Source organism: Elephas maximus, chromosome 13, assembly GCF_024166365.1.
Source record: "Elephas maximus indicus isolate mEleMax1 chromosome 13, mEleMax1 primary haplotype, whole genome shotgun sequence".
NCBI lineage: Eukaryota > Metazoa > Chordata > Mammalia > Proboscidea > Elephantidae > Elephas > Elephas maximus.
This window is the reverse complement of record NC_064831.1, coordinates 74,114,445-74,358,354: the sequence shown is the minus strand read 5'-3', so window position 1 is coordinate 74,358,354 and position 243,910 is coordinate 74,114,445. Positions and strand designations below refer to the sequence as shown.

The 243,910-nt window shown below is 41.4% G+C and overlaps 1 protein-coding gene and 1 pseudogene across 3 annotated transcripts; both read left to right on the top strand.

Annotated features, from left to right (window-relative positions):
- The first annotated feature begins 18,274 nt into the window (after positions 1-18,274).
- Positions 18,275-152,788, top strand: PDE8A (phosphodiesterase 8A). Of its 3 annotated transcripts, XM_049852776.1 has the most exons (22): positions 18,275-18,588; positions 73,894-73,950; positions 75,552-75,742; positions 82,672-82,728; positions 83,560-83,614; positions 90,669-90,757; positions 94,718-94,796; positions 96,388-96,525; positions 105,670-105,758; positions 107,651-107,702; positions 107,803-107,845; positions 115,753-115,833; positions 121,113-121,183; positions 121,460-121,624; positions 122,534-122,582; positions 122,760-122,895; positions 124,321-124,519; positions 128,100-128,317; positions 130,240-130,372; positions 131,701-131,868; positions 148,434-148,563; positions 151,425-152,788. In XM_049852776.1, exons 1-22 carry the CDS (start codon positions 18,373-18,375, stop codon positions 151,529-151,531), a joined length of 2,523 nt encoding a protein of 840 aa, XP_049708733.1. In that variant the 5' UTR covers positions 18,275-18,372; the 3' UTR covers positions 151,532-152,788. The 3 variants fall into 3 exon arrangements, with proteins under 3 accessions (XP_049708733.1, XP_049708734.1, XP_049708735.1); XM_049852777.1 differs by lacking the exon at positions 148,434-148,563 and having other exon boundaries at positions 151,425-151,544; XM_049852778.1 differs by lacking the exons at positions 148,434-148,563; positions 151,425-152,788 and adding an exon at positions 146,890-148,426.
- A 12,956-nt stretch (positions 152,789-165,744) lies between these two features.
- Positions 165,745-166,819, top strand: LOC126087976 (heterogeneous nuclear ribonucleoprotein D-like; annotated as a pseudogene).
- The last annotated feature ends 77,091 nt before the right edge of the window (positions 166,820-243,910 follow it).

The window sequence follows — 243,910 nt, the reverse complement described above, 5'->3', positions numbered from 1 at the left end:
CTGCTAAATGATGCTTGATACATTGATTTTAAAACCAAAAAATAAAACCCAGTGCCACTGAGTCTATTCCAAATCATAGCGACCCTATAGGGCAGAGTAGACCTGCCCCACAGAGTTTCCAAGGAGTGGCTGGTAGATTTGAACTGCCCACCTTTTGGTTAGCACCTGTAGCTCTTAACCACTGTGTCACCAGGGCTCCTACATTGATTTTAGGTGCCTTGAATTGCTTTTGAATTGCTTATAATACATAGGTGCTCTGAGCTTGGAGCTCTATTTGCTTCCTTTAAGTTTTGTTTACCTGAGAGATACATACACTTCTATGTTGCTTAAGCTTCTGTTACTTGGGGTTTTCTGTCACATGCAGCTAAACCTAATTCTAACAGAAATAGAAATAAGCCTAAAGCTTTGAAGGAGGCTGAGGGTGTTGGAGATCTGCTTCCAGCTGTCCTGCATATCCTTGCCTCAGCCTGGCCTAAATCCAGAGAGGGGGAGACACCCACGGATTCCTGGATGTTCCACCTCCTTAAAAACAAAACAAAAAAACCCATTGCCATCAAGTCAGTTCCCAGCTCATGGTGACCCCATGCATTACAGAGCAGAATTGCTCCGTAGGGTTTTCTTGGCTGTAATCCTTATGGAAGCAGATCACCAGGCCTTTCTTTCATGGCACCACTAGGTGGATTCAAACTGCCAGCCTTTAGGTTAGTAGTCTAGAACAAACCATTTGTGCCACCCAGGGATCTACAGCCTTGTTAACCACCCAACAAATCTGCCACCCAGCCCTAGGCACTGGGCTTCCTTGCTGAAGAACTTCAAAGGCAAGGGGGTCTCAAGACTCGTGGTTAAGGTGGGCAGCAACAACCGTCCCGTTCCGCTTCATCCACTCGGGTGGAATCTGCCTCCTGCTGCAGAGCACTTGCTTTCTGTGCGTGCTGGGAGAAAAGAGCTAGTCCTGAACCTGCAAAAATTTTCCTCGGAGGTGCTTCGGGGCCGCCCCAGGAGTGAGGAGCTGACATCATAGTGACTGAAATTCCTGCCACTCCCACTCCCAAACGCTTCGGCCACGGTGGCCCCTGCTCTCATCTCCTTTGACAAAATAGTTCCCTTCCCAAGAGGCAATTTGAAAGCCATTGGTTCGGAAAGGAATGGTGTCAGCCTGACCCACTGTCTCATTCTGAGCCCCACCCTCCCAGCTATTTAACCAATTCTTGTCCATTTATATGTGGACTGCACAAAATTATGGATTAGACACAGGCATAATAATGAACATAGAGACCAAAAAGAAAAAGAAAATGAAACCCTAGGAGAAGTTGCATAAGCCTCTAAACCTCTAGGAGAGACCTGGCACCAGACAGTGTCACTGGCAGCAGCCCCGTATGGGGCTTGATGCCACAGGGGGTGCTCTCCTGGGGCCACCTTGGGAAGGTAATGTACACCTGGGGGTGTTGCATCATGTCCTCGGTGACTGTTGTTTCTAACAAAGCATCGCTGTTCCTGGAAATGCTGGCTTCAGGCATAGCCCAGGAACTGCCTGGTATGTGGAGGAGAGGTTGGGCTGCCCAGCCAGGGGATGAGGGCACAGGGCAGGGTTATGTGCAGATGCACTTGAAAGCCTGTGCAAAAGGAAGACTCAGACTTGGTGAACTTGGGAGTTAGGGTTTACCTTTTGGCCCCCCTGATGGATGGTTTGGAAGTTACAAGCAGGGCTCTCTACTTAAGGAATAAAACCCAAACCAAACCCACTGCCATGGAGTTGATTCCGACTCATAGCAACCCCATAGGGTTTTTAAGGCTGTAACAAGGCTGTAAATCTCTATGCAAGCAGACTGCCACATCTTTCTCCCAAGGAGCCACTGGTGGTTTTGAACCGCCAACCTCTCGGTTAGCAGTCCATCACTTTAACCATTGCGCCACCAGGGCTCCAGTTAAGAAATAACCAGGGCCAAAGCGCCCAAGGCACGTGGCATAGATCAGGCAATGAGCTGTCCCTTGCAACCCAATCCTTGAAGCAGGGTTTTGTTGTATCCTGTCTGTACCACTTGCTGGCTGTGCCTCAGTTTCGTCTTCGGTGACATAGGGTAAGAATAAAGCCTATCTCATGGATAGTGTGAGGTTGGGATGCAAATACTCAGTCCAATGCCTAGTTTGGTGTGTTCTGGCTGGAAACCCAAAGACGTAGGTAAAGAAATAGCTCATTGTCAAGGTGACACCTTAGGCAGGCTCCAGTCTTCTAGGCTCAGAGGTATGGCCCAGAGCAGCAGCCATGAGTGCCCCCCGGGGCCCTCCCACATGCAGGGTGCTGCCAGGTTATCTGGTTCTGGTCCTAGGGTGAAGCTGAGCATGCTGGAAGGGCTCAGATGGTTGCAGCTATAAAGACAAGTGGTGTGGGGCAGGGAGCTATATTGGCCTCACATGGTGGTCATTTATTTTAATGAAGCACCTGAATGTGTTCAGAAAATAAAAGAGTGCAGTGGACATCTGTTGTTTCTGCTGTTGTTCTTGTCTCCCAGTTCTGGAGACTAGTAGTCTGAATTCAGGGCATCAGCAGGACCATATTCTCTCTGAAGGCTCTAGGGGAAGATCCTTGCTTGTCTCCCTCAGCTTCTAGTAGCTCCAGGCTTTGCAGCATGACTCCATAGTCACATGGCCATTTTTCCCACTGTCTCTCTTCTATTTTATAGGATACCACTCAGATTGGGTTAGGACCCACACTACTCTGGTATGAACTCATGTTAACTGATAACATCTTCAAAGACCCTATTTCCAAATAAGGGTCACATTCATGGTACCAGGGGTTGGGATTCCAACATACATTTTTGGGAGGACACTTATTTTGCTTTGGGGAGCTTCCTATTCCCCCACTGGATACAGTCTTTGTTGGACTGTCAACCAAGTTGCTTTACTTCCCCTTGGTCGACAGGTAGTCATGTGACCCAGGCCAGGTCGATAAAACCTTCACTTCTTGGATTTTGAACCTGAAATAGACTGACTTACACAGGAACCAAAAGCAGGTGGGGTTGATTCAAGTCAATGGTGAGGCCCTCAAGAAGGTGTTCTTGCTCCTAGATCCTTGAGCCACCCTGGCTCATGTCTTTTTCAACTTTTTCTTCAATTTGGAGGATTAAGTCAAATATTTCAGGGGCAGGTATTGGGCAGCAGTCATTTCTCCACATTACTTCAGTGATACCAGCTGTTATTCATTCTCCTAGTATCTTTTGTAACTGTATTGTGTGACTCAATCCTAGCTAATGGAACCTGAGGGGAAGTCTGCTGGAGAGCTTCTGTGGAAGGTTTTTTTCTCTCTGACAAAAAAATGTGCAAGTAGAAATGTTCTTCTTTTTTGACCAGGTGGCCATGTTTATGTATGATGCCTGGAATTGTGGCCGCCATCTTGTGACCACAAGAAAATAAGCCTAAGGACTAAGTTGAGACTTTAAGGATGGCAGAAGGTAAAGAAGGAAAGGGTTTGATCCTCAATGACTGTATTAGTTATCTATTGCTAGGTAAAAAAATGACCCCAAAGCTTAGCGTCTTAAAACAACAAACGTTTATTAGCTCACAGTTTCTAGGAGTTAGGAATTCAGGAGTAGTTTAGCTGGTAGTCTGGCTCGGGGTCCCCCATGAGGTTACAATCGAGTTGTCAGTCAGGGTTGCGTTGTCTGAAGGCTTGATTGGGGCTTACAGATACACTTTCAAGATGACTAGCTCACAGGGGTGTTGGCAAGAGGCCTCAGTTTCTCTCTTTATGGGCCTCTCCATATGGTTGATTAAGCATCTTTACAACATGGGAGCTGGCTTCCCTGGAGTGAATAATCCAAGGGAGAGAGCATGGCAGAAGCTAAAATGTCTTTTATGATCTAGCATTAAAGTTACACACTGTCATTTCTGCAGTATCCTAGTGGTTACACAGGTTAGCCCTATTTAACTTGGGAGGGCCTATACAAAGCCATGAAAACTCAGAGGTAGGGATCATAGGGGCCATCCTGGGAACTGGTACCACAATGACCTTATTGAGCTGCTGAACCAATCCTGGAACTATGTTTTGCCTGACTTCTTGGTGGCGCAATGGTTAAGTGCTTGTCTGCTAACCACAAGGTCAGCAGTTTGAACCCACCAGCTGCTCCAAGGGAGATTGATGTGGAAGTCTGGTTCTGTAAAGATAACAACCTTGGAAACCCTATGGGGCAGTTCTACTCTGTTCTATAGGGTTGCTTTGAGTTGGAATTGACTCGACAGCAATGGATTTTTTTTTTTTTTAATTCTTATTGTGGGAGCTCCTGGGTAGCGCAAATGGTTAATGCACTTGGCTGCTAACTGAAAGGTTGGTGGTTTGAGTCCACCCAGAGGTGCCTCAGGAGAAAAGCCTGGTGACTTACTTCTGAAAAATCAGCCACTGAAAACTCTATGGAGCACAGTTCTACTCTGACATTTATGGGATTACCATGAGTCAGAGGTGAGTCAATGGCAACTGGGTTTGGGGTATGCTTATTGTGTTACTTGTAGCCAAAAGAATTCAGCTATGCCTTCCAAAAAGTTCCTTTTTGTCTTACGGCATCCAGAGTTCGATTTGATGACTTACAACCAAAGCAAACTGACTGATACCAGAGAGCAAGTGTAGACTGTCAGGTCTGATGAGGGAAGAAGAAAAGGTGACTCCTGGGCTGTGAGCATCCTCTGTGACTTACATTTTGAACATCACAAAATCTGACCTGGTCTTCCAGGATTCAAAAGCAAGTGCTCTGAGGGACAGAAAGCCCAGATTTTACATGCTCGAAGAGTCATGGTTGGTTAAAAAGAAAAGGAAAAAAAGAAAAATACTTGTGGTGATGATATGGCTCTGACTGCTGGTTTCTCCAGCTAGCTCTGTGGCTGAGACCATGTGGAGGGGCAAATCCTTCTCTTTTCTCAGATTCCCTACTTAACCTTGAGATTGGGCTTAATTCCAGCACAGATACCCAGATTCTGTCCCTTGGGTGGCCAGCAACCAGGAGAATCTCTGGGATTGCCACCGTGGGCCAGGAGAACATAAATTCACCACAAGTCCAGTCTCCTACCAACGGTGGGCCAGAAAATCAGGATTCATTGAACTCTCTGTTGCCGTTATGTGGGCCCTGGCAAGCTTTCACACTTTAGAAGGAAGAGGAGCCTTTTTGAACTCTCCCTTTTCTGATCTCCTGGAACACTCAGGTTTATACAACCAGCTACAGTTGGGAGTGCAGTAGTTGCATGGCTCACAGAAGTTGGCAGCACCATCACTGCCAAGTCCGCTAATTACGTGCTGGGAAAGAGACAGCCTTGCCCCCCACTCAGACTTCTGGAATTTGCTGAGTCCCCAGGGCCCATATGTAGAGGGGCAGGCTGTGGGGTAGAAAATTATCTAGGATGGTCTTCATCCAATTCCTGTACTCCCCTTCAACTCATAGAAACTGTAGGTGAGTAAGAAAATGAAATAAGAACTGTTTAGCAAAGATCTCCATCACTGTAGGAAGGACTTGGGCAAAGGCATGTAGAGGAAGAGAATGCACTCGACTGGGGTCCTGGCTCTGCCACACACTGTATGCCTTTGACAATTCCCCTCTTGCCAAACCACAATTTCCTTCTTTGAAAAGAAAAGAAGTTAAATCACAAAATGTTAAAAACCAAAAAAAGGACAAGGAAATTCATCGGGTGGCCTAACACATCCGCGAGAATGCTTTTGGCTGCAAATAACAGAAGACCCAACTAAAAACAGCTTCTGCAACAAGACACTTACGATGTCACATAACAAGAAGTTCAGACGCTGGGTGGTTTCAGGGTTGGTTAATTCAGCAACTCCACAGTTACTCTCAGGGCAGCTATGACAGTAGTTCTTTACGTCTTTCTACTCTTCCATCCTCAGGTTTTAGGAGCTCCTCCTCATGGGGGCCAGATGGCTGAACCAACTCCAGGTATCGTTTTCTCACCAAATCATTCCATAGGCAGAAAATGGTTAGGTGTCTTTCTTATCTTTTTTTTCAGAATGAGGAAAGCCTTCCCAGAATCCCTCTCCATACCTTTCCCCCAGACAAGCTCATCTATTTCATTGACCAGGGTCTTGTCACATACCCATGACTAATCTAATCCCTGGATGGAGGAATGATTATAATGACTTTAAGCCAATCAGCCTTCACTCCCTCGGGCTTGGAAGTGGTCCATGAAGTACATGAAGAAAAGTGGGAAGAAGGTGAGCGGGGAATGGAGATTGGGTGGGAAACAAACTGTCTGCCACTGGTCACCTCTTCCTTAAGGCACACAGGAATAGGTGACAGTTGGGGGTGAATGCAGTTTGACTTTTCAACAAGCTATTTCATCACAGCCTAGATGATCTCAAGGCCAGAACTAAAAATCTGATTGTCTGTGAAGTCTTTTCCTTTCAGAATCACCTTGAGTCCACGGCCAGTTTGAAACCTAACTTTCTAGAGCTGACTCATGCCTTTGAAGTTTTATGTCTCTAACCCCAAAAAAAACACTGATGAGAAGTTCCTACGGCACAGTGGTAAGACCTGACCTGGGACCACCTCTTTCAGACTGGGAGCCTCTCTGCTTGAGTCTGGAGTCCTATTACTCTGATGCTAAGGACCAAAGTCCTTGCCATGGGTGGCAAGACTCTGTGGTCTTACTCTAGCCCTTGCCCATCTCTCCCACCTTGCTTTTGTCACTTGTCCCCTTACTCTCTGTTCTTTAGCCACCCTGGCCCTCGTGTAGGTCCTTGGACATATGCTTGTCCTTCCTCCCATCTCGGGACCTTTGTACTTTCTCTTACCTCTCCCTGGAATGTTCTTCCCTATATTTTTTTTATCTCATTACTTCTGACTCATTCTTCTATCCAAGATGGAATATTTTTATTTGCAAGAGACCAAAAACCAGACCCAAGTGGCTTAAGCAAAAATAGACATCCCTCTCCATACTACCCCCCAGGCTACCCCATACATCTTATTGAAGTTATTGGTTGATAAAGCTGAAAAGTCCAAGCACAGGTATGGCTTGATCAGGGGCTTAACCAATGACATCAACACTCATGTGCCCATCTCTAAACCAATTGTTATGACCAGGGAAGTGCCACACACTAAATGTCCTACCCAAGTAATTTGAACTGATAGTAGGGGTGACTGTTGTTCCCCAGAGTAAAATCAGGTATAGTTATGAGAAAGATGAGTGGGTGCTGGGATGAAAAACAGCTGTCCATTCCAGTCTCAGCTCTGGGAAGCTCTTTCTTAACCTACCAAGATTCAGTCACTTTCCACTGTGACACACACTCAGAGCCCCCTTGAACTTCATAGTGCTCATCAGCTTGTAATAGATTCTTGTGAAATTAAATAATACCTGCCTCCCCCACCAGATTATCAACTCAGTGAGGGCAGGGGCTGTTTTGTCATCATCGTGTCCTCAATGTCCAGCCCAGTGCCTGCACATACCAGACGCACAATAAAGAGTTCATACACAAAGCCACCATCACCTGTCTGTTGTAGTACTGTGGTGGCTTGAGTGCTGCTGTGATGTGGGAAGCTAAGTCACAGATATTTAAAGTACCAGCAGGGTTACCCATGGTAGGCAGGTTTCAGCAGAGCTTCCAGACTAAGACAAACTAAGAAGAAAGACCTAGCGATCTACTTCCGAAAAATTAGCCAATGAAAACTCTATGGATCACAACAGAATATTGTCTGATGTAGTGCCAGTGGCACAGTGGTTAAAGCGCTCAGCTGCTAACTGAAAGGTCAGCTGTTCAAACCCACCAGCCACCCTGCGGGAGAAAGATGTGGCAGCCTGCTTCCGTAAAGATTTACAGCCTTGGAAACTCTATGGGTCAGTTCTACCCTGTCCTATATGGTCATTATGAGTCAGAATCGACTCAGCGGCAGTGGGTTTGTCTTTTTTTTTTTTTAACAGTGCTGGAAGATGAGTCTGCTAGGTTGGAAGGCACTCAAAACACACAATGGCCGCAACAATCAACTTGAGCGTGTCAATAACCGTGAAGGTGGCAGAGGACTGAACAGTGTTTCATTCTGTTGTAATGGGGCCGCCATGAGTAGGAGCTGACTCAACAGCTACTAAGAACAACAACATGAAGGGATGAAACCGGGACTCTGGTGGTGACAAGGCCCAGCCTGTTATCTTGGCTTTTTCCAGCTGCACTGCCACTAGGTCAGAACCACCTCCTACCACCACTCCCACACACCCCCAGCTCATGTCTTTCCTCCCCTGCAAACAGGCTTGGGGACGTATGCTGTTATGGGTTGAATTGTGTTTCCTGAAAAGGTATGTTGAAGCCCTGGTACCTGTGAACCAGCTTTGTGTGGAAATTGATTACGTGGAGTAGTATGGTCCTAATTTAATCTGAGTGCTGTCCTTATAAAAAAGGCAAACAGATTTAGAGAGACACACAAAGGAAGATGCATCTACAGGCCAAGGAATGCCAAGAAACACCCGGGGCTACCTGGGAGAGACAAGGAAGAATCCTCCCCTAGAGCCTTTGGAGGGAACACAGTCCTACTGACTCCCTGAATTTGGACTTCTAACCTCCAGAACCTTGAGACCATAAATTTTTATCCTCACAAGTCACCCAGTTTGTGGCATTTTGTTCCGGTGGCCCTAGACTAAGACACGTGCATAGGGCACACTTCCTCGAAAGGAAAACGACAATTTTCCCATAGAACCTGGTAGGCTTGAGACCCAGAACTTTCAACCAGTGACTCAGGCCAGCCAGCAGCAGGGACTTGGTGAATCAGGAGTGGAGTCAGGGGAGAAAGGAGTGTTACTTTGGATTAAGAGCTTTAAGAAGAGTGATTCATGATCATTGTGGCTGACCTTTAAAAAGCCCCACATACTTTTGGTAACCAGTGAGCTGCTTTGCATTTTGCCTCACATTTACCCTGGGAATGAAGCAGCCCTTTACTTGCTCCGGAGTGTATCATCTTTCACTTTCTGCTTCTCAAGCATTCATGATGTTTGGCCTCCCAGTTTCTCATATTTAACTTCTTATTGTCAAAGCTTGTTTTCATGCAAGCTCCCACACAGCGGGGACCAGTTGGGCTTCGGTGTCAGGCCACAGTTTGCAACCTGGCTCTGCCATCTGCTCTCTGTGTGACCAAGGACAAGTGACTTAACCTCTCTGGGTCTCCACTTCCTCTCCAATAAAGGGAGAATAATAAGGCCAACCTTTCAGGGTTTTACAAAGGTTTAGGTGGGAGTGTTTCTGCATAGTGTGAACTCCAGGTTTACCTTAAGCTGTGGTAGGATGGTGGAAGGCGTGGGAAGGAAGAAGTGTGTTGTGTGAAGGGGGAGAATGGGGAAGCCGGGAGGGCTTTGGTCTGTCTGTCCTGCCCTGGAGTGGGCATGAGTCTGAGTTTTTACGAGAATGTCTATGTACGGAAGCCGGGAGGGCTCTTTGCCCAGATCTGCAAGACACAGGGCACAATGTGGCTTCAAGGCCTAGAAGACAATGTGGGACACAGTGTGTGTAGGGGGGAGGGGAGGGTTGTGAAGGAGGTGTAGAGTCACCAACCCTGTAAGTGTGCTGCCCTCACTGTGCCTGGAACCACAGCTTCCACAGCTCCAGGAGTCTGTGCCTGGGGCCCAGCCATTAACATGGTATTGGGTACCAGCAGCAGGGATAATGATGGGATGATCTCACAACCCCACCTAGACTCAACTTCAGACACTCCCAGAAATCACTGGGTGAGGTTTTGCAGGGGCTGGAAGCCTGTATTAGAAGGTGGGGGAAGAGCCCGTAAAACATGGGTTATGACCACTATGGTGGTCCCAGATGAAGCCTGGGGAAACTTGGGTTCCAAGTAAAGCCCAGCACAGTGCCTGGCACTCATTGTGATTTTTTTTGTCATTGCATTTTCTAACTGGTTATTGCTAGTATAAAGTAGCAATTATATATTGTTGTTGTTTACTTTGAATCTGGCTACTTTAGTGAAACCTTTAATCTTAATAACTTTTGCATTGGTTCCTAAGTATCTCAGACATAAAGCTATATCACCTGCTGCTAATGGTAAATTTGACTCTCAGTTCCAATATCTGTGCTCTACTTTCTAAGACATGTCTCATTGCACTTCTCAGAACATCTAAATAATATTAGATAATAGCGACGATGGTTGCCACCCTCTGTTTCATTTCTGACCCCTTTAGTTATGCTCCAGTTCATAACCTCTTGGTCCTGGAACAATCTTTAGAAGTAGACCTGCTGAGTCTCTGCCCTGGGGATTGTTCTAGTGCTTCACTATTAAATATCTTGAAGGCTCTTTGCTGGAAATAAATATACTTTATTGTATCAAAGAAGCATCCTTCTATTTTTAAAAGTCTTTATAAAAGATGGGTACTGAGTTTTATGAAAGACCAGCATACACTTCTGGTTCTAAAAAACCTCAGGGTCCTCATCTGTAAAGCGGGGCTGGAGACCGAAGGGATGATAGTAACTGCTTCTCCTCGTCTGTAAAACAGGGGCTGGAGGAGTGCAGGGACGGTAGTAATGGCTTCACAGGCTCTCACAAGGTGGCAGTGAGATAATACACGTGAAGTGCTTGGCACAGAGCCTGGCACTGTCATGTTGGTGGGTGTCACACCTTTCACAGGGCCCATCTTGGGGCTGTCTGAACACACTGCTGTCCTCCACCAGGCCAGGAGACCCCGTGTTTCTCCCCTACTCCTCCCCTCAAGGAGGTGGGGCCAACAGTGATCCCAGCCCCAGAAGCCAAGCTCTCTTTCCAGGTGGAATTTGTCTGAAAGACACAGGCTGAGTGGTTGGAGCTGAATAGATTGGGATGGAGCCCCCACAAAAAGACCAAAAGCTGGAAGACCCCAGGGTGTCCTGGTTCTGCCCTATCAGCTGTGTGACCTCAGCATGTCACCTGACCTCTCTGTGGCCTGGTATCCTGAGGAGATGACCTCTGAGGCCCGTGCCGCACACTGGGGACCACATGAGTGAGGCTCAGGTCTGAGTCAGGGCCAGGGTGGCGTGAGGGGAGGACTGCTGTTATCGTTAGGTAATAACATGACCTGCCTGAGCAGAGCCAGTGAGGTTCTGCTGGGACCCCACACACAGCCACACTCCTTTTCTCCCTACACACACCTGACAGTGCACTTCTTAAAGGAGAGTAGCAGGGCCAGCTAAATAATTTGTGGGGTCCAGTGCACAATGAAAATGTTGGGCCCCTTGTTCAACAAATACTAAGAGCTTCAAGATGAGGACAGTAGGGCATTAAGCCAAGAGTGGGGTCTTTCTAAACATGGGGCCCTTGTAACTACACAGGTCTCATGCCCATGAAGTTGGTGCTGGGTGCAGGGATACACAATCCCTGGAACATTCCATATTAGGAAGTTAAAACCAGGTGCTGCTGACCCCGGCTTATGGCGACCCCATATGTGTCAGAGTAGAACTGTACTCCACAGGGTTTTCAATGGCTGAATTTTTGGAATTCAGCTAGGCCTCTGGGTGAACTCGAACCTCCAACCTTCAGGGATGCCATTAAGAACCTGGGACTCCCTGGACACAAAAATAGAGAGTGGAGGGAAGGAGTGTGCTGTCTCATTAGGGGGAGAGTAACTAGGACTATATAGCAAGGTGGATATAAATTTTTGTATGAGAGACCTTTTTTTTTTTTATGAGACACTGACTTGATTTGTAAACGTTCACTTAAGGCACAATAAAAAAAAAAAAAAGACGTACGGCTGCTAACCAAAAGGTAAAAAAAAAAGAACCTGGGACTCCCTATTTCCTTGCTGGAGTGGAAACCAGTAGCATGGTAACGGGGCTGTGAAGAGGGAGGCCATGGGTCGCAGAAAACCTCATCTGGAGAGTCAAGCTGTCAGGACCCTGAGAGCATCCTAGTGGCATCTGGGTCTCTAGCATCTGGATGCCTGGTGCTGAGCTTCCCTTGCCCTTCCTGTATTTTGGGTAAGTGAACACATAAGTACCTAAAAAAAAAAAAAAAAAAACTCTCCAGACGAGGTTTTCTACCTTTGCTAAACTAGATGGAGTTGGGTTTCTCACCTTTACAACCAAATACAGCAGTGTTGAGAATTTTAGACTTTATCCAGTAGGTGAGAGGGGATTTGACTCCCTGGCCTAGTGGGAAAGGGTAGATGGGCTGAAGGAGCCCAGGGTAGGGCATGTGGGGTGGGCACTGGAAGCAGAGCCCTATGTTGGAAGTGGAGGTATCTGAGACTGCAGGAGTCAATAAGGCTAAATCTGAGAAAGAATCCACCTTGGGTTGTCAATCCAGGGCTCCAGGTGAACCACAAGAACCAAGGTCTGGAGCTGAGGGAGGAGCAGGTACAAGCCTGAATTCTGGAATTGAAGCCTCAGTATCCTGGGGGCCTTTTACTCCCTTATCAATACTGGCCTCCAGGTGGAGCCGCTCTCTCCTTACAGTTCTGGTCAGAGGGTAGGCACCCAGTTCCTCCCTTATCTGAGAAAGGCTGAAACATTCAAATACACTTTACTAAGGGCCCGGGAGTACCAAGAGAAATGAAGATAAGGAGGCCCATGAGTCTGGAGAAGATGACCAAGAGAGCTCTTGCATCTGGGCCTAGCTGGACAACCCCCCCAGCCCACATCCTTATCCAGGGCAGAGAGAGTATCCAGAGAGTTCCCTCCCTTTTAGTCCCTTACCTCAGCCTGGATCTCTCTCTGTTTTCATCCCCCTCATCCCTTCGGGAGCTCAGGGAGGAGGGTGGGGAGGGTGAGTAGGAATGTTGTTAGCTGTTGTTGAGTTGATTCTGACTGACCCATGGTGACCCCACGTGTTAGAGAGTAGAAATGCGCTCCATAGGTTTTCTTGGCTGTACTCTTTACAGCAGCAGATTACCAGGTCTTTCTTCTGCAGTACGCTGGGTGAGTTCAAACCATTAACCTTTCTGTTAGTAGTCAAATGCAAACTCTTGTGCCACCCAGGGACCTCAAATAGCCCCCAGAAGGATGTATATCTTTTATGGATTAAGTAATATTACTAAATCTATGAATATTTAAAATGTACATGCCTTTTGACTAAGCAATTCTACTTTTTAGAAGTCCATCCTAGAATGTTCAAGAATGTCTACTGCAGCCCTGTTGGCAATATTGTGAAAGGAGATATGTGTGTGTGTGTGTGTGAGAGACACGTGCCTACATGTGTATAATATGTGTGTTTAATGTAGAAACAAGGAGCCCCAGTGGCACAATGGTTAAGCACTTGGCTGCTAACCGGAAGTTCGGTAGTTTGAACCCACCAGCAGCTCTGCATGAGAAAAGACCTGGTGATTTTTTCCTGTAAAGATTACAGCCTAAGAAACCCTATGGGGCAGTTCTACTCTGTCACATAAGGTCACTACGAGTCAGAATCAGCTTGACAGCAACTGATGACAACAACAATGTAGGAACAGGTTTGGAAGTGTACAGTCCAAACTGCTAACAGTAGTTACCTCTATGGAAGCAAGGGAGTGGGGAAGGAATATAGGCTTTGCCTCTACACACTCTATACACTTCTGCTTCATTTGAATTTTTAAATTATTTTTCATGTATAAATTATAGGATGTGTACTTTAAAAACAGTGAGAATATTTTAGAAATCACACTAAACAAAGTTTTGCAAGTCAGAGAAAAGAACCTGATGAAGTAGAATGCCATAGATTTGTAGGGGCGTTGATTCTGTAGGTAATTTGATTTCCTCCAAGTGTTTTCAGCAGTCCAGGGCCAGGAGTGGAGAAAGATGTGGGAAGGTGGAAAGCTAAGACACAGGGGCTCAGCAGTTATTCTAGGCATTTTACGTCAGTTAGCCCATTTAAGGAGTCCCTGGGTGGTGTAAACAGTTAAATGCTTGACTACTAGTCAAAAGGTTTGCAGTTTGAACCCACCCAGAGATGCCTCAGAAAACAGGCCTGGCAATCTGCTTCCAAAAAGACATAGCCTTAAAAATCCTATGGTGCGGTTCTGTTCTGCACACACGGGGTCACCATGAGTTGGAAATGACTTGATGGCAACTAATAACAACAACAGCCCATTTAATCCTGGTGAGGTAGATATCAGTAATCCTAGATTTACAGTGGAGGAAGCAGCTTGGAGAGATGAAGTCAGCAGCCCATGGTTTAGGAGGTGGTGTGGCTGGGATTCAGACACAGGGTACAGGGGGTCTCTCACTGCCTCCAGCCCATTTCAAAGGAGAGTGGGGGTAAGAAGAGTAGGAAACTGGGTGCCAGTGCATCATTGAAATGGCTGACGCCTGTGAGGGGAAGGAAGTAATGCCACGAGGTTCTATAAACGATAAGGCTTAGTGGAGGAGGTGTGAAAATAGAGTAGGCTTTTGGATTTTAGATGAGCAAATCTCTGTGGGATCCCACATCTTCCTGCCTCTAATGAAATGCTAGGTGAGCTGTGAGGACTGAGGTGTCACCTGGGAATGGATAGCCTTGTGACCCAGAAAGCTGTGGTGGTCAGGGGGCAGGAGAGAAGCTGGGCCCAGCGGGCCTCTGTCTCTTGGTCTGTCTCTTCTCACAGTGCCAATGACCTCATGCCGGAGTCCTGGGAGTAAGAACTGAAGTATACATTTAACCACAACTCTGAGCCTTGTGGGGTCAATCAGCTGTGCTTGGGGGTCCCTGTACCTGGGTGGACTGGATTGGGGTGAAAAGGGTGGGGCACGTTCTAGTTGCTATGGCACACAACTCAGGCATAGGTGGCATGGTGGCGGATGCGTCCCTTCCAGCAGGATCGTTCGTGAGCTCCTTAGTTCTGTTGCTATGGAGTCGATTTGGCGTCATGGTGACCCCATGTGTTACAGAGTAGTACTGTTTCACAGGGTTTTCTGGGCTCTAATCCTTATGGAAGCAGATTGCCAGAAGTTTCTTCCATGGTGCCACTGCGTGGGTTTGAGCCACAAACCTTTAGGTTAGTAGTTGAGCGAAGACTGTTTCCCCCACCTCTACCTCCTAGTGATGGGATTTTTTGCAGGTGCCTGGGGAGCCTGAGGAAACCCTGGTGGCATAGTGGTTAAGTGCTACAGCTGCTAACCAAAAGCCTGGCAGTTCAAATCCACCAGGTGCTCCTTGGAAACTCTATGGGGCAGCTGTACGGTACCCTACAGGGTTGCTATGAGTCGGAATGGACTAGATGGCAACGGGTTTTTTGGGAGACCCTGAGGAGCTCTGGTGGCCCAGTTAAGAGTTTAGCTGCTAACTAAAAGGTCGGTAGTTCAAATCCACTAGCAGCTCCTTGGAAACCCTATGGGGCAGTTCTACTCTGTCCTCTATAGGTCGCTATGAGTAGGAATCCACTTGACAGCAATGGGTTTGGGGGGCCTGGATGAGCCAGTGGGTGGCAAATACCAGTGAAACGTGGGTTAATTCTGTTAGTGTGATCCTTTTGTGTCCACCATCATTGAGGCCTGGGGAAAGTCTGGTTTCACTGGGTGAGGTATTCAGGGACATCAAGGTGCAGGATATGGCCAGAGAAGGAGCAGGTGGAATTGATACTAGGTTGCTGGAGCAGAGGTGATTGGCCTCTGACTTTCTGGAGTGTCCCAAGTACAGAAAAGAGTGGGCTGGGAGCAAGGGGGTGGAGGTGGTTTGCTTTCTGTGACTCCAGAAACAAATGACACCTCCCTTTCTGGTAGGCTCCGGCATCTTTCTTAGCCTTAGGCCTCTAAGTCTAAAAGGTCCCCAAATTGCAGAGATGGAAATCAGTCAACGCTGCTCTTTGAGAACAGGGAGGGTAGGCAACCACCTCCAGAGAGAAAAATGTCGCAGTCTGCTTCCTAAAGATTACAGCCTTGGAAACCCTATGAGGGCAGTTCTACTCTGCCCCGTAGGGAAGCTATGACTTGGAATCGACTTGAACGTAGTGAAGTTTTTTTTTTTTTTTTTTTTTTAAAGCAACCATCAACCAAGGGGTCCTCTGTCCTACTGTGCCCCCTTCTCTGGCCCCCAGGCCCCTCAGCTGCAAAGAGTTCAAGTATTTCTGAGGGGAAGCCGGGACACCGAGGCCCTGTCCACAAGGGGAGGGCTGAGAAGGTTGGAGCAGCCTGGAGCCCTGGAGGCAAGGTCAGGCCCCGAATGGTCAAGGCCGGCAGGACTTGAAAGCAGGCGGGGACAGGGAGAAAAGGAGGAGGGAGGGCGTGCACTTTGGTGGTTTAAAGCTTTTCTTCACGGGTTACTTTTTTTAATCAGAGAGATCCAGATTCTGCCTGGGAAAATTTACATTCTAACGAATAACAGGTCAGAGGCAGAAAAATTCTATAGTTTAGGTGGAGTAACTTTAAAAAAATATATTTTTTCCTGTGTTTCTCGAGACATCTTTATAAGGCAGGGAGGATGTGCTTAAACTTGACAATGGAGCCCCGTGCCAGTGGTTCGGGCCAATTTGGTCAGTAAAGAGCGAGAATTGCAGATCTGAACAGATCTGCTTTTGGGTGACCCAGCCTTTCTGCCCCTCGGTCGTTGGGGAGCCGCCTGTTGGGCACTCGGGTCCACGAGGTCGGGGCTCGAGGGGCGCGGGGACTGCGGGACTTAGATTCCCCGGCGACCTGGAGCCTGAGCCGCCGCAGGCGACGCGGTACTCCCCCGGAGCGCGTGTTCTCAGTCCCAGCGCTGCAGCCAACACTCCAGCGCAGAGCATGCCTCCAGGTCTTCACAGCAGCCGGGCTGAGGCCGGCGCAGCGGTATCTCAGGGTCGCTCCCCGGCAGCTCTAGGAAAGGTGTGGACCGGAGAGGGAAGGAAGGGACCCGCTGGCCGACCCGCGCCGCGAGCTCCGCGGACCGAGAGCCGATGGGAGGGCGGCAGGGCTGGAGGGCTGGCAGGGGTCCAAGATCGGACCTACTGAGAACTTGCAGGGGCGCCGCCCTCCAGCTGACGGCGGGTGGGGGGAGGGGGCGGTGTCTCAGGCCCAGAGAGGCTAAGTGACTCGCCCAAGATCACACAGCGACCGGCGGTGTGGGGTGCTGTCCTCAGGCCCAGCCCTACACGGTGGGCACCCCCTCTCCTGCTTATGCTCTCGCAAGCAGGGAGCCTTTGGAACGTAGAAGACTGATGGCGACTAGTTTTTTCGTTGAGAACGAAAGGAGGACGGTGTCACCAGCTTGCCACAAAGTATAGCTTCTTAGCACGCCGCCGCCCCAGTCTCTGCGGCTCGAGCAGCAATGCTGCAGGTCCAGGCGCGGAACGGGTGCTGCGGCCCCCGACGACAAAGCCCAGGTCCCACCCTTCTGGGACCCGGAGCGCGAGCGCTCTCACTGACTGCTCACGATCACCCCAAAGGGACGTCCATCCACTGGCCTCTTACGCATGACAGCGCCAACCAAGATAGTGAGCTGACTGAGGTCACGCAGCTACTAGTTGAGGAGCCGGGATTCGAACCTGAAGGTCTGGGTCCTGGTGGCTGTGTGTCCAGGACAAGTCCCTTTCCTTTTCTGCACCGCTGACCCCCCGCACCAGGGGCCCCGGGCCGCGCATGCTCAGTCGCGGGCGGCGCCTGGAGGAGACGGCGGCGGGCGCCCCAGCTGCTTTGCATTGACGCCAGCACCCGCTGGAGGTCACCGCTGGAGGCTGGGCGCGGCGTGCTGCCGGCAAGACTCGGTCCGGAGCTCGGATCCGGAGCTGCGCCATCCACTACTCCCCGTGCGCGCAACCGCTTCTGCGCTTCTCGACGGCGCGGTTTCAGACACAGCTGGGGCCGAGGTGCCTCCCTCCCTACGCCGGCGGGCGGCCTCGTAGCCTCGACGGACTTCCTTCGGCCCCCTCCTCCTCATCCCTCGGACGGCGAGATCGTCTGGGCTACCCTTCCCCGCCGTGGGCCCTGGGTCCAGGGGCGCTTTTTCGCGGGGCCGCGGCCAGCGGGCGGAGCGGCGTGGGTATCCACAGCGAGGCGGAGCCGGGGCCGAGAAGTGGGCGGTGGCAGCAGTGCCGCTGGGCGAGAGCTGGGCCGAGCGCGGGCTCGGTGCGGAGCTCACTGGCGGGGGTCGCGCCGCCTCACAGCGAGGGCGGCGTCGCCCGCGCGGCACGGACTCGCCGGCTTTGGGGTTGGGAGAGCGCAAATCTCCTCCCCGAATTTCCCCGGAAGCGCGGCGCGGCTGCGGCGAGCGCGGCGATGTGAGGGAGGAGGCCGGCGGCTCCCGCCTCAGGAAGGGCATGTTCGGAGGGGCGGCCGCGGCGCGCCGCCCGCCCCAGCGCCCCCTCCCCGCCGCCGCCGCCGCCGCCGCGCCCGCACGGCGATAAAAGGGGCGGCGGTAGTACTTCCTGACGCGAGACCCGCGCTCGCCGCCGCCCGCCCGCCCGCCGAGGCGGCGATGACACGGCGCCCGCGGCGGCCCCGAGGCGCCGGGCGGGCCGTTTGCTGACCGGATTGCGGCCGCCCGCCAGCGTGTCCGCGGCGCCGCCGCCAGCATGGGCTGCACCCCGAGCATCCACATTTCCGACAGCCGGTCGGTGCACCACGGCAGCAAGGAGGCCGAAGACGCGCCCGGACCCGTGGCGCCGCCACTGCCGCCCAGCGGGCCCAGAGGGTCGCGCCGCCGGCCGGGCCCGAAGACGGTCTCCTCGACCCGGGTCCGCGTCGCTGGCCTCGCGGAGCCCGAGCCACGCGGCGGCAGCGGCAAAAAGGTAAGAGGCGCCGGGCAGGCGAAGGGTTCCGGGACCGTCGTTCGCGGCGCAGCGCGGCCCGGGCGGGCGGCAGCTTTCCACTGGGGCCCTCCCGGACCGCGGTGCCCTGTCGCCCCGCTTTGGATGACTTTGACGCCGGCTTAGGCAGCGTTCATAGGGGACCTGGCCTCGGTCCCCGGACATGGATTAATAGGGTTGCGATTGGGGCGCCCTCGGAGCAGCGGCGTCGGTTCCTGGGACAAATCCGACGTCTCCAGCCCCGAGACCCGCTCTGAAAGTAAACCGAGGCGCTCGAATCTCCTTCCAAAGAGCGGGTGTTATGGACGAACCCCAGGATATTCTGGCGCCCCACTGAAACGTGCAATCACTGTGAACTTTGTTCTTTTGGCTCCTGTGATAGAAAGGGAAGGGCGGCTGGCCCTATGAAGCTGGGGGCACTAGACCCTACTACCTTGTTTTGTTTTCCTTGTCACCTTTGCACATGCAATTGCAGTTTTCCATTTTCTTTGGGACCATTAAAATGTAATCTGGAATGGCATCCGTTTTGCTTGATTGCGCATGTATTTTGAGGCTCTCTTTTATTAGCATAAATACTGTATTCAGAGCACATGTAATTAGAAAATACGATCGGCAACGCGATTTTTGAAGCATTCAGCAGAACAAAGTTAATGTTTTATTAAGCAGTCTTAGTGGGGAATTTGTGACCTCCCCTCTTTTAAAAAAATTGGGTGTCTTCTCTAACGTGTGTTGCGTTATATTTTGTCAGAGTTTCTGAGCTTAATCTTTAAGGTTTTCTAAAGGAAAGAAAATTTAAAAAAGGAAAAAAGGTGCGTGACGGCAGACGGCAGCGGCTTTCCAGTTCTCGGATTTGAAATTTTAGAGCTGGAATTCGTGTGTAGTTTTACCTTTTTGAAGAGTCATTTGCAGAATTGCCTCGATTTTCTTGTTTACTGAGGACTGCCAAGTTTGAGGGATAGTTTGGTCCACTTTCTGTCTTCTATCTCTGGCCGTCTTCGTGGTACTTTTTCTGTGTGAAAGTAGAAAGTCTTTTTCAGCGTTGCATAACATCGTTGAAGTGATTTACCCACCTCTCCCATGCCTTATTCACCCCAAGTGAAAATTCCACTTTGTTCTGATGATCAGAAGTTGGATTTCTTCTATAGATTCTTTGAAGAAGTCTATGATGGTTTTAAATTATTAACCCAAAGTACTTGTAATATCAGTGTAATGCTTATCTATTAAACCTACCAACTGGCATCAAAAGAAAATCAGTACATAGGTGCAGAAGATGAAAGTGGAAACTTTGACAGCTTTCACGTTTTTGACCCAAACCTTTAATGTTGATTGTCTTGCATCAACTAATACTGAACTTTTAGGTCACCAAAGTAGTCCTTTTAGAAGAAGCCCTGTGTGTCAAAACTGTTAGAAAAAGGCCCATGTGTCAAAACTGTCCTATTAGCTTTTGTAGTGGTGTGTGTGTCCGAAAATTCACCAAGATGACTAGTAAGCATCTTGAGGGCAGGAACCTGCTCTTCTGTTATCCACAGTGCCATTAGGTTTCTCCAAAAGTCCCTACTTCCAGTATTCTGTCCCACTGTCAGAACACTGTCGTCAGTTGGGGCCCAGGAAATATACATTCATGTTTACAGCGCCTAATCCAATGGCATGCATATAAAACCAAAAAACCAAACCCACTGCCGTCAAGTCGATTCTGACTCATAGCGACCCTGTAGGGCAGAGTAGAACTGCCCCACAGGGTTTCCAAGGCTGTAATCCTCACAGAAGCAGACTGCCACATCTTTCTCTCACAGGGCAGCCTGTGGGTTTGAACCACCTACCATTCTGTTAGCAGCCCAGAGCTTAATCACTGCACGGCCAGGGCGCCTTGGCATGCCTATAAAACTACCCTCCCAGAAAACTAAACACATTGTCCTGGAGTTGATTCTAATTCATAGTCCTGTAGGGTCACTAGGGTCACTTTGAGTCGGCATGCATATTAAAAAAAAAACAAAAAACAAACCTGTTGCTGTCTAGGGTATTCAGACTCATAGCAACCCTATAGGACAGAGTAGAACTGTCCCATAGTTTCCAAGGAGGGCCTGGTGGAATCGAACTGTCGACCTTTTGGTTAGCAGCTGTAGCACTTAACTACTGTAAAAACAGAATAAAACAAAACAAACCTGTTGCCGTGGAGTCAGCTCGGACTCATAGCGATCATATAGGACAGTGTAGACTGGCTCCATACGGTTTCCAAGTAGCGCCTGGTGGATTCAAATGCCGACCTGTTGGTTTGCAGCGGTAGAGCTTGACCACTATGCCACCAGGGTTTTTCTAACCACTGTAAAAACCAAACCCATTGCCCTCGAGTCGATTCCAACTCATAGCGACCGTATTAAAAAAAAAAAAATGAGTAGGTGCTAAATAAATGTTGAATTTATTTTTGATAACTGTGAACGATGAAGCTTTTTCAGCCATTGCGATTTGGTTCCATAAAACCTCCAGTATAGGCTTTAAAATACATACTGGTATTTCCAGAGAAGTCAGATTGTAAATAAGTAACAGCACAGCCACAGATATAATAGTACCGTGTTTTTTATTCACTAACTATACATGTTGAGACCGCATCTCAGTTACAGGTATTTGCAATTAGGCCCATCAAGTACTGTTCTTGTCAGTTGCCTTCAAGGCAGTTCCGACTCATGGTGACCCCATGTGTGTCAGAGATGAATGACATTTTTCTTTGAGTTCAATTTGATAATTTTAAGTGTAATTTAAAATATTAAATATACTCTGGAAATTTAAAAATATATGATGAGGGAAGAAAATGAGAAACTTGTAGCAATTTAACAAGATCAAATTATATAATTAAGAGTTTCTTTATATTAATATTTGAAGATCCAGTTTTAGTTTGTAAAAAGTATTTCTTAAAACTGTAGTAAGTCAGCATACCCTTGAATGAATTTCAACAAGAAATTTCAATAAAAAATCCATTGGTGGAAGTGTTTGTACTGTAGTAAACATCAGGTCATCGAGAATAGTTGAGAGGTCGATAATTAATTGCATTTCAGATCATTAAACAGTGTATGCCCTACCCTATAGCTCTTCTCACAGTGTGTTCCATGAAGCCAATTATGGATTGTTAATAAGTATTAAATGAAAAAGAATTCCCTGGTCAAATAACCTTGGAAAATGCTGGTTTAAACTTAAATTTAACAGGTTTCTTTAAACAGGACTTGTCAGAGAACTTAATTTCCTAAAATACTCTGAATTTCCAAGTGGTGTTCAGTGTGTGCAGCAGTTCCTAAATTTGTTTGATTATGGAGCAGTTTTATTGAGGTATATTTTAGGCAGGCCACGTGTTAAGAAATGATCCTTTATGTGAGATGCCAGTATTCTGAGTACAAGAAATATACTGAACAATAAAACTCGGTAAATGTAATTTGCTTCTTAATGATTCCAAAGGTACCTTAAGATCTTGTAATACATTAGGGTGGTTTGTCTTTATGAACTTACATAAGTATTACTAAAAATATTCTGGCTGTTTATTCATTTCAGGAGTTATGGACCACTTGGTTACAGCTAATGAATGCTGTGTTCAGTTTGAACACTTACAGTTTGGTTTTGTTTTTAATCAGTATGAGCTTTAACTGCAACATTTCAGTATTCCCTTGTTAGTCTTTGGGTTTACTCCATTTTCCCTTTCCTTAGCTAGGACTGGAGCTGTCCTTGAAAGATTTGAGTGTGGGGGAAGGAGTATCAGAGGAGACACTACGCTTACCCTCCCTCCTGTTTTTCAGCCACTCATCTAACTGGGGATGATTGATACTACCTTCACCCCCTCATGGCTCACTATCACCTCTGAGGGTGGCAGTCACGATGGTTTTGTTCACTGCTATTTTTTTTATACCCCATAGGGAGCCCTGGTGGCACAGTAGTTAAGAGGTAGGCTGCTAACCAAAACGTCAGCAGTTTGAATCCATCAGCTGCTCCTTGGAAACCCAACGGGACAGTTCTTCTCTGTCCTATAGGGTTGCTATGAGTCGGAATGGTTTTTTTTTTTAATATCCCTCAGGCTTCTCACACAAGTATGCCTTCCATAAAAGTTTGTTGACTATAAAAACTGAAAACCAAACCCACTGCCATCGAGTTGATTCCGACTCATAGTGACCCTATAGGACAGGGTAGAACTGCCACATAGAGTTTCCAAGGAGCGCATGGTGGATTCAAACTGCCGACCTCTTGGTTAGCAGCCATAGCACTTAACCACTACACCACCAGGGTTTCCGAACCATGCTATAGAAATGGAAAATTCATTTATCCCAAATAAAGGAGAACTAGAAACCAGTTTTAACTAGAGTGGAAGCTATAGAATTTGGATTTGGTTTTGTGGTACTCTCTGGTTATTGCTCCTTCAGAACATTTGTACCCAAAGGATAAGTTATTTCCACCCTGGTGAGCAGAGTGGATTTCCCTATAAAGATTCAAGGATTAGTGCAGCTGGGTGGGCAGTATACACAGGTGACAGACAGCATAGCCACACATTAACCTCTAACCAAGTGTTACTGCTTTCGGCACTCAGCGCTCAGAATCCTCTCAGCCTGGCTCTCCATTTTGTCTGTCTCTCTTCCTTTTTGCTTTTCTTATTCTTTCTTCCTCATCCAGTTCTATTTTTCACCACATTCCCTTTCCTCTTCCTTTTTACTTTTTCCTGCCAGCTCACTCTTCCTCCACAAAACTGGTCAAACTAGCTATCTTAGTGAACCAAAGTTTAGTGGTTTCTCAGTGTTTCTTAGCTATGGAATAGAATTTGTTCCCTGTTCTTAATTTACAAGGTGGAGTAATTGAATTTTTATATTTCCCTAAATTAAAGCGAAATTCTCTTTGTATGTGACCCTCCTACTGATTTTTTTTCCCACTAGGGGTCATTGGCCCTTGGTAGATTATATGGAATTACTGGAAGTTTCCCTTTGAAAGTGTAGTTGAGAAAATGAGACCAAACTTTCTGCTCCTGTAATAAGCAACTATGACTTTATTTCTGGAGCTCAGACGTCATGAATTCTCATTGTGTTTTTATGCCATTCAATATGGAATCTTATCATGTTGCCAACCCCCAAAAAATCCACTGCCATTAAGTTGGTTCCAACTCACAGCGACCCCAATAGGACAGAGTAGAACTGCCCCATAGGGTTTCCAAGGCTGTAAGTCTTTGGGGGAAGCAGACTGCCACATCCTTCTCCCACGGAGTGGCTGCTGGGTTCAAACCGCTGACCTTTTGGTTGGCAGCGGAGCGCTTCAACCACTGCACAACCAAGACTCCTGTAGTCTTGCCAGGCATAGCTATAAAGATATTTCTTTTATTTTTCCTTGAATTCCTATTATAGACATAAAATACTTTGTATCATACGTTTTTCAGTGATGAATATCACGGCCATAACTTTTTAAGTGTAGTCTTTAAGGTACATGTTATGAATGTCACAACCCTACTGGTTCAGGCCTGTCCCAGGCTGGCCTTGACTTCTAGCTGAAGTGAGTGTTGTGATGGGGCCTGTGGTCCTGTCTGGCGCAGACCTTCCCTGTGAAGCGGCGTGTGAGGTTGGTCTTCCCATGGATGGTTTGCACATGTGGGTCAGGTCTTCCCTTAAATAGGGGCATGTTCATGATGTGAAACCACGAGGCGAGGCAGACATCTCAGAACAACCTAAAATGCCTTAGAGGACAGAATGTTTTAAAAAGTTAAAAAAAAAAAAAAACACAACAACAAAAAAAAAAAACAGCAAGAAGTTACTTAGGATATGAGTAAGCCCCATGTCTCATCCAAGGTTGCCAACTTCAGTCTGGAGTCTTACTGTAGTGAGGCAGGTAGGAGGTGATGGACTCTGAGGTTTGAGTGCAGACTATTTCTATTAATACCCACCATTTCTTGGAAGCCTCCTGTGTAGCAGGGACAGTGCTAGACACCCTTAGAAATGTCATCTCATTTAATCCTCTTTTACCCTGTAAAGTGGCTGGTATAATTTTCCATTTACAGATAAGGCAGCAAAGGTTAGAAATGGGCCCAAGGTCATGAAGTTAAGCTGGGATTCAAACCCGTTGTTCTGGCTCTTTTCCCCTGAGTTGCTGAGAGTCTGTGCTTTGTTAATCACTTCATATTTGTTACTGCCCTCATTCTCCAGCCTTCTATTAGCCACATGAGGCAGGTCACTTGGATTTTAAGTAGGCATTCTGAATCTGTGTAATCAAGATTTTGTTAAGTCTAGACTTCTAAAGTTGGTTGCAGCTCAACTTTAGATTCCCATTTATGGAAGTCACAGCCATCTTCGGCCTGTCCTAGTTAGCTCCAGAAGTCATGTATCCTGTGACGGCCTCTAATCTGTCCTCCACTCTCCGAAATGAGTTGGCAGGGCATCCCTCAGGAGTTCTTTCTCCCTCCCCTACCTCCTGCTCAGTCTACAGGCAGCCTTGCACAGGAGCTACCCAGGAACCAGTTCCGTTGCCCTTTACCTGGGGTGCCCACCCCTCCAGTTCTGCATGTACATATCCTCCCACAGTTCTTCAAGGCCCAGCTGACACCTTACTTGAGCTGACTTGTGCTCTCTTTGTTCTGTTTTTCAGAACTTTCCCTGTAGCCCTTGCGGGTCTAAGCTTTCTGTCTTGAGCCTCCTGCTGGATTATAAACTGCTTGAGGGCAAGGACTATATCCTAGTTTTATTACACTTCCCAAAGTGCTTGGCAAACTCAGTAAATATTTGGATAAACACATTAGTCTCTACGGCTTAAAGGGATTTTATTCATGTTCTGTGGTCTATCTCGGTTTGTTTAAATTTAACAAAAATTGTTGGGGTGTGTTGTATGTGTTTAAACAGAAAGCCAAAACATCCTGAAGGCAGTGATTAATCTGTGGGGTGATTAGTAAAGCTTTTGCCTCTAATTTTGGCTATGTTAGGGTTGAATAATGTTCCTGGGTCCCCTTCTTGTGTTCTGCTGTGTTTGGTAAAAAGAGTGGAGTATCATGTCAGAGAGCTGTTTTGACAAGTTTTGTATTGCAGTTCCTTAGCTACAGCCACCATATGCAGTTTGTCTATTACTGACACTGACAGGAAGGATGTCACAAATTTCCCGAACTTTGAAGATGGCCACAAAGAACTTGGTGGAGCGTGGTGGTGCTTTTTTATGTATGAGTTAGAAATATACCTTCAGTCTGTTGGATTCATTCTTTTACTGTCTGCGTGTGTGTCCCTCTCAATATTTTGTGAGTTCAGCAGCCACTTCAGCTCTTCTCACTGCTCACGGGACAACTGAAAGGGTTGGTGGCGCATCAGCAGTTTCCATGTTGTTTTCCAGTGTTTGGCATTCCAATGTCTGGAGTTCCAGTGAGGTGTGGTTGAAAGAATAGAGGAGAAGGAGGAACCAGAAGCCGTGGGTTCTAGGTCCGGCTCCATCAGGTACTGACTGTGCTTGTTATTTGGCAAGTTCTGATCCTAAGTTTTCTCAAGCATTAAATGGGGCTAGAATACTTGGGTTTTGGTGCGAATCACTTAAAATAATCTGTATGAAAGTGTTTTGAAAGCTCCAAGGCACTACAAACATGTAAGGTTTGATCATTTTCTTTTAACCACTGCACAAACGATGGCACGTCAGACCTCTAACTTCCGGGAGAGAGAGATTCAGGAAAAGAGGAGAATCAGCATCAGCATCAGCTCAAAGCTGATGATTTCTGTGAGGTGGAGGTCAGATTTACATCCACTGTCCAACTTTTTTACCAATTCTCACACCAGCCGTCCCTCCCACAGCGGTCTGTACTTGTGTTGGGTTAGATATTTCTTTGGAATGGCTGCACAGAATTCACGGACCATACTCATGATTATGGGTTTATTAGGGAAGTAACAGATTTCAATTCAAGATCAAGACCAACTTGGAAGTAACAGGAATGACTCAGGATATAGTTCTTCAACCAGGTTAGCTTCTTTTCGGCTGTGCCTGCAGGTAGGCCTCTCTTGGTTGTTGGCCCTCGGCTCTTGGCCTGGCTTCTGCCCTGCTTGGGCAAGTGTTACAAAGATCTTTAGCTCTGCCAATTAAGTGCTCAGAGTCATCCCCACTCCACCAGGAAACCTCTTGCCCGGACCTCTCTTGCCCCATGGGTTGGTGAGCCTAGCCTGCTGGTCTCATGCCACTGCTATCTCATGCTGTCTTCAGTGTTTTAGCTCTTTCTCCATCTCCTGGGCCTAAGAGGTTCTCAGCACATGGGCCCGGGTCTAAAAAACACACTCTGCTCCTGACTCTTCTTCTTCATGGTACTGAGGTTCCGCTTCAACCTCTGGGATTGGCCCCCTTTAAGCCTAGTGGGATGGCAAAACTGACCAGTCCCCTACAAGAGTTTCATGTACCTTATTTGCATAGTCCCACCCCCACAAGTGTTCCATGTACCTTATTTGCATTAGCAGGCTGATCGCCTAGGTGGGTCACCAAAAACGAACAAACCCATCACCATGGAGTCAATTCTGATGTGTAATGACCCTATAGGACAGAGTAGAGCTGCCCCATAGGGTTTCCAAGGAGTGGCTGGTGGGTTCAAACTGCTGTCCTTTTTGTTAGCAGCCAAGCTTTTAACCACTGGTGGGCCACAAGGACCTTATTTGCATAGTCTCACCCAATCATTTTGTTAGAGTTTATAGGACCATGGCTAAAAGGGCTGTATAACAATAGTTCACTGCATCGCAACCACCTTTTTCAAAGGCAGATTTTGTTCAAATATTTCTGTTTATTTTTTTAAAATAAATCTCTTCATTCTTATGTATTTTTGTCTTTTTTCCAAAATATTGTGAAAAATTGCCAGTATATAGCAAAGTTAAAGGATTATACAACCCTAAACCTACCAGTTAGATCCTGCAATTAACATTTTCCTATTTATTGATGGCAGCTGGTTTGGTATATTTGCTTTATCACATCTATCCATCTCAGTTTCCATTCATCGGTCAATATTATTTTTGGATGCATTTCAAAGTAAATTTTACAGGTACTTAATCCATAAACACTTCAGTATGTATCCAATGTACTAGAGTTCAAAATGTTTCCTTTTTTTTTAGTAAAATTTACATAGAGTAAAATACATATTTTAAGTATACCGTTCGTGAATTCTGACAAATATATACACCTTTGTAACATAAACTTCTATTAAGACATAAAATATTACCATCACACCAGAAAGTCCTCTTGTGCTCCTTCCCCGTTCTTACCCCCATGCACCCAGAGGCAACCACTAGCCTGACATTTTCCCATTATAAATTATTTTTGCCTATTCTGGAACTTCACATAAGTGAAATCTTAAAGTATGTATTCTTTGTGTAAGGCTTCTTTTACTGTATATGATGTTTTTGAGATTCATGTATGTTGAATGTATCAGTAGTTCTTTTTTCTTGCTAAGTAGTATTCTCTTATATGAATATATAATAATTTGCTTATTCTTCTCTTGGTGGACACTAGGTCTGTTTTCTAATTTTTGGCTGTTATGAATAAAGCTGTTAGGAATTGTCATGGATTGAATTGTGTCTCCCAAAAATATCTGTCAGCTTGGCTAGGTCATGATTCCCTTGTATGATTGTACTACCATTTTACCTTCTGATGTGATTTCTCTATATGTGGTAAACCCTGTCACTATGGTGTAATAAGATGGATTAGCGGCAGTTATACTGATGAGGTCTACAAGATTAGGTACTGTCTTAAGCCAGTCTCTTCTGAGATGTAAAAGAGACAAGCGAACAGATAGACATGGGAACCTCATACCCCAAGAAAGCAGCACTGGGAGCAGAGCACATCCTTTGGACCTGAGCTTCCTGAGCTGAGATGCTCCCAGACCAAGGGAAGACTGATTCATCACAAGGATCTTCCTTCAGAGCCGACAGAGAGAGAAGCTGGCACCCTGAATTTGAACTTCTAGCCTACTGGACTGTGAGAGAATGAACTTCTCTTTGTTAAAGCCATCCACTTGTGGTATTTCTGTTATAGCAGCACTAGATGACTAAGACAGGAACAGAAGTTGTTTTGTAGGCATATGCTTTCGTTTCACTTGGGTAAATACCAAGGAGTGGAATTGCTGAGTCATAAGATAGATGTATATTTACCTTATAAGAAACTGATTGACATTTTTCCAAAATTGTTGTATAATTTTATATACCTGCCAACAGTGTATAATAAAAGTTCTGGTTGCTCCACTACCTTGCTACTATTTGCTTTTATCTGTCTTAATTTTAGCCATTCTGGTGAGTGTGTAATGGTATCTGATTGTGGTTTTGAATTTCCTTGATGACTAATGATTTGGAATACTTTTTTCATGTACTTACTGATAATTTATATAACTTCCTTTGTGGAGTTCTTATTTTAATATATATTTTTTTTAATTAAAAGAGATCAGAAATATCTTCATGACCTCTGGGTAGGAAAGGATTTATTAGACAGGCCACACAAACACTTACCATAAAGGAAAAAGGTTGAGAAATTCAACTACATTAAAATAAAGAACTCCTCATTAAAAGAGTGAAAAAATAACTGGATATATATCTGCAAAAAAATAAAACAAGACCCATACCTCACACCACGCACAAAAACTAACTCAAAATGGATCAAAGACCTAAATATAAAATCTAAAACAATAAAGATCATGGAAGATACAGGGACAATGCCAGGAGCCCTAATACATGGCATAAACAGTATACAAAACATTACTAACAATGCACAAACACCAGAAGAGAAACTAGATAACTGGGAGCTCCTAAAAATCAAACACCTATGCTCATTCAAAGACTTCACCAAAAGAGTAAAAAGATTACCTACAGACTGGGAAAAAATTTTTGGCTACGACAGTTCTGATCAGCATCTGATCTCTAAAATCTACACGATACTGTAAAAACAACAACAAAAAGACAAAAAACCCATTTAAAAAATAGGCAAAGGATATGAACAGGCACTTCACTGAAGAAGACATTCAGGCAGCTAACAGATACATGAGGAGATGCTCACAATCATTAGCCATTAGGGAAATGCAAATTACAACTACAATGAGATTCCATCTCACTCCAACAAGGCTGGTATTAATCCAAAAAACACAAAATAATAAATGTTGGAGAGGTTGTGGAGAGGCTAGAACACTTATACACTGCTGGTTGGAATGTAAAATGATGCAACTACTTTGGAAATCAATTTGGCGCTTCCTTAAAAGCTAGAAATAGAAGTCCCATACGATCCAGCAAAAAGATGGAAGCAATCAAGGTGCCCATTAATGGACGAATGAATAAATAAATTATGGTATATCCACACAATGGAATACTACGCAATGATAAAGAACAATGATGAATCCGTGAAACACAACATGGAGGAATCTGGAAGGCATTATGCTGAATGAAATTAGTCATTTGCAAAAGGACAAATATTGTATGAGACCACTATTATTAGAACTCAAGAAATAGCTTAAACACAGAAGAAAATATTCTTTGATGGTTACGAAGGTGAGGAGGGAGGGAGAGGGGTATTTACTAAGTAGATAGTAGACAAGAACTATTTTAGGTAAAGAGAAAGACAACACACAGTACAGAAGAGTTGAGCACAACTGGACAAAACCAAAAGCAGTTTCCTGAATACAGCTGAACACTTCGAAGGCCACAGTAGCAGGGACAGGGGTCTGGGGACCATGGTTTCAGGGGACATCTAGGTCAATTGGCATGACAAAATATTTTAAGAAAACGTTCTGCATCCTACTTTGGTGAGTGGCGTCTGGAGTCTTAAACACTAGCAAGTGGCCATCTAAGGTGCATCAATTGGTCTCAACCCACATGGAGCAGAGGAGAATGACACAAGGTAATTATGAGCCCAGAGACAGAAAAGGCCACATAAACCAGAGACTACATCAGCCTTAGACCAGAAGAACCAATGACTGCCCTGACAGGGAACACAACAGAGAATCCCTGATGGAGCAGGAGAACAGTTGGATGCAGACCTCAAATTCATGTAAAAAGACCAGACTCAATGCTCTGACTGAGACTGAAGGACCCTGGAGGTCATGGTCCCTGGACCTTTTGCTAGCCCAAGACTGGAACCATTCCCAAAGCCAACACTTAAGATGGGGATTAGACTGGACTAAAAGAAAATGATACTGGTGAGGAGTGAGTTTCTTGGCTCAAGTAGACACATGAAACTGTGTGGGCAGCTCCTGTCTGGAGGTGAGATGAAAAGGCAGAGGGGGACAGGAACTGGCAGAGGACATGGGGAATACAGGGTGGAGAGGAGGAGTGTGCAGTCTCATTAGGGGGAGGGCAACTAGAAGTACATAGCAAGGTGTATATGAGTTTTTGTATGAGAGACTGACTTGATTTGTAAACTTTCACTTAAAGCACGATTGAAAAAAAAAGTGAAAAGAAAGCCACAGACTGGAAGAAGAAATTTGCAAGACGTACCAGTAAAGGATCAGTATCTAGAATATGTATAGAACTCTTATAAGTTAATAAGACAGTCCAGTTGAAAAATGGGCAGAAGACTTAGGCATGTCACTAAAGAGAAACCCAAATGGCTAATAAATGTATGAAAAAATATTCGACCTCATTGGGAAAATACAACTAAAAACCACGATGAAAGAACACTTTATACCCGCTATTATGGATTGAATTGTGTCCCCATCAAAATATGTGTTAACTTGGCTAAGCTATGAGCACCAGTATTGTGTGGTTGTCCTCCAGTTTCTGATCTGATGTGTTGTAAATTCTAACCTCTGTGATGTTAGTGAGGAGAGATTAGAGGCATTATGTTAATGAGACAGTACACGATCTACAGGAATACATTGTATTTTGAGTCAATTTCTTTTGAGATTTAAAAGACTCAGGCAGAGAGGACAGGAACCTCATACCAGCAAGAAAGAAGAGCCAGGAGAAGAGCGCATCATTTGGTCCCAGGGTCCCTGCACTGAGAAACTCCTAGACCTAAGGGAAGATTGATAACAAGGACCTTCCCTTCAAGCTAACAGAGAAAACCTTCCCCTGGAGCTGGTGCCCTGAATTTGGACTTCTGGCATCCTAGACTGTGAGAACAAATTTCTCTTGGTTAAAGCCATCCATTTGTGGTATTTCTGTTACAGCAGCACCCACAAAATTGGCAAACATTTAAAAGCCTGGCAGTGTTTTGAGGAACTCCTCGACACTGCAGGTAAAAGTGTCAGTTGGTTCAACCTCTTTGGAAAACCATTGACATTACCATGTAGAATTGAACATGTGACCCTATGACCTAGTGATTACACTCCTATAAACTCTCAAATACATGAGCACCCAGAAACATGTATAAGAATGTTTATAGCACTATTGCTTTTAATAGCAAAGTTTTAGATACAACCTAAATGTCTATCAATAACAACAGATAAACAAGTGATACACTCAAACAAAGGAATGCTGTACAGCTATGAAAATGAATCGAACTATAGCTACATGTGTTAACATAGGCTAATCTCAAAAACTTAATGTTGAGAGAAAGAAGTAAGTTATAGAAGAATGTATAAATTCTGATGCTTTTTATTTAAAGTTTCATAGCTAAATAACATCGTTTAGGAACCCATACATGGATGGAGCCCTGGTAACACAGTGGTTAAGAGTTACAGCTGCAAACCAAAAGGTCGGCTGTTGTGTACATCTTACCATAAATCTTTGTGCATATTCACAATCATTTTCTTAGGATTTATTCTTAGGAGTAGAATCTGATTTTAAGTTTTTTCTTCCTCCTCTGATTCTGCCATGCCTATTCAGAAATCTGAACAATGATGCAGTCATCGCTGCGTTACCGTCAACAGGGCTGGGGAATCAGACTCAGAAGACTTGGCCTTGGCTTTGGTACTTATTTAACTATGAGCTTGGATGAATCACTAACTCTTTTGTGAGCCTCAGTTCCTAGTGTGTAAAATGGGGATATGAGAAATGTGAGAAGATTCTTTCCAACCAATATGCACCATAGAAGTAACAGATTTTTAATGCTTCTCTTTGCTTATTATTAACCAGAATTGTGTTTTCTCACCAGTGGGTCAGTAGCAAAGGAAGCTCTATTATAACCCTTTCAGTGCTTCTGAATGTACTGATAATGGAAAAGTAAACAGGAGTGCACTGGTCTTCTGGCCTGTAAACCAAAAAATAGTTTTCAGTGCCAAAAGCTGTGTTTGTCTTGAGAGGCCAAGAATCTTTCCAAAATGTAGAGCAGCTTCAGATCACATGGTGAATCTCTTGGGTAATTACGTGGTTTTGCTTTAGGTTCGGTTGTTTGTAAGGCTAGCTCTGCTATGATGTAGTTGCCGGTGTGCTCAGTTCCTACTGGAGTAAAATAATGAAGGCTGGCTTGAGGTGGTCTCTAGTCAGGGCTAATATGAATTGAACTTGTTCTCCTACTGTGCAGGCACTAGCTAATCCGAGTAGTGTGCCTGTCCCAAACCCAGGCTCTGAGAAGACCACCGAGCATGGCCTGCACACTGGGCCCTGGCTTCTCACCACCAGGTCCATTTGGAGTCAGCAGTTTCTCAACGGTGCTAACATAGACCTTTGCTCCTGTCAGTGCTCTGCTAAGAATTTCTCCCCAACTTAATCAGCAGGAAAAAAAAAAAAAAAAATTTTTTTTTTTTCTTTTAATCAGCAGAATTAACAAAAGAACCTTATTGAAGGTAGAGCTCTAAGAAGGAAGTGGGTAACTGTTGGAGGAAGTATTTTATGTCTGGAACAAATGCCCTCAGATTTTTGTGTTTGTGGTATACCATTGCACACACCCAAGGGAAAAAAAAAAAAAAAACAAGACCAAGACAGGATGAGGGGTTCAAACTGTCAGGGTCATGCATGCTCAGGGGCTGGAGTGGTCCCTGTGTACTGCTGGAAGTAATGTTTGCCCTCCTGGCTGTCTCACTATGGCCCCAAGGACCCAGGCAGATGGAATCAGCAAAGAACAGATATCCCAGGGACCAGAGGAGTGTGCTTGCTAACCTCATGGAGGATCTGAGGCTGCTGAAATGGCCTCCCCTAAATGGGCACTGAAGAAGCTACCCTCTCAGTTGGCAAAGATGCTCTGGATTTGATGGAGCACTTGAGTGTTGGGTTATGAATGTATGGGACTGACACGCTTTTCTATGATCAGCTTGTTATAACTTAACTTACTAAAACATGGGTCACTAGCCTGGAAATAGCTAACGTTAACCTAATAATAAAACTCATTTATTGATTGAATTTTTACTACATACCAGGTACTGTTCCAAGTACTTTACATGTATTAAATAATTTAATCCCACTGAGTTTAGTTATTATTTCACATTTTAAAGTTAAGAAAGTAGAGGCTAGTGAGAGGGTAATTTGCCCAAGGTTTCATAGCTAGTAAGTGGCAGCACTTACATTCAAACCCAGGTAGTATGGTTCCTGAGTCCATGTTCTTAATTATTATTTTTCTGTATTTTTCATTTTACTTTTTTGAGAAAAAGCCAGAACATAAGAAAACTGGTTGATGTCAGAAATGGTTTTTTGAGATAACTGTCCTGATGATATTGGTCAAGATTCTTTTGATTACAAGTGATATCAAACCATTCTAAACTAGCTGAGGCCGAAAGTGGGATTTGTTGGCCACAGGAGCCCTGGTGGCACAGTACTAAAACGCTCGGCTACTAACCAAAACGTCGACGGTTCAAATTCACCAGGTGCTCCGTGGGAGAAAGATATGGCAGTCCGCTTCCCCAAAGATTTATAACCTTGGAAACCCTCCGGGGCAGTTCTGCTCTGTCCTACAGGGTTGCTATGAGTTGGAATTCAACTCAACAGCAATGGATTTGATTTGGGATATATCCTGGCTTACATAACCATATCATGGGAAAGGCAGGACATGTTGGCCTCTGGGACAAATAAGCCAGGACTCTTTCTCAGATAAGCCAGGATTCTTTCTTCATCTCTTCTCCTTGCTTGGTGTCATTTTCATTTTTTTGAGCTGTTTTTTTCTGCTTGACAGGAAACAATGCACACCAACAGCTCCTGGCCTCACATTTTATAGCTTCATCAATGGAGAGGGACTGAGCCTCTTGCCAATTTGAAAAATCCCAGGGAACAACCAGAGATGGACCTGGCCTAGAACACCTGCCCACCCTAGTGGCCAATTTGTGGATTCTGTGATGGGCAGCAACCTTCACAGAACTGTGGAGGAACAGCTCTCAGAGGAAGGGGTGGTGTTGGTCAGACAGGGCAATAAGCTGCCCGAGCACTGGAGTTTAGCCCAGGCTCCCAAATGCTTTTCAACTTAAGAATTGTATTAATGTACTTTCATTTGTAATGAGAGCTATTCTTCCTAATACTGACAGGTAGTTTGTACTCTAAATTATAAAAGAAACTTTCCACTTACTCTCTTTGCTAAGAGAAGAACAGATGATACTTGTGGGAACATTTCAGCAAGGCTTGACAGAAGGGCTTCCCACTTGACCTTCCCCCTTATTTTATGTAGTTTGCTTAAAAGATACTTACTCTGTATTGCTCATTACTTCTCTTTTTTTCCCAGTGTTTTCATAGTTATTACTGTTCTCCATTCTGTTTTTGCATTCTAGTGCAAGATCATTGGATCCTGTGTTACTACGTTTCTGTTTCGCCAGTTAACATATTTTGGGCAAGTCTCCCAACCTTGTAGACCTTAATTTCATCACTTGTTAGGGTGAGCTGACTGTGTAACAAACTCCAGAATAACAACAGGCTAAACCTTGGTAGAATTTTCTCAGTTGTGTACAATTTAAAATAGGTGCTCCCTGTCAGAGAGGAGCCCTTCCCTAAGTGGGGATTCAGGGACCAAGGCTGCTTCACCTGTGGCTCTGCCATCTTCAACATACCCAGGGTCACCATGCTTATCTGCATCAAGCTAGTAGAAGGGGAAAGATCATGGAGGGTCGCTGGTGAGAGGATTTAAAGGGCCAGACCTGGACGTGGTCCCTGGCAGTTTGATCACATTTCATCATCTATATGGTCGCACCTAACTTCACTGAAGACTGGGAAATATGGTCTAGCTGTAAGCCCAGAAGGAAGAGGAACTGGATTTGAACAGCTAGCCAGTCACTGCCACACCTGTTTGGTAGACATGTGTTATCCTACCCCTTTCACCTCTCCCATAGCATAGTAGTTGTGTAATTTGGGTGAGATTGAGCCCACTCCCAGATCCAGGAATGGGTCCCAACATTCTTCTTGCCCAGTTATTGGTTCGGTAAGAGACATATAACCCAGCTAGGCAGGATATAGAATTCCTCTGGTCCCAGTTAGCTATTCAGGGGAAGACGTGTATGAACTGTCCCAATCAGACTGTGGAATGTTTTGGGGGGGGGTTGGGAGGCGACCCACCTGACCCATGAAAGCATGTAACTTTATGACTGCTGGCACCCACTGAGGACAAAGCCAACTCATGGATGAGAACAGAGCTCAGAGAATTGGAGAGTCACAGAGCTGGAGTCCTACTGAACCTCCCCTGATGCTTGTAAGATCTCACTCTGGCCTTTGTAGTAGTAACATGAGGGAGCAAATCCACTCTATTGCATAATAATTTGAGTTTAATTTTCTTTACTTGCAACCAGAAGTATCCTGACTGATAAATGAGGGGAGCAGGATCTTTGAGGTCTACTTCCTTTCATCTCTGCCATTTCTGTGTTGTTTTTTCAAATTCTCGAAGACGTAAGCAGGGCCTGAATTGACGTTATCCTGGTTTGACTTACTAATTCCTTTGAATTACAGCTGAGATGATATATAGTTCCTTTGAAGAATAAATTATGACATTTTATTTGTCTTCCACAGAAATGAATGGAACATAGTTCATATGATTTTCATTCCCATATTTTGTTTTATAAATTTGTTACGTTAATTATCATCAAGAAAGTTTACAGAGTAAATATACACATTGCAGAATGCATTTGGTTTATAGCTGGGTGTTATCTCTATATTAGTATAGGATTTTTTAATTTTTTGAGTTGGAATATGCTACATCCTTTTGGAATTTGAACAGTTTGTCAAATCTGCTGATTTTATAATACTTCCATCTTGAAAACTTAACCAAATGTTCTTGAATTTTTTTTGAGAGATTTATGTGATATTCAATAAAGCAATTGGAAATAACCTGGTAACTACTTAGAAATTGCTGCTCAAGAAGCTAATGTGCACAGTCTAAGCTATCAGCTCAGCACACAGACACCTCATACACCTGTGGGGACAAACAAGCCATGAAAGTCAAGCCTGACTCATTCCTCTCAGACATGGAGAATGGTTGGGGCCGGGGGGCAGCCTCAGCCTTAGAATTGCCACACCTTGATTTGTTTCAGAGAGGATTTGGGGTAACATAAAGAATACTTATAGTAGGGTAGAAGCACAGAGACAGGGAGGGGGTCAAGGTCACAAACAGGTGATTTAGGAGAAGTACAGTTTCTGAACTGGGCCCTAAAGAAATTGATCTCCTGGGGCCTTTTTATTTATTTGTTTATTTAATTTTTACTGTGCTTTAAGTGAAAGTTTACAAATCAAGTCAGTCTGTCATACAAAACCTTACATGCTCTATGCTGTATACTCCTAGTTGCTCTCCCCCTAGTGAGACAGCACACTCCTCTCCACCCTGTATTTCTGTGTCCATTCAGCCAGCTTCTGTCCCCCTCAGCCTTCATATCTCCCCTCCAGACAGGAGCGGCACACGTAGTCTCATGTGTCTGCTTGATCCAAGAAGCTCCTCACCAGTATTATTTTCTGTCTTATAGTCCAATCCCTGTCTGAAGAGCTGGCTTTGGGAATGGTTCCTGTCTTGGGCTAACAGAAGGTCTGAGGACCGTGACCTCCAGGGTCCTTCTAGTCTCAGTCAGACCATTACGTCTGGTCTTTTTATGAGAGTTTGAGGTCTGCATCCTACTGCTCTCCTGCTCCTTCAGGGGTTCTCTGTCATGTTCTCTGTCATGGCAGTCGATTGTAGCTGGGCACCATTCTAGTTCTTCTGGTCTCAGGCTGACGTAGTCTCTGATTTATGTGGCCCATTCTTACTCTTGGGCTCATACTTACCTTGTGTCTTTGGTGTTCTTCGTTTTCATTTGCTCCATGTGGGTCGAGACCGATTGATGGATCTTAGATGGCTGCTTGCTTGCGTTTAAGACTCTCCTGGGCCCTTTTTAAATGGACAGGGCTCTCAGCAACTTCCCTGTAATGATATGGTGCTGAGTGTCTCTCAGTGTAAGCTGAGGGCACAATGCTGAGGTGGGATTCAGTACATGATTCTGATGTGGCCAAAGTACATGGACCCAGGCAGCCAGCTGATTTGATTCAGGGCCATGCTTTCTCCAAAGGCTCTAAGGAAAGCTCCTTTCTTGACTCTTCCAGCGGTGTAGAACCTACCCTACTCCAATATCACCTGATGTTAACTGATAATGTCTTGAAAGTCCCTATTTCCAGACGAGGTCACATTCACAGGTACTTGGGGTTGGGACTTCAGTATATCTTTTTAGGGGGACACAATTCAATCCATAGCAGTATGTATTATATGTGAGTCAGAGTTTTCCTGAATGTACATGTTCCTTCCAGTGTCAGGGCTTTTGCAAGTGCTTTTGCCTTTTTCTAAAATAGTGTTTAGTCCTTTTTCCCTCAATTCCTACTCATCTTGTGGGCCTTGGATTAAAAGTGAATTGTTCAGGGAAGCTTTACCCCGTAAGCTCTGTTTCTCCCTCTCCCTGTGCACACACAAAGACAAGTTTTATATGCTGTCTTGGCACCACGTACTGAACCACAGCCATGATTTCACATCGGGTCTGAGTGTGAGTACTTGATTGCTTCTCCCCCTGACTGGTAAGCTCCAGGAGAGTGGAGGCTGGGCCTGTTTATGCCAACCGTGTGTCTCAGGGACTGCCACAGTGCCTGCCACATGGTAGGGGTAGAGGCTCATTGGTCAAATTAACTGGATGGTTTGGCTTCAAAGGGAGCAACTTTTTTTTCTCTGCCCTTTTCAACTTTTAGTTAGAGGAAGTATGCGCTTGAAGGAGCCATGAGAGTGAAGCCCCTATGAAACTGCATGAAACATTTTTGAGATTACAGCGCCTCTAAGAGCCTTAGTGTGACCTGTAGGAGAACTTCTCAGCTCAGTGAGGTGAAGCATTGTTGGCTAATCGGTGTCCCTTAATGTAGTCCTGAGTCCGTTAGTCACGTTCCTGAGAATCAACAGTTTATATGTGATGATGTCATTTGTTCTGGCCTTTCTCATGACAGTCCTAAAGTCAAGTCTATTTTAAGCCTGAGAAATATGTCCTGGTAGTTCGAGTCCCTATTTCCTTTATCTTTCCTTAGTGTCAAATTCGTGCCTGTCCTCCTTTCGCCCTCCTCCTAAACTCTTCTTGGAAATAACTCTGAAAATAACTTAAGTATCCTCTGTTGATTTTCTCTGAACTTTAGTTCTTTTTTAACCAGATGTGGGAAAAAGGCAAGTTCTCATTTACCGTTCTAATTTGACAGGATGAAGCCAAAAACAATGCTCAGATTGACGTAGTAGGAAGAAGAGTTGGAGACAAGACATTTACATTCAGACTTTATTAGCTGGATGATTTTTATAGGGGTTTTTTTTTTTTTGTAGGGTTTTTCCTTCTTGGGTGCTGTGGTTAGGAGCTAGAAGTACTGGTCCTTATTCCAGCTCAGTTGCTCCTTACTTTTGGCCCTTTCCCAAGTCACGTAACTTCTTTTGCCCCAGTTTTTCCCTGTTTGTAAAATGGGTGCACTGTACTTATCAAGACCAAATTACGAATGTAACATGCTCTGCTCGATGTCTGACAGATTATGAGCAGGCAATAAATAGCGTTATCTAAAACAGAAGATTCAGCTTTGTTACAAAAAGAATGGTTTTGACATCTAATATCTGTTATACTCTAAAAAAGTAAGTTAAAGCTTACTTTTTATGAATAGAACTGAAAATAAATATTGATGACTTTTAAATGATTATACCATACCCAATTATACAACATACCCTTGGGGAATGAAGAAGGAAATGTATTATAATCACCCTACCCCCCTTTTTTTTTAAAACAAAAGAGTGGGGGAGAGGAATTTTGGAGACCCTGATCCACTGTTAACTCTCATAACCATTTCCTGAAAAACAGCCTGTCCAGAGTTACAGCCAAGGCTGGAGTTACTAACGGAATTGGGACGCTTGTCATTTTTGCCTCTCCTCAGCAATCTGTGGTTGCTTAGCAGTAAGGACTACACTAAATGACACTGCATTTGTTAGTGAGAAAAGAGGAAGCAGAAAGATGTTTTGCAAGGTGTGGAAGATGCTACTGTACATACAGAATGTATAGATTCAGACCTCAGCAGCTTTGGTCCTGAAGGAGTTGGTGGAGAAATTATGAGGCGGAAAGGGCCTTGAGATGTGTGGATAGAATAGAGACTTTCTGTATTCTGGCTCTACCAGTATGCAACTTTGAACAAGCTACTAACTTAGCTTCACGTTTCTTATTTGCCTAATGGGAATAATAAATTCTACCTTATAGAGATTTTGAGAGGATTAACTAAAATCACATGGGAAAAATGATGTTTTTCCTGATAGTGAACCCAAAACTCACTGCCATCTAGTCGATGCCAACTCACAGCGACCCCAAGGCTGTAAATATCTGCAGAAGCTGACTGCTGCATCTTTCTCCCATGGAGTTGCTGGTAGTTTTGAACTGCTGGCCGAAACCGCTTTAACCACTGCGCCACCAGGGCTCCTTAATAGAGAGTAAGGTAGATGTAAAGGAGTAAGTTCTTATTAGCTTATTCTTTCCTTCTAATTTAACCTATTATCTGCTCTGATAAGAATAAAAAAATTCTGTTTTAAGTATTCTCTGTGGGTTTGGTAATTACCAGACTTCTTATTTTGAAATATTTTATTGAAGAGAATTTAAAATGTAGACCCAAGTAGAGAGAATACTCTTATATTTGTTGCATAAAAAATCAGCACCAGAATTTACTGGCTTAAAACAATAATAATCATTTGTCTCTCATGGTTTCTCTTGGTCAGGAGGTCAGGAATGGCTTGGCTGGGTCTTCGTGAGGTTGCAGTCAGATGTTGACTGCAGCTGCAAAAGACTTGACTGGACCAGACCATCTACTTCCAAGGTGGTTTACTTGTGTGGCTGGCCAGGTTAGTGCTGGATGTTCTCTGGAGGACTGAGTTCTTCTCCATGTGTGTCTCCCGTGGGCTATTCAAGTAGCCTCGGAGATACGATGCTTGGCTTTCCTAGGGAAAGTGACCCAAGAGGCCAAGGCAAAAGATACAGTGTCCTGTTGACCTAGCCTGGAAAGTCATATATTCTGCCACATTCTATTGGTCACACAGACCAGCCTTGATTCAGTGAGCGGGGAGACCACACAAGATTTTGTGACAATCAGTGTACCTTGAATTTTTTGGTAGTTACAAATAGTGATATTCTAATGCTATCATTCCTTCTTCAATTTTCTAATGCTATCATTCCTTCTTCATTTAGTCCTGAAGTACTCACATAAGGAGAAACTTTCCTGCATTAAGTGTGTGATACAGTTTGAATAGGTTAGGCAGGATAAATGCTTGTTTCTTGCCCTTTGTTTGCTAGTTTTTAGAATAAAGATTTGGTTCCCTAGCATCCTTCAAAGGGGACCAATTACATTTAATTTTTTTTGCTATCATTATGAACTCAAGGATCTTGACATACGTGATGTGTTTCAATCTATTGTATTTTTTATCTGTATTTATGTTCATTTATTTGTCGCTCCTTTATATAAATGGCGGGAACCCTGGTGGTGTAGTGGTTCAGTGCCTCAGCAGCTAACCAAAAGGCTGGCAGTTCAAATCCACCAGGCGCTCCTTGGAAACTCTATGGGGCAGTTCTACTCTGTCCTATAGGGTCCCTGTGAGTCAGAATTGACTTGTCTCAGCGGCAGTGGGTTTGGGTTTTTTTAATGTAAATGTAGCATACTATATACACTACCCTTTGCTTTCTCACTTAACAACATATTCTTGATATCACTCTATAGTTGAATGTAGAGGGATTTTCATTTTTTAAGTTGAGGTGTAATTCTCATATCATAATATTTACCCTTTAAAATACACAGCTCAGTTGCTTTTACTATAATCACAAAATTGTGTAGCCATTTTTGTTGTTGTTAACTGATGTTGGATTGGCCTCTGACTCATGGCAACCCCATACACAATGAAACGAAACTTCACATGCGAATTAAAAATTTCCTTTATGTAATTAAATTTATCTCTTTTTCCTTATTGCTTCTAGATTTTGAGTCATAGTGGCAGAGTTTTCCCCACTCCCAGTTTTTAAAGAATTTAGCAAGTACTCACTGGTTTTGTATTTTACGTTTAAATCTCTGATCCACTTGGAATTTATCCTGGCACACTGTCTGAAAAGTAGATCTACTTTTATCTTTTTTTTTTCCATATGGATATTGAGTTATTCCTAGCACTACTTATTATTAATATGTCCTTGTCCTCCATTGATTTGGTATGCTACATTTATGGTAAATTAAATTTCATACAAAGCTGGGTCCATTTCTGGATTTTCTGTTCTGTCCCATCAGTTTGTCTAATCATGTGCCAGTAACTGCAGCAGCACATCAACAGGGAACTGCCAGAAATTTTAACCAGATTCAGAAGAAGACATGGAATGGCAGATATCATTGCTGATGGCAGATGGATCTCGGCTGAAAGCAGAGAATAGCAGAAAGATGTTTACCTTGTTTTATTGACCATACAAAGCCAGGCAACTATGTAGATCATAATAAATTATGGATAACCTTGCAAAAAATGGGAATTCCAGAACACTAAATTGGGCTCATGTGGGACCTGTACATAGACTAAGAGGCAGTTGTTTGAACAGAACAAGGGGATAGTGCTTGGTTTAAAATCAAGAAAGGTGTGCCCCAAGGTTGTATCTTTTCACCCTACTTAGTCAACCTGTGTGATGAGCAGATAATCTGAGAAGCTGGACTATCTGAAGAAGAATACGGTATTAGGATTGGAGGAAGACTCATTAACAACCTGTGATATGCAGATGACATAACCTCGCTTGCTGAAAGTTATGAGAATTTGAAGCACTTACTGATGAAGATCAAAGACTGCAGCCTTCAGTATAGATTACACCTCAATATAAGGAAAACAAAAATTCTTACATTAGACCAGTAAGCAACAATATGATAAACAGAGAAAAGATTGAAGTTGTCAAGGATGTCATTTTACTTGGATCCACAATCAACACCCATAAAAGCAGCAGCCAAGAAATCAAATGACATATTGCATTTGGAAAATATGCTACAAAAGACCTCTTTAAAGTGTTGAAAAGCAGAGATGTTACTCTGAGGACTAAGGTGCACCTGACTCAAGCCATGATATTTTCCATTGCTTTATATGCATGCGAAAGCTGGACAATGAATAAGGAAGACTGAAGAAGAATTGATGCCTTTGAATTATGGTGTTAGCAAAGAATATTGAACATACCATGGACTGCCAGAAGAAACAAACAATTCAGTCTTGGAAGAAGTACAGCCAGAGTGCTGCTCCTTGGAAGCGAGGGTGGTGAGACTTTGTCTCACATACTTTGGATATATCAGGAGGGACCAGTCCCTGGAGAAAGGACATAATGCTTGATAAGGTAGAGGGTGAGCGAAAAAGAGGAAGACCCTCAACAAGATAGATTAACACAATGGCTACAACAGTGGGCTCAAACATAGCAACAATTGTTGTGATGGTGCAGACCAGGACTGTGTTTTGTTTTGTTGTACATAAGGTCGCCATGAGTCAGAAACAACTAGATAGCACCTAGCAACAATAGAGCTTTTTGACGTTTCCTATTAAGTTTACTCTTTGGTATTTAATTTTTTTCTTTCACAAATAAGGTCTTATTTTCCATTATATCTTCTAATTGAATTACGTTTTTTATAAATGAAGTCTATTAATTTTGATATGTTGATTGTATAACCTGCCAAATTCTCTGCTTTGTAATATTTTCCATTGATTCTTTTGCATTCTCCAGTTATGTCATTATATTATTTATAAACAGATAGTTTTACATCATCTTTTCCAATTCTTAGGCCACTAATTGCAGCCCCTTCTCTAATTGTGCTGGATAGCCAATGCAGCATTATAGTGTATAGAAGATAGTGGCAACCATTGTCTTGTTTCTAATTTTGACGGGAAAGTTTAGATTTTCTTCGCCAGGTAAAATTTAGCAGACTTTTACATTGAGGAAAAGGAATAGTGACAGGAAATAATATAGAGAAGAAAATACATATGTATATACATACACACATATATATATATACATACTTCTTTTCAAAGTGTGGTTGAGATGTACTTGAGGATGGTGGTAGTGAATGTTGTGATTATCTCTAATCTGAACTTTATAGTATGGCATTTAGTAGTCATCTCCATGTAGTCTTCTTCACTCTGAAACAATTCCTCAGTATTTGTCTGTTTGGAACTGGAACCCATTTTTTAATTTTATAGGCTAGTTATTTTGTACAATTTTTCTTACTTTGGGATTCTCTGATAATTTATCAGATTAGATTGAGGTTATGTGTTTTTGGAGGGATACTGTAAAAGTGATGTGCTCTCAGTGCATCTTATCAGGAGGCGTTTGATGTCAGTTTGTTTGGTTACTACTGGTAATGCTCACTTTGATCACACAATTAAAGTGGTGTCTCCAAGGTTTCCTCACTGGAATGCTAGTGTTTTTCCCTTTGAAATCAATGAATATCCTGCGGGAGAAATATTTGAGACTATGTCAATATCCTGTTTCTCATTAAACTTTCACCTGCTAGCTGTAGCGTCCATTGATGATTCTTGCCTAAAACAATTATTACCATGATTGTTGCCAACCGGCAAGTTTTAAATCCTGGACAGTGTGTTTTGACACTTGAGTTATTCATCCCTTTGGGTCTGTCTCAGGTCTTTTCATTCAAGATGTATAGCAGCTTCATGTAAATATGACGTAGACCACTACATTGGTCCTGACATACAGGTATCTCACGTTTCTACTGTACCTTCTCAGAGAGGACCTGATCAGGTTGAGTTCTCATCCCGCTGGACGGCTTGAGCATCAAGCTTCTGCTGCCTGCCTGCAACCTTCTTAGCTCTAGCACCAGTTCATAGACTAGGCCACTATGCCTGCATACTGGGAGTGATTTCTTTTGTGACAAAGATCACGTCAACTTAGAGTAAGCTAGTTGAGCCTGCTTCTTTCAGAAGGAGCTGTGGCATGGTAGCATGTCCTGGGTTTGTTTCTAATGGAGTTAAGAGAAGATTTGTAAATTTTGATAAATGTAACATGCAGGAGCTTGCTTACTTGAAGGGAAAGTATCAGTAGATGAGGAATTGAAGATCTAGGACAGAAGGGACTATTGTTGGGGTCCCTTGGAGGTGGGCCTAGGTGGTGGGATTAGCTGTGGGCAAGAGGAAGGGCATTCTTCCAGGAAGATACCAGAAACAAGGAAGTGAGGATGGTGGTTAGGAAGAATTATACATTTGAGGGAGTTACTGCCTGATTGCATCATTTGTCTTTGTGAAATAGGAGTGAGATCATATCCTGAGAGTGAGTAGGTCCAGGCCTTCAGGACATCGTTGTAAAGGAGAAGAGTTGTGCGGAATAAGAGAGCTGTTGGACTTGTACAAGGATTTCCAGGCAGCTTATGGTAGAGACCATGAATTCATAGTGACCTCAGTCTACAAGGCTGTGAGGTTTTCTTCAGCAGTGCCCAGCAGCTCAGGTGTGAAAGCATAGGAAATGAATGGTTGGATTGATTGAGGGACGTGGCTTTGCCATATACTGTGTTGAAAATGCAAGAGAGGTAGGGGAGCAGAAGGGTGGCATGAGAGGGTAGGACTTTGTCTGGAGAGGTGGTTGGAGTAATGGCTAATGTGGTCTGTACAGAAGGGGGTGGTATCAGTTGGGGGAGAAAGCAGAAGAGTAAAAGGATCAGAGGTCAGAGACTTGTAAGAAGAGGAATAAGGATTGATGATAGTTGGCAGAACAGGCATATGTGGTCAGAGAACAGGATACTGGAGTTTAGCATTTTCTAACGTGGGATAGCTCTGGCTGATGAGGGTTGGAGTGGAGTAGGGTAGAGGTGAAGATCAATGGGATTGTGAAGGAACTTGTAAAGTTGCTCTGTGAGTTAGCTATATGGATGGTCACACTACCAGGTTGATGGCAGGACATGGGCAGAGGGGGGTGATTGTGTTCCAACTACTGAAGTGTTCAGTGAATGAGAGAGAGTAGAGTAAGAATGAAGCTTTATGGCAGGGTGAAGCTTAAAAGAGGGGGCATTTGTCTGAAGGATGAAGGAGTGATCCAGAAGTGGCATGAGTGGTAGAGGAGATGTAAGGTAATGACTATCCACTGGGTCTTGCTGGAATGAGCAGCCCCTTCCTAAGAGGCTGCCTGGTCTGATCTAAAGCAGCAGGTGAGGGGCAGCCTCTGTGGTGGCCTGAGGCTATAGGGAAGAGAGGAGGAGGACTCAGAAGAAAGCACTGACAGTTTGGTGTTGAATTGGGGAAAGAGGATAAATATTGGGAGGAGTTTACATTATGGGCAGGGATCAAGGATGGTTGGATCTGGAGGTTTGCTGGAACTGTTGTCCACAAGACTCCAAAGGTGCCTGAAGCTAGTGGACATTGGCATTTGTTCAGATTTCCAAACAAAAAAAGTTGGTCATCGGGTCTTTGCACATTTTATTTCCTCTTCCTGTAACCCCTTTCCTTACCTTCTGTACCTGGGTAGCCCCTGCTTGTCCTTCAAGACTGATTTCTCAGATTCCACCTTCCAGGAAGTCTTTGTTGAGCCCTCTGGTTCCCATTACTCCTTGTTCTTACTTCTAATTTAGCAGGTAGCCTACTATATTATCAGTTTGCTTGTGTTTCTCTTATTGAGACCATGACTTCCTTGGTAGGGACTATATTTTTGCATCCCTGGCACAGTACCTGACATATATGGCTGAAGTGTATGAAATTGCTGTCTTAGGCTGGGTTCTCTAGAGAAGCAAAACCTGCAAAACAGAGAGAGAGAGAGAGAGATTTTTATCAAGGAAATGGCTCACGTGATTGTAGGGACTGGAACTTCCCAAGTGTGTGGGTCAGGATAGAGGCTTCTCCTGATTCATGTAGCCACAGGGGCCGTTAAACCCAAGATTGGCAGGTCAGACAGCAGGGCTCTTGCTCACAGGCTGCGAAGATCAGTGAATCCCAGGATGGGCAGACAAGATGGCAGGTAAACTACTAGTTCAAGTTTCAAGAACCGGAGGTCAGATGAATGGGAGCCAGCTGCAGGACCCTGAGTGAGCAAAAGCCCACGAGTCTTGCCAGAAAGTCCACTATTTGATGCAGGCCACATCCTCAAGAAAACTCCCTTTCAACTGATTGGTTACTCATAGCTGATTCTATCATGGAGGTGACTGCATTATATCAAATCTCATCATGGAAGTGATCACATCATCATATAACTGCCTAATTGCATCATAACTGCCAAACCACTGAGATTCACAGCCCAGCCAAGTTGACACATAACTTTAATGATCACAGTTGCCATTTAGTAAGTAAATTTAGTCTAGTTTGTGATTTATCTTGCTAATTGATGACTCCTTTGTCAGTTCACCTTGAATCTTTTTCTGAAGTCGCAAGATTTTCTGTTAGTTTGGCCTTAGCCAAGTTCTATGGAGATAAAACAGGTTGTTTCTTTCTTAGTGACTAATTCCTTTGTGGGTCAAAGTCAATGTGTTCATCCTGTTTTTTTGTTGTTGTTGGTTGTTTTTGTTCCTCTTCTGCTTTTCTCTATGCTTGTTAAAAGAAATAAAAACGAAACAAATTATACGCAGTCTTGCCCAGTTGCCAGAAGTGTCCCACCTGTTTGTCATGCATTTCATTGACTCTTACTGAGGACCTACCTACAATCCAGGCAATAATCAGGACTCAGTCCAGTGACTCGGCTTCCAGTGTGTCACATTCCCGTTGCCATTGAGTCAATGCTGACTCATAGCGACCTATAGGATAGAGTAGAACTCTCCCATAGAGTTTCCAAGGAGCACCTGGTGGATTTGAACTGGCGACCTTTTGGTTAGCAGCCTTAGCTCTTAACCACTACGGCCAGCAGGGTTTCCATGGCCATTGGTATAAATGTCTCACGGGGGCTGCTGCTTTTCTTGTGGTTCTTTGTTGGTCTATTGAGCAATGCTTTTAGCTCACCAATTGTCCCAGATGCAGTTTTTCAGAAACTTACTGTCCTGTGTGCATTACACATGAAAGAATGCACTTGACAACAGAGTATCCAGATTAAACAAACAAACAAACAAACAAACCAGATTTTACCTGATGCCATGGTAAAGCATTTTCCTTTATGCAGTAGGTGCAGACCAGCCATGTATAAATCAGATAAGTTAGTTTGGCTTTTTCAGTGGTTTCTAGTTCCCCTTCCTGGTTGATCTTTTACTGTCTCAAGCTCAGAGTTGTTTGTTCTTGCTTTCATGGTCACTGAGAATGTAATATAAATATGTATTTCTATCCCAAGGCTACCATAAATCCTTGGTCAGACCTGTTCTCCATGAAGTCACTTCATTGTGACTTGATGTTCCCGAGCCCCCCTACTCCCATCACCTCTCTGAACTAGAGCACTCTCTCGTGTGGTCATTCACTGACATGACCCACTTTCATGAGAAACACTTGCTTGCAGAGAGTCACCTTCCTTGGTAGGGTTTTCTACATCCCCGTTCCCAGGTTGTTTTTCCTGGGACTTCTGTCCTAGTCATGAATTTCCAGTTTTTTACAGCATAACTAGTGGTATTTAAAGAAAGAAACCGAAAGCTCAGTTAACCAGCTCTCTGGCCCCAGGACTGCTGGATACCCTCCATCCAACAGAAAAGCTTCTTGCTCCCTATGTTTTTTTTTAGAATCTGCTAATCCTTAACAGAGTGATCTGAGTCTATATTTAGGTGGTAGTTACCCATTAACAGGAAAGTCTGTAGACTCGGCTGACGGTATTGAAGGTGGATAGAGGTACCTAGGCAGCCTTTAGAACAGAAAGTCTCTGTGGGGCATGAGGACCTTAAGTGTCTGCTTTGGCAGGCAGTTATCCAAGGACATTGGACCATCCTCAGGAAACCAAGAACACCTTGAGCTTTGGGCTAGAACGAGTGGCTCACCTTTGAGCTTCAGCGTTCTGCCTCAGTGGGTCTCAAGCCTTCTTGATGGTGGCTCACTTACGTGGGGCAAACAGCCCGCAGTCTACCTTCCCCTACTCCACCCATCCTACCCATTCCCGTTTGCAAGCATAAACCTGTCTGAGTAGGCACAAACTCAGCAAGAACTTTGCAGGGCAAGTGCCCAGCTTCTTTGAATATTGAATCAGTGTCCCCTGACCAGTGTTTGTCAAACAGCCCATGAATGTGTCATGACATCAGTTTAACAGCTTATGCCCAGCACCATTGTTCCAGTTCCTGTCGTTGTATAACAAACCACCCCAAACTGAGTGGCATTCAGCAACAACCATTTTATTATGCTCACGGGTTCTGTGGGTCAGGAGTTGGGACAGGGCACAGTGGAGAGTGGCTTGTGTCTGCTCCACAATGCCTGGGGCCTCAGCTGGCAAAGGCAGATGGCTGGGGTTGACTCACATGGCTAAGGATTGGAATGATTTGAACGATCCTTCACTCATGTTTGGTGCCCTGTCTTGAGTGACTTGAAGGCTGAGTGGGATCAGCTGGGGCTGTTGTTGAGAGACCTGCATGTGGCCTCTGCATATGGTGGTTTGGGCTTCTCACAGCAGGGTGACTGGGTTTCAAGAAATAGGAGGGTTCTTAGAGGTCATCTGGAGTCACCGGGTGGTACAAATGGGTAACACGCTTGGCTGCCAACCAATAGGTGAGAAGTTCAAGTCTAGTCAGAGTGCCTCAGAAAAAAAGGCCTGGTGATCTCCTTCTGAAAAATCAGCCTTTGAGCACTCTGTGGAGCATAGTTCTGCCCTGACACACATGCAGTTGCCATGAGTTGGGGTCGACGCCACGGCATCTGGTTTAGAGGTCATCTAGAGGGTGAGCTTGTCCCAAAAGAATAAGGGCAATACTGCATGGCACTTAATAACCTAGCTTCTGAAGTCATGCGATGTCACTCCTGCTGTGCTCTATTGGTCAAAGCAGTCTGGAGCCTGGCCAGATTGAAGGGAGAGTACATAGACCCTACTCTCAGTAGAAGGAGGTTACAGCAATTGTACTGTTTTTAAAACTACCAAAGTTTTATTTTCAAATGAGGTAGAATATAAAATAACATAATGCCTTACCTGTAAGGCATTATTAGTAAGAATAAGTATTGTCTTGTGAAACTTGTGTTTCAACAATGATGCATGTCTATATATTCTTGTTTATGATGTAACAGGCTTTTCTTACTGTAGAGTATTAAAAAAAAGTGTTTAAATGCTGCTCTGACTAGTAATATCTAGTTTGGTTTATGAACAGCAGATTTTATTTTTCATACCTTAATTGATTACTGCTGTGTGGTTTTTAGTTATTTGGAAAGATGAGAACCTAAGGTATTGATGGTCATTTACCTTAAGGGCAAAAGGAAGGCCTCTTTTTTGGGATCCATTCTCACAGCTACTAGGAGACCCTCAAGGCCTTGTCAGGTCGTAGACCAGACTTTGAGGGGCCATGGTCTGGACAAGCAGCCAGATGTCCCTAAAATGTTAATCTGCTCTTTGCCAGTCAGTTTCCTACTGATTGCTTCCTAGGAGCAAACAGATGTGAACTGAAGAGGACATAACCTTTTTTATAGACAGTGAGAAAGTAGGTAAGGGTCTAGAGGCTGAAGAATGATCCACAATAGAGACACAGCTGTCTGAGATAGCTGGTGTTTGAGGTAAAACAATTTTGGGAGAGGCTGTCACCTCTGGTGTTGAAACCAAAATGAAATACTGAAGTTGGAGTCTGCTAGAGAAAAGCAAACCAGTATACTTTCTCCCTCACTGTGACTTCCTGAGCACGCTTTGTTATTTCTACCGAGAAAATGCGTAAAGATGACAGTAATTGCATTCACTGCCCTCTTATAAAACATTGCATTACAAAGCAGCAGTTTCTGTGGAATAGTGCCATAAAATGACAGTTTTTCCTCAGATGTCTTAGAAATTTTATATAATTCCACATTTTTATTCCTTATTCTGAAATGATACATGTTCATTGTAGAAAGCTAGAATGCAGGTAAGCAGAAATATGAAAATAAAAATCATCTGTTATTTCACCACTTAGAAGGACTGATTTTTTGTTGCATATTCTTCCTGTCAGTTTTCTGTGGTTATATGCATATTTAAAAAAAATAACTGGGCCTTTGCAGTGTATTTATGCATAATATACTATTACGTGACATAGAAATAGTATTTAACTACTCACGTTGATAATCTTTAACTGTTATAAACAGTGCTGTGGGAGCATCCTTAAAACAATCTGTTTTCTCACACCATGATTATTCTTGAAAAAAAATTTTTTTGGAGTATGTAATACGTGCACACGCTGCAGCGTATCATGATTTTTCTTCTGCCTGTGTATGTGTAAGTTGGACTGCTAAGTCAAAGAGCGTGAACATTTCAGAAACATTCTGTATGTACTACTAAATTGTCCTTAACAGTGTCCCAGTTTATACTGCTACCAAAAGTGTATCTGTTTCTAATATTTGACAGTGCGACAGGGAAAAAAACTCATTCCTTTCTTGCTTAGTTGTGTCATTATTTGGGGTGTTACCTCCTCTTTGCCTTTTTTGCCTCTCAAAATCCTCCCTGCCCTTCAAGTTCCATCTCAAATGCTGCTCTTACTGCCCCCTCAGTCCTCACAGTGCAGTGAAAACTTCCTTCTGCTTGGTCTTGTGGGTTTGTCTTGTCTTCTCCAGTAAACTGTAGTTTTCTTCAGAGCATCATGCGCCGTGTCCTACTCAGTTGTAATCTTCATTTGTATGCAGCATATTTCATTGCCCATGTTTTGGAATCAGTAAATTCTTTGTTAATTATAGCTGACGCATTTTGTCAATATGCTTATTTAAACCATAGGTAGTAGGATTCTTCTCCCTCAAGCCAGTATTTTTTTTTAATGACCCCAACTTTCTATTTAAAGCTTTTTTTTTTTTACTAAATTAATGTTGGCTACAGTTAGAAAGTTCCATTTATTTTTACTACCCCTCCTCCCCAGCTTCACCCCCCTTATCCTTGCTTCAGAGACCAGAGACCTTTAGATCTATTCTGCCCTCATTGTTCTTTTTTTCTTTTGCTAAACTTAAAACTTTGGAGCATCCTTATACCCAGCTTTGGGTATTTTTACCAAAGACTTTTCTACATTATGTTTTTCATCATCTGACCTAAGGTCTAATGTATATGAAGGTAATTGAATGGGCAGTGTACTGTGCTAGACAGGTAGATTTGAAAGTAAATGAAACACCATCTTGCCCTCAAAGAGCTAACAAGGAATGGTTCCTAAGTTCATTGAAAGTAAAATAACACAATACAGAATTTCAAAGAAGTTCTAAGTGAAAGTCCCTACTTGACTCAAAATAGGTGCTTAATATCTCAGAAAATTTAGAATCATATAAAATCATGGGTGTTTTACTTGAGCCTTGAGTGTAAATGTTGCCAGCAGGTTTTCCTTTGAAAAGGGAAGGGGCCCTGGAGTAGAATTTGGGATGAGGTTCCAGCCATAACTTGAGGCCTAATTTAAGACCTAGCCTAGAGCCTTAGGCTTTTTACCCATAAAACAACAGATATGGATTAGAGATGATCTCTAAGGTTCCTCTAGGTCAGGGTTAGGGAAATTTTTTTTCTGTAAAGGGCCAGATAGTGTGTATTCTAGGCTTTATGGGCCATATAGCCTCTGTAGCAGCTACTCTGTCATTGTAGTGTAAGAGCAGCCACAGACAATAGTTACGTGAGTATGGCCGTGATCCAATAAAACTTTATGTACAGACACAGAAATTTGAATTTCATATAATTTTCATGTATCACAAAACAATTTTTGAACTGTTTTAACCATTAAAAAATATAAAAAATCCATTCTTAGCACTCGGGCTGTGTAGGCAGCGAGCTGGATTTGGCCCATGGGCCGTAGTTTGCGCCCCTCTTTAGGTTAGAACTTAAGTGATTTTCATGAGCTGTCATTCAGGCTGCAAATGAAAGTAATAACCACCTAACGAAGAAATTTTACCTTCCTAAATATATAGCATTTTATTTCCATTAATTTCTCTCTTTATATTTGAAAGCTTCTTTTGTGGCACTGAGTAAAATTAGGAGATGGTACAGTAGTAAAACACAGTTGTGGAAATGACGTGTCAGGGGCATCAGACCTCCTCTAACTTCACAAGGAGGAGGAGAGAGAATCAACATCAGCCTAAGGTGGATTCCTATGAAGCAGTGGTCAGACATACTTCCTCTCTCTAACCTTTTTATCAATTCTGACACTGGCCATCCCTCCCAAGGCACTCTACTCCTCTGCTGGGTCCGATAATTCATGGCAGTGGCCACACAGAACTCACAGACCATACTCACAGTTTTGGGGTTCATTAGGGAAGTCACGGGTTACAGTTCAGGATCAAGAACAACTCAGGATACAGTTGTTCGATCAGGACAGCCTCTTCTCTGCCATGCCCACAGACAGACCTCTCTTTGGCCCTTAGCCTCTTGGCCTCCCAAACCCTCAGCCTGGCCTCTGCCCTGCTAAGGCAAGTGTTACAAAGCCCTTTAGCTCATCTGGTAAGTGCTGGGGGGCACCCTACTCTGCCAGTAAGCCTCAGCCCAAAGGCGCTCAGCGCTCTGGCTCCGTGGGTTGGCAAGCCTAGGTCCACTGATGAGTGCCTAGAGGCGCCCCACTCCACCAAGAAGCCTCCTTCCTGAAGGCACTCAGCTCTCTCCATGGGTCAGCATGCCCACTGTAGCCACCGTGCTCTGTGGGCTGGGAAGTCCACTGTGCCGTCTTGCACAAGTCTCCTGGTTCTGCTGCCGCTGTTTCTCTGCTGCTGCTTCTTAACATCTTGCACTGTGTCCAGTGCTACAGCCCTCTCTCTGTCTCCTGGGTCTAGGAAGTTCTCAGCGCAGGGACCCCGGGTCCAAAGGACATGTTTTGCTCCCATCTCTTTTTCTTGGTGATAGTGAGGTGTCCCCTCTTTCCACCTCTGGGATGGTTCATTTTAAGCTTAAGGGGATGGCAAAACTGACTAATCCCCTTGTTAGAGTTCCATACAACTTATCTGCATGGTCTTACCCCCACCAGGGTGCCATGCGCCTTATTTCCATTATTAATAAGCTCTCCAGTCCCCTTGGTGGGCCACAAGCACCTTATTTGTATAGTCCCACCCAGTCATTTGGTGGGAATTATAAAGCCATGGCTAGAAAGGCCATATAAAAACAATCCATCGCACCACAACAGTGTATGAAACCTTGTGACAGAAACATATTCTGGTGCCTGGCTCTGCTTTACAGTATTTTTACCAAGCCCAGACCTTTCTTTGAAGCTGTGCGTATTGCTCATCTCTGAGCGTTAGACTGTCTCAGGACTCTTTAGCATAGACAACTAAAAAGCTATTTAATTTTTTCACATTGCATGTCTGGAGGAGAAGTCCTCAGATGGTTAATTAAGCAGCTCTGTTTCCACTTCTCTCCCTTAGAATGCAGGTGCAGCTGTATGTTCAAGCATCATGTATTCACACTACAATATGAGGCAGGAAGGAAGGAACACTTTTAACAGGGAGGAAGAAGTTTACCATAAGACCGTTCCCCCCTCAGCTAACTTCCTGTCAGTTCCCATTGGCAAGGACTTTCTATGTGCCCAAGTTCTACTTCAAGGAAGGTTGCAGCAGTGAGCATCTGATGTTCTCTTCCTTCATAGTGGGAGGCGGGTTCTGTGGTCAAGGGAGGAAGGGGAGGGGGAAGGGAGGTAGCTGTTGAAAATACAACCAACAGAGACTGGCACAGATAAAATTCTCCCCTGTTACTTCCACAGGCCAATTCTAGTTCTTCTCCTAGGAGCCTCCTAACCATTTTAGCTCTCTTTCCTTATGTGAGATCCTACAGATGTTTGAAAACAGCTGTTATGACTCTGCCTGAGTTTTGTCTCCTGCTTGTGAAATATCCTACGTTCCTTGCATCATATGACATGGTTGCCTCTTCCAGTAGCCTCCAGTGAGTCCACCCCAGTTTGGCATGATCACCCAACCACTAGCTTTCCTAGGCCTCCCCTACCACCCCAGTTATTGGTTTCCTTCTCCTGCAAACTCAGTCACTCACTTCCAAAGCTGGCCGTGGTCAGAGTGGGCAGTGTAGGAGCAGCTCTAGCCTGTCAGCTGCTGGTGTTTGGAATCTCTTTTATTGTTTTAAGCTGGGATTTGTGCCTGGGTACTTGCATGCTCACCTGACTGCAGCACTGTTAATCACTGAGCCCTGACATTGAACTCTGCCCTCTTCTGTGGCCTCATCTTCTATGAACTCTTCCATCTCAGTCATACTGAGCCATTTGCTGTTCCTGCCCATGCTGGGTGGCTTCCCACTTGCATGCCTTTGCACGTATCATTTCCTCTCCAGAATGCCTTTTTCCTTCTTACCTGGCAGAGCCCTCCTTTTCCTTTAAGGTCTACCTCAACAGGCATTACTCCTCTGAAAGCTTTTGTGATTTTTCCCTCAGGCAGAGTTAATCAGTCACTTCTCAACGACACTCTACAAGTTTGTGTTGTTAAACATTCACAAAGTATTGTAATTGTTTATATTTTTCTGTCTTTCTGTATTTAGCTTCTTGAAGATAAAAAACCAAAAAACCAAAAAACCAAACCAGTTGGCGTCCAGTCAATTCCGACTCATAGTGATCCTATAGGACAGGGTAGAGCTGCCCCATACAGTTGCCAGGGAGCACCAGGTAGAATAGAACTGCCGACTGTTTGGTTAGCAGCCATAGCTCTTAACACTACACCACCAGGTTTTCCTCCTGAAGATAGGATGCGTATTTTGTTTATTTGTATAACTTAAAAAAAAAAAAAAAATTTTTTTTTTAAGCATTCAGTATTGGTTTAGTGCATAAAAATATACTCTATAAAATGTTTGTCAAAGTGAATCACCAAATGACAATTTCATGTCCGAAATTGATGATTGAATAATAACTTCGTGTGCTCCTTAAGACAGGAAATTTAGCTGTATTAAAAGACTATAAATTACTACATAATTTAAGATATTACTATGTTACCTAAAACTGAACCTGATTGCCCATTACATTTACATGGCTGGCTAGACTGAGGCCCAGAGTGGACGCGTGACATGAACAAGGCCACACAGTGATGAGAAGCAGAGCTGGCACTGAACTTCTACATCCTTGTCTCTCGCATATCTTTTTTTTTTTTTTTTTAATTTTTATTGTGCTTTAAGTGACAGTTTACAAATCAACTCAGTCTTTCACACAAAAACTTACATATACCTTGCTACATACCCCCAGTTGCTCTCCCCCTAATGAGGCAGCCCACTCCCTCCCTCCACTCTTTTCGTGTCCATTTCACCAGCTTTCCTCTCATCTCCCCTCCAGACAGGAGACGCCAACATAGTCTCAAGTGTCCACCTGATCCAAGAAGCTCACTCCTCACTAGCATCCCTCTCCGTCCCATTGTCCAGTCCAATCCCTGTCTGAAGAGTTGGCTTTGGAAATGGCTCCTGTCCTGGGCCAACAGAAGGTCTGGAGGCCGTGACCACTGGGTCCTTCTAGCCTCAGTCAGGCCATTAAGCCTGGCCTTTTTATGAGAATTTGGGGTCTGCATCCTACTGCTCTCCTGCTCCCTCAGGGGTTCTCTGCTGTGTTCCCTGTCAGGGCAGTCATCGGCTGTAGCCGGGCACCATCTAGTTCTTCTGGTCTTAGGCTGATGTAGTCTCTGGTTTATGTGTCTCTCACATATCTTGTCTTCCAATGTCTGTAACACCATCCTGCCAAATAGATGAGGGAGGTTTGTAATGAGCATCACCCATGTGGATATCAGAGATTCTGCCTTTGCTCTTCTCTCTGTGTGCTTTGCTCACATAGACTTTTCTCTGCCTCCCTACCGGCCCAGGTCCTGCCTGCCTTCCCAGACCCAGCCTGATTCTTGCCTTTCCTGGCCACCTCAGTGAAAACCACTTAAACCCTCTTCTGAGTTTCCATTGCTGTTTAGTGCATGAGGCAGTATATCGTGCAGTGAATGAGTATGGGCCTTTGGGTTACACAGCCCCTGTTCCACCCTCCTCCCCACTTACTAGCTGTGTGACTGATATGAAGAGTAACCTCCCTTTGAGTCTCTGTTCTCAAATCTATAATTTATAATAATAACAATTCCTGCTTTATAGAGTTGATCTGACGATTAAATTAGTTGCTCCCTGGTGCCTTGCTATTATTGTTGGTAGCGGTGGCTTAATTACTACTAATAAGTCATTGGAGGCTAAATTACTGGCTTTCTCTAGCTCCTGTTCTTCTTGTGCCTGTTTATTGCTGAATCAAAGGTTATCCAGTCAGTTTTGTAAGGGATAGATCCTAATCTACAGGCTACCCTCAAACAGTTGTTGGAATATTTTTGTGAATAACATTCACATATAATTTTGGTTTCTTGAATATGCCAGTGCTCTGCCATCTGGAGGTGTGCTCATTTGTGTAGGGGATATTTCTTTTGAAAAAGTTGCCTGTAACATTAGCTGAGAAAAGAGTAGAATGTTTTCTCTCTTTACTTCACAGCAGCAACCAGCATTAAGGTTCAGTATTTGTGTAGCTGTAAGTCTATTAATTTAGGAAATGCATTGAAAAGACAGTTAAGGAAAACAACAGACTACAGGTAATTTTCCCACATTCTCTTGTTTGACACTGTAGAACAAGCTCACTTCTAGTTGTGAAAGGAGTTCTTTAATTACCTTGACTGACTTCCTGATTAATAACCGGTAGAGATTATCCATCCATGGTATAAGACTTGAATAATTTTGTTGTTTGGATTTTCTCCAATCATGTAAATGAGAAACCAGGAAAATACAGTTGTATTTATTACACAGGGAACAAAGGTCGTCAAAGCAGTAACTTTTAACAAGAACCCTTAGTTATCTAGCTTTTAAAGGCCTTGGCCTGCTTGTTTTTGTTTCTCAAAGCCTTTGGAATAAACCCCTCATTTTCCCTGATTTATAAGGAAACTAAACGTGGAAAGTTTGATCTTTAAGTGCAAGACTTCTGGTTTATGGGATAGTTTATTTTAAAGCATAAACATTTCAGTGTCTCATGATACTCATATTTAAAAGGAAATTCTCTCAAATATCATGCAGCTATTCAAATGGTAATTTAGATCTATTATTTTCAAGACAATACTCTGCTTTAAGTGAAAATAGCATGGGAAAAGGCACTTTAGGAAAAGGTGTGTTCATATGTATGCATTGAAGAAAAATCAAGGGCTATGTAGTTATGTTAACAGGGATTACTTTGGGGAAGTGAGATTTCAGGTACTAACTTTTTACTTTTTTTGTACCGATTATATTGCTTGGATATTTTGCGGTGATCGAGTATTTATTTATATGTAGAAAAATTATAAAGCTCTTTTCTTATTGGAGGAAAGAAAAGTAGAATTTAAGATCTGAACATGATAACATCAGACTTTCTCCATCCACCCTCTTGGGAACGACTCTCAAGCAACTAGGAGAAAAAGAAATAGAAATGAAAACTCTTGAAGAAATTAGGAGATGTCTGAAATCCCAAACCAGAAGATAAGTGGAAAGGCTTTTTGAGAGGTTGAACAGGAGAGTATAAGAGGAAGTGGACAGGAGATACTCGCACCTATAGATTAAAAAAGAAGAAGAACCCAGGCGGATAACTTTTTTCCAAGGTGAAGATATACCCTGGAGTTCAAAACCAAAATCTTCATTTGAAACAGTGGAAATTGGGCATACAAGCTGGTGGCAGGGGCTTCCCTGGACCCAGTTTGATTCCAAGATGCAGAGGAGGCTGGACTGAGTAAGAATTATGCATTCGTATTTGCAGGAAGCAGTCTGTTTTTGTGGGTACTGCCTTCAACAGCAGTTGGGTATTGCATTCCTTTTCTTCCTCCTGTTTTCCTTTGGTTTTTCATTCTACATCCATTCAAAGACTCCAGCTCCCAGCATACATCTGAGCAGTAAGTGGGGGTTGCTTTATTGGAGTTCTCATAAGTAAAATGGGCATAAATAGGAAGTACCCCAGCCCCTGCAAAATATACTATAGATTAGTTTTACTCGATTTCAACTTTATGTAAATGGAATGGACTGATCACTTTTAATTTCTGAATTGAGGCTGGGTGTTTTTTGGAATGTGACTCAGGAGTACTGGTAGCACAGTGGTTAAGAACTCAGCTGCTAACCAAAAAGTTGGAGATCTGAATCCACCAGCCGCTCTTTAGAAACCTGTGGGGCAGTTCTACTTTGTCCTGTAGAGTTGCTATGAGTCAGAATTGACTCGACGTCAATGGGTAAGATGTGACTCAAAGGAACCCTGGTGGCACAGTGGTTAAACGCTCAGCTGCTAACCAGAAGTTCGGTGGTTCAAACCCGCCAGCGGCTCTGTGGGAGAAAGATGTGCCAGTCTGCTTCTGTAAAGATTGTTGTTGTGTGCTATCAAGTCAATTCCAACTCATAGCAACCCTACAGGACAAAGTAGAACTGCCCGCGATAGGTTTCCAAGTCTGTAATCTTTTCAGAGGCAGACTGCCACATCTTTCTCCTGCAGAGTGGCTGGTGAGTTTGAACCACTGACCTTTTGGTTTGCAGACAGGCACTTAACCACTGTACCACCAGGGCTCCTATGGGGCAGTTCTACTCTGTCCTATAGGGTCGCTATGAGTAGGATCGACTCAATGGTACACAACAACAGCAATACCAGTGTCACTCAAGGACTTTCTATTAAGAAAGAATGGGCAGCAAAAGTATGAGAACTTCAAATTTTAGGGCTAGAGGAAGCACTCTTGCCACAGAACAGATTTAAAGTGGGAAAATGACTTAAAATTGTTTTTTTTTGGGTAACTTGCAAAAGCTTATTCAACTTACCAATTGGAGAAGCAAACTGTTGGCTAATCAGAATTTTGGAATCTTAAGTGTTCACCCTCCAGAAGGGCAATGGAGGTAAAAACCTTCTCCAGATTTACTTCACTACCAAGCTCTTGAGTCCAGATATCCCCAACCATGTCCACCTCAGAAAGTAGGATCTGCTGGGGAGTTCTTCAATGATTGCTGATGGGTCCCCTGTCCTTAAAACCCACCACAGTTCGTATACTCCCAAATAATCGATCTGCCTTGGGACATGTAGAAAAAAATCAAAGCTAAAAGGTTATAAAAGAAAACCACGTATCCAAACTTTTTGTCCTCTCTGTCCACCTTCTTCAGATGACCTATGATAATGGTGGAATAAGCCAGCCCCGTGAGCTCATTCTGCAGTATCCTCTTGAGAACACTCTCTTCACTCTACTAGAAACCTATGTTTCCCCAAACCTTTCAACCACTGTTGACATAAAGTTATTTAGGAAAAATTAACATATGATAAGTGGAACAAGCCACCGGCAGTAGTGGGCTGCCCAAATTTCCTTTTCTGAGGGTAATTATAACTTCATGTTGTAGATTTATTCCTCGTCACTGCCATATACTATTTATGTTTGATATTTTCTCCATTTCTCATAGCTTTTTTAATTAAAAACATTTTCTTACACTATTAAGTTCATGAAATTCAAGTTTCACTTAGCTTGATATGTAAAGATATTTTTGAGTGTACAGAGTTGTACATTCAATATATTGTTAATCCCCAAAATGTTTTTACTTTTATTTGATACCCTAACATTTTTATGTGAAAATTGTGCCTTTTATTGAATAAGGAGGCTTACTTTTTGTTTTGTGTGTATCATACTTTCTTTTCAGATTCAAAACCAGAGCTGTATTATATGTTATAATTTAAATGGAAGACAGTTTTTCAGGAGGAGGTGTAGTACTTTCTATGATATCGAAACAAACGTGGTTGAAAATAGCAATTAATATAAATGTTTGGAGTTGCACCAAGACAGTCCCTGAAGGACATCATGCTTGGTAAAGTAGAGAGAGATTCCGCGAGACAGAGGGAGATCCTAACAAGTTAGATAGACACAGTGGCTGCAATGATATGCTCAAGCAGAGCAACGATTGTGAGGATGGGGCAGGTCCGGGCACTGTTTCGTTCTGTCGTACACAGTTAGGGTCACTATGAGTCGAACTGAAATGACAGTGCCTAACAAAAACAGCAAGAAAACACAAATCTAATCAAACAGAACTTTGTTTGAATATTTGGTTGAGGATATTTATTCAACTATAACAAAATTAAAGATTGCATCATTTCCTTGGAGACTTTTGAGAATGAGATGAGAATATCCGTTCAACTGGAAAGATTTTACAGTGAAATTAGAAAAAGCAGAACAGAATAATTTATAATTTAAGCCTATCAGGAAACCTGGCCAATTTTTGTTTTACAATAACACTTGGATTACTTATCCTTTTTTTCTTAGAAATTTCTTTTTGGAATGTTTATTACCAAAACACAAGGAAATGTTGGAGATTTCAGCTATTCAGTAATTGGTTCTTTTAGCAGACAGTTATCAAGTACCATACTTTGCTAGGTTCTATTTTTATGAAAGTAAATAGAACTCAGAACCTTCAGGAGCTCAGTCCAACATGGATACTGGCAAGCATAGCTCTCCTGTGATAAAAGACAAGCCCAGGGTGCCTTGGGGAAACATAGGAGTGGTTCTTCATTCAGATGGAGGTTGAGGTCAGAGGTTTAGGAAAAGCGTCCCAAGTGTGAGTCTTGAAGGATGAGGAGCAGTTAGGGAAAAGAGGAGGCAAACAGAAGTATGCCAGGCTGAGTGAGCCACAGGGGCCATGGCACAGAGATAAGAGACTTTCAAGGAACTACAAGTGGTTTGGAGCATTTGCAGTTTAGGCTTAAAGACTACAGGAGACTTAAAAGCCATATGAGGGAGGCCAGGCTTTATCTAGGCCAATACGAAGTCCCTGAAGGATTTTGGTGGTATAAGTGGTTAAGAGCTACATCTACTAACCCAAAGGTCAGCAGTTCAGATACACCAGGCGCTCCTTGGAAACTCAGGGGCAGTTCTACTCCGTCCTATAGGGTCGAGTATGAGTCGGAGTCGACTTAACGGCAACAGGTTAGGTTTGGTTTTTTTTTTTTTTTTTTTTTAATATATGTATTAAAGAGCCCTTGTGGTGCAATCGTTCCGTGTTCAGCTGCTAGCCAAAATGTCTGCGGTTTGAACCTACCAGCAGCTTCAGGGGAGAAAGACCTGGTGATCTGCTTTTGTAAAATTAGAGTCAAGAAAACCCTGTCGGGCACTTCTACTCTGTCATATGGGGTTGCTGTGAGTCGAAATTGACTTGACGTCACCTAACAACGTATTTATGGAACATATATTTCACTCCTTTTGGAACCTAACATTTCTGTGCTTTGAATTAATAACTTCATGCATTTTTCTTTCATTGCTGTATACAGCTTACCTGTTGAATTCAGGTAGTAGTGACTGAAGGAAGACAGAATTGATTTTTGTCCTCATCAGACAGTTAGTACGAGAGAATGTTTAACTGTAATGTATGTGAAATGAACAGAAATATGTTTCAAAATGTTTTATTTCTTTATGGTCAGTATTTTTTGTACATCCTGTAGAAATATGTCATTCCGTGTATTTTCAGGCACTTGGGGAAATTTAGGGGTATGAATTTCTTTTTAGAGTTTGTGTGAATGTATTCTTGTTATTAATTGTTGCTGAAGTAAAGAGGAAATGATATCAGCAGATGTGTGGAGCTTTTAGTCACACTGAATACACTGTTCATTTAGACAAAAAGATCATTTCTCAATTCAAATCAGAGTATTCTAATTTAAGGCTTAAATCAGTTGTGTCATAATCTCTATGGAAACAAAGCTTTCTACTGTGTAGTAGTTGCATAAGTAACTCATTTCCTCTTCTAGACACCCAAATTGTAGATGCAAATGCTTCCTTTTCCATTTTCTTTCAAGAACTCTCTTAAAATAGAAGAAACTTTAGCCAGTGACATTTGTTTATATGTTTTAAATTGAAAATAATCTGTTCAGATCTCCTGCTTACATAGTCTTATAAAATGGTTAAAACTTAAACACCGTTGACCAGCTCAGTTTCTTTTCCTAGATTCTTTTCTAGTTCTTAGCACAATAGCATCATGGGTCTGTGTAATGCTCCCTCCAGTTGAGTTGTCTGTTTTTTTCTTACTGATTTTTAGGCATTTTTTTTTTTTTTTTGTATATTGTGGGTATGAGTCCTTTGTCAGTTGTATGTTTTGTAAATATCTTCTTCCACTCTGTGTCTTGTCTTTTCACTCTCTTAATATGGGGTCTATTGAAGACCAGAAGTTCTTAATTTAAAAATCTAACCGTAACAATCTTTTTCTTTGTGGTTAGTGTTTCGTGTCTGTTTAAGAAATCTTTACCCATTCCCTAAGGCTCCTCTCTCTCTTTTTCTCTGTTTTGTTTGTTTCTTTTTATCCAATTCTTTACCCCCTTTCCCTTCTTCTCCCCATAGGCAACCATTCTGATGTATTCAGTGTATGTTATTTTCTTTTTGTGTGTTCTTAAAAAGTACATACTGTTGTTAATGTGCTTATGTCTTTTTAGCTTGTGTAAACAGTATTGTATTAAACATATTGTTCTTTTTTCACTTAGCATAAGTTTTTACAATCCGTCATGTTACTATCTCCCATTTAGATATACCCAGGTTATCCGCAACTCCCTGTCACCATGCATAACAGCAGACAGACATCTTTGCATATTGTTCCCTTATGGATCTTTGTGAATAGACCCAGACATCTCACTTCTGGGTCATAGAGCATGCAAATACAGGCATCGCTGGCTTAACCTCAGTAATTAGTTCCTGTAGATCAGATGTTCTAAGTGAAAATGTCAAACAGGAGCCGTATCTGATTACTTCAAATGAGAAAAATTGTAATTCATTATAATTATATAGTTCAACTCAGAACCCTCGAACTATTTCCAAACACATAGCTGGAATTTAGTAAAATATTAGCATAAGTAGCAATCTTGCATGTTTAGATGTAATATATCTAAAACATCGTTTTGCAATTGCCAAACAATATGGCTGTTAACAAGTGGTTGCTTTGCATGCACTGCGGGCAGTCTGCCTGCCCTCCCGTAAACTTGCTGCAGGAAGGCAGAGTGGCCACACAGGGATGACGCGTGGATGCTGCTCTGTCCCCTCTGACACTCAGTGCTTTTCAAAATGCTTATGTAATTTTGACTTTTATGACATTCTACCAAGTATATTTGGATTGAAATTTGAGACTTCCTGTATATCATTTTGTTAAATATGTATTGATCTTTGGGGACATAAGTATATATGTTTCCTATGTAAACACCAGACAACTCCTGGTCAGGATATTGCCTTTAAAGCTTAGGAAGACTCAACCCTGGAAGGCGGTAGTCTCTCTGAGACACTTCTAGCCTTCATTATTGCTGCTGTTTGCATTGAAGAGGCAGGCAGTGATAATCCAAGGCATGGGGGACAAGGCTACAGTCACTCCCTCCTCTCCATCCACCATTCCCTGATACTGCCATCCTCAATTGGAAGGCCTTCATCTGCCCCAGGGGTTCTCACAGTTCTGTTGATGTTGTTAGTTTGTAAACTGTAAAATGCCCTCTCTTTCCTGTCATTTCTCCTCTGAAGCTCAAAGTTCAGTTTTCTTTGGAATGTAAAAAAAGCCTTCTTTACTCTTCTGAGATGATTATTTGCAATGTAGGTTAGACATGATTAGTAGAGCAAAGTGTTCTAAATGGAAGATTTAAGAAAAAAAAAATAGTGTAGACCAATTGCCGAGAATACTTGCGTAGCTTTCATAAAAGAGGACTAGGAGATGGTTTTAATGTTGGAATCCTGGGTTGCTGACTGTATTCAGAGGGGCAGATAGTTTAACACAGGAAGGAGATTGGAGTGAACTATTGGCTTTTTATAGCATTCAGTCTGGAAACCTTCCTACCAAAAGCCGTGATGGAGATAACGTGTTTGGCTCTACACCTGGTTGAGGATTTCTTCACTGCTCTAGAACCAAAGCAGGTGCTTCATGAATGGTTGGATATCCCCTTCCACTAATAATGGCTTTAAGTTATGGAGAACTTAACTGTGTGCCAGGCGCCAAGCAGAGAGGTGCATACATGTTAGCTCATTTAATCTTTACAGTCACTATTTTCTAGGTAAGATTTAGTAAAGTGGAAAGAAACTTGCCCAAAGTCATGGGAGGGGGCAGAGTTCAAACCCCTGTCTGTTCTACCTCAGGAATACTGGTTATGGGAACAGTTTGGCTGATTCTAGATAATTCATTCTGTGGCTTGAGTTGTCATTCTCCATGTAATTCTTTTTGGATACATCAAGGTTCCTTAGCTAACCTGGTAAAACCTAGGCTGGCATTTGCAGTCAGGATGCTAAGAGTGATCAGGTAGGCAGGCAAGCAACTGCAGAACGTTCTAAACAAGGTTCGCTGCTTTCTGAGTGTGCAGTGTGTTACATAAACACGGTTGGTAAATGTAAATATGCCTGAAATAGACTTGTCCCAGAGAGAGGCAGGATACTAGTTTGTTAATTTATAGTTGGGAGTATTCCTTGGGAGTATCCTCCCCAGGAGGGAGAAGAATAAATAGTACTGAGTTCTCACCATCTGGCTCCCCAGGCAGCCTGTAGACCCTCCGCCTCATTCTGACAGGTTACCGGTTTCTTCTTTCTTGGGGGACAAAAAAAGGGGGGGGGCTCTAGTGTGGCCTCCGTGAATATACCTGAGATTTCCATAATTAGATTTGCAGATTCTTAAATCTCAGTGGCACATTCAAAGAGGATCTCATAGGTTCAATTATCCTACAGTTGGCTATTCTCATATTTTATGGGTTAATTCTTACTGGTTTTACTTTCAGAGAACCATCTTATTTCAGGGTTTTAGGAAAATCTTTATTCATCCAATGTGCCAAATACAGTAATATGATGTTGAAGAATTGGGTGCTTTCTTATATAGTATTTTAAGGTATGAAAATAATGGTTTTTACTAGACATTACTTTGTGTTCCAAAAGAAGTAGCTCTTTGGAAAAATATAGTTTTAAAATGCCTTAAAGTATGTATGAAAAATTACAGTTTCATAACATAAACTTCTTGGAAAATCTTTACTGACGATATTTAGAATTTATTGGGCATTAACTCAGTGTCAGGCATTATGCTGAGTACTTTAAATAGCTCATTTAGTCCTAGGGAATCCTAGCAAAAGCAGCTAGGAGCTTTGCCTCAGGGTAGAGCTTGGTGCCATCTTGTGGGAGGATCTGGAAAGTATCAAGCTGATGCATACCAGCTTCTTTCCACTAGGGTGCCTTGCAGAACCCCAAATTTCTACACAACATTAATCTAAAACTCAGGTATCAGAACTCTAGTCTAGGAATTGTGGATCTGATTGTGTCCTGTGCACCAGCAAGTTCTGATGACCCTGCCTCTAAATCTATCTACTTGTCTCCATGGCAACTGCTGGGCCAGCCCACCGTCGTCTCTGGCTTGGACTGCTGCTACACGAGCTTCCTAACTGGTCTCCTTGTTCCTACTTTCACTAGTCTTCTCATGCAGCCTGAGGGATTTGTTTAAAAAGTAAAAATCGGATCATATCACTTCCTGTATAAAACCCTCCACTGGCTTTTCATGAAATTTAGAATAAAATCTAAATTCCTTGTCCTGGCTTAGACAGCTCTGTATTGTGTGGCCTCTGCCTACACCTGATCTCATCCTGGCCCTCATCCCCTTCATTCTCTCAGGTGCCCCACCTTGTTCCCACGTGAGGTTCTGTGCACCTGCAGTTCTCCCAGCCTGGGTGCTCCTTCCTCCACTGTTTCCATGGCTGGTTCCTTCTTTTCACTCACATCTTAACCCTCGGTATTACTGGCTCCAAGAGGCCTTCCTTGGCTTTCTGATCCAAAATAGCAACCCACTCCTGAAACTGTTGTCCTGAGATAATCTTTAAACATTAAAGCCAAAAATATCCCCTGAAGTTGTCTTAAAACTAAGCAATAGGTTAGCTTAACTGGCAAAAAATATCTGCCTTGAGCATTACGCTCTTTTAAGAACTATCTGTGTGGGATCAGATTGACAACAGCAACTCGAATGACACAGGAACCTTTAGGGGACAGCGAGTGTATGTTATGGGGGAGAAACACTGAGAAAAAGAGGGTGAGAATGGTTGCATAACTCGAAGAATGTAATCAGTGTCACTGATTTGTAAATGTAGAAACTGTTGAATTGGTGTATGTTTTGCTGTGTTTATTCTCAACAGCAACAACGAAATACATAGCAGTCCAGTTACTCTCCATCATGTCTCTGTGTTAAGTAGCGAAATTCTCTGTCTTGTTCTCTGTTGAATCCCCATTGCGTTGGAAACCTCTCAATAACATGGTGGACACTTAATACAGATGTGTCAAGTGGATGAATGCTGTTTTCCAGTGTTCTTAATCTTATTCCAGCTAGATATTGGTTAGGGTCAGATGATTTTAGACATTTCCCTGTGGAATATAAAAAGGCCATGGTAATTAAATTCAGACAGACCTGAGCCCTGTTCCTACCATTTTCGCTTACTGTTTAGCCATAACAGCGCTGAGCTTCAGTTTCTTCATCAACAAAATGGAATTGATGAGCTTACCTCATTAATTGATGAGGACCCTGCCAAAGAGGTATTTCCCCTCAGTCCTAGGTCTAAATTGGATTTAAATATGATTAGAAGCAAATTATTTAACATATAGTAGGCACCTTCTTTCTCTCTTAAAACTGATGGTACCTTGTTGTTGTTTACATTTTATTCTTCTCAAGGACAGTGTTAGGTATCTACACAATGTTAGCATATAACAGAGTAACAGGTGGTCCACAAATGTCTTGATTAATTTAGTCTCTTCTCCACCTAAGAACTGATGTCACCTGACTCCTGTCCTGGCCATGTCCCTTTAATCAAGTTATCCCTCTTTGCCAGAGAGAGACAAGATGGCCACCAGTATACAGAGAAGGTCCAGTGGGGACAATACAGTTCAGGTCAAAATTTGATTTATGTCTTTACTACAGTTATTAGGTCTGTATAGTTAGTATGGAGTTAATTGATCCCAGGATAAATTTATGTTTCTAATAAGGGATGTAGAAAAAGGAGACAGATGCATGGTTCTTTTGGGGTTCCTAGAACTTAGGCCTTTAATGAGATTCTTTTCTTTCTTTTTGCTTCATAATGAAATAAAGTATATATGAAAATACTCTGATAACTAGAGAATGGTATATACATATATGTATGTGTGTATGTATATGTATGTATGTATGTATATGATTTCTAGATAAATGATTTTTTATTCGGCTAGTATGTCTGAATGCCTGCCACGTGCCTGGACCTGTTTTGGGTATTGGGAATGTAACAATGAATAAAACAGACAAAACCCCTGTCGTAGAACTTATATTCTAGTGGAAGAGACAGACAATATAGACAATAAATAAGAAAATATGTAGTATGTCAAATAGTGATTAAGAGCTAAGGAGAAAAACAAAACAGGGCAAGGGATAGGAAAGGTAAGGGGAGTAGACATTTAAAAAAGAATTTTTTTTTTTTAAATGTCTACTCCCCTTACCTTTCCTATCCCTTGCCCTGTTTTGTTTTTCTCCTTAGCTCTTAATCACTATTTGATATACTCTTCTCCCACCCGTCATCCCCAATCAGGATTTGTACCATAATAACTTGGCCTTCGAGTGTCACATCTAAATGATGTTAGGTGAGTTTAGCAAACAAAAGAAATCTGGAATGTGGTTTGTCAAAGTATCTAATAATAGTTTATTTCATGTTTCTGTTACCCATATTTACTGAAAAATTGAAATATAAAAATGCAAATAAATATCTATCTTGTCTGATATCCTAATTTTACGATCTTTTTAAAACAATAAACTCCATAAAGACACCAATACTTAAAAATCCTGGACTAAACTGAACACCTTGTGTAATTACCAGTATCAGCTTTTGAACATACTATTATTACCTAAAAATATCACTTGCTTTGAAGCTGAAAGATTAAATCAAAGCTGTGTCATTAACATTGATTTGAAAATGACTATCTCCTTCTAAATACTAATGTGAAAAATAAATTATTTTTAGGAGGACTATGACCTGAAGCATTCAGTCAGTTTGGTTGTGATTTTCTTACATAAGGAAAGGATGAAGACAAGAATTCCAGTAGTTCCAATCCCTTATCCAGGGCAGTTGGGAAGTTGTTTACTCTTTGAGGGCCCACTGCTGACGTCTGCTCACTGAGTAATGTCATCAGATTTCCTGGTGGTGGTTATTTTGGGGGGGCAGTGGTAAGTAGTTGTCCGGCTCCAATGGGCCTGTGCTCCACAGAGGTCCTGAGAGCCGGATATACCCCGTAGACAGGATGTAAGGTTAAATGCTGTCTAGTTAAGTAAATAAAAGTGTTCATGGTAAAAGCATTGCTGAAACAATTAACATTTTAAAGTCGTACTGCTAAAATTATACTGAGGCAAAAGTCATAGTCTTAAAACTTTTTAAACATAAATCTGTAGCTTCTTTTATTGCTTAAAATAAATCCAATGGTGAGTTATTTTTGTAAGTTGAGATCATGAAGTTACGCTGTCCTTGGTAAAAGTAAAGCTATTTCACCAACTGCTATAGTTGTTTTTCCAGGAGTGATGAGTTTTTGCCCTGAGCCATCCATATATTTATCTTGTCCCTCAGCTTGTGACCAACACTATATAGATATATATATTTTAATCTCTCTAGTCATTAACATTTTAAAGAAATTATTACTGCCTTTATTTCCCTCCTGGTTTCCTTAAATTTGGTCTGTCAGCTGCCAACTTTCTTAAATGTAATAATTTTAAAGCTTAGTATGTTTAATTTTTTCTTGTTTCATGACTAAAAGATTTGACTATGAATTTTGCCTCTGAGTGTGATTTAGACATATCCTGTAAGTTTTATTATATGATATTCTCACTTTTATTATTTTTCAAGTGACCTGTAGCAATAGTTTGCATTTCCCTCTTTAATTCAGCAGCTATGTAAGATGATATTTTTTAATTTGTGGGAAGGAGGATAATTTGTTGCTGTTTAAACTTGTTTTTAACTTTTGGTTTGATTGCCTTGTGGTTAAATATAGCAACACTACATTTCTTATGAATAAATACTGGACAGTTTTTACTTTGGGGAATATGTTTTAAGGTTTTCTTTGTGACCTAATTATCATATATTTTTACAATATTCATATTTTCTAGTCAGATTTTATTTTTTATCTACTTGATCTTTCATAGTGAGTCCCGTTCTGTCTCCCATCAAAGGCTGAAGACCCCGATTCATGTGAAGGCCCAAGTGCTCTCTAACTACCACTTTGTCTTCCATAGTAGCAGCTCCTCCTGGTGATGGTTTTTCTGCCTTTTTTTTTTTTTTGACTGTATTCTTTTTTTTTTAATTGTACTGTAGATGAAGGTTTACAGAACAAACTAGTTTCTTATCAAACAGTTAGTACACACATTGTTTTATGACAATGGTTAACAACCCCACGACATGTCAACACTCTCCCTTCTCTACCCTGGGTTCCCTATTACCAGCTTTCCTGTTTCTTCCTGCCTACCAGTCCCTGCCCCAGAGCTGGTGTGCCTGTTTAGTCTTGTTTTGTTCCACGGGCTTGTTCAATCTTTGGCTGAAGGGTGAACCTCAGGAGTGACCTCATTAATGAGCTGAAAGGGTGTCTGGGGGCCATATTCTCAGGTTTTCTGCAGTCTCTGTCAGGTTGCAAGTCTGATCTTTTCTTTTTGAGTTAGAATTTTGTTCTACTTTTTTCTCCAGCTCTGTCCGAACCCTCTATTGTGATCCCTGTCAGAGCAGTCAGTGGTGGTCGCTGGGCACTGTCTCATTGTTCTGGAGTCAGTCTGGTGGAGGCTGTGGTAGATGTAGTCCGTTAGTCCTTTGGACTGATCTTTCCCTTGTATCTTTAGTTTCCTTCATTCTTCCTTGCTCCTGAAGGAGTGAGACCAGTGGAGTATTCTAGATGGCTGCTCACAGGCTTTTTAGACCCTAGATGCTACTCACCAAAGTAAAATGTAGAACATATTCTTTATAAACTATATTATGCCAGTTGAGCTAGATATTCCCCGACATCATGGTCGCCACAGCCCTCAGCCCAGCAATTCGGTCCCTCAGCCAGTTTGGATGTGTCTGTGGAGCTACCATGACCTTACCTTGTACAGGTTGTACTGGCTTCCCCAGTATTGTGTACTATATTACCCTTCACCAAAGTTTCCACTTATCTGTTGTCTATTAAGTGTTTTTCTAGCCCTACCCCTCCCCTCCCTTGTTTCTTTTTGTGTGTAAACCTTTTCATGAGTTTTTACAGTAGTGGTCTCATACAATATTTGTCCTTTGATGATTGATTTCACTCAGCATAATGTCTTCCAGATTCGTCCATGTTATGAGATGCTTCACAGATTCATTGTTTTTTATTGTTGCATAATACTCCATTGTGTGTATATACCATGGTTTGCTTGTGCATTCATCTGTTGTTGGGCATCTAGGTTGTTTCCATCTTTTTGCTATTGTGAACAGTGCTGCAATGAACATGGGTGTGCATATGTCTGTCTGTGTGACGACTCTTATTTCTCTACGATACATTCCTAGGAGTGAAATTGCTGAATCATACGATATTTTCTGCTTTCTCTTGTGAAACTGTCCCGCGTACTGTGGAAAATCAATGCAAAATGAGTTTCCTTCTCTTTCTTCTTCCTGAAATATGAGCAATTCCATTGTAGTTTCTGAGCAGCAGGCCAGTCCCATTCCTTGTTCTTTCATTCATTCTTTGCTCTAAACTTTATTCATAAAAACGAACAAGCTGATCATTCAAATTGGTCTCTCTCAGTGCGTCTTGCTTTCCTTCTCACTGTGAAAGTATGACTGTATAGTGCAGATCTCTCTCTTTTAAGACTCTGTCTGCCCTTTTGGACCATCTTTTTTTAGAAATTCTGGCTTGGGCATCCATCTGGACCTCTCCGCATGAGGCTAGCCCATGGTTACACAGCTCAAGAGGATAGATGGTGCCCTGGGCTGTATGATCGTTCACCTTCTATCCTGCCAGAGAGGTCCTTCTGTCCAGTCTTAGTTAAGCATAGGGGCAACCCTCATTGCTTCTTCCACCTTCTGAGAGATGAGAATGATTTCAAAGCAAATCAGAAACTACGCCAGTAGCCCATAATTAGCAGGCATCAACTTCTAACAGTTAAAAATATACATGGGTTTCCTCTATCACTGAACAAATTTTGTTACATGTGTTTACTGTAGGATAGATCACTGCTGGAGGTGGGCAGCCAATTAGAAGCACCTTGTATGAAGTCTTATGGTTCATTTTTCTAGGTATGGAATCATACAATCTCCAGAGACCCATGGTAGTCTAGGGTTTCCATCAGTATATACAGTATCTCAGGGAAAATTGTAAAAAAGTGTTTGTTCCTCAGAGTAGCAGCCCAGCGTCAGGGTTCATCTCTTGTAGCTGAATTTTGTCTGCCACCCTCTCCTTCCCTGGGCTCCTTTGTGCAACACACAGACTACCCAAACCTGTCAGTGGTCCTGGGTTTGCAGCACACGCTATAGAGCAAAAGAGACCTAGGTCAGAATACCAGCTCTGCTACTTGCTGGCTGTGTGGCTTTAAAGCAATTTCCCAGCTGTAAACTCTTAAAAGGTTGTTATAAGGATTTAACAAGATAGTGTACGTATAGCCCTTAGCACAAGGCCTAGTACATGCTAAGCCCTCCATGGGCACTAGGATTATTATTACTTCTTTGAGGGGTTGGTTATGACCATTATATTTATCTTTGTGTGTTTTAGTGTTAAGTTCTCAAATGGGTGGGTAAGCTTGTATTGGGAAGTACTGTGCTAGGTAATGGGGATATAAAGGCAAATATATTGTTCTTGCCCTTGAGAAGCTCGTAACTTCTTTGGAAGGATAAGTATACGTGATAGACCAGGATAAGTGCCTTTTAAAAGCAAGCGAGGGAGAGTTGTTAGGGTCAGATACATAACGGCTCTCTCAGACACATGGTTCCAGCCATTCTCAGATGGGCAAAGGAACTGGACCTAGAGATCCTACTGACAGTTTAAGAAGCTTATGAAGCCTTATTATAGTATTTGAAGTTATTCTTAATGAAATAGATTATCGTCTAAGAAAATATAAATTACTAAAGTTGTCGCTGGGAAAACTTACATAGACCTCTACCATGGAAGACGTGGAAAAATACAGTGCCTTTGGTGTCCTGGTTTAGGGGAGAAAATATGATTCTTAGTGTCAGGATGACAGAAAAAGATATTAGACACAAAGAAGAGAGATTTGTGTTTGGCTTCAGAAGTAAAGTGAGCAGTCTGGACCAAGGCACAAGGGCAGAAGGAACATGCTAAGCTGGGAGCATCCAGGACACTGTTGTTGCCCCTGCACAGGAGGGTCAGGGAGGAGACTGTGAGGTGGGAAGGGATCTGTCCAAAGAATTGGGGACCAAAGTTCTTGTCCTGGCTCTGCCATTTATTTGCTGTGACTCCATAGACTAGTCACTTCCTGTCTCTGGGCTTCAATCCCCACCACACTTCTACTCTTGACACACATGGGGTCACCATGAGTCAGAGTCGACTCAGTGGCAGCTGTTGTGCGTGGTGGTGTAAAATTAAAAGGGTTGACTATTTCTCAGTAAGGCTTCTCAGCTCTGACATCCCATGATCTGACTGCTGGACTTCATTATTCACGTGCCATTTTAGATACAAGATTTTATCGTTTACCCTGGGAAAGTGGAAGTAAGGATGGAGGTATCCAGTGCTTATTCAGTGTTTACTCTTTGGAGGCTCTTTAGATTGTAATCTTGTTTGATCTTTGTAACAAAAATATTATTATGTCCATTTTACAAATGAGAAAATTGAAGCCGAGGGAGGTTAAGTAAGTCACTGAAAGTTGCCCACAGCTAGTGGAAGACAAAGCCGGGATCAGAGACTCATTGCGTTTCTCCCTCCCTCCTCCCAGCCACCCCTGGACTTTATGAGGAGCTCCCTGGATTCCTCATAATTATTTCTCCGCCTACTAACTATTCACTTCAGGCAACTTTTCTCTAAAGTGAAAGTGTCACTTTTATCTGTGGCACTGGCTAGAGAGAAAAAATATTCAGCAAGCTTCTCTTTTTATTTTTTAAGCAAATCTCTTTCTTTCAGGTAGCAGTAGCTGATGTGCAGTTTGGCCCCATGAGATTTCATCAAGATCAACTTCAGGTAATCTTCGAATGTAGTAAATAATGAACCCTGCCATAATTTTCACATGTGGATTTTTTTTACAGAGGAGGAGGGAGAGAGGCCTGAAGCTATGTACTAAAAATAGTCTTCTATTTTATAGTATTGGATCAACGCTAATTTCCTTAACGTCATAACAGTGTTGTGGTTATATAAGGGAATACCCTTTCCTTAGGAATACACATTGAGGTATTCAGAGATGAAGAAATGTCTGCAATCTACTTTAAAATGGTTCAGGAAAAAATAACTGGGGGGTAGAAAAGCAAAGGTGACAAAATGTTAACAAATTGGTGAATCTAGAAGGGTGTACTGGTGTTCATTATCATCCGCAACTTTTCTGTAGGTTTGGAATGTTCCAATATGAAAAATGAAAACAAATAGTCTTCTCTGTGCTGATGAATCAACTCTGTCTGTTGGAAAGGAAATGTGTATGACTTGTCTAATCCAAAACGTTAGACAGGAAATCACCTCAACTGGCTATTAAACTCACTGCCATTGAGTCGATTCATAGTAGCCCAACAGGACAGAGTAGAACTGCCCCATAGGGTTTCCAGGGAGCAGCTGAAGGATTTGAACTGCTGACCTTTTGGTTAGCAGCTGAGCTCTTAACCACTACACCACCAGGACTCCCAATTGGTTATTGGTATCATTTAATTTAGCCCCAAAATTATTTGGTGCTTCCTACACTGAAATGCCTGTTCACTATTATATTAAAAAAAAAAAAAAAAAAAGATGGCAGAAATGTCCATTCTTATTTGTGCAACTGGATAAATTTGGAGGAACTAAACCTTGGAGGAATAGGGTTTCTGTCCATTTGTAGTCTCTGTCTCACCACTGCCTCCCTGCACCCGTTGGTCAGTCTGGTTCAGAAGGGTGCAGCAGTGGTGTTCCTGAACCAGATTTGGTTGGAGGTACCTGTCTAGGTAAGAGGCAATTTATCCTGTCCCCCAGGCAACAGATCCAGGCCTGACCTGATTCACACCAAGCGCCCAGACAGCAGCCAGTGCCCCGGGGCAGAGGCGTAGATGCTGCTTCTTATAGCAGGTCCTGTTTTTCTATCACTTAACTAGCAGGCTTTGAAATGTAACATTTTGGTCTACTTTAAATTTCTCCCATCAAAGTAATTTTTTTTTTCCAACTTGGAGGAATTGCATAAAACCTTGAGTCAAACATTTAAATATATTATTTAAATGACTAAGTATTCCAATAGTTTCAATGAAATAGTACTGAAATTTTTTATTGAAATAATATTGAATTTGCCACCTTACTTGGTGTTACTTACTTTCTGTTAACTTAAATAGCTGTGTGTTTTCATTGATTTTGTTTCAAGATAAAGTGCTTCAGGAATGTTTACTTTATAATATTGTAATCAAGTCTTTGTTGAATTCTGCTCATTCTGAACTTCCAGACTAAAAGCAGAAAATAGCCTTAATTTTGGGGAGCTGAGTGATAATGTCCTTGAGCTGTGTACAGGAGAAGGATTTATATTAACATATCATTATGTTTCTATCCGTGACTTGTTAAGAACTGACAGTTCTAACAGCATCTTTTTTTAAAAAAGTGTTCATGCTCTTTTGATCCAGGTACTTTTAGTGTTTACCAAAGAAGATAGCCAGTGTAACGGATTCTATAAGGCATGTGAAAAGACAGGGTTTAAGTGTACAGTCACCAAGGAGCCTCAGGCAGTGCTTGCCTGCTTCCTGGACAAACACCATGACATCATCATCATAGACCACAGACATCCCCGCCAGCTGGATGCAGATGCACTGTGCAGGTAAGCCTGAGACTCGGACCTGAATAGTGCTGTTGACATTTAGAATATCATTATTTCTAGGACTGATCTTTTTTTGTTTCATTTTCCTTTGCTTAAAACAATAAGAAAGTATGAATGAAAACCATTAAGGCTTAATCTGAAACCCAATATGTAATTAACTTTTTTTTTTTATCATCTGCGTATCACTAAAATGAGTTGTTATAATTTTCTAGATGTTTTTAAGGTTTTAAAAAAAATTTCTAATGTTAGGTGAACGTTCCTTGTTTACAATACTTGCAGAATATCAAATCATGAGAGAATTCTGAGTAGCGGATATAAATCTAAGAAAAGGTCTTTGAAGAAAGTTATATGCTGCTGATAGAAGAAAGGCAAAGTAAAATGCTTGTTTTTATTTAATAGAAAACTTTATTTTGGGGAAGGCAAATCATAATTTTAATATAAAATGTTATAGTATATTAATTTTAAGGGCATTTAAACAGATTTAAGCCAAACATAAAAACCAAACCCATTGCCACCAAGTTGATTCCGACTCCTAGAGACCCTAAAGGAAGAGTAGAATGGCCCCGTAGGGTTTCCAGGGAGCAGCTGGTGGATTCAAACAGCTGAGCTTTTGGTTAGTAGCCGAGCTCTCAACCACTGTGCCACCAGGGCTCAAAACTGGTGTCACAAGAAAATGATACCATATCAAAAAGGCCACAAGAAAATGACATCATATCAAAAAGGTCATGCAGGGTATGTGATGATTTCAATGTGTGTTTATTCTCCTTGGTATTGAGAAACCACATTCCAGATAGGCAGACTAGGTAGCTTTTACCCTAGTGTGGTTTGCCTCAGTAGAACTTACTCTCTGACCTTTATCTAGTGCCTAAAGTACTACTTATATTAATCTAGTTGAATCCACAGTAAGCCATTATCACTGCACCCCAGATTTGTTGGACATGCCATCTGGCTGGTCAGTTAGCACATTTGCAAGGGACTGCAGCCCAGGAGCAGTGGAGAGAGCTCTGACCAGGGTGAGGCTCAGGGCCTAGGCTCAGCTCTTCCATTGACTTTGGGTATCTTTCTTCCTCTTCTGTGCATGTGTTTTTTTCAGCTGTAAATTGGGAACACTTGGTTTCTAAGATCCCTTCTATCCCTATTTGATGGCCGTCATTCAGAGAAAGGAAGAAAATATCTAAAGAACGTGGTACTCAGTAGTATTGGTAGAATGCTGCAAGGTGGGAGAGGTATCAAAGGAGGGCCAAAGGGATGCCAAAATAGAAAAGATGAGGAGGCGGTAAGGTACTGAGGAAAACTCAGACTCTTTTTTCCAGTCTTGCTCAGGCCCAGACCTAGCCACAGGTATGTGCTGAACAATGAAAATTTCATGTTCATAAAGAGAACTCTGCTAGATCCTGTATTATCAAAGAAAGGTTAAACCAAAACCAGAAAACCAAACCCACCCATTGCTATTGAGTCAATTCCAACTCACAGCAGCCCTATAGGACAGAGTAGAACTGCCCGTAGGGCTTCCAAGGCTGTAATCTTCACAGGAGCAGGCTGCCACATCTTTCTCCTGTGGAGCTGCTGGTAGGTTCAAACCACCAACCTTTTGGTTAGCAGCCGAGTACTTAACCACTGTACCACCAGGGCTCCTTAAAGAAAGGTTGTGTTCAATTATACACCACTTCTTAAGGAAAGAAAATGTGCTATTGTTGTATGTCTTATATAACAATACGAAAATAGTGTTAATTCATTCAGCAGATTTTTGTTGAGCCCTATACAAGAGTTTTCTAGGCCAAAAATAAATAAAATGTTCCTAGGAACTTGTAAGACTAGTGGAGTTGAAGTATTTAAGTGAAAAAAGTAATTTTACATAATACTCAGTCAAAAACACACACAAATAGCAAATTTCATAAGCATTACAGTTGAGTTGTCATCATGTAAATAAGTTTATACAATTTTAAAAATAAAGAATGTGAACTGGATGTGGTTTTAGTGAAATATAAAATGTCATGTGTACATCTCACCTACAAAGCCTCTGTCATCCCCCATCCAGACTCTGCTGGAGATTTAGGGCTTCCCAAGAGAAAGCTCTGACATCCAGAAGTTCTCTGTCATGTCAAGGGATACGACTCACAGGGTCATTTTGTTGTTGTTGTGTGCCACTGAGTTGATTCCTATTCCAAGTGACCCTATAGCACAGGATAGAACTGCCCCATAGGGTTTTCTAGGCTGTAATCTTTAAGGAAGCAGACTGCCACATCTTTTTCCCAAGGAGTGGCTGGTGGGTTCAGACCACTGACTGACCTTTCGGTTAGCAGCCAAGTGCTTAACCACTGCACCATCAGAGGTCCTTTTAAAGGGTTTTAGGGCAAGTCTAATCCCCTTCTCCAGAATGGGTTTCTAGCATTTGAGGACAGGGATTGTGCCCCTCTGAGATGTCTTCTCTTTTCTGGGTTGAGCACTTCCTCACTGCTGTCAGCAGTTCCTCACAGAGCCCTCTGAGTACGCTTTTGCAATCGATGTCTCATGTAAGCATGGTCTCTAGGACTAAAAACCCAGATGGTTTGGATAGACCAGTGAAGAGAAAGCAGAATAGCCGCCTCCCCTGTGCTAGCCAGAGAACGGACCTTTATGAGCGCAACCGTCAATCTCCTTCCTTTCTTGATGGTCATGTCACAGCTCAGGTCTTTCTCACTAGCTAATGTTCCACCATATTATCCTCATTTTGTTAGGGGGTGGGCGAGGGTCCTTGTGCCATTCATAGTAAGTTTTCTAGAGGCAAGAGCAGGCCCTGCCTTTATGTATCCTAAGTTGGTTGGTTCACCTGGATTCTGGCCCTCACCTGGTTTCTCTCCCTTAAGATCATCCCCTTTAAGGATACCTGCCCATTATAGACTGTTTCTTCAAGGAGTCTTTCTGGGCTCCCCTACTGAACCTGCTTCCCCTCTCAGCAGGCCTACCCAGCTCACAAGACCTTAGCTGTGGCAGAGCTCTGTCCTCCCCTTCATCCTCCCTTTTGAGACGCCTTGTGATCAGTGTTTTTAATCAACTGCTGACCTAAGTGACTAGCATTCATTTGTATTTCTCTTATAAGATGCTTTACTAAAGGCCAAATATTCTGTATTTTCTACATTTCCCAAATCTGCCAGTTTAAGAACCCTGCTTTGCAGGTTTTCTCACCTTTGGGCACTGTATTTGGTACTAGAAACACACACATGAATATGACATGGCTCTTGCCCCTGAGGAGCTAATGATTTAGTTGGCAAGGCAAGCAAGTAATTTTAGCACAGGGGGGTAAGTGACCACAGAGGAGGTATATAAAGAGTGCCTGTTTTTTTGTGTTAGGACAGCTTCACAAGGACATTTGGGTTGAGAGTCCTGAAGGATTAGCAGGAGTTTTGAAAGGAGGAAGGGTGGAGAAAACCTTTCTAGGTGAGGGAACAGCTTGTGTAGGGACAGGCATCAGTGAGCTCCGGGCGTCCAAGGCTCTTCTGCGGGTTTTATATAGCTGCTAGATCAGGCAGGTGTGAACTGTGGCTGATGGTGAAGCTAGAGCAGCAGACAAGAGCCAGATCACAAGGCCCTTGTATGCTGAGCCAAAGGCTTTAGACTTCACTCTGTAGACAGTTGAGACGCTGACATATTCTGTGCAAGTCAAGAGCATCATGAAAGATCATCCTGGCTGCCAAGTGGAGAGTGGAGTTGAAAAGGTAAGTCAGTGAGTTTTGAAGCTGTGTTGTACACCATCTTGTGTGATGCCTCCTGTCAGTGGCTCCTCCCAACTTCCTATCGAAAAACTCACAAAGATAGTAAGAGATGGACTGACCACAGCAATAAAAATACAAAGATAAGATGATAGAGATGTCAGAAGCTAGAGAAACAGAAAAGGACAGGGATTCCCACTATGTCTCTTGTACCTTGGGGACTAATTAAGAAGCCTGTTCTACAGGGACTGGAAGAACCCCTGAGACTATGGCCCCCAGATACCCTGCTAACTTGGAACTGAAGCCATTCCCAAAGCCCACTTTTCAGACAAAGGTTAGATTGATCTATAAAACAAACAATAACACACACGAGGAATGTGCTTCTTAGTTCAGTCAAATATATGAGACCAAATGGGTAACACCTGCCCAAAAGCAAGACGAGAAGGCAGGAAGGGACAGGACAACTGGACGAATGGAGAACCTGGGGTAGAAAGGGGGAGAGTGCTGTCACATTATGGGATTATAACCGACGTCACAAAACAATATGCGTATAAATTTTTGAATGGGAAACTAACTTGAGCTGTAAACTTTAACCTAAAACACAATAAAATTAAAAAAAAAAACAGAAGCCAGGTCTGGACTGTCCCTCATATACTTCAGTCTCAGAAGCAGAAAAGGCTTTGCTTCACTCTCACTGTGTCCTGCCAAGCCTGGGATGCTGGAGATGCACTGCCCAGAGGAACAGATGGCTAAGCCCCAGCTGGCCAGAGGCCTACCCTCCAGCCCCCTTCATTTACTTTCTATGTCTGTTTGGAAACTGAAGACAGGGAGCAGAGGGAGGTGGACAGAGACATAGTGTTTCCTGCCATGATGTAGAAGGGACAGAGGCATAAGCAGTCTGGGAACATTCTGTGAATATCTGCAATATTCACAGAACAACAGATTGCATCAAATTCTCAGGTTGAGTTAGATAACAGAGAGGAGAGCAGGTGCCTGCTCTGTGCAGTGGAGCCATGCTGTAGGATGCCTGCTGGCTACACTCTCTGAACCTGCATTTGCACCCTTTGACCTGATGTGCAGGCCTAGACTTAAGAGGAGGACAGCTGCTAACCCCAGAATGTGCAGTGAAGAAGCATACCATGAAGGAAGTGCAGGGAAGCTTCTGGCCCTCTGTGCTGGCAAACTCTCGGCCTGGGTTGATGTTGTTTCCTTACTCAGGGATGAGTAAGCAGTATAAAGAATGAGGCCTGTGAAAAGCTGTCACAGCATATGGAGGTGGAAAGAATAACCCTAAAGATTAAAAAAAAGATTATTTTCCACAAGCAACTAATGAACGTTTTAGAAGACATATGCTTAGTGTACTCAAAAGAAATGAAGCACTATTCCTTTGTGCAACAAGACCAGTACTTGGTAATGGAAGATTTTATAAAGGAGGCTGGCAGAAGTGAAGCATTGTGTAGAAACCTAAAATACATTAACAGAATTCAAATCCATGTTGAATGCTGAAGCAGGATTGAACTCAGAACGCCTGATGCTTTCATTCAATCTCTTGGTTCACTTTGGTCTGCAGGTTCTTTTTACCATTGTAAATTTCGTTCTTTTCAATCGGAAACTCGCTCTGCACAACAGAGAGAACAGGAGCAATGTATGGGCAATGGAGTTGTGCTTTTGTAAAACTTAGCCCATTAAAGGGCTTTGCTGTGTTCTTATAGGAAGCCTCCCTAATGTGGCCTTTTTCCCCCCGTTTTGTGTTGAGACTGTCATCAGAATCATTCGTAGTTGCCTTGAGACTGATAGATGCCCCCAATACCCATTTCCATTCTTTTCGTGACAACAGAATCTCTGATATTTAGCTGGGTTTATGGCCACCTAGAAAAATTCCCCAACTTTTCTCATAGTTGGCCAGTGGAAGTATTGTGTGCATCTTCTGGAAAGTGTCCTTGAAGGGAGGGTGCATGCCCTTCTTCTGCCCCCTTCTTACTGTCTGGAATGTGGACATTATGGCCAGAGCTCAAATATCTATCTTGGACTACAAGGAAGGAACCATGTACGGATACTGACAGGAGCCTGGTTCTGACGCTGCAGAGTGCCCTGAAAGTCTTGGACTGCCTCCTCTGCACATCCTTTGTTTTTTTAACTGTAATATGTTTTAAGTGAAAATTTACAATTCAAATCAGTTTCTCCTGCAAAAACTTATGCACACATTATTATGTGACCCTAGTTGCTCTCTCCCTAATGAGACAGCACACACCTCCTCTCCACCCTGTATTCTCCGTGTCCATTCAACCAGCTCCTTTCCCCCTTGCCTTCTTATCTCGCTTCCAGACAGGAGCTGCCCACATAGTCTCATGTGTCTACTCGAACCAAGAAGCTCACTCCTCACCAGTATCATTTTCTTTCTTACAGTCCAGTCCAATCCATGTCTGAAGAGTTGGCTTTGGGAATTGTTCCAGTCTTTTTTGGGGGGTGGGGGGTGGGGCTAACAGAGGATCTGGGAACCATGACCTCCAGGGTCTAGTTTCATTCAGACATTAAGTCTGATCTTTTTTATGAGAATTTGAGGTCTGCATCCCACTGTTCTCCTGCTCCATCAGGGATTCTCTGTTGTGTTCCCTGTCACGGCAGTCATTGGTTATAGCTGGGTACCATCTAGTTCTTTTGGTCTCAGTCTGATGTAGTATCTGGTTTATGTGGCCCTTTCTGTCTCTCCAGGCCCCCATCCTTAATTTTTCTATCAGGTATTGATTCTCTTCTTTCTAACATAAGAATTACCTAGTTTTGGATTTTTGTTGTTGTTGCCTCCATTCAGCCTAAGAACTCTTCATTCTTTGTGCTGCTTAGAATACAGTGGAGGGAGAGCTGATCCTTTTGCTCTTTCAACCCTACCTTAAGCGCAGCTGTCAGCTTGTGACAATACACATACCCTAGTGTTTCCCTTTGGAACAAGGCAGGGGAAATTCCCCACCTGAAACAACTTAGGTTAACAAAGACTAAAACAAATAGAAGGCACGTCACCTCAGCTGATACATTTGAACTCCGTAATTGTTATGGTTCCCACAGTCCACTGATCAGGAATTTATCTCCAAAAGAAAGAAAAGGTGAATCTAGAGTGTGAAGGGATTTTTTGCTCTCCCTTATTGCCCATCCCCCACTTTAATTGTTCTATCAAAATTAAGTGTATTTGTTTTTTAAAGAATTGTTTTAAATTTATTTGAAAGTTTTTTTTTTTTTTTTTTAAAGGTCTATCAGATCGTCAAAACTCTCAGAGAACACAGTTATTATTGGTGTTGTACGCAGGTAAACTTTTATTTTTTCTGGTGTTGAAATTCAGGTGTCAGTATAATGCTTGCCCTTAGAGATGGTTGAATAATAACTTGTATGCTGTCACAGGCATGATTCTTTTTAGTTTGGCCTTTTCTTTTTTATTCTTTCTTTCTTTCTTTTGCTTCTCCAGTTAACTTCATGGAGGGAATTTCTGTGGTTTTGAACTGCCTTTTACTTTAGAAATAGACAAACCATCAGAGAATTCTGTTCCTAAAAGTAGGAACGTTTTCCAGGGGTATCTTCTTGGGGCCTTCTAACTCAGATTTCTGTGAAGATTTGAATTTTCTAGAAATAGAGGAAAATCTTGTATTTCATCCTTAAACTGTAGATGAGAAAAGAATAGAAATATGTGAGGAGGAGGGGAGTATTCAAATAAATGTTTAGTTTATATATTTTTATAGATATAAGAAATTTTTCTGTGTCTTTTAAAATTTTTCCTGAGCTGTTAGGGGGAAGAGGGACCTTTTTTTTTTTTTTTTAATAAACTGAAGGTAGAAGCAAGTCAGAGTAATTTAGTTTACATTTAAATTTTTACATATTAAATAGGTATGTGCACATCCCTGTATTCTGACTAATGTAATCTTTGTATTTCAAGTATTAATATATACTGCCAAAAAGCTAAATATGAAATTGAAACAGAAAATTATTTTCAACTTTTATACTTTAGATTTTTATATTAACCTGATTCATCCAAAAGTACTCATTATGTCACAGTCGTCGTATTATGTAAATTAGTGCATAGTTAAAGGAGGGAGATATAATTGATAAAAACTATCTCTAACTTTTTACTGTGTTCTTTTGAAGGGGGGATAGAGAAGAGTCATCTGTAATGCCCCTCGTTGCTGCTGGTTTTACAAGGGTACGTACCAGCTTCTTTGTTATACGAGTATAATTCAGTGTGAGAAATTATTTTTTCTCAGTTCAGTGCTCAGCAAAAGTTTTGAATTAATTTGAAGTTAAAAAAAAAAATTGTCCTTATGCCATTACAGTTTGGTGTAACTTTATAACTGGGTAATCTAATCTACCACACTTTACTTTCTTATTCTCTTAAAACTATGTCTGCTAAAGTCACGTAAACAGAATAAAATCTCCTTTAATGCTTTACTCATTAAAAATTATACAGTGGGATATATTTTTATAATGCTTGTATGTATACATGCAGCTTTTTTCTTCTTTTTTTTATTTGTCCTTTAGATGAAGGTTTACAGAACAAACTGGCTCTCATTAAACAGTACACATATTATTTTATGGCATTGGTTAGCAAATCCATGACACATCAATACTGTCTCTTCTCAGCCTTGGGTTCCCTATTACCAACTTCCCTGTCCTCTATATGTATGCAACTTTTAAGACAAGTTCGGGGATTCTGTAAATAAGGCAACCCAAACACTGTTCTCTTTTCTTCCACCCCAGCTCTAAAATGTTGGTTTCTCCTAAGCCAAAAGTCTGCCGAGGGCTTTTGTCCGAACCAAGAACCAAACTGTTGCCGTCAAGTCAATTCTGACTCATAGTTACCCCGTAAGACAGAGTAGAACTGCCCCATAGAGTTTCCAGGGAGCAGCTGGTGGACTTGAACTCCTGACCTTTTGGTTAGCACTGAACACTTAGCCAGTGGTGCCACCAGGGCTTCATAAAAATATATCCAATGGTAAAGTGGGTTGCAAATGAAGCCTTGGAAATCATGATGGAGAAAACTGAAGTAAGGTTGACCTTTGGGCAAATTTCTAGCCCAAATTTGTATTAGTGAGGTAACAAGAAACTTCAAGCCATGAATTTAGTTTAACGTGGTTCTGGAAGAGGAGTAAGGCTAGGTAACTGGCAGAAGCAAATACAGATCCTTCCCAGAGGCCTTGGAGAATCTGTACAAGTAATTGTTCAAGATCAACAGGCAACACTCAGTCAAAACCATCCAACCCACAAGGAGTCAAGATATCATGACTAAGAACTACTGTGGGGGCAGGGGTGCAAGACAGCAGAAACAGACCTGCACACTCCTCAGTTAGTAGAATTATCAGACATGGATTATAAAGCAATTATGCGTAGTATATATAAAGAAATAAAAGACAACAAAAGCTTGACAATATCAGAAAGGAATAGGAACCTTATAAAAAGGGACGTAGCAGATTTTTAAACATAACAAATTGAGTTTTGAGAAATGAAAAACGTAGTAACTGAAAAATTTTAAACTTAGGCAGTAGATCAACAGAAATTATCCACCAGGTAGCACAGAGATACGAAATAAGTTAGAGAGCTTAGGAAATGTGGAGACCAGAGTGTAAAGGTTTAGCATAAATATAATTGGAGTTCTGGAAGGAGAGGAGAGAGAATGAAGCAGAGGAAGTATTTGAGGAGTGAATGAGAATTTTCCAGAACTGATGAAAGACTACAGTTCACAGATTCAAAAACTTCAGCAAAACCAAAGTAAATAAAAAGAAGACACATCATAGTGAATCCCCCAAAACAAAGAAAATGAAGAAAAGATCTTAAAATAAGCCAGAGAAAAAAAAGATTACCTTCAAAAGAATGACAGACTGATAACTTCTCAACAGCAACAAACAGGAAACAGGAGACAGTGGAGTAATATTTTTAATGTGGTAGGAAAAAATAATTGCCAACCTAGAGTTCTATACCCAGATAAACATCTTTCAAAAATGGGGATAAAATAAAGACTTTCAGAAAAGTGAAAACTAAGAGAGTAGATCCTTGCAAAAAGAAGTTCTAAATGATATAGTTGAAGCAGAAGGCAGGTGATCCCACGTGGAAGATATGAAATGCAGGAGGAATGTGGAGCAAAGAAAATGATGAATATGGGATAAACGCATTTACTGTATAAAACAGTACTTTTTTTTTTTTTTAGTCCAATTAGCGATTACAGAAAGAAAAAGACTGCAACCCAAGAATTATACCAGCTATGTTGCTGTTCACCTTTCAGGTCAAAAGAAAGATACTTGGGGGTATAAATAAAAATCAGAGACACATTCCCCTAAGAACCCTATCTGAGGAAAATAAACTGAGAAAAGAGTCTGACCATACAAGGAATGAACTAGAGCAGAAGCCTCAAGATAAGGGAAGATGAAGAGAGGAGGAAAAGTAGAGAGAAGGGAAGCCCACCATGTGCATTATCTCTCACACCACCCTCCTCTTGCTCTCGCTCTCCTTCTTTCTCTCTCTTTGTACATACATTTGTGCATATGTGTGTGTTTAGTTTTATCTATCTATCTATTAGACCTAAATGAATAAGTACAGACTAGAACATATAATATCCTTGCAACAGAAGAGACATAACAAAAGGGAAATTTAAATAATAGCTCAGTATTTAAGTTCTAGACTATCTTAGCAAACCGTAGGTGTTTGCAAGTTTGTGAAGAGGTGGTGGAGGTAAAACAGGGCCAGCTTAAGGTATGTGAAGGCCCTGAACACTGATAATCTGTGGTGCCCCTTGCTCTGCTTACTCACACCTTCGAATGACATATGTGAGTTATATATATACGTGTGTGTGTGTCTTAAGCTATCCATGATACAACTTCTTTTTTAAATGTGACTGTAATATTAGTGATTGAATGCAAAAGTGGAGTAGTATGCCATTTTAACGGAATGAGATGAGCTAGATGATAAAATTTTTAGTGGATGCAGGGTACTAAGATTTTTCCTATATATCACATTTTCTACAAAAAGAATATTCCACATATTCTACAACAAAGAAAATGAATCATTGAACTTAATTGCTTCAACAATCAATGTAAAATTCTGTTGATCTCCCACAACAAAAAATTGACTTTCACCACTTTTGCTTTTAGCAGCTCATACTTCAGTTTTGATGCTTGTTTCGTAATTCTTTGCAACGGTACACTTACTTGAGATTCTTTGCATTTGTGCGTCATCTGGGACTGGATCGTTAGGTTGCTTGATACCCAGACAAAACCCTGATCACTCTTCAAATGGGGACGTCTGCCTTCGCCCTGGCAACAGAAGGAACTCTGGAAGGGGCCCTGCGTCATACTCAGACTTGGAGATAATAGCCTGCAGATGCCCCACCTCTTAGGCCTCAGTCAGATAGGGTGTAATCCATTTATTGAGCAGGTAAAATCCATTCTGTTCACAGAAATAAACCAAAAAAACTGTTGCCGTCGAGTTGATTCCAACTCATAGTGAACCTACAGGACAGAGTAGAACTGCCCCATAGGGTTTCTAAGGAGCGGCTGGTGGATTCAAACTGCTGACCTTTTGGTTAGCAGCCGAGCCCTTAACCACTGTGCCACCAGGGCTTGCAGAAATAGGGCTGAGTAAATGTTCACAAGGATTTTTTTACATCTGAATGGAACAGTGTTACAGAACACAGTGGCTACTAGGATGTCTTCATGGGATATATAATTTAGTGGAGTGGGTCTGTGCTTCTCAGATCCACCTAATTTGCTTTAATTGGCATGAAATGCTTCCAGTAAATATTACATAAAAAAAAGCCAATGTCCCCAGCAATAAGAGATACTGGCAAATCCATGGCTTCTGTCAGTCCCTCTGCCATGGAGGATAATCATTTGTTGGCTAGTTGAGCTTTGGTTAGATGTTAGTGTAACAAACCACCACTTATCTGTTGGAAAAATACGGCTGTGGTGATAGAAATGACGGCAGAGGTTTTATTATAGAATTTTGTAAGACGAACGACTTCTTCATTGTAAATACCTTTTTTCAACAACATAAACAATGACTGTACACGTGGACCTTGCCAGATGGGATACACAAGAATCAAATCGACTACATCTGTGGAAAGGGAAGATGGGGAAGCTCAATATCATCAGTCAAAACAAGGCCAGGAGCCAGCTGTGGAACAGACCATCAATTGCTCATATGCAAGTTCAAGTTCAAGTTGAGTAAATTGAAGAAAACAAGTCCACAAGAGCCAAAATTTCAACCTTGAATACATCCCACTTGAATTTAGAGACCATCTCAAGAATAGATTGGATGCATTGAATGCTAACAGCCAAAGCTGAGATGAGTTGTGGGCTGACATCAAGGACATCATAAACGAAGAAAGAAAAAGTTCATTAAAAAGACAGGAAAGAAAGAAAACACCAAAATGGATGTCAGAAGAGACTCTGAAACTTGCTCTTGAACATACATTAGCTAAAGCAAGCTGAAGAAACGATCACGTTAAGAGCCGAACAAAAGATTCCAGAGGGAGGCCCGAGAAGACAAAGTATTATAATGAAATGTGCAAAGGCCTGGAGTTAGGAGACCCAAAAGGGAAGAAAATGCTCAGCATTTCTTAAGCTGAAAGAACTGAAGAAAAAATTCAAGCCTTGAAATGCAGTATTGAAGGACTCTGAGCAAAAAATTGAACAACACAGAAAGCATCAAAAAAAGACGGCATACACAGAGTCACTGTACCAAAAAGAATTTGCTGACATTCACCCATTTCAGGAGGTAGCGTATGATCAAGAGTCAATGGTACTGAAGGAAGAAGTCCAAGCTGCACTGAAGGCGTTGGCAAATAACAGGGCTCCAGGAATTGACGGAATACCAGTTGAGGTGTTTCAGCAAATGGATGCAGTGCTGGAAGCACTCATTCCATGCCAAGAAATTGGAAGACAGGTACCTGGCCAGCCGACTGGAAGAGATCCATATACATGCCCGTTCCAAAGAAAGGCAATCTAATGGAATGTGGTAGTTATCGAACGATATCATTATATCACATTGAAATAAAATTTCAGTGAAGATCATTCAAAAGCAGTTGCAGCCTGTCATGGATTGAATTGTGTCCCCCAGAAATACTGTCAACTCAGCTAGGTCATGATTCCCAGTATTGTGTGATTGTCCACCATTTTGTCATCTGATGTGATTTTCCTATGTGTTGTAAATCCCATCTCTTATGATGTGATGAGATGGGATTAGCAGCAGTTATGTTAATGAGGCAGGACACAATCTACAAGATTAGATTTTGTCTAAATCGAATCACTTTTGAGATATAAAAGAGAGAAGCTAGCAGAGAGTCAGAGGGACCTCATACCACCAAGAAAGCAATGCTGGGAGCAGAGTGTGTCTTTTGGACCCAAGGTTCCTGTGCAGAAAAGCTCCTAGACCACGGGAAGATTGATGACAAGGACCTTCCCCTAGAGAGAGAAAGCCTTCCACTGAAGCTAACACCCTGAATTTGGACCCCTAGCCTACTAGACTGTGAGAGGATGAATTTCTCTTTATTAAAGCCATCCACTTGTGGTATTTCTGTTATAGCAGCACTAGGTGACTTAAGACGCAGCAATAGATCGACAGGGAACTGCCAGAAATTCAAGCTGGATTCAGAAGAGGACATGGAACGAGGGATATCATTGCTGATGTCACATGGATCTTGGCTGAAAACAGAATACCAGAAAGATGTTCACCTGTGTTTTATTTACTATGCAATGGCATTTGACTGTGCATCATAAGAAATTATGGATAATGTTGCAAAGAATGGGAATTCCAGAACAGTTAATTGTGCTCAGGAGGAACCTGCACATAGAACAAGATGCAGCTGTTCGAACAGAACAGGGGGATACTGCGTGGTTTAAAGTCAGGAAAGGTGTGCATCAGGGTTGTATTCTTTCACCATACCTGTTTAATCTGTATGCTGAGCAAATAATCTGAGAAACTGGACTGTGTGAAGAAGAACGTGGCACCAGGATTGGAGGAAGACTCATTAACAACCTGCGATATGCAGATGACACAGCCTTGCTTGCTGAAAGTGAAGAGGGCTTGAAGCACTTACTGATGAAGATCAAAGACCACAGCCTTCAGTGTGGATTACACCACAATATAAAGAAAACAAAAATCCTCACAACTGGACCAATAAGCAACATCATGATAAACAGAGAAAAAAAAAGTTGTCAAGGATTTCATTTTACTTGGATCCACAGTCAACTCCCATGGAAGCAGCAGTCAAGAAATCAAAGGACGTATGTGTTGGGAAAATATGCTGCAAAAGACATCTTTAAAGTGTTAAAAAGCAAAGACGTCACTTTGAGGACTAAGGTATGCCTGAACCAAACCATGATATTTTCAGTCACCTGATATACATGTGAAAGCTGGCTAATGAATAAGGAAGACCAAAGAAGAAGTGATGCCTTTGAATTATGTTGTTGGCGAAGAATATGCCATGGACAGCCAGTAGAACAAACAGATCTGTCTTGGAAGAAGTACAGCCAGAGCACTCCTTAGAAGCAGGGATGGCGAGACTTTGTCTCGTGTACTTTGGACGTGTTATCCGAAGGGACCATTCCCTGGAGAAGGACATCATGCTTGGTAACGTAGAGTGTCAGGGAAAAAGGAAGACCCTCAATGAGATGGATTGACACAGTGGCTGCAACAGTGGGCTCAAATACAGCAAAGATTTTGAGGATGGCTCAGGATGGGGCAGTGTTTCTGCTGTACATGGGGTCACCATGACTCAGTGGACCTAACAACAGCAACAACAACAGTGTAGCAAAGTGCAGCCTCAGTGGAGGTGAGATACAGGTGCGAATAGAAATGGAAGCATATTTTCCCTTACTGTGAGCTTATATGAATTTAAAGAGGATTCAATGTTACTCTTCAATAAGTGATATACTCTATAAAAGCCTAATATTTAAGACTGTAGTTAAAAAATTGTCTCCTCCGTATTTTACCCTCTGCTTTAGCAATGCCATGCAGAGCATCAAAATCCCCTTTACTCAACTCAAAGCACTGAAAGAAAAAGCATTCTTAAACTGTGTTTTTTGAAAAGCTAATTTGGTGCCCTGTAAGCTTCATCTCTCTTCTTCTGTTCATCGGTAATGATGATATTTTTTAGATTTCAGTTTCCCAATTGAGAAATTCGTTGAAAAGAACTGATTATTTGTATCGAGATTCCTAATTTAAAGATGTACATTTGCTTATCCACATAGCTCCCCTTTCTTTTGTAGAGGTATGTAGAAAACCCCAGCGTCATGGCCTGTTACAATGAGCTGATCCAGCTGGAGTATGGAGAAGTGCGATCCCAACTGAAACTCAGGTAATTCTACCACTTTCAGAAATCCAGTGGGCCACACAGGCCACTGTTACAAGTGAGAACTTTGGATGTGGGTTTACTTTGTAGCCATATCTGACCTCTTGCTAAAATGGGGTATGGCAGTAAGGAGGGGTTGGCAGAGTGCCACCTCTCATTGTACAGACTTCTGGAGTCTACCTTGGTTTCTGGTGGTCACCTTAGTGAATGGATACCCTCATTGAAAGTAGGGGCATGAAAATTATACTACGAGAAAAAAAGCAGGATACAAAGTTGTATATACTCAGTTACCTATTTTGTTTTTTAAGGAAAAAATAAATACTTTTACTGTATACACACACCCTGTTATAAACATTGGTTATCTCTTGGAAGTGTCATTTTTTCTTCTCTAGTATAAGTGTTTTATGATTTGCTCTTGATAAACAGTTTTTTAAAGAAGTGAAATATAAACGGAAGCCTGTTTCCTTGTAGAGCAAGAAAAACAGAAAAATATTTAATGTTGAAAGAATGCTGAAACCCTGTCTCCTTCACTCATCCCTAAATCCAATCATTAACCATGTCCTATTGTTTTTAATTCCTAAGTACCTTTGGAATCTGTCCACTTATATTCATCTTCACTGCCGTTCTCTTAGTTTAGGTTTTTACCGTCTCTTACCTGAATGATTGAAACAGCCAGTTTAGTCTCCCCACATCTAGTCTTGACTCCTTGTCCATTCTCCACGCTGTAGTAACACATTATTCCATTTGTGTTACTGTTCTGTGACTCCCTGCTGCCTCCAAGATGAAGTCCCAACTCCAGAATGTGGCCTGCAGGCTTCTCCACGGCCCGTCTACCACTCACTTCTCTGGCTTCATCTCCCATCATGCCCTGCCTGATGCTCTGCTCCTGGTGACAGCCAAATGGAAATATAAAAATATGAAGCGAAGGAGAAAATGCAGGACTAGGGAACTGGGGAAAACAGAGAGTTGTCTTGCCAGATATTAAAATGCATTTAAAAGCTGTAACAAGCAACTGTGTTACTGCTAGATCAGTGAACTAGAATGTAAAGTCCAGAAACAGACTTCAGTACATTTAAGAATTTAGTATATGATCCACACAGCATTTTAAATCTACAGGAGAAAGAGTGGACTTTCCATTGAATAAAATTGTGACAACTAGTTAATTATTTGGGAAAAAATTAAGTTATATTCCTATTTCAAACTCTACTAAAGATAAACTCTAATAAATTAAAGATTTAAATGTAAAAAATAGGACCACAAAAGTAAAAAATGTAAGTGAATGTATATAATCACATGATGAAGTCTTTTCTCAGCACGGCTTAAAAACCAGCTTCCACGAAGGAAGGGGATCAGATTGGACAGCATTAAAATGTTGAGCTTGTTTTACAGTTCAAAAAATGAAACAAGCATTATAAAATGTTAAAAATTTAGACAAATGACAAACTAGAAATAAATGTTTGTAACATATAGGGCAGACATTAGGTTAATATGCTAAATGTGTGAAGAGCTTTCATGAACCAATTAAAAAAAAGGAAGCATCCCAGTAGAAAAATTTTTTAAAGATATGGTTAAGAGTTCATAAGGGATATAAATGGTTAATAAACATGACAAGAGATTCAGCCTCACTAGTGATCAAAGAAATGCAAATGATGTGCCATTTTTTATTTGCCAGATCTGCAAAAATGAAAGAATGGTAAATTTCTCACAACTCCAATTCCTCCAAGCTTGTTATATCAGAAGTGGGAACTTTTTTCTTATTTTAATTTTTTAAATAACAGTTTATTGAGGTATAATTCACATACTAACTCTTGGTTTTTTATGCACTAAGAAATAGCTAATTTCCATTAGCTAAGCTGCTTTGTCTTGTTTGGCAAGACAGTTTAGTAATACAGGAGTAATGTAAAAGTATTGTTATTCTTACAGCCTCCTTGTCACTATCGATAAAGTTTATGAACAAGCAGGCAGTTCCTTTTTTTCATCTTCTGAGGCAGAGAATCTCTATTACATCTTGTAGGAGATTCCTTGTGCAAGAAAAAACCCAGAAGCAACCCAAATGTCTAGTAATAGGCAATTTGTTGAATAAATTACAACATAACCTTACAATAGAATATTATACAGTTATAAAAAGTGATGATTGAAAACTGTAGTTATTGATGTGAAAATATATTAATGTATATTTTTAAGTGAGAAAAGCAGATTATAAAACTGTAGCACATGACCCCATTTTTATAAATATATACACACCCACACCCACACCATAGTTTTATACAAATAATGCATGCCTTCTGTTTGTTTGCCAGCTGCACTTGCTCTGAGGTATTTTTATAAGCACACTGTGCTATTTTTTTTCTTTTTACAGCAACATGTAAAAAAAAAAAAATTGGCCAAGTGGTGCTAATAAAAGTACTATGCGGGGGGAGGGCGAGGCTGGCAGACCTAGAAGGTGCATACATATTATTTGCTTAAAACTACAGGGGTGTGTATGCATGTGTGTATGTATCAAATATATATATATATGTATAAGATAGATATTTACATCAGAAAAGGTCTAGAGCGCTATTTGCTATGTCTAGGTATTGGGATTTCAGATGATTTGAACTCATTTATTTCGTTAACAGCTTTATTGAGATATAATTCACATAGCAGATAATTCGCGCATTCAGAGAATACAAATCAGTGGCTTTTAGTGTATTCGCAGAGTTGTGCATCCATCACCACAAACAATTTTTGAGTATTTTCATCACCCCCAATGAGAAAACCTGCACCCTTTAGCCATCACTTTCTAATCCCCCAATTCCTTGTATTCCCCTTAGCCCTAGGCAGCCACTAACTTACTTTCTGTCTTTATAGATTTGCCTGTTCTCCATATTTTATATAAATGGAATCATACAATAAGTGGCCTTTTGTGTCTGGCTTCTTTATTTAGCACAATGTTTTCAAGGTTTATCCATGTCTTAGTACTTCATTTTGTTTTATGGCTGAATAATATTCCATTGTATGGATATACCACATTTTGTTTATCCACTCAACAATTGGTAGACATTTGAGTTGTTTTCACATTTCAGCTATTATGAATAATGCTGTTATGAACATTTGTGTACAGGTTTTTGTGTGGGGCTATATATTCATTTCTCTTGGGTATATCCTTAGGAGTAGAATTGCTGGATTGTATGGTAACTCTACTTTTAACCGTTTGAGGAACTACTAGACTGTTTTACAAAGGGGCTGTACTATTTTAGATTCCTACCAGCAGTATATGAGGCTTCCAATTTCCCTATATCCTTGCCAACACTGGTTATTATCTGTCTACTATTATAGCCACCCTAGTGGGCATGAAGTGGCATCTCATTTACTTATTCTTTATTTTCTAATTTCTTTCAATAAACATTTGCTACTTATGTAATAAAATGTTTTCAAACACTAAGGACATACAAAAATGCTCACAGTATAAGTCAAGGGAAGAAATCTAGTCATTCCAGGCAATCCCAATTTTGTGAAAATAATATGTTTCAAGTAATAGCTACAAGTGATTGAATGCCTCCACTCTGCCAGACTCTGCTGGGTACTTGACTCCATTCTCTTGTGTAGTCCTCACAAGGCCTCTTCAGGGGGTGAGAAGGTACATTTGACATGGTTCAGTGATTTACCCAGGGACCCACAGCTGGTGAAGAGCTGTGATTTGAACCCTGGTGTTTGTTCTGCCCTGGCCTACTGCCTCCTCAGGTTGGAAGGAAAGACAACAAATTCTGAATAGGAATGCTTCGTCAAGGGAGTGGGGGGAGGAACAGGGATGTCTGTTTCTTCTTTATGCTTTTTAATATCCCTTCCTTTTTTCCTTGAATGTGTATGCATTACCTTTTAATCAGACAGAAAAAAAAAACAGCATTTAAATAATGCAGTACCCCAAGAATGTATTAGATTTTTAGTCTTTATATTAATCAGTGCTTTGTTTTGCTATCCGTAAAGGGCTTGTAACTCAGTATTCACTGCACTAGAGAAAAGTCAAGAAGCAATTGAAATTACAAGTGAAGACCACATTATACAGGTTTGTTAGTTTGGAAATTTGTCCTTCTGGGTTTTTTGTTTTGTTTGCTTTCATTTTTAGCTTTGTACCCCTGTGATGTGATTTTTTTTTTTTCTTTTTGAACTTCAAGAAACCAATCTTTCCTTAGAGAATTATCAGAACAAAATTACAAAATATATAATTTAAAACAAATTCCTTATAGATAAAAAATAGTAAAGACTAAGGTGCTAGAAAAATGTTTTGTAGAAATGCCACATTTGTATTCCTATTTCTCACTGTGCAGATAGTTAGCACTTAAAGAAATTTACTAGAAATAATTAAAGCATTTCAAAACTAACAGACCTAGGAATGATTGAATAAGTTATCCATTATTATTAAAGTGGGTTTACATAAGTGACTTAAAATAAATGACTTGTTGGGTTACTGTTAGATAACAACCAAAAAGGGAGTTGTGCCAGAGAAATGTTCCTTTTATCTGAGAATTAGTTCCACTTTGATTTTAGTTCTCGGCGTTCCCGTTCTCCACCTTAACTTGTGCCTGTCTTGGTAATGAGTTGATAGTATCATCATTCAGGGATCAGTGCCCTGAGAGGCAACACAGGGCAGTGGTTGAGGGCACAGGCTTTGGTGTCAGGTAGGTCTGTGTAACTTCGGGCAAGTCACTTAAATCCATCTGAATCTGCTTCCTTGTCTGTACAAATGGGAATAACAATAATACTAACAACCTACCTTTCGTAAGAGTGTTCTGAGGACTGAACAAAGTAATGTGTGTGAAGTCCTCGCTATAGTGCTTAGCGAGGAAGACAAACCTCGATAAGCAGGGTCAACTATTGTTTTATCATCATTAGCATATGTGTAGCTTTCCCATACGTTTTCTCCTAGTCTTATAACCTATTTGAAATGTAACTATAAAGCGTTAGGTTTATAAACACTTTCTAGTTCATAGCCTGCTTTCTACACACATAATTCATTTGAATCATGAGATAGGCAAAGTAAGTATTTCATTCCCATTATACAGATGCATAGAGTGCCTCGGAGGGGCTAAGTGACTCGTGGAGGTCAGACAAGTGTGTGCAGTGAGAGCAGAGCCTGGGTTAGTTCCTGGGTAGTGCAAATGGTTAAGCACTAACTGCTAGCCACCCAGAGGCACCTCAGAAGACAGGCGTGGCCACCTGCTTCCTGCTTCACAGCCTTGAAAACCCTGTGGAGCAGTTCTACTCTGCACACGTGAAGTTGCTATGAGTCAGAATCGATTCAAAGGCAACTAACAGCAAGAGTCTGGTGCTGTATTCCATTGTATCATAAACAGCCCTGTTGTAGCAGTCTCCATGCGGATTTTTCCTCTGCCATTGTTTAAGTGGGAGTAGGCCTACCACGCCTTGCCGGAACCTCATGGGAACACTGTAGAACGCTCAGCCAGGTGTCACTGGAGCAGAAACTTCTCTGGACTCCAGGGTTTTTATGGGGTGTGCTCTTGCAGTTTTAGAACTGCCATGGTTCCTGAGCCTTCTAGGGGATGAATATGATGGCTTTGGTTGAAGACCCTTAATTGCCCTCTTTTCAAAATTTCTTTTAATTCACTTGATGTTTTTTCTTTTGTTTCCCCCACCAGTATGCAAATCCTGCATTTGAAACAACAATGGGCTATCAGTCAGGTGAATTAATAGGGAAGGAGTTAGCTGAAGTGCCTATAAATGAAAAAAAGGCTGACTTGCTCAATACTATAAATTCATATATCAGGATTGGCAAGGTAAGTAAGAGGTCAGTACCTTTTTTACTTTGAAATAACAAAGTGGGAAGGAAGGAGACTTAGAGCTCATTGAGCATTGCAAGTGCCAGGTAATCTCAGTCTTACTCTTCCCAACAGCCTGGGGAAGTTTAGGTAGTGCTATCCTTATTATCCCCATTTTGCAGAAGAGGAATTTGAGGCCAAGTAAGTATATTTTTATGGTATGATTAGCCAATAAGCAGAGTAACTGTAATTGGCATTTAAAATCATTGTTTTCATCTTTGTAATAATTGATCTAAGTGGTAAAAAAAAAAAAGATGTTGGTAAATGTTCTGAGTTAAGTGGTTTCCAGTGAGGCAGCACATTCTCAGAACTCAGCTGAGCCCAGTGGTTCTCTGAGCCTCATTCATTCATTCAGCATTTTTTGAATACCTGCTGTGTGCCAGGCATTGTGCTAGATCCTGGTACAGAAAGAAGAGCAAATGAAAAATTCCTGCATTTAGAGAGCTTATATTCCAGGGTGGGAAACTAACAAAAACATTTATTACAAATAATGTGAGAAGTCGCATAATCATAGTGCTGAAGGAAAGGCAGGCGCGGAGTCTGGAAGGTGGTTTCTCTTCTGAGGTGGCTCTGGCAGCATCTCGCTGTTCGTACGTTTTAAAACGTGATGAGAAGAAAGAGTCTACTGCTGTCCCAGTGATTCTTGGTGCTTTCTGCTGGGTTCTTTTTCACTTTTGGAAGTTGGGTAGGGACCATTAATCTGATTATTCAAAACGTCTGACTATTGGTGACCTCCTGTCCTACCCCCTCTGTGGAGACCCCAGAGGAAGGGGTGCCCTCTGCCCTGTGGCATTTGGCTCTCCCAAACCACAATTGGGGCAGGACTTACACCCCCTACTTGGACTGGGCCCCTTAAAGACACTGAGTGAGCTTTTTTCCCCTCTGCTTTCCCATGGCTCTGAGCACACGGGAGTGCCTTGAAATAAGAATACAGAAAGCACAGGTAACTGCAAGGGCCCTGAGATGTGCTATCGGGGGAATAACAAAAGTGGACACTAATAGAAGACTATTTTGCCTTCAACTTTTCTACCACAAATGACTTTTTTTTTTTAATTTTATTGTGCTTTAGATGAAAGTTTATGGTGCAAATTAGTTTCTCATTCAAAAATTTATACACAAATTGTTTCGTGACATTGGTTGCAATGTCCTCAATGTAACAGCATTCTCCCTCTTTGTACCTTGAATTCCCCGTGTCCATTTGTCCAGTTTTCCTGTTTCTTCCTGCCTTCTTGTCTTTGCTTTTGGGCAAGTGTTGCCCATTTGTTCTCATATATGCGATTGAACTAAGAAGCATGTTCTCTAACTGAACGAGGGTTCTAGTCCTGTCCTATCAGCCAGTCGAAATGAGATGGACGCCACACCACCAGTTGCAAGCGAAACAAAGTAGAAATTTATTCTCTGAGCAGACAAGGAGCAACAGGGGGTCTAGCGACTCTACGGCCACGTGCTCACTGTCTGAGGGGCTTGGGGAGTTGTTTATTTCCAGTGGTGTCTGGGGGTTGGGTTTGGTGCCCGGCACTCTCTGCCCTTAGCCCTCCACGTCCACATTTGGAGGTCCCGATGTTGAATCATGTCGGTGATGTGCAGGTCCAAGGACAGATTGAGGGCACAGCTCTTAAGGTCCTGTGCAGGCGCCAAAGTCTTGGTTCATGCATGTGTAGGATTCTGGCACCAAATTCAAACTGTGGTTAGGGCGGAAGCATGGTTGGGCCAAACGGCAGTTGGAAGCTGTGGCATGGCAGGCTGCAAGGGGGAGCGGGGAACAGTGGGGGAGCAGGAGAAAGTCTCCGCTGAGGCTCCAGTTCCTCATAAGTGCTATCATTTGTTTTATAGGCCTGTCTAATCTTTGGCTGAAAGGTGAACCTTGGGAGTGGCTTCACTTCTGAGTTAGCAGGGTATCTGGGGTCCGTAATCTTGGGGGCTCCTTCAGTCTCTGTTAGACCAGTAAGTCTGGTATTTTTTTGTGAGTTTGAATTTTGTTCTACATTTTTCTTCTGCTCTGTCCGGGACCCTCTATTGTGATCACTGTCAGAGCTATCAGTGGTGGTAGCCAGGTGCCATCTAGTTCTTGTAGGCTCAGGCTGGTAGAGGTTGTGGTTCATGTGGTCACTTAGTCTTTTGGACTAGTATTTTCCTTTTGTCTTTGGTTTTCTTCATTCTCCTTTGCTCTGGATGGGACAGGACCAATAGATGTATCTTAGATGGGCGCTTGAAAGCTTTTAGGACCCCAGACGCTATTGACCAAAGTAGGATGTAGAACATTTTCTTTATGAACTATGTTATGCCAGTTGAGCTAGATGTCCCTTGAGACCACGGTCCCCACAGCCTTCAGCCCCAGTAACTCAGCCCCTCAAGGTGTTTGGATGTGTCTAGGAAACTTCTATGACTTTGCTTTGGTCAGGTTGTGCTGACTTCCCCTATATTGTGTATTGTTTTTCCGTTCCCCAAGGTCGACACTTGTCTACTATCTAGTTAATGATTTCCCCTCCTTGTCCTTCCTTTCTCTCATAACCATCAAAGGTTTTTTTTTTTTTTCTATGTGTAAACCTTTTCTTGAGTTTTTATAATATGCTGACGGCACTGGGTTTTTTTTAATATTAATTATGCTATCATAATTATCATTGTTGGTCTTTGTTGTTGCGCTCCTCTTGGTGTCTTCCCATGCCTTAGTCCTGTTTTGCTGATTTCCCCTGTACAGTGTATTGCCTTTCCCTTTACCAGTATTAACACGTGTCTTCTGTTTGGTAGTTTTCCCTCCCTCCCCCTACCATCCTTGGTATTTTTTTTTCTTGTGTGTAAACCTTTTCTTGTTTCTTTATAATAGTGAGTGGTCTCATGCAATAACATGTCCTTTCATGATTAACTTATTTCAGTCAGCATGATGCCCTCCAGATTCATGCATGTTGTGAGACGTTTTACAGATTTATCATTGTTCTGTATCATCCCATAGTATTCCATTGTGTGTATGTACCATACTTAGTTTATCCATTCGTCTGTTGATGGGCACTTAGGTTGTTTCCATCTTTGTTCTTTAGTGAATAATGCTGCAGTGAACATGGATGTGCATATGTGTATTCTTGTGATAGCTCTTATTTCTCTAGGATGTATTCCTAGGGAAGATGCTTTTCTTAGAGGGTAGAAGGTCCTCTGGCAAGAGAAATGAAGGATGGATGAAGAGACCTTAGGTGCTCAGGTGCACTGAGGAGTTAGATTTAGTGTTTCTCTTCATGGGTGAGAAGGGTGTACTCAGAAGGGACTGCAGGAGGGCATTCATCCCATACCACAGCAGCCTTGGTAGGGGCTTTACCTTGACAGCCCAGCCTGGCATTTAGGTCCCCGGCTGCCACTGGGTCAGCTGACGGTTTTGTTGAATATGTGAGCTTCACCTGGGAGTGAGCCAGAGATGGCCCTCCTGTACCTTGATCTGGTAACACTTATATTGAAGCATTGCATGCTCCTGTCACAGAGGAGTACAAGTGGACCAGGGAGGCGAGGTGGCCATTCAGTCTGTGGGAACAACTTCTTGTCCCTATTGGAGTTATGCTGTTGGGCACCACGTACAAAGGGCATCATACTTGAATAGCAAGAGACTTGTTCTCTAAAATCTATATTTATCGTTAGCAGAGATATGAAATGTTATATTATCAATCTCTGTACTGCTTTATTTCAAAAAGGAACTTGGTTATGTTGTGCCTGTCTCAAAGTTCTTGGGGAGAGTGGAAAAGCAGCCATTTGTCCTTTTTCAGTAACCTGTTGGTTTGCTGGCAACACTGCAGCAGACAAGCTGCCTAGCGGACCAGTTTTTTGAGGTGAAAAAATACATAGCTTTTCTAATTCCATCTCCTTAGGGAGAAGAGGAGCTTGTTGAGGAGGCAGCCATCCCTGTGGAACAGTGGAAGCCTGTGGTCAATGAGGAGAGGCCAGGCATCCACCAAGAGTGGGACGGAGAAAAGAGACTTAGGAAGGTGTCAGATGACCAGGGGTGGATGGGTTGGAGCGTCAGATTCTAAGTGTGCCAATAAATTGGATATTCTTGGGAGCAGAGGAGAAATTCTGACTACTCAGGCAAAGAACATTCCAAACACTGACCACTCTCCACTAACACTCTATACCTGTTATTCTCAGCCAAGGGCTCCTCTTTTGAGTATAATTCATACTATTAGGTACCTTGAATTTCAGCCCCCGCACTCATACTTCTTTGTATCCGCATTTATATCCTTCTTGACTCTCTTGCCTTTTTTTCTTGCCCAAGGCTTCTCAGTCTATCAGAGTTCTAAAACCCAGTCTCATGTCTTCTTAGATACCTGTTGCCGTCAAGTCATTTCAAACTCATAGCGACCCTATAGGACAGAGTAGAAGTTCCCCATAGAATTTCCAAGGAGCGGCTGGTGGATTCCAACTGCCGACCTTTTGGTTAGCAGCCAAGCGCTTAACCACTGAGCCGCCATACCTGGCCTTAACATTGTCTCTTCTTTCAGAAATTTTGAGTTTTTTCCCCTCAGAAATTGTGTCTTATTTTTCCCCTGGCTTATAATAGATGCTGAATAAATGCTGGCTGTGTCCATGATAACAGTATGTACATGCTGTCTGTCTGCACTGCACATGGAAATATGCTGTGCCTCAAACTTCCAGGCAGCCGTTAGACTGCTAGGAATGAGACACCTACACCCACTGGCACCAGCCATTCTATGGGTGTTATGGTTATCTGTGATTGTGCTGGACACACAAGACACTTTCCCAGTGCTGGCAAAATGAAAGCCATTATTATTTATAAAAAAGCAAACATTAAACAATAACAACAGATTCCCAAAGGAGAACCACTTACCCGTTCCCAGATTATCTGTGTCCATTCTTAATGTCACGGGCAGATGCGCCCTGGATCAGGTCAGATGCTGTGTTCATATCACTGTTGCCTCCAGCTACCACCATGCTGTTCAGGGGGCCTGCGTGACTCCTGAAACTTGCTCTGCTGCTGGGCCTTGCTGGGCCTCACTGCCGGCTGGAAGACTCCTGCACAGGATCTCCTGAGCATCTTCAACTGGGCTGTTCTCGGCCTCTGCTGCCAGCTCCTGCTATGCTGTCCGGGCCTGCAGGGCTCTCCTGCCAACCATGCTACCGGGACCCCCACTGCTGCGGGGTGGGAAGGCATGCAGCCCCTGCACGGGGCACACCTAGGCCTCTGTCCTGCACAAGCAAGTGTTGCAGCTCTTTTAATTCCCCTGGCAAGCCTCCTGCCAGAGGAGTTCTCCTCTGCCCTGCTGGAGAAAAAACTGTACAGGATCCTCCGAGGCAACCCGCGCATGGAGCACACTCAGGCCTCTGCCTTGCACAGGCAAGGGTTACGTTTCTTTTAGCTCTGCTGGCAAGCCTCTTGCCTGAAGGCATTCTGCTCACTGCTGCTGTCTCTTACCAGTTTTCAGCATTTGCTTTCTTTTGGGTCTAGGAGATTTTCAGTGCAGGGACCCTGAGTCCTTGGTCCAAAGGATGTGTTCTGCTCCAGACTCCTCCTCTTGATGGTAGTGAGGTCCTCCTGAACCTCTGCGGAATTAGTCCTTTTAAGCCTAGCAGGGTGGCAAAACTAACCAATCCCGTTGGTGGGCCGCATTCACCTTTTTTGCATAGTCATAGTAAACTGTCCAATCCCTGCAAGGGTTTTACGTACTTTATTTGCATAGTCCCAGCGATCATTTTGGGGAGTTACAAGACCATAGCTAGAAAGGCCATGTAATAGTAATTCACTGCACCGCAATAACAATGTGCTGCTACAGAACCCTTTAACTTTTCAAAATCTTTTCCTTCCTTGGCTCTCATGATTCTTCTCTGTTCCTGCATCACTGACTCTCCTTTCTCCAGCTGTTCTTCTGTTTCCTCCTGAGTTCACCAGGTCTCTGGCTTCTGCCCCCTCCTATTGTCCCTTTATTGTTGAGGTATCTTTCCTGCTTTGTATAGATGTCTCATGCCTCCCTGGCTCTAGTCCCAGCCTCTTTTCCAAGGTTTGGTCAACATCCTGTCATCATCTTCAAAATAACTTATTAAACACTTGTCTAAAAGTTGATTTTCTCCCATCCCCTATAAACAAAAAAAAACCAACCTTCTTCAAGCTCCTGCTGCCTCTGCCCATGGACCACCCTCACAGTTGCCCAAACTTAGTTTCCTAGAATGGCTTTTGATTCCTCCTTGCCTTTTGACCTGCCCCCATCAAATCCATCACCAAACCGTGATGACTACTGCTTGGGCCTGATCTTGTTCAGGGCCTTCTTTAGACACCTTGGGATTATTCTTTCGAGACCCGGTTAGGCCTCCTTGTCCCAGTCAGTCTACCCTAGACTCTTGTGTGATTAGTCTCAGTGAGTCACCATTTTGACTGTGTTACTCCCTCAGTATAGAGCTTAGTATATGGCCCCTTAGTCTGGCTGCCAGAATTGCATGGTCTTGCCTCAGCCTACCTTTTCCATTCAATAAGCAAAAGCCCCAAGTGTTCCTTGACTATTTTCTCTGTGCAGGCACTGTACTAGGATAGGACTACATGATGATAATAATTTAATTCTTAAGACAGTGGGCACCAAGAAAGGATCACATCAGGCCGGTGCTTAGCTTGCCCTGGAGCAAAAGGGAAATGTGGGCCCTCACTCAGCACCGTTCTGAGGGGACTCAACCTGGAGAGTGAGGCCTCTGCTGAATGACGTGTGCCAGAGTGTTTGCCCTGCATTAGGACTTTGCTGAGAGTTTGTGCGTGCTTTCTGATTTAATCTTCATAGCAACGTTCTAAAGGAGTTACTGTTATTTTAGAAACTAAAGCTTATATTTCTGTTATAAGTAAATATTGTTTGTTTTTACTGACTGAAAAACTTAGAGGCAACTTTGTTAACTAATCAGTCATTAGCTAAATCATGCTGTCCCTGTAGATGGACTGTTCTGTTCAGCTTTGGGCCAAAGTGGCTTGTTAATACCTTTACCTGGGATCTGTCAGGCACCCAAGTCTATTCAGAAAGGGTGGGAGAAGAAAATCCTGAATGTGACTTACTGATTGCATTGACCTCCCATGTTTCTTTGTCTCATATATGTATATATATATAAAAAACAGCTTCACTGAGACCTAATCCACATACCATACAATTCTCCATTTAGAGGACACAGTTCAGTTGTTTTCAGTGCATCAGCAGAGGTGCACAGCTCTCACATTCTTTATCGCACTTCTCTTGATAGTAAGCTTCAGAAGTACCCTTAGACCTGTCTGCTGTGGCTTTCCAAGGCAGACTTGTGGCTTGGAGATAGGGAGGACAGCCTGCTCAGGGTACCTGTTTAGCTGTCACCTGTTTATGACACCTGCCAGATTGTGTAGAGGCCTCCTTCTCCCAGCTGAGCTCCCTTCAAAACTGTGCTGCATAAGAACGTTTCCTTACCTAGTCTTATTTACCTGGTGTTGCCATACCAAAAATACTACAGGTGGGGGGTTTAAAGAATTTATTTTCTCCTACTTCTGAGGGCTAGAAGTTCAAATTAGGGTGTTGGCTCTAGGAGAATATCCTCCTTTGTCTCTTCCAGCTTTTAGTAGCTGCTGGCAATCCTTGGCGTTCCTGGGATCATAGATGTATGCGCCTCTGTGGTCACATGGTGTCTTCCCCTGTGTGTCTCTGTGTCTCTTTTCCCTTCTTATAAGAGCACTCAGAAAGGATTAGGTTTAGACCAACCCTACACAGGTATGGCCTTATTAACATAAAAAAAGAAAGCCCCTATATCCAAACTGGGTCACAGTCAGAGGTACAGGGGCCAGGACTTCAGCATATATTTTGGGGGACGTAATTCAACCTGTAACAGGCCTGTACGTCCCTTCTGCTCCAGAGCAAAGGAAGCACTGAGCTGGGCTTCTCAGTCTGTTTTTTGATGCAGTCCTTTCATGGTGCCCATTGTTTTCAGAGTTTTATCAGTAACCATCAGTAATCATCCTTTGCTTACGTCAGGGTGTCCTGCTCTCTCTTTGATCGACTTTGCCAGAGGAGTCTGAAGATGAGAGCTTACCATTGGCATTCGACCACTAACTAATGGGCTAAAAGAGGCAAATGATTTGGATGCAGGTCACCATGCCCCAAACATAGAAGATTTTAGCATTCACTTTGTGTGGGAGTCTGGACAGGAGGCTTCAGCAAAGCCACCAAGGTTGCCCATGGTGGTCCACTTCCTGCCTGGGTTAGCTCTGGGTCCTGAGAGTCTGGAAGGTTAAGAAGGTTATGGAACTCCCTAGGAGTTCAGTGTTCTACTGTGGGATTTGGGGATTTCCATAGCTTAAGGACCTTGGTGACATCTTGGAGGAATTCAGAGTCTTCTAAGGTTGTGACAAAACCCAGCTCCATCCCAGGCTTCTCCCCACCACCCCAAGAGTAGGGGAGCCACGTGAAGCCCGTTCTCACTCCCAGCCCACTGCAGTCATGTCCTGCTCACACCTGCTCTCCCAGACTGCAGCTCTTACTCAAAGAACCCCCATATTCTTTCTGACCATGAGAACATGACTAATGCAATTTCAGTCCCAGGTTTTGAGATCTTACCTATTCGCTCTACTTGAGCTTGATCCTAGCTATTAGCTCAGCAACACCACTCTACCTGCAGAGAGATTGAAACTCTCACACATCTGAGAGGGCCTCGAGCTGTTCATACTGAGAAGCTGATGGAAGCCATGGTAGTGGCCACAGAATGACCCCAGTCCTGAGATTCTCTTCTCTCCCAAATGCAGGGGCAAAGGCCACACTCCCTCCTTCACTGCAGAGGTAGGAGTTTGAGAGAAGGAACCTGTGTGGTTGAGTGAGGGAGCGTGTTCTTCATTAGTGGATCCAGGGCCCCTCTTGCCAACAGACGGCCGTTGAAGACATGATCACTTAGACTATGGTGTCCTGACTTTTTGGTCAGCCTCCAAAGTCCATCTCCTAGAATGATGACAAAAGTCAGGACACCACAGTGTCAGAAAACTCAGAATTGTGTTTGGTTGGGATAATTTTTTTTATCCTAATTGCTTGAGCAATGGTAAATAAATCAGAACCTAAAGCTGAAAATGGTCTTGGGTTTATGTTTTGAACAGAACATGTAATGATGCTTATACTCCATTTATAGGAGTGGCAAGGAATTTATTGCACCAAAAAGAAAAACGGAGATAATATTCAACAAAATGTGAAGATAATACCTGTCATTGGACAGGGAGGGTAAGTGGAAAAAACAAGCCCTTAAATAACATACTGTGTTTGGAGCTACTGTAAAATTTGCTTTAAATACTTAAGAACTGTTTGCAGAAGTCCAAAAAGAGGACTCATAACAAAGTCAGGTGTCCTTATTCAGTAGCCTTCCAGGGTGGCTTTGCCCTGGTGGCTTCCCCATAGCTACAGCCTGACTCCCCAGCTGGGAGCCCAGAGCCAGCAGATCAGGACGGTCTTGCTTCAGCTGTGTGGATGTTCCAGAGAGTATTTAAATCACGATGCCATTTATTAAGCTGTGTGATGAGAACTCTGACGGTGGACTCCCTTTATTTATAAGATTTTTATCTAATTTGATATATTACATACCTTAATAAATTACTGTGATTTAAATAAGGTCCTCAGGAGGTGCAGACCTTTAAGTAAGTGCTAGACTACTAGCCAAAAGGTTGGCAGTTCGAACCCACCCAGAAGCACCTCAGAAGACAGGCCTGGCGATCTGCTTCCAAAAGATCACAGCCTTGAAAACTCCACAGAGCGTAGCTCTATTCAGAAACACAGGGGGTTGCCGTGAGTCAGAATCAACTCAACAGCAACTGACAACAGTGTGTTATTTCTGCATAGGCCTATCATATTAGATAAAAATCTTTTAAATACTAATATTTATGAAACTTCTTATGTAAAACAGATGTGATTATAGATTGGAAAATGGCATATATCAGGAGCCTAAAATTTTTTTATGATTTGTTTCAAAGTATAAAAGAAATAATATGAAAAGTGGAAAATGATGAGTATAACTTGTAGAACATCTACCAATAAAATATGCCACCATTAGAAACGATAATCATAGAAAATTAAATGATGAGAAGAAATGCCTATGATACACTGTTAAATCAAACAGCAAAATGTAAAATAATATGTAGTGTTACGATCTCAATCATGGAAATGAAAGGCTTGGGAAAAAGGAAGAATTGTGGCCATGGTGGTTATAATGCCTGCTTCCATCTTTTGACCCTTTCCTTCTCTGGACAGGCTCTCAGTGCCTAGTAGACAAAACTTCATTTCATCTTGACTATAGCCCTGTAAGGTCAACACTGTGATTACCTTCCTTTTACAGATGAGGAAACTGAGGCTTAGAGAGATGAGGTTTCTCGCCCAAGATCTGGTTGCCAGCGAGTGGCACAGCCAGGCTGTGGACCTCAGCGCTGACCCCACAGCTCACGTGCTTTGTCACCAGGCTTCTCTGCCAGTTGGTGACTGGCTCAGAGCTGGATCTGTGTGGGCTCTCTGTTCTGACTCTTTGTCCATTTATGTCCTTTCCAAATTTTTTGTGATAAGTATATAAGGATTTGATTATCAGGGGGAAAAACATGAAAAACCGAAGGAATAATAAATACATGAGAAAAGTCAGCAGCTTCTAAGATAAGCCCTTGCTGCTTTGTTTTAGATTTCCAGCGAAGGAGTTAAATGTGAAAATTGGTCCTTGATGTGACCACTGGCTATTTCCATGAATGACTCAGAGTGGATTATTTATTGGAACTTGAAGAGAATCAATAATAAGGGATGTGAAATTAAACTCATCTTAAGAAACTAAAGGCTTTTGATTGGTTAACATGCTGTACATTTTTTTAAACATAAGTTGTTTTTTTTTTAAATTGTGTGGTAACTTGGGAAGAATTTTTTTTTTTTTTTTCCTGAAGAGTCACTTGTTTTCTACAGAGACGCAAGATGATGTCTGTAGACTCGTGTTCCTTTATTGGTGGCCTTGGCCACAAGTAATAGAAATGTGGTCCCCAAAGCATTTTGTGTGAAAGGAAGGTGCTGTTTTCATAAAGAAAAATTAGCTACATATCCATCAGATTAGAGAGTCAGGAGAGAAATAATGCATTGTTTTCTATTTGCAGAAAAATTAGACACTATGTGTCCATTATCAGAGTGTGCAATGGCAACAATAAGGTACGTAAGGAAACCCCAGGACCCTGGTGCACCCCAGCAAGATCTTCCTTATTCTATAACTAAGCAATCAAAACTAATGGCTTTTAAAATTCATTTTTAGGCTGAGAAAATAGCTGAATGTGTTCAGCCTGACAGTCTTACAGGTATGGTACCGATACTCATTTTTCAGGTTATTGAGCATTTGAGGAAAAAACAAAAAATACACTTACTCTGACTAGCTTGCCTAATGCAGAGACGGGGCTGTATTTTCCTAGCACCATGGCGGCATTTCTCCCCCTGGCTCCCCAAATTGGTTTGTGAGTTGATCTGAGTGCTTATGGACATTCTAACATGTTCCTGCATTTGCCCTGGTCAGGTTCTACCTGGTGGGTCTCAGCCTGTGGGGAGAGAATGGGTCCCCTCAAATGCATCAACTTATGTGAAGATGTCTTCAGTAAAGTGTGTTTGATAGCCTCATCTGTACTTTAAGCAGCAGACAATGTTGAAGATCAGGCTATAGTACTTTAGCAGAGACATCTTTGTCTCCCCTGACAATAGTCACCACCAGCCCACAGGGAGGTAGCCGGACCCCTTAAGACTCGCCTCACCTCATATCTGTCTCCTTGACTACCATCTGCTCACACCCATGTCTGTGTTACTGCAAATGCTTTTCCCTGGCCAGGAATTGTCTGTTTTCTTCAAATGTATGTCATGGCTTCAGCAAGCCACCTTCCTGGTTGAGGGGCGTGGGCTCTGATGGTGAAGGTTCACTCCAGCTCCAAGCCAGAGGCTCCCATCAAATGCCTGTCTGCCATGCCCAGGCACTGAGCTCTGGCTGCAACTACTCTGTGCGAGTCTTCAGGGGAGGAGGCCTTGTCTTCCATCCCTTCATGCTGTTGGGATGTGGTTTCCTTGGCACCAGAGCAGTTCACTTACTCTTTCTAGGAATATTTGTTATGTGCTTTTCTGAGCATTTACTGTGTACAGAGTACTACACTGGGTGCATTACATCCTCATAGTTTATTTCATTGAAGCTTTGCAGTAACCCAGCGAGGCAGGCATTTTATAGATGAAGCTCCCTTTTTAGGGAAACTGAAGGACTAAATAAATTTCTCAAGGACATCTGTCTAGAAGTGGCAGAGCTAGTACTTGAATCCAGACTGGCTGACTTCAGAGCTCTGCAGCACATGCTGGGACAGTTCCCATGGGTGCCCAGAAGCAGTCAGGGCTTTAGTGTGAGCAGAGAGATCCACACTGATACAGAAAGACAGACAGCATAAGATGTGATTGATTGTGGGTCAGAAAGGGCCAGTGGTGCCTTGGTGGCTCAGAGGAAGAGGGGAGGCTTCTAGACGGGGACAGGTGGCTTTGAATAAGAAGAGGGGTGTGGAAGGAAAAGCATCCCAGAAGTAAAAACAGAAGAAGGAAAGTATTGTTTTCTAGAAAGAGCAAGTATTAAATTTTGATTGGTATGAAGGGTCAGTGTGGAAAGAGGAGTTTGGATCATGAAGGATCCTTAAATGCTAGGTTGAAAGTTAGGATTTTCATCTGTAGGCAGTGGGGAGTGTCAGGATTTTTGAGCAGAGGAGAATCCCATGATGACAGCTGAGTTCTTAGAAGCCTGTAACAGGTAACACAGATTACATGGAAGGAGGGCCCAGACAAAAATACCTGCATTGTTGTGGTTTAAAGGAGAGAAAGCAAAGAGCATAGTAAGACGATGGCAGTAGGAAAAGAGAAAAAGGCCAGTTGCGATACTGGGACCAGAGAGAGGAAAGGAAGGAAGGGTGTCAGAAAGGTAGTTTCTGAGCCTGGAGACTTAGGTTTTAGTGATATGGGTAGGCAGAAGGGGCTGGGTGAAGAAAATGAATGTGGAACGCATGACATATATGAGGTTCTGGTGGGCAGCTAGATGGATTTGTTTGTTCACTCATCTGTTCATTTATTCTACAAATGTTTATTGAGTACATGCTATGCACCAGAACCTGTTTTCCTGTAAAGAGATTAGGACTAGATACACAAATTTTGCTGCCCAGCAACAGTATTAGCAAGTAACCCAGATGTGGAACTGCTGAGATTGAACTGGGGAATGGTAGAAGGAAGTGGGAACTCTGATATTACCAAGGAAGAGAACATGCAGGAGAAGGAGATGAGGGATAAGGCAGACTCCTGGAGACCACCCATATTGGGAAGAAGGAAGCAGAAGCTGAGAAGAAGAGGTCAGAGGGGGAGGAGGAAAACCAGGAGAGTGTCACTGAAGCCAAGGGAGGGGAGATTAGGGGAGGTAGTGGGCAGTGGCGAATCACACAGAGAGGAGAGGGAGGGGAGTACAGAGCCAGCGATGGATAGAGACTTTGCATTTTGTACCCCAGAGCTCACTTGTGACCTGTAGAAGTGCAGTTTCAGGAGGGTGGTGAGGGCAGAGCCAGATGGCAGGGGATGGTAGGGTCAGAAGCAGAAGCAGTAAGTGTAGTAATTCTTATTCTGTAAGGTTATAGAATACCTTTACTTGAATTCTTCTAATTCTTCAGAATAGCCCTGTGAAGTAGGCATGGCTATCAATTTTCCTTTATTGCAGAGGAAGAAACTGAGGCTCAGAAAGGTTAAGTGACAGCCTAAGGTCAAGCAGCCAGGAAATGACAGTGGTGGGACTGGAGGGCAGCATCAGTGATATAGTCATAGGAAATTTAGGCACGATGGCTAGCCAGGTCTTTTGGACGTAAAGCTGGTTATGTTGCCATGGAGGAAGGAGATTGGACAGCTAGCCAGTGAGCTGGGTCAGATGGGTAAGATTCCTAAGTGAGCACTAATCAGATGACAGAATGACCCAGCACAGATACAGTTTGGGAGATTCTTCCCTTGCCTAAGTTTTGTCATTTGACTTGTGACTAGTGATGGATAAAGACTTCACAAGGTTTTTCCCAAGAGGGCCTTTAAACAGGTCAGGGAGAAGGGGTCAGGTCTTAGAAAGATAGTCATGGTAATGATGTGGAGAAAAGAGACTAAAGGCAGAGAGACCAGCTGAGAGACTGAATTCAAGAGACCCTTTGGAGGTATAATCAATAGGACTTGGGAACCAGCATAATGTGAGGGAAGAAGAGAAAAGACTTGAGAATGACACCAAGGTTTCTAGTCTGGCTAGTGGTTAACATTACTTAAAATGGTGCAGGAGAAGAGCAGGTCTATATAGGGGCAGAAAGAGGATACATTCACATTTGAAGCTATTATATCTGAGGTGCCTTGAACATTCCAGTGGGAGCTGTCTGGTGGCATTTGGAGATAGCCAAAGCCCTGGTAAGCTCTCCTGAGGAGAGAAAGTGAGGCAGGAAGACTGAAAGCTAAGGATGGATTCCAGGCATCAACTGCCGTTTAAGGGATTGCGGAGGAGCCCTGGGGAGCAAGGATGTGGTTCATTCATTCAGCCAGAACTTGGTGCACTCTCACCACGGCCTGCGTTCTAGCTGGCGGAAGAGTAGACAGTGAGCAAATAAATACATAGTGTAGCAAATGGTGGTAAATTCTTTGGAGAAGGATAAAGCAGGGTAGGGGAATGGAGAAGGAGCCCTGGTGGCACAACAGATAAAAACACTCAGCTGCTAACCAAAAGGTTGGCGGTTCAAACACACCCAGTGGGCCCACAGGAGAAAGACCTGACAATCTGCTCCTGTGAAGATTACAGTCTAGAAAACCTTATGGGACAATTCTGCTCTGTCATATAGGGTCATCATGAGTCAAAAAGTGACTCAACAGCACCTAACAGCAACAACAGGGGAATGGGATGTGTGAGGGGATAAGGAGGTAGTCAGGAAAGACCTTGCCAGAAATGTGACAAGTTCTGGTTCAGATGGTATGGAGTGGGGCCCAGGCTTCAGTATGTGGTACAGGTATTCTTGTGTGCTTTCAAGGTTGGGGCCATTGATACAGGCCTCGTAGACTACTGAAAAGGCTTTGAGTTTTGCTCCGTCTGGAGAAAGTGAGCTTTCTAAGGAGGAGATGATAGTTACCAGTATCTGATGCTTCAGAGAAGCCAGTGAGAATGACTGCTGACAGGCAGCTGTTAACTTGATAGTTTGGAAGTAAGTGGAGACCCCGGAGAGAGGGTGGTCCTTTGTGGAGCAAGCCCTGCATGAGCACTTGAACAGTGGAGAGTTTCTAAAAAGTGCTCTGAAAGTCTGCTGTGTTCCAGTAGAGTGACTTTCTGCCGTAGCTTCCTTGCATTCACAGTGGAGCTCATACTCCCAGGCCACAGCATTAAAGACAGAATAAAGTGCTATCTGTGAAGAGTGCTGAATACTTACATGTCTCATTGCCCCTCCTCACTGCTTCTCGGGGGTTCCCTGGATTTACCCAGCAGGCTAAGGAAATATTGCTAATTTTTCTCAACTAAAAAGATGGGACAGAGTGTAAGGATCGTATTTCACAGAACAGGAAGCCAGGAGCAGTGACATGAAATCACAGGTGGTACTGAGCCCAAACCCCAGTTTTTGGAGACCTCTTTAGCATTCTGTCCATTGATAGGCTAGGTACCTCAAATCAACCCATACTGGTTGAGCACTCACTAAATATAAGGCACTGGCCTCTTAGTTCCTTCAGGAGCTTGCTGCCTCTTGGGGACTGTCTTAGTCATCTAGTGCTTCTGTAACAGAAATACCGCAAGTGGATGGCTTCAACAAAGAGAAGTTTATTCTCTCACAGTCCAGTAGGCTACAAGTCCAAATTTAGGGCGTCACCTCCAGGGGAAGGCTTTCTCCCTCTGTGAGCTCTGGAGGATTGTCTTTGTTATCAGTCTCCTCTTTGTCTAGGAGCTTCTCCCTGCAGGAACCTCAGGTCCAAAGGATACACTCTGCTCCCAGCACTGCTTTCTTGGTGATATGAGGTCCCCATGTCTTCTGCTCGCTTCTGTCTTTTATGTCCTGTCTCCCCCGACTCTCGGGAGCCTCTGCCATGTCATCATCTAACTTCAAAATTATGACTTTAACTGTTAGTTTACCCACCTCTGTTCCCCTGTACATTCTCCCCTTTTGAGGACATGGACCATACCTTATTCATCTTCACATCCTTAATGCCCAGCTTAGGGCCTGACACATGATAGGTGCCCAGTAAATGCTGAGTGGACAAAAGGAAGAGGAACAAAAGGACAAGTACTAAGTCCACCGTACCATCTTATCAGGCAGCTGGTGTGGACATTAATCTCCTTGAAGCTCAGAGGAAGGAGAGACACATCAGTCTATATGTGGTCTAGTGGAGGTAAAATTTGAAGGAGTGGGCATTTGGAGTTGGTACAGTGCCGTATGTCACAGACAGAAACAGGTGCCAAGACTGTTCCAAAGATGGAGGGTGGAGCAGTTGAGCTGACACAGCACGCTCATGCACAAGACAAGTGAGAGATGATCCTTGAAAGGCAGGCTGGTGCAGGCAGATTGTGCCTGCCCTTCAATACCAGGGAGTTCTTCATCTGTGAGGCGTTAGAGGTTTTTGAGCAAGGGTGCTACAGAATCAAGGAGCCCTGGTGGTGCAGTGGTTAATTGCTTAGCTGCAAACCAAACGGTCAGCAGTTAGAACCCACCAGCTACTCTGTGGAAGAAAGATGTGGCAGTCTGGTTCCATATAGATTTACAGCCTTGGGAACCTTATGGGGCAGTTGTACTCTGTCCTATAGGGGTTCTATGAGTAGGAATCGACTTGACAATAGAAGACAGCGAAGCAGGCAGCTATGTGGCAGGCAGTGTTAGGGTGGTGTGGGGAGGCATTAAGGAAAGGAAGATTTTCCAAAGGTTATGATACCAGAAGTGCATCTTCAAAGAGGACCAAGAGTTAACCAGGTAAAGAAGGTCCCAAGTGGAGGTAAGCCTTTTATACCAACATGTGGAGCTTTGGGAGGTGCACTGTTGTTGTTAGGTGCTGTCAAGTCAATTTTCAGCTCATAAACAACCCATGTGACAGAGTATAACTGTCCCATAGGGTTCTCTAGGCTGTAATCTCTATAGCAGTAAATCGCTAGGTCTTTCTTCTGTGTAGCTGTTGGGTAGGTTCAAACCACCAATCTTTTGGTTAGCAGACAGACACTTAACTGTTGTGCCACCGGGGCTCCTTCGTAGGTGAACTAACACACCATAAATAGTTTGTGATGGCTGGAAAGAGGTAATTCAGATCTTTTAGGACTCTGGCGGCCACCCTGAGTAACTGGAGTTTTCCTAAAGACAATGATGAACAATTGAAGTGCTTTAATTGGGAGTGACTTAGTCCCATTTATGTTTTTGAAGAATTACTGGGCTGATTGTGAAGAATGCGTTGAAGGGGGCAAAGTAAGGGGCTGTGGGACCAACATGGGAGGCTGTTGCTATAATCCAGAGGAAGAGGATGAGTGTGTCTGAGATAGGGAGGGACAGAGCAGGTGACAGAAGAGGTACTGAGGAGGTAAAATCCATAGACTTAGATGAGCAATTGAAGGAGAAGAGGGCTGAGGAAGGAGTCGTGGATGACTTGTTCTAACTTAAGCAAAAAGGTAGGTGATATCCCGTGACCTGGGATGAAGAGCAGATTTGGGATAAAATAATGAGTTTCTTTGGGATAATGAGTTTATTTGAAGTGCCTAAGGGGAATCTAAATGAAAGTGATGAGTTAAAATGCAAATCTGGGGCCTAGGAGAGAAGCCTGGAATTAGACAGTAATTTTTGTCTAATTTTAATTAGTCTAATTAAAGCTGTAGGAGGGACTAGTTAAAGCTGTAGGAGGCAGTGAAATCCCCCAAGAAGTTGTGTTGACTGAGAAGAAGGGCTAAGGATGGAACCTTTGGAAACACCAGGGTGGCTGAGGAAGAGGAACTCATGAAGGAAATTAGAAGGAATAGTAAGAGAGATAGTCTTACTCTTACTATTCTCTCACTATTCCTTCTAATTTCCTTCATGAGTTCCTCAAGAGAGATGGAAGGAAAACCAGGAGAGAGTGAACTCATGGAAACCAAGAGTTTCCAGGAAGCATAATCAGTTGTGTCTAGTACCACAATCAAGTCAAGTCAGAAAAGAATCGAACTGTGGCCTTCAGATTTAACAAGGAAGTCATCACTGACCTTGACAAGTTCACTGCCAGTGGCCATGTAGAAGAAAATGTAGCTTATGATGGGTCAAGAAGCAGGTAGCAAGTGAAGAACCTACTTGATGGTGGGGAGGGGAGTACTAAGAGCCTGCATTCAGATCCTGTTTGTGAGCAGGAAAAGAAGGGGTTCCAGCTGAGGAAACCAAGATAAAAGCAGAAAAAATACTACATGTGGACAGGAAGACCTAACCTAGAATGTAGCTCTGCCATTCACTCGCTTGCGTAGCAGCTCGCAGTTTTCTCATCTGTGAAATGGGGACAGGGGTACCCATCTCAGAGGTTGGAGAGGCTCCTGTGAGGTGATGCCTAGGAAAACACATAGCACCACGCGTGGCACCAGCAGGTCCAAAGAGCAAGGGACAGAAAGGAGGATTAGCCTTGTCTTGGGACCAGAGTGAAGGGTCAGAGATAGGGAGGAGTTAAAGAAAGCCTTCTGTTTGGAGCCTGGAATAGCAGTGATACCATTCACAGAAAAGGGGGAGCACGTTTGGGGAGAAGATAAACTGTCATTTGAAATACATTCCAAACCAGTCCTCTTGGTACCTCCTTAGAAAACGGAAGAAAAGAACCTTCTTCCCTGGAAAGTCCTAAAGCTTATTTTATAGAAAAGATTTTGGGGCAAGGGCAAAATGGGGATCAAAATCACCCACCATTTTTCTCAATTGTGTAGAAATGTAGTAGGAGAAGTTCTCCTGAGTTCAGTTCTGCGTTTTTACTCTATGTTTTGGGACTTCATAATTATATAACCTGGCAGCTGTAAAGCACTTGTTAATGGTTGCACCCGGTAAAACATTATGAGAGCCAACCCCTCACAACTCAGTTGTTTCTATTTTCCATCTCTGCACTGTGTTGATTTCTGTGGCATCTTAACTGGTGTCCTATTCTTAAATTTTTTTAATTTTAGATTGGTAACCTTTGCCAATATACTGTTTAAATCCTTTTGAAGAGGTGATGTCTAATTTAATTGTTTCCACAGATGTGCAGACAGGCAAACTTATTAAAGACAGGAGAAAAGACTCGCTAGATGTCAGATCTCTTTCCACTCGATCAAGTGAAGGTAGGTGCCAAAGGCAAGAGAAGAAAATGTTCACGTGTCACATGTAGACTGACCAGACCTCCCTCCCTAATCTTGTCTCCTGGTCACTGCCCACCTCCTATTTATGAGGCGGGAGGGTACCCTTTAGAAACCTTTGTTTACTCCTTCCCCTACCCCCCAACTCCTGCCTCTGGGCTCCATTCTAAGCCTTTTAATGGAGGCAAGGGAAAAAGGAAAAAGAAAAGATACAGTTTACTACCTATTATTTATTTCCTAAACTAACAGCAGAAGATAACAATTTATTGTCTATAATTGTATCAGTAATACATTTGGTAATTCTTAAAAGATATATTCCATTGTGAGTTGCAGTTTACTGTTGAAGCTTGACTTTTTGGGAGTATAAGCCCAATTTTTGGATTATGAAAGACTCATTAAGCAAATATTATTCTGATGGGAATATAGGTAGTCCCCAATTTATGACGTATTTGAGTTATGGCATACTTGCATAATTTGCTTTATAAAGATACTGATAATAAAGACAATTAATAATGAAAACTAAAAACAAAAAGTATTCGAAAACCAACATACGATGGAGTTGTCAGAATGGAACCCCTTTGTAAGTCAGGGGCTACCTGAAATTTTTTTTTAAAGATCATGTAGGTGCATGGCCTTAATAACCTAGTAGTTTTTTCTTTTTTTAAAGAAAATTTTGTATAGTAGTGTATAGGTAAATATTACTGCTAGTGTGTACTTTCTTTGGGCCAAAGATGAATACTGAAGTATATGGAGTTCGTTGTTACTGGTTGTTGTTGTTAGGTGCCCGTCGAGTTGGTTCCGACTCATAGCGACCCTGTGCACAACAGAAACATTTCCGAGTCCTGCGCCATCCTCACGGTTCTTGCTATCCTTGAGCCTATTGTTGCAGCCACTGTGTCAATCCATCTTGTTGAGGGTCTGTCTCTTTTTCACCAACCCTCTACTTTACCAAGCATGATGTCCTTCTCCAGGAACCGATCCCTCTTTGATAACATGTTCAGAGTATGTGAGACGTAGTCTCGCCACCCTTGCTTCTAAGGAGCATTCTGGTTGTACTTCTGCCAAGATAGATTTGTTCATTCTTTTGGCAGTCCACAGTATATTCAGTATTCTTAGCCAACTCCACAATTCAGAGGTGTCAGTTCTTCGGTTTTCCTTATTCGTTGTCCCCCTTTTGAATGCGTGTGAGGTGACTGAAAACACCATAGCTTGGGCCAGGCACACCTCTGTCTGAGGTGACATCTTTGCCTTTCAATACCTTAAAGAGGCCTTTTGTAGCAGATTTGCCCCATGCAATGTGTCTTTTGATTTCTTGACTCCCACTTCATGGGTGTTGATTGTGGATCCAAGTAAAATAAAATCCTTGACAACCTCAATCTTTTCTCCGTTTATTATGATGTTGCTTATTGGTCCAGTTGTGAGGATTTTTGTTTTCTTTATGCTAAGGTGTAATCCATACTGAAGGCTGTGGTCTTTGATCTTCATCAGTAAGTCCTTCAAGTCCTCTGCACTTTTCAAGTAAGCAAGTTTGTGTCATCTGCATAATGCAGGTTGCGTATGAGCTTTCCTCTAATACTGATTAATGGATGTTTGCAGCTGTTTCTTCTCCTTTTGAGTCATGCCACATCAGCAAACAAAGGTCCTGAAAGCTTGACTCCATCCATGTCATTAAGGTTGACCCTACTTTGAGGAGGCAGCTCTTCCCCAGTTGTATTTTGAGCACCTTCCAACCCTAGGGGCTCATCTTCCAGCACTGTATCAGACAGTGTTATGCTGCTATCCATAAGGTTTTCACTGGCTAATTCTTTTCAGAAGTAGACCGCCTGGCCCTTCTTCCTAGTCTGTCTTAGTCTGGAAACTCAGCTGAAATGTGTCTGCCTTGGGTGACCCAGCTGGTATTTGAATACTGGTGGCATAGCTTCCAGCAACACAGAAGCCCCCCCGCCCCCCTGCCCCTGGTACAACAAACTGACAGACACGTGGAGGTGTTACTGATTAAAAACCCAAAAATTTCCAAAGCAATAGCAGCTAGGATTATACAGTGGTGGTCAGATGCCTGCCTTCATGTTGCTCACAGGTTTGTTGTGAGGTTGTGAAATGTTGCATGTCCTTTGCATTGAGGGCAGGTGTGGGGATGGCACCAGCAGGAAGCAATGTGGTGATAAGGGGAAGGATGTGGCTTTGGCATCAGGATGACTTGGTTCAAGTCCCAGTTTCACTTGCTCTCTGCAACTTCAGGCATGGACTTCTGGGCTTCCATTACCTTTTCTGGAAAATGGGCAGAATATGCAGCCCACAGAGGATCATGTGAGGATTAAATGAGTGTGTGTGGTGCCTGGCAAGGGTAGGCACTTAATTAATATTAGCTGCCATCCTCATCTTCATTGTGGTCGTCATGGTTATGGTTCCAGGACCTCTGCAATCCTTGAGCAGTGCAGGGCAGCAGTAAGCACGCTCATGCCTAAAACAGGCTTCTCTTCACTCAGCACACTGTAACTTCTGTTGATCCTTTGGATTACTTTATATATTTCTATATTTTTAATAGTTAAATTTTTCTTTTAGTTTTTTGTTTTTTAATCACTATTCTTTTTAATTGAGTTATACCTTACATACCATAAAATTCACAGATATTAAGTGTTCAGTTCGATGAGTTTTGACCATTATATACACTCATGCAACCACCACCCAAAATAAGCAAAGACAGTCCACGCACGCATCTTTCGCCATCCAGAGGCAGTGCTAATTTCCATCACCATAAATTAACTTTGCCTGTTCTTGTACTTCATATAAATTGTACAATATGTACTCTTTTGTGTCTAGTTTCTTTCACTCATTGTAATGTTTTTGCGATTCCAAGTTGTTAGATGTATCAGTAGTTCATTATTTTTTTATTACTAAGTAGTACTACATTGTATGAATATACCACGGTTTATTTATCCATGCTGTTATTGAGGACCATTCACACTGTTTCCGCTGTTAAGAATAAGGAGTCTTTGAACATTTTTATATGAGTTTTTTGTTATATATGTGTTCATCTTATATCTGGAATTGCTGGGTCTTAGGGTAGCTTCAAATAGTTCCCTACCGTGGGTTTTACCACGTTACGCTCCATCACTGATGTTTGAGAGTTCCAGTTGCTCCTCCATACTTGGTAATACCAGTCTTTTTCATTTTATCCATTCTGGTGGGTATGGTTTTAATTTTCCTGATGACTCATGAGGTTGGGCACCTTTTCGTGTGCTTATTGGCCATTTGGATATTCTCTTTTGTGAAGTATTGTTCAGGTCTTTTGCCCATTTTTATAACTGGGTTGTTAATCTTTTTCTTACTGGTTTATGGGAATTCTTTATGTATTCTATATGTGGGTCCTCTCTTGGATATATGAATCACAAAATATATTTTCTAGGTCTGTTGTTTGACTTTTCACTCTTTTAATGATGTCCTTTGATAAACAGAAGTTCTTAATTTTAACTAAGCCCAATTTATCAGTTTTCTATTAGGGAGTCCTGAATAAGAAATCTTTTTCTATCCCAAGGTCATGAAGATATTCTTCCATGTTTTCTTCTACAAGCTGATTATCAGTCAGGTGCTGCTATTGGTCTGTTTCTGGACTCTGTTCTGTTCCATTCATGATTGTCTAGGCCTTCACCAATATCACACTATTGATTGCTGTACCCCCAAACCAAACTCACTGCCGTTGAGTCAAATGCCAGTAAGTCTTGATATCTGATAGTATAAAGTTCTTCTTCGAGATTATCTTGGCTACTCTAAGTCCTTTGCATTTCCACATAACATTTAGAATCAGCTTTGTAGGTTACACACACATACACACACTCTTCTGGGATCTTGCCTGGGATTCCCTTATATCTATAGTTCAACTTAGGGAAAATTGAAATCTCAGTAATACTGAGTCTTCCGAACTATGAATATGCTATATGTCCCCAATATTTAGGTGTTCTTTGTTTTATCTCGGCAGTGTTTTTGAATTTTCAGTGCAGAATTCTTGTTCATCTTTCATTATATTTATTCCTTTGGATTTTTTTTGATGCTGTTTTTTTATTTCAATGGCCAGTTGTTTGTTGCTGGTATAGAGAAATATACTTGAGTTTTATAAATTGACGATGTCCCCCATGAGCCTTGATAAACTTACTCATTGATTGTAAGGGAAGTTTGTAGATTCCTTTAAACCTTCTGCATAAACAGTCATGGCAATCTTTATACCTTTTATTTTTTTCTTTATTAATCTACACTATTGTTTGATTTTCATAAACATGTCACTTTCATTTTATTAGAAATGAAAACAAGTCCTTTTATTGACAGAGTGATAAAATAGTTTTATTTTTTGACTTAATGACTTTACTGGGAAAAATGAAAAGTTGGCAACTCTATGCTGGTCACCAGAGTTAGATTTAAGAAGTTTTGTTGGTTCCTGAAATTTAAAGCATTTTAGAGCCCCTCAGTTGGCTAGCCTTGGACAATGTCTCTCCTTGGGCCTCAGTCGCTTCATTTGTAAAATGAGGCTGACGCATCAGGCTGTGGAACAGCCTGTGGTCCTTTGAGGTCTTTGGTAAACAGCATTTGCCTGACAGTGGAGCTTTCATGGTGAGACACAGAACTCTATGTGATTTTTTTTTTCCTGCCTGTACATTGACCAGGCTTTCCCCACACACCCAAAGGAACCATATCTTGGCAGGCGCAACAAAAAATTAACAAATTTTAGATCCTAAGTGTTGCTGCCTGCCTCATTTAAGGTATTTACCTTAAACAGTCTGGATTAAATGTAATAGTGGAAAGCACCAAAACATACCTTGAAAATTTTAACCAGAAATTCATGAGTTTCAGCTAATGACGAGTTGTATTTATTGCTCCTGCCATACGTGAAACAAAGGGCCTGTGTGGTATTCTCTTCCAGAACATTTTTACTCCTGTCCTGGATAGCAGCTAGTTGGATAATTATAAAGCCTTAGTGTTATGGAAACAAAAAGAGGCTAACTGTTTGGCCTTGATTGCTATTATTGTTTGCCCTGTTTTCTCTCTGACCTGTGATAGCAGAAGCTCTGTCTATGGGGACACGTGCATCCTAGAACCAAAGGAAGCAGAGCTGGTTACCCCAGACCCCAAGGCTTGCCAGGATGGAAAGGGTGCTTGTTATGTAGCTGAGCACACTCAGGCCAGGGGAGGAGGGGCAGTCACGGAGCCCTCAGCCAACAAGGCAGGTGCCCAAGGTTGTGCACACCCCGATTTCTGCATCCCTGTCTCCACAGTTGCCAGCCAGAGACGACACTCCTCCTTGGCCCGGATACATTCCATGACGATCGATGCACCCATCACCAAGGTGAAGCAGTTTGTGGTGGCTCTGTGCCAAGCCTGGAAGTCCCTCATTCTCCCAATTGATTGTTCCCAGTGAGAAGAAGCAGGGACCTGCAACAACCCTAATAATATTGCTCATAGTTGTATGGTGCCACCGCTTCTGAAGAGAAAGGATGTGTCATGTGAACATTTGAGCTAGTCTTAAGTTAGCATTAGACACTGTTGCCAGCTGAGCTTCCTGGATTGCTTTACCATTGTTTTTAAGATTGTGAAATTCAAGTCTTTTCTCTCCATATTGTAGGTAATCAATATTATCAATGCTGCCCAAGAAAGCAGTCCCGTGCCTGTGACAGAAGCCTTAGACCGTGTGCTGGAAATTTTAAGAACCACTGAATTATATTCACCACAGTTTGGTGCTAAGGACGACGATCCTCATGCCAACGACCTGGTTGGGGGCTTAATGTGTGTAAGTATATACAACCAGGCTGCTGCTTAGAGCCTGCCTGTCCTTGTTTTGTTTTCTCAGAGATTATTTCTTTATAGGCTGGCTTAGACAGAGCTCTCTGGAAAGGCAACTGGTCATTGCGTATAGGGTGCAGCAAGGCCTAACCTCCCCATTGCCCAGGCTCAGTTGCTTTCTGGCCAGAGCTGTCATCCACCTGCTGCCCACCACCTCGAGAGATGTCAGTGTGGGGAGGAGCATATTTTAGACATCGTACTGAGGCAGTTCTCCAATTTTGCTTAGAGGTTCTATGAGCAATTTATTTAAATATTTCACTTGCTTTTAAAGATTTTGAGAACAGGGAGTGGGGAGGTAGTATTAAATGTTACATACCAAATTATAAAATGCAGACTATCCATCTCCTGCCATATGTGTGTAAAGAGGTACCAGGTGGTGGAGGCATGGTTTTGCTCCCAAAGCATCCTACCCAAACTTACATAGGAAAGAAGGCTTGGGAACACTTCATCAGAAGGGGGCTTTGTATCATGGGCTCTTGAGAGCTCCTGAATGCCTCCTGCAGCCCATAATTTCTGAGGTAGTTTGATTTCATAAAATTCAGGGCTTTAGGCAGTGACCTTGGATAGTAGAGTGGTTCCCGGAGTTGATAATGTCTAAACTGTGACCTTGCCTATTGGAGACACAGGCTCCTCCAGCCTGTAAGAATAAAATTTTGGGGGGTGGAAATGATGGGGTAGTGTCCTGCTGTAGGCAGTGTTCTCAGGAAATGATGATCACAAGCGTGGAGCCTGCTGGGCACAGGGGAGTCTTGGGGGGAGAGGGTACCCTTTAGCCATCCTCTAAGACCGCCTTCCTGAGGCCTTCAAGCAGAAAAGAACTGTCGTGACTTTTTCTTGTTTCCTTGCTTTTTATCAGGATGGTTTGCGAAGACTATCAGGGAATGACTATGTTCTTTCACCAAAGAGTAAGTATTTCCTTCTTAATTTTTTGGATCACTATCTATACATAATATTGAGTGATGAAAAATAATCTTTTCAGATAAATGTTTTCAAGTAATTGTTCTCAGCAGTAAGAAGTTATAAGAAACAGCTGATTTCATAAAGCCTATTAATTTTGTTCTCCACATTGCATCACTTTGCAGACCTTCACCAGGTTTCAAGCAGAATAATCAATTCCATCTCCCTTCATGACATTCCACCACGGATAGCTCGAATCATGGAAAATGAGGAATTCTGGGACTTTGATATTTTTGAACTGGAGGCTGCCACCCACAAGAGGTGAGTCCCTCTCGAGCTTGGCAGGTGGAGAGCTTGATTCTGAGGGCCTGTGTGGAGGAGCCCACTCAAGGAGTGTGGATTCTGCACTGCTGGTCTCTGGTCAGGGGAAGTCTGCAGGCTGTGACTCCTTTGGAAACAGCAGATTCATGCAAAGGACTTAACCACTCCAAATCTACAAAATGAGGATATTAATTTCTCCTGTAGATGGTGATATGCTGAGATAGCTACAAAGAACCCCACTCAGAGCCTAGAGCTAAAATTTGTTAGAAACACACACTCTGATACATTCAGTAAGAACTGCCCCAGTCTAGGTTGCTATGTATTTGCTGACAGCTGTGGAACACCTAAAACTCCCATTACCCTGATCTGGGTGTGACCACAGAGTGGGATTGGGGTTTTAACTTGAGTTTTGTGCATTGCTGGAGAAGACTTATTAACCGAAGGGGAGTGGTTGACTTGGCAGATAGAGATGTCCACAGAGCCAGATGCTTAAAGCAAGGACTGTCTTTCAGGGTAGTCAGGTCTCAACCTGGCAGAAAGAAAGCAGTGCAGGAGAGTCGTGCTGTATTGGCCCATGGGATGATCCTTCAGGCCTTGTCCCAGTCTGGGAAAACTGCCCCCAACATAATCCTTGCCCTTTGCTCATGCTCACTGTTAGCCAACCTTCTGATACATTCTACTTCCCATGTACCCCAGCATGGGTAAGGGGTATTCTAGAAGTCAAATGAATCCTTCAACACCTGGTTTCCATACTAGTCTCAAGTGAGTCAGGTTCAGGCAGGTCAGCTGATGTCCTCTGGATGTGCCCCAACAGAGCCAAGTTTCTTGACCTTCCAAGCCAAGGGCCAGACCGAAGTGACTTCTCAAGTAAGGGCCTCACTTGGTGGCCATTTGGCCACCTTCTCATGAGAAACTGTCTCCTAATGTCAGCCTCTAGATTGTCAGACAATTACATGATATGTGACAAGGTCTGGCTCATATTTGGCCCTCAGGAAATAATTTCTTCTAGGCAGGATATCTGGCCAGTGATACAAGTCCAAAACAGAGGCTAGTGTTCAAGGCAGCACAAGTTTAGCCTAGTGAATGTTGATTTGGGGGAATGCACTAGTGTAAGTAGAAGTTGAATCAGGAAGGGCAGGGTGAAGAAGCCTTGCACCAGCCATGGGGAGTTCCACAGGAAGCTCTGATGCCAGAATCCCCGTGGACAGTCAGGTCTCCGCAGTGCATCTTGGTCCCTGAAGGCAGGGGCTAGGCCCCACGAGCGTTGGCTAAGGGGAGAAAGAGCAGCAGAGGCCGAGCAGCCTCCATGTGCACCCTGAAGCCCTGCTCACATTGGTTCCTTAGATCTGAGCCTTGTGAAGGCTCAAAACACTTTGCCTGTTTCCTTCCTTTGTTTTAATGCTGTGGATGTTTTCTTCCCTGTAGGCCTTTGATTTATCTTGGTCTCAAAATATTTGCTCGATTTGGAATCTGTGAGTTCTTAAACTGCTCTGAGTCAACGCTCAAGTCGTGGTTACAAGTTATCGAAACCAATTATCATTCTTCTAACCCTTACCACAACTCTACACATGCTGCTGATGTGCTGCACGCAACAGCGTATTTCCTGTCCAAAGAAAGGATAAAGGTGAGCCGGTGTTTGTGCTCCATGTCTAACGGGTAGGAGCCTTGGGGAGAGTCTCTTGCTTCATCTCTGCTAACATGGTACAAGGTATGACTGCTCAGTAGTGGTCCCTACCTTTGTGTAGCCTGGCACGTGAATGGTATGGCCACATGTTGGGCAGGAACTACAGTGTGGCTCTGGGGTAACTGATATTTTCATTCCTGACAGGACCCCAGCCATGCCATGCTGTGGGATTACAAGAAGCAAGATTTCGTCTGTGGGTCAGGATAGTACTGTTCTTCTGGGGGTCTCACTTTGAATGTACAGGCTAGGATAGCCAACTAACTTTAGATATTGCCACTTAAGGGCCCCCAAAAGCCAGCAGGTACCTGAGACCAAAGTCATTGTCCCAGCACTGGTCCTACCATCCAAACAGATACCCTAGCCAGAGATCTGAAGTCATCACCAGTTCTTCTTTCCTCAACCCCTGAGCATCTGGTTGATATCTAACCTTGCCTGTTACAACACTTACATGTTCTCAGATTCATCTCCTCGTAATGGCCCTGCTGCTGTTCCAGTGAGGGTCCCATCTAGACAGTTCCAAAGACCTGCCTCCCGTGGAATCCATTCACACTGCTGCCAACATGATCTTTCTGAAATGCAAATCTGACCACATCAGTCCGGGGAGCAGCTTCCCATCTTCTGCAGAATTTAAACTTTAAAACTCCCCAGGATGAGTTTTCAAGGCTCTCTGTACAGACTTCAGCTCCTTTTATCCCTCCTTGCCTTGTGCCCCAGCCACGCAGGCCACAATTGGGCCATGCCAAGCCCTTCATATGCTGCTCCCATTCTCCTGTGCTGAAACTGGCTGTCCTTCAGGGATCCATATCAGCGCCTGCTTCTCTAGGAAGCATTCCCTGGACTCTTCCCTTCACCCCCAGCCCCTTCTTCCATGCTGCCGACTTTATTGGAGTGCCCAATTACCGGTCTTTTCATTCTGTTTGGACAGGAAGCTCCCTTTTCATCTTTGTATATCTTCAGTCCCTGACCCACTCAAGTGAGTTCGGTACATTGGACGAGGGCTGTCTGTTACCTTCATAGTAAGCTTTGCAGAAGAAAGGTTCCATACAATAGACATTACTCACTGCCCACTCCCAAACCAAGCTTATGTTGTAAATTATTTCAGTAGGGAAATTCTCAAAGCAATGAGTAGACTTGTACTGATTTGCCAAAGTATTTGTGTTTTGTTTTGTTTTGTTCCCAAAATCCATCATGAGGGCCCAGGAAGCTCTAGTGGCATAACCGTTTTGTTTTTAGAAATACTTGAGGGCATAAGAGCCAAATGACTGGTTTTGTTTCCAAGAAAACAGGACCTCATGAGGAATGAGACAGCAAGGCCCCATTACTGATGTCCTGGTCTCTGGTGAAGGCCACATGGTGGCCAGGACGTTGCTGGCTGTAGTCAGGCAGAGCCAGGGCAAGCACCTCCTGGTTGCATTTCCCCATTGGTAGCGTGGAGCTAATATACAGAAGAGAACAAAGTGATATATGACAGCCAGCACAGTGTAGTTATTGAGCAGACATTAATTCCTCAGCCCCAGGTCACACCTTCTCAGAGCTGCATCTTTCAGTCTCTTTCTCTCTAGTATTTGTTTTATTTTTCTTAACAAAAGGTCATGGCCAAGCCTGGAAGGCCTAGAGAGAGGATTGTTTTCTAAAACGTGAAAATGAATGGTGGAGAGGGACGTCTGTCAGCATGGCTCAGCATAAACAGACATCCCAATTTGTGTTATAATTATATTGCTTTTGACCTACTCTTTAGATAATGTACAAATATGTATTCAGAAAGCTAACTTAAAACCATTAATTTTTAGCAACATTTGAGATACACTTCATGTATAATTTACCCATTTAAAATTGAAAGTATTGCATTTTAAATTTTCAAGGCTGATTTATTAGATACCTTCTTTTCAAGTGTTGATAAAACATTTCCAAAAATGATCTTATACTACTCTGAGTGCCTTGATACATTTCAAAACGTCATACGCTATATTTTCTAACAAAACAAAACTAGAATTTAATAAGTAAAGGTTAAATAAAAAATGTTAACCACTTAGAAATGAGAAAATATTCTGAACAATTTTGGGATTAACAAGGATGTTGTTATTAGTTGCCATCAAGTTGGCTCCAACTCTGGGCAACCCCGTGTATCACAGTATGAAACATCATCTGGCTCTGCACTATCTTCATGATTGTTGATAATACCCTGAATGAAAGATATGTTTAAAAATGCATATTCATAGTTTCCTACCACCCATCTGTTAGTTTGTCGTACTGTGGTGGCTTGCGTGTTGCTTATACTGCTGGAAGCTGTGCTACTGGTATTTTAGATACCAGTAAGGTCACTCATGGTGGACAAGTTTCAGTGAAGCTTCCAGACTAAGACTAGGAAGAAAGGCCTGGCAATATTCCAAAAACTAGCCAATAAAAACCCTAAGGATCACAACAGAGTATTATCCAGTACAGTGGTGGAAGATGAGCCGTCTGGTTTGGAAGTCACTGAGAATACACAGTGACCACAACAGTGGGCTTAAGCATGCTAGCAATCATGAAGATGGCCCAGGACCAGGCAACATTTTGTGCTGTTGCACATGAGGTCAACATGAGTCAGAGCCAACTCAATGGCAACTTATATAGTTTTAATGCTATCATTACTTAAAAGGAAGACAACATAGGAAGAGCAAAATGATAAATCCAAAATGGTTCTTTGAAATAACCAAGAAAATTGATAAAGTTCTAGCAAAACTAATCAAAAACTAAAGAGACCCACAAGTTTGAAATGGGAAAGGATAGAAGAAAGCACTGTACATAATCTGTGCTAATTCGAGTCTTAAAGTAGATGGTTTTCTTTAAAAACTGCTTCCACAGTATTGATCTCTTGGTTTTCTACTTTGTGCATCAATTCTATTTAAAAAAAAAAAATTTTTTTTAACACTTAACTAATTTCCTTACAACCAGGCTCCTGACCCAGATATACAGGGAGTTCTTTAGACCTTTAAGGAGTTTTTCCATGCTATATAAACTTTTTCAGAGCCTTAAAAAAGATGGAAAATGTAAAGATCATTTTACCAAATGCACAGAGTTTAGACTCACAAAGCCCTGCACTAGCCTGACAAGGTGGCAACACAAGGGAGAAGAAAACCAAAGCACTCCCCAACTTACGTGATGCATATTTCTAAAAATTATTTCTCCCTGTTTAATCTTGACTGAGTAATGCTGGTCCAACATCTCAGACTTTTCCTTGTGATGGGTCTAGAGAAGGCTTGACTGAGGAGGTGACCCTTATCTGTTGAGGACACCCTGTATTTTGCTAAGTCTTTAACTTGTGTGTGACTCAGAAAATCAGATCATGTTTTCTGATAAACGTATGCAAAGATATAACTTTCAGATTGAGGACAGGAAGACAGGGTTTGTTCACAGAGTGTGCTTTTCCCAGAAATCTGAAATCTTTTACCTTAAAGTAACAGGGCAGAAAGAAAACTGTCCCGAGGGCTTTCTTGCCTCCAAAGCCATACCTCATTTTGAAAACATCTCTTGTTTTTAGCAAACTTTAGATCCAGTTGACGAGGTCGCTGCCCTTCTTGCAGCCACTATTCACGACGTGGATCATCCTGGGAGAACCAACTCTTTCTTGTGTAATGCTGGAAGCGAGCTGGCCATTTTGTACAATGACACTGCTGTCCTGGAGAGCCACCATGCAGCCCTGGGCTTCCAGCTGACCATCCGGGATGATAAATGCAATATTTTTAAAAACATGGAGAGGTAAGAACAGTGACTAACTAGGAAAGATTGGGCACATTGGTCTTTGGGCACATTGGTCTTTTTCTTAACTGCTTCGGGATATAATTCATGTAACATACAGTTCACCCAGTTAAAATGTACAGTGGTTTCTGGTATATTCAATGGTTTCTAGTTTATTCAGAGTTGTGCAGCCATCACCACAACCAACTTTAGAACATTTTTGTCACACTAAACTGAAAAGAAACTCCAAACCCACTAGCTGTCATTCCCCATTCCCTCATCATCCATCATCATCTTCCCTAGTCCCAGGCAACCTCTGGTCTACTTTACGTCTCTATAGATGTGCCAATTCTGGACATTTCATGTAAAGAGAATCACATAGTTTATGGCCTTTTGTGTCTGACTTCTTTGACTTGGCGTAATATTTTCAACGTTCAGTCTTTTTATCGCCTGGTATTTCAAGAAGAAGTATAAAACTGACATCTTATGGTCGTAGATGCTTAGAGAAGCAATTATCTTACATGCCCTGCCTGGAATACTCTGTTCTGCCTCCTTTTGCCCAGAAAACTTCTTGTCATTGTCTGTTCACACATCACTTTCTTAGGGATGCTTTCCCTGCTCCGCCACACTAAGTTAAACTCTCTTAATTTCTCGGTCCCAAGTTTCTTCATAGCACTTACCACATTTTTTATTACCATAATGTGTGCATTATATATTTTTTGCCAACTGTGCAACCCAGCCCCCCACTCCCCCCGCCGCTATTTTTGTAAGAGTGCTATGCGAGCGTTATATGTGTGAGCACATTATTTGCGGAAAAGTACAGTAAATAATTATGTTTTATTTGTGATTAGATTCTTAAGCTCTGTAAGGGCACAGGTTTCCTGTGTCTTATTCATCACTGTACCTTCAGTGCCTGGTACAGAGTAGGGACTGAACAAATATCAATTGGAAGAAGGAAAAAGCATTCTAGTCATGAGGAATACTTATTAATTTGGATTTTTTGAAAAGGGAGATTCCTGCTTTTACAAAACTCCTTCTGTCATCTTCCAGGATTGCAGTGATGGGGTGAAAATAGTATCATCCATTTTGTCTGTATAAACATCAGTTATCCCTGGAAAAGTACACAAGACCGTGATAACTTTGATTGTCTCCAGGGAAAGGAACTAGGTAACTGGAGAAAGTGGAGACTTCACTTCATACCCTTTTGTACCTTTTTAATTTTGAATTATACAGTCTGCGTCTTCAAAAAATAAATTTTAAGAAGTAATAAAATCAAGATAAAGGCTGAAGGAAAAGATTTCAAGTATTCCTTGTGACTTTTCCCATCGATCAGAAGCCCTACTGTCAAAGTTCTCTGGGCGCTAAAATTGTTGGGTCTCAAGGCATCTGAGTGTATGTCACATTGTCTATAACCACGCATCTTCATTAGGAGTGGTCTTAGTTCACCCCTACTATGTTTTATCTTGCTTTATTCTAAGTACTGTATGCAATATGGAGCCCTGGTGGTCCAGTGGGTAAGAGCTACGGCTACCAACCAAAAGGTCAGCAGTTCGAATGTACCAGCCACTCCTTGGAAACCCTATGGGGCAGTTCTAGTCTGTCCTTTAGGGTCGCTATGAGTCAGAATCGACTCCATGGCAATGGGTTTGGTTTTTGGTTTTTTGTATGCAATATACTAGTGACAGCAGTGTAAATACTACATCTATAAAGACTTGCCCATAAGGTTTCTGAGTTTAAATTCTGTTCACGCTCCTCTTGCTAAATGATCTAGATGCTAACCCATAACTTCCACAATATCCTTTTAAAGTATGCCCTGTGACTTCCAGTGACATTAGAATTTTAACTTCAGTATACACATATCCTGGGTAACAGGTTGTTTTCAGGAGTACCTGTATGTCTGGATCAGTCATCCGTAGCAGCCTCTCATTTGTCATCTGAAACAGGAATGACTATCGGATGCTGCGCCAGGGTATTATTGACATGGTCCTAGCTACAGAAATGACAAAGCACTTCGAGCACGTCAACAAGTTTGTCAACAGCATCAACAAGCCCTTGGCATTACTAGAAGAAAACAGGGTAAGGGAAACTCATTTTAGAGAGAACTGGTGTTTGGGGCCCTTATTCTGTGTGCACATTCTGTGATAGCCACACTCATTCTGTGTTGGTCCAGTCACAGGAGGGTAGGGGATTGGGAACGACCCTATAGTTGAGCCCTGGTGACATTTTTGCTGCCCCTTATTTCTGGAGTTAAGCATGGAGTCCACAACTGCCTGACAAGTATAACCTTAAACCACTCCTGGACAGGAGACCACAGCTGAGGTAGCAGACAGATCTGTGTTCCCATCCTACTTCTACTCTCTCTCCTTGTCTATGTTGTTGTTTTAGGTACCATGGAGTCGGTTCCGACTCCTAGTGACCTTATGTACAACAGAACAAAACATTGCACGGTCCTGTGCCATCGTCACAATCATTGTTATGCTTGAGTCCATTGTTGTAGTCACTGTATCAGTCCATCTTGTTGAGGGTCTTCCTCTTTTTCATTGACCCTCTGCTTTACCAAGCATATTTTAAAACAGACAGCATATGGTACTGTAAGTGGAAGGAGCCCAGGACTAAAGGTAGAACTTAAGTTCTCATTCTGGCTCAGCTGAGTAGCCTTGGATAAGTCACTTTATCTGAGCCCCAGAGTCCTCATCTATAAAATGTAATAATAATAATGCTTACCATACCTACCACAGTCTTGGGAGTGCATATCAAAATAAATGACTTTTAAGTCCTTTGTGTACCATAAAATGTTAAGTAAGGGAGTATCATTATATATGACATAATCTTGGTACACTGAAGACTAACTCCCAGGATCACAGCTATCACACGACTGGATTGAGGACTGGGTTGTGAGAAGCAGGGAACCTGGGGACCACAAGAGCCTGTTTGTCATAAGGGCAGAAGAATTCTTTATTTCTTTAGCTCACACTTATAAAAATATAGTAAAAGATGAAACTAGATAAAACTAGTCTTTGAGTTCTTTATTACCAAGGGAGAGAGACAGAGTCGAACAGAAAGAAAAGGCACCTGTGAGAAAGATTTGCAGTGAGAGGAAAAGAGCCAGGAAGAAAGGAAAGGGCAGATACACCAACCTCTGGTGCTACCATCTATTCCTGGATCCTCCTGGAATCTCACTGGGCCTTGGTTTTCCCCGTTGTAAAGTGAAGAGCCAAGCTAATGCTCAGAGTACCGTCAGCACTCTGTTTTGTGGGGCCCTTAACTTACTTTTTTTTTTTTTCTTTTTAACTTACGGATCCCAGCAAATGCCTTTTTGTGGTTATAATGGAGCCACGTTGGTAAGAGAGGACTTGGCACCAGGTGACCCATTTTGATTGCTTTGAACTCCATTCATGTTTTAGGAAACTGATAAAGATCAGGAAGCAGTAAACACTATGCTCAGGACACCAGAGAACCGAACTCTGATCAAACGAATGCTGATTAAGTGTGCTGATGTGTCCAATCCCTGTCGATCCCTGGAGTTCTGCATCGAGTGGGCTGCACGTATCTCTGAAGAATATTTTTCTCAGGTAAAACTAAGTTCTGTATATGTTTTAAAGAGGGTTTTACCAAACAAAGGCCTTTACCTGGGCCCAATTATCAAACCAGGTGATAGGAAGAGGCACCCTAATTTTGGCTGGTCCACCTCTTTTATCTGTTTTATGGATGTCCCACATAAGATTCTGTTTCAGTTCCTATTATTCTAGTAATGACCAAGTAGCTCCTGTTGAACCAACCCTCCTGCAGGGAATAAACTCTGGACAAAATACAGTAAAATATGTGAAAGCTGGAATCTGTGTAAGGCAGAAACTTGTCAGAGAAGGAAAACTCAAATATTTTCCAGTAATAGAGAGCAATAGAAAAGTTGTAAGACTGCGCCGTGTCAAAGGTGAAAAACTTGCGAGACCCAGAAAACGAGACAGTCCCGTCAGGTTCCGGCTCTGACAGTTTTCACCGTACAACTACTTGAAAGCAGTGGAGAAAAAGCTATGCAGAAAGTGGGAGGGTGTCATCACTTGGAAAAAGAGAAGAACACTAGGTAAGTTTCTAGTTTTTATGGCTTTTTTCCTGAGAGCAGACCCTTGTCAGCACCACACAGACTCTGAAAAACTGGGATAGAAACCAGTAGTCTTACTGACTTGAAGAACTACAGGACAGAGTTTGGGGCAGAAGACATATTTTAAATATCAAGAACAGATAGGTAGATTCAAAATAAATGGGTAGAAAAAGATGCTTATAATTTGTATGATGTAAGAAGGCTGGAATGGCCATATTAATGTCATATAACACTTCACTAAGGAGGATATTCAGATGGCCAATAAGCACATGAAAATATCCTCAGCATCATTTTATCCATTAGAGAAATGCAAATCAAAACCACAATGAAATACAAAAAATAACAAATGTTGGCAAGGATGTGGAGGAATTGGAACATTTAGCCATTGCTGGTGGAAATGCAAAATGGCACAACTGTTGTGGAAAGCAGTTTGGCAATTCCTCAGAAAGTTAAACAGAACCATTATATGACTCTGCATTTCCACTCCTAGGTATATACCCAAGCGACCCGAAAGCAGCAACACAAACACATGTGCGCCAGTGTTCATTGCAACACTGTTAAGAATAGCCAAAAGATGGAAACAACCAAAATTTCCATCAGTGGATGAATGGATGAACAAAATGTACATACACACAGTGCAATACTACTCAACCATAAAGAGAAATGAAGTCCTAGTACGTCCTTCAACATGGATGAACCTTGAAAACATGCTGAGTGAAATAAGTCAGCCTAAAAAGGACAAACATTCTATGATCTCACTTATATGAAATAACAAAAACAGGCAAATGTATAGAAACCAACGTTTAGTTGTGGTTACCAGGGGAGGAAGGGCAGGAAAGGAGGGAACCATTGTTTGGGAAGCAGTGGGTTTTTGTTTATGGTGATGGATAGGTTGTCAGTGATGGTTACACAGCATGATTAATGTAATTGATATTGCTAAATTATACACCTGAAAAATGTAGAATTGGCAGATGTGTGTGTATATATGTATAATTTTTGCAACTATATATAATTAAAAAAAAAAGACATTAAGACAATGACTATTACCAGAGACAAAGTGGGACACTTCATAATGATAAAGAGTCAATTCTATAGGAAGAAATAATAACCATAAATGTGTGTGCACCTAATAACAGAACTTGAATATAGATGACGCAAAATTGACAGAGTCACAGGAAGAAAACGGCAATTCCGTAATCACAGCTGGAGATTTTAACACCCCCTCTCAGCAATTGATAGAACAACCAGATTAAAATGTCACTTAAGACAGATAATCTGAACAACACTATCAACCACCTTACCTAATTAATATTTATAGAACACTATATATACCCTGTGTTTACAGAATATACGTTCTTTACCTTGGCGAATGTATCACATGCGCTTAAACATACGTTGAGCCACAAAAAAATTTTCTTAAGTTTATAATGATCGAAATTATACAGAATATGTTCTGCGGCCACAGTGGAATTAAATTAGAAATCAATATTGATAAGATATCTAGAAAAACACCACATATTTGGAACTTGAACAATATACATCCAAATAATTTGTGGGTCATATCACAAGAGAAATTAGAAAATATTTAAGGTTAAAAGATAATGAAAATATATCAAAATTGTTGGATGTAGCTAAAGCATTCTTTAGAGGGAGACTTATAATCTTAAATTTCTTTTTTTAAAAAAAGTCCTAAAATCAGTGACTTAGATTTCACTCCTAAGAAACTAGAAAAGGACAAAGTAAACCCAAAATAAGTAGAAATAAGGAAATAATAACAATAAGAGCTATATATCTATCTCTCTCTCTATATATATCAAGGAAATAGAAAACTAACAGTAGAGAAAATAAAGCCAAAAATGGGTTCTTTGACAAGAGTAACAAAATTGATAAACACTTACCTAGCTAGGCTGATCAAGAGAAAAACACAAATTGGGAATCAGGAATGAAAGGGGGGTTGTCACAATGGATATTACAAACATTAAAAGAATAATAAAAAATTATGAACAACTTTCTAAACCAAACCCATTGCTGTTGAGTCAATTCCAACCCATATAGGACCCTGTAGAAAAAAAAAAAAAATTTTTTTTTTTATTTAGGACAGAGTAGAACTGCCTCAAATCTTTACAGAAGCAGACTACTGTATCTTTCTCCCATGGAGCGGCTGGTGGGTTAGAATTGCCAACCTTTCAGTTAGCAGCCAAGCACTTTAACCTCTGTGCCAGCGGTGCTCCTTATGAACAACTTTATACCAACAAACTTGATAAGTGAAATGGGCAAATTCTTTGAGAAATACAGTGAATTCTATTAAACATTTAAGGAAAAAAATAACGCCAGTCTTGCAAACTGTATCAGAAAATGGAGGCAATAGGAATACTTCACAACTCATTTTACAAGGCGTTTCTTACTCTAATACCAGACAAAGACAATACCCACAAAAATTACAGTCTGTTATTCCTCATGAACATAGATGCAAAGATATAGAATCGAACACTATATAGAGATTAATATATCATAAACAAGTATGGTTTTTCCCAGGAATACAAGGTAGGTTTAATATATAAAAAATCAATTATTATAATTTACCATACTGATTTAATAAGGGAAAAGAGCCATATGATTATTTCAGTAGATATAGAAAAATCATTTGACAAAATTCAACATCCATTCATTGTAAAAAAAATCTTAGCAAACAATGAATTGAAGGCAACATACTCAAAAAAGGGCATCTATGAAGAACTTCAGCTAACATTATACTGAATGGTGAAATATTGACTGTATTCCACTATGATTGGAAACAAGAGTGCTCATTCTTACCATTCCATTCAACATTGTACTGGCAGTCCTAGCCAGTAAGGTAAGGGAAAAAAAGGTATAAAGAACAGAAAGTTAGTCATAAATTTGTTTCTATTTGTGGATGACATGACTTTTTTTACGTAGAAAATTCTAAGGAATGTACAAAAACCATTACTAGAACTAAGAAAAAAAGAGTTACTGTTAAGTTATTCCAACTCATGGCAACCCCATGTGTTTCATCATAGAACTGTGCTCCCTAGGGTTCTCAATGGCTGTGATCTTTTAAAAATAGATTGTCAGGCCTTTCTTCTGAGGTCTCTGGGTGGATTTAAACTGCCAGGCATTCAGTTAGTAGCTGAGCACTTAACCGTTTGCACCATCCACGAACTCGAGAACTAATAAGCAGTTTTGATTTTGCAAGGTCATAGGACTCAAGCTCAATTTACAAAAAGCAGTTGTATTTTATATACTAGCAGCAAATAGTTGGAAATGAAACTGAAAACACAGCTCCATTTACAACAGCAATAAAAACAAAATTTACTTAGAAAAAAAAAGTTTCAAACTACTTAGGAATAAACTTAATAAAAAATGTGCCAGATGTGCCTTTACTCTGAAAAACACAAAACATTGCTGAGAAATTAAAGAACACTTAAATAAATGGAGAGGTATACCAAGTTCATGAATTGGAAGGTTCACTGTTGCTAAGATTCAGTTCTCCTCAAATTGATCTATAGAGTCAATGCAATCCCAGGTAAAACCCCTGCAGATGTTTTGTTTTGGAGGTTATTTGTTTGTTGTTTTTTTAGAAATTGACAATTGATTCTAAAATTTATATGGAAATGTGAAGGATCTTGCAAAGCAAAACAACCTTGAAAAAGAAGTACAAAGTTGAAAGACTTAAAGTATTTGGTTTCAAGACTTGATAAAATTATCAAGACAGTGGATTATTGGCATAAAGATCAGTAAATCAATAAATGGACCCAAATAGAAATTTCAGAAATAGATAATTGAATATCCATATGTAAAAAATGAACCGCAACTTCTACCTCATACCATACAGAAATATTAATTCAAGATGGATCATATACCTAAATATAAAAACTAAAAACAGAAAGCTGTTAGAGAAAATCACAGGAGAGTATCTTCAGTGACTTGGCATGGACAAAGATTTCTAAGGTATAGAAAATAGCAAAAAAAGAAAAGAAAATCTGACAAATTCGACTTAATCAAAATCTAAAACTTATGCTCATCAAAACAGTTAAGAAACTGAAAAGGCAAGCCACACTGTAAGAAAATATTTACAAAACATATCTGACAGAGTACCATATTCAGGATATATAAAGAGCTGAAACTCAAAAAGACAAGCCATCCAATTAAAAATGGCCAGATATTTGAACAGATACTTCACAAAAAAAGATATCTGAATAACCAATAAGTACATGAAAAAGTACTGAACATCATTAGTCATCAGGAAAATGCAAATTAAAACCACAATGAAATACTACTACACTCCCACCAAAAATGGCAAGATTAAAAAGACTGACAACGCTGAATGTTAAAGATGACGTGGAGCAACTGGAACTCTTATATATTAGTGATAAAAAAGGTATGTAAAATGGTACAACCACTTTGGGAAGCAGTTTGGCAAATTCTTATAAAATTAAGCATATATCTATCCTATATCTCAGCAATTCTGAGTATCTGGGATCAGTGAAAGCATGTGCTCATACAAAGATAACTTATACAGAATATTCATAGCCGTTTTATTCATAATATCCAAAAGCTGGAAAGAGCCCAGGTATCCATTAATAGAAGAATGGATAAACAACTTGTGGTATACTTACACAATGGAATACCACTCAGCAATAAAAAGGAATTAACTACTGATTCACACAGTAACATTATGATGAGTTAAATAAGCCTTACACAAAAGAGAGAATACATTTTCGAACAGCCAAAACTTCCATGGTGAAAAAAAATGAGAGTATCAGCTGCCTCAGGCAAGGTAAGGGGGTTGTTATTGATTGGCAAAAGAGCACAAGGGAACTTTCTGAGGTGATAATAATGTTCTATGCCGGCTTGAGTAAAATATGTACAAAATGTACCTTTACTCTGAAAACCACAAATGAGTGCTGAAATATTACAGAACACATAAATAAATGGAGACGCATTTCTCAAAACTCAGGAATGATACATTAGTAAAGTGTAAATTTTACCTAAAAGAACAGTAACAGATATTGAAATCTAGTTAACGATGTGCACGCTGATTTGTTTAGGGGTAAAGTGCACTGATGTCTGCAGCTTACTTTGAAATTCATGAAAAAAAAAAAAAGATGGATTGATGCATAAAGGGGATGGATGGGTGGATAAATAATGTTAATTGTTGAATATATGTGTTGGTATACAGGTATTCACCATACAGTTCTTTTTCTGTATGTTTGACATTTTCATAATATTATGGAAAAGGGGAGGGGGGAGATTTTTTAAAGTAAGGGCTGTCCCTTAAAAAAATAATAATTTGAAAAAGATTTGAAAGCCACTTGTCAAACCCCACCAACAAGGGATTAAGCCAAAGCAGTGCTCAAACATTTTAGACATGTGCCATGATTACAAGGTAAGGCAGAGGGAAGAAACTAGAAAGCTGAAGTCTGGGTGGGAAGATGGAAGGGACATGGTAGATGAATGGGAAGCATATGTAATTTATCCTCAGTGCAGTGCTTCTGTGGTTCTAGTGCCCATTCTGTTAACTTCTTATGTATACGATGGGGAAGTACTAATGGCTGCTCGCTTATTTCATGATGGTGGTTATGGGAAACAAATGAGTTGTTTCAGAACAGTTCAGTAACAGGCATGACAATGACAACTTTGTTTATGGACTTTACAAACTTTGTTTATCAATGTAACACATACAATTATAAGAGAATACTATGAACAGTTGTATGCTAACAAATTAGATAACGTAGAGGAAATGGATAAATTCTTAGAGACACACACATAGACTTCCTTCATTGACTCAAGAAGAAATAGAAGATCTCAGCAGTCCCACAACAAATGAAATCAGGACTTCAGACTGGTTTGTTCTGGTTGGAACTCCTGCTGAGAATTTGCATTTCTAACAAGCTCCCAGGCAATGCTAATATTGTTCGTTAGGGACCAATTCTGAGAACCGCTAGAAGAGCAGTGGTTCTCAAATTTTATTACATATACGAATCACTTGGGGATCTTCTTAAAATGTAGATTCTAATTCAGTATATTTGGGGTAGAAATGCAAATTCTCAGCAGGGGTTCGACCCAGGACGAACTGGTTTGAAGCCGTGGAAGAAATCAAATCAGTAATCAAAAACCCCACAACAACCTGAGCCAGATGGCTTCACTGGGAATTCTACCAAACATTATAGAAGAAGTGACTCTAATCGTGCTTGAACTCTTCAAAAAAATAGAAGGGGGAGCACTTCCTAACTCATTGTATGAGGCTAGCATCACCCAGATACCAAAGCCAGACAAAGATATCACAATAAAACTGCAGACCAAAATCCCTTATAAATATTGTCTTAGGCTGGGTTCTCTAGAGAAGCAAAACCAGTGAAGTGTATGAATATAGATAGAGAGCAATTTATAGCCAGGAAATGGCTCAAATGGTTGGAGAGGCTGGAAAGTCCCAAATCCCTGGGTCAGGCTGGAGGCTTCTCCCAGGCTGCAGGGGCCGGCAAACTCAAGATCAGCAAGTCAGACAGGAGCGTTCTTGTTCACAGGCTATAGAGACCAATGGATCCCAAGATTGGCAGGCAAGCTGCTAGCTCCAGTCCCAAGAACCAGAGTCAGACAAACAGGGGCCAGCTGCAGGATCCAGAGTGGGCAAAAGCCCACAAGCCTTGCCAGAAAGCCCACCTATATTGAATGCAGGCCACACCCCCCAGAAAACGCCCTTTCAACTGATTGGCCACTCAAAGCAGAGCCCATCATGGAGCTGCTCACAATATATCAGATCTCATCGTGGAAGTGATTACATCATTATACAACTTCCCAAACTACATCATGGTAACTGCCAAACCACTGAGACTCAGGGCCAGCCAAGTTGACACACAACCTTAACGATGAGAAATACAGATGCAGAAGTCCTCAACATGATACTAGCAAACCAAATCCAAAAACATAGGATTATACACCATGACCAAGTAGGATTTATCCCAGGAATGGTTCAACATTAAAAAAATCAGTGAATGGGGAAAAGACAGTCTTTTTAACAAATGGTGCTGGCATAACTGGATATCCATCTGTAAAAAAATGAAACAAGACCCATACCTCACTCCATGCACAAAAACTAACTCAAAATGGATCAAAGACCTAAATATAAAATCTAAAACGATAAAGGTCATGGAACAAAAAATAGGGACAATGTTAGGAGCCCTAATACATGGCATAAACAGTATAGAAAACATTATAAAGAATGTAGAAGAGAAACTAGGTAACTGGGAGCTCCTAAAAATCAAACACCTATGCTCATCCAAAGACTTCAGCAAAAGAGTAAAAAGACTACCTACAGACTGGGAAAAAGTTTTTAGCTATGACATTTCTGATCAATGCCTGATCTCTAAAATCTACATAATACTGTAAAAACTCAACTGCAAAAAGACAACCCAATTAAAAAATGGGCAAAAGATATGAATTGACACTTCACTAAAGAAGACATTCAGGTAGCTAACAGATATATGAAGAAATGTTCACGATCATTAGCCATTAGAGAAATGCAGATCAAAACTACAATGAGATTTCATCTCACTCCAACAAGGATGGCATTAATCCAAAAAACACAAAATAATAAATGTTGGAGAGGCTGTGGAGAGATTGGAACACTTCTATGCTGCTGGTGGGAATGTCAAATGGTACAACCACTTTGGAAATCCATTTGGAGCTTCCTTAAAAAGCTAGAAATAGAACTACCGTATGATCCAGCAGTCCCACCCCTTGGAATATATCCTAGAGAAATAAGAGCCTTTACACGAACAGATATATGCACACCCATGTTTATTGCAGCACTGTTTACAACAGCAAAAAGATGGAAGCAACCAAGGTGCCCATCAATGGGTGAATGGATAAATAAATTATGGTATATTCACACAATGGAATACTACGCATCGATAAAGAACAGTGAGGAATCTGTGAAACCTTTCATAACATGGAGGAACCTGGAAGGCATTATGCTGACTGAAATTAGTTGCAAAAGGACAAATATTGTATAAGACCACTATTATAAAAACTTGAGAAATAGTTTAAACTGAGAAGAAAACATTCTTTTGTGGTTACGAGAGGGGGGAGGGAGGGTGGGAAAGCAGTACTCACTAATTAGATAGTAGATAAGAACTACTTTAGGTGAAGGGAAAGACAGTACACAGTATGGGGGGGGTCAGCACAATTGGACTAAACCAAAAGCAAAGAAGTTTCCTGAATAAACTGAATGCTTCGAAGGCCAGCATAGCAGAGGCAGGGGTCTGGGGACCATGGTTTCAGGGGACATCTAAGTCAATTGGCATAATAAAATCTATTAAGAAAACATTCTACATCCCACTTTGAAGAGTGGCGTCTGGGGTCTTAAACGCTAGCAATCAGCCATCTAAGATGCATCAGTTGGTCTCAACCCACCTGGATCAAAGGAGAATGAAGAACACCAAGGACACAAGGGGATTATGAGCCCGAGAGACAGAAAGGGCCACATGAACCAGAGACGACATCATCCTGAGACCAGAAGAACTAGATGGTACCTGGCTACAACCAATGACTGCCCTGACAAGGAACACAACAGAGAACCTCTGAGGGAGCAGGAGAACAGTGGGATGCAGACCCCAAATTCTCCTAAGACCAGACTTAATGCTGACTGAGACTGGAAGGACCCCAGTGGTCATGGCCCCCAGACCTTCTGTTGGCCCAGGGCAGGAACCATTCCCGAAGCCAACTCTTCAGACATGGATGGGACTGGACAATGGGTTGGAGAGGGATGCTGGTGAGGAGTGAGCTTCTTGGATCAGGTGGACACTTGAGACTATGTTGGCATCTCCTGCCTGGAGGGGAGATGAGGGGGTGGAGGGGGTTAGAAGCTGGCGAAAAGGACACAGAAAGAGAGTAGAGGGAGAGAGCGGGCTGTCTCATTAGGGGGAGAGTATTTGGGAGTGTGTAGGAAGGTGTATATGGGTTTTCGGGTGAGAGACTGACTTGTAAACTTTCACTTAAAGCACAATAAAAATTATTTTAAAAAAGAAGATACCACTTTTTAAAGATAAAAAAAAATCAGTGTAACACACCACATTAATAGAACAAAGGAAAAGAAGTACATGATCATCTTAACCCAGAAAAGGCATTTGATAAAATCCAACACTGTTTCATGATAAAAACACTCAACAAGCTAGGTATAGAAGTGAAATTCCTCAATATGACAAAGGGCATTTATGAAAAACCCACAGCTAGCATCATACTCAAAAGGAGAAAAGATCAAGAACAAGACAAGAATGCCTGCTCTCGCCACTGCTATTTACCATTGTACTAGAAGTTCTACCCAGAGCAGTTAGGCAAGAAAAAGAGTATCCAAATAGGGAAGGAAGAAGTAAAACTATCCTTTTTGCAGGTAACATGATTCTATGTGTAGAAAACACCAAAGAATTCACAAGAAAGCTAACAGAACTAATAAATGAATTCAGCAAAGTGCAGGGTACAAGATCGATGCGCAAAAGTCAGTCAGATTTCTATGCACCAGCAGTAATCATTTCTGGAAAGGAAGTTAGGAAAACAATTTCATTTACAATAGCATATAAAAGAATAAAATAAATCCCAAAACCAAATCTATTGCCATCAAGTCAATTTCAACTCATAGCTACCCTATAAGACAGAGTAGAACTGCCCCATAGGGTTTCCAAGGCTGTAATCTTTACAGAAGTAGACTGCCCCATCTTTCTCCCACGGAGCAGTGGTGGGTCTGAACTGCTGACCTTTCATTTAGCTGAGCGCTTAACCACTACACCACCAGGACTTCTTAAGGAATAAAATACCTAGGAATAAATTTAACTTGGAAGATGAAAGACGTACACTGAAAACTATAGAACATTACTAAAAGAAAGAAGACCTAAATAAGTGGAAGGATACTCCATGTTCCTGAGTTGAAAGACTTAATATCGTCAACATGTCAGTATTAGCAATGTAACCTATAGATTCCCTGCAATCTCCGTCAAAAATTCAACAGCCTTCTTTGAAGAATTAGAAAAGTCAATCTTCAAATTTATATGGAATGGCAAGGGGCCCTGAGTAGCCAAAACGATTTTGAAAAGGAACAAAATAGGATGACTCACACTTTCCGATTTCAGAGCATACTATAAAACTACAGTAATCAAAACAGTGTAGTGGTATAATGATAGACATACAGACCAATGGAACAGAACCAAGAGTCCAGAAATAAACCCATACATCTCTTGCCAGGTGATATTCAACAAGAGTGCTAAGTCCATTCAGTGGGGAAAGAATAGCCTCTCTAATAAATGGTGCTGGGACAACTGGATTTCCACACACAGAAGAATGAAGCTGGACCCATACCTCACACCATATAGGAAAATTAACTGAAAATGGATCAAGTACCTAAATGTAAGAACTAAAACCATAAAACTCGTAGAAGAAAACGGATTATGATTTGAGACCTAGTTTTTAACAGTGGATTTTACTGCATTGAGCAGTAAAAGACAAAATAAATGGGATCTCATGAAAAGTAAAAACTTTTGTGCAGCAAAGGACTTTATCAGCAAAATGAAGAGACAGCCTACAGATTGGGAGAAAAATTGGGGGAACCATTTATCTGATAAGGGTTTAATATCCAGAATATATAAAGAAATCCTACAGTTTAACTACAAAAAGACAACCTAATCAAAAAACAGGCAAAGGAATTGAATAGACAGTTCACCAGATTGGATATACAGTTGGCCAACAGCACATGAAAGCGTGTTTAGTATTACGAGTCATTAGCCAGTAACCAGTTGCCATGTAGTCAGCTCCAACTCAGAGAAACCCCATGTGTGTCAGAGTAGAACTGTGATCCGTAGGGTTTCCAGTGGCTGATTTTTCAAAAGTAGATCACCAAGCCTTTCTTCCGAGGCATCTCTGGGTGGACTCAAACCACTAGCCTTTCAGTTAGCAGCCTGGTGCATTAATTGTTTACACTAGCCAGGACTCCTATTAGTCATCAGGGAGATGCAGATCAAAACAACAATGAGATACCACTTCACCCCTACTAGGATGGCTATGGTCAAATAAAAAGAAAATAATGTTGAAGGATGTTGAGAAATTGGAACCCTTATCCGGTGCTCATGGGAATGCAAAATGGCCTAGCTGATGTGGAAAACAGTTTGGCATTACTTCAAAAAGTTAAACGTAGAACTAGCAGAAGACCCAGCAATCCCAATCCTAGTTATATAGCAAAAGAATTGAAAACAGGAGTGCAAAAAGAAACTTGTGCATCAGTGTTCATTGGAGCACTGTTCATAATAGCCAAAAGGTGGAAACAATCTAAACGTCCATCAGCAGATGAGCGGACAAAGAAAATGTGGTATATACACAGGATGGAATATTATTCAACGATAAAGAGAAATGAAGTCCTGATACATGCTACAACATGGATGAAAACGTTACGGTGAGTAAAATATTGTATGATCCCACTCAGTTGAAATAGGCAAAGATTTTTAGTCGTTACTAGGGATAAGAATTCCCATTCTTCGCAGTGTTATCCATAGTTTGTTATGATCCACACAAATGCGTTTGCATAGTCAATAAAACACAGGTAAACATCCTTCTGGTATTCTCTGCTTTCAGCCAGGATCCATCTGACATCAGCAATGATATCCCTGGTTCCACGTCCTCTTCTGAAACCAGCCTGAATTTCTGGCAGTTCCCTGTCGATATACTGCTGTAGCCGTTTTTGAATGGTCTTCAGCAAAATTTTGCTTGCGTGTGGTATTAATGATATTGTTCTATAATTTCCACATTCAGTTGGATCACCTTTCTTGGGAATAGGCATAAATATGGATCTCTTGCATTCAGTTGGCCAGGAAGCTGTCTTCCATATTTCTTGGCATAGACGAGTGGGCACCTCCAGCACTGCATCTGTTTGTTGAAACATCTCAATTGATATTCCATCAATTCCTGGAGCCTTGTTTTTCGCCAGTGCCTTCAGAGCAGTTTGGACTTCTTCCTTCAGTATCATCGGTTCCTGATCATATGCCACCTCTTGAAATGGTTGAATATCGACTAATTCTTTTTGGTATAATGACTCTGTGTATTCCATCTTCTTTTGATGCTTCCTGCGTCATTCAATATTGTCCCCATGGAATCCTTCACTATTGCAACTTGAGGCTTATATTTTTTCTTCAGTTCTTTCAGCTTGAGAAACACCAAGTGTGTTCTTCCCTTTTGGTTTTCCATCTCCAGTTCTTTGCACGTGTTATTATAATACTTTACTTTGTCTTCTCAAGAGGCCCTTTGAAATCTTCTGTTCAGTTCTTTTACTTCATGAATTCTTCCTTTTGTTTTAGGTGCTCGACGCTCAAGAGCAAGTTTCAGAGTCTCCTCTGACATCCATCTTGGTCTTTTCTTTCTTTCCTGTCTTTTCAGTGACCTCTTGCTTTCTTCACGTATGGTGTCCTTGATGTCATTCCACAACTTGTCTGGTCTTTGGTCACTAGTGTTCAATGCATCAAATCTATTCTTGAGATGGTCTCTAAATTCAGTTGGGAAATACTCAAGGTCATATTTTGGCTCTCGTGGACTTGCTCTGATTTTCTTCAGTTTCAGCTTGAACTTGCATATGAGCAATTGATGGCCTGTTCCAGTCAGCCCCTGGCCTTGTTCTGACTGATGATATTGAGCTTTTCCATTGTCTCTTTCCACAGATGTAGTCAATTTGATTTCTCTGTGTTCCATCTGGTGAGGTTTACCTGTGTTTTAGTGACTATGCAGAGGCATTCGACTGTGTGGATCATAACAAACTATGGATAACACTGCGAAGAATGGGAATTCCAGAACACTTAGTTGTGCTTATGAGGAACCTTTACATAGATCAAGAGGCAGTTGTTTGGACAGAACAAGGGGATACTGATCGGTTTAAAGTCAGGAAAGGTGTGTGTCAGGGTTGTATTCTTTCACCATACCTATTTAATCTGTATGCTGAAGAAATAATATGAGAAGCTGGACTATATAAAGAAGAACAGAGCATCAGGATTGGAGGAAGACTCATTAATAACCTGCATTATGCAGATGACACAACCTTGCTTGCTGAACGTGAAGAGGACTTTTGAAGATCAAAGACCACGGCCTTCAGTATGGATTACACCTCAACATAAGGAAAACAAAAATCCTCACAACTGGACCAATGAGCAACATCATGATAAACGGAGAAAAGATTGAAGTTGTCAAGGATTTCATTTTACTTGGGTCCACAATCAACAGCCATGGAAGCAGCAGTCAAGAAATCAAAAGACGCATCGCACTGAGCAAATCTGCTGCAAAGGACCTCTTCAAAGTGTTGAAGAGCAAAGATGTCACCCGGAAGACTAAGGTGTGCCTGACCCAAGCCATGGTATTTTCAATCACATCATATGCACGTGAAAGCTGGACAATGAATAAAGAAGACCGAAGAAGAGTTGACGCTTTTAAATTGTGGTGTTGGCAAAGAATGTTGAATATACATACAATGGACTGCCAAAAGAACGAACAAATCTGTCTTGGAAGAAGTGCGGCCAGAATGCTCCTTGGAGGCAAGGATGGTATGACTGCATCTTACATACTTTGGGCATGTTGTCAGGAGGGATCAGTCCCTGGAGAAGGACATCATGCTTGGCAGAATACAGGGTCAGCGGGAAAGAGGAAGACCCTCACCGAGGTGGATTAACACAGTGGCTGCAACAGTGAGCTCAAGCATAACAACGATTGTAAGGATGGCGCAGGACCAGGCAGTGTTTCGTTCTGTTGTGCATAGGGTTGCTATGAGTCAGAACCGACTCCACGGCACCTAACAACAACAACAAGGGATAAGAAAAGGAGCCCAGTTGTTAAGTGCTTGGCTGCTAACCAAAAGATTGGCAGTTCAAACCCATCAGCTGCTCTGTGGGAGAAAGATGTGGCAGTCTGCATCCCTAAAGATTTACAGCCTTGGAAACCCTGTGGGGCAGTTCTGCTCTGTCCTATATGGTGGCTATGAGTCAGGATTGACTCAACGGCAGTGCGTTTTTTTCTGTTTGTTTAGGGGTGAGAAAGGAGCCCTGGTGACACAATGGTTAAGCACTCAAAAGATCAGAGGTTCAAACCCACCAGTGGCTCCACAGGAGAAAAGACCTGGTGATCTGTGGTGATCTGCTCCTGTAAAAGATTATAGCCAAGAAACCCTATAGGGTCTGTGTGAGTCGGAATTGACTCAACAGCACACAACAACATTGGGGTGAGAAGGAGGGGTAGAGGGGAATCTGGACTAAGGGGAGCACTGAGTTTGTGAATGGTGGTGGAATAATTTGGAAACAGATAGTGGTGGTGTACAACATGATGAACCTCGTCAATGTCACTGAATGCTCCTTGGGAACAGTTCCAGGGGTTAGAGTCAGGGTAGATGGGCACCCAGCCCCAGAGGAGGTTTCCTTTTGGCCATGCTGAACACGCACGTTCTTGTCCGCATTCATTGTAGCTACTCACAGGTCCTCCATCCTGAGACCAGCACATCCACAGCCCAAAATGGCCAACAGAGTTCAGCCCATCGGAGCCCATTGTGCACCATCTACACTTAGGCCTTGATGCACGTGTCTGTCACCACAGCCCTAGCCCCTGAGAACTTAGGGGGTCCCTGCTGCAGGCCCTCCAAAGAAGGCCATTCCAGGTAGGAAACCTGGCCTAGGTCTCTGGTCCCAGTATATCTGTACCCGCTGTAGGACCAACTTCTGCACCCACGTTAGGTTTCTTGAAGTCATTGACTCCATTGTCTTTCTTCCATGTGGAGTAGCCCCTTGCCTAATACACCTGGCCTGACAGAGCAGCCTGCACAGCAGAATTCACTAGCTCTCCAACAATCAGGGATAATGGCTCCAAGTGCCTCTGAGGTCAGCCCTACCTTCCTTCCAGAGCCAGAGGAATCCCCCAGATGGATGGTCACACTACTGCCAGCAGGGGAGAAATGCTGGTATCTAGTGCAGCAGTTCCTCCAGCCACACCTCCTTGCCCTGTCCCCACACATGTTCTAGGTCCTCCCTAAGGCCCCAGTTTAGTTTTCAGCTGTTCACCCTAGCCCGTTCCCTCCTTACTTGATCCTGTGCAGAGCCCTGTCTGTCATCCTGTACCTTGGTGGCTGTTTGCCCCACCCCACTGTCTAACCTTAACTCACAGCACAGGCTCCCTGGCTCCAAGAGAGATCTCGATGATTCTGGTTGCACACCCTCTTGAGCCTTCTGGTTTCCCCCCTCATTCCTGGTAGCCCCATGGCCTCAATGCTGCCATCTGGGCATCACCTCACCCTCTCCTCCACGGACTCTTGGGCAAGCCAGACCTTATCAAAGAAACAACTAGAAGCTCTCTAATACCTTTCTGGATAAACTAGCCTTTTACCACCAAGGTCTTAATTATGGTTTCTGTTTTTTGCTAGTCCCTCTGGAATCCTGAATATGTTCCAGAAGAGCTTGACTAAAGTACACAAAATCTTTTCAGCCTGTTGTGTTATTTGCCTCCGGGATATCAAGGGCATTCAGAAACTTTTCAAAGAAAGTAACCTGACCCCCGATGAGAAGCAGCACTAGCCTTCTCTCCGGGAAGGTGGGGCTGTGTCTCCCATCACTGTATCCTCCGTATCTGCCACTTCAGACGTTTGCTGGCTAGGAGGATGGCTGCAGGGTGGCAGGAGCAACTCAGCCCAGAGAGGTAGCTAACTGGTGTGCTTGCACCCCAGCAGATATTCTTTGGAATCTTTCCCGTGGAGCTTCAGAAAGGAGGCTTATCAGCGTTGAAAACATTTTGATTAGGTTGGGATGTGCCCAGACGCCCCTTGCAGAATGGAGTCGTCCCCATTCTGAGGACAACTCGGTAGCTGGTAGCAGATCTGGGATTCACTGGCTATTGGTGTGATTGGCTTCTTACCACAAGCCACCGTGGGCTGCCAGGAGGGAGGCTCTGGTGGAGTGGCTGCTCCCAGGTGTTAGCGCCAGTCTCTAGGGTTACATAATCAAGACATTTTCTGCATTGCAGACTGATGAAGAGAAGCGGAAAGGCTTACCTGTGGTGATGCCGGTTTTTGACAGAAACACTTGCAGCATCCCCAAATCCCAAATCTCTTTTATTGACTACTTCATCACAGACATGTTTGATTCTTGGGACGGTAAGAAATATCCTAGCATATTTTATTTTAAAACAAGATTTGTAGCATGTGTCCAAATTTACGTTCTTCTCATTCCCACCTAAGAAACCTCAGCATTGAAGACGGTGCCTTGTCCCTGACACTATCAGATGGAGCAGGGAGTCCCCATTCAGACAGATGCTGGGACCTTTTCTGGGGTGGAATTTCTGAAACTGAACAGGGGCTGTGTTATTTAGGTGACAACTAAGAATTGAAGGACAGGCTTTAAAATACAGGTTCCCCTGTCATTTTCCCAAGAAATAGGAATGGGGCTGTTGTTTTCTTCTGGGAAGTTGTTGGAACTGCCCTCAGGTACCGAAAGACTTGCTATATTTATTTCCCTAGTGAGTCTTGGGTAACTTTCAAAATAACAGGGAACTGAATATTGAATGGTAAATAGTGTATTTGACTCTGGAATATGTTTTGGGACTTAGGTCTTCAAGGGAGAGTGAGGAGAAGAAATGAACCAATACCAAGGGCCCCTGACAGCTGGGTGCTCTTTGTGTATTTCCTCAGTAACCCCCCTGGAGGTGTAGGGGTCATTATACCTGTTTTATAGATGAGGAAATTGAACTTGGGGTCACACAGCTACTAGTACAGAATCTAGGATTCAGAACCATTAGTATTTACTCCAGAGGTCCCTGTGGTGCACACAGTTAATACACTCGGCTGCTAACTGAAAGGTTGGAGGTTCGAGTCCACCCAGAGGCACCTCAGAAGAAAAGCCTGAAGATATACTTCTGAAAAATCAGTCATTGAAAACCCTGTGGAGCACAGTTCTACTCAGACACACATGGGGGTGCCATGAGTCAAAGTCCACTTGGTGGCGACTGGTTTGGTTTAATGCTTTCTCCAAAGCCCCAGCGTTTCTATGAGGGCTCTTTGCCTCACAGGAAGATATGGGGCCTAGGATCATCTGCCCACCCCAGCTTCTCCCAGGCTCCCTCTGCACCAGACCCACAAGAAGAACAGTCTCTCTGATGGAGGCACATCACTCTCCTTCAGGTGGGACACAGGAGCCAGTCAGATGACGAGCAGATGAGGACTCCAGGACATTGCCTGGGCACCTGTTGTGCCCTGAGCTGCACTTTGGGGAGGGCCTGCAGGGCAGATACCTGTCCAGATCCAGGGACTCTATTCAGATCCAGTCAGGAGGAAATAGTACACATCTTGAGGAGGGCACAGGTCATAGGGCACGCCAAGGCAGCAGAATGGGGCCTCCTGGTCAGGGAGAAGGACTGAGACAGTGGAAGGAGCTGTGGCAGTGGGGGCAGACTGCAAGCCCTGCAGCTGACGCCTCTGGGACTTAGACCTCATTTTCCTCATGTGTGAAATGGCTTGATCCCTACCTGCCTGTCAGTGGCATGGTGCTGGTAGAAGGAGATGGCATACGTCTCAGTCTCCTAGGGCTGCCCCAACAAAATGTCACAAAGTGGGTGGCTTTAAAGAACAAAAAATTATTTTCTCATAGTTCTGGAGGCTGGAAGTCTAAAGTCAGGATACTGGCAGAGCTCTGCTCTCTTTCGGCTCTAGGGGAAGGTCCTTCCTTGTCTCTTGCAGCTTCTGTAGCCCAGGACGTTTCTTGGCCTTTATTGTGTAGATGCATCTTCGCATGGCGTGGTCTTGCCCGCCTGTCTGTTTTTGTGTCTGTTGTACCCTTTTATAAGACATCACTTGGATGGGATTAGGATTATGACCTGCCCTACTCCAGATGACCTCAATGCTTTACCTGATAACAAGGAAAAACCTTTCCCAAAAAGGCCACACTCACAGGTGATTAGGGCTTCATCATACCTTTTGGGGGGAAGTAATTCAATCCGTAATAATATATGTGGTACACGTAAAGCACATGGCAGTTTTGCAGGGAAACACAGGAGAGCCAGTCAGGACCTGGTCCTGCCACTCGGGGCACTGCTGTATGGTAGGTACTCACTACACGTTTGTTCCCAGCTCCCAGTTCCCCAGGCCCACAGATGCTGGTTAAATGGTAATTAAACATATTGTTGTGTGACATCCAGTCAATTTCAACTCATAGCGACCCTATAGGACAGAGTAGAACTGCTCCCATCCCAGAAGGTGTCCAGGGCTATACTCTTTATGGGAACAAATCGCCAGGTCTTTTCTCTCATGGAGCCACTGGTAGGTTCAAACCACCAACCTTTCGGATAGCAGCCAAGAGTTTAACCATTGCATCCAAACAGATTAGCTACCTTCTATTTTATTTTCCAAAGTTATCAGCTCAAAGGGTGACCATAGAGGTGCTAGCATTGAGTACCGGATTCAGCTTCAGTAAATGATGCCTAAGTCGAGCTGCCACTGTGTGTCTGCTTGCCCAGGTCTGTATAAAAACCAAAACAATTGTTGCTGTCAGGTCAATTCCAATTCATAGCAACCCTATAGGACAGAGTAGAACTGCTGCGTAGGGTTTCCAAGGCTGTAGTCTTTATGGAAGCAGACTACCACATCTTTCTCCTGCAGAGTGGCTTGTGGGTTTGAACCACCGACCTTTTGGTTGGCAGCCGAGTGCTTTAACCACTGTGCCACCAGGGCTCTGTTCAGGGTCTATAAAAAAAGAACCCTTGCCATCGAGTGGATTCTGACTCATACTGAGAGAATAGAACTGCACCATAGGGTTTCCAGGGAGTGGCTGGTAGATTCAAACTGCTGACTTTTTGGTTAGCAGCCAGGCTCTTAACCACTGTGCCACCAGGGCCCTGGGGTCGATATAGCATTATGCAAATAACCACTATCTATCCCTCTTCTTAAAAGGCTCTCTTATTAGAAAACCTAAACCTTTAACCGGAACCTGTGCAAACATGTTATCTTCCCATCTTTTTCTCTAGCCTTTGTTGACCTGCCGGATTTAATGAAGAATCTTGACAACAACTTTAAGTACTGGAGAGGACTAGATGAAATGAAGCTTCGCAGCCTCCGACCACCTCCCCAATAGCGCTACACTGCCCAGGGCCCTGAAGCTTTGTCCTTCGGATCATTTTGGAAAACCTGAGGGCAGCCAGAGTTCCATGGTCCTTTCAGTATTAGGCAGAGCCGTCCCCAGGTCTGCAAAGCCTGTGAGAAAGCACCTGGAGAAATACCTTCTACAGCCACAGTCCAATGCCATTGCCATAAAGTGAGACTGCCGCTGTATCTTGGTCCTCCTGCAGGGGCTCTGGAGAAGGTCACATGAACAGCATGTTTGGCATCAGCACTGTGTTAAAACACAACACCAGGAGTGCCCATGCAAAGGACATTGATGGATTTCCTGTTGGTTACAGAGAATGTCTTATTGCAAACAACTTCTCTCAGTTATGTTCATTCAGCACTTAAGAACAGCTAGTGGCAATGGGATCTGTAGCAACTTTTTTCACATCATAGAAGGTGCAGTCGCTCACTTTGGAACACTACTGAAAGTGACTTCTCTTAAAATTGAGTAGCAAATGACAAAATACAAAGAAATTTTGAAGTTGATTATTAATATCAATTATTAAAATGTTCTATTTATTTTGTTAGAAGTTCAATATTTTCTATGAATTTAAAAATACTTCAAAGCCAAAGCCAACTTTAAATGCCATGACCAAATTTACATGATTCATATTCATTAAATATGCATATTTGGTGTACAGACTTATTTTCATAATGCAAATTAAAAATATTATAAAATGATGCATTTTTACTGCACTATAGAAATATTTGTGTATGTTAAACTCTTTCTTGATCAATGCTAATTGGAAAAAGCTGTTTTGTTGGTGGATCTTATTCTTGAGAACAAAAGGAGAAAGGGTTCTACTGTATAGAAACCAGAGCTCTGAAACAGTGTGATATCTGACGAGCTTTGCAGGTGACACCCCAAGGAAAAATTATACTCTTCTTGGTTTGCAAAGAGAAGTTAAGGCTTAAAACTTTTTCTCTAAAATTTTTATAATTGAATTTCCAAAAGTCTGCCTTATTTTATACAGTGTTTCTATAAAATATTCCCTGCAGAAAATGGAATATTTAGTGAATTGATATTTTGTAACTGTTTTCATCTGCAGTGGGAATCTTTGGTTCCAGAACTTTATGAGGATTCCATAGCTTCACATCTTGAATAAGTGTAATACCATTAAAAATGATACCTGATGACACTTCGAAGTGCTTGTCATTTCATTTTAAACTTGTATTTGTTATTTTCCAGATAAAAATGAAATTAAACTATTTGTTTTTAAGAAACCATGTGTCACTTTTCCTCTGTAGTTTTATTTATGTTTATGATACACTATTAAATCTTTTCCTCCTAAATAAAGAAGACGACTTTGTGTTTACAGAAAGAGTAGCAAACAATTTTTCCAAGGTTACACAGAGTCAGATGTTGGAAAATTCTCAGAACTGACTTTAATTCACCACTTGGTACTCATTCAGAGATGTCAGGATATCATGGAGGACTAATGGGGTAGGAAAGGGGCTCAGGGATACATACTAAGTACTTGGTACCCATTCAAAGACAGAGGCACCCTGGAGGTCTGACAGGGTGAGCCCCTCAGGGGTCTTTGTCTAAGGAAACAAAGACCTCTTTCCTGTGGGAAGACATTTGGCCTGAATTGATAATTTTGGACTGAGCTGGGAAGAAAGCTTTCTTCCCTCTTCCATGTACCAAAAAAGAAGAGGAAATGAAGCACACAAGGAACTCAGCCATCATAAGGTAGACAGCAATGCACCACCAAGAACTAGTAATAATAGAGTATGTTTAACATGTTTGAAGAGATCAAAGAAGCAATAGAAATCATAAGGTAAACCAAGATAGTTTTTAATAGGTGGATTTGAAAAATAAATAGACCTTCTAAAGATGAATATAGTCGCTGAAACAAAGAAGCAAAACCTCAGTGTACAGGTTTAACAAAAGTTCAGACATAACCAAAGAGAAAATTAGTAAATTGGAACACAGATTTAAGGAAATCACCCAGAATGCAGTACCAAAAAAACCATTGCTTTGGAGTTGATACCAACTCATAGCAAACCTATAGGACAGAGTAGAACTCACAGGGTTTCCCAGGAGTAGCTGGTAGATTGAAACTGCAGATCTCTTGGTTAGCAGCCAAACACTTAGCCCTGCACTACCAGGGCTCCAGCATGCAGTACAGACAGAGAAAAATGGAAAAAAAGAAACACAAAAATATGGAGGACCGAATGAAATGCTTCAAAATGTGTCTAGTAGCTTATTCAACATTGTGCTAGACATCCAAGCCAGAGCTAGTAGGCTAGATAAAGAAATAAAGGGCATCCAAATTGGCAAGGAAAAAGTAAAATCATCTCTATTTGCAGATGACATGATCTCGTACACAGAAAACCCTAAAGAATCCTCCAGAAAACTACTGAAACTAATAGAAGAGTTCAGCAGAGTATAAACATACAAAAATTGGTTGGATTCCTCTACACCAACAAAAAGAACATCAAAGAGGAAATCACCAAATCAATACCATCTACAGTAGCCCCCCAAAAGATAAAATACTTAGGAATAAATCTTACCAGAGATGTAAAAGACCCATACAAAGAAAACTACCAGACACTACTGCAAGAAACCAAAACAGACCTGCGTAAGTGGAAAAACATACCTCGCTCACAGATAGGAAGACTTAACATTGTAAAAATGTCTATTCTACCAAAAGCGATGTACAGATACAATGCAATTCCAATCTAACTTACAATGACATTTTTTAATGAGTTGGAGAAACAAATCACCAACTTCATACGGAAGGGAAAGAGGCCCCAGATAGATAAGTAAAGCCTTCCTGAAAAAGAAGAACTAAGTGGGAGGCATCACTCTACCTGATTTTAGAAACTATTATACCACCACAGTAGTCAAGACAGCCTGGTACTGGTACAACAACAGATACATAGACCAATGGAACAGAATTGAGAATCCAGATATAAATCCATCCACATATGGGCAGCTGATATTTGACAAAGGCCCAAAGTCGGTTAAATGGGGAAAAGACAGTCTTTTTAACAAATAGAGCTGGCACAACTGGGTATCCAACTGCAAAAAAATGAAACAAGACCCATACCTCACACCATGCACAAAAACTAACTCCAAATGGATCAAAGACCTAAATATAAAATCTAAAACAATAAAGATCATGGAAGAAAAAATAGGGACAATGTTAGGAGCCCTAATACATGGCATAAACAGTATAGAAAACATTATAAAGGATGTAGAAGAGAAACTGGGTAACTGGGAGCTCCTAAAAATCAAACACTTATGCTCATCCAAAGACTTCAAAAGAGTAAAAAGATTACCTACAGACTGGGAAAAAGTTTTTAGCTATGACATTTCTGATCAACATCTGATCTCTAAAATCTACATGATACTGCAAAAACTCAACTACAAAAAGACAACCCAATTAAAAAATGGGCAAAAGATATGAACAGGCACTTCACTAAAGAAGACATTCAGGTAGCTAATAGATACACGAGGAAATGCTCACGATCATTAGCCATTACAGAAATGGAAATCAAAACTACAATAAGATTCCATCTCACTCCAGCAAGGATGGCATTAATCCAAAAAACACAAAATAATAAATGTTGGAGAGGCTGTGGAGAGATTGGAACACTTCTACACTGCTGGTGGGAATGTCAAATGGCTCAACCACTTTGGAAATCCATTTGGCGCTTCCTTAAAAAGCTAGAAATAGAACTACCATACGATCCAGCAATCCCACTCCTTGGAACATATCCTAGAGAAATAAGAGCCTTTACACGAACAGATATATGCGCACCCATGTTCATTGCAGCCTTGTTTACAACAGCAAGAAGATGGAAGCAACCAAGGTGCCCATCAACGGATGAATGGATAAATTATGGTATATTCACACAGTGGAATACTACGCATCGATAAAGAACAGTGAGGAATCTGTGAAACCTTTCATAACATGGAGGAACCTGGAAGGCATTATGCTGACTGAAATTAGTTGCAAAAGGAGAAATATTGTATAAGACCACTATTATAAAAACTTGAGAAATAGTTTAAACTGAGAAGAAAACATTCTTTTGTGGTTATGAGAGGGAGGAGGGAGGGAAGGTGGGAAAGGGGTACTCACTAATTAGATAGGAACTACTTTAGGTGAAGGGAAAGACAACACACAGTACAGGAGAGGTCAGCACAACTGGACTAAATCAAAAGCAGTTTCCTGAACAAACAACACTTTGAAGGCCAGTGTAGCAGGGCCGGGGGTTTGGGGACCATGGTTTCCGGGGACATCTAAGTCAACTGGCATAATAAGATCTATTAAAACATTCTGCATCCCACTTCGGAGAGTGGTGTCTGGGGTCTTAAACACTAGCAAGCGGCCATCTAAGATGCATCAATTGGTCTCAACCCATCTGGACCAAAGGAGAATGAAGAACACCAAAGACACAAGGTAATTATGAGCCCAAGAGACTGAAAGGGCCACATGAACCAGAGACTACATCAGACTGAGACCAGAAGAACTAGATGGTGCCCGGCTACACCTGTTGACTGCCCTGACAGGGAACAGAACAGAGAACCCGTGAGGGAGCAGGAGAGCAGTAGGATGCAGACCCCAAATTCACGTAAAAAGACCAGACTTAATGGTCTGAATGAGACTAGAAGGACCCTGGAGGCCACAGTCCCCAGACCTTCTTTTATCCCAAGACAGGAACCATTCCCAAAGCCAACTCTTCAGACAGGGATTGGAATGGACAACGGGATAGAAAATGATACTGGTGAAGAATGAGCTTCTTGGATCAAGTAGACACATGAGACTGTTGGCGTCTCCTGTCTGGAGAGGAGATGAGAGGGCAGAGGGGGTCAGAAGCTGGCTGAATGGACACGAAAAGAGAGAGTGGAGGGAAGGAGTATGCTGTCTCATTAGGGGGAAAGCAATTAGCAGTAATAGCGAGGTGTATATAAATTTTGTATGAGAGACTGACTTGTAAACTTTGACTTAAAGCACAATAAAAATAAAGAAAAAAAATGTGTCTAGTAGGAGATCAGAAGAGAGAATAAATGGGAGAGAGTCTTGCCAAGGAAAGGCTGAGAGTCCTTCAGGATTTAGGACAGACACAGCCCTCAGATTTAAAGGGCACACTGAATCCCAAGTAGGATAAATAAATCCACACAAAAGTGAAAATGCAGAACACTGAGCACAGAGAAAAAACAAAAGCTTCAGAAAAGATTACATGAAAAGGAACTAGAGTTAGACTGCGATCCAGACTTCTTATCTACAACAATAATCAGAAGACAAAGGAATAACATTTTCAAAATACTGAAGGATATCAGTAGTCAACCTAGAATTATACACTAAACTATCATTCAAGAGAAAAGGTAAAATAAAGACAAATTTTGTCATGTAGACACAGTGAACTACAAACAGACCCCTGTGGAAAGAACTGCTGAAGGACAAATTTCTGTAAAATGTAATAATGAACCCATAAAGAAGAGGTAGGTTCCAGAAAGCAGTGGTAAACAAAGATAAACACAAATATCTGATAAACATCTGGGCGAAACTAAGTAAATATATTTCATGGGGGGAATAACAATAGTGTGTAATCAGTGGAGGTAGTTTACAAAACAATGTAAACTAAATATTCAGGAAAGAGATCTTTGTTTATTTTAGACTTTCAAAATGATTACTTAAAAGTTGAAGGAAATCAACTCTTGTCTACTGCTGGTGGGAATGTAAAATGGTACAGCCGCTATGGAAAACAGTTTGGCGGTTCCTCAGAAAGTTGAGCACAGAATTACCATATGATCCAGCAATCCCAATCCCAGGTAAATACCCAAAAGAAATGAGCAAGAATGCAAACTGAAACCTGTACACCAATGCTCATTGCAGCACTTTCCACAACAGCCAGAAGGTAGAAATAACCAAAATGTCCGTGAACAGATGAATGGATAAACAAGATGTCGCTTACACATACAGTGAAATATCACTCAGCCATAAAGAGGAATTAAGTCCTGATGTGTGCATACCACAACATGGATGAACCTTGAAAACATGCTGAGCAAAATGAAGTTAGTCTCAAAAGGACAAATACAGTGTGATCTCACTTATATGAAATAAGCAAATATATAGAAACCAAAGATTATGAGTGGTTACCAGCATGGGAGGGGAGGGAGTTATTGCTTAGGGGAGATTGAGTTTATATAAATGGTTAGAATAATTCGGAAAAGGATAACGAGAATGGTTGCATAACATGAAAAATTAATGAATGTCACTGAATTAGACGTAGAAATTGTTGAATTGGCAAAAGTTTTGCGGAATGTATTTTCAACACACGCAAAAAAAGTCAAAGGAAACTGGCAAAGGAATAGGAGAATGTAGCACATAATCACTAAAAGGAAAGCAAAACCGAAACTCATTGCCATTGAGTCGATTCCGACTCATAGTAGAACTGCCCCTTAGGGTTTCCTAGAAGCAGCTGGTAGATTGGAACTGCCAGCCTTTTGGTTAGCAGCCAAGCTCTTAACCACTGGGGAAGAAATAAAATATGACTAATGTAAGTTTAAGGAATAAAAGCCATAGAAAAGGACAAAGCTGGAATTAGAAAAAACAATGACATATGCTCAAAGCATATAGAAAATCAATTCTAGATTAAAGATCTTTATGTGAAAAAAATAAGGACATTGGAATGGGAAAAACTTTCTCAAAATGATACCAGAAGGGAGTTTTCATTTGGCAGATATTGAGCTTATGTTAATGGTGGTGGGATATATTAGAAAAGGATAGCAGTCATGGTAGCACAACATGAAAAATGTAATCAATGCCGTTGAATTGTAAATGTAGAAGTTGTACTGGCGATTGGGTGTGTATATTTTCACCACAATTTAAAAAAAAAGACATGAACAATTGATGCAGAAAAGTATTTGACAAAATTCAATTTTCATCATAAAAATCCTCAGCAAAGGAAGTAGAGGGAAACTTCAACCTGATAAAGGGAATTTACAAAAAAACTTAAAGCTAACATTATACCTCATGGTGAAAGCTGAATGCCTCCCCGTAAGTTTGGAACAAAGCTGGTATCTCTGCGCTTTCACCAAGCCTATTCAACATCATACTGGAAGTCCAGACCAGTGCAATTATTAAAGAAAAAGAAATGAAAACATACAGATTGGAAAGGAAGAAATAAAATTGTCTCTATTCACAGATGACATGACTGTCTATAAAAATCCCAAAGCATCTATTTGAGTTCGGCAAGGTTGTAGGATATAAGGTTAACACACTGAAATCAGCTGTATTTCTATATAACAGAAACAAACAATTGCAAATTGAAATACTTACAATGACACCAAAAACCATGAAATCCTTAGTTGTAACTCTAACAAAAAATGTACAAGATTTGTATGCTGTATGCTATATTATACCAATGAAATTTTTTAAAGACCTAAATAAATGCAGAGATATTCTTCCCAAATTTATCTATAGATTTAACCTAATCATGAAAATCTCAGCATGATTTTTTTTGGCACACTGACAAGTTGATTTGCGAATTTATATGGGAAAGCGAAGTAGAATAGTCCAAACAATTTGAAAAAAGTGAATGAAGTTGGAGAGGTCATGATACCTGATTTAAAGACTTAACATAAAGTTGTACAATAATGAAGACAGAATAGAAACTCCACACAAATATGGCCAACTGGTATTTTACAATGGTTCAAAGACAATGGGGTTAGGATAGTCTTTACAACAAATGAGGTTGTAACAATTTTTTAAAATATGCAAAAAAAAACTTAGACTTAACCTCACCCCTCACAGAAACATTAAAGTGGATCATAGATTTAAATGTAAAATATAAAACTGTAAAGCTTTTAGAAAAAAAGTACAGAAATTCTTTTTAACCTGGATTAAGCAAAGAGGTCTTATATGTGACACCAAAAGCACAGTACATAAAAGGAAAAATTGATCAACTGGACTCCATTAAAAATTAAGAATTGCTGATCTTTGAATATTAAGATAGGGAAAGAGGACTGGGGGAAAATATTTGCAAGTCATGTACCTATAAAGTATATCCAGAATATATAAAGATCTTTCAATAATTAAAAAACAAACAGCAACAATAAAAATTTTGAACAGATATTCTGTCAAAGAAGATACATGATCCATTGCAAGCGGACATGTGACATGGCACAACCACTTTGGAGAGGCTTGTCCTTTTCTTGTAAAGTTAAACATAGGGTGACTGTATGACCTAGCCATCCCACTCATTACCCAAGAGAAATGAAAACATGCTCACATATAAACCTGTACACAAATGTTTACGTCGTTTTGTTTATAATCACCCAAAACTGGAAAGACTACAATGACTTTCAATTGAAAAACAAAGTACGGACACAAAACATGGATGAATCCTAAATGCATTACACTAAGTGAAAGAAGCTAGACTTAAAGAGCTACATACTGTAATGATTATACTTAAAAGACATTCTGGAAAAGGCAATACTATAAAATAGATGGGAAACAGATCAGTGGTTGCCACAGTTAGGTATTTGCCAAGATCTTGGAACATACACAAAAAAAGAATGAATTTTACTCTATGTGAGTTTTAAAATAAATTTTTAAAAATAAAGACACCAAAAGCTTGAGAAACCATAAAAGAAAGAAAGTACCTACCCGTACCAAGACCAAACCCATTGCGATCAAAGAGATTCCAACTCAACCCTATAAAACAGAGTAGAACTGCCCCATGAGGTTTCCAAAGCTGTAATCTATGGGAGCAGACTGCCACATCTTTCTCCTGCAGAACAGCTGGTGGGCTAAACTGCTGACCCTTCTGTTAGCAGCTGAGTGCTTAACCACTGTACCACCAGGGCTCCAATTATGTATGACAAAAGACATCAAAAAACATGTTACAGATTAGATGATATTTTCAGTCTACAGAATGGACACAGTATTAGTATTCAGAATATATAAAGAATGTGCCTACAAATGAATAAAAACAGAAAGAAAAAAAAAGATATTACACCCTTCAGATTAGCAAAAGTCTTTAAAATCTGACAATACCAAGTGTTAAAGAGGGTATGAGAAAATGTAAACTTTCAAATATCAATGATAGGAATGTAAGGTTGGTACAACCACTTCAGAGAGCATTTTGAAAATATTCACTAAAGTGCCTCAATTCAACAATTTTGCATCTATATATGTATGTATAATATATACACATATATATATACACATATATATACATCTATTTTTTATATATATATATATATAGTTGTTGTTAGGTGCTGTCGAGTCAGTTTGTACAGAACAAAACACTGGCTTGTCCTGCACCACCCTCACAATCCTTGCTATGTTTCAGACCATTGTTATAGCCACTGTGCCAATCCATCTCTTTGAGGGAGCTTCTACTTTACCAAGCATGGTGTCCTTCTCAGAATCAACTCGACGGCACTGGGTTTGGTTTTTTGGTTTGGTGTCCTTCTCCTGGGACTGGTTCCTCCTGATAACATGTCCAAAATATGTGAGACAAAGTCTCACTATCCTCACTTCTAAGGAGTATTCTGCCTGTACTTCTTACAAGACAGATTTGTTCATTCTACTGGCAGTCCATAGTATATTCAATATTCTTTACCAATACCGTCGTTCAAGGGCATCAATTCTTCCTTAGTCTTCCTTATTCACTGTCCAGCTTTCAAGTGCATATGAGGTGATTGAAAATACCATGGCTTGGGTCAGGCGCACCCTAGTCCTCAAGGTGACATCTTTGTTTTTTAATACTTTAAAGAGGTCTTTTGCAGCAGATTCGCCCAGTGCAATATGTTGTTTGATTTATTCATTGACTCCTGCTTCCATGGGTATTGGTTGTGGGTCCACGTAAAATAAAATCCTTGACAACTTCAATCTTTTCTCCATTTATCATGATGTTGCTTATTGGTCCAGTTGTGAGGATTTTTCTTTATGCTGAAGTATAATCCGTACTGAAGGCTGTAGTCTTTGATCTACATCAGAAAGTATCTTAAGTCCTCTTTGCTTTCAGCAAGCAAGATTGTGTCATCTGTGTATCGCAGGTTGTTAATGAGTCTTCCTCCAATCCTGATGCTGCATTTTTCTTCATATAGTCCAGCTTCTCGAATCATTTGCTCAGCATTAAGATTGAATAAGTATGGCGAAAGGATATAGCCCGGACACCTTTCCTGACTTTAAACCATGCAGCATCCCCTTGTTTTGTTCAAATGACTGCCTCTTGGTCTAAGCACAGGATCCACATGAGCACAATTAAGTGTTCTAGAATTCCCATTCTTTACAATGTTGTCCATAATTTATTATGATCCACATAGTTGAATGCCTTTGCATAGTCAATAAAGCACATGTAAACATCTTTCTGGTATTCTCTGCTTTCAGCCAAGATCCACCTGACATCAGCAATGATATCCCTCATTCCAAGTCCTCTTCTGAATCCTGCTTGAATTTCTGGTAGTTCCCTGTCAATGTACTGCTGCAATTGTTTTTGAAATATCTTCAGCAAAATTAGAGTGTGATATTAATGATAAAAAAAAAAAGATAGTGTTCGATAATTTCTGCATTCCGTTGGATCACCTTTCTTTGGAATGGGCACACATATGGATCTCTTCCAGTTGGTTGGCCAGATAGCTGTCTTCCAAATTTCTTGGCATGGATGAGTGAATGCTTCCAGCGTTGTATCTGTTGAAATATCTCAGTTGGTATTTGTCAATTCCTGGAGGCTTGTTTTTCAGCAATACCTTCAGTGCAGCTTTGACTTCTTCCTTCAGTACCATCGGTTCTTGATCATATGCTACCACCTGAAACGGTTGAACATTGACCAATTCTTCTTGGTACAGTGACTCTGTATTCCTTCCAACTTCTTTTTATGTTTCCTGTGTCATTCAATTTTCTGCCCACAGAATCCAACAATATTGCAACTCGAGGCTTGAATTTTTTCTTCAGTTCTTTTACTTTGAGAAATGCTGACCATATTCTTCCCTTTTGGTTTTCTAACTCGTCTTTGTACATTTCATTATAATACTGTACTTTGTCTTCTCAAGCTGCCCTTTGAAATATTCTGTCGAGATCTTTTACTTCATTATGTCTTCTTTTTGCTTTAGCTACTCTATGTTCCAGAGCAAGTTTCAGAGTCTCTTTTGATATTCATTTTGGTCTTTTTTTTTTTCTTTCCTGTATTTTTAACGACCTTTTGCTTTCTTTATGTATGATGTCCTTGATGTCATCCCATAACTCATCTGGTCTTTGGTTGTTAATGTTCAATGCATCAAATCTATTCTTGAGATGGTTTCTAAATTTAGGTGGGATATACTCAAGGTCATACTTTGGCTCTCATGGACTTGTTTTAATTTTCTTCAATTTCAGCTTGAACTTGCATATGAGCAATTGATAGTCTGTTCGCAATCAGCCCCTGGCCTTATTCTGACTGATGATATTAAGCTTCTCCATCTTCACGTTCCGCAGATGTAGTCAATTAGATCCCTGTGTATTCCACCAGTGAGGTCCATGTGTATGGTCGCTGTTTATGTTGTTGAAAAGAGGTATTTCCAATGAATAGGTGGTTGGTCTTGTAAAATTCTGTCCTACAATCTCTGGTGTTGCTTCTATCACCAAGGCCATATTTTCAAACTACTGATCCTCTTCTTTGTTTCCAACTTTCACATGAGTCGGAACCAAGTCAATGGCGACTAACACCAAGAACTATTTTAAAAAAAAAAGATGCTGTTGAGTCCATTCTGACTCATGGTGACTCATGTGTTTCAGAGTAGAACTGTGCTCCTAAGAGTTTTCAAGGCTCTGACGTTTCAGAAGCTGATCACCAGGCCTATTTTCCGAGGTGCCCCTGGATGGGTTTAAAGTTCCAGCCTAAACATTTGTACCATCCCAGGACTCGTTTTTATATACTATACAGCAATTAAAATGAACGAAGTAGAGCTACAGATACCAACCACGGAAAGGCTTAACAATAATATTGAATGAAAGGGCTAAGTTGCAGGATGACACCATTTGCATACATTTGTTAAGTACCCCAAACAATAAACGTTTCCTTATGGAAAAATGAGTAGTAGGGACGTTAAAATGTTCAGAAGTTTACAAATACTGTGAATTGGCTTGCACAACACAATTTCATCTCCTGGTATATACCCAAACTAGAAAGTTAATGCATTTACTCCAACTCCCTTGCCCCTAGGTTTCTATATCTTATTTAGGGTCACCTGTTCAATACATTTGTACAAGACTCTCATTTAGAACAGAGTCACAAATGGAGAAAAGCAGGGTCCACATAAAACTCGTGGCCGTCAAGTCGATTTCAACTCACAGTGACCCTATAGGACAGAGTAGAACTGCCCCATAGGGTTTCCAAGGTTGTAATCTTTGCAATTCGAACCGCTGAACTTTCAGTTAGCAGCTGAGTGCTTAACCACTGCATCACCAGGGCTCCTTAGGTTCCATATACGGGCATCCATTTTGAGTGGTGCAGATTGAGTCAGAAATGGTGTTCTAGACCCTGCAGCTGCAGTGGTGACTGTCTGATTGTGGGAGACGCAGTAAGGCTCAGGGCCACAGTGACAGCCTTGGCATCCCAACTCTGAGGTGTGGTTTAGGGGTACTCTCCAGGAAACTCCGTCAAAGGTCTATTTCTTCAGTCCTTCCACGGACAAACCTCTCCTGCTTAAAGTAGCTAGAAAGGATCTTCTGGTGTCAAAATTACGGACTCTGACCAAGACCAGAGGGATATTTACCCTGAGACCAGAAGAACTAGATGGTGCCTGGCTATCACTACCAACCGTTCTAATCAGGGCCACATTAGATGGAGCCTGAGAGCATAGGAGAAAAATGTGAAACAGAACTTCAAATTCCTTTAAAAAAAAAAAAACAAAAACAGACTTCCTGGACTGGTTGAGACTAGAGGAGTACCCAAGACTACTGCCCTGAGATACTCTTCAAACCTTGAACTGAAACCAACCCTTGAGGCCACCTTGTAGCTAAATAATAGATTGGCTCACAGAATATTACCGTAAGTACTGTGCTCCTTTAAAAAATCACCTACATGAGACCAAATAATCAACAATGACTTTAAAACAATGATGAGAATGTAAGGGGGCGGAGAAACTAGACTAATGGAAATGGGACAATCACAATGGAAATAATGAGAATGTTCTCACGTCCTGAAGAATGTAACCAATGTCACTGAACAACTTGTATTGAAATTGTTAAATAGGAAGCTAAACTGCTGTGTAAGCCTTCATCAAAAACATAATATTTAAAATAATAATAATCCAAGAAAGAAAATTATATATATATATATATATATATATATATATATATATATATATATATATATATATATATATATATATATATATATATATATATGGAAACCCCAATGGCATAGTGGTTAAGTGCTAGGGCTGCTAACCAAAAGGTCAACAGTTCAAATCCACCAAGTGCACCTTGGAAACTCTATGGGGCAGTTCTACTCTGTCCTATAGGGTTGCTATGAGTCTGAATCAACTTGACGGCAATGGGTTTGGGTTTTATATACATATGTTTCATATATGTATATGTGCATATATAAGTTTCATATATAAAACCTCACAAAAAAAAAAAAAGACCAGAGGGATACATCCCAACTTCACAATAGTGGTTACCTCTGAAGAAGGAGGGAGGGGACTGGTATTAGGGAGATAGTCAAAGGGAACTATACGTTTTCTGTTTTTAAAAGAAAAAATTCTAAAACACAGCAAAATATTATCATTTATGTCAGTGTTTTTTTTAAAAAAAATATTACCATACCTTTCTATATGTTGAAATATTTTGTATCCTTAAAGAAAAAGAGAGTGTGGAAATCATGCGTGGTTACAGAACAGCTAGGAGGCTAAGGAGAGAAAGTCATTCTGGGTAGTACACAAAGCAAGGAAGCCATGTGAGAAAACAGTAATAAACCTGACTATGAAAGTCAAAATATTCTACATATTAAAAACTAGTCAGCCAAAAGAAACAGGAAATGTTTATAATTCATTTTACAAGCAAAAGCTTATTCCTATACACTGATTTTTAGAAACCATAAGAAAATGAACAACGAGGTAGAAAAATTATATGAACAGAAATCTCATAGAAAAAGACCTATAAAAAGTTCTTAAACTAGCTCTTCTGCCGCCATTTTAAATCCACTTCCACCCAACGCTCCGCCACAGCTACTGCTGCGACTGGGTCTGCGTGTCAGCACCCCGCTGCGACAACTCCGCCACCATGGAGGACACGAATGAATACAGCAACTTAGAGAAATTCGCAAGGGGATCCAAGATCGATGCGAGCAAGAATCAGCAGGATGACGGTCAAATGTTTATTGGAGGCTTGAGCTGGGATACTAGCAAGAAAGATCTATTTGTCTCGATTTGGAGAGGTTGTAGACTGCACAGTTAAAACAGATCTGGTCACTGGACGGTCAAGAGGATTTGGATTTGTGCGTTTCAAAGACGCTGCTAGTGTTGGTAAGATTTTGGAACTGAAAGAACACAAACTGGATGCCAACTTGACAGACCCCAAAAGGGCCAAAGCTTCAAAAAGGAAGGAACCTCCCAAAAAGGTTTTTGTGGGTGGATTGAGCCCAGATTCTTCTGAAGAACAACTTAAAGAATGTTTTGGCGCTTTCAGAGAGGTTGAAAATACTGAATTTCCCGTGGATACAAAAACAAATGAAAGAAAAGGATTTTGTTTTATCACATATACAGATGAAGAGCCCGTAAAGGAATTATAAGAAAGCAGATACCATCAAATTGGTTCTGGGAAGTGTGAAATCAAAGTTGCACAACCCAAAGAGGTATATAGGCAGCAACAGCAGAAAGGAGGAAGAAGTGCCACAGCTGGTGGGCGAGGTGGTACTCGGGGTCGGGGTCGAGGTCAGGGCCAAAACTGGAACCAAGGATTTAATGACTGTTATGACCAAGGATACGGAAATTACAGTAGTGCCTATGGTGGTGATTAAAACTGTAGTGGCTATGGCGGATATGATTATACTGGGTAGAACTATGGGAACTATGGATGTGGACAGGAATATGCAGACTACAGTGGCCAACAGAGCACATATGGCAGGGCATCTCGAGGGGGTGGCAATCACCAAAACAATTACCAGCCATACTAACGGAGGACTTTGGAGAAAACAGGAGGAGGTGTAAAGTAACCCATCTTGCCAGGATGACGTTGAAGATTGGTCTCCTGTTGATCTAAGATGATTATTTTGTAAAAGACTTTCCAGTGTGCAAGGCACAATTGTGTCCACGTGTACATAGCCGCCAATTAGTTTTCTTTGTTTTTACTTTGTCCTTTGCTGTCTGTGTTATGACTCGATGTAGGTATGTGTTTATACAAATTTTATGTGTATGATTTCATGTTAAACTTCAAATAAATGCTTCCTTATGTGATTGTTAAAAAAAAATTCTAGAAGTTTATGCTACACTTCACTGATAGTTATTAATTAAAATGCAAATTAAAACCAATTTGAGATACCATTTTTTACTTTCAAAATTAGTAAAGAACAAAAAGTTTGACAACAGTGTGTTCATAAGGATGTGTGGAAACAAGGCGCTCTCAAATGCTGCAAACCAAAAGCCAAAGCCATTGCCATCAAGTTGATTCCGACTCATGACACTGTAAGACAGAGTAGAACTGCTCCATAGGGTTTCCAAGGCTGTAATATTTACAAAAGCAGACTGCCACTTCTTTCTCCTGCAGAGCCAATGGTGGGTTTGAACCACTAACCTTTTGGTTAGCAGCCAAGCACTTAACCACGGCACCGCCAGGCCTCCTTCAGACATGGTAGATGAGCGTAGTACAACCTCTGCGGAGGGCAATTTTGCAAAACCTATCCAAACTGCAAATGTATCTGCATTGTGAATCTGCAGTTTTACTTCCAGAATTTTAGCCTACAGATATACTCACACATGTGTGAAATGAGACGTATACAAAATGATTTGTGAAAGCCCTGTTTGTAAAAGATTGGAAACAGCTTAAATGTCTACATGTAAGGGTAGAAGAGAGTAAATAAATGGTAGTATGTCCGTGCAGTGGAATTCTGTGCAGTGGTAAAAAACAGTGAGCCAGCTCTTCATGTACTGATCTGAAGAGATCTTTAAGACAGATAGATAAGGGAAAAATCATGGTGCAAAACACTACACACTTATGGTGCCATTTGTTTAAAAACAAGCTTAAAGTCTGTGTGCACACACAAAAAACGGGTAACACAGATTGCCTATGGGGAAGGGACATGGGTAGAGGGGAGGCTTTTCCTTGTGTGCGCATTTGTACCTCTGGAATTTTGAACGTTGCTCCTAAGAAATGCAGAAGATTTGAATAAATGAAAAGGCATATCCTGTTTTTGTTGTTGTTTATTCCCATCAAATCGATTCCAACTGTTGACAATCCCATGTGTGCAGAGTAGAACTGCCCCGTAGGGTTTTCAAGGCTGTGACTTTTTGGAAGCAGGCTGCCAGGCCTTTCTTCTGAGGTGCCTCTGAGTGATTTCAAACCACCAAACTTTTGGTTAGTCAAGCACTTAACTGTTTGTGCCAGCTAGGGACTCCTATTTTTAGGACGAGTTAATTTTTATTTTTTAAATACTTTTTATTGTGCTTTAAGTGAAAGTTTCCAAATCAAGTCAGTCTCTCACCCAAAAACCCATATACACCTTGGTACACACTCTCAAATACTCTCCCCCTAATGAGACAGCCTGCTCTCTCCCTCCACTCTCTCTTTTCGTGTCCTTTTCACCAGCTTCTAACCCTCTCCACCCTCTCATCTCCCCTCCAGGCAGAAGATGCCAACATAGTCTCAAGTGTCCACCTGATCCAAGAAGCTCACTCCTCACCAGCATCCCCCTTCTCCAACCCACTCTCCAGTCCAATCCATGTCTGAAGAGTTGGCTTCGGGAATGGTTCCTGTCCTGGGCCAACAGAAGGTCTGGGGGCCATGACCACCGGGGTCCTTCCAGTCTCAGTCAGACCATTAAGTCTGGTCTTAGGAGAATTTGGGGTCTGCATCCCACTGCTCTCCTGCTCCCTCAGGGGTTCTCTGTTGTGTTCCCTGTCAGGGCAGTCATCAGTTGTAGCCGGGCACCATCTAGTTCTTCTGGTCTCAGGATGATGTAGTCTCTGGTTCATGTGGCCCTTTCTGTCTCTTGGGCTCGTAATCCCCTTGTGTCCTTGGTGTTCTTCATTCTCCTTTGATCCAGGTGGGTTGAGACCAACTGATGCATCTTAGATGGCTGATTGCTAGCGTTTAAGACCCCAGACGCCACTCTTCAAAGTGGGATGTAGAATGTTTTCTTAATAGATTTTATTATGCCAATTGACTTAGATGTCCCCTGAAACCATGGTCCCCAGACCCCTGCCTCTGCTACGCTGGCCTTTGAAGCATTCAGTTTATTCAGGAAACTTCTTTGCTTTTGGTTTAGTCCAATTGTGCTGACCTCGCCTGTATTGTGTACTGTCTTTCCCTTCACCTAAAGTAGTTCTTATCTACTGTCTAATTAGTGAATACCCCTCTCCCACCCTCCCTCCCCCCCCTTCTCGTAACCACAAAAGAATGTTTTCTTCTCAGTTTAAACTATTTCTCAAGTTCTTATAATAGTGGTCTTATACAATATTTATCCTTTTGCAACTAATTTCACTCAGCATAATGCTTTCCAGATCCCTCCATGTTATGAAATGTTTCACAGATTCCTCACTGTTCTTTATCGATGCGTAGTATTCCATTGTGTGAATATACTATAATTTATTTATCCATTCATCCGTTGATGGGCACCTTGGTTGCTTCCATGTTTTTGCTATTGTAAACAGTGCTGCAATAAACATGGGCATGTAAAGGCTCTTATTTCTCTAGGATATATTCCAAGGAGTGGGATTGCTGGATCGTATGGTAGTTCTATTTCTAGCTTTTTAAGGAAGCTCCAAATCGATTTTGAAAGTGTTTGTACCATTTGACATTCCCACCAGGAGTGTAGAAGTGTTCCAATCTCTCCACAGCCTCTCCAACATTTATTATTTTGTGTTTTTTGGATTAATGCCAGCCTTGTTGGAGTGCAATGGAGTCTCATTGTAGTTTTGATCTGCGTTTCTCTAATGGCTAATGATCGTGAACATTTCCTCATATATCTCTTAGCTACTGAATGTCTTACGAGTTAATTTTGAAAAATACTACTTTTCTCTTAAATTATTCTATAAATTTAACATGATTCCCAATTGGAAAAAAAAAATTTTTTTTTTTAATCTAGTGAAGTAATTCTAAAGTTAATATAGTCTGTGAAGAAAGAGTCTAGCAATCAAGGCAAACACTTTACAAGAGAGGTTTTGTTTTTTTTTTTTAATTTGCTGTGGTCTGCCTATTTGACAACATTTATGCTGTCCATATCACCCCTAATTTTCTGACAAAATTAAATAATAATAAATAAAATGTTTAAAAAAAAACTAGCAAAACTCACAAAGTCACAAAGTCAGCAACCATGGCTATTCAATCAATGCCATCAAGAAAACATCAGCTATCATCTTACAAAATTTTAATAGGAGGCCCCATAGTATTTAAGATCTATACCTTTTACAGACCCAGCCCTTATAAAAATCAGCCTAACGCAATATTACAAAGGTCTAATTGATTATTCCCAAACTTATTCTCAACAAATAAAAGCAGCCTTCCAGGATCCCCTTCCTAAAAAAGGCCACATTCCTCATAACTAAGAACAAGGACACCTGGGACTCTAAAAAAATCAGCCCGCAAACCATGCTAAACAGGATTATTCCAGGTCCTACTCACCACACACACCACAGCCAATTTTAAAAATAAATAAATAAAAATAGACCCCTAGGTATACAGCTCCCAATTAAAGAGGGCCCCCTCTCAAAAACAGTCCTATAAACTAGTATCTGACTTAAAGCGCACATTTACTTAAAATCACTGTACCCCAAAAATAAATGACATTACAAAAATACACAGCTTCCACCCAAGACTCCAAAACAAACCCCCCCTAGATTTCCTTACCTCTTGCCTTGCTTAACTTTGTTAATAATTTTAATGATTATTATTACCTTTATCGACTCTAAAAAACACCCTGGTTATTCTTTTCACACTTTCCATTGACCCCTTTTTGCTCTAATACTAGGCATTCCACTTGATTGTCCACTAACAACAGATCTAAAAAAAACCTGTTTCTTTAGCCAAAACAAAATTATTTTTCCCACGTGGTGATAAAATTCATAGAAGTTTGCCGCCCAAGTATTCAAGACAATGTCATCTTGAGTATACATTCTATCCTCAATGCCAGTCAAGCCACTAACCTTAGTTCTTTTGTACATTGGATTATTCAAAACAAAAAGAGAGACATAATGATAAAAAAAAAAAAAAAAGACCCTTTGGTCTATCATAGTACCAAATCTCATTCTATCCTAAAAACTACTTTACCCCATCTAAAAACCTATGATTTAAGAATATTTTACATTTATCATATATTTTACATATATATTTGTATGTACAGCAAGTATATTCATATGTATAATAGAGCACAAAGGGGGCACAGTCATAGACACTTCCTAGACACATCTAAACACCTTGAGGGACCCAGTTACTAGGGCTGAGGGCTCGGGACCACGCTCTCAGAGGACATCTAGCTCAATCGGCATAACATAGTTAATAAAAAAAAATGTTCTACATCCTACTTTGGTGAGTAGCATCTGGGTCTTAAAAGCTTGTAAGCACCCATCTAAGATACATCTACTGGTCCCATCCCATCCAGAGCAAAGGAGAATGAAGAAAACCAGACACAAGGAAAATATTAGTCCAAAGGACTAATGGACCATGTGAACCACAGCCTCCACCAGCCTGAGCTCAGAAGAAATAGATGGTGTCTGGCTACCACCACTGACAGCTCTGACAGGGATCACAATAGAGGGTTCTGGGCAGAGCAGGGAAAAAATGTAGAACAAAATTCAAATTCACAATAAAGACCAGACTTACTGGTCTGACAAGGCTGGAGGAACCCCCAAGACTATCGCCCCCAGACACCCTGCTAACTCAGAACTGAAGCCACTTCCAAAGTTCACCTTTCAGCCAAAGATTAGGCAGGTCTATAAAACATTTATTTTTATAAAACAAACAATAACACACATGAGGAATGTGCTTCTTAGTTCAATCAAGTATACGAGACCAAATGGGCAATACCTGCCCAAAAGCAAAGAGGAGAGGACAGAAAGGGACAGGAAAACTGGACAAATGGACACGGGGAACCCGGGGTGGAAAGGGGGAGAGTGCTGACACATTGCAGGGATTGCAACCAATTTCACAAAATAATTTGTGTATAAATTTTTGAATGGTAAACTAATTTGTTCTGTAAACTTTCACCTAAAGCGCAATAAAGTTTTTTTAAAAAAAGGAAACTATCTAAATGTTCAAGGGTTAGAGGAGCATAAATAATGTAGAGCAGACATACAATGGGACCCTACTAAGCTTTTAAAAATAATTACATAGAACAGGGGTTGGGAAACTACAGTCATGGGCCAAATGAATTCACCACCTGTTTTTGTAAATACAGTTTTATTGGAATATGGGGGGAAAAAAAGTCATCATAAATAAGTGTAAAGTTATAAAACAAAGTTTGAATTCTACTTTCAAAATTATTAAAATTCTTCAAAATAAACAGTTCAGCTTCTATAGTCTTACAAAATCTTAGATAATCTCACAGCCCAACAAGACAAAACATGTACTATAATTCACAATGTTGTTCTGTGTACACCAATCTTAAGAGGTAACTAACAATTTCAAGATACTTAAGAAACAATTACAAATAATTCGTCAGATTAGACAAGCCCAAACTTCTCAATAAACAAATATTATCTAGACTTAGATCATGGTTTAATAATTTTTTTTAATGGATTAAAATAAGTATGTTTTCCTTGCTTATTGTCAAGATTTGTTTTATTTGTACTTTATACTAATTTAATTTCTAGGCTATATACTTGTTATGGATTGAATTGTGTCCCCCCAAAATATGTGTAGTAAATCCTAACCTCTAATGCCTGTGGTTATAATCCCACTTGGGAATGGATTGTCCTTGTTATGTTAATGAGACATGATTAGCGTAGGACGTATCCTGAGTCAATCTCTTTTAAGATATAAAAGAGATTAAATAAGCAAGCTAGGAAGCAGAGACAGGAGAACAGAGATGCCAAGCCACATGATGATTTTCCAGGAGCAGAAGACAAGGATCTTCCACCAGAGTCGACAGAAAAAGAAAGCCTTCCCCTGAATTCGGACTTCTAGCTTCCTAAACTGTGAGGGAATAATTTTCTGTTTGTTAAAGCCATCCACTTGTCATATTTCTGTTATGGCAGCACTAGATAACTAAGATAGTACTCAATACTTATTCCCTTCCCCAGTAATTTACCAAATGATTAATCTTCCATTACAAAAACAAAAACATAAAGTTTATGTTCCACATCCTAGTTTGGTGAGTACTGTCTGAGGTCTTAAAAAACTTGCGAGGAGTCATCTAAGATACAAATATTAGTGCCTACTTGCCTGGAGCAAAAGAGAAAGAAGGGAATTAAAGCCTCAGAGAAGAAACTGGTCTACAGGACTAATAGTCTACATGAACCACAGCCTTCATCTACCCTGAGACCAGAAGAACTAGATGGTGCCTGGCTACCACTACCAGCCATTCTCGCCAGGCACATAATAGATGGTCCCAGATAGAATGGGGGAAAAACATAGAACAAAATTCAAATTCTTAAAAAAGGGCCAAACTTACTGGAGCAGTTGAGACTAGTAGAACCCCTAAGAATATCACCCTGAGATACCCTTTAAACTTTGAGCTGAAACTACTCTCAGAGATCACCTTTCAGCTAAGTAACAGATTGGCACATAAAAAAAACTATATCACCCTTGAGTACTGTGCTTCTTTAAAAAAAAAATCACCTATATGAGACCAAATGGTCAACAGTTACCCTAATGCAAAGATGAGAAGGTAAGGGGGTAGGGTAACTAGATTAATGGAAATGGAACAACTAAAATGGAAATGAGAGTGTTGAGACGTTGAGAAAAATGTAATCTATGTCTCTGAGCAATATGTATAGAAATTAAAAGGGAACCTAATTTGCTGTGTAAACTTTTACCAAAAACACAATAAAATAATATTTTTTAAAAAAAAGAAGAGGAGGGGGTGAAGATGGCTAACTAGGTAGACACTACCTCGGATCCCTCTTGCAACAAAGACTCGGAAAAACAAGTGAATCGATCACATACATGACAATCTATGAACCCTGACCAACAAACAGATTTAAAGAGTTGACCTGAGTGACAGAGACCATGAACGAACAACTACGGGGAAGCAGAGACTGTTTTCGGAGCCTGGAGCCAGCATCCCAGTCAGGAAACCTTGGCGCCGGGCTTTAGGCTGGGTGCAGGGGAGCTGAGCGCGGCATCCTGTGACGGCGCAAACACGGGGTGCAGCCCTACCGCCCTGAACTGAACTTGGGAGGGGGCCCAGCTGGTCCACGCTGGCGGTGTGGCGACGCGGCTGGCAGGAGGAGAAGTTGCCGGGAGGCAGCGACTGGTTTTGGAGCCAGTAGTGCAGCGTCCCAGCCGGGGAACCTTGGCGCGGGGCTTTGGACTGGGAGCAGGGGGGCTGAGCATGACATCCTGTGATGGTGCAAACATGGGGCGCAGCCCCAGCCCCCTGAACTGACCTCAGGGGAAGCCCAGCCAGTGCACACAGGCAGTGCAGCGAAGCGGCTGACAGGAGAAGAAGTCACCGGGAGGCAGCGACTGTTTTTGGAGCTAGGAGTACAGTGTCCCAGCCGGGGAACCTTGATGCTGGGCTTTGGACTGGGAGTGGAGGAACTAACCGTGGCTTCTGAGACAGCGCAAGCACGGGATGCCGGCCTGACCCTTGGGGGCAATCTCTACCCAGCCAGCGCACGTAGGCGATGCGCCCCTTGGGAATCTCAGATAAAACAGTCATCCCAAGCAAGATAAGTAACTTTGTCTATATTCCAGGATGCTACTCTCTCCTGTTTTTCTGAACTCTCCCCTCCCCTTCCCAGATGGCTTCATTAACATTGGAATTTCCTGAGCCAGAGGGAGAACTGCTCCATGGTTTTTCTTTTCTTTTTTTTTTTTTTTGGTCTTTTCCTAACCCATTCTTCTGGCCTGAGAGAAGCAACCACAAAAAACCCAGGGATCAAAAATCCTTCCCTAATTGGACTAAAAACACAGAGCCAGCTCCAGCCAAGCATATGTGATCCACAGTCTCGGGCTTTCATCCCTACAGGGAACAAGGTGGCTATTATAATGCAAAGGAATTTCTGATAGGGATCTGACTGCATTTGTTTTAGCGGATTTACTGGAAAGACAAGTTTCCCAGGTCTGATATCTCTGCATATTCAACAGAGCCCTCACTGACCCACAACAGGGAACTGAGGGCTGAAGCTCCCCCCAGACCATCTAGCCTCCTGGCTTAGGGGTCTAAGGAGGGTGACACCTACCAATCTGTAGAGGTACTTGCATTGGGGGCCTAAGGTACAGCTGCAGAGCCCACCCACCAAGGTGCTTTAGGAATAGAGACACACCTACCTCACTGACACTTGGGGGAAGCCTGTCAGCATCCTGCCCCGCCCCCGGAGTGTGAACCCCAGCTGCTACTAGAATCTGGTGCACACAACTATCACCACTACTTCTCAAGGCAGATAGGTGACAGTGTGCATCACACACTTGATGACCCCAAATCAGATTCTACCCAAGAATAGTGAATGGACTCAGGCATATATATCTGGTAACAGCCCAAACCAGCTGGTAATAGGTCATAAGTGAGTTAAGGGCTACAACAATCAAGACAGCACAATCTAGCCCATCTACGTATATTGAAAGAAAACAAAACAAGATAAGACTCAGTGAGCAAATATAGAATATATCACTACAATATCTTAGTGATGGCTTGGAGACAGCAGTCAATATCAAACCACATAAAGAAGCAGACCATGACTGCTTCTACAACCCCCCAAACTAAAGAATCAAAATCTTTCCCAAACGAAGATACAATCCTGGAATTACCAGATACAGAATATAAAAAACTAATTTACAGAATGCTTCAAGACATCAGGGTTGACCTCAGAAATGAAATAAGGCAAGAAAAAGCCAAGGAACACACTGATAAAGCAGTTGAAGAATTCAAAAAGATTATTCAAGAACATAGTGGAAAAATTAATAAGTTGCAAGAATCCATAGAGAGATAGCATTCAGAAATCCAAAAGATTAACAATAAAATTACACAATTAGACAACGCAATAGGAAGTCAGAGGAGCAGACTCGAGCAATTAGAATGCAGACTGGGACATCTGGAGGACCAGGGAATTAACACCAATATGGCTGAAAAAAAAACCAGATAAAAGAATTAAAAAAAATGAAGAAACCCTAAGAATCATGTGGGACACTATCAAGAAGGATAACTTGCGTGTGATTGGAGTCCCAAAACAGGGAGGGATAACAGAAAACACAGAGAGAATAGTTGAAGATCTGCTGGCAGAAAACTTCCCTGACATCACGAAAGACGAAAGGATATCTATCCAAGACGCTCATCAAACCCCATTTAAGATTGATCCAAAAAGAAAAACACCAAGACATATTATCATCAAACTTGCCAAAACCAAAGATAAAGAGAAAATTTTAAAAGCAGCCAGGGAGAAAAGAAAGGACTCCTACAAGGGAGAATCAATAAGAATAAGTTCAGACTACTCAGCAGAAACCATGCAGGCAAGAAGGCAATGGGATGACATATACAGAGCGCTGAAGGAGAAAAACTGCCAGCCAAGGATCATATATCCAGCAAAACTCTCTCTGAAATATGAAGGCGAAATTAAGATATTTACAGATAAACACAAGCTTAGAGAATTTGCAAAAACCAAACCAAAGCTACAAGAAATACTAAAGGAAATTGTTTGGTCAGAAAACCAATAATATCAGATACCAGGACAACACAAGGTCACAGAACAGAACATCCTGATATCAACTCAAATAGGGAAATCACAAAAACAAATTAAGATTAATTAAAAAAAAAAAAAAAACGCTCAAAACAGGGAATCATTGAAGTCAATATGTAAAAGATACAATAATCAAAAAAAGGGACTAAATACAGGTGGCACAGAACTGCCATATGGAGAGGGATACAAGGCGATATAGGACAATACAAGTTAGGTGTTTACTTAGAAAAAAAGGGGTAAATATTAAGGTAACCACAAAGAGGTATAACAACTCCATAACTCAAAATAAAAACCAAGAAAAACGTAACGACTCAGCAAACATAAAGTCAAATACTATGAAAATGAGGAACACACAATTTACAAAGAAAAACGTCTCAGCACAAAAAAGTAAGTGGAAAAATGAAATTGTCAACAACACACATAAAAAGGCATCAAAATGACAATACTAAACACATACTTATCTATAATCACGCTGAATGTAAATGGACTAAATGCACCAATAAAGAGACAGAGAGTCTCAGACTAGATAAAGAAACACGATCCGTCTATATGCTGCCTACAAGAGACACACCTTAGACTTAGAGACACAAACAAACTAAAACTCAAAGGATGGAAAAAAATACATCAAACAAACAATAAGCAAAAAAGAGCAGGAGTAGCAATATTAATTTCTGACAAAATAGACTTTAAAGTTAAATCCACCACAAAGGATAAAGAAGGACACTACATAATGATAAAAGGGACAATTGACCAGGAAGATATAACCATATTAAATATTTATGCACCCAATGACAGGGCTGCAAGATACATAAATCAAATTTTAACAGAACTGAAAAGTGAGATATACACCTCCACAATTATAGTAGGAGACTTCAACACACCACTTTCGGAGAAGGACAGGATACCCAGTAAGAAGCTCAATAGAGACAGGGAAGACCTAATTACTACAATCAACCAACTTGACCTCATTGACTTATACAGAACTCTCCACCCAACTGCTGCAAAGTATACTTTTTTTTCTAGCGCACATGGAACATTCTCTAGAATAGACCACATATTAGGTCATAAAACAAACCTTTGCAGAATCCAAAACATCGAAATATTACAAAGCATCTTCTCAGACCACAAAGCCATAAAAGTGGAAAACAATAACAGAAAAATTAGGGAAAAGAAATCAAATACTTGGAAACTGAACAATACCCTCCTGAAAAAAGACTGGGTTATAGAAGACATTAAGGAGGGAATAAAGAAATTCATAGAATGCAACGAGAATGAAAATACTTCCTATCAAAACCTCTAGGACACAGCAAAAGCAGTGCTCAGAGGCCAATTTATATCGATAAATGCACACATACAAAAAGAAAAAAGAGCCAAAAGCAGAGAACTGTCCCTACAACTTGAACAAATAGAAAGTGAGCAACAAAAGAATCCATCAGGCACCAGAAGAAAACAAATAATAAAAATTAGAGCTGAACTAAATGAATTAGAGAACAGAAAAACAATTGAAAGAATTAACAAAGCCAAAAGCTAGTTCTTTGAAAAAAATTAACAAAATTGATAAACCATTGGCCAGACTGACTAAAGAAATACAGGAAAGGAACAAATAACCCAAATAAGAAACGAGATGGGCCACATCACAACAGACCCAAATGAAATTAAAAGAATCATATCAGATTATTACGAAAAATTGTATTCTAACAAATTTGCAAACCTGGAAGAAATGGATGAATTCCTGGAAAAACACTACCTGCCTAAACTAACACAATCAGAAGTAGAACAACTAAATAGACCCATAACAAAAAAAGAAATTGAAACGGTAATCAAAAAACTCCCAACAAAAAAAAGCCCTGGCCCGGATGGCTTTACTGCAGAGTTCTACCAAACTTTCAGAGAAGAGTTAACACCATTACTGCTAAAGGTATTTCAAAGCATAGAAAATGACGGAATATTACTTAACTCATTCTATGAAGCCACCATTTCCCTGATACCAAAACTAGGTAAAGACATCACAAAAAAAGAAAATTACAGACCTATATCCCTCATGAACATAGATGCAAAAATCCTCAACAAAATTGTAGCCAATAAAATTCAACAACATATCAAAAAAATAATCCACCATGACCAAGTTGGATTTATACCAGGTATTCAAGGCTGGTTTAATATTAGAAAAACCATTAATGTAATCCACCATAGAAATAAAACAAAAGACGAAAACCACATGATCTTTTCAATTGATGAAGAAAAGGCATTTGACAAAGTCCAACACCCATTTATGATAAAAACTCTCACCAAAATAGGAATTGAAGGCGAATTCCTCAACATAATAAAGGGCATCTATACAAAGCCAACAGCCAACATCACTCTAAATGGAGAGAGCCTGAAAGCATTTCCCTTAAGAACGGAAACCAGACAAGGACGCCCTTTATCACCGCTCTTATTCAACATTGTGCTAGAGGTCCTAGCCAGAGCAATTAGGCTAGACAAAGAAATAAAGGGCATCTGGATTGGCAAGGAGGGAGTAAAATTATCTCTATTTGCAGATGACATGATCTTATACACAGAAAACCCTAAGGAATCCTCTAGAAAACTACTGAAACTAATAGAAGAGTTTGGCAGAGTCTCAGATTATAAGATAAACATACAAAAATCACTTGGATTCCTCTACATCAACAAAAAAAACATCGAAGAGGAAATAACCAAATCAATACCATTCACAGTAGGCCCCAAGAAGATAAAATACTTAGGAATAAATCTTACCAAAGACGTAAAAGACCTATACAAAGAAAACTACAAAGTACTACCACAAGAAACTAAAAAGGACCTACTTAAGTGGAAAAACATACCTTGCTCATGGATAGGAAGACTTAACATAGTAAAAATGTCTGTTCTACCAAAAGCCATCTATACATACAATGCACTTCCGATCCAAATTCCAATGTCATTTTTTAATGTGATGGAGAAACAAATCACCAACTTCATATGGAAGGAAAAGAAGCCTCGGACAAGTAAAGCATTACTGAAAAAGAAGAAGAAAGTGGGAGGCCTCACTCTACCTGATTTCAGAACCTATTATATAGCCACAGTAGTCAAAACAGCCTGGTACTGGTACTGGTACAACAACAGGCACATAGACCAATGGAACAGAATTGAGAACCCAGATATAAATCCATCCACATATGAACAGCTGATATTTGACAAAGGCCCAGTGTCACTTAATTGGGGAAAAGATAGTCTTTTTAACAAATGGTGCTGGCATAACTGGATATCCATTTGCAAAAAAATGAAACAGGACCCATACCTTACACCATGCACAAAAACTAACTCCAAGTGGATCAAAGACCTAAACATAAAGACTAAAACAATAAAGATCGTGGAAGAAAAAACAGGAACAATGTTAGGAGCCCTAATACAAGGCATAAACAGAATACAAAACATTACCAAAAATGATGAAGAGAAACCCGATAACTGGGAGCTCCTAAAAATCAAACACCTATGCTCATCTAAAGACTTCACCAAAAGAGTAAAAAGACCACCTACAGACTGGGAAAGAATTTTCAGCTATGACATCTCCGACCAGCGCCTGATCTCTAAAATCTACATGATTCTGGCAAAACTCAACCACAAAAAGACAAACAACCCAATCAAGAAGTGGGCAAAGGATATGAACACGCACTTCACTAAAGAAGATATTCAGGCAGCTAACAGATACATGAGAAAATGCTCTCAATCATTAGCCATTAGAGAAACGCAAATTAAAACTACAATGAGATTCCATCTCACTCCAACAAGGCTGGCTTTAATCCAAAAAACACAAAATAATAAATGTTGGAGAGGCTGCGGAGAGATTGGAACTCTTATACACTGCTGGTGGGAATGTAAAATGGTACAACCACTTTGGAAATCCATCTGGCGTTATCTTAAACAGTTAGAAATAGAACTACCATACAACCCAGAAATCCCACTCCTCGGAATATACCCTAGAGAAATAAGAGCCTTCACACAAACAGATATATGCACACCCATGTTTATTGCAGCTCTGTTTACAATAGCAAAAAGCTGGAAGCAACCAAGGTGTCCATCAACGGATGAATGGGTAAATAAATTGTGGTATATTCACACAATGGAATACTACGCATCGATAAAGAACAGTGACGAATCTGTGAAACATTTCATAACATGGAGGAACCTGGAAGGCATTATGCTGAGCGAAATTAGTCAGAGGCAAAAGGACAAATATTGTATAAGACCACTATTATAAGATCTTGAGAAATAGTATAAACTGAGAATAACACATACTTTTGTGGTTACGAGGCGGGGAGGGAGGGAGTGTGGGAGAGGGTTTTTTACTGATTAGTCAGTAGATAAGAACTACTTTAGGTGAAGGGAAGGACAATACTCAATACAGGGAAGGTCAGCTCAACTGGACTGGACCAAAAGCAAAGAAGTTTCCGGGATAAACTGAATGCTTCAAAGGTCAGCAGAGCAAGGGCGGGGGTTTGGGGACTATGGCTTCAGGGGACTTCTAAGTCAATTGGCAAAATAAAACTATTATGAAAACATTCTGCATCTCACTTTGAAATGTGGCATCTGGGGTCTTAAATGCTAACAAGCGGCCATCTAAGATGCATCAATTGGTCTCAACCCACCTGGATCAAAGGAGAATGAAGAACACTAAGGTCACACGATAACTAAGAGCCCAAGAGAGAGAAAGGGCCACATGAACCAGAGACTTACATCATCCTGAGACCAGAAGAACTAGTCGGTGCCTGGCCACAACCGATGACTGCCCTGACAGGGAGCACAACAGAGAACTCCTGAGGGAGCAGGAGATCAGTGGGATGCAGACCCCAAATTCTCACAAAAAGACCATACTTAATGGTCTGACTGAGACTAGAGGAATCCTGGCGGTCATGGTCCTCAAACCTTCTGTTGGCCCAGGACAGGAACTATTCCTGAAGACAACTCATCAGACATGGAAGGGACTGGACAGTGTGTAGGAGAGAGATGCTGATGAAGAGTGAGCTATTTGTATCAGGGGGACACTTGAGACTGTGTTGGCATCTCCTGTCTGGAGGGGGGATGGGAGGGTGGAGAGGGTTGGAAGCTGGCAAAATTGTCATGAAAGGAGAGACTGGAAGGGCTGACTCATTAGGGGGAGAGCAAGTGGGAGCATGGAGTAAGGTGTATATAAACTTATATGTGACAGACTGACTTGATTTGTAAACGTTCACTTGAAGCTCAATAAAAATTAAAAAAAAAAAAAAAAAACAACCATTCCAGAGTAAAGGAAACTACAGAGACATGCTAACTAAATGCAGTATGTCATTCTTGATTAGATCTTGAATCGAGAAGTAAAAAAAAAAAAAAGGAATTACCAGGACAGTTGACGATATTTGATTAGAACTATACACTAGATAACTGTAGTGAAATATGTTGTTGTTCTTGTTAAGGTTCCAACTCATAGCAACCCTACATACGAAAGAAAGAAACACTGCTTGGTCCCGCACTATTCCTCACAATCACATAAGCCCATTGTTGCAGCCACGGTGCCAATCCAAGTCATTGAGAGTCTTCCTCTTTTTTGCTGACCTCTACACCAAGGGCTGCTATAAGTCAGAATTTTTTTTTTTGTTTTTTTACACCAAGGGAAACCCTGGTGGTGTAGTGGTTAAGAGCTATGGCTGCTAGCCAAAAAGTTGGCAGTTCAAATCCACCAGCTGCTCCTTGGAAACCCTGTGGGGTAGTTCTACTCTGTCCTACAGGGTCACTATGAGTCTGAATCGACTCGACAGCAGCAGGTTTGGTTTTTGGTTACTTTACCAAGCATGGTGTCCTTCTTCAGGGAATGGTCCTCCTGATAACATGTCCAAAGTACATTCTTGAGTGTGGTCATCATGTTGTGGTTATTAAGAGAATGTCCTTGTTCTTAGGAGATATGTGCTGAAGCCTTATGATGTCTGCAACTTTGACACATCAAAAATAATTTTTTAAAAGCATAAATATAAATGGGATAAAGAAAACATGACAAAATGTTACCTGTTGGTTAACCTAGGTATAGGATATATGTATATTTTTGTTACTACTATTGTAACTTTAAGGAGCCCTGGTGGCACAATGGTTAAAGTGCTCACCAGCAGCTCCACAGGAGAAAGATGAGGCAGTCTGCTTCTGTAAAGATTTGCATTCTTGGAAACCCTATGGAGCAGTTCTACTCTGCCCTATAGTCATTATGAGTTGGAATCGACTTGATGGCAGTGAGTTTGGTTTTGTTCTGTTGCAACTTTCCCGTAGGTTGGAAAAATTTAAAAATAAAAGGAAAACAGTGGCAGAGTAAAAACAACAACAAACTAAAAATGACTTGTCTCTAATAAAATAAACCCAAACTAAAAAAAAAAAAAAATTTTTTTTATAAACAGCGATTTTACTCCTTGTTCTTAGTAAAAAAAAAAAAAGACAGCCTTTCTAACTAACAGTCCCACAGACCTTCAAAATCTTAATTACACAGCCACAAAAAAACTTCCAAATAAGACTTCACTAAACCAATAGATTTAACACCAAAAATCAAAACAAAACCAAACCTGTTGCCGTGGAGTCGACTTCAACTCGTAGCAACCCTGTAGGACAGAGTAGAATTGCCCCACAGGGCTTCCAGGGAGCAGCTGGTGGATTCAAAGTGCGACCTTTTGGTTAGCAGCTGAGCTCTTAACCACTGTACTACCAGGGCTCCAGATTTAACATCAAGTCAACCAAAATTACAGAAATATAATTAACTCATAACAATTGATCAAAACACAATGACTACCTAAAGTCGTGACTGAGGTTCCTAACTGGTCAAACTTCCAACTGTAAGTTAAAAAATGCCCAAAAGAAGGGACTGTTAAATATAAACTAAAAATTAATGGCCATTTGTGCCAGGTGCAAAAACCTTTCCGAGAACAAATAAATCAATATGGCCATTTGTGAAAGGTACAAACCTTGATAGGACAACAAATTTTTGTAAAAGTGTTCTAACTGTAAAAAGCTTCTAAAAAGAACAACTTGACAGTTGAAAATATTTCTTACACACCATACCAAACCAAACCAAACCCAGTGTCATGGAGTCGATTCCAACTCATAACGACCCTATAGGACAGAGTAGAACTGCCCCATAGAGTTTCCAGGGAGCGCCTGGCAGATTTAAACTGCCAACCCTTTGGTTAGCAGCCATAGTACTTAACCACTATGCCACCAGGGTTTCCCACACCATAACCAGACTCCACCAATTCCCATCAAAAAACATAACTATGAAATCAATGGCAGAAAAGTCCCCACTTTGTAAGACCCTCACTTCAATTAAGGACAGATCCAATCATCATAATTCCCCTGCTGGAAATCCTGTTAACTCCCTTTAAAAACTCCACATTCTTGTTGCTAAGTAAGCACCTTGCCAAAATAGCTTCTTGCCTCAATAAACCCTATTAAATCTTTTTTTCATTAATTTTATTTATTTTGTTGTTGTTGAGAATATTCACAGCAAAACATGCACCAAGTCAACAGTTTCTACATGTACAACTCAGTGACATTGATTACATTCTTTGAGTTGCGTAACCATTCTCACCCTCCTTCTCTGAGTTGTTCCTTCTGCATCAACATAAACTCACTGAACCCTAAGGTTCCTATCTAATCTTTGTAGTTGCTGCTGTCAGTTTGATCCCATATAGATAGTTTGTAAAGGAGCATAATCCTCAAGGCAGACATCATTTACTAGCTAAGCTAAACTGTTGTTATGTTTTAAGAAAACTTCAGGGGTATTTTTGGTTTAAGGTGCCCGGCTACCATTACTGAACATTTTGATCAAAGATGCTATAGAAGAAACCAGATAAAAAGGGGAAAAATGCAGAACAGAATTTCGAATTCTCATGGACTCTAGACTTCCTGGAGCCATGAAGGCTGCATGAACTCACAAAACTATTCCCCTGAGCTAATCTTTAAGCTCTATTAACTCTTAGATTCATTCATCATTTTTTTCTTTTTAACACATAAAACCTAGCATTCATAAAAGAAAAAATGGCTAATCTCACCTATGTTAAAAAGAAAAGAAAATCTGCCCCAGGCCAGGGCTGGGTATGTGGGGGTTGGGAGTGGAGTGGGAAGGGAACACCAGAGTTGGAACACAACGCTATTCACAGACTCAAAAGACAAAGACAAGGTGTGAGCCAGAGCAGAAAATCCACAGCAGCTCAGCACAGGAGTGTTGATAAGGTTGAGAAATTGAGAAAAACCAAAATGCCCAACAATAAACAACTCTTAAGAAGAAAAGCTTAGTATGATTCCAAAACTGAGTTCTTTGCGGCCATTAAAAATAATGATTTAGAAAATCATTCAATGAAACGGGGAAACCTCAAGACTGTGTATTAAGTGAAAATAAGTTGCGGAACAGTATGTATGGAATGACCCATTTTGGATGGTGGAGGGGAGTGGTGGTGGTGGAGAAATATGTGATTAGGAAAAAAAAAAAAAGACTGGAAGGAAAAGAAATACACTCCAACATTTACCAGGATTACCTCCGGAGGCTGGAATTAAACCGAACCAAACCAGTTGCCAGTGAGTTGGTTCCAAGTCGTGGCAAACTCATTTGTGCAGAGTAGAACTGTGCTCCACAGGATTTTCAAGAAGTAGATCACCAGGCCTTTCTTCCAAAGCACCTCTGGGTGGGTTCAAACCACCAATCTTTCCGTTAGTAGTGGAGCGCTTAGCCATTTGCATCACCCAGTGTCTTGAGGCTGGAACTGCTGGTCGTTTACTTTCTGCCTGTGATTTTCTGGGTTTTCCCAGGCTTAACACATTTGATCACTTATGCGATTGGAAAGACCGAAGGTTTCAAATCTGGATGACTGAGAAGGTGCGAATCACATAACTAGGAAACACAGACGAGATCAGACTTTTGAGGGACAACGGCAGGTTCAGGCTTGGATGTGTCCGAGTCTGAAGGCCTGTGGATGTCCAGGGAGAGGAGCCAGCAGGCAACAGATCGTGGGCCTCAGTATGAAGCCTGTGCCATGCTTAGCTCCGTGAACATGACACAGACTTGAACCAGTCCAGAGAGAAGGGCAGGGAAGGGAGAGCCAGGGGCACAGCTGTTTGGGGGTGCTGAGGTCTGCATGGTTGCCCTGCAGGAGGCCCAGTCTTGTCCCCCACGCTCCCAGGCTTCTAAGCCTGGATTGGAGCAGACCAATGACAACGTTCCAGATTGAGGCCTTCCTGGCTAAGCCACCTCCTAGAGGATTCTGATCTCCCACCTGGGAAGGACAATAGTGAGCTCCGCTAGTGTGGCCACAGGAACTGAGAGGCTGAACAATGAGCTTTTACACAGACACAGAAGATAGCAACCTGGAAAAAAACGAGGGTTTGCACGCCCGCCCCACTTGAGCCTTTTCATAAAGGAAAGGAAAAGGTCAGAGAAAAGTAGGAAGCACTTTAGCAAAGCAGTTTTCTTCAAATAACTAGATGTGGAAGGACTGACTTCTGAGTCACAAGGAAACCTTATCCCCAAGGATTAGGATCTGAAACAATGCGGAAAGGAATTACTAAAAACCATCAGCTCGCAACAAGCTCAGGAAGAAGCTGAATAAACTTTTGAACAATTTGTCTCATCCTGCTATAAAAAGAGGAAGTTTCAAAAAGCTAAGAAGTATCATGTGTATAGAGTTACAGGCGTTTTGACTCCACTTTTAGGATCTTGAATCACAAGAGAAAGAGGGATGTGTCTCTGTTCCTTCCCTAAATCCTGGGAGTAAGAAAGCAAAGCCCTCCAGCCCCTCATTCTCACCAGCAGGAGCGGGCTAGAATCTGTATTTTAACTATCTGAGTTAACGAGCCTGTGCACACTGATGTATGAGAGGCGCAATTTTGCAGACGCTTTCTTTGAGAAATGGACAGCCGCTGCAATGTGGTATTTTTTTTTTAATTGTACTCTAGATGAAGGTTTACAAAACAAACTAGTTTCTCATTAAACAGTTAGTACACATATTGTTTTATGACATTGGTTAACAACCCCATGATATGTCAACACTCTCCCTTCTCAACGCTGGATTCGCTGCAGTTCGAATCCGCCAGGCAGTCCTTGGAAACTCTATGGGGCAGTTCTACTCTGTCCTATAGGGTCGCTATGAGTCGGAATTGACTCGACGGCACTGGGTTTGGCTTTTGGCTTATTACCAGCTTTCTTGTCCCCCTCCTGACTTCTAGACCTTGCCCCTGGGCTGGTATGCCCCTTTAGTCTCGTTTTGTTTTATGGGCCTGTCCAATCTTTGGCTGAAGGGTGAATCGCAGGACTGACTTCATTACTGAGCTGAAAAGGTGTTCAGGGGCCATACTCTCAGGGTTTCTCCAGTCTCTGTCAGACCAGCAAGTCTGGTCTTTCTTTTTGAGTTAGAATTTTGTTCTACATTTTTCTCCAGCTCTTTCTGGGACCCTCTATTCTGATCCTTGTCAGAGCAAACAGGGTGGTAGCCAGGCACCATCTAGCTGTACTGGACTCAGTCTGGTGGAGGCTGTGGTAGATGTGGTCCATTAGTCCTTTGGACTAACCTTTCCCTTGTATCTTTAGTTTTCTTCATTCTTCCTTGATCCTGAAGGGGTGAGGCCAGTGGGGTATCCTAGATGGCCACTTACAGGCTTTTAAGACCCCAGTTGCTACTCACCAAAGTAGAGTGTAGAATATTTTCTTTATCAACTATGTTATACTAATAGAGCTAGATGTTCCCTGAGACCACGGTCCCCACAGCCCTCAGCTTCGGGGAGTTTAGAAGTGCCTATGGAGCTTCCATGACCTTGCCTTGGACAAATTGTGCTGGCTTCCCCAGTACTGTGTACTGTCCAAACATTCACCAGAGTTACCACTTATCTATTGTTTATTTAGCGTTTTTCCATCCCCACCCCTCCCCTCCCTCCTAACCACCAAAGATTGTTTTTTTTGTGTGTGTGTATAAACCTTTTCTTGAGTTTTTATAGTAATGGTCTCATACAATATTTATCCTTTTGTGATTGACTTATTTCACTCAGCATAATGCCCTCCAGATTCATCCATGTTATGAGATGCTTCACAGATTCATTGTTCTTTATTGTCCTACAACATAGTATTTTCAAAAGAACTGAGCAGAAGAGAATACAAAATCACCGCCACCCTTCCCATCTCCTCCCACTACCATTTCACCAAAGGCTCTAGCCCCACCTGAACGGCCCCGCCTGTTCTTGTCCCACATAGAAGGTCCTATTTAATCTTGCAGGGGAGGAAACACACTCAGCTGTCAGGAAGCAATAGCATTAACTCAGATGCCAAGAACAACACTGCGGCCGAGGACAATGCAGGAGGCACTGCTTGGTGGCTGTGGTCACTGAGAAAAGAGACCTAAGCACAAATTATGCAAATGGACAGTGGACTGTTTGGCATTTCTAAAAATAGAAATAATGATTTAAGAATGTATCTGAGGATGTGCAGATACATGACAGAAAGACTGGCCATGTGTGAGGTGTCAGTTTTTTTCTTTATGGTTCTGCTCAAATCATCCCAAGTGACTGGGCCACGGACCCAGCTTAAATCACTGCCCTCAGGTGGGGTGGTTTCCCAAAGGGAAAAGAAGAAGGAAGAAAGGATTCCATTTTCCTTCCAAATGAGGAGCGAAGGCTCAGGTCTCTCAACTTTTGAAAGTGAAAATTAAAATTATTATTTCACCATGACTCATTCCAAGAACTTCACACAAGATTAGAAATGGAAGGAAAACAAATTAAAGCAAGGATAAAACATACTACAAACCAAAACTTCAAACTCATTGCTGTTGAGTCAGTTCTGACTCATAGTGACCCCGTAGGACAGAGTAGAACAAGCCCATAGGGTTTCCAAGGCTGTAAATCTTTACAGAAGCAGACTGCCACATCTTTCTCCCTCAGAGCGGCTGGTAGGTTCAAACCTCCAACCTTTCAGTTAGCAGCTGAGACCTTTAACCACTGCACCACCAGGGCCCCTTAAAACATACTACAACTTCCTGTAATTATTATAAGTGAGCTGCAAATTTAGCTTAGAGCTTCTAAGCAGCCAAAGTAAAAACAAAACTATTACAAGGGAGGGCAAGGGTAGGGAGGAGAAATCACTAACTCGATAGTAGACAAGCGTTAACTTAGGGAAGGGAAAGATAACACACAATATAGGGGAAGTCAGCATAACATGATCAAGCCAAAGTCATAGAAGCCTCCTAGACACATCCAAATACCTTGAAGGACTGAGTTACTGGGGCTGAGGACTAGACCATAGTCTTGGGGGACATCCAGGTCCATTGGCATAACATAGTCCATAAAGAAAATGTTCTACATCCTGCTTTGGTGAGTGGCTTCTGGGTCATAAAACTTGCGAGCAGCCATTTAAGATACATCTGTTGGTCCCATCCCATCCGGAGCAAAGGAGAATGAAAAAAAACAAAGACACAAGGAAAATATTGGTCTGAAGGACTAATGGATCACATGAACCACAGCCTCCACCAGCCTGAGCCCAGAAGAAATAGTGTCCAGCTACCACCATCAGTGGCTCTGACAGGGATCACAATAGAGAGTCCCAGACAGAGCAGGAGCAAAATGTTGAACAAAATTCAAATTCACAAAAAAAAGACCAGACTTACTGATCTGACAGAGACTGGAGGAACCCCAAGGTTATGGCCCAGGACACCCTGCTAACTAAGAACTGAAGCCACTCCCAAAGTTCACCTTTCAGCCAAAGATTGTTAACCAAAAAGTCGGCAGTTCAAATCTACCAGGCACTCCTTGGAAACCATAAGGGGCAGTTCTACTCTGTTGTTAGGGTAGCTATGAGCCGGAATTTACTCCACGGCAACAGGTTTCTAATAAAACAATAACACACATGAGGAATGTGCTTCTTAGTTCAATTAAATACACGAGACCAAACGGGAAACACCACCTGCTCAAAAGCAAAGACGAGAAGGCAGGAAGGGACAGGAAAACTGGACAAATGGACACAGGGAAACTGGGGTGGGAAGGGGGAGAGTGCTGACACATTGTGGGGTTGCAACCAATGTCGCAAAACAATTTGTGTATAAATTTTTTGATAAGAAATTAACTTGCACTGTAAACTTTCACCTAAAACACAATAAAATTAAACAACAACAACAAAAAACAAGATGAGTTCAACCAGGACTTCAAGCCAGTTGGCTCCTGCTCAAACCCCGGCCAAGAATTTGCATTTCTAACAAGTTCCCAGGCAAAGCTAATGCTGCTGGTTAGGGACCAATTCTGAGAACTACTGGTAGAGCCAAAACAAAACAGAAAAAACCATACCTGTTGCCGTCAAGTTGATTCTGACTGATAGCAACCCTATAGGACAAAGTAGAGCTGCCCCATAGAGTTTCCAAGAAGCACCTGGTAGATTTGAACTGCCGACCTTTTGGTTAGCAGCTATAGCACTTAACCACTACACTTTATTATACATAAGAATCACCTGCAGGTCTTGTTAAAATGTAGATTCTGATTCAGTATATCTGGGGTAGAAATGCAAATTCTCAGCAGGGGTTCAAAGTCCTGGTTCAGCAATGATAATGACAAAATAAGTCAGATACCTGGAAATATTTTCCTGATAGACTTGAGAAAATTTCTACCGTGGGGTATTCTGTGAGGTATTCCTGGGACTTTTGACTAAATTCTGTGCTCATACTATCAGGATGAACTTTAGAGCAAAGCTCCAAGATCAGGTTTAATGCGGACCTTCTTGTCAATAGGAAGGTCATCATCCTGCTTCACACATGCTGTGGTTGACTCCCCCCCCCACCCCCCCCAGGTGATTACCCTGCCCCCAACACCGATAACTCCAGAAATGGCCACCTGACCCTATTACGGCCAATAAGCCATGAGGGAAATGAGGCTGGGGGCACTTCTGAATAAAGTTCTTTCTCCCACCAGAGGGCCACAGGAAAAGATGGTCTCTCCTCCCTTTGGCCATTGGTGAGTCTGCTGGGTGACATATGGCTCTGCTACAGTCATACTGCTACCATTCCCAAAGATGATGTCATCTTCAACAACGACAATGTCAAGGGGTAGAAGAATTCTGGGTTTTCAGTGTGTTCGCTGAGCTGCTGAATCAGCCAACCTTGGAACCCCCTAATTTCTGGACTTCCTATCCATTGATATAAAAACCTGTCCTTATGGTGTCAGCCAGGATCATTCAGGGTTTCCGTTTCTACAGAGACAAAACTTAAAAGCCCATTTTTTATACAGGGAAAATACAAAATTACAAATGGGAGTTCTTCTGCACACAAGTGAAATATTGCACATACAAGGGTATTCATCTTAGCAGCGTTGGAAAAAGCAGAAACAATATCCATCACAAGTGACTGGCAAAATATATAAGTGACTGGTCAAATATATGCACAATGTAATCTCAAAGGGCCCTAAAAAAGGAATGGGATATTACTCAGCTGTAAAGAGAAATGAAGTCCTGATGCATGCCACGTGGATGAGCCTTGAAAACATATTGAGCGAAAGAAGTCAGTTGCAAAAGGACAAGTACTGTATACCAAAAAACACACCCGTTGCCATTGAGTTGATTCCGACTCATATACAGAAACCAAAAATTATTAGTGGTTACCCGGGGTGGGAGGGAGGGACAAAGGGGGAATTTTTGCTTAGGGAACATTGCGTTTATGTTAATGGCGATAGAATGATTTGGAAAAGGATATTTAGAATGGTTGCACAACTTAAAAAATGCAATCAATGTCACTGAATCGACATGTAGAAACTGTTGAATTGGCATATGCTTTATTATGTATATTTTCACCACAATAAAAAAAAAAAGGAATGGGAAAGACTCCTTGGCACCAATATGGCAAAGTCACCAGGATACATCAAATGAAAAGCACTAAGTACAGAACACTGTGTTGCATGTGCTTAAATAAGTCTTAAAAAGGGGGGAAATATGTGTATTTTCTTACATATGATAATAGTTCTCTATTGCTGCATAACAAATTACTCATACGCTTAGTAGCTTAAAACAACAGTTTATTTTCTCAGTGTCTGTGGGCCAGGAATTTGAGAGTAGCTTAGCTGGGTGGTTTTGGTTCGGTGTCTTTCATGTGGTTATAGTCAAAATGTCAGCTGGGGAGTGACATCAGTGAAAATGATGGAGTAAGAATCTTTGAAAATCCTCTCCTCCATAAAAGGAATGAGAAAACTGGCAAAAATCAACAGAATCAACTTTTCAGAACTCTGGAAATTAACCAAAGGCTTGCAGCAATCCAGGGAGCATTTATTCAACAGAAATAGCTAAATCTTGGTAAGAATAATGAGCTTTGTGGGATTTTAACTTGTGCTATTCTCTTAACCCTCTTTCCAGCTCTGTGGTAGCCTTGAAAGCCAATGCCTGCAATCACAGTGACAAAAACAGCAGCCTGGCAGCCACCAGCAAAGGCAGAAAAGGGTTGGAGCTCCTTCAAAGCTTCATTGCAAGTGTTGTCATTTTTCTTGTTTGGTGTTGCCCTGGAAAAACCCATATGCAAGGCTGTCTTTATTTGACCTGACTCTGAGCTGAACCAGTGCAAAAAACCTTTTCTCTACGGGTGTTTGCCAAAGACATTTAAAGGTAATTGTTTCATTTCATAGCTGCCTGATAACAGTTAAGGCAAACAATGGACTGACCAAAAAGCTTAAAAGTAAAAGCTGAGAAGTGAGATAACCATATGGGCTTTCAAAATCTTCAACATGTTCCTGAGAATTTAGAAGGCCACTTGCATACACAGGACTCTGCACCTGCTCAGAAAGGACCTAATAAGGCACTAAACTCTCACCTCTGGCTGACCTTGAGGCTCTGCACAAGCAGAACATGAGTGCGAAGGCAGAGTGTCTGGTTGCCTAGTTGAGTATTAAAGGCTTACCCCGATAAGCACACAGCTCCTTGAAAAAGACTAGGAGACTTATTGGTTACAGGCAGAATAGTATTTCATTTATTTTCAAATCTATCTGTCTAGCACAGTATGCCAGAAGATAAGCCCCTCGGGATGGACTCAAAATAAGACTAGGGAAGAGCAGCCTTCTCAAAGTAGCGTCAACCTTAATGTCATTCATTCTGATGTGTCACAACTCAAAATGAGAAGAAACAGCTGCAAACATGCATTAATAATTGGAACATGGAATATACAGAGCATGAATCCAGGAAAATTGGAAGTTGTCAAAAATGAAATGGAACACTTGAAGACCAGTATCCGAGGCATTAGCGAGCTGAAATTGGCCACTTTGCAACAGACAATCATATGGTCTACTACAGCAGAAATGACAAATTGAAGAGGAATGGTGTCATTCATCAAAAAGAACATTTCAAGATCTGTCCTAAAGTACAATGCCATCAGTGATAGGATATCCAGATGCCTACAAGGACGACCAATTAATAAGACTATTATTCACTAATTATCCACTAATGCCACAGATGAAGAAAATGAAGATTTTTACCAATCTGCAGTCTAAAATTGATCAAACGTCCAATCAAGATGTATTGATAATTACTGGTGATTGGAACACAAAAGTTGGAAACGAAGATGATCAGTAATTGGAAAATATGATCTTGGTGAGAGAAACCATGCTGGAGATCGTACGATAGAATTTTGCAAGACCAACGACCTATTCATTGGAAATACCTTTTTTCAACAACATAAACAGCAACTATCCACGTGGGCCTTACCAGATGGAATACACAAGAATCAGATCAACTACATCTGTGGAAAGAGTTGATGGAGAAGCCCAATATCATCAGTCAGAACAAGGTCAGGACAACTGCAGAAGAGACTATCAATTGCTCATAGGCAGGTTCAATTTGAAGCTGAAGAAAATTAAAACAAGTCTATAAGAGCCAAAATACAACCATGAGTATATCCCACCTGAATTTAGAAATCATCTCAAGAATAGATTTGAGCATGAGACTATGTGGGCAGTCCTTGTCTGGAGGGGAGATGAGAGGGTGGAGAGGGTCAGAAGCTGGCCAAATGGACACGAAAATAGAGAGTGGAGAGAAGTGTGCTGTCTCATTGTGGGGGAGAGCAACTAGGAGTATATAGCAAGGTGTATATAAATTTTTGTATGAGAGACTGACTTGTAAACTTTCACTTAAAGCACAAAAAAAAAAAAAAAAAGAATAGATTTCAGCCACTGAACACTAATGACCAAAGACCAGACAAGCTGTGGAATGACATCAAGGACATTGTACATGAAGAAAACAAAAGGGCATTAAAAAGACAGAAAAGACCAAAACGGATGTCAGAAGAGACTCTGAAACTTGCCCTTGAACATAGAGTAGCTAAGGTGAATGGAAGAAATGAAGTAAAAGAGCTGAACAGAAGATTTCTAAAGGTGGCTCAAAAGGTCAAAGTATTATAATGAAATGTGTAAAGACCTGGAGTTAGAAAACCAAAAGGGAACAACATGCTCTGCATTTCTCAAGCTGAAAGAACTGAAAAAAAAAAAAAAAATTCAAACCTCGGATTACAATACTGAAGGATTCTATGGGCAAAAAATTGAAAGCTGCAGGAAGCATCAAAAGAAACTGAAAGAAATACATAGTCACTGTACCAAAAGAACTGGACAATGTTCAACCATTTCAGGACATAGTATATGATCAAGAACCAACGGTACTGAAGGAAGAGGTTCAAGCTGCACTAAAGGCATTGGCGAGAAACAAGACTGCAGGAACTGACGGAATACCAATTGATATGTTTCAACAAATGGAATCAACACTGCAAGTGGTCACTCATCTATGCCAAGAATTTGGGGTACAGCTACCTGGCCAAAGCCGACTGGAAGAGAGCCATATATGTGCCTATTCCAAAGAAAGATGATCCAACAGAATGCAGAAATTATCGAACATTATCATTAATATCACACACAAGTAAAATTTTGCTGAAGATCATTCAAAAACAGTTGCAGCAGTACATTAACAGGGAACTGCCAGAAATTCAAACCGGTTTTGGAAGAGGACACGGAATGAGGGATAACATTACTGATGTCAGGTGGATCGTGGCTAAAAGCAGAAAATACCAGAAAGATGTCTACCTGTGTTTTATTAACTATGCAAAGGCATTCGACTGTGTGGATCATTCAAATTATAGATAACATTGCAAAGAATGGGAATTCCAGAACACTTAATTGTGATCAAGGCGAACCTGTACATAGACCAAAAGGCAGTTGTTCAAACAGAACAAGGGGATACTGTGTGGTTTAAAATCAGGAAAGGTGTGCATCAAGGTTGTATCTTTCACCATAATTATCCAGTCTGTATTCTGAGCAAATAATCTAAGAAACCGGACTATATGAAGAAGAACACGGCATCAGGATCCAAGGAAGACTCATTAACAACCTTTGATATGTATGTGACATAACCTTGCTTGCTGAAAGTGAAGAGGACTTGAAGTGCTTTATGATAAAGATCAAAGACCACAGTCTTCAGTATACATTGCACCTCAACATAAAGAAAACAAAAATCCTCACAACTGGACCAATAAGTAACATAATGATAAATGGAGAAAACACTGAAGTTGTCAAGGATTTAATTTTACTTGGATCCACAATCTATGCCCACAGAAGCAGGAGTCAAGAAATCAAACGACATATTGCATTGGACAAATCTGCTGCAAAGACCTCTTTAAATTGTTAAAAAGCAAAGATGTCACCTTGATGGCTAAGATGACCCTGACTTAAGCCATGGTATTTTGTCACCTCATATGTGGGGTTTTTTTATGCATGCAAAATCTGGACAACAAGAGGGCCAAAGAAGAACTGACACCCTTGAATTATGATGTTGGCAAAGAATATTGAATATACCATGGACTGCCCGAAGAACAACTAAATCTACCCTGGTAGAAGTACAGCCAGAATGCTCCTCAGAAGCGAGGATGGCGAGACTTTGTCTCACATATTTTGTACACGTTATCAGAATGGATCAGTCACTGGAGAAGGACATCATGCTTGGTAAAGTAGAGGGTCAGCAAAAAAGAGGAACACTCTCAATGAGATGATTGACACAGCAGCTGCAAAAATAGGCTCAAGCCTAGAAACAACTATGAGGATGGTGCAAGACTGGGCAATGTTTTGTTCTGTTGTACATACAACTCAATGGCACCTAACAACAATAAGTAAAGTACATTGTCCATTCAATTATTTTCAAACACATTAGACTTTTGGGAAAAGGATGCCTTCTAGTCCTTGCCCTTGGGCTGGTGTGCCCAATTAGTCTCATTTTGTTTTATGGGCCTGTCTAATCTTTGGCTGAAGGTTGAACCTCAGGAGTGACTTCATTACTGAGCTATAAAGGCATCTGGGGGCCATACTCTCTAGGTTTCTCCAGTTTCTGACAGACCAGTAAGTTAGTTTGTTTTGTGTGGAGGTGTATGTGAGTTAGAATTTTGTTCTACATTTTTCTCCAGCTCTGTCTGGGACCCTCTATTGTGATCCCCGTCAGAGCAGTCAGTGGTGATAGCCAGGTACCATCTAGTTGTGCTGGACTCAGCCTGGTGGAGGCCGTGGTAGTTGTGGTCCATTACTCCTTTGGACTAATCTTTCTCTTGTGTCTTTCGTTTTCTTCTTTCTCCCTTGTTCCTAATGCGGTGAGACCAGTGAAGTATCTTAGATGGCCACCCACAGTCTTTTAAGACCCCAGACGCTACTCACCAAAGTTGAATGTAGAACATTTTCTTTATAAACTATGTTATGCCAGTTGAGCTAAATGTTCCCTGAGACCATGGCCCACATAGCCTAAGCCCAGTAATTTGGTCCCTCAGGGAGTTTGAAGTGTCTATGGAGCCTCCATGACCTTGCCTTGGACAAGTTGTGCTGGCTTCCTCAGTATTGTGTACTGTCTCACCCTTCACCAAAGTTATCATTTATCTATTGTCTATTTAGAGTTTTTCCATCCCCACCCTCCCCCTCCCTCATAATCATCAAAGATTGTTTCTTTTTGTGTGTAAACCTTTTCATAAGTTCTTATAGTAGCAGTCTCATATAAAATTTGTCCTTTTGAGATTGACTGATTTTACTCAGCTAATGCCTTCCAGACTCGTCCATGCTGTAAGATGCTTCACAGAATCATCATCGTTCTTTATTGTTGCATAGTGTTCCATTGTGTGTATATACCATAGTTTTTTTATCCATTCATCCGTTGATGGGCACCTAGGTTGTTTCCATTTTTTGCTATTGTGAACAATGCTGCAATGAACATGAGTGTGCATATGTCTAGTCATGTGATGACTCTTATTTCTCTAGGATATATTCCTAGGAGTGGGATTGCTGAATCATATGGTATTTCTATTTCTAGCTTTTTAAGAAAGCGCTACATCATTTTCCAAAATGGTTGTACCATTTTGCATTCCTACCAGCAATGTATAAGAGTTCCAATCTCGCCACAGTGTTTCCAACATTTGTTATTTTCTATTTTATTGATTTGTGCCAGTAATGTAGGGGTGAGATGGTATCTCACTGCCGTTTTCATTTGCATTTCTCTAATGGCTAATGATCTAAAATGTTGCCTCATATATGTGTTAGCTGCTTGAATGTCTTCTTTAGTGAAGTATCTGTTCATTTGCCCATTTTTTAATTGGATTATTTGTCTTTTTGTTGTAGAGGTGTTAGATTTTCCTGTAGCTTTTAGAGATTAGAGCTTTGTCAGATTTGTCATAGCCAAATTTTTTTTCCCAGTCTGTGGGTTCTCCTTTTACTGTTTTGGTGAAGTCTCTGGATGAGCATAAGAGTTTAATTTTTAGAAGATCCTAATTATCTAGCTTATCTTCTGGTGTTTGTGTATTATTAGTTATGGTTTGTATCCTGTTGATGCTGTGTATTAGGGCCTCTAGAATCGATTATTTTTTCTTCTATGATCTTTATAATTTTTGGTTTTATATTTAGGTCTTTGATCCATTTTGAAATAGTTTTTATATAGGGTGTGAGGTAGGGGTCCTGTTTTACTTTTTTCAGATGGACATCCAGTTTTGCTAGCACCATTTGTTAAAAAGGATGGCTTTTCCCATTTTGATGAAATTTTGGGGGGTTTTTGTTGAAGATCAGGTGACTGTAGGTGGATAGATTTACATCTGGGTTCTCAATTCTGTTCCATCGGTCAATGTGTCTGTCATTGTACCAGAACCAGGCTGTTTTGACTACTATAGCTGTGTAGTAGGTTCTGAGGCCAGGTAGTGTGAGTCCTCCTACTTTTGGTTTCTCCCGTTAATGTTCTGTAGTTTTCTTTGTACAGATCTTTTATATCTCTGGTTAGATTTTTTCCTAAGTGTTTAATTTTTTTAGGGGCTATTATAAATGGCATTGTTTTCCTGATCTCCTTTTCATAGTTCTCTTTATTGGTATATAGGAATCCAACTGATTTTTGTATGTTTATCTTATATCCTGCTACTCCACTAAATCTTTCTATTAGTTCCAGTAGTTTTCTCATGGAGTCTTTTGGGTTTTTTAGGTATAGTATCATATCATCTACAAATAGGGACGGTTTTACTTTTTCCTTACCAATTTGATCCCCTTTATTTATTTATTCCTTGCCTTATTGCTCTAGCTAGGACTTCTAGCATAATGTTAAATAGGAGTGGTGATAAAGGGCATCCTTGTCTTGTTCCTGTTCCCAAGGGAAATGTTTTCAGCCTCTCTCCATTAAGAATGATGGTGGCTGTTGGTTTTGTATAGATGCCCTTTATTACGCTGAGAAATTTCCCTTCTATACCTGTTTATAATGTTCCAAAGTTTTAAGAAAGTTAAAAAAAAAGGACTGATCCACTGAGAACAGAATAGATCTTCAGGTGTTTGAAGTAAATACAAGGTGGAGGGGAGGAAAGGCAGTGAAAATAAGAAATAAGTTTCTAACTGTAGTCAATACTAATTTAGTGAGAAAATAACTTTTCATAGAAAATTAAGTTATCAAAAAAAAATACTGGTTTAGGAGAAATCCTACTTCCTATGGCTAAAATAAGGAGCCCTGGTGGCACAGTGGTTAAAGCACTCTGCTGCTAACCAAAAGGTCAGCTGTTCAAACTCACCAGCAGCTTTGTGGGAAAAAGATGTGGCAGTCTGCATTCATAAAAAGTTGCAGCCTGGGAAACCCTATGGTGCAGTTCTACTCTTTCCTATAGGGTCGCTATGAGTCAGAACCAACTTGACAGAAACAGGATGGTTAAAATAAGAATATTGACAAAATACGTTAGCTATTATTAACCAAGAATTTCAAGACTGGTCTGCCTAAGTCCTCTCCAGAGTAACCTTGCACAATCTTCAGCTTGATGAACATTTTTATTCCTTACATCTCTCTCAAGAGATACTTTTTACTGCCAGCAATCTTTTTTAGTGGACCCCAATTTATCTCAGTATTCACTAATACCTAAAGATGTGCGATAAAATATTAAAAAATGAATAAGACAACTTGTACACCAATGTTCATTGCAATACTACTCACAATAGCCAAAAGGTAGAAACAACCTAAATGCCCATCAACAGATAGATGGATAAACCATACATGGTATATACATACAATGGAATATTACTCTGCCATAAAGAGAAATGAAGTCTTGATAATATGCTACAATATGCATGAATTGAAAACATTATGCTGAGTGAAATAAGTCACAAAAGGACAAATATTGTATGGTTCCACTTACATGAAATAGAAAAATGCGTAGAGACCAAAGTTCATTAGTGGTCACCAGGGGTGGAAAGGAGGGGGAAGAGGAAGTCATTGTTCAGGAGGCACTGAGTTTTTTAGTTAATAGTGGTGGAATAATTTGGAAATGCAGAGTGGGAGTGGTTAGACAACATGATAAATGTAAGCAATGTAACTGAATTGTACATGTAAAACTTGTTGAATTGGGAAATATTACATATATTTTTTTACCACAGAAAAAAGGACACAGCCACAGGAGGGGAAGGGGATAAATTAATTAATGACAACTAAATCTAATACATGATCCTGGACCGTATAATGCACCAAAAATTGCTATAAACGTTATTATAATTAGGATAATTGATGAAATTTGCGTTAAAATATTACATCAGTATTAAATTTCCTGAATTTGAAAAGAAATGAAGATGACACCATCCTTGATGCTCTCAAGAAAACTACAGTTTATTGGAGAAGACAAGACCAGTTCACAAGAACGAGCAGAAGGAAGTTTTCACTGCGCTGTGAGGACTGAGGGGACAGTAGGAATGGCATTTGAGATGGACCTTAAAGGGCAGGCAGGATTTTGAGAGGCAAAAAAAGGCAAAGAGGAGGTTACACCCCAAACAATCACACAACTAAGCAAGAAAGGAATGAGTTTTTTTCCCTATCACACTGTCAAATATCAGAAACAGATACACTTTTGGTAGAAGGGCGGTTTAGCAGTACATATAGCAGGTGTCTTGAGAGTCCATGCTCTTTGATTTAGCAGTTCCATGTATACAGACATCATCTAAAGAAAAATCAGGATACTTTGTACCCTGTGCATATATTACATTCTCCAAAAAAAAAGAAAAAAGGTAATAACAGAAAAATTGAAATCACGGCATGAGGAAAAAGATTTAGTTATGAGGATGTTCGCCATAGCCCTGTTTATAACAGTTTACAATACTTAAGTTTATAACTATAATAGTTTATAATGAAGATTTTCAACAATGAAAGTGATTAAATACTATTTCTTTGTAATGTAATACTATCAATGTATAAATGTCCTGCAAAGACCCAATTACTTCTTTTTTAAAATGTGTATATATCCACAGAAAATTGACAGGAAGAATATGCAACAAAAAAATCAGTCCTCTCTAAGTGGTAAAATAACAGATAATTTTCATTTTCGTATTTCTACTTGTCTGTATTTTCTAATTTTCTGCAATGAACATGTATCATTTCAGAATAAAGAACAAAAATGTGAAATTATATAAACTTTCTAAGGCATCTGAGCAAAAACTATGTCCTTTTATGGCCCTATCCCAACTCCTGACCGACCCACAGAAGCGGTAAGCATAATAGAATTGTTGTTGTTGAATGCCACTCAGTTTGGGGTGGTTTGTTACACAGTGATAGGAACTGGAACAATGGTGCTGGGTGTAAGCTGTTAAACTGATGTCATGACACATTTGTGGGCTGTTTGACAAACACCAGTCAGAAGACACTGGTTCAATATTCAAAGCCAGGCACTCACCCTGCAAAGTTCTAAGTCTGTTTTGACCTATATGAGTGAGCCACCATAAAGAAGGATTGAGAGCCACTGGGGCAGAATGTTGTTGTTCTTGTTACCTGCCGTTGAGTCAGTTCTGACTCAGCAACCCTATATACAATAGAAAGAAACATTGCCTGGTCCTGCACCATCGTCACAATCATCGTTACGCTTGAGCCCATTGTTGTAGCCACTGTGTCAATCTATCTCATTGAGGGTCTTCCTGATTTTCACTGACCCACTACTTTACCAAGCATGATGTCCTTCTCCAGGGACTGATCCCTTCTGATAACATGTCCAAAGTATTTGAGACAAAGTCTCACCATCCTTGCTTCTAAGGAGCATTCTGGTTGTACTTCTTCCAAGACATTTTTTCATTCTTTTGGCCAGTCCATGGTATATTCAATATTCTTCACCACAATTCAAAGGTGTCAATTTTTCTTCAGTCTTTCTTATTCATTGTCCAGTTTTCACATGCATATGAGGCAATTGAAAATACCATGGCTTGGGTCAGGTGCACGTTAGTTTTCAGGATGACATCTTTTCTTTTTAACACTTTAAAGAGGTCTTTTGCAGCAGATTTGCCCAATGCAATGCATCTTTTGATTTCTTGACTGCTGCTTCCATGGGTGTCGATTGTGGCTCCAAGTAAAATGAAATCCTGACAACTTCAAACTTTTCTCCATCTATCATAATGCTGCTTATTGGTCCAGTTGTGAGGGTTTCTGTTTTATGTTAAGGTGTAATCCGTACTGAAGGCTCTAGTCTTTGATCTTCATCAGTGTTTCAAGTCCTTCACTTTTGGCAAACAAAGTTGTGTCATCTGCTTAACGCAGGTTGTTAATAAGTCTTCCTCCAATCCTGGTGCTGTGTTCTTCTTTATATAGTCCAGCTTCTCGGATTATTTGCTCAGCATACAGATTGAATAAGTATGGTGAAAGGATATAACCCTGACACACACCTTTCCTGACTTTAAAACATGCAGAATTCCCTTGTTCTGTTCCAATGACTGCCTCTTGATCTATGTACAGGTTCCTCATGAGCACAATTAAATATTTTGGAATTCCCATTTTTCACAGTGTTATGCATAATTTGTTATGATCTAAACAGTTGAATGCCTTTGCATAGTCAATAAAACAAAGGTAAACATCTTTCTTGTATTCTCTGCTTTCAGCCAAGGTTCATCTGACATCAGCAATGATATCCCCCATTTCAAATCATCTTCTGAATCCAGCTTGAATTCTGGCAGTTCCCTGTTGATATAGTGCTGCAGCCGCTATTGAATGATATTCAGCAAAATTTTACTTGTGTGTGATATTAATGATATCGTTCAATAACTTCTGCATTCTGTTGAATCACCTTTCTTGGGAACAGGCATAAATATAGATTTCTTCCAGTCAGTTGGCCAGGTAGCTGTCTTCCAAATTTCTTGACACAGACAAGTGAGCACTTCCAGTGCTGCATCCGTTTGTTGAAACATCTCTACTGGTATTCTGTCAGTTCCTGAAGCCTTGTTTTTTGCCAATGCCTTCAGTGCAGCTTGGACACCTTCCTTCAGTACCATCGGTTCTTGATCATAAACTACCTCCTGAAATGGTTGAACGTCAACCAATTCTTTTTGGTATAATGACTCTGCGTATTCCTTCCATCTTCTTCTGATGCTTCTTACGTCGTTTAATATTTTTCCCTTAGAATCCTTTGATATTACAACTTGAGGCTTGAATTATTTCTTCAGTTCTTTCAGCTTGAGAAATGCTGAGCGTGTTCTTTCCTTTTGGTTTTATAACTCCAGGTCTTTGCACATGTCATCATAATACTTAATACTTTGTCTTCTACAGCTGCCCTTTGAAATCTTCTGTCAGCTCTTTTATTTCATCATTTCTTTCATTTGCTTTAGCTATTTGATATTCAAGAGCAAGTTTCAGACCCTCTTCTGACATCCATTTTGGTCTTTTCTTTTTTTCCTGTCTTTTTAATGACCTCTTGCTTTCTTCATGTATGATGTCCTTGATGTCATTCCACAACTTGTCTGGTTTTCGGACATTAGTGCTCAATGCATCAAATCTATTCTTGAAAAGGTCTCTAAATGCAGGTGGAATATACTCAGGGTCATACTTTGGCTCTTGTGGACTTGTTCTAATTTTCTTCAGCTTCGACTTGAACTTGCGTATGAGCAAGTCTGTTCCACAGTCGGAACAGAATGGGGCAGAATGCTGAAGCTCAAAGATGAGCCACTCATTCTGGCCCGAAGCTCAAGTTGTTCTTGGCTTCCTGAGGATGGTCCAATGTCCCTGCATAACTGCCTGCCAAAACAGACACTTAAGGTCCTAGTGCCCCACAAAGACTTTTCAGTATAAAGGCTGCCTAGGTACCTCTATCCACCTCCAGTGCTGTCAGCCTTGTCTAGTTTCAGACTTTCCTGTTAACGGGCAACTATCACCTAAATGGAAACCCTGGTGACATAGTAGTTAAGAGCTACAGCTGCTAACCAAAAGCTTGGCATGTTCAAATCCACCAGGCACTCCTTGGAAACCCTATGGGGCAGTTCTACTCTGTCCTATAGGGTCGCTATGAGTCAGAATTGACTCCACGGCAATGGATATCACCTAAATACAGACTCAGATCAATCTGTTAAGGATTAGCAGATTCAAAAAAAACATAGGGAGCAAGAAGCATTTCCATTGGATGGAGAGTGTCCAGCAGGCCTGGGGCCAGAGAACTAAAGTACACTTGGTTAACTTAGCTTTTGGTTTCTTACTTTAAATACCACTAGTTATGCAGTGAAAAAAACTGGAAATTCATGACTAGAACAGGAGTTCCAGGGAGAACAGCCTGGGAATGGGGGTGTTGAAAACCCTACCAAGGTAGAAGATGATCTGCAAGCAAGTATTGCTCATGAAAGTGGGTCATCTCAGTGAATGGCCCAAGAGAGTGCTCCAGTTCAGAGAGGTGGTGGGAGTAGGTACTGGTGAACCTCAAGTCAGAATGAAGTGACTTCACAGAGAACAGGTCTCACCCAGGATTTATGGTGGCCTTGGGATATAATACATATGTATATTGCATTCTCAGTGACCATGAAAGCAAGAACAAACAACTCTGAGCTTGAGACAGTGAAAGATCAACCAGGAAGGGGAGCTAGAAACCACTGAAAAAAGCTAAAGTAACTGTCTTAGGCTGGGTTTTCTAGAGAAACAAACCAGTAAAGCATATAAGTACATATGGAGAGAGATTTATATCAAGGATATGGCTCACACTGTTGTAGAGGCTGGAATGTTCCAAGTGCGTGGGTCAGGATAGAGGCTTCTCCTGATTCACATAGCCATGGGGGCTGGCAAACCCAAGATCAGCAGGTCAGAGAGCAGGGCTCTTGCTCACAGACTGAGAAGATTGATAAATCCCAAGACTGGCAGTTAAGACTATAAGTAAGCTGCTAGCTCAAGTCCCAAGAACCAAGGTCAGAAAAACAGGAGTCAGTTGTAGGATCCAGCGCTAGCAAAAAGCCCCTGAGCCTTGCCACAAAGTTCACTTATATTCAATGCTGTCCATACACCCAAGGAAACTCCCTTTCAACTGACTGGCTACTCATAGTAGATCCCATCAAGAGGTGATTATGTTATATCAAATCTCATCAGGGAAGTGATCACAACATCATATGACTGACAATGAGAATCATGGCCCAGCCAAAGTGACACACAACCCTAACCATCACACAACTTATCTGATTTATACATGGCCTGTCCATACTTATTGCATAAAGGAAAACGCTTTACTGTGACATCAGATAACATCTGGTTTGTTTCTTTGTTTAATCTGGATATTCTGTTAAATGCATTCTTTCATATGTAACACACACAGGTCAGTAAATTTCTAAAAAAAACTGTATCTGGGACAATTAGTGAGCTAAAGCCATTGTACAACAGAGCAACTAAGAACCACACAGAAGCAGCAGCTCCAGTAACACCTTTATACCAATGACCATGAGACACACTGGATGCAGAGTCAGGGGACTGAGTCTTGATTTTTGCCTGGATTGTAGATAGGTCCTCAGTAAGAATCAATGAAATGCATGAACAAACAGGTGGGACATTTTTGACAAGTGAGCAAGACTGAGTACAAAGTAATTTGTTTTTACTTCTTTTAACAATTGCAGAGAAAAGTAGAGGTGTTAACAAAAAAACAAAGAACAACAACAAAAAAAAAACACCCTGAACAGGATAAATGCATTGACTTTGATCCACAAAGGAATTAGTCACTAAGAAAGAAGCAACCTGTTTATCTCCATAGAACTTGGCTAAGGCCAAACTGAGAGAAAGGCTTGTGACTTCAGAAAAAGATTAAAGGTGAGCTGACAAAGGAGAGTCACCAATTAGTGAGAGAAATAACAAACTAGACCAAATTTACTTACTAAATGGAAATTTTATACAGTTCAACTAAATATATGCCAGGTACTGTGCCAGGGATGCAAAAATACAGTCCCTATCAAGGAAGTCATGGTCTTAATGGGAAAAATACAAGCAAACTGATAATATGGTAGGCTGCCTGCTAAGTTAGAGGTAAGCACAAGAAGTAATGGGGACGTGAAGCATAGACCAGAGAGTTCAACAAAGACTTCCTGGAAGGAGTGATCTCAGAGTTCAGTCTTGAAGGACAAACAGGAGTTACCCAGGTACAGAAGACAGGTAAGGGGCTACAGGAAAAGGAAATAAAACATGTAAAGAATAGATGACCAACTTTTTTTGTTTGAAACTCTGAAAAAATGCCACTGTCCACTAACTTCAGGCATCTTTGGAGTCTTGTGAACAGCAGTTCCAGCAAACCTCCAGATCCAGCCATCCTTGATCCCTGCCCATAATGTAATCTCCTCCCAATATTTATCTTCTCTCCCAAACTCAACCCCAAACTGTTATTGCTTTCTTCTGAGTCCTCCTCTACTCTTCCCTACATTCTTAGCCCACCACAGAGGCTGCCCCTCACCTGCTGCTTTAGATCAGACTAGACAGCCTCTTAGGAAGGGGTTGCTCATTCCATCAAGACCCAGAGCATGGTCATTACCTTACTTCTCCTCTACCCCTCATTGCCACTTCTAGATCCTCCTTCAAACTTCAGACAAAATGCCCCCTCTTTTAAGCTTCACCCTGCTGTAAAGCTTCATTCTTTCTCTACTCTCTCTCTTTTGCTGGACACTTCAGTAGTTGGGACACAATCACTCCCCTCCGCCAACGTCTTGCCATCAGCTTGGTAGTGTGACCATCCACGTAGCTAACCCCCCAACAACCTCAACAAGTTTCTTCACAATCCCAGTGATCTTCACCTCCACCTTACTCCACTCCAGCTCCAAGTCAGCCAGAGGCATCCCATGTTGGAACTGCTAAACTCCAGTATTCTGTCATCTAATCACATATGCCCATCATGCCAACTCTCCTGAATTGTTACTCCTCCTCTTGCAAGTCTCTGACCAATGATCCTTTCACTCTTGCTCTCTCCCCAACTGACACTGCTCCCATCCTGTACAGACCACATGAGCCAACCACCTCTCCAAAGTCCTACCCTCTCATGCTACCCTTCTGCTCCCGTACCTCTCTTTTCTTTCCAACACGATAGGTGGTAAAGCCACATCCCTCAATCAACCCAATCATTCATTTCCAATGCTTCCACACCTGAGCTTCTGGGCACTGCAGAGGAAAATTACTCAGCCTTGTAGACTGAGGTCACTATGAATTCATGGTCTCCACACATAAGCTGCCTGGAAATCCTTCTGTTATGGATTGAATTATGTCCCCCTACAAAATGTGTAACAACTTGGCTAGTCTAGTATTGTGTGATTGTCCAACATTTTCTCATCTGATATGATTTTCCTATGTGTTATAAATCCTCCTCTGTGATGTTAATGAGGTGAGATTAGAGGCAGCTATGCTAATGAGGCAGGGCTCAATCTACAAGATTAGATTGTGTCTTAAGTCAATATCTTTTGAGATATAAAAGACAGAAGCAACCAGAGAGGCATAGGAAGACCTCGCACCACCAAGAAATTACTGCGAGGAACAGAGCTCATCCTTTGGACCTAGGGTCCCTGCATGGAGAAGCTCCTAGACCAGGAGATTGATGACAAGGACCTTCCTCCAGAGCCGACAGAGAGAGAAAGCCTTCCCTGGAACTGGCACCCTGAATTTGGACTTTTAGCCTCCTAGACTGTGAGAGAATAAAATTTCTCTTTTTTAAAGCCATCCTCCTGTGGTATTTCTGTTACAGCAGCACTAGATAACTAAGGTACTTTCTATGCACCCGACAGTTCTCTTATTCCCCACAACTCTTCCCTGTTTCAACGATGCCCTAAAGGCCTGGACCCACTCACTCTCAGGATATGATCTCACTTCTATTTCACAAAGAAAAATGATGCAATCAGGCAATAACTCCCTCAAATATGCACTTCTTTCCAAACACCATCCTCACTTCCTTCTTTCTGTTGTCTTCCTGAAAGAATGCCCTTCCTTGCCCACAGCTAATCCCACAACCTAGGCCCACCTCCTAGGATCCCAACAATAGTCCCTTCTGTTCCTCCTCTACTGACTCTTTTGCTTCATGTAAACATGCTCCTGCATCTTATATTTAACAAAATTTACAAATTTTCCCTGGACTCCATTAGAAACAAACCCATGACATGCTACCATGCCATAGCCCCTTCTGAAAGAAGCAGCCTCAACTAACTTACTCTAAGTTAACATGATCTGTGTCACAAAGAAATCACTCCCAGTATGCAGGCATAGTGGCCTAGACTATGGACTGTTGCTAGAGCTAAGAAGGTAGCAGGCAGGCAGCAGGAGCTTGATGCTCAAGCTGTCCAGCGGGATGAGAACTCAAACTGATCAGGTCCCTTCTGAGAAGGTACAGTAGAAACATGAGATACCCACATGTCAGGACCAATGTAGTGGTCTACCTCATATTTACCATGAAGCTGCTATACATCTTGGATGAAAAGACCTGAGACAGACCCAAAGGGATGAATAACTAAAATGTCGAAACACACTGTCCAGGATTTAAAACTTGCCAGTTGGCAACAATCATGGTAATAATTGTTTTAGGCAAGAATCATCAATGGATACTAAAGCTAACTGGTGAAAGTTTAATGAGAAACAGAATATTTATATAGTCTCTAAATATTTCCCCCACAAGATATTCATTCATTTCAAAGGGAAAAACCGTAGCATTCCAGTGAGGAAAACTTGGAGACACCACTTTAATTGAGTGATCAAAGTGAGCGTTACCAGTAACCAAAAAAACTGACGTCAAATACCTCCTGATTAGATACACTGAGAACACAATGTCATTTTCATAGTATCCTTCCAAAAACGTATAACCTGAATCTAATCTGATAAATTATCAGAGAATCCCAAAGTAAGGAAAATTCTACAAAGTAACTAGCCTATAAAATTAAAAAATGTCCAGGTCTCAATAGACAAATACTGAGGAATTGTCTCAGAGTGAAGAAGACCACACAGAGGTGACGACTAAATGCAATGTGTGATCCTGCCTTGGATCTTAGACCAGAAAAATTTAAATAATAATTTTTCTTTTCCTATAAGGGAAAGTAGTGGGACAACTGGTGAACTTGAAATAAAGTCTGTGGGTTTTATAATAGTACTGTAAAAAAAACTGTAGCAATATTAATTTCATGATTGTCACTGTATCGTGACTATATAGAGAATGTCTTTGTTTTTAAGAAATATACACTGAAGTATTTAGGGGTACAGGGACATTGTGTCTGTAATTTGCTCTCAAGTGGTTCAGAAAATAACAGGTATAGAATGAATGATAAAGCAAACAGTAAAATGCTAACATTTGAGAAATACGGGTGAAGAGTATACAAGAAGTCTTTGTGCTATGTTTTTGTAACTTTTCTGTAAGTCTGAAATTATTTAAAAATAAAAAGGTTTTGTTTATTTATTGTTTAATTAATATTAATTCATTTATTTATTAATTTAATTGTTTATTTAATTAAACCCAAAGATAAATTAATGAAACAAGGAGAAATTGGTCAAAACCTCAATTGTGGTGAAAGACTTAAAAAAGCCAGTCTCTGTCTCTGGGTGTTGCAAACAGTTAAGTGATGGGCTACTAACGAAAAGGTTAGTAGTTTGAACCCACTCAGAGGTGCCTCAGAAGAAAGGCCTGGCAGTCTGCTTCTGAAAGGTCACAGCTTTGAAAACCCTATAGGCAGCAATTCTACTCTAACACACATCGAGTCGCCATGAGTTGGAATCAATTTGACAGCAGCTGGTTTGATTAAAAATCCACTCTCTGTCTTTAGCAATTGGGCACACAAAAAATAAATATGGACACAGAACTTGAAAGGTTAATAAGCTGAATTTAATAGATAGACTTAAAACTTTGTACCTGATAAGAGAGTGCATAGTATTTGCAAATGACCATGGATATTTAAATACTAAAAAAAAACCTATTGCCATGGAGTCGATTCCGACTCACAGCAACCCTATAGGACAGTGTGGAACAGCCCCATAGATTTCCAAGGCTCTAAATTTTTACGGAAGCAGACTGCCACATCTTTCTCCCATGGAAAGTGGCTGGTGGGTCAGAACTGCTGACCTTTCCGTTAGCAGCCAAGGCTTAACACCACCAGGGTTTAGCACCACCAGGGCTCCTTGGATATTTAAATAGAGGGGCAATAACAAGTCTTTCCTTGGCTTGTTCCTGACTTAAACAGCGGCTCCATTTGTGGTGTGTGTCACTGCACCATCTGCAGAGTGCCAAGAGAAAGTGGTCAAGAATAAAATCCTAGCCTCAGGGAATGAAAACAAAACCAAACCAAAAGACCTCAGTCCCAAGAACCCTTTTAAGACTTTTTATTATGAAAGTTATCAAACATACACAAAAACAAAGAATGGTATAGTGAACCCCCAAGTATCCATTGCCTACACTCTATAATTGAATAATTTTGACACACTTGCTATATCTCTCCCTTTTTTGCTGTAGTATTTTAAAGCAAATTCTTGACATTTTCACCCCTAAGTACTTACGTGTGTGTATAGAGATTTTTCTACCCAACCACAATTCCATTACTACACCTAAAATTAAAAACAACCCCTTAATAGCGTCTATCACTCATACAAACTTTCCTGACACAAGAGTTTTTAACTCCTCAATTCCTCACACCAAAACCTTCACCCCAGCATCCTGGACCAACAGTGAACTCAATGCCTCTAGAGGGCAGCCTCTTTGGAGATGGAAGCAGAGGTAACTACGCTCTTATGAGATTATGTATAAAAGAAAACTTCCCCCATGATGCAAAAACACCAAAATCCATTTGAAAAAAATCTAAGACTATTTTCATTACAGGGTCAAAGAGTAAATACCCTTAACATAAAGGGTGCTTATACCCCCAAAATAAAAATGATCAAAGAACATAAACAATTTGCAAAAAAGGAAGCATTATTTCTAAAAAATACATGAAAAATATTCAGTCTTACTAGTAATCAAATACAGACATGTTCAAACAACAACTTGCTGTTTGTCATCCAAATTGGCAAGGTTTTTGTTTTTAATATTCAGTGATGGCAAAAATAAGGCTCTGTGAGTACAACCTCTCTGGAGAACAATTTGTCAAACTGTTCCAAAATCTTCTATTTCCAGAAATTATACTAAAGAAATAATAAGAAATGTGCACCTTATTATCTAAATAAGGATATCATAGCAATATTACTAATTTCTAACACCAAAAAAGGGGAGGGAGATAACCATATAAATGTCCAGCAGTCATTAAATAAATCACAGTATGTCCCTAAGATGGAAATAGTAGAGATTGAAGTGTGGTTCATAGACCAATTGTTACTAGTCCACAATAAAATAAAGAGCTTGAGTCAGAATGTGAATCCACCACAACATTCTTTTACAGCAAGACTCTCTCCGTGAAGAAACCAGCGTGCTGATTTACATTCTGACACAAGCTCCTTACCGTGACCTGAAACAGTAAGAAATGCTTTGCTTACTTGACTACTTTGAATAACACTACCTCAGATTCTACCTTCCACATGTAACCCAACTTGCCCACACCCTTCCATATATACTGCTACCTCTTGACGCCAAATACTTCTTCCTTCATCACTGCTAAAGTTTCCTAATGAGTTTGCCTACTGCCATGCTTGTGCCCCCTACAATCCATTTTACCACTCAGTAGCCAAAGTGATCATTCTGAAATACCCATCAAACCATTTTCTTCTGGATATATTGTAAATATCATTTTATTTTATTACAATTTTTATTGTGCTTTAAGTGAAAGTTTACAAATCAAGTCAGTCTCTCACACAAAAACCCATATACACCTTGCTACATACTCCCAATTACTCTCCCACTAATGAGACAGCCCGCTCTCACCCTCCACTCTCTCTTTTCGTGTCCATTTCGCCAGCTTCTAAGCCCCTCTACCCTCTCATCTCCCCTCCAGGCAGGAGATGCCAACATAGTCTCAAGTGTCCAAGAAGCTCACTCCTCACCAGCATCCCTCTCCAACCCATTATGCAGTCCAATCCATGTCTGAAGAGTTGGCTTTGGGAATGGTTCCTGTCCTGGGCCAACAGCAGGTCTGGGGGCCATGACTACCGGGTCCTTCCAGTCTCAGTCAGACCATTAAGTCTGGTCTTTTGAGAATTTGGGGTCTGCATCCCACTGCTCTCCTGCTCCCTCAGGGGTTCTCTGTTGTGTTCCCTGTCAGGGCAGTCATCAGTTGTAGCCGGGCACCATCTAGTTCTTCTGTCTCAGGATGATGTAGTCTCTGGTTCATGTGGCCCTATCTGTCTCTTGGGCTCGTAATTACACAAATATCATTTTAAAATCTTGAGGAAATCAACCATTTTCTGGAAGCAAACTGAAATTTACAGAAGAAGAATGCAGGCCAATATCCATAGAAGGGACTAAAAACATAAAAGACTTAGCACTAAAATGGTTCTAAACTGTAGTAGGGACTTCTAATGCTTACCCTTATCTAGTTTTCCTCTCCTTCCTGGCACACAGAGGATTACCCTGCCCTATCCCTTATAGTTAGGTGAGGCGAGGTGACTAGTTCTGCCTAATAGACTGTGAGCCAAAGTGACCTGTATCAATGAAGCATTTAACTAATAGTGGCCAAGCCCTCCAGAGTTTTTTTTCCCCAGCCACAGCCAACTCTGAAGCTAAGTGTTGAGGTGGCAATGTCATAAGATGGTGAAGCCTCTGGGGTTTCATTTTTTTAAAAACACCTTTACTTTTTTTCTATACAATTATTTTCCAAATTAGAATTATACAGTAACAATTTTCTATCATGTTTTCATCGCTTAAATATTTTAAGTATTTTTCTAGTCATTAAATAGTTGAAAATAACTATTTTTGAGAACTTTTTTAAAAAAATAATGTACTACAAAGTTCAGACTAGAGATGATCACAACATTTTACTACCACCATCCTTGAGTATATCTCACCAGCACTTGAAAAGAAGCAAATGATAAATATACACACACACACACACACACACACACACTTTCTCTACATAAGTACCTGTCACTATTCCTTATTCTCAAAGTAAAAGTCTGCTAAATTTTACATAAAGGAGAAAAACTAGAACTTTCCCTCCAAAGTTAGAAACAAGAACAGGATAGCTACTATCTCCTATACTACTTAATACTGCATTGGCAATAATATCCAATGCAATTAGACAAGAGACTGCAATGGGTGGCCTAAGAATTGGAAAAGATGAGGTAAAACTCTCTCCGTTTATAAATAATGAATATCTGGAAAATCTTAAAGAATCAATGGGAGAATATTACGAATCAGAGAATTTAGCAGGTTATACAATCAACATATCAAAATCAATAGACTTCATTTATAAAAAAGGGAAAATCAGTTAGAAGATATAATAGAAGAAAAAATCTTATTTATAAAAGAAAAAAATTAAGTACCTAAGCAGAAACTTAATAGGAAATGTCCAAAAGCTCTATGAGAAGAGGTATAAAAGCACTCTTAAAAAACACAGTAGTAGATTTTAAAAAATGGAAAGGCATTATCATGTTCTTGGATAGAAAGATACAACATCATAAAAATGTCAGTTTCCTCTGTACTAATACATAAATTTAACACGACCCCAATAAAAATACCTTTAGGTGTTTTTTTCCAAAGCTAGACACGTTGATTATAAAGTTCATCTGTAAGAACAAACAAGAAATAATAGCCAAGAGAACCCTGAAAAGGGAAAGAAATGAGGGAGGGCTAGCCCGATAACCTATTAAAACAAATTATAAAGCTTTATAGGGTTGCTATGAGTCATAATTGACTCGAAGGCAATAGTTATAATTAAAACAGTGTAGTTATGGCACACAATCAGATAGACTAATGGGAAAAAATAGAAAATCCAGAAATGGACCCAATTATGTATGAAATTTAATTTACCTTGAAGGTAGTATGTCAAATCAGTGGAGGAAAAGGACATATTAATAAGCAGTGCTGGGACTAACTCAATAGCCAGATGGAAAAAAAAGATAAAAGTGGATTTATCCTTCACACAGTACTCCAGGATAAATTCCAAGTGGGTCATGATTTAAACATGAAAAATAAAACCACTGGGAGGCAGGGCCAAGATGGCTAACTAGTCAGAAGCTTCTGCTGAACCCTTTTGCAACAAAGACCCGAAAAAACAAGTGCATTGATTACATATATGACAATCTACGAACCCTGAGCATCAAACACAGAACTAAGGAATCAACCTGAGTGACAGGGGAGCGAGGGACTGTGCAGAAGCAGCAACAAGCTGCTGAGCCCGCCCAGCACCCAGGTCCAATTCCTCAGTCCTGCTCTTTGGCGCGAGTGTGGTGGGACTAATGGTAGTTTCCTGAGACACGGCAAGCACAGGATGCAGCCTAACCCCTGGGGCGATCTCAGTGGGAACCCAGCCAGTGCACACAGGCTACAAACTCCTCTGGAATCTGAGATAAAACAGTGCTCTCGACACAAGATAAGTGATTTTGTCTAATTTACCACACGGATCTAATAGCTCGTTCTGAAAGTACTCTCTCCTATCTATCTGATCCCTCGCCTCCCTGCCCCAGCTGGCTTCATTAACATTTGAATTCCCTGAGCCTCAGTTAAAACATGCTGTACTTTTTCTGACCCATTCTCCTGGCCTGAGAGAAGGAGCAAATTAACAAACAGGGGAAAAATACTTTCCTGACTCCCCTAAAATGGAAGCTCAGAGCAGAAGCAGCTCCAGTCCAGGCATAAGTGATCCACAGATTTTGGCTTTCACTCCTACATGGAACCAGGTGGCTATTACAATGCAAAGGCAAATCTGTTAGAGGTCTGACTGTAATTGTTTCAGCTGTGCAGTGGAGAGACAGGTTTTGGAGATCTGATACCACTCTACCTATTAAACAGAGACCTCACCTACCCACAGCAGGGACCTGAGGGCTGAGGCTCCATCCACACCACCTAGCCATCTGCAAAATGAGTCTGAGGATAGTGGTCCCTAGCAGTCTTTACAGGTATAAGCAGTGGTCCCTAAGGTACAGCCGCAGAGCCCACCCACCAGAGCACTCTAGAGAACAGAGATGCTCCTTCCTCACTTACACTTGGGGGAAGGCTGCCAGCACCCTGCCTTCCTCAGAGTGTGACCCTCTGCCCACTACCAGAAACAAGTGTATACAATCACCACCACTGCCCCTCTAAAATAGTAGGTGAGAGCCTATACCACTCACTAGGTGACCAACTATCAGTACACCTGAGCTGAATCTATTCAAGAATAGTGAATGACTCATAGGCTCATATAACTGGTGACAGCTCTAACCAGCTGGTAACAGAACATTAGTGCTTCGAAGGCTCCAGTAACCAAGTTAGCACACTCTAGTAGCCTATCTGGGTATACTGAAACAAAACAAAGCAAGAAGATAGGACACAGTGAGCAAACATAAATTATTACAATAACTTATAGATGGCTCGGAGACAGCAGTTGATATCAAATTACATAAAGAAGCAGACCATGATCGCTTCTACAAACTCCCAAACCAAAGAAGCAAGGTCTCTCCTGGATGAAGATGTATTCCTGGAATTGCCAGATGTAGAATACGAAAGATTAATATACAGAGTGCTTTAAGACATCAGGAACAAAATCAGGCAAAGTACAGAAAAAGCCAAGGAACACACAGATAAAGCAGTTGAAAAAATTAAAAAAGATTATTCAAGAACATAAAGAAAAATTTAATAAGCTGCAAGAATCCATAGAGAGACAGCATTCAGAAATTCAAAAGATCAACAATAAAATTACAGAACTGGACAACTCAATAGGAAGTCAGAGGAGCAGAATTGAGGACTTGGAATGCAGAACTGGAGAGATGGAGGACAAGGTACTTGGCACCAATATATTTGAAGAAAAATCAGATAAAAGAATTTTAAAAAATGAAGGCACCCTAAGAATCATGTGGGACTCTATCAAGAAGAATAACTTATGAGTGATTAGAATTCCAGAACAGGGAGAGATAACAGAAAATACAGAGAGAACTGAAGACTTGTTGGCAGAAAACTTCCCTGACATCGTGAAGGATGAAAGGATAACTATCCTAGATGCTCATCAAACCCCATACAAGGAAGATCCCAAAAGAAAGTCACCAAGACATGTTATCATCAAACTTGCCAAAAACCAAAGATAAAGAGAAAATTTTAACAGCAGCCAGGGATAAACGAAAAGTCACCTACAAAGGAGAATCAATAAGAATAAGTTCAGACTACTCGGCAGAAACCATGCAGGCAAGAAGGCAATGGGATGACATATACAGAGCACTGAAGGAGAAAAATTGCCAGCCAAGAATCATATATCCAGCAAAACTGTCTCTCAAATATGAAGGTGAAATTAAGTCATTTACAGATAAGCGCAAGCTTAGAGAATTTGCAGAAACCATACCAAAACTACAAGAAATACTAAAGGGAATTCTCTGGTTAGAAAATCAATAATATCAGATATCAACACAACACTAGGACACAGGACAGAGCATCCTGATATCAACTCAGACAGGGAAATCAAAAAAATAAAATAAGATTAAAGGAAAAAAACTGCTCAAAACAGGGAATCACTGATGTCATTATATAAAAGATGACAATAATTAATGAAGAGGGACTAAATACAGTAGGCATAGATCTTCCATATGGAGAGGAAATCAAGGCGATATAGGGTGATACAAGTTAGAAATAGGGGTAATTATTAAGGTAACCACAAAGAAGACTAATAATCTCATACTTCAAAATATAAACCAAGATAAACATAAAGACTCAGCAAAAACAAATTCAACTGCAATGAAAAAGAGGAATACACAATTTACAAAGAAAAGCTTCTCAGCCAAAAAAGTGGAAAAATGAAACTGTCAATAACACACAAAAAAAGGCATCAAAATGACAGCACTAAACTCATACCTATCCGTAACTACGCTGAATGTAAATGGACTAAATGCACCAGGAAAGAGACAGAGAATTGCAGATTGGAAAAAAAAACATAATCCAGCAATATGCTGCCTACAAGAGGCACACCTTAGACTTAGAGACACACACAAACTAAAACTCAAGGGATGGAAAAAAATATATCAAGCAAACAACAGTAAAAAATGAGCAGGAGTGGCAATATTAATTTCTGACAAAATAGACTTCAAAGTTAAATCTATCACAAAGGATAAGGAAGGATACTATATAATGATTAAAGGGACAATTTACCAGGAAGATATAACCATATTAAACATTTATGCACCCAATGACAGGGCTGCAAGATACATAAAACAAACTCTATCAGCATTGAAAAGTGAGATAAACAGCTCCACAATTATAGTAGGAGACTTCAACACACCACTTTCGGTGAAGGACAGGACATCCAGAAAGAAGCTCAGTAAAGACATGGAAGATCTAAATGCCACAATCAACCAACTTGACCTCATAGACATATACAGAACACTCCACCTGACAGCAGCCAAGTATACTTTCTTTTCTAGTGCACGTGCAATATTCCCTAGAATAGACCGCATAGTAGGTCATAAAGCAAGCCTTAGCAGAATCCAAAACGTTGAAATATTACAAAACATCTTCTCAGACCATAAGGCCATAAAAGTAGAAATCAATAACAGAAAAACCAGGGAATAGAAATCAAACACTTGGAAACTGAACAATACCCTGCTCAAAAAAGACTGGGTTATAGAAGACATTAAGGATGGAATAAAGAAATTCATAGAATCCAATGAGAATGAAAACACTTCCTATCAGAATCTTTGGGACACAGCAAAAGCAGTGCTCAGAGGTCAATTTATATTAATAAATGGACACATACAAAAAGAAGGGCCAAAATTGAAGAGCTTTTCCTACAACTTGAACAAATAGAGAGCAACAAAAGAAGCCCTCAGGCACGAGAAGAAAGCAAATAATAAAAATTAGAGCAGAAGTAAATGAATTAGAGAACAGAAAAACAATTGAAAGAGTTAACAAGACCAAAAGCTGGTTCGCTGAAAAAATTAACAAAATTGATAAACCGTTGACCAGACTGACTAAAGAAAAACAGGACAGGAAACAAATAACCCGAGTAAGAAATGAGATGGGCGATATCACAACAGACCCAACTGAAATTAAAAGAATAATATCAGATTACTATCAAAAATTGTACTCTAACAAATTTGAAAACCTAGAAGAAATGGATGAATTCCTAGAAACACACTACCTGCCTAAACTAACACAAACAGAGGTAGAACAACTAACTAGACCCATAACAAAAGAAGAGATTGAAAAGGTAATCAAAAACTCCCAACAAGAAAAGCCCTGGCCCTGATGGCTTCACTGCAGAGTTCTACAAAACTTTGAGAGAGGAGGTAACAACACCACCACTACTGAAGGTATTTCAGAGCATAGAAAAGGATGGAATACTCCCAAACTCATTCTATGAAGCCAGCATATCCCTGATACCAAAACCAGCTAAAAACACCACAAAAAAAGAAAATTACAAACCCATATCCCTCAGGAACTTAGATGCAAAAATCCTCAACAAAATTCTAGCCAATAGAATTCAACAACATATCAAAAAAATAATTCACCATCACCAAGTGGGATTCATAGCAGGTATGGTTCAACATTAGAAAAACAATTAATGTAATCCACCGTATAAATAAAAGACAAAAACCACATGATTTTATCAACTGATGCAGAAAAGCATTTGACAAAGTCTAACACTCATTCATGATTAAAAAAACTCAGCAAAATAGGAATAGAAGGAAAATTCCTCAACATAATAAAGGGCATTTATACAAAGCCAACAGCCAACATCATCCTAAACGGAGAGATTCTGAAAGCATTCCCCTTGAGAACCGGAACCAGACAAGGATGCCCTTTATCACCACTCTTATTCAACATTGTGCTGGAGGTCCTCGTCAGAGCAATTAGGCTAGATAAAGAAATAAAGGGCATCTAGATTGGTAAGGAAGAAGTAAAATATCTCTATTTGCAGATGACATGATATTATACACAGAAAACCCTAAAGAGTCCTCAAAAAAACTACTGAAAGGACATGCTTTGCTCCTGGTACTACTTTCTTGGTGGTATGAGGCCTCCCCACGTCTCTCTGCTCGCTTCTTTTATATCTCAAAAGAGATTGACTCAAAATACAATCTAATCTTGTAGATTGAGTCCTACTTCATTAATATAACTGCCTCTAATCCTGCCTCATTAATATCATAGAGTAAGGATTTACAGCACATAGAAAATCACATCAGATAACAAAATGGTGGACAATCACACAATGCTGAGAATCATGGCCTAGCTAAGTTGACACACATTTTTGGGGAACACAATTAAATCCATAACAGATTCTAAGAAACCAAATCACTATTCTAAAAACTGGCAAATGAAGGGCAAGAGACAAGAATTTATCCTACCTATCCTATTCCTATTCAAACTGTATCACATAGGTAATAAGGGGAACTGTCTCTTTATGGAAGTATCTCAGTATTAAATGAAGGAGAAATGATAGAATATCACCATTCGCAACCATCAATGAATTAAAGATACATTGATCATCACAATATCTTTTGTGGTCTCCCCTCTCACAGACTCAAGGCTGGTCTGTGTGAGCAATAGAATGTGGAAGAATACATGAATTCCCAAACTAGGTCAGAAGGGCACTGTAGCTTCTGCCTTGGCCTCTTGGGTCGCTGTCTCTGGAGAAGCCAGGCACCATATCTGTGAGGCTACTCGAACAGCCCTGTGGGAAACTCACACGGAGAGTAACTGGGTCCTCCAGAAGACATCCAACACTAACTTGGCCAGCCACATGAGTGAACCACCTTAGAATTGGATCATCTGGTCCAGTCAAGCCTCTAGATACTGCAACCCCTGTCAACATTTGACTGCAACCTCATGAGAGACCCAACCAAGCCATTCCTGACCTCCCAACCAAGAGAAGCTGTGAGAGACATACAAGTATTATTTGCTTTAAGCCAGTAAATTCTGAAGGTGATTTGTTATGCACGACTATAACAGTATTCTCTCTACTTGTGTCTGTATTTTAAATTCCTCTTAGTAAAATATCTCAAAATAAGAAGTCAGCTAATTACCAAAACCACAGAGAATCCTTAAAACAAAGTTCCTTTATTCTTATCAGAGCAGGTAGTAAGCTAAATCAGAGGGGGAGAAAGAGCTAATAAGAACTTACTCCTTTACATCTACCTTCCTGTCTATTAGGAAAGGTATCATATTTCAAATGTTATCTCAGTTAATCCTCGCAGAATCTCTATAAGGTAAAAAGCTCAGATAAATTAGTAGCTTGTTCAAAGTTGCATACTGGTAGAGCCAGGATACAGAAAGTCTCTATTCTATCCACACATCTCAAGGCCCTTTCCACCTCATAATTTCTCCACCAACTCCTTCAGGACCAAAGCTGCTGAGGTCTGAATCTATACATTCTGTATGTACAACAACATCTACCACACCTTGCAAAACATCTTTCTGCTTCCTCTTTTCTCACTAACAAATGCAGTGTCATTTAGTGTAGTCCTTACTGCTAAGCAACCACAGATTGCTGAGGAGAGGCAAAAATGACAAGCGTCCCAATTCCGTTAGTAACTCCAGCCTTGGCTGTAACTCTGAACAGGCTGTTTTTCAGGAAATGGTTATGAGAGTTAACAGTGGATCAGGGTCTCCAAAATTCCTCTCCCCCACTCTTTTGTTTTAAAAAAAAAGGGGGTAGGGTGATTATAATACATTTCCTTCTTCATTCCCCAAGGGTATGTTGTATAATTGGGTATGGTATAATCATTTAAAAGTCATCAATATTTATTTTCAGTTCTATTCATAAAAAGTAAGCTTTAACTTACTTTTTTAGAGTATAACAGATATTAGATATCAAAACCATTCTTTTTGTAACAAAGCTGAATCTTCTGTTTTAGATAACGCTATTTATTGACTGCTCGTAATCTGTCAGACATCGAGCAGGGCATTTTACATTCGTAATTTGGTCTTGATAACTACAGTGCACCCATTTTACAAACAGGGAAAAGCTGGGGCAAAAGAAGTTATGCGACTTGGGAAAGGGCCAAAAGCAAGGAGCAACTGAGCTAGAATAAGGACCAGTACTTCTAGCTCCTAACCACAGCACCCAAGAAGGAAAAACCCCTACAAAAAAAACCCCTATAAAAATCATCCAGCTAATAAAGTCTGAATGTAAATGTCTTGTCTCCAACTCTTCTTCCCACTACGTCAATCTGAGCATTGTTTTTGGCTTCATCCTGTCAAATTAGAACGGTAAATGAGAACTTGCCTTTTTCCCACATCTGGTTAAAAAAGAACTAAAGTTCAGAGAAAATCAACAGAGAGGATATTTATTTTCAGAGTTGTTTCCACAGAAGAGTTTAGGAGGAGGGCGAAAGGAGGACAGGCACGAATTTGACACTAAGGAAAGATAAAGGAAATAGGGACTCGAACTACCAGGACATATTTCTCAGGCTTAAAATAGACTTGACTTTAGGACTGTCATGAGAAAGGCCAGAACAAATGACATCATCACATATAAACTGTTGATTCTCAGGAACGTGACTAACGGACTCAGGACTACATTAAGGGACACTGATTAGCCAACAATGCTTCACCTCACTGAGCTGAGAAGTTTTCCTACAGGTCACACTAAGGCTCTTAAAGGTGCTGTAATCTCAAAAATGTTTCATGCAATTTCTTAGGGCTTCACTCTCATGGCTCCTTCAAGCACACACTTCCTCTAACTAAAAGTTGAAATGGGTAGAGAAAAAAAGGTTGCTCCCTTTGAAGCCATCCCGTTTAGTTCATTCATTTGACCAGAGAGCCCCTACCCCTACCGTGTGGCAGGCACTGTGGTAGCCCCTGAGATACATGGTTGGCATAAAGAGGCTTAGTGTCTTCTCTCCTGGAGCTTACCAGTCAGGAGGAGATGCAGTCAAGTACTCACACTCAGACCCAATGTGAAATCATGGCTGTGGTTCAGTACATGGTGCCAAGTGAATGTATGAAACTTGACTTAGTGTGTGTGTTGGGGGAGGGAGAAACAGAGCTTATTGAGAAGGCTTCCCTGAACAATTTGCTTTTAATGCAAGGCCCACAGGATGAGTAGGAATTGAGGGGAAAAGGACTAAAACACTATTTTAGAATAAGGCAAAAGCATTTGCAAAAGCCCTGATGCTGGAAGGAACATGTACATTCAGGAAAACTCTGACTCACATATAATACATACTGCTATGGATTGAATTGTGTCCCCTAAAAAGATATACTGAAGTCCCAACCCCAAGTACCTGTGAATGTGACCTCGTCTGGAAATAGGGACTTTTCATTACATTATCAGTGAACATGAGGTCATATGGGAGTAGAGCAGGTCTGACCAAATCCAGTCTGAGTGGTGTCTTTAGAAAAAAGGACACGAGACACAGAGAAATGGACAGAAAGGAAACACCCATGTGACTATACAGTTATGTTGCATTTATAAGCCAAGGGACTCCTGGGCTTATCAGAAGCTGGAAAAATCAAGGAAGTATCTTTCCTCAGAGCCTTTGGGGAGAGCATGGCCCTGCCAACACCCTGAATTCAGGTTTGTAGCCTCCAGAACTGTAAGATAATAAATTTTTGTTGTTTAAAGCCACCTACTTTGCAGTTCTTTGTTACATCAGCCCTGGGAAACTAATACACAGTTAAGTAAGATCATCAGTGAGTGCCTTAATGAATTATCACAAAGTGAACTCACTTGTATAACTACCACCCAGGTCAAGAAGTAGAACTTTATCAGTACCCAGAAGCCCTCTCATGCCTTCTCTAAATCCCTCCCTCTTGCCCTCTTCCCTAAAGGTCAGCACCATCCTGACTTCTAATACCATAGTTTTGCCTGGTTTTGAACTTTGTATAAACCAAATCGTATTGTATGTAACTGTTTTTGTCTGGTTTCTTTCACTGAATGTTATGTTGATGAGATTCATCCACGCTGTTGCAGGCAGCAATGGCGCTTTCATTTCCAGTGCTATAGAGTGTCTTACTGAATGCTTAGACCACAGCTTATTTATTCTCCTTTTGATGGACTTTGGGGATGCTTCTAGTTTTTAGCTATTATGAAGAATACCTTTGTGAATATTTCAGCATGTGACTTTTAGCGACCATATGTACACACCTCTGCTGGGTATAAACCTAGGAGTAGAATGGGTGGGTCACAGAATATGCACATGTTTAACTTTAGTAAATAGCGCCAACTAGTCTTCCAAAGTGGTCTTACCAATTTACCTTCCCACCAACAGTATGATTATTTTTTGTTTGGTTGGTTTTTTGTCATAGTAGACACGACAACCTACCACCCAAAACAAACCCACTGCCCTCCAGTACAGCTGCCCCGTAGGGTTTCCAAGGCTGTAAATATTTACTGAAGCAGACTGCCATACCTTTCTCCCGTGGAGCAGCTTGTCTGTTTCAACTGTTGACCTTTTGGTTAGTAGTCAAGCACTTTAACAACTGAGCCACGAAGGCTCTCCCAACCTACCACAGTCTGGAGTAAATCTGAACTCTTGATGAAGACAGGCCAGGAAAAAACAGTTACAGACCATTACAGGTATCAGCTGAGGGTCCTTCTCCAGCCTGAAATCCCTGCATGTACTCCTTTGCATGAATTTTATTATTTATCACCCCAAATTCCAGAGCCCTAAATCTTACAGTGGGTAAATTCTTAGGACAGCATACACCATAACAAAGAGGGATCTGTAATATCCTTATTGCATAGACAATAACCTCTAGGACCAGTATTTTTTAATTTATTGTGCTTTAAGTGAAAACTTACAAATCAAGTCAGTCTCTCATACAAAAACTTATACACACCTTGCTATGTACTCCTACCTGCTCCCCCAATGAGAGAGCACACCCCTCTTCTTCACCCTGTATTCCCCGTATCCATCCAGACAGTTTCTGTTCCCCTCTGCCTTCTCATCTCACCTTCAAACAGGAGTGGCCCACATAGTCTCATGTGTCTACTTGAACCAAGAAACTCACTTCTCACCAGTATCATTTACTGTCTTATAGTCCAGTCCAATCCCTCTTTGAAGAGTTAGCTTTGGGAATGGTTCATCTCAGGCTAATAGAGGGTCCGGGGACCATAACCTCCAGGGTCCCTCTAGTCTCAGTCAGACCATTAAGTCCGATCAGAACCAGTATTTTGGGTATCTTATTACACAACATTCTATACCACCTACGGCCCAAAAGTGCTTTCTGTAATACCAAAAAAAAAGAAAACCTGTTGCCATCAAGTCGATTCTGACTCACAGCAACCCCAGAGGACAGAGTAGAATTGCCCCGTAGTGTTTCCAAGGAGCAGCTGGTGGATCTGAACTGCTGACCCTTTGGTTAGCAGCTGAGCTCTTAACCACTGCGCCACCAGGGCTTCTTTCTGTAACAGTCAACATTAAAAGAGAGGAAGCCTAGTTTTTACGTTACATGTGTTGATAGGTAGAGAGGACTAGAAAATCTCCAGGTTGGCTTTTCAAACTTCCTTTGCCTACTCAAAAAATAAAAATTACTTTTAACTCTCTTACTGTTCTCCATGTTGAATATCCCCACCCCTAAAGTTTTTAAACAACAAAAGACCTCTCACACACAAACTCACATACACCCCAGGAAGAATCAGGAGAAAAAGAGGGGCAGAAGTTGTGTAAGGACGCTCCCTTCCATTTTCTTTTTACAGGACTCAAAACTTGTCCTCCCCTGTGTGACCGTTGTCAGAACAGGAACCCTGACAACAAAGGGTAGGCTGGCCAGGAGGAGCTGTCTGGGAAGTCACACAGGCTCCCTAAGGTGGAGTACCCAGTGGAGTAGGTACCTGGTAACTCAGAAAATGGGACAGGGAAGTGCCATCAGGAAGAGCACTCTATCCCCAGTGAACAACACTGGTAGATGCTGCTTAGAAAGATTTAACAACAGACAGTGGCTCAGCAAGCAGGGCCAGGAAGGCAACACAGAAAGGGTGGGGTAGGGTGAAGGCCATAGCAAAGAATTCAGGCAAACACTTTAGTGCAGGAGGATCCATGTCAGGGGATAGGGTCTCAACCCTGGGGCCTGGGGTCAGAAAAGGTGATGGCCATATGCAAAGCAGGCTCCAGGCCCCAGTTGTGGAGATGCCAGGAAGCAGGCAGGTAGTCAGGGTACCGGCAGTGGAAATGGAATTTAAGGTCAGAGTGTGTCCAAGGAACATGGTCCCCTTGTTAGAGATAGGGCTGAGGCCTAGAGTTCCTCTAACTGAATGGGGGACAGGAGTAATGAACAGTATGGATGGGTCTGGCGGGGCTAAACAAGCCAAGGTTCAGGGAGGAGGCATGGGAGGGAGCCAGGCAGACCATCACAGCTATCAGCTGACAGAGAATGGAATTCTGAAAATACACGGAAACAGATGTTAACCCACACTTCACTATCACAACACTGCATGGTCACTTGGCTTCTGACACCTCCCTGGACCACTACCTGCACAGGCACAGAGATTCCTGGGAAAGTAATAGAATAACAACAACAAAAAAAATTCAAGCTCATTGCCATCAAGTCAGTCTGACTTGTAGCGACCCTATAGGACAGAGTACAACTGCCCCACAGGGTTTCCAAGGAGCAGATGGTAGATTCAAACTGCTGACCTTTTGGCTAGCAGCCAAACTTTCTTTCTTTTTTGTGTGTGTGCTTTAGGTGAAAGTTTATAGCTCAAGTTAGTTTCTCATACAAAAATTTATACACACATTGTTATGAAACCCTAGTTGCTATCCTTATAATGTGACAGCACACTCCTTTCCACCCCGGAATTCCCGAGTCCATTCAACCAGCTCCTGTCCCTTTCTGCCTTCTCATCTTGCCTCTGGACAGGAGCTGCCCATTTAGCCTTGTGTATCTACTTGAACTAAGATGCACACTCTTCATGAATATCATTTTATATCTTATAGTCTAGTCTAATCTTTGTCTGAAAAGCTGGCTTCAGGAATGGTTTTAGCTCTGGATTAACAGAGAGTTTGGGACCATGTTTCTGGGGTTCCTCTAGTCTCAGTCAGGCTATCACATCTGGCCTTTTTATGTGAATTTGAGTTCTGCGCCCCACTTTTCTCCAGCTCTGTCAGGGACTCTCTGTTGTGTTCCCTGTCAGGGTAGTCATTGGTGGTAGTTGGGCACCATCTAGTTCTTCTGGTCTCAGGCTGATGGAGTCTCTGGTTTATGTGGTCCTTTTTGTCTCTAGGGCTAATGTTTTCCTTGTGTCTTTGGTGTTCTTCATTCTCCTTTGCTCCAGGAGGGTTGGGACTAACTGATGCATCTTAGATGGCCACTCGCTAGATTTTAAGACCCCAGACACCACTCACCAAAGTGGAATACAGAACATTTTCTTAATAAACTTTGTTATGCCAGTTGACCTAGATGTCCCCTGAAACCATGGTCCCTAGCCCTCACCCCTACTACTCTGTGCCTCAAAATGTTTTAGCAGCCAAACTCTTAACCACTATGCCACCAGGGCACCAGGGAAAGTCCTGGAATAGAACTCCACAAAGGCCACAGCTGCCCTCCTATGGACCATTCTACAAAGGGAGGTGGCTGCTGACTCCACTGTCACAGTCACTCCTGACAACCCTTCCACCTCTGGCCCTCTGAGACCAAGCGATGCCGCTACTTCCACCTTCCCCTGACCTCCAGGTCACTCACCTTCATTAGCAACCTCGACACCTCAAGCTCATTCTTCTACACCCCAAGTCCTACCACCATCCTGGGCAACATTCACATGGCAACACCACCAGCTCACAGTTCCTTCCTTTTAATTTCGACTGTGATCTGCAGCCCACTCCATTGCACTCCAGGCACCACTGCCCGGCCATGCTCAGGACCATGTCACTTTACAGAATGTCCACTAGCTCTGTCTGACCACAACTTCACAACCCAGCACTTTCCTCTCATACCTATTCTCATTTATAGTAGTAATAGCCATTACAAGAATACCAAAAACCCAAACATGTTGCTGTCAAGTCAATTCCAACTCATAAAGACCCTATAGGATAGAGTAGAGCTGCCTCATAGGGTTTCCAAGGAGCAGCTGGTGGATTCAAACTGCTGACCTTTTGGTTAGCAGTTGAATTCCTAACCACTGTGCCACCAGGGCTCCATTACAAGAATAGCTAATAATAAATAACACTTAAACCAAAACAAACTAAACCCATTGCCGTTGAGTCAATTCTGACTCATAGTGACCCTGTAGAGCAGAGCAGAACTGCCTCATAGCGTTTCCAAAGAGCGGCTGGTGGATTTGAACTGCCAATCTTTTGGTGGGCAGCTAAGCTCCTAACCACTGTGCCACCAGGGCTCCAAATAACACTTAGGGAGTGTTCAGTATGTGCTAGGCACTATTCAGAGTGTCTGACATAGACTGACTTCTTTAATCCTCACAGCACTCCTATGTAATAGGTGCTATTATTATTCTCATTTTAATGATTTGAAACCTGAGGCACAGAGAGGCTAAGTAATTTCCCAAGGTCCCACAGTTATCAAATGGCAGAGGTGGGATTTGGAAACAGGTGGTCTGGACCAAAGAATGTGTGCACTGTTTCCTTCTTTCTCTCTTTCTCCATTCTCACTCTTTCTTTCACATTTTATTGAATGTACACAAAGTACATATAATAAGTGTACAAATATATGGATTTTCACAACCAGAACACACCTGTATGACCAGCACTCAGATCAAACAGCAACATCACCAGCATGCTAGAAGCCCCTGGTCCCCCTTCCCAGTACCACTGCGTTGCTTCTAACCTACAGACTGGTTTTGCTTTTCTGGCTGCCTCTTCTGCAGTCTGCACTATAAACCACTACCACACGTGCTATCAAAGTTAGCAGTGCTGAGTGAGTCTGCATATTAGGCAGTGTGCTAGCATGTAACCTGTTGGTACAAAGTGCACATAACTGACACTTCCAGGCCCTTATCTCCCAGACCCCGAGCCCCCTAAACTGCCTGTTACTTATGCCCTTACTCTTGCTCTTACCTGCCTTGTCAAGAGCTAGAGGACACTCCGAAAAGTGCAAAACTCCCAAATCCAGATCAATCTAACTGTCCATCTTGTGCACATATACACAAGGGTAGCCAAGCACTACTTAAAAAAGACGTCACCCAGCCTTGCAGAATGGTACCATGTAGATACACAACGTCCAACCACAGGTTATCATCCAGTGCTGCCCAGGGTGCTTTCTCCATGTTCCTGACCACACTTCTCCCTTCTTGTGGCACCCCTTCCTCCCACTCTCAGGACAAGAGCCTTGTTGTTGTTGTCAGGTGCCCTCAACTCGATCCTGACTCAGTAGTACATAGAGACCCTATGTACTACAGAATGAAACACTGCCTAGTCCTGCATCATCCTCGTAATCATTGTTATACTTAAGCCCATTGTTGCAGCCACTGTGTCAATACATATGATTGAGGGCCTTCCTCTCTTTCACTGGCCCTCTACTGTACCATGCATGATGTCCTCTCCTCCAGGGATTGGTCCCTCCTGATAACATGTCGGAAGTATGTAGCCTATCTGCCCCCCATTTCATTGAGCAACCCTAAGAACATTTACCATAAAGAAGTTTAAAAGGCAAACTAGAAAAAAAGTCATTTGCCATAAATCACAAAAGGATGAACACTCTCAACTTTTAAAAATCCCACAAAAATTGGAAAGAAAAACTCCAATTCCCCAATTGGAAAATGACCAAAGTAACCAACAGACAAAACATAAAAGAAAATTACAAATTGTTGATGAACATTTGCAGAAAGACTCACAGCGACCCTATAGGACAGAGTAGAACTGCCCCATAGGGTTTCCAAGGAGCGCCTGGTGGATTCTAACCATATTTCCCAGCCTTCGGTGAAGTTAGGTGTGGCCATATGACGATGAAATGTGAGCAAACTGACAAGGACCACTTCCAAGTTTGGTCCTTTAAATCCTCTTGCCAGTGACCTTCCACTCTTCCCCCTTCTGCTAGCTTGATGCAGATAAGCATGGTGACCCTGGATATTTTGAAGATGGCAGAGCCACAGGTAAAGGAGACTTGGTCCCTGAATCACCACTTAGGGAAGAGCTCCTCTCTGACAGGGAGCACCTATTTTAATGTTTACACGACTGAGAAACTTCTACCAAGGTTGAGTCTGTTGAATATTTGGGGGTTTGTTACATAGTCAGCCTACCCTAACAGGTGATGAAATTCAGGTCTACAAGTTTGGGTGACCTTCCCAAAAGTTATGTTAGCTGACAAAACAGAAACTCAGTAACACAAAATCCAATGATCTTACCACTGGAATTCAAAAATAGAATAGAAAACAAGTAATAACTATGAAAGCAAAACCATAAAAACCAAACCCATTGCCATCAAGTTGATCCTGACTCATAGAGACTCTATAGGATGGAGTGGAACTGCTACATAGGGTTTCCAAGGCCACGATCTTTACGAAAGTAGACTGCCACATCTTTCTTCCACAGAGTGGCTGGTGGGTTCACCCTGCCAACCTTTCAGTTAGCAGCCAAGCACTTAACCACTTCACCAGCAGGGCTCTTTACTATGAAAGCAATGAGTAAAAAAGGAAGTAAAGAACAATACAGACTATGATTTCGTTTACACAATGTATCTAGGATAGGTAAGTAGAAGACCAAAGTTCACTAGTAGTTACCCAGGGCGGGCAGAAGGGAAGGGAAAAAGAGATTCACAGCGTAGGGGAGACTGAGCCTCTATTAAAGGTGATGGGAAAATGTGGAAGTAGATTATTAGAAGTAGTTGAATAACATGATAAACATAACTAATAGTCACTGAATTGTATATGTAAAAAATTGAAAAGGCAAATGATTTGTTACATACATATTTACCACAATTAAAAAAAAAAGCACACACACAATGAGATACCACTATACACACACAAGGATGGCTAGAATAAAAAGATGGACAATAACAAGTTATGGAAAAATTGGAATCCTTTTACATTTCTGGGGGGAATGTAAAATAGTACAATCCTTTGGGAAACAATTTGACAGTTCCTCAAAAAGTTAAATATCGATTTACCACAGGACCCACAAGTTCTATGACTAGGTATATACCCAAGAGGACTGAAAACATACGTTCACAGAGAGATTTGTACACAAATGTTCACGGCAGCATGAGTCATAATAGCTAAAAACTAAAAACAACTCAAATGTCCATCAATGGATGAATGGATAAATAAAATGTAGTATATCCATACAATGAAATATTATTCAGTTATAAAGAGGAATAAAGTTCTGATACATGCTACAACATGGATAAACCTTGGAAACATTATGCTGAATGAAAGAAGCCAGACACAAGAGGCCATATATTATGATTCCATTTACATGCAACATCCAGGCAAATCCACAGAGACAAAGTAGGCTAGTGGTCGCCCAGGGCTGGGGGATGGAGAGAATGGGGACTGACTTGTGGGTTAATGTATACAGAGTATCTTTTTGGGATAATTTTAACATGTTTTGGAATTAGAAAGTGGTAATAGCTTTTTTTTTTTTTTTTTAACAGCTGCACAACTTTGTGAGTATATTAGCAACCACTGGGTTTAAAAGGGTAAAATTTTATGGTATGTGAATTATATGTCAGTCTATGGCTGCAGTCACCCAAAGGCTGGAGGATCTACTTCCGAGATGACTTTCTTATATTGCTATCGCCAGGAGGCCTCAGTCCTTGCCAGAGGGACCTGTCCAAAGGGCTGCATAAATGTCCTCTCAACATGGCAGCTGGCTTCCCCCAGAACAAGTGATCCAAGAGACAGCATGGAGGAAGACACAAAGTCTTTTTGTGACCTAGTCCTGGAAGTCACACACTGCCACTTCCATCACATTAGTGAGTCACTATATCTAGCTCACACTCAAGGGGAGGGAAATAAGTTCCACCTCTTGAAGGGAGGGAGTATAAAACAATTTGTGGACATATTAAAAAAAACATATATATATGTTAAAAATACCTAGAAGGACCCACAGGACCTCACAACAGGGCTCCATGTGGAAAAGAAACTAGGGAGCTAGAGTTGGATGGACTTTTTTTTTTTTTAATTATTACTGTTTTATTGTGTGGATTTCCACATGCAGAAAAATGAATCAGGATCCATATATCACACTACACACAAAAATCAATTCAAACTGATTAGTTAAAACAAAAAGCATAAAATTCTTAGAAGAAAATATAGGGGCATGTCTGCTGGGTCTAGTTGTTTGTTGTTGTGTTGAGAATATACACAGGAAAACATAAACCAATTCAATCATTTCTACATGTACAATTCAGTGACATTGATTACAGTCTTCAAGTTGTCCAACCATTCTTGCCCTCCTTTTCTGAGTTTTTCCTCCCCAATTAATATAAACTCACTGCTCCCTAAGGTTTCTATCTAATTTTTCAAGTTGCTGTTGTCAATTTGATCACATACAGATAGTTCTTAAAGAGCATAATTCTCAAGGTAGACATTTTTTACTAGTTAAGCTAAACTGTTATTTGGTTTTAAGAAGACTTCAGGGCATATTTTTGGTTTAAAGATTATCTCGACAATACTTTCAAGGGTTCATCCAGCCCCCTTGGCTCCATAAAGTCTAGAGTCTATGAGAATTTGAAATTCTGTTCTACATTTCCCCCTTTTGATCAGGATTCTTCTATAAAATCTTTGATCAAAATGTTCAGTAATGGTAGCCCAGCACCATTCAGTTCTTCTGGTCTCATGGCAAAGGAGGCAGTTATTCACGGAGGCAATTAGCCATACATTCCATATCCTCCTCCTATTCCTGACTCTCCTTCTTCCTCTGTTGCTCCAGGCAAGTAGAGACCAATTATTGTGCCTTGGATGGCTGCTTGCAAGATTTTAAGACCCCAGGCACTGTGTAAGGAACTAGGAGGTAGACCAGAACCATTAAACACATTACTAGGGCAGTTAACTGGGATGTCCCATGAAGCTATGACCCTAAACCTCCAAACTAAAGAATCAAATCCTATGAGGTATTTGGTTATATATAAGCAGCCTCAGCCTCAGCAGGTACTCTCTTTTTTTATGCTGTAGTTATAAATATATCTAACACGTGGCTTTTTCCAATTCAACTTTTTATAGGTGTATGACTTATTGAATAGCTTTGATGCATTCAAGACGAGTTGTGGAATGACATCAAGGACATCATATATGAAGAAAGCAAGAGGTCATTAAAAAGGAGAGAAAGAAAACACCAAAATGGATGTCAGGAAGAGACTCAGAAACTTCCTCTTGAATGTAGAGTAGCTAAAGCAAAAGGAAGAAATGATGAAGTGAAAGAGCTGAACAGATTTCAAAGGGCAGCTCCAGAAGACAAAGTAAAGTACTATGATGAAATGTGTGAAGACCTGGAGAGAGAAAACCAAAAGGAAAGAGCACCCTGGGCATTTCTCAAGCTGAAAGAACTGAAGAAAAAATTCAGGCATCAAGTAGCAATACTGAAGAATTCTAAGGGAAAAATATTAAACTATGCAAAAGGCATCAAAAGAAGGTGGAAGGAATACACAAAGTCACCATACCAGAAAGAATTGATCGAAGTTCAACTATTTCAGGAGGTAGCATATGATCAAGAACTAGCAGTACTGAAGGAAGAAGTCCAAAATGCACTGAAGGCACTGGCAAGAAACAAGCCTCCAGGAATTGATGGAATACCAGTAGAGATGTTTCAACAAATGGATGCAGTGCAGGAAATGCTCACTCATCCATGCCAACAAATTTGGAAGACAGCTACCTGGCCAACGGGCGGAAAGAGATCCATATTTGTGCCCAACAGAATTCAGAAATCATCAAATAATACCATTAATATCACATACAAGTAAAATTTTGCTGGAGATTATTCAAAAGCAGTTGCATCTGCACATTGATGGAACTGCCAGAAATTCAAGCCAGATTCAGAAGAGGCTGTGGAACAATGGGTATCATCGCTGTTGTCAGATGGATGATGGCTGAAAGCAGAGAATATGAGAAAGATGTGTACCTGTGTTTTATTGACTATGCAAAGGCATTGGACTGTGTGAATCATAACAAATTATAGATAACATTTCGAATGATGGGAATTCCAGAACACTTAATCGTGCTCACGAGGAAACTGTACTTAGACCAAGAGGCAGTCGTTCGAACAGAACAAGGGAATACTGCATGGTTTAAAGTCAGGAAAGGTGTCCATCGGGGTTTTATCCTTTCACCATACTTATTCAGCCTGTATGCTGAGCAAATAATCTGAGAAAGTGGACTGTATGAAGAAGAATGGGGCATCAGGATTGTACTAAGACTTGTTAACATTCTGTGTCATGCAGATGACACAACCTTGCTTGCTAAAAGTGAAGAGAACTTGAAGTACTTAGTGATATAGATCAAAGACCACAGCCTTCAGTATGGATTATGCCTCAACATAAAGTTGATTCACAACTGAATCAATAAGCAACATCACGATAAACAGAGAAAAGATCAAAATTGTCAGCAATTTCATTTTGCTTGGATCCATAATAAAGGCCCACAGAAATGGCAATCAAGAAATCAGACGACACATTGCATTAGGCAAATCTGCTGCAAAAGATCTCTTTTGAAGTATTAAAAAGTAAAGATGTCACTTTAAGGACTAAGGTGTGCATAACCCAAGCCATGGTGTTTTCAATCACCTCGTATGCATGTGAAAACTGGACAATGAATGAGGAAGACTGAAGAGGAATTGATGCCTTTGAATTACGGTGTTGGCAAAGAACACTGAATATACCATAGGCTGCCAGAAGAATGAACAAATCTGTCTTGGAAGAAGTAAGAATGCTCAGTAGAAGCAAAGATAGCGAGACTTCGTCTCACATAGTTTGGACATGTTATCAAGAAGAACCAAACTCTGGAAATGACATGGTGCTTGGTAAAGTTGAGGGTCAGCAAAAAAGAGGAAGACCCTCAACAAGTTAGATTGACACAGTGGCTGCAACAGTGGGCTCAAGCATAACAATTGTGAGAATGGCACAGGATGGGGCAGTGTTTTGTTCTGTTGTACATAGGGTAGCTATGAGTCAGAACTGACTTGACAGTATCTAACAACCCAACTTGCTGACAGCAATTACAATAATCTGCCATGCAACCCTACCCTTTATCAATGTGATTTTTTCATCACCTTTAACTTTCCTTTTCCCCCTCCCTCCTGCCTCTGGTAATCAGTAATAAACTTTGGTCTCTGTACATCTGCCTTTTCTTGTCTTTTTATATAAGTGAGGACATACCATATTTGTCCTTTTGTGACTGGCCTATTTTGCTCAGCATAATGTCTTCAAGCTCTATCCATACTCCAGCATGTATCAAGACCTTATTACTTCTACTGGTTAAGTTGTTTTCCATTGTATGTGTGTACCACATTTGGTTTATCCATTCATCCATTAATGGGCATTTAGGTTGTTTTCACCTTTTGGCTATTTTGAATAGTGCTGCAATGAACATTGATGTAATGTCTCTTTTTGAGTCTCTGCCTTTAAGCCTTTTGGGTAAATAATTAGGAGTGGAATTGCTGGGTCATACTGTAGTTCTAGTTTTAGTTTTTCGAGGGACTGCCACACTGTTTTCCACAACAGCTATACTATTTTGCATTCCCAATAGATAAGGGTTCCAATTTTCTCACATCTTCACCAACAGATTTTTTTTTTTAATATTTTATTGTACTTTAAGTGAAAATTTACAAAGCAAATTAGTTTCCCATTCGATAAATTGCACACGGTGTTCCATGACATTAGTTGCAATCCCCACATTGTGTCAGCACTCTCCCCATTTCCAGCCTGGGTTCACCATTTCCTTTCATCTGGTTTTTCTACCCCTTCCTGCTGTCTCATCTTTACTTCTGGGCATGTTGCCCTTTTGGTCTTGTGTAATTATATCTTCCATGGAGCATGTTCTTTTTGAGTATTATTATTTTATAAGCTTGTCTATTGCTTGGAGCCCTGGTGGCACAGTGATTAAGACCTATGGCTGCTAACCAAAAGGTTGGCAGTTTGAATCCATCAGCAGCTCCTTGGAAACCCTACGGAGCAGTTCCACTCTGTCCTATGGGGTTGCTATGAGTTGGAATCAACTCGATAGCAATGGATTTGGTTTTTTTTTTTTTTTTTTTGGTTTTATCTGCTGCTTGGCTGGAAGGTGGTTTCTGGAAATGGCGGCAGTTCCATGTCAGAGGGGCGTCTTAGGGCCATAGTCTCAGGGATTCCTCCAGTCTCTATCAGGCCAATAAGTCTGATCCTTTTTATGAATCTGATTTTTTTCTACATTTTTTCTCCTGCTCTGTCCTTTATTGTGATTAGTTTTTAATGATGGGTCATCAGATATGATAACAAAAGCAGCAAAAGATAGACTAGATAAATGGGACCTCAAAAAAACTAAACACTTTTGTTTATCAAAGGAATTTATCAAAAAAAGTAAAAAGACAACCCAGAGATTAGGAGAAAAGATGTTCACCATCATTAGCCATGAGGGAAATACAAATCAAAACCACAATGTGATACTACTTCACTCCCACTAGATAAGAAAATGGAATACAACAAATGTTGGCAAGAATGTGGAGAAATTGGAGCCCTTATCCTTTGCTAGTGTGAATGCAAAATGGTACAGCCGCTGTGGAAAACATTTTGGAGGTTCCTCCAATAGTTAAACACAGAACTACCATATGACCCAGCAATTGCACTCCTAGGTAGACCTGAAAGCAGAAACACAGACACATGTACAACAATGCTCACTGCAGCAATGTTCACAACGGCCAAGAGGTGGAAACAAACCTAAACTTTCGTTGGCGGATGAACAGGTAAGTAAAATGTGATACATACGTACAATGAAATATTACTCAGCCACAAAGACAAATGAGGTCCTGATACATGCTACAACATGGATGAAACTTGAAAGCATTATGATAAAAGAAATAAGGTAATCACAAAAGGACAAATATTATACGATCTCACTTACGTGAAATAACAAGAATAGGCATTTGTATAGATACCAACGGAGCCATTGTTTATTTAGGAACCAGTAAGTTTCTGTTTATGGTGATGGGAAATTTGACATTGATCATGGCTGGTTGCAGAGCATGATTAATGTAATTGAGATCACAAAATTGTACACCTGAAAAATGTTGAACTGGCAAATGTTGTGCTACATATATTTTTACAACAAAAAAAATTTTTAATTATAATAAAACTACCAAAATCCATGGAACTGCTGATGGTTAAGTCCAAGAGAGTGAAGGAAGTACATTGTACAAACTATTGGTTCAATAACACATAATAGGTGTAGATACTCTCCACGAAGTACCTACTGGTGAATAAAACCACAGGTTTTAAGCACTACATTTTCACACGCTTTGAAATGTGTCCAAACAAGCTTTCTTCTGCTCCACATATTTTTAGCATCATCAGATATAACAGATTATACTTCGGATTATATTGAATTAGTGATTTCTTACCTTCTTTAAAGATATTCTCACCTATAGAAACCCTGGTGGCATAGTGATTAAGTGCTGCGGCTGCTAACCATAAGAGTTGGTAGTTCAAATCCACCAGGAGCTCCTTGGAAACTCTATGGGGCAGTTCTACTCTGTCCTATAAGGGTCGCTCTGAGTCGGAATCAACTCAACGGCACTGGGTTTTGGTATAGTAATTCTGGAGCCCTGGTGGTGGAGTGGTTTAGAGCTGGGGTGCTAATCAAAAGGTCAGCAGTTTGAATCTACCAGCCACTCCTTGGAAACCCTAGGAGCAGTTATACTCTGTCCTATACAGCCACTATGAGTCAGAATTGATGGCAAGGTGTTTAGTTTTTTGGGTTTTTTTTAGTATTTATTCTAATCCAGGCTATTCATAGAGGCTAAATTCTTTAATCTCTTCAAATTTAGATTGACTCCTTGAATAAGAAAATGAGTAGTACTGGTAATATTCAAAGATGTGATGAAACCCATGTGAAATTGTGCACTACAGATTAGTAAGTAAATACAAGCAAGCCAGTGTGTACCTTGCTTATTGGGTAATCTGTCCCTGGTAAACAGTAGTATCTGCTTTACTTAGGAAGTTCTGTGATAGTCTCTGTTTTTGATTTTGGCTTTCTTGTTTTAGATTTGTTCCTTCCATTGGAATTGTGATGATCCTTATGAATAACTATCCTATATTTAAGGTAAGAGCATTAACTATATGTTTCATTAAAAAATGTGATCTTTTGCTTAATTTCAGAAACTATTCAATGGATTACAGTTAAAAGATGAAAAAATAATTGGATGTTTTAGTAATACATCCTGGTCACAAAGGCAGGTTAGTAATTAACTCTTGGGGCTTGTGAATTTTTAAGAGCTACTCTAACTTGTGATTCTGTGTTTATTTTCTACTATGCAGTCCTCTTTTTACTGGGTTTATTTGTGCTGGTCCATTGAGAGTAAGAAGTCTGCCTTGCTGTTCCTGAGAAAATGCTGTACTTTTTGTTACTGAATGTTTGGAGTAGGTATTAGTCTGTGATTGGTGGAATGGAGAACACATATTTGGGCCCTTCTTGGGAGCACTGGTTTGCATTAGTTTATGTTTCCACACCACAGTATGTGTGGGTGCGTACACGTGTACCACAGACTGCACTCAAGGGACTTTCAGTCACAGAATTTCATATGTTGTCATTGTCACGCTTCCATATTTTTGTACAGCAGTGAATTTTTTATATTAAAAACTTGAGCCAGGAGCCAGGGCCAAGATGGTGGAGTAGTCAGATGCTTCCTGTGGTCCATCTTACAACAAAGACCTAAAAAAACAAGTGTATTGATCATATATGACAATCTAGGAGCCCTGAACATCAAAGACAAAGTTGAAGTGTTGGACTGAGCAGCAGGGAGAGGGAGAGACAGTTCACAAGCAGCAAGGATTTGCCAGATCTGACCTGGCCATCACCCTGCAGCCTGGATTGGCTGGCACGTGCTCGGGCTGAGGCAAGCAATAGCACTTGGGGCAGTCTTTTGCATCAAGAGAAACCAAGTGGCAGAGAGTCTGCTCAAGCAAGAGTTAACAAGACCAAAAGCTGGTTCTTTGAAAAGATCAACAAAATCAATAAACCACTGGCCAAACTGACAAAAGAAAAACAGGAGATGAAACAAATAACCCAAATAAGAAATGAGATGGTCAATATCACAACCGACCCAAATGAAATTAAAAGAGTCATAACAGAATACTATGAAAAATTGTACTCTAAAAAATTTGGAAACCTAGAGGAAATGGACAAATTTCTAGAAACACACTACCTCCCAAACTAACACAAACAGGTGGAACAACTAAATGAACCTATAACAAAAGAAGAGATTGAAAAAGTAATTAAAAAAACTCCCAACAGATAAAAAAGCCCTGGCTGATGGCTCCACTGGAGAATTCTACCAAACTTTCAGAGAAAGCACCACTACTACTAAGGTATTTCAGAGCGTAGAAAAGGATGAAATACTCCTGAACGCATTCTATGAAGGCAGCATAACCCTGATATCAAAACCAGGTAAAGACACCACAAAAAAGATTTATAAGACCAATATCCCTCATGAACATAGACACAAAAATCTTCAACAAAATTCTAGCCAATAGAATTCAACAACATACCAAAAAATAATTCACCATGACCAAGTGGGATTCATAGCAGGTATGCAGGGATGGTTCAACATTAGAAAAACAATCAATGTAATATATCACATATATAAAACAAAAGACAAAAACCACATGATCTTATCGATTGATGAAGAAAAGGCATTTGACAAAGTCCAACACCCATTCATGATAAAAACTCAGCAAAATAGAAATAGAAAGAAAATTCCTCAACGTAATACAGGGCATTTATACAAAGCCAACAGCCAACATCATTCTAAATGGAGAGATTCTGAAAGCATTCCCTATGAGAACAGGAACCAGACAAGGATGCCCTTTATCACCACTCTTATTCAACATTGTGCTGGAGGTTCTACCCAGAGCAATTAGGCAAGAAAAAGAAATAAAGGCCATCCAAACTGGTAAGGAAGAAGTAAAAGTATCCCTTTTTGCAGATGATATGATCTTATACACAGAAAACCCCAAAGAACCCACAAGAAAAGTACTGGAACTAATAGAAGATTTCAGCAAAGTACCAGGATAAACACACAAAAGTCAGTTGGAGGGGGCCAAGATGGCGGACTAGGTAGACGCTACCTCGGATCCCTCTTGCAACAAAGACTCGGAAAAACAAGTGAATCGATCACGTACATAACAATCTACGAACCCTGAACAACAAACACAGATTTAGAGACGGAAAACAAACAAATATGGGGAAGCAGCAATTGTTTTCAGAGCCTGGAGCCAGCGTCCCAGTCAGGTAACCTTTGGCGCCTGATTTAGGGCAGAGCCCAGGGGAGCTGACGGCGCAAACAAGGGCCCCAGCCCTACCCCCCTGAACTCACCCCGGGAGGGGGCCCAGCCACTTCCCATGGGCGGCGTGGCAACGCAGCCTGTGGGAGAAGTCCCCGGGAGGCAGTGACTGGTCTTGGAGCTGGGAGAGCAGCGTCCCAGCCGGGGAATCGTCTCGCCGGGATTTTGACTGGGCGCTGTCATGGCACAAGCAGGGGGAGCTGCTCCACTCCTCTGAACTAACCCCGGGAGGGGGCCCATCCGGTCCTCAGGGGCGGCGCAGTGACGCAGCTGGCAGGAAGAGAAATCCCCGGGGGAGAAAGCCACTGATTTTGGAGCCGGGAGTAAAGCGTCCCAGCAGGGGAACCTTGACGCTAGGATTAGGATTGGCAGCGGATGGCTTCAGAGGGCCAGACCCCCGGGGGCAATCTCCACACAGCCAGCACACATAGGTGACATGCCCCGCGGGAATCTCAGACATAATAGTCATACCAAGCAAGACAAGCAACTCTGCCTATATTCTGAGGTGCTACTCTCCTATCTCGCTGATCCATCCCCCACCCTCCCCAGGCGGCTTCATTAACATTGGAATTGCCTGAGCCAGAGGGAGAACGCTCCGGCTCCGCGGCGGCTTTGCTGCCCCCTCCCTCTTTTTTTTTCTTTTGGTCTTTTCCTAACCCACTCTTTCGGCCTGAGAGAGGGAACAACAACAACAACAAAAAAAAAACCCAGGGACCAAAAATCCACCCCTAATTGGACTAAAAACACAGAACCAGCTACAGCCAAGCATATATGATCCAAATCTCAGACTTTCATCCTTACAGGGAACAAGGTGGCGGTTATAATCCAAAGACAATTCTGATAGGGATCTGACTGCATTTTCTTTTAGTGGATTTTCTGGAAAAACTAGTTTCCCAGTGATGGCTCGGAGACAGCAGTCCATATCAAACCACATAAAGAAGCAGACCATGACAGCTTCTCCAACCCCCCAAACAAAAGAATCAAAATTTTTCCCAAATGAACATACAATCCTGGAATTATCAGATACAGAATATAAAAAACTAATTTACAGAATGCTTCAGGACATCACAAATGAAATAAGGCAAACTGCAGAAAAAGCCAAGGAACACACTGATAAAACTGTTGAAGAACTCAAAAAGATTATTCAAGAACATAGTGGAAAAATGAATAAGTTGCAAGAATCCATAGAGAGATAGCATGTAGAAATCCAAAAGATTAACAATAAAATTACAGAATTAGACAACGCAATAGGAAGTCAGAGGAGCAGACTCGAGCAATTAGAATGCAGACTGGGACATCTGGAGGACCAGGGAATCAACACCAACATAGCTGAAAAAAAAATCAGATAAAAGAATTAAAAAAAATGAAGAAACCCTAAGAATCATGTGGCACTCTATCAAGAAGGATAACCTACGGGTGATTGGAGTCCCAGAACAGGGAGGGGGGACAGAAAACACAGAGAAAATAGTTGAAGAACTCCTGACAGAAAACTTCCCTGACATCATGAAAGACGAAAGGGTATCTATCCAAGATGCTCATCGAACCCCATTTAAGATTGATCCAAAAAGAAAAACACCAAGACATATTATCATCAAACTCACCAAAACCAAAGATAAACAGAAAATTTTAAAAGCAGCCGGGGAGAAAAGAAAGGTTTCCTTCAAGGGAGAATCAATAAGAAAGTTCAGACTACTCAGCAGAAACCATGCAGGCAAGAAGGGAATGGGACGACATATACAGAACACTGAAGGAGAAAAACTGCCAGCCAAAGATCATATATCCAGCAAAACTCTCTCTGAAATATGAAGGCGAAATTAAGATATTTACAGATAAACACAAGTGTAGAGAATTTGCAAAAACCAAACCAAAGCTACAAGAAATACTAAAGGATATTGTTTGGTCAGAGAACCAATAATATCAGATATCAGCACAACACAAGGTCACAAAACAGAACGTCCTGATATCAACTGAAATTGGGAAATCACAAAAACAAATTAAGATTAATTAAAAAAAAATACTCATAAGAGGGAATCACGGAAGTCAATAGGTAAAAGATCACAATAATCAAAAAGAGGGACTAAACACAGGAGGCATAGAACTGCCATATGGAGAGTGATACAAGGCGATATAGAACAATACAAGTTAGGTTTTTACTTAGAAAAATAGGGGTAAATAATAAGGTAACCACAAAGAGGTATAACAACTCCATAACTCAAGATAAAAGGCAAGAAAAATGTAACGACTCAACTAACATAAAGTCAAACACTACGAAAATGAGGATCTCACAATTTACTAAGAAAAACGTCTCAGCACAAAAAAGTAAGTGGAAAAATGAAATTGTCAACAACACACATAAAAAGGCATCAAAATGACAACACTAAACAATTATTTATCTATAATTACCCTGAATGTAAGTGGACTAAATGCACCAATAAAGAGACAGAGAGTCCCGGACTGGATAAAGAAACACGATCCGTCTATATGTTGCCTACAAGAGACACACCTTAGACTTAGAGACACGAACAAACTAAAACTCAAAGGATGGAAAAAAGTATATCAAGCAAAAAATAAGCAAAAAAGAAGAGGAGTAGCAATATTAATTTCTGACAAAATAGACTTTAGACTTAAATCCACCACAAAGGATAAAGACGGACACTACATAATGATAAAAGGGACAATTGATCAGGAAGACATAACCATATTAAATATTTATGCACCCAATGACAGGGCTGCAAGATACATAAATCAAATTTTAACAGAATTGAAAAGTGAGATAGACACCTCCACAATTATAGTAGGAGACTTCAACACACCACTTTCGGAGAAGGACAGGACATCCAGTAAGAAGCTCAATAGAGACACGGAAGACCTAATTACAACAATCAACCAACTTGACCTCATTGACTTATACAGAACTCTCCACCCAACCGCTGCAAAGTATACTTTTTTTTCTAGCGCACATGGAACATTCTCTAGAATAGACCACATATCAGGTCATAAAACAAACCTTTGCAGAGTCCAAAACATCGAAATATTACAAAGCATCTTCTCAGACCACAAGGCGATAAAACTAGAGATCAATAACAGAAAAACTAGGGAAAAGAAATCAAATACTTGGAAACTGAACAATACCCTGCTGAAAAAAGACTGGGTTATAGAAGACATCAAGGAGGGAATAAGGAAATTCATAGAAAGCAACGAGAATGAAAATACTTCCTATCAAAACCTCTGGCACACAGCAAAAGCAGTGCTCAGAGGCCAATTTATATCGATAAATGCACACATACAAAAAGAAGAAAGAGCCAAAAGCAGAGAACTGTCCCTACAACTTGAACAAATAGAAAGTGAGCAACAAAAGAATCCATCAGGCACCAGAAGAAAACAAATAATAAAAATTAGAGCTGAACTAAATGAATTAGAGAACAGAAAAACAATTGAAAGAATTAACAAAGCCAAAAGCTGGTTCTTTGAAAAAATTAACAAAATTGATAAACCATTGGCTAGACTGACTAAAGAAATACAGGAAAGGAAACAAATAACCCGAATAAGAAACGAGAAGGACCACATCACAACAGAACCAAATGAAATTAAAAGAATCATTTCAGATTATTACGAAAAATTGTACTCTAACAAATTTGCAAACCTAGAAGAAATGGATGAATTCCTGGAAAAACACTACCTACCTAAACTATCACATTCAGAAGTAGAACAACTGAATAGACCCATAACAAAAAAAGAGATTGAAACGGTAATCAAAAAACTCCCAACAAAAAAAAGCCCTGGCCCGGACGGCTTCACTGCAGAGTTCTACCAAACTTTCAGAGAAGAGTTAACACCACTACTACTGAAGGTATTCCAAAGCATAGAAAATGATGGAATACTACCCAGCTCATTCTATGAAGCCACCATCTCCCTGATACCAAAACCAGGTAAACACATTACAAAAAAAGAAAATTATAGACCTATATCCCTCATGAACACAGATGCAAAAATCCCCAACAAAATTCTAGCCAATAGAATCCAACAACACATCAAAAAAATAATTCACCCTGATCAAGTGGGATTTATACCAGGTATGCTTTTTTTTTTTTTTTAATGCAAGGCTGGTTTAGTATCAGAAAAACCATTAATGTAATCCAACACGTAAATAAAACAAAAGACAAAAACCATATGATCTTAGCAATTGATGCAGAAAAGGCATTTGACAAAGTCCAACACCCATTTATGATAAAAACTCTTACCAAAATAGGAATTGAAGGAAAATTCCTCAACATAATAAAGGGCATCTATGCAAAGCCAACAGCCAATATCACTCTAAATGGAGAGAACCTGAAAGCATTTCCCTTGAGAACGGGAACCAGACAAGGATGCCCTTTATCACCGCTCCTATTCAACATTGTGCTAGAAGTCCTAGCCAGGGCAATTAGGCTAGACAAAGAAATAAAAGGTATCCGGACTGGCAAGGAGGTAGTAAAATTATCTCTATTTGCAGATGACATGATTATATACACAGAAAATCCTAAGGAATCCTCCAGAAAACTACTGAAACTAATAAAAGAGTTTGGCAGAGTCTCAGGTTATAAAATAAACATACAAAAATCACTTGGATTCCTCTACATCAACAAAAAGAACACCGAAGAGGAAATAACCAAATCAATACCATTCACAGTAGCCCCAAAGAAGATAAAATACTTAGGAATAAATCTTACCAAGGATGTAAAAGACCTATACAAAGAAAACTACAAAGCTCTACTACAAGAAATTAAAAAGGACATACTTAAATGGAAAAACATACCTTGCTCATGGATAGGAAGACTTAACACAGTAAAAATGTCTATTCTACCAAAAGCCATCTATACATATAACGCACTTCCGATCCAAATTCCAATGTTATTTTTTAAGGTGATAGAGACACAAATCACCAATTTCATATGGAAGGGAAAGAAGCCTCGGATAAGCAAAGCATTACTGAAAAAGAAGAAGAAAGTGGGAGGCCTCACTCTACCTGATTTCAGAAGCTATTATACAGCCACAGTAGTCAAAACAGCCTGGTACTGGTACAACAACAGGCACATACACCAATGGAACAGAATTGAGAACCCAGATGTAAATCCATCCACGTATGAGCAGCTGATATTTGACAAAGGACCAGAGTCAGTTAATTGGGGAAAAGATAGTCTTTTTAACAAATGGTGCTGGCATAACTGGATAT

What these genes read in the sequence shown, in the direction of transcription:
- PDE8A (XM_049852776.1), top strand. Translation starts at nt 18,373, where the DNA reads ATGGGCTGCACCCCGAGCATCCACATTTCCGACAGCCGGTCGGTGCAC. An exon ending in GCGGCGGCAGCGGCAAAAAG is followed by an intron (nt 18,589 to 73,893) that starts GTAAGAGGCGCC and finishes TCTTTCTTTCAG; the next exon opens with GTAGCAGTAGCTGATGTGCA. An exon ending in CATATATCAGGATTGGCAAG is followed by an intron (nt 96,526 to 105,669) that starts GTAAGTAAGAGG and finishes CTCCATTTATAG; the next exon opens with GAGTGGCAAGGAATTTATTG.